Here is a 288358-nt window from a genome sequence, read left to right on the forward strand (position 1 = left end):
ACAGAGGTTCCTGACTTCCAGTAACCCTGATAAAAAATATTGGCGCTGTAAAACTTTATAAACCCTGTGAGGCTCTCAAATGGAAAATGTTTTATGACAAGGGCTCAAATGTTTTGAAGAGTGTACTAATAATGTGTAATGATCACATCAAGGTGATGAATGCTTTTATACAATATTTGTATATGGACAATTAGGTGTCCTATGTATATGGACAAAAGTGTCCTTTGACACTTTTTTCTGTCCTGGTGGTTACCTTCCATTTAAATGTAGAAGCTTTGTCAGAATCCTTTGTAAGTTCACTGGTACTTATCCTTGTGAGATGGACTCTTACATCTTTAATAATACCAAATTCTTTCCTTAGTTTGTTGTCTTCTTCCTTACGTGCTTCTTTCCAATTTCTTGTTTGCAAGTCTTCTTTGAATGGGAAATCAGCCTTGTTGAGAAACTGAAACAAGAGAGTAGAAGTTTACTAGGTGAAAGTGAGTGTTGGGTAGCAGTTTTCCTCCCGCCTGTTTCTTTCATGTCTCATTTTTACATTCTTTCCTACTTCAGTACTATGGGGTGGGATTAATTAAATTCAGGATTCAGTCAATTCATTCATTGCCAGCCAGCCCTTTCTCTCTTCTCTTTAATTTCATTGATACTTTAAAATGTGATCCTGATGGCACTCATCACCTGTCTTTTGAAACAACACCTACTTCCTTGGGAAACACCTTGCCATTATACTACTTCCAGACTTGCTTCCAGACTTACTATTCTCTAAATAGCAACTGGCTGTTCCCATAAATGCAGTGCTTTCACCCTGCTCTGATATTAAAAATCTTGATATGTCCCAAGATGGATTTTTTTTTCTAAGCACTACCTATTTTTTATTTATTTATTTATTTATTTTAACTGTCTCAAAGTCTCAAAAACCTGCAAACCTCATTTTGATTTACTCTACAGTGCTTTGTGTCCACTGGAGTTGTGTTTGATTTCTCCAAAAAATTTAAATCACAGTCAGGACATTTGTCTTTCAAAGCATTTGTTCTGTTATAAATCTGCTGAATAATGCACTTTGATTGCATTTGACCGTATTTAAGAGGAGACTAATTTACTGTCCTTACATATACATTCAACTGATCATCACAGGGTACTTACTGCCTGTTGTCCTTTCGCACTTAGAGGACAGCACTGCTTGGGCTGAGACATGGTAGTCATCCTGTGTGAAAAGAAATGTGTTACCTTTGAAATTTCATCTTGGTGGGTAGCAAGGGTTGGAAGACATTTTATGTTCTGTTTTGCAACACACTGTCTTGACAGGAGTGTATCCGAGACTTTGGGAGTTATGTCATGGATAGCTCTGAAAGGAATGAAACAAATTGTGGTCTTCCTAAACAACGTATTTCGTCTTTGTATTTCTATTTCTAGTGGCAGAACTTCATGACTCTTTACGTACAGGAGGTAGACTTTCCCAGTATGAATCATCACAGCATTTTCCTTAAGGATTGGAATTTTCATTTTCTCTTCAGTAGGGCTGACAGATGAAAGTGGTAAAATATTTTTATAATCCTTATACTTGTTATCAGTCAATGATCTTAAAATTCCTGAAACAATGCTGTTAGATGACTTTACAATAAGAGGGTATGATCTTGCTGTCTTGCTGACAAGCTCTTCTCGTGCAAACTGTTTTGCTGGGGTTATCTGGGAATTTCTCACATCTTCAGTTACTTTATCAGGACTAGAACAGGCTCTTGCTAAATTTGTGCTGGTTGGTATTAAAGACTTTGGAAAATTGTCCCAAAAGGGTTTGGAAGCCTCTTCCACCTTTATTACTGGCGAAATATAAGTAACAGTTGGTATTTCTGTAGTCTCCCTTACTTCAGTGTCATCTTTAATTATGTCTGACATCAGTTGCTGCATCATAGGTGGGAAAGAAGAAAGTGGTACTGATAAGACTTTGGCTTCAGGTGGTATCTCTAAATCATACTTTAAAATCTCAGCTTCAGATTCTTCAGTAACCTTAGGAGGTTCACATATTCCTGAAACTGGTGCTTTGTCCTCTCGGTCAGTATGAGTTAGTAAGGGGCATCTTCCCAGAGAGAGCTCTTTAGCTGAAGTTGCATTACTCTGAGTATTAAACACCTTTGAGGAGAACTTTCCTCTGTCAGCAGAAGTCATGCCAACATTTGCTAGCGTGTTGAAACTTCTGGTAGAGAAATTTTCCTCACTCTTCATTTGCTGATACTCTAGCACCAGAGCAGATGTAGTACTGGTTCCTGGCATCATAAAAGCATTATGGTTTTGAAAATGTATTCTGTGTAGACAGATGAGTTACCATGTGCAGGTGGTGGTACACATTAGCAAGGCTTCTCAAGGAAAAAGAATGCAGAAGCAGTTTCAGTAGGTCTCAGGTATCTTCATTTCTTTCCTGAAGGGCTACATCTATGCAGTCTAACAAACTTAAAATAAAAGTTAATACAAATTAAAATGTGATTATATATTTCTAAATGTACAGAAATAGTGATTTTTTCTAGATGGTTGTCATATGAAATGTCATCCTAAAATAAAGCTTAAAAACAAATGTATCTGATTTAAGTATTAACTAAAGCTCATCTAGCCAGTATGATTTTTCTGCAATAATCACTCCTTGTGAGATACTTCCAATATTGAATTAAAACAGCAGTGAGTTTCTGCTGGCTTCAGTAAGAGTTAGGTTTTACCCCATAGTGCAAATTGCTGTTTGACAGGATCTGTTTTGAAACCATGTTCAGATGCTTATCAAATACATCTCAACACCTTCTAAGCACAGGTATAAGAGTAAGATTCTAAACAACTACAAGTACCTAGATGAGTCTACTGTAGAAGGAAACAAGAAATGTAAATTTTTATCATGAGGAAGGCAAAGACCCTCAGGTGGATTAAAAACAAATTAGTTTTGAATTGGCTCATTGTATTTCAGTGGTTATGTTCTCTCAGGAATAACCTACTTATCTTAGCACTACAGACTTGATTTTGTAGAAAGTAAACATAAACATTCACATTATTTGCATGTCAATCATACAAACCAGATGTTTCTTATCCTTCCCGATTATCAAAAAAGCCGTTGAATTCTCCTCTCTATGACTGAAGAGGTCCTACTACCTAACTGACAAAAAGAAGTGTAATAAAGGCAGTAATTTCGCTCTTATGAGTTCTGTGATCCTTTTAGGGATTGCATAATTTAACCTTTCTTAGTCCTTTTAACTACTAAAAATGAATAAATTGAAAAATAAAATGAAGTTCTTCTTCTAGGCTGTGCCTCCTGCATTTATGATGGATAGATCTTGATGTAATCAATAATGTAAGTAAGTAAGTAAGTAATGTAAATAAGTGGATCTTGATGTAATCACATAATTCCACGAGTCTAATCAGGAATGATTAGAAATAATTATATTAATTGTCAACAAATTATTTGAATAATTGATTGCACATGAGTGAGAATAGCACTACAAGTAATGAGACACGGTGGTCTTCCTACAACAAAATGTGAGTTTGTATTTCTATTTCTGGTGACAGATTTTTATGCAGATTTTTCTGCAGAAAAATCCTACAGGTTAGATAAGCTTCAGCTAATAGTTAAAGATGAGTGAGCCCCTCTGTAAAAGCAGAACGTAAGTCCTATTTTTTCCTTTGTTTCCTCCTCCACCTTTTTTATTTTTTTTCATTTCTGGATTTAGGGATTTTATCTATGTTCAGAATTATGATGTGATCGAGTTATGAGAAGTCTCCTGCTCCAGAAAGTCTGATATTGGCCTCTGCATTTGCCTTCTCACTCTTTTCATTGGCCCTTAATCCTGTCCCATTAAATATTCATCTTCTGGCATGCAACCACAGCCTCAGTGATTCCTGAGTAATAAGAAATTTACTACAAACTTTCCATCAATAGGAGATCTTCCCCAATATCCCTAAACAAAAACAATCAAAAATCCTAAGGACATGAATTGCTGATGTGTAAACACTCTTGGAAACTCAGACGCAGCAATTCAACTGGTATCAAAAAGGAAAGAAGAAAGGCTTGTGGTTTTGACACAGAGAAATCCTGGTTAGCTGTGAAACCAGCTGAAAAGAAAAAAAGATACTGCTGCAGAAGAAAAAGACTTCTTGATTCCCAAAAGCCATGACTCTCTACTGATTGATGTAGTGATATGGCTCATTGTCACACTCTTAGATTTTGCTCTCTGGAGCCCTGTGTGCCATTTAAAGACTTTCTAGCTAACAGTCATTGCCGAGCAAATCCCGCTAAAAGCACAAAAAAGCAAAAAATGTTTGCTTTATAAATCTCACCTGTCTTGTCAGCGTTGCAGGAAAGCATCTCAGCTCACAGGCTATTGAGGAGGCTCAGAGAGGCGTGAGCTGCCCTGTTCTTGTAGGTGCCCAAAAGCTTTGTGACTATCAGCACTGATAAAGTGGTTTAGCTTTTCTTGCCAGCAGGCACAGACAAAGCACACTTTGTGCCACTACCGCTGAACAGTGCAGGGGATATATATTTTTGCAGTGTTTATCACTATAAGAGGTGCCAAGAGCACTTTACAGACTGCAGCTGGAAGAGCAGGGGATGTAATCGAGGTCTCTGACGAATCTCCACTGTACTGAAGGTATGACGTGTGGACTGTGAGCTAAGTATGGCTCACCAGAGCAATTATTTTGACCTGTAACCTTCTCCTGGTGTGTTCATTCCAATAAACCATGCAGGAGTGAGAGGCATGTCAAGTAAAAATGTTTGGTAACAGCAGCACAGTCCCAGACACCAACTTTCCAGGGAAATTCAGGAGAACTCAAAGGTATGTGTGTATACACAGTATGCACTGAACAGCAAGTAAGCCTGCTAGTCATAGGAATGTCTGATCTAAGCATGTCTGTATGCACCAATTTTTAAGTCATCTTGGGCACGGCAATCTCCTTTGCCCTTGGAAGACACTGTATCTTTTGTTTGGCCAGAAAATGTGGGCATTGATTCACTATGCTGTCCCTCAGAATTAAAAAACAAAAGCACAGGTACTTGACTATGATGAATCTAAAACCAGACCAATCTAGCAATCTCACACATGACTGAGGACTGTGTTAATACAAGTATTATGCAAATTTATAATGTCTTCACTCCTAACTCCCTGCTATGCACAGCAATCAGTTGACGCTCCTTATCTATCAGTACTGGAAAAACAAAGGAGTCTCAGTTCCAGCATTTTATTGACTTTAAACAGTAGCAAATCACACTGATGAAAAATGTATTGTACCTTACAGTTTTGTCAGTGTACACCTTATTGTACAACAGTGACCACAGTTGTATAATTTTGTTATTCCTTTAATTCAAGAGATGACCATTTGCATTGACGAACCCTAGATCCTCAATGCCTTTTAAAAAAGAATGACTGTATTCACATACCTTAAAATGTCCTTCTTTACATGCACAAAAAATATGTAAACAAAAATTTCCTTTCTTTCATCATCTTTAAACCAACTAACTGCAAAGCAGAGCCTCAGACTTCGGAAACAAGCAGCACAGATTCCCTTATTACCTCTAGCTTATGTATACAAATCTTTTCTGTCTGAAATGATCTTACACTGTAAATTTTATGGCTGTAATTCACCACTGCCCTGGCTTCATCAGAGATGAAGACAGCAAGAGTCTTAAGAGTTTATAAGCTTACAAAAATATTAAAACCCTCAAATATTTTGTCCTTATTTTTGATTAAAATGTTCACATGAATATTGCAACTATGAATTTATGAAAATGCTTGTGTTCTAATTGGATTTTCATTTGCAAAGCTTTGGCTTGGCATCTTAGTTTAGTTATAAAGTCTGATGAAAGTTTCTTATCAGAGTTCAGGGAGGATTCCAAGGCTATCCCTGAGAAAATGTGGATTTCCTGAAATACAGGCATGACTGCTGCTGCCATGGCATGGCCTAGTTTTGCCTGGACTCAGTCTGAAGTCTGTATGTTAGCATATACAGGTACAATGCAGATTGCTAGATCTACAACGTGGTTTAACACACATAATTCCTTCCCTTTCTCAACAGCTGACCCACGCTTAGGCTATCAAAAGTGCTGTAATGTTCAGGGAGAGAGCAGTTTTGGGAGATACTAAAATGGAAAAATGTTTTGGTGTAAGGCCACTGTTTTAACAGTTCTCTAACAGTTTCTCACATTATGGGCAAACTGTTTAGGTGGAGTACTGTTTTCTGAGAAACAAGTGTTAGCTTTCAGGTTAGCAGCCTATAAAGGGAGCACATTTTGCTGCTAGCAATCCCTCTGCCAGGAACTGAGCTTTAGTGATGTATGTAAATCATAACGGAAAACATCCAGTGAGTAAAAGCCTAAACTGGCCTTCTGCCCTACCTCAGAAGGCTGTGAGGACGCTTTCATGGTTAATGTGTCTCCCACAACCCTGCTGCCCAACTGTTTACCCTCTTGCAGCTGGGGTTCCCCTTGCTGGCTCTTTAAGCGAGGCTACAACTCTGGCACAGAAAGTTGTATTAAGCTTTACGGCAGGAGCACGTATGGTGTGAAAACATCAAATATGATTTACTTGCAGCTCAGCGGTGCTTGTGAGTGTTTACAAGAGGTAAATAATCACCTCATCAAACACAGCACCCTGCTGCAGTTCACTGCCTTGCACCAGTCCTGGCATAGAGGGCTAATATCACACTATGGGGGCCAGGGGCCCTTCTAGCACAGTTCCTGACTGTAGCCAGAAGTGGATGCTTTGCCAGAACTAACGAGCAGGTTGTGCACATGGTGATCCTTCCTTCAATCTCCCTCCCCTCCAACAGATGGAGGCGCAGGGCCTTCCTGAGCCACCAGCGATTTCTCTGTGGATTTGCTCCTAGCACCATGCCCAGCTGCCCAATGCCTCCCACATCCATGGCAGCTTCTGCCTCACCTCAGTGCCCAGCTGGGTCCCGTGCAGCCATGAAACTTCCTCAAGCCCACAGTTTTGAGGACAAACTCTGAACTCATGGGACAAACTCTAGCCCTTCCAGTCAAGCTCAGCAGCTGCAGTGGGCCAGGCCGGAGATGATGTGAGGGTGTGAGGGTGTGTGGTGCGGTTACCTTTACAGGAGCAGCGCAATGCCAGAGGAGTAACAGCCAACTGCTGTGGAAACTGCTGCCTGTGGAGAACCTTCCAGAGCACCGGTGCTGGAGACCAACTGCTGCTGGGTGCCATGGAGTCTTAATGGCCCCTCCTACACCAGGAGCTCTCAGCCTCAACTGCTGCTGCTGGTGGGATCCAGGGCACTGGGCAGAGACGTGCAGGCACCACCCCACCCGGCCTGGCCCCAGGACATTGGCCCTTGGCGCTGTGCCTGCCCCACCAGCCCAGCTGGCCCTCCTCCTGTGCCCACCTTCTCTCCTTGCTGCACCACAGCGTGTGCCGTGTGATCTGTGGGGCTGCACAAATATTTGTGACCGCAGCACCCTGGTACCAGGCTGCATTTGGCCTCCACAGAGCCACAGCACAGGGGGCCCAGTGCATGAGGCATTCCCTAGGGCTTACTGGCCTTGCACACCACAACCCTATCCTGCCTGTGTGAGGGTGTCTCCCCTGGCCTCAAGCTAACCTCACAGTAATAAGTAGACCATAACCCTGAACCTTGATCCAACAGCTTCACGTGGCTGACAACAGTGGGACATGGCACATCACCTGTGGGCAATACACTGCAGCGTGAATCTGGATGAGAGACAGAGCTAGATTTCTGATTGACTTAATGTCTGCAACCAGTGTAAGTCTGGAGCACAAGTCCTGTGAAGAGCAGCTGAGGAAACTGGGGTTGTTTAGTCTGGAGAAGAGGAGGCTCGGGGAGACCGTATTACGCTCTACAACTGCCTGAAAGGAAGGTGTGGGGAGCTGGGAGTCGGCCTCTTCTTACAGGTAACTAGTGACAGCACTAGAGGGAACGGCCTCAAGTTGCGCCAGGGGAGGTTCAGGTTGGAAATTTCTTTTTCGTGGAGAAATTTATTCTCAGAAAGAGTAGTCAGGCATTGGAATGTGTTGCCCAAGGAGGTGGTGGAGTCACCGTCTCTCAGGGTGTTTAAGAAAAGGTTGGAATTGGTGCTAAGGGACGTGGTTTAGTGGGTGACATTGGTGTACTTTATTGTTCTTGTCCAGTTAGCAGCTCCTCTTAGAAATCTCTGCTCAGAGCAGAGTCAGACATTCTATTTTGCACTAATCAGTGAAATAAAGCTAGAGAGATACCAAATAGAGATATAATGTCTGGTGAAGATAACCACATGATGCTCCATCTTGGAAACTCTGTCCACCTTTACTGAATTTCTCCAGCAGTCATTAGGTTAAATTCAACCCGATACATGAATTTCCTGGGATGGTTCACTGTCAGCCACAATCTGATGAGGATTTTCACATTTAGTCAGAGGACACATTTCAGGAGTGCCATCTGAGATGAACACCATCTGCCTCTGGCTGCCTGTAGCTGTAAGTCTGTAAGTAGCTGTCATTCGGTATTTGCCCTGTGTTAGTGTTTACGGATGCCTCAGAAATCAATGCCACTTCCTTCCAGTCAGGTAATAAAAAAGATAGTCCTTGTCCCAGTAAGTTCATGAAGCAGAAACTTCAGAGAGAGAAGAAGGACCTTTTCCCCGTTCCTGATGACCTACAGAATTTTTCTGAAATTATGCCCTGTTGTGATACAGGCAGGAGTAAGGAGCGTAAAGAGACATACTGGATCCAGCACACATAACTGCTTTAATGTAGGCAAACGCAAGAATGACCTTGACCTTCAACATTGTCTCTTGGCGTGACAAGACATTCAATGTGAGCCACTTTGTGCCTATCAGCAGATGCGGTGAGCAGGAAGATGGAAAGGAAGGCAAGAGAGATGAGCTGAAGGACAAGGTAGAGAGCAAAGTGATTCACTGACAATTTTGCTCTTCCCTCTCACCTCCTCTTTTCTACCTGCTTCTTTGTGTGAGCTGGAAGACTGTGAGAGTAAAGGAAGAAGAGCACTCTGGCTGACTATGATGTGCCCACCTACAGTTTTCAAAGTCTAAGAATTATTTTAGGGAAGATAGGAGATGTGGTGCAGCCTGACGCAGGGAGAGAAGGATACAAAGATGTAACCCCAGCTAGTGACATCTAACTGGGATAACAAGGGCAGTGAGCGTTCAGACTATGTATATGTGTGTGTGTGTATAGGAGGGAAGAAGTAATGTGAGACAAAATTTTCAGTAGATAATCCCTTTTTAAAAAAGAGTTGCTTGGCTCTTCACTATATCAGATCTTCCCCTACCGCTCAGCTTGTGCACATTCCTTTAGTTTGTGTTAGCAGAAACCCCATGCCCTTTCCCTGGCATTGCTTTTTCTTACGTCTGTGAATTTTGTATTTTGGTACTACTTAAAGCTCAGTCATGTCAGTCACACATCAGAAAAGGAGACATTGCAAGAGGTTGGCTGGGGACTTGCCTCTAACATTTAGAAATTGCTTCTTGGTATAATCTTGCCTGATGGATCCACCTTCCTTGTCTGCAGCAATTGGTACCTAGCCCCTTGTAATCAGTCATAATCTTATGTGTTTGCCAAAAACTGACTGTAAGGGGAAGGTAGGAAACATCCAAGTTTTCTCTGATGAATTCCCATGATTCTGTCCATTTGGTAAGAGGGCTGCAAACCAGAAGGCTGTACTCCTTACCAGCTCACAGCTTGGAGAGAGGAGAGGAGGTTTCATTAGCAACCCTCTATCTTTTTTAAAATTGAGTTAGGAACTTGCTAATCAGTTAGGAAATAGTTCAGTGATAGGGCGTGTCACAGACACTGAGTAGATGTTAGACTTAATCTTGATAACTTTTTTTTTTTTTTTTTTGTCTGCACAACTGTTTTGTTTAAATGCCTAGGGAAAGGTTCCAATTTCAGTGGGTTCTGGACCAAGTCCTAGCATATCAAGCACTTGCTAATAATACACCCATATTTATTTATCTGTTGCAGATGCTGATGTGTGACATATAAATAGGATATACTGCAAAGATTTCGTTGAAAAGTGGTGGCTTGTTACAGTTTGTGATAAGTCCTGTCTGGGAATGACACATAGCCCCAAAGGGGAAAATTGAAAGATGGGAAAAATAGGAACATAGGCCTCCTAGCTCATACATACATATCTATACACAAACAAAGAGGGGCTGAAAGCAGCAGCTTTTGAGGACATAGGAGTTTCATCATAGGGAGAGTCCTCTTCAGGCCACTCCTCAATTCAGCGGTGAAGTTTCCTTGCCACACCATGATCTTCCTCCAGCTCTTGACCTGGCAATTTAACAGGAGCATTTTGCTTCAACCCAGGTTCTTGAGGTAGGATACAGTTGGCTCCCAGTAATCTGTGTGAGTGGATGTGCAGTTAGCAGATTAACCATCTGACAAGGAGGTTTCGTTAGCCAAAGTACCACATTGCTCTCTATGAATGCTACCAGACAAGCCCAGCTCTACGAACTGTACAGCCCAAGAGCACACCCTGATGCCCCTGAACAAAAAGCACTGGGGAGCACAGCACAGACATGATCAGGGGCCTGCAAGGAATTAGCCAAAGTCTGCACAGGCCTCAGTAAACTGTTTTTTGTAGTGTTTCATCAACTATGGCCTGCCAGAGTGCTGCAGAGCACAGTGCAGACACTGGGGTGAGTAAGCTCTGTTGGATGTCAGCTCTGGTGGAATTAAACTGCCTTGCACAGCTCAGATGCCTCAGCACATCCTTCTTTATCGGTGCTATCAGGATTTTTCCATTACCCTAGGCATCTGAGCTCCACACTCGGGTCAGAAGTTTGTCGCCGTTCTCGGGGAGCGGTAATTTGCAGTGGTGCCAGCAGGTGGCACACGATACTTAATGGTCTGCCTCTGCCGGCTAGCATGAAATGGACTTCTGTCTTAAAATGTCTGGCTAGCCTCTGCTTAATATTGTCGCCAAGTGTGTACTCCACAAAGAACAAAAGTATTCCAGCTTTCCTATATCACGGTAGTAATGCTTCTTTACAAACACACACACACACACATCACGGTAGTAATGCTTCTTTACAAACACACACACACACACAAAAAAAAAAAAAGACTAAATATGAATCAGGTGGTGTCTGGGTAATAGGAGATGCAAAGGAAATGGTATTGAAATGCCAGCTCTCTTGAGAGCAGTAGAGTGACAGAGGAACTCTTGCTCATGTCAGAGAGAGGTATTATCAATATCCAAGATCACATACACAAAAAAGGCACCCTTCTGGTAATTAAACAGGAAACAGTTAGTGGCATATCAAAGAAGGGCTCTTAAATGTCTAAGTGTATTAACACAGCTGTGCATACAACCTAACGGTACCAAGCAAAGCAGAGGCTGTAGTTCTGCCTAGTGAAGCAGAATTAACTTAATCTCATTGCTTCTATACATCTTCCACAGCTCAAAGGATTGATTACATTCAAATTTTGGATTGATTACATTCAAATATCTCCCTTTTTAAGTGGTTCTTCTTATTCTAGTTCTTCACTGACGCCTGTTCCTAACCAATTTTACCTGCTATAGGCATTCTAGGGAGCTAGATATTTCCTGGTCAGCAGCTTTGCACTGAAGATGATCAAATACCACTCATATTGGCAGATCTTCAGGTCTGTGTATGGCCCTGAACTACTTGGTCACAGACATTGTTTCCCACTTTTTGTAGTAAATTTTTGGTAGTAAATTTTTGTAGTAAAGTGCAGCTTCTCACACTTGGGCACAATAGTACAGCATGATGCAGCAGCATATGAGAGCATGGACTGAGCTAAGGACTGCTGCTGTAAGCTCTCCTGTAGCACACAGTAGGGCTTTGCTCCATCTGCACCTCCACGATCTCTGATCTCATGAACAAGTCCATCCATCCAGAAGTCCTCAAGATAAAGAAGAGCTGGAAGGGGAGGCGATTGGGAAAAGTGAGGGCAGGGCAGCTGTGGATGGGCCAGTGCCAGCAGTGGTGACAGTTCTTTGGGGCTGCCGTACATGCAACCCCTGGCTCTCATTATCAAACAGGTCTGGCTCTGTTGTTCTAAATCATTTCTCAATGAGCTACAGACAACTGCGTTCACATACCTCTGCTTAAACTTTTTATATATCACTTGCAAATGAGTTCAGAGGTATTTTAGCACAGAATCTATTCTTGCCTGAGCATCTGGCTCCAAGAAAAGACAGACTATAGCATAACAGGAGAGATGAGCAGTTCTTATCAGCCTGTCTTATACAGTGCCAGTGCTGACGTCAAGATTATTCTGGCCTCAGGGGCACAGTGAAGTAAGGGATTTCAAAATGGAGCTACACAAATGAAGATAAAAGCCACATAAAGCTTTGCTTATCTCTTTCTGGCTTTGCTCCTCCTTACTTCCACCCAGCTGAAATGTATGATTGCAGTGGAAAAAGCACGGGAGCAAAAAGAAGGTAAGGTTATGCGCAAGCACAAAGAGGTTCAAGTCACCTCTGAACCTGTAGAGCTGCGGGGAAGGCAACAGGCAGTGGGGTAATGTTTTGTTGTAACATAATGCCATCTGCTGGGACTTGCTATTAACAGATGAGGTAGTTAAAATGAATCTGGGATAAATGAGTCCACAGGGCTAGAAGACATGCTGCCTCACAGCCGCATTAGCACAGACTGAATAGAATCACATTTTCAGCTAGCAGCAATGTTTGTATGGAATAGAAGCAATTTTTAGTGATTTTTCACTCTTTACTGCCTAATACATTGTCATTGAGAATGACAGCGTACATCCTACACTATGTTCATGCTGGCTATTACTGCTGTAAGCTTTTCCCTCTGGAGTAAAAAACTGAAGCTATTTTGTCATGACAGGGCAGATGAAACTTGCACAGAGATCCTTCACCAAGTGCTGCAGGTTGCCTAACAACCTGCTTCCCCAGGGACTAACAGAGTCAAAAATAGAAAGAGACCCTATCACCTGCATTCTGGACTGTTTCTTGAATGCAAAAGCTGCTTGTCATGCAGGAAAACGAACAGGCATGTGGCTTTGCTGCTGCTGCTGCCATCCCAGAACAAGACAATGGACATATTGTGGTGATTCTTCTGTACTCCTATGTGTGGAGAGTGGCATGCGCTCTTTGGGGGTTGGCTGTCTACCTTGTCAGAGCACTTGAGATTCTCAAGAAAAGCTAGGAAGCACGAGAGCTAGCTCAAGTCATCTTTCAAGTTAGCTTGCATGCTGTGAAAGTAGGAATTAGTGTAAGATTTTGACTTTACTCATGAATCTCAGGGCTTGTCTCATACAATTAGAATTGGCATTTACCTAGTCATTTATAGTGAGTGCTGCCAACTCTCCTTACACTTGGCACCTGAGCAAATACAGTCAAAGAAAGGGATTACAGTGTATTCTACATGTATGTCTGCATTAAATTGTGTGAAATGCCAGGGAACTGCAAGGCTCCCAAGACCTTAGGTTAAGTCTGGTCAGATGCTGGGTTCACCAGTATGTCACTTGTAAGCCAAGGACACCCTGAACAGTGTATTTGTCATTCCTGTGTCATTTCTGCTGTGGAGAGAGTGGTGAAGATAACGGGTTTGCTGTGAAATCAGTGTTCTGACTGGTAAGTAGGATTTCCCCACAGGTATGATTCTGGAGGATTGTTTGTTTGTGATCTGGGTTTGCTGATTGAGATGAGACCACTTACATGATCAGAAGTATGAGGTGGTGGTGCCAGTCTTGTTTGGGTTCAAATCCTATCCTAACCTGTGACTACCATGTAGTACATGGACATAGGCAGAGCTGGGAATTGCCCTGAGGTTTGTTTTTTGAGGTCCTGAGCAACCTCGTAGAGGTTTGTTCACATAGACTCTGTTTGATGATAGCAAACTGGGAAGAAAAACCTTGAATGCGTTACGGTATTTTTCTATTTTTTATTATTATTATTTTTATTTATTTTTATTTTTAGTCTGTGGGGATGCATGGCATTAGGCAACCTGGATGTTCAGGTTTCTGGTGTTTTTCTGAGTGCCCAACTGTTCCAAGTTGGCTGACTGGTTTATGCCCCTGTGTCTATGTTTCCTTTGAGGCTTCGTTTGTGCCCCATCCCTTGTATGTACTACACAGTGAGGTATGGAAATCTCTCTGCAATGAGCACATTGTGCTGCATCTTGTTTGAGAACAGCAGTTTGGAAAGACAAGCTTTAACTGTCTGACTAGTCTCTTTCCTGCTTTTACATGTATGTGTGTTGTCTGGCAAGTTAAGTTTTGTTGTATGTGTTGTGGTAGCAGGCACCTTTGAAAACATGCATTCAGGCCTGCTCCTGTCTTTTCACTACCTGCTGTGGTGAGGTATACAAATTTGGTGTGAAACTGTAATGGATATGCTGAGATACATGTTTTTTTGACAATGGTCCTTGGGGATGGAATTGTCTTTCTTTGAACACCTCTGTGATAAGTTCTTTTTCCTATTTTGGAATATTTATTCCTTTAAATTAGTGTGTCCCTTGGGAATCAGAAGGAGAATAGTCTGATACACCTTGTAGAGGTTTCAGGCTCTTTCAAAGACTGGGCTTTGAATCCTATTCCTGACATTTGATGCCTACCATACTGACATGTACATAACTTTTACATGAAGTATGTGCTGGAAGAAAAAAATGTTTCAGACTTGTAATGGATGTGTTACCATTGACTGTGAAGGTGATAGTTCTTTAAAAAGAAACTTGTGTTGGCTGTGCTTCTTTCTTGTTCTGAAAGATCTTTGTACCCTGCAAATCCTGTGGGAAGTAATATGCTTTAGTGTCTTGTCATGCTGCATGCTTCAGGTTGATTAGATTTGTTGTTCCAGGATGTCTAATAGGTAGCTTGATGATAACCTTATTGAGGTTGAAATGATCAAGAAAGAAAATACTTCCCTGGCAACTTGTTTGAACCATCTACGTTTCTGTGACATGGTTACATCGTCCCTGTAAGTGCTTTTAAATCCTTCCATCCTCACAAATGTTAAATTAAGAGACCTGCTGAAATTACTTCTGGAGATCTGACGTTGAACTGATCCAAAATACTGTTTAACCCTTAACAGTATTCAGTGTAACATAACTGGAGGCGTGACTACACCTGGCTCATGAACAAAGACTTAACATACTTAAGGGAATAAAACAGTGTTGTTGTTTTTTTCTTCTCTGAAACATTTATACCACAAGATCTTTGGTATCTGCTATACGCCTTGTTCCTACCTAGACAGAAATGTTTTGAGTATGCTAAAACACCGATAGAGGGATTTACTTATTTGGAATGCTCCTCTTTTTTTTGGTCATAGTACATGATGAATATATACCTTGCTCACTTCTGGTTTGTGGCCGTGCAGAGATGAAGTGATTAATAGATGACATTTACTTGGCATATCTTCAGCTAACAGTCAGTGTTAATGTGTGACAGTGTGCAACATTTAGCAGTGTTAGTTTCCAAGCTCTGGTAAAGGTTTCTGAGTCCTAGCAAAGAACCCAGGAGATTTTTCCTTAAACAATGTTGTTTTAATCCTACTGTCAAGTAGCATGTGTGGCCATAAAAAGGTCCTAATATACAGGTGTCCCTCTCTGAACTAGGGAACACCTTTTTCCAGTATTTGGGAACATTATTGTTTTCCTGATTTCTTTAGCTCTCATTTCATTCAGGCAGTACTGGGAAGCAGTGGGATAAGATCTATGAAAGGACACAGGTGGGAAAAAGTTGGAATTGAGTGCAAACTACCTGTTGTCAGAAGTAATACTAGAAGCTTAGAAATAAGTCATACCCCTGAGGTATTTCTTACTGTTTGTCAACTATTAAAATAGCAGGATTTAAGCTGTACTGTTTAATATATGCCCTGAAACAGTTCATGTATAGTCACTAGGGCACTGTTGAGGCTGAAGGCACAAAGGTTTTACAACCCATATAATTTTTTCATTGCAGAAACAGTTTTCTGTACGAATAAGATCCTCATAGCATCTGGTATACCCACTTTGAAAACACCCAGGAAGCTTTATTGGATTTCTTGCGCCTCAAGCTCCCAGGTTTTGTTAGGGAGGAATGGTTTAGTCATTACTACACATCTCAAACTAGATACTCCTCCTCCTTAGAAGTTTGACCTAAAAAGGGTGCTCAGATTGCACCAAGCACACATGGCTTCATGTAGAACACAATTCTTGCTGCTTTTGTTAAGGATGGGCTGGAAGGGTAATGCTACTTCCCTCCCTCCCTCACAGAGTAATTAAGAGCTCTATTGCACTAGCAGTGGAGGAGATCTAGACTTGGTTCCTTCAGGTTGTTGCTTGTGAAGATTCAAATCACAGTTCTTGACTTCCAGCTACAGCTGGATTTCCAAGTTGGTATATTGCAGTCAGGTTTGTGTTCATTCTTCACTGAGGTGGGAAAAGAGGCAACCCCTACAGCCCCCAGACTTGACAAAGACAAACAAACAAACACAAAAACTTAGAACTTTTCAAAAGCAAGAAGGAACAATGAAAAATGCCAACAATGGTTGTCCTGTTGCAGCGGAAACTTCCTGTGGCCACGGGCAATTTGGGAAGGGATTATGGGCATTACATTGCATGTGGTTTAGGGACTGTTATTCTAGAGGTTCCAGCCATGGTGATTATATTGGGTTTGAAATGTCACATGGCATACTACCTTATTTGTATTGGGCCCATCTGGGATGGAAATCTCAAATTCTGGAAATTTTTTGGGGGGCTTGGTGTGATGCATTTGCTACCTTCTTAGTAGCAGTTTTACCCGTCTTTAGGAGACGGCATGGAAAAATACCAACTTTTGATTTTATGATGCTTTAGGTATGATATGCAGATCGCATAAAGGGCAGGTAGTCAGCTTTAACTGCAGTATCTGTTACTGTTGGCATTCATTTCTTGCAGTTAACTGTTAAACAACAGCTGTCCCACTTTAATGAGCTTTAAAAAAGAGAGTACAACAGCTCATTATTTCTGTCTTCCCTAACAGGCCTATTTTAGAGCCCCTCAGTTAGCAGCTTGTATGATTCATGCCAAGTGGAACTCATTTCCATGACTATTAGGATCATTTGCTGAGTGTTACACATAGCACAGGTTTACTATGAACCCTCTCTGAAACCTCATTTTTCTGTTGGCGGTGGCTTGCATCACAGCAGCACTGCAGCCATCTGTGGATCTCCCTGCATCTGTGTGAACAGAAGCGCTGTATAAAACCCAAAAGGTTAAATGAAAAGATCTATTGCCAAGTGAAATCTCCTAATTCTTTTTAACAGCTTTCTGCTTTTAAATGTGTTGAGTCCCTCTCAAAATTGCATAATGGCAGAAGCTCTTGTTTTGCCCTCTACAGGACATGTGTACATATGTCCCAAACTGAAAGGCCATTTCAGTTGCTTGAGGAGGATGAAATATGTGTCTACTGGCTGTCTGAGATAATTTTGATCTAAAATAGAGAAATGGCACGATCTTAAGTTTAATTCTCCAAATATGCAAACAGGTAGTTATTTTGAATGCAGAACAAGGCATATGCACAGGAAGAAAACATATGGGGCTTCTGGACTTCCCCCTTAAGGCAGCAAAGAGGGCATTCAGCTCAGCATAGGTTTTTGCATAGTACAGACCTGCCATTGAGACTCCCATCCCACAACTGTACTCGGATGGCTGGGGTAAATATGATAGGAAGGTTGTACCTAGTAGTCAGTATCGGTGTGTAAGGATTCCTCATTTTTGGCAGCCCTCGTTCTCTGCTTTGAGGAATGCACTGTGCAGACTTTAATTTCACCTAGAAGTAAGACACGCTGTGCATTTAAGTAGAGCCATGACACTCGAGTCAACAGAGGCAGCAGCAAGGAGGTGATTAGTGTCATTAAAGGGATTTACTATCTCAGGCTGAACTTTCCGAAATTGCTTAATGAAACAAATACACTTCAGTTTCTATCAAATCTTTCAGATTGCCTTAATCAAGGCTCTGAGGGATGTGAATAAACTGAGATTAACATGGTTACTGTTGTGGTAAAAGAAGGGGTAATGAGTTCTGACCCTGCATATGTGAATTACAGGGACTTGCTTTTGATCATATGTAGGAGAAGCATATTCTAGATAACCTGTTAAGTATTCTTCCAGACTTAATATGATTTTATTCCTAATAGCACTGGGGCTGAATACAGGCCACAGATGTTTAGTTGCAAATGATATATGGTATTATCTTGGCTAACAAAGGATTTTTCCCTTAAGTGTTTTTCCTGTGCTTTGTTCACCTTTCACTCTACTCCTCCAGAGCCTCCTGCTTGTTCCAACAGCCCTCACCAATATCAGCTTTTCATTACACTTTATTTCCCATGGATTAATCTGTTGCCCAGAGCTATAGCCTGAACATGTCTGGGGACTGAAAAGAGATCTAAAATTAAATCCCTGCAGAGAAGCCACCTTTGTTCTTTCCCAGAGAAATGAAATATGAGTGTATCCTTGCCAGAAACAAAGGAATCTGTCCCATAGAGAAATTGTTGCTACTGTCCCTTGTGAAGGGGACAGCAGAAGATCCAAATGCTGCTTCAGACTGCAAGAGAGCTCAGCATGAAAGGCAATGTGGCTGTACCTTGCTTTGTGCTTCCTAGGTAAGCACAAAAGGGGTGTGTTAGAGCCAAATGACCATTACCATTTTCCTTAGGAAATCAAACAGAAAGCATTGCTGCCATTTCTGCAGCTTTGAAGGTCAGGTTTATTTTTCTCCTTTGTTTACAATTACAATTCCAAACCCAAGCTTTTTCATTGCATGGATATATTACAGAGACAGGCATACCTGGGCTGGCAGATTACATGTACCACCCTGTGCAGGGCAAATTACCACACTGTAAGATAAGCTATTCTTTTTCTACACTACATTTTTGCTAGAAAAGCCATTTTTCAGTATCTTGACAGAAGAGGCAATAGCCAGAAGAAGGTAAGATCAGACAATTTTTTATTCCAGCTTAAGCAGCACTGCACTAAGGACTTGCATTTTTGGACATGAATAAAATAAAAAAAGAAAAAAAAAAAAAAAAAGCCAAAACAAAGCATCCCCCGCGCTGCCCCCCAGAGCTCTATGGCTGTGACTGAACAGTTCCAGAATGCAACCAGGACACAGCCAGGCGCGCTGGCCGCCATTTCAGAGCCCGCCTGCTGGGCAACGCTAGGGCAGGCCTCACAAAATGGCGGCTGGCCATGCTGGTGGCCGCGAGGAGAGGCACGGCTGTTCCTGCCCTGTAGCGGCGAGGCCGCAGAATGTTCGAGAGCGCTGTGCGGGCTGACGGACAAGGGGTGGCCTTCAACCAGGTGGTGGGTGCCGCCTCTGCCCTGGGGAGGGGGTGCCGAGCCAGGTGGGGACTGGTTGCTGTTGGCAGTTCCTTGTCCGGGCTGTGTGGTTGAGGAGCCAAACACCTGAGCAGGAGCTTGTAAATGTCTGCAGGCAGGTACAGGTGAGGAGGCGGGCTTGGGGCTTTTGTTTGCTTTGGGCGTGGATGATTTGTGCTCATTTTGTAAAGCTGTTGGGACCTCAACAGCTTTGGCAGGACCTCGGGAGAGAGATGTTTGTTTCCTAAAGCACTGGGTTTAAAGTTCTTAGATCAGTTCAGAAAATAGGGGTATTTTAGACTTATACTGACCTAACCTGTGCTAGAAATGAAGATTGCTTTAACTAAAAAATATTGAATCCCTTAAATTAGGCCCTGCATGCTTCTGATGTGGTCCCATAACTGAGTTGACTTCCAGCATTACTGGTTTTGCTTCCTCCATTTTGTCAATGCAGTGGTTTTGCAGACATTGAACCAACTTAATGCTTCCATTTTAGAAGCAAAAAACTGGACCAGTCTTTGTCTTTGAGCCAGTAACTGGTGTCTGCAAAACAACAAGCCAAGGTCTCTGTTGCCAAGCTTCAATGTGGTGCTTGTGATTATTTTGCTGTATTTATGGTGGTTACGGAGTCATCCGTGTGAGTCTTCAGGAGTCTCCAGGGGTAAGTACTTCTGCTGCTCTCTTCAGAGTTAGTCCTAGAATCCAGCGGTCATGATCTGGTCGGTGGCTAAATGAATATCTTGGTCTTAGTTTATTAGTATTGCAAGTGATTTTGTATTCTTTTGTCATTGCTTTAGAGCAACATCACCTGTCCTTTTGCCCTTGTGGTTGATAACAGAGGAATTAGAATGTATTGCTGATGTCCAGAAACCAGTATGTTTATGTATGAAATTAGAACAAAACAATCATCCTGCCTTTAGCCATGGTTCTATGTTGTATTTAGCCATTTAAGTTAAGTAGGAGAATCAAGCGTCTCTGTGAATATAAAGTGAGTAAGCAATTGTGCATATGAGGTAAGTTTCCTGCAAAGGTAGTAATGTGGTTGCTTTTTTAATAGCACAGATCGCCTTCCTGGAAGCTCACGGTGTGGTAGGAATGTGGCTGCCTTCAGTGGGGATGCTGCCATGTGGTGGGAAGTTGAAAACCTCATTTTTTTCAGTTCGCTATGTTGCTTTACTTTTGGAGTCGAGTATTGTGCTGTCTCTGATTCCAGGTTACTTCTCTGCTGCCCTTGTTGATTGTTGTACATTAGAAAATAGGGGAGAATCTTAAGTAAACTGTAGGAGGCCAGGCTGCAATGCAAATTAAAAGTTGCCATGTTTTGCACAACATTTACAGAATTTGTTGAGAAAGGGAGACCTAGGGACATGATTCTGTTATGTCAGCTGATAATTTTGTGAGATTGGCTCCTCATCTAGATTTTCTTGGTGAGTTGGAATCAAGTGGGACAAGTGAGCCCTTTCATGGAAGCAGGAAAAACCCAGGGACTGATGGCACATGGACTACTTTCCATCAATTTTTTTTTTTTTTTTTTTTTTTTTTTTTTTTTTTTTGTAGTGTGTATATATGTAGTCAAATAAGTCTGGTAGTCTTCCATAATACGATAAATGTGATCAGAAAATGTCTTGAGACAGAACAGGTCTTCGTTATAATATTGCTACTACTGCTTCTCTTGGGAGCTGCCTGGTGTGAAAATTTTGCAGGAGGATTTATGAAGATTGTTTCTCTTTGTTACTGTACTTAGCCCTGAGGGGTCTCAAATTGTCAGGTTTCTTTTAGTCAAGTTCCCTATCATTTTCCACTGTTACTCCAGGGAAGAAGACAGTCTGAAGGGGGAAAAGAAAAGGAATTAGAAGTGTCTTAGCTGGCCTTGTGGATTTTACAGTGGAGTTCTGGTGAGGAGGGAGGTAGTCATTCTCTGCTTGGAGCAAATGAAAAAACCTGATAATGTGTCAAGGTAGCTTAAGTCTAGGCGAATAGCTGGCAGGAAACTGGAACGTATTGTCATTGCAAGAGCAGGAGAGATGCAAATGTGATGAACCCCTTCATCTAGCTTCAGGGTAAAGCGAAGTATTTAAGAATGTTTTTGTGCTACATGGAAGTATCAAAATGCTTCAGCATATAGACTGCTTCAGCATATAGACATGAAACCTTGATGTGTTTTTTTCTCAGGTAGTACTGCTACAACAAAGATGCCATTTTTTTTTCTCTCTGTGTGCCATTTTACAATTCCTTCTTCATAATGTAAAATCATTTATTTATTTATTTTTTCTTGAGATATTTTTGAGAGACTTGAAACAAGCTTGCACTCTGCATCCATCTGTTTAATTACAGCCAGATCTCTAATGAGTGGTACCATGAGATTTCATCATTTTTGTTTGGATTCCAATCTTACACTTTTTATGACCTACTGTAGCTGAGAATTGGCACAGATATATAAATTAAAGACGATGCACTATGAATTTGCTCAGACTTCTGTCATCAAGTACTCTTGTGATTGTAAACTAACCCGCAAATTCCTGATGTGTGTGCTGGTATGCCTTTGAGCTCTGATAATACTGATATTTGGCAACTCTCAGCACTCTCAAGTGTTATACTTCAGAGCAAACAGTTCCTTATCTAGCTGAATGGTGTACAGGCTCAGTGGGGTTTGGAGTTGTTGTGTGCATTGTCTGGGTCACTTGGGGAACTGAGACTTGTTTTGATTTCACTGGTGCTTGAAGATATTTGATTTGACATCATCTGAGTCAAAAGTTGTTAAAATGCTTATTTTTGCTAGTAAATTGATAGCCACAAGATCATGCTGGCCTACTTATGGGCTCAGTATGTATGAAGTTAGGAAGCCTGTAGCCAGTTTTGAAGAAAAATGGTCAATAATTGAAACAAAAAGAGGGATACTAAGCTTACAAGGAGAATGTCACTTGTTTCAAACCATGTTCCCAGGCACCCTGACGGCAGAGGGGTAGGGTTCAGCCTCTGGATCGGGGCACTACTGACTTGCACCTGTCCTCAGGCCTCTGCTGCAGTGGAAATGGATCTAATGGGGCAGTAACCACTTCATGCTGCAAACCAATCTTCTGTCCATCCATGGCAGATTGTATCTCATGGGGCTCTTTTCCACATCTGGTTACTTTTAAGTACCCATCCAGAACTGTACTGCATTGTCTGCCTCTGGCAAATTAAACCTTTGTGGTCCTTGTAGCTTGTAAGCATTTATGGGTCCTGTGAAAACACCACTCAGTGTCGGGGGGTACTCTGAACACTTCTCTTTTCAGGTCTTGTGTTTGTTAGAAAATCTACCTTCATTTTTAAGGAGACACTTCTGTATGTAGCAGGTGTACTGCTACAGCTGGGGAGAAAACCCAGAGGGATCACTTGGACAGTATCTTTTTAAGGCTTCTCGCTTCCAGATGGGACCTCCTGATTATCTCATTAATTTCTGAACTATTAATTTCTACTCAATTCCTGTGCATGTTCCGGAAGCCATAATGATAGTAAACCTCTCTTGCACATTACTCATCTAAACAAATTCAAAACAGGCTAACAAAAGTTGGTGGAATTGCAAATAAGCAGTATTACAAGGTATATAAATAAAGCTAGTGAGAGCTGGCTTTTCTCTTTCTTCCTTATAAAAATGGCAGCAGAACAAGTACCACCTTGCTTGAACTGCTAGTCCTGGCGTTTATTATTAATGTCATTTGCCTGGCCACAGTATGCCAAAGGCAGCAACATGGATTTCTACAATATGGACTTTAAGTACTAAAGATCATAATTTTGCTATTTTATTCCTTGTTATGTTTTATTTTTAGATTGTTCTAATATCTTTTTATATTCAGTTCACAAGAGCAACAGTCCATTTTAAAAGATTTTCCTGTAAAGCATGTTTCTTTGTGACTATTCTGATCCTTACATTTCACCATTTAAAAAGTATCTATGGTATCTATGAAGCGTTTCATCCTTATCAAAAATTTGTTTACTTCATCTTTTATTGTATTGTAAATACACATTTATTTTTATTCTTTATCTTTTTTTCCTTTTCATTTGATGTAGTGCATGTAGACAGATAATCTCCAATACTGAATGTTTTTTGAGCAAGGAGGATGTTTCTCCTGGTGAGGTGATCTGCAGACAGAGCCAGTTACAGGCAGCTGTCTTGACTGGCTAGGCCTTACTGAATAAATGGCATTTTTCACCAGCCACACGAAAGCAGAAAAAGGCAAGTCTGGTGTTAATGCTCAGCAATGCAGCACTGAATATTGTTCCTGCTTCAGCATTTTGGTTTGCTCAGGCCTGTTTTATACACTGCGTGGTACAGAGATCCCGTTCTCCTTTCTTCTGACGCATATGTGCAGGTGTAGAAACTGACTTGGCAGTTGGAAATGTATTTGCCGTGTTTATAGTAAGTTATCTGGTCATTCCTATTCTTCACAGCCACAGAAAACAAGCTTTCTCTTGCAGTGGACCCTTGCAGCCTACCTACTTGTGAGCTGTCACTGTCTTCTTTCTTCATAATTTGAGGAATAGAGGATACCTTCCAGACAATGTGCTTGTGAAGGCAGTTGTGTGTTCTTGACAGTGGCTTTTTTTGTTGCTGTTGTGAACAGAAAAAACTATGCCAGAGAATAAAGAGGTGTGTACTGAAACCTGCCTGTGCTCAGGAAACTTAGAGGAGGCTTGGGACTTAAGCACATTGGTGGAGTGAATACCTACCAGTGCTTGCTGAAGTCTGCCAAAGCAGAGTGATCTGGGTTGGAGTTGCTGTTGGTTCCACTGGGAAAATGTTACTGCTTCTGTTCTGTGGTTGCAGGGCCTCATCTTGCAAAAAGCATTTATTCTTGTATTGCTGCTGTTGCTATCAGACTGACAGCATGGCAGTACACAAAGCTGAGGGTTTGAAGAAATCTTTTTTCTTTTGAAACTTGACTGGGGCTAGGAATTTCAATGATCCAAAACTTTCTTCCGAGTTCCTTATTTTTTCTGTTTTATATTGTTTGCACTTAGGGTGCAGTTAAGGATTCAGGTTATTTTGTTAGGTTGCTCTCTCACTAAACTGTCAAGTTTGCTGCTCTAGTGCAAATAGTTTTTTGACTTCTGTTTGAATGACTTCCATCAAGTCACTGCAAAGCAGAAGGATGCATGTCAAGCAGCTTGCTGTAGAATGAATGTAGAAAACACCGTGGAAGCACTAATTCTGGTGGGGTGTCGTAACTGCAGAAAATATCAGGCAAATTTCATCCTTTAGCATCCTGCTGTTGACTTCTGCAGTACAGGGTTAGGTTAAAGTGTAGGTCCGTGATGGAATATTGGCTTTTACTCTACTTCCATCATTTCCCTACACGCACAGAAACATGGGGTTAAAGAGATTAGGTTGCAGTATCTGGCTGTTTTGGGGGGCGATGTGACATGGCTGAATTCAATGCAATAATTTAGAACAGCATTTTTCACTGGGTCTGATGATAAAGGAAAAAATACTGGTTTTAAAAGGTGATTCTGCTGTCAGTTTGATATTTGAAATCAAAGTTGGGGTGTAGCAGGATGTTACGGTACTCACAGATAGGAATGCTTTGATTTGCTTTGATCGATCTGATTGCTTATGTCTGTTTTTTAGCAGGAGCCATGAGCCTTATCCATCTCAGTTTTCTGTACATGTAGATCAAAAACATTTTTGTAAAACTGAAAGGGCTTGGGATTGTATTTTTGGACTGAAAAATAGACTTTGCTGCTTTACTTACCTGTAAGTTACAGCTATGTTACTGTACTTGCTATACTTACTGTACTGCTAATACCACTACTGCCCATTTTCAAAGGGCCATCTGTGAAAGTCATGTTTTCAACTCAAAATACTTGATCAGGATGAACAGGAATGAATTTGTTGAACCTTTGTTGCTTGCTGGAGTTAGCCCATTGCTTTAAATGGTGCTTTTAATTAGAAGTGTGTTTATATGAGTTCTGTAACTTAAGCATGTCCCTGCAAAACTCTTGAACTGCACTGGTATGACAGTTTTGTGTGAGCTGAGGTTCTTGAAGCGTTTATAAGCCCTTAAAATGAGCTTGTTTCAGCTGATACTGCTACACGAGATGTGACCTTTCTGGTAGCTCATAAACCCCTTGAAGCATCTGTGTTAATATTCCATGTGCAGACTGAACATAGTCTTCAGGAGTGTTACATTACACCAGCAGTAAAACCGATTTAGTAACTTACTGCCACGCTGGTTTGATAATGGCTATAAACATTGTAAGGATACAGAGTAGTGACTGGAATATGACCTTTGGGTACTGAAACCCAAATTGTGGCTTCATCCTAGCGTTACCTAGCATATGTATCGTGAAGACTGCAGGGCTGCATGATGCTATGCAAGGGCTGAAGAAAGCAGTCTCTCTTCTGTCTGCAAGTAGCACTTTGTGCAGAGGAAAAAAAGTGAGACGTGAGAGCACTTTGAAGGAGGTTATTGCTGTTTGGTGATTCCTTTGGCCTCTTCCAGACTGATTTATCATACTGGAGGGATTGTTTAACTATTGGCTGTGAGACAGTAAGAGTGAAGTGATTTGGAATATGTATTGCAATGAGCCAAACAAACATGATGTGTATTTTTTTTGGCTCTCTGGTGAATTCTATAATATGGTTCCCTTGATCTGGATTACTGTAGCCTGCAGAAGCGGCTTGAAACCTGGGCTACACTAGCAGAGTTCTCTTAAGTGCTCCAGTTTTGTGTTGGGTCAACAGGTATACAGAGTTCACAAGTCATTTTTCCAAAGAAGGACCATCACAACACATTATTAGCATGTTATGCCCTTCAGCTCCTTTGAAGAGCATACTATTAAGAAACCAGGGTATGAAAGAAAAAGGGTGCTTTTTTATTGTTGTTGTTTTTTGTTGTTTTTTGTTACTTGCTGCCAAGGCTGTAAGCACTGACCAAAAGCATTCCATGGCTGATTTGTTGTTGCTTTTCCTCAGTTACGTGTGCCAATTCTTGCTGGGTTCTTCCACTGCAGTATTTTGTTTACATACGTAGCTATTACTCAGTGATAAATCTGATACTCAAAAGTTAATCAGAGGTTAGCAGAGGACCCTTCTGGGTTGAAGTCAACACCTTTGGGGATCAGTGCTCTATCTTACAAGGTACATGTTTTTTTTAGAGATGAAGATCTTGTCTGAGAAGATATATCCTTTTAAAAATGTTACAGTATTGTAAGTAAACATCAGCTATTATGTTTGAAATGTGTCCTACTTAGGACTGGGCAGCCTCGTAAGAAGCAGTTGTTCATTGTATTTTATTGCGTAGGACTCCGAGTGGAGAAAGGACCCATCTGTGTCAGCAAGTTGGTTGTTAGCAAGGGCAGGGAATGGGGTCAGATTGGTTTCTGGTCAGTAAATCTGGTCAGGGCCTGTTTGCAGATCCAGGTCACCCAGTGGTGGTGTCTGTAGCAGAGCTAGGACACAGTTGAGTTGGTTTCTTCTCAGCTTACTGGGATGAAATCTGTTTTGTCTACCCCTGGAATGTATCTAAACATTTCCAGGTTACATCTTTTTGCGGAGAATGGCAACTTGCAAAGGTGATTTAAGATGAAAACAGATATCAGTAGCTAAATTTAGGTTTTGTCTTTTGCAAGCTACCTTGTGATACAGCATATAATGAGCAATTAAAGTTGCTATTAGTGGTAAGCAGGAGTAAGATTTAGTTCCCTACTCCATACGATTGTTATGAAGCTGCACATGTTGAATATTGAATTCCTAGGTGCAGAGTTTTAGTTATATTTGTACTTCATTTTTTTTATTAAACAGAGGCACTAAAATAGTAAATATTTCGAATAATGTGGCCTAATAGAATAAGGCCAGGTTGGGTGGGGCTTTGGGCAACCTGGACTGGTGGGAGGTGTCCCTGCCCATGGCAGGAGGTGGAACCAGGTGGTCTGTAAGGTCCCTGCCAGCCCAAACCAGTCTGTGATTCCGTGATACTGTTGGAATAAAATGGGGACATCTTGGAATTGAAGTAGGGCTTCTCTTCACGGGAATTGGTTCTTGGTCTTTGTTCTGAACTGGTCACTCCTGTTGCATTTAATGAGGAATGACATTAGTGGTGTATGTGGAACAGCGTGGGTCAGAGTCTGGCCAGCAGTAACGTACCTCGCTGCAACTGATGTGGTCAAAAGCCTCCTTTCTAGTAAAATGACAACCAGCTTCTACGGAAGCGCATGCAACTGAGAGTGGTGGTTATGCAGTTACTTCCAGAGTTTCTGCTTCCTCTCATCTCCTATCAGTCATTACCTTTTCCATTTAAGCTTAATTGGGTGCTTTACGTGTTCCCAGTTTCAGACTACAGGGAGCACGAGTCAGTCTCCATACGGCAAATTACTCGGCACTAGAGCTTGTTAGAAGGGTTTTAGATGAAAGGGGTTTTTGTGTTACTCTGTTTAGGACTCCCATGGGCTTAACAGAATGTGAGAGCACTCTCTGCTACAGAAAATCCCGGTGGCTGTGTCATCTCCTGGGAAGTGTAAGTATTGGTTGTTGACCATTCCTGTTAGGAGAATTAGGAGTTGCAGCCTTTTGCTGGTCAAGAAGATGCCTATTAGAAGTAGACGGTGTAATAGACATGTTAAAATTTGCTTACAGGATCTTCCAAATAAAACCATGTTTATCTGAAGTATTGACAAGTTTGGAGTCAGCTTCCTTGCTGTTTTCAGTCCCCGTTTTGCTTTTCCTGTAGTTTGTCTAGCCCACACTTCAGTGGAAATAAGATTAGGCTGTAGTACAACACCTGTTCTGCATTTCCATACACAAAATGTTTCCACTTCTATCCGTATGCATGTATCCTTCTGTTCTTTGTGCATAGTAGCACCTCTTGCTGGAACAGGCTTTCCCCTCCTAAGCAGGAAAAGTGGGGTCTTTAGGTAGAGGTTTTTCGTTAGGATCATTATTGTTTTTGTAATCCAGGTTTTAGGACATGTGAGGGGACCTGGACTATCACATATTACAGATCTTTTGTATATTAAGTTTTCAAATGCTTTACAGCTCTTTCGGATATGGTGGGAGGTTGAAAACCTTACTTTATATTGAATTAGAACAGCAGATAAAATTCTGGGCCATGTAGTATACTACTACATACATTAACTCAGGCTGTGCTGTCATTCCTGGCTACATCCCAGAACAAACTGTGTTGGGATTGAGGTGGGGCGTTAGAACTGAAAGCCTGAGAGGGAGCAAAGGAGGGAGGCTGATGTGCAATGGGCCAACAAGCCTTCTTGTTCTGTAATACGCAGAGGAAAGAATAAACATAAGGGAGAAGAAACTGTTACTACTATTAAATCATCCTATGCAATTGTCCAAGTACAAAAATCTGCTGTACCTTATTGCACTTAATGTTACTTGCCTGTATCAAATGCCAGTACAGACACACGTGTTTTTGCAGGTTATTTTGTGCAAGAATAATTATTAGTTAATGTTGGAATTGTATCTGCTGCTGTGCTGTTACTGAGTAGCTGCTTTCTGATGAATTGCTTCCTGTACAAGAAATAACAAGAATCTAAGCCATGTGAATATCTCGCTTACTGGTACCAGCTGATAAGCTGAGCTATTCAAGTAGCTTACTGCAGCATCTTCAGGTGCTTTGATTTCACTACCCTACATAAAATCTTGTTTTATTTCCCCCTTTGCAATTAGCCTCCTGCTGGTCTAAGAAACAACCCCAAGAAGAGATTGGGGCTTGAAGTGCAGAGGGAGGCTATATGGCCTTGTCCTTTGGCAGAGATCAGGTTAGACAGCTTTAATGATTTCTAGAACTTAAAAAGCACTGCTAAGCTCTTTGCTTCTTTTCAGTTGTTTTTTTTTTTTGCTGGTATTATAATATCTCTGATAAATGTTGTTCCTTCTGGTTTGAGTAATGGGGCAGCTGGTAGCAATTGATTGTCCTGGTTAGTCAGGGATGAATTGGAAATGCAAAAATGGATTTCCCTGCTGGGTTGGAGTGCTCACAGGTAAATGGTGTCCTGCAGAAGGCTGCCCTTGCCTAACACCAGGAATCTGACAGGTTCAGATCTGGCCAGTGTAATTTCAGGAATGTGAATAGTCACATCTAAACGTGAAGAGGCGAGGAGTGGTGCCTTGGCTGTATAGCTGAGTGATGCCAATTAACAGTTGCCTAATCTGTGCTTTCCCTCTTCTTCCCCAGGGGAGCTGTGGCCAGACTGCATCAGGGACGGTCACCAGTATGTCTTGCCCCAGTATGCTTCGTATGGGCGCAGTCTGGAAGAGCGCTTGTGGGCCAGCAGGAAGGCAGAGAATGCTAACGGAGAGTTGAAAAGACACGAGGTACTGTTCAAGCTTGTATTGTGCCCCTGTCCTCTTTACTAATGTAGACATAGCCAACAAGACTGCTTCATAGGCTGGGTCTGCTTAGTGTGAACATGGTTGATGGAGAGACTGATGGGCCTAAAAATGTGGTTCAGGTGTGGTCTGTGTGTCTGAAGCCTGAAACACGATACAGAAGACCCGTGTTCCAGTAGCTGTGGAGGTGGCAGAGGTGTGCCAGCGCTGTGCATCCCTTGTGCATCTCGGCTGGAGGCACCAGCTGCCTGTTGGGGCGTGCCTCCAGTCTGGGGGGTACGGGAGACTGGGGGCTGGGGCTGGGATTCAGTGCTCACAGAAACAGACTGACCGAGATGGAACACAAAGAAAATAGGAAAAGCATTATGTACTGAAACGAGGTTCTTTTATTTCAGTGCAGTACAAAGAAATAGGAGTTACTTTGCTTTGAATGAAAGTATTGAAACTGAAAAATGAAGCTTGTGAAATACATTCGTGTAGTAATAGGAATCCTTGGATATCAAAGCAGTGAAAACTGACAGCTCTGATACTGTGGCACTAAAATAAATATTTACATAGCTTTAAACTAATGCATTGTTTTTTTTCTTCATTTAGTGTTGTATCATTGGTAACTTAGTTTGCAGCGGTATAACATATTACCCACTTTGAAACACTGACAATGCTTTTTTAACCATTGGTCTTTCAGCCAGTGATTTCTTTATGTTTAAAATGTACTGGTACAGCAGCAACGCTCTTCTGTACCAAGCAACACCCCCTCGCACCCCAAACCCCAGCAAAAACAAAGACAGCCTCTTTTTTTATTTCTTCCAAAGAAGGAATCTGCTCAGTTCAGTTAAGTACATTGACCTTTGGTTACATATAGTAACGCTGTAAACAGTGGGCCCAGCTCACAGACAAATAACATGAACTCACTCACTTTAAGAGAGTTAAGTTCAAGAGAAAGTCGTTTTCAAAAAAAAAAAAAAAAAATCTATGTTGCCTATCATTCTGCAGCATGAAACACAGTAATTGCTCAGTTTTGGACATCTTAAACTAGAATATTAGCTTTCAAAGTGAATCAGGACGGGTCATCTGCTTTCCTAACAAGTGCAGATGAGTTACATTTTCAAAGGTATCAAAATGTACTGTCATACTGGTTTGCATCAGTCAATAGCCCCATGTCCTCGGTGACTTTTTAAGTAAACGTTAATTACACAGGTATTGCTATGAACCAAGCCCATTGTTTAAAGGAAGCACAATTCTTGCCAAGTTAAAAGTCTTTACATAAGAACGTGGTTTTGTAATGGATTTGAAGAGCTTCTGTGTGAGTTATTAAAATTGTGTCTTCCTGCTTGCACTGTGTACCAATGCAGAATATGGACAAACATGCAGTAAAATGTAGCATCATTTAGAAAATAATATGTAAAAAAAATTCAGTATCTTATATTAAAGCATTTACACTGCATAGGCATTCATATAAGGATATAGTATAATAAAACTCATCAAATATACAAGCATGCAGCAGTTGCCTTATTCACAGTTCTAGAAATGACCACACATTGATTTTCTTAAATATAAATTGGGTTATCCAAAATAGATTTTGCAGCCAGTCTCCTTTGCAGTGGCAAACTATGTTCTCATGTGCATTGCAGATACTGACCTATATAACAGGCCTAAGCTATGCCACCGTATTGTACACATCTGTGATAAATACTGTGTTTGAAGGATAATGAGAAGTTACCATACTTCTCATAGTAGAGCTTGGAGACTACACAACGCTTGAATTAAACAAAAAATATAAGCATATTTACTGTATTCTCCTTAGAGAGTAACACTGCAACCTTGCCACATATCTAGCTACTGCATAAGCTGGCCATGCAGTTTTCAAAATAAGTTTAGACAGGTTTTTCTATTTGAGATTTCACCCCCATCAGAGGAAGTACAGTAGTAAACTCATATAGTACATACCCTTCCTGCCCTGCAAACCTTACAAAGGACTCCTGCTACTCTTAGGTTGTTTATGGAAATAGAATACAATGCAATGCCAAAGTCACACCCACAGAGAGGTTTTCTTGTCTTCATTTACTCCTGTACAGCAGAGAGCTTCAAGCACTTATATATCGCAAGATATCAGCACCTAGATTAGACCCTTTCTGTGGCCGAAGGGCACCTGGAGGGTAAAGTTGGGGATATGTGGTTTGAAGTTGTCTGTGGTTTTGACTTGCTTGTTATTGCCTAGCTTGGCACGCCAGCCTGGTGCGTGACCCCAAGCCAACAGCGAACAGAAAGTTTGGAGGGAAGGCTTGTGTTAAGGTGTGTGAGGTTTGAAAAATTGGGCTCTAGAGCCTGGTTTTGGACATGCCAAGGCAAAGTGGAGTGAAGATTATGACTTAAACCCTTTTCCCCTTGCAGATATTTTTTCCATAATGCCTACCTTCTGCTTTTTCTTGTCTTTGTGTATAGTAACAAAGATTTTTTGGTGTCTTTAGTCAATATGTGCATGTGCTTCCTTTTTCTTGGCACTTCAAGTAAAGCTAGTACAAGTGATACCGCAGGATGTCACAACACCCAAGATGCAGGCAGTGGGGATTCATCGCTGTGTAGAAAGCAGCAAAAGATTCCTACAAAAATAGCACGTAGGAAGTAATAGCTTGATTAGGAAAAAGCCAGATAATGGGCAGAGAGGGAGGAAGGGAGCAGAAGCATTGGCTAATGAAAAAGGGGAGTGTGGAAAAGGAAGAACTGGGGGCAGTGGTTGCTGGAAGAGGAGAGTGTAATCCTCCCTGGAGCATTTAGTTCAGAGAGAAGCATTGCCCTTTGTTTTGTTAAAAAAGTGAGCTTTGGCACACTCGTACATGGGAATGAAAAGGCGAGTAGATGGCTTTGGTATGTGCTGTCAGAATCTGTTACCGTAATGTACTGGTAGGCGGTGGCCAGGAGTCTGCTTTAGTAATCTGTTATTTTGAGTCTCTCTCCTTCTCTTAACGTGTGCGTATTCCCATTCCCTAGTGAAGGAGATGTGTCCCTTACCAGCCAGAGCTGTACTGCTTCCCATCTGTCTCGCAGGAGGAAGGCAGCAGAAGGTGCTGTGCTAGAGATGTGTCTAGCTCCTGTGACATACTCGCTTCTGCGTGTGTGGAGCCTCAGCATCACATCTGGAATTTGGTATGGGGACATCCAGAATTTGAGACGGACACGGGGTCATCTGAGTGCTTTTACTGCATCGGCTAACTGACACCTGGAAAATGGGCTCACAGTGTGTTACAGCTGGCTTGCTGCTACAGAAGCTGTTTTTCTGCTTTTTCTCCAGACTTGTTACCTAAGTTTTCTCTGTTGACATCTGAAGACACAAATACTGTGAGAACTGACTTTTTGATGATTATTTGACGGTAGGGTTTGTACAGATAGAAACCCCCTTTTTTTGCTGGACCTTTAGGCTATACACATCCATAGGTGGGCATAAGACTTCTGTTGCCAAAACTTTGTATGACAGATCTGGTGATTCAGAGTCTTCACTGCATCTCTGACATACTAAGAGCAGCAGTTCAGATGTGGGGGCTGTCCAGAAATATAACAGTATTTTTATTTAGAAATTTCAACTTCTTTAATCTGAGTACTACACTGGCCTCCCATTCTTTTTCCAACTCTCGTTTATTTTTTAAATCTTGGCAAAAATGAAAATATGCTTAGTTTTGATCCTGACTCTGCAGGCATTTTAATATTAGCACTATGGTTCTTAGGGTTTCTTACTGAATCTGCCATTTATTTTTCTTTTTTGCAGGGGAAGTTCTATAATCTACCCTGGGAATTTAAAGAATCTGGAGATTGTTAATAGCAGGTGTCACAGCTGCTTTGAGTATGGTGGGAAGGAAGAAGAGGAGCTCTGTAGAGAAATCTGTCCATTGGCTATAAAGAAGGTTGCACTAAGCTTTGAGCACCAAGTTCCACAGGACTGTAATGCCTTTTGTGAATGAACAGACATTGGATGGGTAAGGCCTTTGCTTTTTCGAGAAACTTTATAAGCTCTCCTTCTAGTAGCAATTCATATGTTCTTGGAAAGAGGAGAAAGAACATCTGTGTTTGTACCTGCCTCTTCAACCCCTCTCGCAAAGTGAAGGAACTAATTAAGTTCCTAAAGACAAGGGTCCTCTCACATGGTTGTGCTAAAGCTAACTGCGCATTTCACGCATTGCAAATCTGTCTGTATGTTAAAAAACAGTTGACATTAGAATAAAGTGAGACTAACAAAAGAGGTATTTATGTCACCAGGTAATACTTAGCCTCATTTAAAATTTGCCAAGCTTTTTTTTCCCCCTACCTTTTATTACATTATCACATTTATTACATATCACATTATTCATATGTGTCTGTCCAGGTGAAGAACTGTGAGGCACCTTTCTCATGTGCTTGAGCTCCTTTTTTCCCTTCTCTAGTATCACATTATGTAAGGGATCTTTGAAAGGGCAAAAGGTTGTTGAGCAGCCCACAGTTTCCATAAGAAGCAGGCAAATAAAAATAGTTTTTCCTTGCTCCCTGGGCAATGACAAGTGGAAAAACTGGAATGGGTTGCTAAAGGAGCAGAAGACAGAGAGAGAGCAAGTGAGATAACAAGAATAGCTGCCCAACCTTTAGAAGGAGACAACTGTTTCTTTCAGAAGCATCCTGCTTTTCTGTCAAGGTTCCCAAGTTTCAAGAAAAAACAAACAAACAGGTATAAGGTAAGGAATAATGTGGTATGATAGAATACTGAGCAAATCTTTTAGAAAACATTTGTTTGCAAGTCAGTTGTTAAAATGTGGCTCCATGCTTATATTTGAAGAGTTTCTCATTGTGTTCTCTACTGTCTTGTTTATATAATGCTACATATTATGATCTGTGCCGTTAATCTTTACCATGAAATTCTTTCTTCATGAAGAACCCCATGAAGCCCCTTAGAGTTGAAAATGTAGTTCTAGCTTGTAAGTCATTTATAAGCTTTACACAGCATTTTTTTTTTTTTTTCTGGGGGGGGAAACAAACACAAAACATGATCAATGTGTCAGATTTGATGGACTGATATTTGCTCTTATTTTTCACTGCTGTATTACTTCAGAATGAGATTTGCCTGTCCAACTTGACTGTGTTTGTACAGCAAGAGATCATACACAACTGCTGCATATGATATGAACGCAGCACAGCAGGTGTGTGCAGTGTTGTAAAGCCTTTGTTTACATAGTGCTAAGGACTGCTACTATACGAGGAGCCCCATTTCTAGTATTGTTTTTCTTCTCAGTGCCTGCTACATAGAACTTTATGGGCTCCTGTTCCTGTTATTAAGCATCTTAAGCTTGTAATAGTTAGTTTCCTTCCTGTCGTTCTAAAACTAATCATGGGAATCCACTTATGAAGAAAAGAAGGGCAAGTGACTAAAATGCAGGATTTTGCAGGGAAAAAGCAAAGTGAGAAGTTAGCCCAGAGCTTTTAGGCCAGCACCTGGTCTGTTAACTCATGAATTAATGAGTGGCTGATTGATTGATTGATTAATTCATGACTGCTTCAAGTTGGTTTGACTCTGTGGCTATTTTTCCAACCTTTCTCTCTACCCTGATTACATTTTAAGCTGTTGAGGGAGGGACTGCTATTACAATGTGTGACGCAGTGCCCAGGATGTGTTCTTGCAACTTCATCATGATAAAGATAATTTACATTATTCACATTGGTTAACATGAAACCTAGAACTTTTCAGTATAAGCACAAAAGAATCCTCTGGAATGCTACAGTTGTCCACTTTACTAGAGCATGTTTTTTTTTTTGTTTTGTTTTGTAGCTTCAATCAACTGTATTTTTGTTATTAAAGGGAATACTAGCATGTTCTTTTTACAGAATTAAAAAGATTGGTTTAACCTAAAAAAAAAAATTGGTTTATTCTAAGAAAAAAATTCCAGTGTAGAATTTGTTGTGAGCAAAATACAGCCAAGTCCATTCACTGTAGTAGAATAATTCACAGCTAGAATTGCACTGCACTGTTAAAAATCTTAGTTTTAACAAGGTATTCAGAAGTAGGCCACAGTGGCTTAATTTTGGTCCTACACATATATTTTGAATTAAAAAAAAAAAAGTTTTTTCTTTTTTTTTTTTTTACAGTTACAGTGTATTGAAGTGGCATAGAAACATGTTTCCATGAAAACCCAAATTAAGTTATCCTGTTGGAACTGCTCAGGACAGCTAGATTCCTTGTTCTGTTTCTTTGAAAATTCCCAATCTCAAGATAATTGTGCAGCTCTCTCAGGTTCATCTACTGACTTCAGCATCTGCTCAGTGCAAAGCATGTGAGTTCTTTCCTTGTCTAAACTGTTTTGGATGAGGTCTTCTCTATATGCTAGTTTGGCAAGCTTCTAAGGCATTTGTGCAATGTGATGATGCAAGAGCAACCTGATTCAATACTGAAAAATTTGTAAGTAATGTCCAGCAGTATTTGCAGTGGAAAAATTACTGCTAAGAAAGCAATCCCTCTAAAGTATCATCTGAGCTCCTATAGTGTACACGTGTTAAAAGTGGAATATATTTACTTGTATGTTTACAACGGGCAGGTATCAATGTGAATTTAAAAATTACCAAGGATTCAATCTTGTTGCATGGATTGGATTGTGATTAAAAAAACATGGACATATACGTATAAAAAGACTAGGAGTGGAAATAAAACAGTGCCAGAAGTCACTCTCTCGGAACATATTATACATGTTGTTAGTGTTTTTGGGTTAAAATGAAGGGTTAATTTTGAAGTCCAGAATGGTTAAGATGTCTTAGAGCTCTCTATAAGGCCAGTCTCAGGAGTCAAGTGCATGATATTCAGGAGGAAGATATTTATAAATGACTTCAGTTTGAAAATCTGGAATAGCCAGCTGATGTGTTACCATCTTACTCAGAAGGTCTGTGCTATTTTTCAGTAAGTACATACTAAAGTCACAAAAAAAATCAACATAGAAATTCTCTGGATTTCTCCTCAGATTTAGGGTTAAATGGCAGGTAGCATTCACACAGAGCTTAGTTCAGTTTTTATCTATGTAAAACTCAAAATGTAGTAGAAATAATTTAGGTAGCTAGTAGGAATTCAAGTAACAGGTAGGTCTTGAAAGTAGCATTCTGAGCATTTCTATTTACTTTATTCTTATCTGCTCTCCCCTGAACAATCTCTAGAGCCTGGATTTGCTGGAAGGAATACTGGGCCCTGTAAAACCTTGTACAGCAAGACCCCACATTGAAATATGCATTTCTTAGAAAAAAAAATAAAATGCTGAGGAGAAAAAACAAATAGAAACAAAAACTTAAGTCCATTCCCGTCAGGTTACAGTTATGGCCATTGTATCATGGCACATCATGCTGCTTCTCTGCTCTTCACAGAGAACATGAAAGTAACTGCAGATACTAGTTAAGGGGAATGCTTAAATTTTATGCCCACTCTATTGCCTCTTTTTTTCTCCCTGTGTTAAAGACAAGAACAATGCCCTTCCCCTACCACCAAAAAGACTCCCAACAGCAAAGCCCCAAATACCTGTTTGTTGTTTGGCTTGCAGCGTGATAAGTAAGAGTGCATGCACAAGGCAGAAAAAAGTAGTAGCCTGCCCAAAACAGCTTGAGGCATAACATGTGAGATTTGTAAAGTAACTGGTGTATATGAGATTTGGGCTTCACCCTTGGCTGAAAGGAATTTCTGTGGTGATCCTTTTGCTGCCAGCCAGGTGTTGGGAGAACTGGGATTTTATTTATTTTTACATCTTGGCAGTACAGACTGCTTCAATCATGTTGTAGATTAGTTGATAATAAAGGCAGGAGTAATTTGTGAAATAAGGAACTGCATTTGGATAAAAATGCTTGGGTTTAAGTGCTTGTGGTTTGGACCAACATATCACGTTTGTTTTTTGTGACTCTAGAGCTATGTACCAATCTGTAAACATCACAATGTGTAGTCTTCTTTCTTAGGAAGCTTGCTGTATGCCTTTCAGTACTAGATACAAGATGTTAGCAGGACTTCACGTGAGGAACAGTTAAACAAAAACTTCTATGAATAAGGCACTAGTAAATGTTTGCAGCAAACAACGGTTACAGTCTGTATTCTTTAAGAATAAAGCCGTTCTGTTTAGGAAATTGCCTTTAATATGACAGAGTTACCAATACCAGTTAGAAGGGGGTTAGAGAAAGTGCATCTTTTGGATTTTATGCCTGTGAGGTCTGTGAGAAACTACGGAATGCAAATTCCTGTTAAGGTTAGAAATTTGCTGTGCAATGGTGATATTCAGAAGAACTAAAGCAAGAGGGAACTGGTCCACACTGATCCCTGCTAAACCAATGTGAAATAACTGTAATGGATTTGCTACGGATTTATTTACATTGACAGAAGGAGCTGAAGCCAGAATTGAGGCTGCTGTAGCAAATCTAGTTAAATGGGAATAATGCTAACCTAAAACAAATAATTGGCTGTAACGGTTTTAAAAAAGAATCTGCTTTTTTGTTTGTTTTTTCATTAATTTCCAACTTGCTGAAGTCCAAGGATGCACTTTGTCTTTTGGCTAATGTAACAGAGCAAAGCCTTCTGTACTACTTTGGAGCTGCTGCCATTGTAAATAGCTATTATAATAGCAATCCATACATTATACAAAGTTAAATTTGAGTCTGCTAGTCCGGCTGTAGGATGGCTGACCACTATTTCACTATTTCTCATTAAAATTACTCAGAAAAACCCCGACCATTCCATCATAAAAACAGAATGTACTACTACTTTTAAAAAGTACTTTTACGTATCAGCTTTTTTTTTTTTTTTTTTTTTCCAGGGGGGGAGGAGGGTCATTGAAGCACCAGAATTTGTTCAAGTCAGTAAGAATGCAGTTATTAACTGAGGGCCTCAGTTAATGTATTGTATCAGTTCAGTGAAATTAATTGTAATGATTGTATCAATTCAGTGAAATTACTATATCTGAATTGTTCATTTGCTATACTAAAGAGAAGGTCAGTGGTAACTCCACAGTCTAATCTCATCACTAAATACTGATTTGGAAAAAGACAGATTACCTTTAGCATTTGACAAATTTCTGTTGCACTGAGATTCTTCATTACTTGTACAAAAAGTCATTTTAAAAACACATTCCTAATATCAGATAATACAAGAGGGAAAAATATCATGTTGATTCTTCTTGTATATTATTGCCATCAGGTGCTACAACTAAGAACTCTGAAAAGTGGGGAGGTGTGGGTGTCTTTTTTTTTTTTTAATCTTAGTGAAAACATGGTAGTAAATTTATCTTGAGCTTTAAGATCACCCATCCATTGGGACCATTTCTGTTCTCTCAGAAAATTTATAACTATCTCAAGCAGTTTTTAACCCCCTCGCTCCCTTTTTTTGCATTGACTCCAAAGGCTAAATTCATTTGGTGATGTAACTAGTGGCTAAAATTGATAAGAGTTTCACCAGAAATGAATCTGGATGTATCTTAATTTAATAATAATAATTAAAAAACACCTTAGATTTCGTGCTAGGGAATCTCTATCGGTCTTGCAATACGTATACTAAAGTTATATACAGAAGAAAGAAAATGCAAAATTTTCTCTTTCCAAAGATCTCGTCCTTAAAGTGACTCAGGTAACCTTTTTCTTTTTAGATTTGTTTGTTTGTTTCTTATACAAATGTCAGAATATGTGTTGTCCTGCAGGAGGGAAGTCTAAGAAATTGCGTGGGTTTATCTGAATATTATCAAATGTTCTTCAACATTAGAGCTGTGCAGAATCTTTTCTGTAAACGTTGACAGCTAATTTTTTTTTTCATTCTTTCCAGTAAGATGATATACTTCTGGGAAATTGCAAAAGATGCACAGTGTTTGTTAAAAGTGTGCCTTTTGTAGTCCTAACCAGTTTCATGGTGTGTCTCTATCTCTTGCTGGCAAAGTAGTATTTTGAAGTTGTGCATACATTACCTTTTCCTAATTTCCTAAACTGTGCTTACTTTAAAACAAAATCAGCTTTTTTTTTCATTTTTCAATGAAACTTGTATGTTGAAAGTCAAGGTGGCTTTTTAACTTGGTTTTAAGATTAAAATTATCCATTTGGACATTTTTGATTTTGGTATCTCTTAACCCACTGCTTTCAAAGCGTGCCTTCTGTAATATACAGCCGGGTGAGAGTAGTCTGCATTTGGAAATAGTTGCATGAATTATTAACAAAATAGAGAATGCAGTTTGCTTTCGTGGCTGTATTTCTTCAGCAGAAGCAGGATAGTAATGAAACATTTTCATTAAGAAACTAAGCTAATACAGTTCTGGAAAAGAATCTTTTTAAAGAGCAAATTCACACTTTTACAGAACAGTTGCATCTCAGTGCAACTGAGTTGTGTTTGTAGAGGTGCCTGTTAATACCAACTGAAACTGTGGCCCAAATGAAGGCCTCGTGGTTCAGTTTATGCTGATGTATTTGCCTATGTGGACAACATTTAAAAAAAGCCATTTTGCAATTTTTTTATGTGACAGGAAAGAAAAAATGTGTGAAAATGAATATATTCATCATTTAACAACAATTTTTGCATAATTTTGCTCAACCCTTGACTTTCCCAAAAAGTAGTATTTCATTTTTATTTTTATTCTATACACTTGACAAACTTTTACCTTGGGAAAAATTCGTTCTTGGACTGATTTTTCTTGCAATCTCTAGTTCTCTGCTTTTAATACAGAGATGTGCATTGTTAGATAATACTATAATTAGAAATAACTGTTAACGTTGAAATGAATCCATATTACTTTGAAAATTTATTTATCTGAGAGGTTTTAGGGATTATCATGAATTTGATTAGGCCAACACCAGTCCCTCAAAACCTTCTTATTCTCTTAGGAGATGAACTACCAGTACCATAACTGTAATGTATTTTAAGGCTATTTAGAAAAGATGATACTTTAACTAAATGTTCAAAACTAGAAAAGACTTACACGACTGGATATTTATTTAAAGGGGATGATTTGTATAGGTGAATATTTGCTTATTCTTCTGTCTTTTCTAATAGGGTAAACCTACCATCTACTTGTATGTCAATAATAACTGATCTTGGAATGCCATTTCATAGCTAGGATCTTAGTTCTGTCACAGATTCATTCTAGCCAGGATGGCAATTAGCAAAAATCTGAAAACAGCCTCAATCAAATCTTCTGTTTCTGTTAAGTCCAAATGAGGAATGTTAAAATTAACATGGAAGCAAAAATTGACATTCAGTGTCAGAAGTAACAAATTTGAAAGTCTTAATATAGAGAATATAGTTTAGATATTTTATATAAGTGTGCTTTTTCCTAAAAACACCCCCCAATCAACCTTTTTTTTTTTTTTTTTTTTTTGCTTTTTTAAGTCTTTTGTCTGTAAATATGAAAGAGGGCTACACCCATTGTAATTCTTCATTGTTGTACTAAACAGTAAAATAGTCTTTCTTTCTAATTCACATTGCTCATGGCAGTCTTATTTGATGTTGCTTTATTAAGTTTGTGATTAAAGCAGTTTGGGATTTTTGTTGGTTGTAAACTTTTGGCATAATGTGAATACCAGTCTCTTTCAAAAACAGCCTTGAGTTGCTTTATGATGCTTGTGCTGTTCCCCGCGTCTGCTTGGTTGATAACAAGGCCTGCTCCAGCGTTCTGCGTAAATGCATTTCCTACCCAATCAAAATTACCTACAAGTAAAGGCAGGAATATACAATGAGTGAAAACAAGTTCTTTATTTAAAAGTAATCATTCAAAACTAATTTGCTCTTGCTTTCTGTGTATTGTGTATGTATATACATATAGTGTGTGTATATATATGTATATATACAAAAAGAAACTCCATATACTTTACCCATTAACCTTTTTGGTTCCGAAAATGAAAATTTTTTGGGGCTTTATAAACAAATTAAAGTACATGGATGAATAGTGGTTGCTCCATAATGCTGAACCAAACCACTAGATATTTTAGGTTACCTCTTGACAGATATTTCAGAAAACTGAAACAGGTTTTATTGTTTTACTCTACTGGTTACTACCCACCTTGTCAAAGCATAACGTAATAAATAAGATTTTCAGATGCTGATGGTAGCAAATCAAAGAGGGTAACTGGATTAATGGAAAACAGGTAAACCAAGTGTTTAATTTACATCTTCATATTTCTCCAGAACTCATAACTATATAAGATCTACATTTGTAATATATGCAGTATTTTGGAGAAAAAATGCTGTTAATAGAGCAATCTATCAAAACAGAATGTCTGAACGTTTATAAGACTTGAATGTATTTGAGAAATTTATACCCTTTCTTTGGGAATCACTTAAGCTACTTCAATATGAAAGGTTAAGAATTCTGAAGTTGTCAAAGATGGTAAATTGAAACCTCTTTAAGGGACCTTTTTTACTATGCTTTCAAGTAGAAGGTAAATCAGGTCCTTAACATGTATTTGTATTACTTTTGCACAGCTTTATTTCTTTGTCCTTACATCTGTGTGTGTTTATATACATATATATAGGGAAAAAGCCACCACCACAACAAAAACAGCTAAGAACCCATACTGTGTAGACACTTCATAAGGTAATGAAATTTGATCTGGGTATTAGAATTTAAAATGGAGTAAAAAGATGATTTTGGAGCTTAGGTACTTAAGAGACCAGAGAGGAATAAGGTCAGCTACTTGAAGTGGAAAGAGATTTGGGTAGATTGAGAGGGGTGGGTGCATGCTAAGAGCCCATCAATGTGAGCTTTTCAGAGGATCTTTTGGTCATCTCTCTATGCTACTTGTGATTGTCTTACTCTTCATCTGTGTGCGTTGACTTGCTTCTGTGTTTGCAGGCTTTCTTCGCCCCAACTCCCTCAGAGACTACTGGCTTTAAGCCCTTGCAGTAAGTCAGGGTGAGTAAGCTGGCAACGAAAACATATTTGAATGCCTGTTTTCTCCTTGACTTAGCAAAATCTTGTAACTTACTTTTTAATTTAGTAGCCCTTTTTTGATCCTTCAGCTCAAGCACAGCTCAGTCAGCTTTATGTATGCATATATATGTAAATTTTTATCGTGTGCATTCAGTTAGCATTTGACTGACAGTGAACTCCTGCTAGGTGCCATGAAGAGACTTCATTTAAATGTACCTTAACCCAAAATACCAATTAGACATATCTATCGTTAATAAAAGGAGGGTGTCTGAAATGTCATTATAAGTAACAGCCGTTTGTGGAGTATTTACTAGGTTTATTTACTAATCTGCCATAGGTTTATCAATGACATGGGAAATAGAGAGTCCACCTTTGCTGGATTGCAGAAACCAGTAATATGTTGATCATCATATTTATTCTTACTTCATAAAGTATGTTGTATTTTTCTTTTGAGTTTATTTTTAACTACTGAAAGCAGTAGTCTCAAAAGCATGCTTTTGAGAAACTGATAGATAGGAAAAATAAATTTAAGAATTTTTAAATGACAATTGGTTCAAGGTTCAGGCTTCATCCAGGTTACCAGAGAAATTAGACTGGTATTGTAATTAAAAAATCATATCAGATTCCTCATTCATAAATGGGTATTTTTGAAGGCTTTTTGGCTAACGAATATTCTTGAGATGTGGTTACTTACCAATGTAAGCAGCTCCATCAGTCACCATATATTTGTTACGGTTTAGTTTGGGAAGGGAAGCGTTCTTCTGTTCTTTAAGAAAACATGCATTCTCTTCTTCAAGGTCAAAGAATTTCTGCCATTAAATAGATTGGAGTTTAGGTTAATAAGAACCATTCTATCATGGGCAGAAAAAATATATTCTGCTCTTCTACTCTTTATTGAAAATAAGTTAGTGCTACAGAACAGCTCAGGGTTATAAGGCGAGCATAAATTTTCATAAAGTACTGCACATTGCATTTCATACTAAATTCTCATAGTTTGTGATATTTGGTATACATTGTTAAGTATACAAAGTAAATAGCTACTGCATATTAGAAGCAATACAATGCTGGATAATAAAGGCTACAAAATGAAGAGAAAAAAAAGTTGTATTCTGCATAATGAGAGACAAACTTGTTTAGTTCATTTCCACATTCATCAAGAAGCCCTGGCATTTGAAGTCTGCTTCAGGATACATTCTTCCAGGTAAGACAAGTTGAATTCATACCTTTATCTGGCACATTGGCAAGTTTCCTGTTGAAAACGATGCCAGTCTCAGAAACTTTTCAAAACCCCATAGGCAAAGACCAGATTTAGCAGACAACAAGAGAAAAATGCATTTGTTTTACCCTGAAGTGTGATGCCTGATAGATCTGTTTTGAGGAGCTGTAATGTACTCCTTAACTGGCTCAGTGCCAGACAGGAAGATTTTCCAGCACAATACTAAGTAATGTTTGTTTCATCGAGAAAATTAATAGCTAGACACAGATTCCAAAAACAGAAGTGGAGAATAACATGATGAAGTAGAAATTAAATATTTACTGCATGACTTGGAAACCTTGATTGAGGTTATGGTGTAGAGCCTCAGAACAAATCTAATTCACGATACATTATTGATGAAAGTGGCTGTACACTGCACCTGCTCCGTGTGCCTGAGGAACTCCTATACAAGCGTGTACAGTTGACAGGAACTATGTACTTAGCAAGTTGGAGATGGATCTGAGAACGGCTTGAATTACTGGATAAAGCCAGAAGAAATGTTCATGTTATTCTCTGCACAACAGAACAGGAACTGAGGTAGTTAGCCATAGGGTGTCCTTCAAGGACATTAACTCTTCCTGGTGATTTGGAAGCTGAAGCAACCTGCTGCGTAACTGACTATTACTGTAGGAACTAGTCTAAAAATTGCAAATAGGTAAACTATTCAATGCCAGGAAACAAAACACAATAAGCTCTCTTCCTGGGGTTATGAGATTTAGCAAAAGTTGCGTATTCTGCTGCTGCTGAAAAGAAGAAGAAAAAAAAAAAGCCAAGCACAATCATCATAGAAGCTTAGAGTTGTGATGATGAGAGAGATTCGACAGATGTGCTGAACTGAAAAATCACATGCCAGTTTCCTATTGTATAAGCTTATAAAAGAGAAGATTTCAGCTTCAGGCAGAAAAAAATAGAATGCTGGAAAATGTGTGTTCTCCAGCAACAGCAGATAAGTCATTAAGTAGGGAGCTGCATCTGCCCTCACAAGCAGAGTACACAAATGTAGCTTTGATAGGCAAGTAAACCATCACCAGCAGTAAGTAGTAGCACAGACTAATGTTCTGTACTGTGTATCTTCAGCAGAAATTCTACGATAATAATACCACCACCTTTGGCTAAAGTTTCATTCATCTTTTCCATCCTTATTTTAGGAGTTTAGAACTTCAAAGTTCAGTTGGTGCTTGGGAGCAAAGGTTTCATAGTTAATATACAGCACTTTTTTTTGACTCACAGAACATCTGTATTTTGGTATTTCTGGTTTCCTGAAAACTAGCAAAAGGTTCTGTTTCTTTTCCTATCTTAACCTAGCATGAATATACCTGTACAGTTTTCACTTGGAGGCTCAAGAATGGTTTGTGCCATAGATCCGTATGCCTGGTCCATGGCACTCCTACCTGGGTTCCAGTTTCTTGATGTTGCTGTACTCCAGTTAGGCTTCATTGAGAAGCATCCACCTGCCTCTGGTCAGCACTGTAAGCAACAGAGCTGGACCACTTCTAAAACACCTTTGGGAGTTAGACTCTGCTTTCGTGCATGGAAGATGTGCTTCAAATGCCAAGTACACAAAACGTGAGTACTAAAATGAAGGTCCCAAGAGACACGCCAATGAGCACTTCACCTTGACTTTACCCTTTATGACTGAAGTTTAAATTACATGGTCCCATTTGGTTCAGTGCAGGGAGCAGGACAGAGATCCCTAAAGGAGCAGCAATTTGGTATGCAGTTTAACTCCTTGGTATTAGGCTGGGTGCTTGCTGCATTTACTATGTCCCTAAACAAAGCTTCTTCATAAATTCTCAACTCATCTTTTTTTCAGAATATGTGTATTGAATTTACAGTCTCAAAGCAGTGTCAGTTTAGTCCAGTAACTCTTAATGCTAACATAAACCAGACTGGACATGTACAGCAAGGCATGCCACTGGGAACAAAAGCTAGAGGGAAGAAAGAAGTTATTAAATATGCTTTCTAGGACTCAGCTATGTTATCCCCAAGAAAACTTGTGAGTGGGAGGGTGTGATCTCAGTCAGAACATTATTAAGGCACTGGGACAGGCTAGCAATTTAAGTTTTCAATCAGAATTTGTAACTTGAATTTCTCTTACAATTGGAAAATTCTTGTGTATAAACATATATAATATGTGCCTGCACATGACAGTATTTTCTGTGCATGCCAGTATGCACACATTATTACACTTTGATCCTGGCTAGAACAGATGAATACAAAGGAAATTAATATGTTTTTTTAAAGTGCTCATTTGTCATGTTCTGTGAGGTAAATATGTGCTGTGATGAAGCCTGTGGTGCAGTTTCAGCCAAAATTGAGTAGTTACCAGCAAAGTCTGAGCCTTAGGCTATTAATTATACCAAACCCATCTTTAATCAGTTCTTACCTAAGGCAGTGACTTGACCAGCATGCAGAACTTGTGAGGTACAGCACAGAGGCAACTGAGTTGCGTTGTACCTTTAAAATTAGATTTAAATCTGCTATGATTTTTTTTTTCCTGGAAATCATTGTATTTCTATGTTAACTACAATGATTCTGGCTAGAATATCTCTGCCTAGAAATTGTTCTTTTCCTTCTATCATTCAGTTCTTTACAAGAAAATTCTGTACTAAAAATTTTACCTGTTTTAAGGAAATGGAAATAGATATGACTATGTACAGCATTAGGTGCCTTTTAAATAAAAATAATTTTAACACATAAAATTTCAATGAATATGGAACAAGTAAGTTAATTGAAAGTGAAGTAGCTTAAGCATTGTCATATGTTGTTTTTGTCTTAAAAACACAATGTTGCTTCTCACTTTAAGAAACTTGTAATAACTGTATTTTAAAGCAAAAATCTATTTCTAGATATATACATATATATACCACAGTGTAACACAACACTTCTCCTGCAATTGTTGTCAATTAAAAACAACAAGAAAAAAAAATAAAAATTTAGGGGATTGCTTAAGACAGTTATCTGAAAGAAATAAAAATTGTTTCAAGATGACTGACTAGCAGTATGCCTTAATTTCAAAAAAATTAATTGTATCAAATTTAAAGTAGTACTTACCATACGTACCATATACACTGTTCTCTGATACACATGTAACACTAGCTATTTCTCACCTTTCTGATTGCATGCCTTATGCAAACACATAATAGTTCTAGATTTTGTAATCCTGAATTTGCAATCTCAATTTAAGATAAAATATTATTTTTTCATATACTTTACTTAAGTAAAGGAAAAATAGATACTTATGCAGATGAACAGTAAGGTTACACAAATCCAGACTAAAACACGTTTATGCTGTCACATTTACTCTTATCAGCCAGCATAAACAAGACATACGGCTACAGTTCACTCTGCTAGCTTTGCCATGAAAGACCAGATGTAGTGTTTTATGCAAGCTGTCCCCCACACAGACTGCCTTTTGGCATCATTCTATTTTTCTGTCTTAATTTCAATGTCTGTTACTACTAGAAATAATTTTAGTTCACTATATTACAGTCCCTATGTTATTTAATGAAATTTAAAGGCTTTGGTACAAACAGAGAATACTTTCCAGTTGTGAAGTTTTCTTGGTATTTTTGTGGGGTGTACAGGAGAGTATCTTAAGATTTCAAACCAATATGGATTATACTTACAACTTTCAAACTACAGCTTGGAACTTCAGTGCAAATAGCTTTGAGAGATGAAACAAAGTTAAAAGTAAGGGGATCTGTGTCTCTTGAGAAACTTATGAGAAGTCGAACTTTAATACTTCGTAAAACTAAAGCTTCTCTTATCTTCCCATCTAAATATGGCCAGTATCTGTGGAGAAAGAACACAGTATGTTCATATAACTTTTTTTTTTTTTAAAGGGTTTTTATCCAGTCAAGCCTAGAAGACATCACAGAGAACTATATACATTTATTTAATTAAATTAGAATTTATTTTTCTGTCCAAGAAATGCTGTTCTCACTGAACAGATCAGCCAGCATCCCTTTTTGTAGCATTCTGCGCTGCCACTGCGGGGACAGTGAGGCTGTGGACAACTGAGCTGAGCTGTGTTCACCCACCCATAGCTAGGAAGGTTGCTCCTGCATCACTGCTTCTATTGAGAGCAGTGGAGGGAGAACCAGCAGAAGGAGCTACAGCTAGAGGGTGCTGCTTACCTAACCCAGACAGAAGGATTTTCTGTTGCTTACACAAGTAAGGGAACAGGGACGCTGAATCCTCCTCTGACTGCTGTTCTCTCTTTGCCGGTGTACCATACAGGCAGAAGACTGGAATGTCTTCTGTTAATTTCCTGCTTTGAAAAGGAGAGCTGTGCATGGTGCCTGCATCTGTTAGCAGCAGCAGGAGATAGGTTGCTTAAGGAGGATGCTACCTTTTCCTGATCAAGATGGGAGAAATTATTCAACAAGTGGGATACTGGCCTCCATAGTGCTCATCTCCCAACTGTTGGGTTGCCTGTTCTTGCTATTTCAATCCTTGCATTCCTGACTCTTGGTGAGACTAGGTCAGGACAGGGAGAATTAGATAAATGAAAACACACTTTTTCTTTATTCCAGTAGTGTCAGGGCATTCAGCCTAATGAAATCTGAGCTCTTCAATGCCAGACAACGTGGGAGCTGACAAGTTAGGGAAGCTGTGGCAGTGCCTCAAACACAAAGCCATGCTGCTAGGGAAAATGTTAAAAGAATTTACGCAGGTGACTTCCTTGGAGCTCTCTAATCCAATGGATTTCTGAATTGTTTAGGCATGAGAAAGAAAAAGGGAGGAATGTGGCAGGAGGTAATATAAGCTGCAACACTGCAGCAGTACTAGATGTGAGGAGCCTTTCCAGCATGAAGGAGAAACGAGAGGGCTGGATGGTGTGAAACAGGTTCCTACAGCACTACCCCAGATTCTGTCAGTGTGACAGAGGCTGTACATAATGAGCTGATCTGAAAACCCCTCTTCTGGATTTGAAATAGCTTACACTTGATATCAGTCAAATCATTAAAAAAAAAAAAGAAAGAACAAAACATACCTTCATGCAAAACTGGAAAAAAGCACATAACCACGTTTAGTTTGGCCTCGTGTTCAATTAAAGTGCACGGATGGAACAGCAAACTTACGTAGCTGTTCAGTTCATAGCAAGCGTTACCAATAGAAAGAGGGACCACTGAATACTTGCCTTCTAAGTTGGATGGTTTTAGAACACTGGTGGCTTCAGTTTTGGGTCATGACTGCTTTTTAGTGGTCCATATAAACTGTGTGTTTAAAAGTTACTTAGTTTTGTTTGGTTTTAACATTTCTCTTCAAACTACAGTGTAACTTAAAATGTAATCTGTGCTGAATTCAAAAATAGCTTACATATAGTTCAGTAAGGCTATGACATCTCCCATGTTTTAGATGAGAACTCACAGCATGTTTCTCCTCTCTTACATGCACACCCACTTTGTATTGGATAGGTATATGGTATTCATAAACTAGCAGTAGCTGTGTTATCAAGGTAGTGAATACAATAGCATAAGAAATGGGATTAATGTGTAAGCAAGTTCTTGGACTCCTGGGTCTCTTGCAGGTGGTCAGCCTAAACAAGTTCTGATCTCCTTCGATAGGCAGATCCAAAGCTTAGGGCCCAGAACTGGAAATGTCTTCTTAGGTCCCAATTCTGCTCCTATTTAAGTCAATGGCAGAACTCTCACTGATTTCAATAAGAGCAGAATTGGGCCCAAAGAAATTGGTCCACAATGGTAACTAATCTCCTCTGGGTTCATTTGCTCCAGCAGTTCGTAATGGCATTATGACAGTGTGCTAGCCTGGACATGGACACTCACCGTTTAGCATTTGTGTCGATGACGATCGGCAGGTAGTCCATGACAGCTATGTACACGAACTGTTTCGCATCATCGATAACATTGTATATAGCTTCAATATCCAGGACTCTGTCCTTTGGGCAGAAGAGTTTAGGTGAATTCTGTGAAGGCAAAAATTCAAATACTGCATTTAAAATATGGGGATAGATTTTTTTCCTCCTTCCCCCCCTCATACCTCCTACGATAGCAGGTACTATTCTGAATTTTAGTAGAGAATATTAAATATATCTTTACCTGTTCTGCTGGAGTACTCAAACATACAAAGACTTATTTTTCAAGGCTTAGTTTTGCCTTGAAAACTTTATCATTTAGATATAACTGGTTAAAACACAGACAGCACAAGCGTGAAAACAGCGCAGAAACTCTCATTGAAGTTTTCACATTTCAGAGAATTTTGTTGCAAAGAGTTCCAGGACTGGTTACTGTCAGATGGTCCTGTTTATAGTACCACACAGTCACCATTTGCTCAGTCACTGTTGCAGGGAGATGCTGCAGTTTTGCAAGAAACTTACCTTTAAAATCTAGCTTCAGGTATGGAGTAACTCTGTACCTGGCACTGCACCTAGGGCAGCAGGGCAGCCAGGCAAAATCTTCCAGGATCACCTGTCTGCAGCAGAGAGGCCAGGGAGCTCCTGCTCTCCTGCCCGAGCAGAGAGAAGAGGTGGAGCTGCTGCCACACTGCTTGCAGCTCCTGAGAGCAGAGGCTACTAAAGGTTGGTCGCAGAGCGCAGGCAGGGGCCAGCTACAGCCTGCTGCTGCTGTACCTCCTCACCTTTGTTACCTGCAAGGTTGGCATTCAGACATCTAGATGACTATGTTTTCTTTAGGAGGGGTTGACTTTTTTTTTCTTTCTATACAATACCTGTCACCTTAGTGCCTTAAGCCTTGATTGGTGTTAAAGATTTACTACAGATAAAGAAGTTAGTAAAATATGAGAAAATTAACAGTAGCAAGATTTCAAGACCAATATTCTGGATGCATTCCTGAACACTAAGAAAAACAACCCAAACCTCCTATGGTTTATCAGCTGGTCTGGAAGATGATTTTGTTGCTAAGCAACATCACAGCCACGATTCCTGACTCTTAAGAAAAAAAGTTCAATGACTTAATGTTGTCCTTGTTGTTTTACACAGCACAAAGATGGAAAGCAAAATACATAAAATACATTTTTCAAAGAATAAATTTGGACTCACGAAGAAGTGTAAAGTGATTTTGTTAAACATACTTGATATCTAGTATCTGAAACAAAGAGGCTATTGCATGATTCTTACGCTCAATATTTTCTTGAATAGAAATTTTAAGCTACAGCCAGAACAGCTAAAGAACAAAATTGTTAACTCATTCTCATTTTCAGATGCATTCACTACGAAGACCAGAAAGCCAAAGACATTTAGAAGAAAAACATTGGTTCTGCCTGTAACTCTTGTGATTCATTTCCATTCGTTAGCATTCCACTAGTTTGCTTGTGGTATGGGCAACCCGCTCTGGTCATTTTAGTACTTTCTTGGTATTAGCTGGGCAGTACTTGATGTGCTGATGAACACCTGCCTGGCACATCTCTAACATAAGGAGGAAGTGAGAATGTGTTTCCTAACGGTGCATATTTGATGGTCACTGTCTCCCTCCATACAGGCACAAGGCCTTTAACAATCCCAAAGCACATCATGTTGGCGATACACAGTGTGATAAATAAGATCCTTGGTTGGCAAGATCTCTAAATTCCTTCCTTGTCCTCATGCAGTAGCTATAGGGAGCTAATTCAGACCAGGCTGTTCAAGTAGGTTCAGTAGTAGGTAGGCGCTCCTCACTGTGAGCAGTTTTTTCCTATGGCATCAGAACAGTATATGTCAGAACAACGTATGTGGAAGTCATTTAGTTACATTAAAACCCATTTTGCAGCCTCTTCATACAGAAGAAAAATTACTTTTTTTCTTATGATAGATATCCTAGTAACTAAACTGGCTGTGACTACGTTGTCAGGTAACTCCTGGTATTGGACTTAGCTGATCTGAGCTTCTGAGTAGAATAACTCCTTCCTTTTGTTTTCTGAATAGGATTTCAAGACAAGAGGCCTTTGTCTCCCACAGAAAAGGAGAACACATCAGAGGGAAGAAGTGCACATTCTGCCAACTGCATGCAGAAGAGCAATTTCTGTAAGTCTGTGTTCACTTGTCTTTGTCTAGGATTCCATGTCCCTTAAAGTTGGCCTTGCCCAGCTTTCACTACTGTGCACCCTTGCAGGAATGGCTTTCAGAAGGATTTCTCCATTTCTTACAGATTGCTTAGAAAGGAGTAGGAGTTCACACGCTAGTTCCAGTAATGGCAACTACTTCAGGTGGAATTAATTTCAGAGCTCCTCAGCTATCAGTTAAAAAGGCAGTTTTCTAATTTAACCTAGTCTAGGGACTAGCTTAATCTTAAGCTAATGGAGACTAGCTTAATTAAGACTCTCCGAAATCAGTGGAAGTACATGTATCTTCATAAGACTATTAATTTCTGTCTGTCTCGGGCACTTCCAGATTTTCAGTCATTTCATTTTGGAATAGCTCTTTGTCTCTTGAATGACTTTAGGAGTGTTAAAATCCTGGACTCCTGACTTTTTCATGTTTCTCTCCCACCAGGTGAAGTTGCCCTGCCCCATTTGACTGTCTGCACCACCATCTTGTGCTAGTAGCTCACACAGCTTGTGTGCTACGTACCTTGTGTTGTTTTAGACTTACCTGGCAATGAAATGGTGGGGGTTTCCCCTTGTTTTATGCAGAATGGTAAGTAACTGTTTTCATCTTCAGTATATTCCTGATTTTGAAGTTTTTAACTCACGTTATCTCCAAAATGAAAGATACTCTATCTTCCATTATCTCTATCAGCCTGTGTACTTTTTTCCAGTTTTGCTACATCACTTCTGAGATGGATGACTGTTCCATTTCTTCCCATTAAAAATACACACTGTGCTTCCACAGGGACTGCTACTTGAATTTTAGAAGTTTCAAAATACCATTTAAAAATAAAAGTAGATAATGTTCTACAGAAGCATGAATGCTCTGAAGGGAACAGTCAAGAGGACCAATACTTAGAAATAACACAGATAAAAATCCAAGTTCTGATATCAAGATTATTATATATAATTTTAGATATCTGATTTACAATTTATTTACTCCAAGTCATTCACCTTATATCCGCTAGTGTAAATAAATCAGCTAATTTGAAAGGCCTCCATATCATTTTCTGAATGCTAGAGGAAAAGCAACATTTACAGAGAAGGAAAAAGAATAATGCACATGTTCTTCAGCAGTTTTCAGTCCTGTCAAATTTAACGTCACAGAAATCAGAATGAAAAAAATAAACTGTGATTTGTTTGTTCTGTACCATAAAAAAAAGTAACACTTTTTAAAAAGCTTTCAACTACTGAAGTAACCACTTCTCCAGACAGCAGAATAATGCATAGGTGGCAACCACAGTGGTCTTTTCTCTGTAGCTGAATTTCCAGTCACTTGCATGAGTCTCATTGTTAATAGCTGCTTCTGGCTAAGTACATGACAGTAATGTGCATCTTTTTCAGTTAGGGCCAATTGAGAGAAATGCTTAAGTACAGGCATAATCTACACCACATGTTCCTATTAATGATAATTTCCATCAGTAGACCTGTTAATTTCTAATGGGTTTATATGCCTTTCTGAACACATTTTTTTTTTTTTTTTTTTTTTTTTTTAAACAAAGCAAAGGTACTCAAGTGTAGAAGTAAAACTCCTTTTCTCCAGCTTATGTCAGAGAGAACACAACAATGTAATGGACTTCGTGCGGGGAACTGAAAATCTGTATCAGTGAAGAGACATTAGAGTTTTTTCATACATGCTACTGAGACCTATCTAACCCAGTCCCACCACTCTGTTTTTTAATAGAAGAGACTGTTAGGAGAGTAAGCAGATGTTATATTTCTGGTCTTCCAAAAGTCTGATGAGATAAATAAGATTCTTCCCTTCCCACCCTCCCCGCAATTCATTTCAGAACTTACCGACACAAAAGCTTCTGATTTAGTCTCATTCAGCTGCAGTGTCAGTTTATTCTGAGTATCGTACACTCCATATAGTCTCTTAGACCAACTTGGAGGTATTTTATTCTTGTATTTTAATGAACTGTACAGGGCAAATATCCTTTGTAAATCCAGGACGAGGCAGCTGCAGTTGTATACGATGACGCCAAGTTCCTTCATCTGTGAAATTAAAGGTTCATATTATTAGTGGTATTTTGGCTGAGGGTTCTGTAGAAATAGGCAGTAAGAACATCAACAGTTTCTGAAGGGTACCTTGTACTCAGCAGTATTACTGTCAACAACAGGAACATCCATAACAACACTTTTTTCAAAGACAAAGGCATAAGCTAAATTTTCAAAGTCAAAAGCAGGCAAAAGCTGTAACAGGGCTTGTATGCGCAGTGTGTGTCGCAGCCTCACGCCCTGACAGAACACAACACACCTGGCAGATGGACACAACTCCAGAGTGATACCCGTTTATCACAGGCACCATTTTTTCTGTATGTGTTGCTCAAACTTACTGCTTTTGGCTGTGGTGTTTTTTATTTTTAATTTATTTCTTGTTTACGGGAAAAGCATCCTCTCTGCTAGGTGACAGTTTCTTACTTCAGAAACAATTTATCTTCTCTGACTTGCGGAAAATCTGAAAGCAATGAACTTATTTCTTGGCTGAAGAAGAAATATGATGCTTCAGTTTCCAATACAAGGATGAAAAACAGGTTTTTAATACTCTGAGTAGCTAAATTGATTGTGCTATTATACGCAGCATGATCCAGTATACAGTACAACCAGTTAGCACACAAAAGGGTTTGATTCTCAGCTCCACCATTGGAACGGTATCTCACTAAGGTTCATCAGATTTCTGCTTGTCAGTTCCTTCACATGTGAAAACAGGGACAGTGAAGCACTTCAAAAACAGTACCCTTCTCACATGTAGAAGCATGAGGAAAACCAGCCCAAATAAATACAGATACCATGGTACAATTAAATGCCTTAAACTTAACAGCCTTCCTGCTCCATTTACCTGAAGGCATGTCTCCTGATTATCCTAAGTCTTGTCAGAGATCTCATTAACTACACATGCCCAGTACTTCTGGTGTTGATAGAATTTCACTTATAAGTGTATTTTCTGGATTCTGTAATCAAAGTGTTAACACACTCACACCCTCTCTCCCTTCTGTTGCTTTATAACATCTCAGGAAAGCACTGTTACAGCCACATATGCTGTTGACCTCTCATTATCTGCATTTCACACTAGTTTAACCATCTCCAAAAATCAAGGAGACAACCTGCATGTACCTGTTGAAAAGCAGTATGTAGGATAAATATTTAATGGACCCATGCTGCTTTTCTGCAAGCAGACTTTCTTGGTAGCGTGTCTTAGAAGTCTCTCTTGCATGATGAACAAAATAAGGAGGCTATGAACTCGCCAGCATGTTCATCCATTTAGCAGCACCAAAATTTCCTCATTGGTTTCATTCCCTCAGATGAGTTCTCCACAATCACATGGGGGTAGTTTCTGGTAGGGACGTGTCTTTCTGTAAAGCCTGTGTGAACTCTGAACCCATGCTGTTGTCTCAGAGCTTGTTCCTGCACAGCTCTCCCTGACTACAGATGAGAAATGCTCTGTATGAGTGGGTAGAGGAAGGGAAGTGAAGGATAGAGTTGAACCTTTGCTCTTTTTCTGTACTCTTTTTCAACAAATCCAAATAATCTGATGTGAAAGAAACGTGATGGGTGGCAGGTACTTCATGTCCCTGGATTGAAAATACTGCATACATAAGAACATACAACTCATAGCAATCTCATTCCCAAATACTTACTGAATAGTCTTGTGTCCCCTCCCACCCTCCCCTCCCCCAGAACATTACCTAATAATCTTACTGCCTAAGTATTAATATTTCCACTAACTTCTTTAATTTAATTTAGAAAAAATACAAAATTCCTGTATTAGCCTGCACAACCTGCAATTTCTGGGTAGCTGGAAAACAGACTACTTACTGCACTGCAGCCTTCCTTTTATGAGTAAGCTGGTAAATTTATTTTGATGATAAATATAATTTATTCCATGCTGTGCCCAGCATCCTAGTCAAACAGGCTATTGGGAATAAAAGTCAAAGATGTTATTGGGAATAACATCTTTGACTTTTTTCTCCTGGGTGCTGGTATCTCTGGGGACACTCCTGTATTCAGCTTAAGGCCATCCTGGTCCTCCACACGCTGTTTGTCTCCAAACATTTTTAACTATATGTTACCTGCGTTTTCACTGTGTATCGCCAATACTCCTCTCTTAATTGCCAGGCACGCCACTGCAAAGGACTTACTAATAGTATTCTGTTACATGTATCTGCATAATGTGGTTTAATTGGCTCTTCATGGCCGTTACTTGATTCTGACATAATTATGTGGTTACAGTTTTCCTTTCATTTATCAGTCCCATTATTACTAGCCCACTTTATCCCTTCCACTAAAAGTAAAGATAAAACAATGTCCTAACAATGCACCAGAAGCTGCCAGCCTTGCATCCATGTGCGCAGCTCTCCTGAGAGGAGAGCTTTCAGTGTCCTCCCTGTCAGTGCACTAGGGGATTGCCCTTCCACCTTAGCGCTTCTCCCCGTGGGGAGGTAAGGAGGAAGCCCAGCAGTGTATTTCAGTGCAGTTTGGCAGGCCACCCCGCAGCCTGGTGCAGCTCCAGCATAGCCAGGCACTGCCAGCGGCCCCTGGGCAGGCCCGGCTGCAGCAGCTGCTGGGCACCCTGGTGCAGGCTCCGCCCTCCCCACCCAAATTGCAGGCTGGAGCGATGCCAGTTTGAGATGCGTTTACAGCATGCCCTGAACCCTGGCTTCCCACCATGGGGCATCTCACGGTTGGCTTCCGTGGAGGCAAGCGCTGGTGAGAGCTTTCCCTGGCTCTGAAGCTGTGAGGAGAGCTCTCCCCCACGTGGGTGGTCCGTGGTACAGACTGGGCTCCTCCTTTCCCTCTCCAGGAAAACAGCTGCTCTTTCCACACAGCTGCCTGCTTTTATGGACTCAAGTTCAAATTTGCCAGAACTTGGGAAATAGATTGAAAGTTATCAGAAGAGGGTAGACAGCGACTCAGATGTGTACTGTGCAGAGCTCATTTCCTTAGGAAAACAGGTTAGATGGCAGTCTGTTGGCTCGTTACAGTCTGGTTCAAGTGCCAGTCACCTTACAGCACAAAATAAGAACAGAACAAACAATGCACATTTGTATGCGTCAAAACTTCAGCCTCCTCCTCCCTCGTGGAACAACCCTAAGTCAGTTTGGAAACCAAAAAAATGTGCTGCTTCAGGAGCGTCTTCCACACCAAGCCTATTTTTACTCCCATACTCTGAGGTGAGGAGAGACTGCTCTTTTTCCAATTAATCACAGAGCCTATCATCCTGGAGGCACTTCAGAGAGTGGGCTGCAAGGATGTGGTGGTGACAGATTTAGTACAAAGGGGTATGTCATCTAGATAAGGGAAGATATTTTCTCTTCAGTTTGAGAGCTGGTGTTATTACGAACTATTATTTTTTTCCAAACAGTCTCAGAGGAGAAGAAGAATTTTTTCTTCTTATATTGAAAGAATCAAAATCTTTGTGTCGGTCCCTGACTGAATTCCAGTGACTGAAACCTGTAGCTAAGCATCATCAGAGATACATTCTATGGTAAAATCCTCCAGGGAAAGAGCTCATAAAGCAAGGGAAGTATTTCTTCATCTTGAGTTTTAAAAGCAACTTACCCAGTAATGAAAGCATCAGTGAAAAATTAAAGTGAAGAAGGTCTCAAGAAATTAAAACCTTAATTAGTCTAAGGAAGATAATTCTGAAATGAAAATACTCGCAAATTTGATTGCCTCAAAATGGAACTGAAATACAGGGATGTGAAAGTCACAAAGTTGCTTGTGAGTGACATTTTCAGAGTATGTGTTGGGATCTGAGGACTGGAGTGGTTTCCTGGATAGGGAATTTTGAGTCCTCTCTTTCCCTTTTTGTTAAGATCCCCGAGTGCTCTTCTCCAAGAATGAAAAACACTGGAGCAGGTTGCTCCTCATTCTTTCCCATGCCATTTCCATGTGTGCAGAGCAGCTATTAGAGACTACCAAACCAGCATTTGTCTTTCTTGCCAGTAAGTGCTTTCTTAAACTACCAGGAGTGAATGGTCAGAAGGACTCAAGAATTAGAGTGGCTTACACCCACCATACAATGATGCTCTACCTACAGAAACCAGTTACGCTACAAAAAATAATAAATACGGCCTAGCTAGGAAAATGATTTTTATCACAAGAGGATGAATGCCTTACTGGACTGGACAAAAAGATTTCGCTAACAGAAATTTCTACTTATTCTTTCCTCTTTTACATTTGTAGGTGTCACATACAAAATGAGAAAAGCAAGGGGATAGAATCTAAAGCAATACAGGTGTGGACCCATCACGCTAAGTTCCATAAACTGAGAAACAGTAAGACTTTGCAAATAAATTTGGATCATGGGTCAGGGTGGCACATTATGTCCTTAGCCTGCACTGCACAGACCAGACAGTGTGTTCTATATTTACCTTGGGATACACTCTAGGAAACAACCCCACTGTGTAGGCAAGGTACTATCTGACCTACATAAGAGTGGCACAATCTGGTTCACAGCTTGCAATATCTGTGTTGTGGTAAATGTAGCAGGAGGCTTCAGAAAATTCCTTATTCTAAACTCCTAGATTATTCTAATTCTTTCTTCTAAAAATGTTTTTAATGATTGCTGTCTCTCAAGCCTGATCATGAAAACACTGTGCAGCTCTCCTGAGGCATTAACTGTCATTTGCCCAAAAGCTCTGTCAACCTCCAGGTGCCAGGCATCCATTGCCTGTGTTAGAGAAACTACACTAGATTAAACTACAGGTAGTCTACTGAACACTAAATTTACTCAGTAGACCTTTTATATATAGGACTGTGTGTGCATTTGCCACCTGTCTGCCATTTGCCTATGTTTGAAAATGTATTTCATTATCCTTTTAGACCTGTGGGGTTTTTAATGACCAATTTCCAAACGAACGACTGAGCAAAACCAGAATCACAACACTGTAGGCTAACAGAGTAACAAAAAGCATGCAGTACTGATATATCAATTACTAAGGTTTGAAAAGACCTAAGAGTTTCTATAGCTTCTAAACAAAAATAATAGACAATGCATTAATTACCACCTTAGAGCAGGCCACATACATTTTCAGGGGTACACTCACTATCTTTTTGTAAAATATGCTATAAACATGTGGTTAGCCTGTGCTCCAAACACACGATTCCTTTTTGCTTAGTGTTACCAGCATCACCTGTCCCCTACCGCAAACCTTCCTCTTGTTTTCATCTGGTAGCAGTTAATGCTGAGCAAATCTTTTCAGATCATACCTAGCATCATCTTAAGGCTGCCTTCTACATGGCTGTTTGGCACCTCCTGCCAAAATCTGCTGTTGGTACATGGCCAGACACAGGCGACACCGGCACGGGAACCTTGGCGGTGGTGCCGGAGGGGGGAGGGTGCTGAGAGGGGAGCGACCATCACCAAGGGAGAGAGAGGCAAGGAGATTTGAGAAAGGTAAAAGCATTTTGTGTGTAGTAGCGTTTGACGGGACTGTTGTAGCAGACTTGGCTGTAACAGGATTACAGGAGCCGTGCTCATCACAAATTCATTAGGTGTAACAGACCCCACTCGGGTAGCTGCCACCGTGATGTATGACAAAAACGCAACCCGCCTCTGAAGAGGCTGTGAAGGCTGCAGCACAGCCTGCCTCTCTCACAGAACAGATGCAGGTATTGGAGCCCACCAGAATAGCAAAGCACGTACCTCAGCTAACACTTCACTAGAAATTGTAACCTATCCTTGTGCATCCTGAGCCAAAACACTCCCCTCCGTGCTTGGCTAGTAATACGCTGCCGAGGCTTCACGGCTTTGTTATGTTAAAAACAAAAGATAAAATTCAGTGAAATCCAAACCCAGCACAGTCCTGCTTCCATATTTTTCCTTCCACATTGATAAGAACATGGGACCTATGCTACTGTTGGGAAATAATAGATTAATACAAATGGTAAAGCACTATATTCTCAAGTGGTGAGTAAAACTCTGTCTCACGTAAGGTGACTGTAAGTGTAAAATCTAAATTTACAGCATCTGTGGATGTAAAAAAAATCGTCTAGGGCAAAATTATTTTTCTTACTTGAGTTCCCTGTTATTCTGAAAACCTCGTAGTGTTTTTGATTTAGGAATTCAAACATTAAATTTTGAAACTAACTGTTACAATAATACTATTGTTCCTGTTTTCTGTAGGCAATTTCACTGAATAAATGGCATTTTGAAATCCCTAGAATTTAACTCAACCATTCTCCAGCAAATCACCTTGTAAGACCTGTACCTGGCTCTCTCTCGTGCCTGGCCTGTGTCCCACAATTGCATAGATGGCACCAGAATCTTCAAACGTATCACATCGTCTTCTGAGACTAGCTCTCCTGGGTGGTTTCTTTGCCAAAATACAATACTTAGAACAACAGCAACAAAGTCTCAACAATACCTTTGGAAAGGTTAACAGTTTACAGGCCTATGCTAGTTAAAACATTGAATCATAAGAAAACATAAATAGAGCTGCGGTCTAGTATTCTGCCCAGGTACTGTACTTAGACATTACTGAGAATAGGACGTTCAAGTTTCTGCAAGGTCCAAATGTAGGTTAAAAAAAAAACAGTTGATGAACAATAATAGAATCACACAGGACATACAAAGTCAAGAGTACATTCAAGAGCGTGTAGCTCACCCTTGAAATTTGGACAATAGCAAGTTTATCCAAGTTTAACGCTCTTACTAGGAGAGCAAATGGGGGAGCTTTACCACTGCAGCACTGACAAGGGCATTTTAAAAATCTTTGCACATGGAGAGTCTTTCTAGGCTCATGACTTCCTAAAGACTACCACAGTAAAGAAGAAAATATTACCAAGCTATATGAAAGACAATATAACCAGCCCCCTGAAGGCATTAATAACCCTCCTTTCTACAGAAGGTTTCAGTAGCATGCAGTAAAGCCACCTGTTCAACTATAAAAAGTGAAATACTGAGGGTGCTGATTCAGTATCTACAGCCCATTGCACACCTGCATGAAATAGGGATGTTGGGGAAAAACAATTATGGTCATGTAAATAACGGTTATTGCAGTACCCATCCACAAATTAAGTTAACGTTTCAGAGACTTTTTGTGTCTGTGTGTCATTTCTGCACTTTGGCAGCTTTAACATACTGGTTCAGTATTAGAAGAATTCTGCCTAAAAAATTCTTAAGTTTTATTCCTTACTGAATCAGCTTTCTGAACTGGTAGAATTTCACATGCACCCATACCATGGCCCAGTCTGGGAACTTCCCAATTCTGGGCTGCTCCTAGTCCAGGCTTTTCTCCAAGTGAAGTTGCTCACTCCAGTGACAAGCCAGTGCCTACCCCCAACAGTGTTACCATCCAAGGCTAAAGGTTAATTCTCCATCATCTGGGTTCTAAGGGATTTTAAAATAATTGGCAGGCAGATTTCTACTGAACTAGAAAAAAGATCCCTTCCACTTGACATCAAAATAAAGTCTCAGCCTGAGCTGGGAACTTGATCCCATCAGTGAAAATGGAAAACTGTCATTCAAGTCACTGTGCTGAAAATAAACCTCAACGCGTGACCGAGGAGAGAGAATGCATTCGATACACAAGGCACAGAGCATTTGCACTGAATGTCAGTATAAAGCCGTGACATGCTCTCACAAAAAGAACGGAAGGGACATACAGATGGACCAGCTGTGCCCTGATAACGTGCATTTGAATTGGCAGCCTCTATCTCTTCACTGGTCTCTTAATTCTCACCTTCAGCAAGTCCATTTGGTAGATTTCAGTCTGTAGGTCTTGCCAATTGGAAGTTACCAGAAAACTGCAACTTCATACCTTATTTTTACTTTTATTTCCTAATGCTAAAAAGTTGCTACGATAAGGCATAGGAGATAATTCAAGAGCTGCTAATTTTTGTGTCCAGTTCCTTTTTTTTTTTTTTTTTCTGGTCCACACACAGGTCAAGAACACAGAATTGCACAGTGATGCTCTACTAATTTCCACTTCACCTTACATTCGATAGATGGCCCTTCCATTATTCGGCACAGCACCCTGATCTTAGGGAAACTTTGCTCGGTTCAGCATTTCATCTCTGCTGAAAGATACTGCCACAGAGAGGCAGAACAAGCGAGGCATGCAATAAAGAAGGCTTTCTTTAAAATGAAAGTTCTCTTAAAGAGAACTTTGTGGGGAAGAGATAGCAACGCTGCTTCAGAGCAGAAAATGAGAAATCCCATGTCCTTGCCACATTAGAAAACACAACCATCACAATTTTTATGTCAGCCATCTGCTCATGGATAAAGAAAATCCATCAAAAATATATGCATTCATACAAATAGAATAAATAATATTTGTTTAAACCATGGACCACTGTGTGGTGATGCATACGTAGAACTCAGTGCCGAGAGTGGAAGTTTGGGCTTTGCTGCTGCTTTTGATGATGCTCACCAACAAACCAAGTGTGACACATCACTACTTGTCAGAGAAAGCCAGAAGGCAGAACTGAATCAGTTAAAAATTCCTTGCTATGTACTCCATCAGCATAATTAATATCACTTGGCATAATCACAGCCTAATTTATCATTTTCAAATGACTTTTCAGTTTACAGTTTCATTACCCCCTCAAAGCAAGCACAAGTGTCTCTTCAGGGAAAAACCAAACTTGCAACTGCAAGAAACCATTTTGCCAGAATCACATTTGATTTATTTCTTGTTTTACTGTAGGAAATCTAATTAATGTGAATTCTAATTTGATTCTCTTTCTCTTTTCAAATGCAGTTTTTGTTCCTTATACTAAAGGAAAGCACAGGCTAGGAAGAAAAGGACCACATTGTGCTGGCCTTCATTTCACCGCTGGCAAGCCGCAGCACATTTTGGTGCTGGTGTCACTCATGAAATTCAACAATTCGCTACCTCACTGGAACCATAGAAAATTAAAAGGTGTTCTGAAGGAGCCTGCTAGCTTCTGGAAAAGCCTGGAATCTCCTTTACTACACACATGCGCATACATCTCGCTGCCTCTTTCCATCTCTCCTGCATCAGAGCCTGTATCGCCCTCCTGTCAGCCCTTATCGTGCAGCCTCCTCACGCAGCTGGAAACCACAGCACGAGCTCTTAGTATTTGTTCTCATCCTCGGCAGTGCTGCAAGGGGCAGCCTCCCTACGTCTTCTGCTGTACAACACTGAGAGGAGAGCACAGAGGACTGGCCTCAGAATAAAGACAGTATTTATTCAAACCTTTTCTCTAAAAGCACACGGTTTCTTTGGGGCTTTCAGATTCACGGGCATCAGGGAAATGCAGCAGCACATAGTTGACTAATTGGATGCATTATTTATAACATCACCGACACACACACAGGGTTTTCATCTTACATACCGAATAGAGATTGGTGGCAGGTGTGCTGCGGACACAAACTGGGACGATGACATTACATATGAATTACTGCTGTAACTGTTCAGCCTTGCCGGGCTACCTGATCAGACTTAGAAACCTCTTCCCTTGATGTCAACAGAGGGCCAAAGGCTCTAATTAACTTTTGAACCTTGATTAAATGAAGTGTACAGGGCCTTGAGGTAAGTTAGAAATCCAACCAGTTTAGACAGGTAATTTAGCAAAATATTACACAGGCAGCCCCAGGATAACGGCTAGCCGATATGAAAATGTTTCAGAAATCCATGCTTGCTCTTTGTTCATATTCTTTTTTTAGTAGCCAGTTTACTATTTTTGGTTGCTTCAACAAGGAAGCAATCTCAGCTGTAAAGATGTGGGCCTGCTATATTCTCCTAGGAAGAAAACTTGGAATTAAATTCATGTATCATATTCCTGTCTCCTGACCCTAACTGCAGAACACATTGATGCACGTTGCCTTAGTTTCACTGTGTTCCACTTACCTTTGGGTCATCTGAAAAGCCTCCTGGTACTTGGTTAACTGGATTCAGCTGAGGTATCAGCTGGCTGCCACTACATAAACAAATAGTAATAATGCAAGCTGTGTCTATATCATCATGGAAAGGGGGAAAATAAATCTGTTTATTGTTTAAGGAGAAAAAAACGGGTCATGACCTATCTCAAACATGGCAGATGTAACCCTATATATGTAACAGTGTATTTTCTTAATAACGTATAACAGCCCACGTGCAAGAAGCAGAAATTCTGTGTCAAAGATGTCAGAGATCAAATATGCTAATAAAAGCATAGTATCTACTTAAATAGCTCTTACATGAGTTAACATTGAACAGAATGAAGAAGAAACAAAAACCAATTGTGAGAACATTGTCTTAATGCCATTGCTGCCTGCAATGTTGGGTAATAATCACTTTATAGGAAGAGGAAGGAAATACCTGAAAAGATACCTGAAGATATGTTATTCCAATTCTGCATCACCACTCACAGTCTGAAAACTGGAAAATACATGTATATATATATTTTTTTTCTCACATTTCTATTTGAGTTGTTATGGCACGTATAGATTTAAAGGTAATAAAATACCAGTCACAAAGATGATAAAAATGTTTCCAATATGCTACACTAATAAGCAGAATGTACGTCACAAAACTATTTTGTGTGTTTATGATGTATATACATGGTATATACATGTGCTGTACCCATGCAGCAGAGCTACACACAAAATGATTTGCTACCAAAGAAACGTACCATACCATTAAATTTGAAAGAAATGCTAATTAAATAATTATATTACAAAACATTAAAATATATTTAAAACAATAATGTATAAAGTAAATAAAATACATTAAAATAACAAAGTAAAATAAAAGATAATAAAAATAATTAAATCTTTATATTACACAAATTTCCACAAATAGAGGAATTCTCACGGCTTGTGAAACCTCCTGCAGACACTCCTCACACTTCTGTTTGCCCGTGCTGCCCACCCCGTGCACCTCCCTCAAGCAGTGATGCAGTTTGCCACAGAGCAGTTCCAGGCGAACACGAATGATTTCACTGCTTTGGTGAGTGTTGTTTACTTCGCAAAGTTAAGAAAGGTGCCTGCACGATGACTTACGAATTCTGCCTTAATGTTTGTGAAGACAATATCAAAATCTGAACAGGTTTAGAGGTGCTGTTAACTCCGCACATTCATATGGATGGACTGCTTTGTCACAATCTATTCGGTTCTGCTTGCAATTTGTGTAGCATACAGGAAGATGAGGTTTTACGCTGCACTTCAGAGCCATTATTCCTTTCACAGAATGACTGAAATGGTTGTCCTTCCTCGCTGTACTCCTGGAGATCTATGGCCCTGTATTTCAGCCTGATTTACCATGTCTTTTTCACAGGACAATACTAAACCCAGTTTTACCTGAAAGGCTCCCTGTTAAAACAAGGTGGCTGGGCTGCTGCACCGGGGAACCTTTAGGGGTTGAGGCAGCTGTGCATGAAGGTGTTTGTCTAGAAGAGAGCTCTGTGCAATACCGAAGTACACATGTGTGGGTGGAACCACCGACATACCGGGAATATACATTCATGATTATTTTAATGTTGTTATTTTAATTGTTTACTTGAACGAGGCTGATCTGATGGGGTATGCTAATAACTAATCCCTCTGAGAGGAATCCGCCTCCATTCATTAACATTACTGACCAAGATTAGTTGCCAGCAAGTTCTTGTGGGAGATGACAGAACAGGCTGTGGTGCATTAGCTCCCCCCCGCAGAGATTCAGCTGGGTTTTAATGAACAAGTTCTCTTTCAGCACAACATCAATCACATCCTTGGGAAAGCAGGGAATTTACAGCCTTTCTTCTATCCACATAAGTCTACTTATTTCAGACTGTACCACTGGCTGTTGAGCTTGGTGCTGCGACCACTGGATCTGAGTGTAGGGTCTGTCAGTTGTCTAGAACAGACAACGTGGCTGCAGACCTCATCGGTCTTTAGAGCTGTGACTCTGGAGATATTTACCCCTTGGATGCTGAACTCCAGCTGTAGCTTCGCACAAGCCAGCCTGGCACAGACACACAGCACAAACACGTTTGCTCTGCCCGTGCAGTTTGGTTCAGACTGGAGAGCAGAGGTGCTCAGGCAGGCGCTGCCCCACTTTGTGCAGGCGGCCGGCAAGCTGCGCCAGCACAGACACTGCACAGCTCCTCTCTAGCACAGTGCCTGCAGTAATACACCTTACCTTCTCAGCATGTCTCAGGGTTTCTTAACGTGGATGAAATGACAGGATTTGCACTTGTAAACGTGCTTGGTTGCAGGGCCTACGAACTCAAGTCGAGCCCAGTTTGGGGCCATCTGCTTTACTGTTCACTGCAGACAGGCCTTACAGAGACTTGCTGGAAACAACTCTCACCACAGTGACCAATGCCTTTTATTTTTTGCCTCTTCTCAATAGTTTAACCCTTAGGCTTAATAGTTTAACCCTTAGGCTTAAGAGTTTTAATAGTTTAACCCTTAGGCTTAAGAGTTTTATCTCTTAAGCTTTGACTCCTGCAGCACGTCCCAGCAGTACTGTCAGTTCACCACTCTGCCTGCCTGTTTTCTTCAGGACAGCAGCAGTGGACCTTAAAGCTGCCAGCAGCATAGTTGTCTCGATGATTTTTCTGTCTTCTGTATGATGGCATACAGTGTATGGCGCTGAGATCCTGCTTGCCTGCAGTTCCCTGCATGCTTCTAGAACCTACCCAAAGCTCTCAAGCCCTATAATCCTAATGCACTGATATTATTTGTCAGGTATCTGAGGGACCACACACAAACCAGAGCCAGAGACACTCTCTTTGCAAAATCTTCTTTGACTCTTAGTTGTTTTAAAATGTAGTAATGACATGGCAAGTATTAAAAAGCAAGCAAGCAATTATGAGGTTATTTTTTACTGAAGAAAAACGTTTTTCTTTGGACTTCGGAGCTCCAACTACATGAGTATCCCACAAAGTTTTGTAAAGAAATGACTAACTGTTCAAAGTGGATGTTTCATCACGTTCTGTAGGCTTAATTTTCACTGATTTATCCAATTTATTACTGATTACTCCAATGGTAGGTAAACCTGTTCTACTGAACTTTCACAACAAATAAAAATGAGAAAAAAATAGGTATCTAATTTAAAAGGCCAGAGAGAGTGATGAGCACGCTCCTACAGTTAACAGAAATCAAATAAAAATATGCAGCAAGCTGGGGTTTGCCCTGTCTGACACTAAATGCAAAGACACAATGCATATGACATGTGGGAATAGAGCACGACATAAGGAGAACTATGCTAATGGGAATGCTGCAGCACTCGGGGTAACGCCTTCCTATCACCTCGCAGCTGGGGATCTAGAAGAACTATCAAAGCCGGCAGAGCATGGGAAGTCTTTTTGGCTTGAAGGGCAAGGAGAATATACAGCTCCAGGCTGTTTGCACTCTATCACAAAACCAGAAACCTGCAGAAGTAAGGAGGAACAAGAGCACTGCCAGGCAGCAACAGAAACGCTCACAAAACACAGCGCAGCAGCCACGTTACCCATATTCCTGTCCTGCTTTAACCAGCCTTCTGTTTGCATTGCACATAATGCTAGTGAGAGACAAAACAGCCCATTTGCTTCACTGAGGTTCATTTGTAAATACTGGATGGCCGGGTAATAAATTTCAAGCATAGTAAGCCTAATGGGCAGGGCTGACTGTCCTGATATACTGGATGTAAAACCAAAACAAAACGGGTCTGTCTCAGTTAAACCAAAACACCAGGCTTCCAAAAACACAAACCCTGCACCATTATAAATACACACCGTGAGTTCTGCACGTTTCAAGGGCAGTATGTCCCTTGCTGCATCCCCACCCAGAGGAAAAAAAAAAAAAAAAAAAAGACAAAGGAAAAGGGAAAGTTGCTACCATGGAGAAATAGACAGGTCATCAAACTATTCTAGATTTGATTAAAAAGGGAGACCCTGGCCAAAAGCTCTTAGCAAAAAAACAGTAAATATATTTCAGTCTGTCTTTTGGAAGACAAGCTGTAATAACTTCACAGCAGAGCTTTGACAATCCAACTGGCTTTCTGTAGTGTGAGATGTAAAAACAAAAAAGGAATTTAATTGTCAATACAGCTCTGTAATATCTACTGAGACACATTTTTTTCACATGTTGACTCATCCACCTGTGCTTATATATCTAGGTTGTGTTTTTATCTTACTTTTATAATATTAGCTAGTTTTGGAAATAATCCCATTGAAGTCAACTGGATTAGCAGCATGAGTATTTTCAAGATTGGATCACACAGCTAATAACATACCCAAACTTTTGGGAAGCAGATATTCTCTGTTAAATACAAGGGATAATATTTAAGACAGAAATATGAATTCAGATGGAATATACAGGTATTCTGCTGCGTGTACTTTCAGTACAACATTTATCTGTCTGAGCTTGCTTGAACCCCGCTGGATGATGAAGCTGAAGGAGCCGTGTTTCAAGTTATTCGACTCTTGAGACTGCGCTCAATTTACTAATAGCGATATGATACTGAACACCATGGGGACAGTAAGAAAATTAAGCAAATTATTAGAAGACAGTTAGGATTGACAATGGTCTGAAGTGCACATTAGGGACAGAACTGTAGCTCATACAAGAGCAGCATTCTATCAGAGGAAACTCTCAATATAATGTTTGCTTGAGTGAAAAGATGCAATTCCACTAAATGTCAGACAAAGCATCTTATCTCAAAAGGACCAGATGCACCATTACATAGCTTCAAGAGACTCATTTAGATAAAAGTTCAAAAAAATGACTGACTGATTATAGCATGCTTTTTGCGCTGTGCAGTTCTGTAAAGATAAGATGCAACTGTCATTAACAGAAATTGCAAATGTACAGATCCTGCCTCAGCCATCAGATTGGAGAGGCAACTCTACTATAGCAAGATTTTCTGAAAACAAATGAGATCATCATGATGTACTTTAAAGCGTATAGAAGTCCAGTACTTACTACACAGTGTTCTTATGGGAGGATAATTTAGGTCACATAAATAATTAGAAACTACAGTTTTTAAAGACACAGTTTGAGGAAATGATCATTGCCCTTTACCTGAGAGGGAAAATGAAAATAAAATGCTCCCAGCAGCATTCAAGAGCCTTATCAATTGTGGGAAAGTTATGGTTTGGATCTGTATCCCCTGAAATGGAGGCCAAGAGAAGGAGGAGGAATCTTCTGTGAGGATGCGTGGCATTACCTCCCAAGGGCTGCCCTTGAGCTGACAGGAATAGTCCTCCACATATACCTGGAACAAGACTTTTGAGTAAAGAACTAAATAGATTGCATCCCAATGATTTTAACCCCTGAGCAATCAGAGGATTGCTCCTCCAAAATTCCCACAGCACCAATTGCCTCCAAAATTCCCTTTGTGATGGAGCCTGGAGCACTGCGTGCAGCTCCAGGGCCCCAGCACGAGGACAGGGACCTGTTGGCGAGAGTCCAGAAGAGGGCCATGAGGAATAGCAGAGGGCTGGGGCACCTCTTCTATGAAGACAGGCTGAGGGACTTGGGGCTGTTCAGCCTGAAGAAGAGAAAGCTCAGGCGAGACTTCATTGCGGCCTTCCAGTACCTGAAGGCGGCCTGCAGGAAAGCTGGGGAGGGACTCTGTCAGGTAGTATAGGGATAGGACAAGGGGGAATAGCTTTAAACTAAAAGAAGGTAGGTTTAGATTAGGTATGAAGAAGAAATTCTTCACTGTGAGGGTGGTGAGGCACTGGCACAGGTGCCCCATCCCTGGAGGTGCTCAAGGCCAGGCTGGATGGGGCTTTGGGCAACCTGGTCTAGTGGGAGGTGTCCCTGCCCATGGCAGGGGGGTGGAACTGGATGATCATTAAGGTCCCTTCCAACCCAAACCGTTCTGTGATTCTTTGATTTTCAGTTAACATGCACAAAAAGTGTATCTTTTGTCTGGTTTGTTTCTCCTGAATAACTGTAGCGTTCTTAATTTCAGAAAAAAAATAGAATCCGATATACTTTCATTGTAAGTACACATAATGTAGCCTATTCACGTTTACCAATAAAAAGTATAATTTTACTTATCTATTCTATCCTCAGATGCTTAATAAACCTTTTCAGCATAATAGTCATAGCTCTCTGACATCTCATACAGCTAATTTCACTGTTGATTTGATTGAATAATTAGCAGAATAAATGAACAGGCAACTTATCTGTAATTATTTAAATGCAATTGATAATTCATACTTGCTACAACTCTGGTGTACTTTAGAAGTCAGTTTACCTGTAATCTATTTTGGTCTTCTAGTATATCTAACGTCTCAGGTGCATCAGGTAAAAACCTAACTCCTCAGATAAAACAGGTCACTGTTTCTAAACTGATAGTGTTGGCACAGTTTATCTAATTTTCCAATTAGCTTAGATTATGTAGATACAATCACTAGTTTCTGATTTATAACCTCAAGGGATTAAGAGGAACATGGAGAGGAAGCTGCCTGAAAAGGAAATGGTGCTGTTTTGTAGTCCTGCCTGGTAGCTGTCACTTTTGAAAGCATTGCAAGGCACTGTTGGGAGTCAGCAAGAACAAATAATTGATCCTCTGCAGCACAGATGATTAGATAAACTTTGCTATTCAAAACGCCGCCTGAAATAACTTCATGTAAGAAGCAAAGTCAGATAACTTTTACACATGAGACCGAGCCTAATTTACCAAGAATTAATGTCTTCCTGAATAAATACGGTGGTGATGACATCAGGTATTATTTTCTCAGTCCTCCTTCAGAGTTTTTTTTTTTTTTTTTTTTTTTGTCATTATGTTGTTCAGTTGGTTTGTCTTGTATGTTTTTTTAAGGTAAAGAAAAATCAAATGCCTTTCTGAAATCGTACTTTGCCTTGGTGAAAGAAATCACACAAGGAATGCAATAGACACAAAGTAAACAGGGAAAATGAAAGCAAATTCACACTTGCTTTTTTTGTTTTCCCATTGAAAATTATGTTCTAAAGCCATTCAGCCTAATTTGGTCTGAATTTAGAACAATCAGAAGAGTGAAGAATCTAAAAAATATACTGATTTAAGAGGCAACTGAAAAAAAATAAATCCTCTGCTAGCAGTTCTTACACAGCTAACTGTAAGAGAGAAAAGTATGTCCCTGCTTAGGAACTTTTCCTCACCATCAGTTGAGTCACAATGTAGGATTTTGGGGGATAATCCTTTCAAGATGTCAGAAGCAACATAGAGCAAATGACTACTTGCAGAAGATCTGGATACTGGGGTTCATTTAAGAACCAATCAGATGACATTTTTCTAACTACTTGATTATTTTGCAAGCACACTCCTTTGCTCTCCACTCCATGCTACCTCCCTGCAGGGAGGTGGCTGCTGGCCTGGGATGGCAGCACAGAAAGTTGGGTCCATCCCTGCTGTGGTTGCTCACCATTGCTCATCTCGACCATCACCTTTCCCCTGGTCTCCATCTCCTCATAGCTCTTTGATCTCCAGGATCTTGCACCTCTTCTAGGAACTTTCCTCCAGCCAGGAACCTCACCTATTTTCAGGTCTACTTCTTCACTACTTTTTTTTTTTTTTTTTTCTTCCCTGAGAACATTTCTTCCCAGCACTCCTTCTTTTTCTGGCACACTAAGACTCACTTTTTTTCCTCAATATAGGCAGTTTGTGTGCAGATGCACAACATGTGAGCAGACTCCCAGTTTGTGTTTCTGACTTCATCTCCAGTAACTGGAGGACTCTGGATGTGCCACTTCCATTTAGTCCAGGTGTTCATAACCAGCCCTGTAGACCACGTAGACCAGTTAAAGAGAGCAACCAGCAGGCATCTTCAGAGCTCAAAATTTGGACGCTAACTACCTCACACATACATCCATTTACATGTCACTTGCTAGCACTGACAATTTAAGCTATTTTCTAGACTACGACACAACAGTAGTCAATATTGGCTTGATTCCACTTCCAGCGAAGATAATCGGATTAATTTTTACTTGTTTCAATGATGTCCCATAATAGAATTTTCCAAGGGCTGATTATTGCACATAAACATATTTTTCTGAAATGGTTGAGCTAATCCACTACGGTTGTTTGCCCACTGGATTCAATCATTCATGTGTGAATAATAAAGCTTTTCCAAAAATGTTGTTAGCAATGAAGAGCTGCAGAAGTGTATTTTGGGCTGATTAGAGGTTCTGTTTGTACTACAAACCTCATGTTCCTTAAGAGAATTAAGGAGCAAAAAAGCATTGTCAAACTTCACTGAAACTATTTGAGGCGGTCATGAAGCAAATGAAACATAATTCTTTTTTTGTTAGTTCTTGCTCTTCATTAATATTATGGTTGATAATTTATTTTAGTTTATTTTAGTTGCATTAATAAGCTACCTGGTCAAGTAACTAGAGACTAGAATACAGCACCACATCGCCTTTGTTTTTACTAGTGTAAACCACAGGCAGCAGTTAATCAGTAGATGTATAGAATTTCAGGTAGCATTGAATGAATCCTTTCTCAATCAAACATTTTAGAATGCACGTGTGTATTTTGCTGACTAACAACAGATTTCAACAGGTCATTAACGTAAATATATACTAAAATACACTGCCCAACTCTAGCCCAACGATGCTGCCTGGCTTGTTCAATGGTCACAAAACATCTTAGGCAAGAGCCTGGGAACGTTGCGAAGATACTTCATCAATTGCGGCAACCGCTGACTGAGTGTCAGTGAAAGCAGAAGGCAGAAGTTGTACAGAGGATCACCCAGATCTCTCAAATGAGATAAAAAGCTCAAAGTGAGATTGAAAATTTTACCTTTACCATTTCCCTCTGTTAGCACTCCCCTATATCACATTTTGCAGGGAAAATGGTACTACAAGCCTTCCTATAATTCTTTCAGGTTCACCAGCTTGATGAAAGACTTGTTTATACAGTTTTTGCACCATTTTATCAGTTTACAAAATTTACCAGAAAAAAAACTAGATCAGTGGAAAGATTATTTCACTGATGCAATTTTACACATTGTTACTATATCTAGGAAAGCGATACCTCTCTAGGAGAGCAGTAAAGATCATGGCTGCCCTGGTCCTAAGAAAACAAAGAAAAAAAATTATTAAGAACAAAAATCTGAAAGCCACTACTATAAAAGGAGACTGGTAAACTTTTAAGGAAACCATCACTATTAGTGTAGCAATTTATATCCCTGTCCAGAAACAACTCTTCAGAGCAGCAAAAATAAAATAAATAAAATAAAATAATCATGAAAGCAACTAAACAAAATTACATGTTCAGTAAGTGTTGATGCTGCTAAGCCAGAGCTTCAAACAGAAGAGGGAGAGGAAGGGTGTTTCTCACCCCTGGGTTCCCAGTTCTTATCCACCTTAACCTCCATGCTGCACCCCCAGCCTCTGACTCAGTCTCTTGACTGAAACTCATTTCTCAGGCCCAGCTCCCAGCCTCTTGTCCCTTGTCTGCTCAACAGCCCTCAGCTTTATTTTCCTGGCACATTTCCTGGCACAATTTCTCTCCTCCTAACTGATTTTGCAACTTTCTCAACACCTGTGTAGTCTCCATCTTCCCATTTCAACAAACCAGTCCTGCAATTTAACCTGCCTGGCTTCCTCCCTTAGCTAATTTCAGTTTTCCCTGGGATCATTGTTATTCAGCATCTTCCTTCCTTCCGACACCTCCCCAGCCTCATTATCTCTCCGTCACAGCCTCCTGCTGATTCCTCATCCTCTTCACTAACTGTCTTTCATTCTTGCTAGTGTTTCTTTACAGTTTCAATACAAGCAACCATTTCCCTCTGGGTCCAGATCAGCCTCATTTACCACTCAACCTCCCATCCTCCTCTTTGTTGGACCAATTGACTCCCATTAGACTTCTGGGCCCAGATACTGTAACACCTGTCTGAATTTCAGTGGTGCTCCGCAACTACCTGGGTCCCCTAGATGAGGTCCATCACCACACAAAAGCTCAAGGAATGAAATGTGACAGACAGAAAAGGACTTCCTTAAGAATTACTTTTACGTATGCATGAATTGCAAATTTTCAGTGGATTATGGTTGTATTTGGCATATATTGATAGGAACAGTTAAAAATGTATCCCTGACAAAATCTAGACCTGTTCAAAGAAAAGATCAGAATAGCCCACTCTGAGTGAAAAAGCCTTACTTTTTAAAAACTCATTTTTCCAGGGAGGCTCTACAGTCATATTCACTTGCCTTCAGGGTTTAATTTCAGACAAATGCAGATAGCTGGCATAGATCTCAGCCAAAATGATTAGTGTTTTGGAAAACTTGCAACCCACTTGAAACACAATTTTACATGGGAAATGCTGAGCAAACTTAGCAATAGACTGCACTATCAGTCCTGTCCATAATGTCAAAGCTCAAACTCTGGCAAATATTGAAATTTTGACAGCAAAGGCACAAGTATATATCTAACTATAAATGTTATTCCCTAGGTAATGTACACAACATATGAAAATCTCTCTTCCTAATGCAGAAAAACTACTTTTAGAGACAATATTAGCACTGTTTCTTGTCAGTGATGGCAAGTCAAGAAAATTGCAACAAAACCCACTAAGCCACATAAGAGATTGATTTCTAGTGTCCAGCTTATAGATGCAGAGAATTCTCCACAAATATTATAAAAGCAAATCTGACACCTTTGTGCGTATGAATCCTCATGCTGTTTTTTCAGAGAAGCTGTTAGAAGTTAAATTATTATTTCAGTTTAGACTCAGACGCCCAAGAAAATAATAATTTCTGAAAACTAGAATAGTTTCTGCTTCTTACAGTTCCATGTATATAAACCTGCAATAAACATCACCTTCTTCTATGCTAAAGGCAAGATTATTCATTGATGTTTAAGGTGTGCAGGACAGAGCAGTGAAAAAGTCTGTATATAACTAACTAGGTAAAGACACAAATAGCTGGAAAAAAAGTTTAATTTCTCAAGAATTATTTTTTCTTGGAGAAAGAAGTATGTTACATGCAGGTATGGTCACAAGTATCACATTAAAAGGGTTAGCTTCCAAATGTACCCCAAATATACACAAAAGGTTTTGCCTGCTCATCACATTGTATCTCTTGTTAGTCTTTACCTACACAGTTCTGAGTGTGAATATGCTCCTTTGTGTCAAGTCTGTAAATAAATATGGAAAAACAGTATTTTTATTCTCACTTAGTTTGTACACCTGGAAAAGAAAACATGAATCTGTAGAAAGAATAAACTAAATGTGCAGCCTACCACACAGAATCACCGAATGTTAGGGATTGGAAGGGACCTTGAAAGATCATCTAGTCCAATCCCCAACAGTTTATAATCCCCAATCAGTTTACAATCCCCACACAGTTTATAGTTGCACTGTGTGCCTGTTATTTTTTCCACAAATGCTTTCCCTTAGAACTAGCCTGTCACTAATTAAAACTTGGTTACTAAATAAAGGTAGATTCTGCTAATATTCATTTATCAACACATACACTCAAACTAATTACCAGCTGCACAGCTTTTACATTCCAAACCAATGGCTGAGGTTTGCATCCTTTTTTTTTTTTTTTTTTAAATTATATAGCAAGATGAACAAAAAGACCTGTAGAGCATTGTTCCAGCCTCATGCTAATAGAATTGGAGATGCATTTATGCATTTGCACAGGTTAGGCAAGCAAAACTAACAGCCACCTGCCTATATTTGTACAGTATCAAAAGCAAGCTCTGGAAATACTGTAAAAACCTGCTGCATCTTTAGCACAACTGCTGCACCAGTGGAATGGTGCTCCTATATGAATAATGCAGTGTACTGGCTTGAGCGCATGCAAAGGTTCAGGAGGAAGGAAGCTGTAAACATGCATGCAGAAAATACAGGGGGAGGTATATGAAAAGATATGACAACCATATACAGCTAAATCTTAAGATTTTCATTGCATTTCAGGTATTATTAGATGTCAGTCTGAATGTGCTCAAACAATTTACACTTCAACTGAGCTGCTGAATAATGAGCCCCTGCTAGCTACAAGGTGACTGACTCACACTGGATAGCTTGTTTGAGTGAGAAGATAACTGCTTGCTTGATAGGCCGAAGAACCACGTCTTTCTAGAATAGCAGAGACCTACTTTATCCTGTGATTTGCTGTCAGGATCTAGCAAAACTGGCCCTGGTGGTTTGCTGATTCAGTAACCACCGTTCTGTTACTCTAAAAATCAGATGAGTTTTTAAAGAGACCATATGTGACTAATCAACAGCCCAGTCTGCCTTTTCACAGTCCCTTCCCTGTAGGTAAAGCCAGGATGCAACAGAAAATGTGTAGTGACAACTTGAGCAAGTTTTCTGCTGTCGTTGCAGAACTGCAGAAGTCCTACCCCACTACTGCAGGCAGTGCGAGTGCATGGGCCTGGACAGGCCTGGCTCTCCCTGCTCCTCTACTCCCCAGCTCCGCTCGGGACATACTCTTTAAGGGGGGCCTGACCCTCAGGTGCAGCTACACATTATCTGATAATGAAAACCCATGGGAGCTGTGTTTCCATGTGTTTCCCCAGTAAGGACTCAGCTCTTTGCATCATTAGGTCCTACGCGTGTGCCGAAGCATTTTCCTTCAGGAAAGTACTCAGAATAAAATGACAGGGTTCTGTGCTTGTTTTGCCTCTTATGTGAAAAGCCCAAGACAGATTATTATTTTAGGACTGCATATGAGATCTCTTTGACAGTTGCCCTGATTTATTAACCTATAACTCTGGGGTAAGGGAATTGGATACTTTTATCAGATGTCAACAAGGGCCAAGCATCTAATATCCTCAGGCTCTTCTGAAACCCCAATGTGCATCTCTCAACTAATTGAAAGCAGATTCTCTTTTACTGCAACTCGTGAGAGACATTTCTTTTTTTCTCTGTACAAATATTCCTCTGGGCTTCATTTTATCACCACATAAAATACATACCAGTAAATGACAGTAAGACAAAAAAATCCAAATGCATACAAAAAATAAAATGATAAAATTAACAGTGAGGAATCGCATTTGAAACACAAAATTAGCATCAAAGTTCAATGCAGGCATGCTACATAAGTTAAGATTTACTTCATCATGAGAAGACCAATCCTATAATGAAATCTTTAAAACTCCAACACAACACACACCTGCTTCTCCACAAAGTCATTACAAAGGACATTCAAAATTATTCATGAGTTTCTGACATTCTGCTCATATTTAGAAAGAATGTTTTTTTAATAGCAATTAATAACTACCAAACTAGGACTGCTTCCTTTACCTTACATTGTGCATTACAATTAATGAACTCTAAAAGTACAGGCTCCATGCCCTGAATAGACATGCCCTGAACAGTAGTCTCACGTGGTCATTTTTGCTCCATACCACTGACTATTACAGCCTTTAACAATCCTGAGACTGCTGGGGGAAGAAAAGACAAAAAGACAAATAAGCTGCATTATGGATTAATTACTTCTTCAAAATGGCATCAGACTGTAGAGAGTCCTCAGCACTGATGGTTGTTAAGAGTACATCCCTCAACTCTTGCTTATGACAGAATTAAAATACAGAATTTTAATAGGTACAATCTTCAATAGCCTTATGCTATTGACTTTCTGTGCCCATAAATCTATCCCTCCCCAGCTGTGGTGGGTATTTCAGGATATTATGTGCTATCCACTTGTAATTCCTTCTGAATTTTGCTTTTTCTCATTTAAATGGCAGACGAGAGGGACTTGGTCATTCTCACAACACTATCAGGGAGTTTCTGTAGCAGTTTGTTTCCCAACACGTTTGCTCAAAATTACCATTATATTTTTAAAATAAGAAAACCAGAACTTACAACCTTGAAACAACAAAATCATCAATGAAATCAATAAAGACAATAACTTTTTTTTTTTTTAATAAAATTAATGCAAAGCATAATCGTTGAGGATAGGTATTTCAACAAAAAGAAATAACATTTATAGCAATACACTTGTGACAAAACAGAAGAGTCATCAAAACTCTGGCAGTTCCTCTGCCAGCAAACTATCAGGAAAAGAAAGCTCTACATCTCCACTTGTTGGCTTCAAAACAATACTTTTTTCCTTATTATATGCTCAAAGGGTATAGGAGTACTTTTTCAATTAAATTACCTGTCCCAGTGATCTCCAGTCTAGGCTGGCACTCCCAATGTACACATGTTGTTTATCAACAATCCAGAAAGATGACTGAAGGCGACCTTCATTATATGCTGACATGTTCATATACAGCACTTCAGCACCTAGAGATTTAAAGACACAACAACAAAAAACACTGTTTAGAAGTACAGAAGTTACAGACATTAAAGAAAAGAAACTTCACATTTCAGGGTCTCAGCTATCAAAACTACAAAGGGACATAATTAAGCATATCATTAAGGCTTAAAGTCAATGATAGACAGTCTTACTGTCCCACTATTCCAGACCTTAATTAACATATATTCCAGAAAAACAGGTGTAGGGAACATCCCCATGTTTTATTCTCTTTGCTTATTTACCTCCCTTTTTAGAATCATGTAAGTGCTATTTTTTCAAGCACTATATGCTCCTAAAACCATTTTTAAATGTCTATGCTGCAACTCTAACCTGCTACATATTATAATGACCTCTGAGGTATAAAACCCAACTATATGCCCAACCTGAAAAGCAAACTCTTTTCCCTTGCCCTGTGCAATGCTCTGAGCACAAAGCCTGCAGTGGTTTACCACATGGAACAGACGCCAATGAAAGGACCGTGGAAAATATTAAGGAGTGAGGAAAGAAACAGAGACCTGAAGTATGCTGAAGCTATGTTCAATTCTACTTATATGTGACTTTGAGCCTGCCACTTTGAATTGCATGGTTTTCTTAAGGATTAAAGTCTGCTGAAATCAAAGGACCTACTTTTAGGGGGAAAAGCTGTTGGCTCCATCACATGAGTAAAAATGTCTGAATCAGCCCCATCAGTATGTTTGCAGCACTAAGCACAGAATATATTTAATATTAGATGAGTTCATGGGATTTCTCACATCATTATTTTTCTTTCAGTGCTCCAGTGTTTGTAAGATTAGGTGATTAATCTGAATTAATTATTGCTGAAGGTAATTTAAAGTAACCCAATCTCTTTCTAGTTGTCACAGTAAGTGGGCAAGAGAAGTGACAGTAAAGCAGACTAGAGGGCAGCTATCTCCCATTAAACATTCATGTGATCATCAGTACCATGAATTCCCATAATGTCTGAATATGAATCACAACTTTAGAATTACAGGATACTTCAGGAACTAAAATATTTTTTATTTAACCTCTTATTTCTGACCTTCTAAGAAATATTTGACTCTCAATTTTAAGCTGTAATTGCCAGTGATAAATATTTACTTTCATTATTATTATTATGAAAATTACAAATTTATCTTGAATGAATGATTCCAGAAGTTCAGACATCAGGAAAAAAAAAGGTATAGTAAGGCACCAAACTTGCAACACAGGACTTTAAGTAAGAAACAGGTCACTACAGTTACATTTCATGCTACCTGGCTACATTTCCAATTTTTTTCCAGGTATCATCTAACCTTGGAAATGAAAGGCTGGAAACAAAGCATTACTCCTTTGAATGTGTTGCTGTTTTCAATCCATGCGTTAATGAGGAGAACTGTGCTAATTAATGAGATAATGCACGTGAACTGGTAAAGAAACGAGAAAACACTAGAGCAGGTGTTAAATGTTTATATGTAATATTGTTTTCCAATGAATAAACAAAAGCAACTCCTCCTACTAGCTGAGGAAAACTGTTCTGTAAGGCACTAAACTTCTAGCTGATTATCTGAAAACTGTGTTTAAAAATCAAGTTTAACATAGCAGTTTGCCTTGATCATAATTTCTTTCCATACATCCAATTTACAACATTAAACAGTATAAGAATTTAACACCCACAACACACCTACAGCAAATAGATTATAAATGAAGTGTTAGCATTTTCATATAGGAAAGGTAAAACTATCTGAACCAACAATGATCTTTCTTCTCATAACTGAGTGCCTAAAATAAAAACATTTAAAAATATTTTTGAAATATTCAATGCTGAATAAAAATGTTGATTGCCAAAGTTACAACAGGAAACTATTTTACCAACAATATTAACATTAAAAATAGCAGCCATCTTCAGTAACCTGACACAAAATTCTAGGTATAAGACCCCAGGGTTTGGGAGCAGTTTACATACTGACATAATTGGTAGGAGAGGACTATCACTCTAAAATATAATCTAGACTTCAATGACCAAAATACTGATTATAGCAGTGCAGGTGCAGTGTGTATACTGCTAGCATACACACCATTAAAAACAAAACGTGAAACCCAATTTCTTTTTCTTCTGGAAACAGCCAACTCATAAGGCTGAGGAAACGGTATCTCCAAGTTAATTAAAAAAAGAGAAGTCGTGTTGCAGGGAGCAGCTGCTGTATAGCCTATTAATGAGCCCTTAACTTTTGATGAAAGGAAACATGCATCAGTATTGATAATTGCCTCTGTTTTAGAAGCTCTTGAGATGTTTTGTTAAAATAGGCTTATCAGGCCTTCAACACAATCCATCATCCCTAGCGTGGTCCAGTTCCCATGAGGAAATTAAATTGGAGTGATCAATATGTGAAGCCATAACAGAACTCTTTATCATGCTGCAGCCTCAATTACACAAAGCTGGGGGTCTAGTGAGTTCAACCAGAAGGCACAATTTGTAGCTTTGATTGCTAATGTAGATGCCAGACTCTTAGAAAATAAGTCCAACAATTTTGGTTCACTGAACATTAAAGTGCAGGATAAGAGCTTAGAGAAAACCAGTACTGTCACTCAAAACTTGACTGGATTTGCCTGTCCCATAAAATCGTGCACTGTAAAGGCTGGGCCAGAGTGCTCGTTTCTCACAGGAAGAAAGTATACTGCAGGGATCAAAGCGTGCTCGAAGTGACAGACATTTATCTGAGTACTTCTTCTTCTAGGCAGAGAGGTTTGCATCCTCTAACAGGCTGGGGCACACAGCAGGATCCTGGCCTTGCAAGCCTGGGCCTTCTCAGGCCATGGGCGCGTGGGTGGGTGGGGGAACAGAGCCCCTGAGGGGTGCCAGGCTGCTGCTTGGCCTCTTGGTCTACCACACAAGGGGGGAGAAATAATACAGAAGGCAACAGAAGTACTTCAAAAAGACTGACCTTTCATCCATTTCCCAAAGGAATCCCAAAGCAGAAGCACGGCACAAGAAAATGTGATTTACCATTTCTAGCCTTGCAAAGTGCTGTTTGGTCTAGCTGCCTGCTGCCAGGTAGCTTGATAACACTAACAATGTTATCAAGGCCACAGGGCAGGCTTGACTTCTAAACAGGAGCTTAAGGCCAGGACTTTTTCTGAATACTTGAGTCCAAACACTCTAAGCTGTTAGCGGGAGACTTTAATCAGGGGCTTACTGTGCAGATGCTCTGTTAGGGAAAAACCTTGTGTCATGCAGAAGCACATTTTGGTGCAGCTGTGTTGCAGCATATGCTAGCTGTGGAGTTTACTATTGCTGTGGAAAGGTCACCAGGCAGCTACACAAACTGGGAGACCTGCCCAGGAGGCTGCAGCAGGCCAGGGCTCACAGGGTTGCCTCTGCGCCTCCAGCGACTCATCTATGAGGCCGACTGCAGGAGGTGCAGCCTCTGGTCCCACACCCGTGTGCACCCTGGAATAGTACCAGCTTGTCCTGGTACAGAGGCAATGTCACTGAGCCAAATCACCTCACTGGTGGATACAGTAAAACTTTTTTTTGTAAAGAAGACTGAGAGAGAGCAGCTGCTTAGGCTGCTATTATCACAGCTGCCTCAAAAGCAAACATGCAAATTTCAGCAGCACCAGTTCCAGGCTAAACTTGCAGTGGAGTTAGCAAACATAACGCCCAAGGAACAGAAGCTTCCTTTGCTTGTATCACGGCTAAAATTGGCCTTCTGTCTTCACAACACTCTTACTCTCACTTTAAGTGTTTTTAAAACTAGACAAAGAAAAATGGGGAGGGGGAAGGATTTAAGGACTGAGATGAGAACAAGGCACAGGTATCTGGGAAGCTGCAGCAACAGTGAGGGGTGATTCACAACAGGCACAGCGGTGATGAGAGGACTGAGAGCCCTGACTGCATCAGCCCTGACAGGAGGGAGCTGCACTGCAGTGGACAGGCAGTGGAGAGAGATGCACAGCCTGAAAGCACGTGCTGGGACAGCAGAGCCCCAGGAGAACGGGTTGTGGAGTCAGGCTGGACGCAACTGCCCCCTGCTAGACACAGGAGAGTTGTAAAGGTGGAGGAGATAAACAGGGGCTTTTTAGTGCTTCTCCTTCCCCATCTTGGGAAAATAGGGCCTGTTATGTGCAGGTCACGGGAGCACAGCAGGGAAGGGGGAGCTGCACAGAGCTGTTGGTAGGCAGGGGATGTGGCGAGATTGCAGAGGGCTCCCAAAGGAGGAGGGAGAGCAAGATGCAAGGAAGCTCTAGTACACAAAATGAGTATGGTCAGTGAAAGCAATGCTGTTTATGGCTCTCTTGTATACATATTTGCAGTTTGTACCTGCCAAATGCCCCTGCAACACATCCAATCCCCTGCTCATCCTCCAGCCACCGTTCCCCACATCACATCATCACCAAACTGGCCACAGTAAAAACAGCTGCTCTCCTCGGCTTACCCCATTCTTGCTGTCCCTTCACTCATCACCATATGTCTATCCTTTGGTCGTGGCACTATTTTTTTTTTCCTCTCCTAGTTCTGTGTTTCCCAAGCAAACACTCCAAGTAATATGACCTTTAAAAAGGAATCTGAGAACCTGAGCCATGGCCTATTTGTTTCACCCTGCTGCTGACAGTCTCTTGGCACACAACTATACACACTTTGATCTATACATTTTGGACAGTGGCCTCAAGCTGAAGTCAAGAGCAGGCTTACCTTGTCCAGACCGTGAACCCTAGAGCTCACAAGAGCACACACACTCAGGCACCTCACACAGCCTCTCTGGGAGGCTACCACGTGGGTGGGAGGCAGCATGTGCTGCACTTACTGTGGTGCCATGCAGCAGCTCCACTCCTGCAGATATGCTGAGTGTTCAGAGCAGCATAGATGCAGGTAATATTTGTATTGCCAAAATAGCACAATATCATGTGCTAACTCAAAGATCAACAAAAGATCCTTTATTATCCCTAAATCCCAAACTTATAAAAAAAATAAAAATTGCTCACTAAGAAATATGAATGCGAGTACACACACATATATGGATGTATATATTTTCAAAGCGAACACCTCGTTCCTTACATTTTGCAGTAGACGCTTCCATTTTACTTATTTGCCTTCAGCTACAAAACTTACTACAACATACACTTACAATTAAAAATAAGTTTCATTTTACTGAGACAGAAATCCAGAGTTTTTCAAACCCTGTCAAGTGGCAGAGTACCTGCCCCATGCTGGGCAGACCCAAGTGACCGAGGGAGAGGATCATCTCCCCAGGAACTTTTATGCTTTTTTCTTAGCTGATTGCAGAAAGTCTGGAGTTGTTCCAGAAGCTCCATTAGCGTGACCTGCCAGCACTCGGAGGAGGACAAGTACAAAAGCAGAGGAATGCACAACTTGACAACACAGTTATTTTTACTATGTCTCTGAATGATTAAAAGGCAAACTAGAATATTTACTATTTCTTGCTCTTTATGGAATATTGGATTTAAAATGCAATTTAAAAGTCTGCCTGGCCCCAGAAGGATTAATGATTCAGACTTTGAAGAGAAAATACTCAAGGACTTTTAGGGAAATCTCTGATGGTAATACCTTAACTGCGAATTGGCTGTTTTGCTTACACTCTTCCCCCATTCCTCATCTCCCCCCCCCACTCCCTCCTCTTCACAGGACTGATCTTACCACTCTGGGTGTTATTCATTCACCGTATTATTTGTACTCTGTGTGCTGTTTATCACCTCAGTTTCATACTAATAAAAAAGAAAAAACATAAATACTTTAACAACTCTGTATGCAACTGCCACATACAAAAATGAAATCGTAGGTACTCAAAGAAACTGTGTTCTCTTACAAGATCAATCAATACCCAAAGAGCCTTTTTAATAGAACTAGTGTCCATACCACCTTGAGCTTATATTGCCTGCCCTAAAGCATAGCACTCAAACTGCATGCTGGACAAAAACGCCTTCCTTCAGTATGAAATTCCCACTCACTCCCAACATACAGCCAGCCATACTCTATGTGCACATGCAGCTTCTCAAAACAGTACGAGGCCCCAAAGCTAATGCTGTCTGTAGTAAGATGAGGCTGTTTCTGATGGAGCCACGTTCATGAAAAATTACTGGGTTGTTACTGCCTTCCCTTACATCATCTGTGGTCACCGATACAAAGACAGTTTTGAGGAAATCAGTGAACAGGAGAGGGATCTCTGGCTGCAGCTCCGTGCATCCCTCTGGGCCATTGCTGGAGAGATGCAGGTGCCTGCAGCAGCCTCTGGAGTTGAACTGGATGGGCTGACAGGCTCAGGGCTGTGGCGTGGATGGTTTGAGGGAAACATGCAGAAAGCACTCTGCTCCCTGCACTCTGCCACTGCTCAGCTCTGCTGGCATGCTCCCTCGCCAGCTCACATGTCTGAGCCTGGCTGTGCTTGGAGGAAAGACTGCTCGGGGAGCACTTCCCTGAGCAGACGGGCTGCAGCCAGGGATCTCCCTGTGGAGTTGCGGGTGTGGGAAGAGAGAGGTCTCCGTCACTGCCCACTGACTTCCCAGCCTCCTCTCTTCAGGCACTGAGCCAGCTCCTTGCCTGGTTCCCTTCTCTCCCCAGCAGACCATAACACACTATCAGGCTCTGGCCAGTGTGACTGGGGACAGCAAACATCCTCCACAATCACCAGTGGTTTTTGCTTTCTTTTTCACCCATTTAGTGCATTAAAATCATTTCTGTGAACAAGCACAGCCCCAGAAACTGCTCTATCCACCCAGCTGGGGAAGCCAAGAGCCGAACACAGGGACAGGAGCGAGCAGGAAGGAGGAGAAATAGGGACAAATGGAGCATTTCAAAACTCAGCTCCCTGTTTGAAAATAGAGTGTTTTACAGAACTACAACTGTCATGGTTACTGTTTTTTTTTTTTTTTAATTAGCAATAATATTGGCATAAACAGATCTCATGTTCAGTGATTCTTCTTCCATCCACCACCTCCTCCTCCTGGGTAGCTTTTTGGGCACCCAAGGAATGACCCTGATCAGAGACAGACCCAGGTCAAAAAATTATGGTGACACAACTGAAGGCACAGCATATGAGTGGCTTGTGGTTGGTGCAATGAGATGCAGGAACTGCTTAGACCAGTGCTGCCATTTAAAGGTACATCCACATAATCTCACCCTCAGTTCCTCTCAAAATCAGGCCTCTGAAAAATTCAAGGTGCCAAATCCTAGTATGTGTTTGCCTTTCATCTCACATAACCATTTGCATCATGCAAACAAAGGAGATATGAGGGCAGTAATGGCATTTGCTTGCAATGCTGTTTCCCACGTGCTTACACCAGGGTTTTGCAGTGAGAGAGAAGATCCAGAAAAGACCCACCAGGGGATCTGCATGTGTGCAGTTTGATCATGGTATGCAGGACGGCAAATCCTTGAGAACAAAGCAAAGGTCAGAATTAATTTCTTTCAATTTCTTGTTTAACTTCAATGACATCTTGGGAGCTAGTTAGTTCCCAAGGCAACATATATCCAAACACTGGCTTCCAGGATTTCAAATGTCGGCCTTTGGTGCTAGTCCACGTAATCAAAATACCAATTTCTCAGCTAAGTACCCTGCTGTAGACAGAGTTCAGCATCAGAGCATTACAGCTCTCACCCATGTGAATGCATTTTGCACTGACTGCTGTGCCCTTTCGATTTACTCAGCAGAAAATCCAACAAATAACCAAAATGCTTCCTGCCCCATGTCACAGAAGAGAGGTAAGAGATGCCTGACAACATTTCTTTGTAAAACCTACTCATAGCAACTAAACACAATTTCTGATTCACTGAACACTGAAGGTCCATCTTAATACAGGGTGGGCAAACCATGTCAAATATGACAGGGAAATACGAGGTCTCCTCTTCACCTGCAGAGCAGATACAGCACAGGCATGCTCCACTCAAGCTTCCCCACAGATAGCAAGTAGCTCAGCTGATTAATCACATACATGCACGTTTGACCAAGCTATGCACTGAATTTTGGACTGCAAAAATGGAAAGAACTCATAGGACACTAGACCTCTGGTCCTTCCAAAGACAGAAATCCAGTTTCCAGTGAACACTCACGTCTTTCTCATTCCGTAAGTCCATAAAGCCTGAGATTTCATAAGGAAAAACCACAAAACACAGTGAAGCCCTATAACACATTAACAAAACAGTATTTAGAAACAGGAATTGAAGCCTGAAGTACCTTACTGCAATGCAGGGTATATCACCACACTAATTTTAAAAGTAAAACAACCTTCTTAACACCATGTAAAACACTATTATTAATTTGCTTTTATTATCATTTGCACTAGAATAGTTCTTTCTTCTCCCTTTTTTTTCTTAAATCCTGTGGTGTATGCTTTATTTTTAGGTAAGATTTTTAGTTGTTAATTTAGAATTTTACATACTATATTTTCCACCAGAAAGCATCTATTCTACTCTTAATTAAGGCACATACATGTTACAACCATGCCTTTGGAAGGCACAGGCTGCCACCCAAGATATTTTTGATATGCAGCTACCCCCACAAAATGCTAGCAGCCGACAGTACAATTCATTGCATGGAATAAGTCAGGAAAGCTGACGTGCTTTAACTCTGCAATTTCCCACCTGGACTTGCTGTCCTGAAGCCAGTGATTTCTGTACTGTATATGTTAGAGAAACCCTTACTGGCTGGGACAAAGTTTAGGACTCTTATTTTAGGCTATTTGTAAAAGGAAAAGAAAAAAAAAATCTTAATGCAAAAGAAGCATCTTCTAAAGATCCGAACAGCTTTTCCTTGCCCTCTAATAATTGTATTGGACGTATATTCATGCCTTTGTTGAGGGGCTTTGCTGCATGGTGCAGCAAGCATGAGAGACATCCTTACATTTTGCACAGATGTGACACTGACATCAGAATCACTATTTTTCAGATTTTTACCTCTTTTAGAGCTGTTTAAGGTATTTCATATCAATAATAGATTTTAAAATAAAACTTCGAATAGTAAGAGAACTGATGATCAGTTCAATTCTTTTCCCTTAGCAGAACTAGGCACTCTTCTAGAAAAATAGTAACTTAAATAACATTTTCTGAATGTAAATCTGTTTTGTGAGTCTGATGATTCAGTAAAGTCTGGAAGACAACAAGTATACAACAAAGTTTGACAGAATACATATATAATTTTAATTTCCATCTTTTTTTTTTTCTTTTTTTTTTTTTTTTTTTTCCTCTCCATTATTGGAGAGCAGGCTGTTCATTTACTAGATGAAGCTATAAATGTGATTGCTTTACAGATTGGGAAAAGTAATTTTCTTACTTAGCCGATTCAGGCGACAAAGCACATTACCACTTAAAGGAAGACTATTACACTATCAGTAAAGGCATTACTAAAGTTGGATTGTGCCTTTTTCTCTTTGCCTAATTATAATTGCATAAGTTTTTGTTATAAAAGAAAGTTATTTTAAATACAATAAAGAGATTAGTAAACTCACACACTACTCCCCTCCACTTTCAAAGACTTTTTACTTGGATTAGCATTATGAAGAACTAGATTGATTCATACACTTCCTAGATAAAATATCCTAGAATGAAGGAACATTTGGAACATTTTTTTCATCTTAACACATGAAGAATGAGAATCACAGCCCTCTATGAATGAATATTTTAGGGTTAAATCCCTTAAAAAATTGCAGCAACTATTTTTCTCTGACTTTATCAACATCATTTCATTCTGACATTTATATACTCTAAATCCTTCAGTATCAGCATCAGTCATTTTTAAATGTTGACTAGTAACAACAACATTTGTGCAATTGCTGCCAAGGTGTGGTCCTCAGACATCTGCAGTTCTGCTTTGGCTTCTGTCGGTCTCCTTCCCGCAAAGGAGAAATCCCAGTTCCAGAAGGTGAGAAAGTGTGCTGCAGGGCTGGCAAGAAGGTAAGGGAGGACAGACTGTGCCTCCTCAGAGGGCAGTATTATTTGGTCCTAGCCCACTGTTTTTTACTTTTTACAATATCTTCATAATAGAATTGTCTTCCTGCACCTGCATTAACAGGTCTGAACAGCTCTGGAATATTATTTCCAGACTACAAAAAGCCAGAACAGGCTGACCTGGCCAGGGCTGTACACGGAAAGCAGAGGCACAGCCAGAACCAATCAATCTGGGTCTGCCAGTGGCACAGTCATTTCCTTCTACTAGTTCTCACTTCTCCCACAGGATCTTTCCCCAACTCTTTCCTTTGATTCTGTCCTATTACCCTGCCAAGTCAGCCTTTGACTTTTCCTTTTTTTTTTTTTTTTTTTTTTTCCCCAGATCATTCCTATTTCAATTCCAATTATTTTTCTCTGCTTTCATCTACTTTGTCACAAGCCCACCAAGAACATGCCTGGCCTTCTACCAGCATTCTTTTCTGATGTTTTCCTAAATTAATTACTCACTTTTCTGTTTCTGCCCTCCTCTTTAATCTGATTCATTCCTCATAGATCTACCTGTTATTTCATTTCCCCCACTACTTTCCCCCAGCGTCATTCTTCCTCCCTCTCAATCCCTCTCTCCCACTTCAGGCTCAGTTTATCATTTCACTCTTGCCATTGCCTACTAATTTGCTGTTTTATTTATCACATACATTCATTCAGATATTCATACACTCCCCCACTCTCCAGTTAGTTGAGAAACATTTTTTTCTCTAACTACATATGCAGCATGATATATTTTCCAAGCCTTAAAAAAAAAAAAAAAAAAAAAAAAAAAAAGGGAATGAAAATAATATTTTTCTTGGAGTTTTAAGGGTATTCACAGTTTTGGGTGCTTATTTTATTTTGCATGTCCTGCAGGTATTAACTCTTGATATACAACCCAAAGGTATGCAAAGAAGATTGCTTACAGTTTAGGGCTCTGGGAGGTGTTGTTTACTATTATTATTATTATTATTATTATTATTATTATTATTATTATTTATTTATTTATTTCCTATTCCAAACAACAACTGAACCTGGGTCTAAGGTTCTTAATAAAACAAGGCACTTCTATAGTCTCTTCTTTTATAGAAGTATATGCAGAATAGACACTGCAGCTCTGCTGGAACTGACTGAAGTGACTCATGCTTGATTTACTATATGGCAGCTCTGGCCATCTTATTGGATGCATTTGTGAAGGCTTCAGCATTCTGTTTTGGTTACACAGATGCTTCATACATTAAAATGGAGAAATTTTAGAGACAAATTGACATTCCCTAGTGCCACAAGCAGAAAAATCCACACAATGAACTGAGGAAAACTAAAAAGCATGTATGGAAACAATGCTTTGTCTGTGGGGAAATACACAGGGGATACAAATCAATAGCTTGTCAGTTAGCAGCTTTTTAACACAGATTGACTTTCAACCAAACCACCTATTTAAAATGTAGAAAGCAAAATAAAAGGAAGCCACAACTCCATACATTCTATGCTATTAGTTGAGCAAAGGACACGTGCAATGTACTGTCAATATTTAAGTGACAGCACACTGAAATCACAGAGGAGTTTGGTGTCCTGCAGGATTAGATCAGAAGTATCATCTTATTTCTTCATGGTAAACATCTGCAACCGTCTGTGAAGGACAGAAGTAAAGATCCTATTATATTATTCAACTAACAGAGCACCAGGCCTGTAGGACTTTCCTTACACTGGGGTCCCTATGAAAGTGGGGCCAGAAGGCAGCACGTACACCTCTAGTCCCAACAATCACATCGATGCCAATCCTGTCAAGGCACTCTAAAAGGCAGGTGAAAGCACTGCCATCACTTCAGAGGCCCATCTGAAGTAGCTAGCTGGACACCCTGCCGGGGAAGCCTGAGGGATGACAGTATAAAGAAAAGACAGAAGAGGAAATCAAGCAGATTTGGACTATAAAATGTGTGTAAAATGGAAATGTTAAAGACTTGAAGGTGACCATGAAGCACAGGAGATGGTTCTGCTAGGGAGGGCCTTGAAATAAAGCAGACTGCTGCTGTGGAACCTCTCTCATGTGGTACAAAAGGCAAAATGGAGCAAATAAGGCTAGGTTTTATGAGAAGGAAAAAAAAAATAAAATACATAGTCTCATATTTTAAGTGCCTTAAAACTACCCAGAATGTTTGGATCCCACAGCTGATGTTCCACAAAGCTGCTCTGTATGAGAGAAGTCAGGGCAGGGCAGGCACAAATCTCAATTTCTGAGGACTTAATTTGAGTCCCTGGGGTCTGTCTAGTCTTATTCACAATGACATTGATGTGCACTAAGTGCTATGCGATGATAAATACTCTGGAAAAGAAAATAACAGATTGTGTCACAAATTGGCATCAAAATAAGTGGACATCTTGGCACTTGTCTCTGTGTCATTTCTTCATGTGTAAAATGGGAACTAAGCTATTCCTCCACTTTCTGTGAGAATGATGAACATCTATTCTTGAATATTCATGAAGCACTCTTATTTCAGTGTTAACATCACAAGAAAGAAAAAGGAAATAAAATTGTCTGCAGATTAGGTCTTGACGAGTGCTCATTAAGCAAAAGATGAGACTACACAATGAAAATGAGAGCAAAATAAAATACTATACGAATATTTACATGAGCATAAGTACCTCTGCACAATGAATTTTATAGAGTTCAGTGGGAAGAAGTGTGTCACATTCACCTAAATTCTGCATCATAGTGCAAATAGTTTAATGGCACAAAAGGTCAGGATACAGAGGATATATTTTACATACCATAAGTGACTGTTTTGTGTTCATATTAGAGAATGCACCAACTGAGTAGCAACTCCTGATTTATTCTGAGGAATGCATAGTATTCATTCAAGCTGCAACTACCAAAAAGCCTCTGTAAGGATGACTACACTAAAACTCAATGTTTTTGTAAGGCTGCACCCCTTAAGCCCCTTCTGGTAATACTTATTTTCAGAAAGATGATCTTCATAACATAAGAATGTACACTAAGAGGAAATCAACAACCAAAGAGAGAAATCTTTACCGGCTTCCTGGCAATACTTAAAAACATTTTAATAGAGACTCAGTTGTAAATGTATTATTACCAAAACCCACCTCTCCCAAGAGATGACGTAAGTACAGTTTGAAACCAGGCTAAAGAAGAATATTAGGAAATGGCATCCTTCAATAAGTAGATTTGAGTCCAAGAGAGCAAAATAAAATAAAATAACATAACGTAACATTATATAACACAGCATAACGTAAATAAAAAGGGGAGGGGAAAGAAAATAAACTCTTGTAAGTTAAATAAAACAAGTTAAAAAGATTGTGAAGAACAACAGATACTGAAGCTGCAGAATACATTGGTGCTTGTGTGTATTGTTTTGTAGATGATAAAAACATGTACAGATTCAAAAGTGATTGTTGAAAATCAAACACCACAACAAATTGCTAAATTCCATTACAAGGGAGTTCCTAATCTACAAATTGCTGAAAGAGTATACAGGGTAATGGAAATATCATACTCCAATTGGTTTTGTTATGCTTTTTTTTTTTTTTTTTGTAAGTGTGTGGTTCTTATGACTCCAGCAAGACAGAAGACAGACCTTCAGTCTGCTGCCATTGTCTGATGGCTGAAAACAGTTGCTTTGTGACCGTTTGCTTACAAAGTCTCATTTTTGAAAGCCTGTCGTTGAAATCTTAATAATACCCTGTTGATATAACTTTGAAGCTTAGTATAGATATAAAATACTCCTATAACTTTACTGGTATTTTTCCCATCACTTTACGTATACATAGCTACTTTGATTAAAATCACCAGAAAGCGGGACCTGTTTTGTTTTGAGTCATAGAAGTGACTATCAATTTCTGCAGTACATAAGTACTTATATTTGCACACTATATTTAGTTAATATTCTGCCTGAAGGACAGAAAAGATGCTGAATGCACTCTGTTCTCAAGTTCAAGCCTTAGAGACAATCACTCTATAAGGGTGTGCAACAAGAGATGGAAATGATGAAAAGTAATGCAGAGATATTCTGGGAAGTTTTCTTCCAGATGAATTACTCTAGATCAAGCTTAATGTAATTTAATTCCCAACCATTAGGCTGTGTAAAAATTCATAAAATACCACAGTGCAGTAGAAGCCTAAGATTAATGTAAAAAATACTGCAGAATATTACTAGAAAGATCAGTAGTAGTATAATAGTGGCAACTTCTTGTTACAGAGATAAATCTTATTAACTAATGCTGTGTAATACAGAAGGATTTGGTCACATGGGTTTGCTTCATGGTACAACCTTACTGTATGCAGCAACCAAAAATTAGTAGCATGAGTAGCTTTTCCAGACTGTTTATCAAAGGAAAACTAAATAGTGCAAAATCAGCTTGGTTTGGTCATTTATTATTGCTCTTATATACTTCTGATGACTTCTGGTATAACTCTGAATAGTACTTTAATTGCAGGTTCAAAGCAGAAGTGTTGTATGGATAAAGCTAAGCTGCAAAGAAGTGAAAAGAACTTAAAAACACATACACATCTTCAGAGATCCAAGTGTCAGTGTCATGCCACTTCAGACTGGGCTCTTTCCAGAGCTGACCACATTCGTAGTTGCATTATAGTCTAGATGACATCAAAAACTTGAACGAGGTGAGAGACCAAAAGCTCATCATCACTGGGAAAGCTGAAGAGTGCTCATGAACAGTAGCAATCAGAAACACAGCTAATCATACCAGCGATTGTAGCAATTGACTAAGACAGTTCTAGGAAGTCAGTCAGGCTTCAAGTGGATAAGAAACATATGTGAACTATATGAATAGACAAAAGAGAACTCATCAATAATAAATTAACCGCCTTTCTTTGAACCCCCTATAAAAATACCATTGGTTTTCAGCTCTTTTCAGGATGAGACAGTGTTAGTGCTTTTTCAGCCATGAGAAATCATGGGGTACCAATGTTTCTGCAAAGGGAGCACAGCTACCTAACAAATGTTTTCTGAGCTCAAGCAGTCCTGGAAGTTCTTACTAGTTCCTCCAGTAACAGTAGGTAGGTACTTGCATGCTACCCATATGTTGTAAAAATGTCATAAATAATTTCTGCTAATACCATCCGTTATTGGCTCCTCTATACTAAAAAGTAAAAGTGACTCAAACCAACTACTGCCATGCAAAAAGAATCCCTTCCAGCATGCAAACTATCAAACAAGATTTGGAATTATTCCCTGTGGGGTGGACCTGCTGTGTTGGACCTGACTAGTTAGCACTAGACAAAAGCAATTTGGCTGTTCACAAAACGGCTAGATTACCAACGCTAGTAGCTACTCTGGAATTTACAAAATACGAGCGCACCCATTTCTGCTAAATCTGTGAATACATATGCATAAGTAACAGACCCAAATGCAAAGGAATTTGCAAACTGCAAAATATGTACCAAAACACTGATCAACTGTGAAAGACTTTTTCAATTAAAATTTTCCAAGCCAAAGAAATATATTATTTCTACTAAACACCTAGCATTTTAAAAGTGCTTTAAAGCACATCTAATCTTAATTCATCAAGTTAGATATAGTATTATTAACTATGGTTCTTTTAAACAATGGCTACAGTAATTGGAAAGCAAATGACTGGTATTATATAACCCAAAAGTACACATTACCAATGGGAGGATGCTATCTCTGGGAACACAACAATTCCTCTCAGCAAAGGCATACATTTCTAAGGGAAGTCTACTGACACAGTTGCTGTAGACCTTAGAATTAGAATTTGTCACTTGCATGTTTGGATCCTGTGGGCAAAAAGAGCTTTTGGCTTAAAAGTGAACCTTTTTCCTCCTCTCCTTCTTTCTAAAACAAGCCAGCACAACCAAAGACCCTAGTTGCTTCCAGAATTTAAATTAAAACATTTTTTTTTTCTCTATTTTTTTTATGCATGTGACAGCCTCATACTGCTAATTTTCTAATGCTAGAGAATTTTGTAAGGCAGATCATGCCTAAGCCTTCTTAAAGTGGGTGGGTTTCAGACTCATAAGAGAAAACAAACTCTTTCACATCACAATCTATTATGGTCCCTGTTTTCAGGATATTTGTATGTCCAACGGAAGTTTTATTTGCAGAATAGGCACTGTTTTCTACAGAACTGTAATAAAAACTGGAGTAAACACCTTACTTTTTTGAGGTAAAAGACATTTAAACTGAGTAGTTGGCAATGTCAATGGAAACTGTGCCATTTATCTCAACACTTCATTCAGAACTGCACAGAAGGACTCATTCTCCAATCAAGCTTCAAAATACTGTCCTACAATCAGAAGCTTAAAATAACTATTTCACAAATAAGGGTGAGACTTTTCCTTCAAAAAAATATCAGTGGGCAGCAGAAGGAGCAGAAGCAGAGCAAGGACTAGAAGGCCAGTTTCTTCCATTTCAAATAAATGTTTGACTACTACAGTCATGTTTAAATGGAGACAGAAATTAGAAGAATTTCTTCAAACTGTTAGAGCTCATATAGGAGGGATCCATGGAGCTCGTGTACAAAATACCCTCTACATTTTCCAAACCTTCATTATCATAAACCCTATTTTATGAGGTTAAAGATCTTCAATACTAGCTTACACAATCTTATTTCTGTCAGGTGTCTGGTAAGGTAGGTAACTCTCCTTCAAGCTGAAAATTTGGAAACCTTCAGAAGGAGAAGGATTTTGAACATATTCTTCCAGGATTCAGGCAAATGTTCTATGTCAAAAACATTCGGTTTGCCTACATGTGATTCTAAGATGTAATAAAAATTTTACCCACTCTCTTTTTTCAATCATGATTTATAAGGTTGGACATGGCTTGGCTTACCTTACATTGCAGGATTTAGCTCCCCAGCTGAAACAAATGAGAAATATTTCTTATGAGTCCTCATGGGATTTAGGCATAAAACCAACGTTGAACATTTCCTTCCTATCAAGACTTCAGTGGACATGTGCACATTTAGCAACATAAACTGAGGCAAAGGAGTTTAGGTGCTGAAACAGAAAGACATTTACCACCACCAACCCAAAACAAACAAAAAAACAGCTAAACAGGAGTTTCTGCATGTTAGTGTTGCCTAGACATAAGACAGATACTTGAATGCTTGAATTTCCAATGTGAAACTGAACCATCATTCTTTAACGTTACAAAACTCAGATCAAATTACTTGTTTCCTTCAGGAGAACTAACCCCTGGTCCTTTCAAAGGATCCTGCTTACTAGTCCCTGAAAAATCAAAGACAAAATGAGTCTATTTTTGGTTCTAACTTTTGAAAGAATGGTAACTTATCTCCAACACCCTTCCTTGCAGTCTTAAAGAACCTGGCCTGGGAAAAACTGACAAAGAAAGCAGTAGAGCTACAATTCCATTCAGTGCCTCATAACCATCAACTGAACTTCAGCTCTTAACAACACTCTTTACACTCCTATGGAGAATGCATCTGTCAGCTGATAATTTTATCGTACGTTGTACAGCTGGCCATCTGGGCAAGCAGAAATCTCTTCAAGACCCAAATTCAGGATACCAGCATCCCACTGTACGAATGGAGTGTATTTTCCTTTTAGTCTTTGCAATGTTTTTTATGTTTACTCCCAGCATTATTTTCAGATGAACATGAATTAAATTCTTATTTAAATACGCGTGCTTGGGTTATAGTTTCTATAGTAATTTGGAAAGATTAAAAACACACTTTAAACCAATCTGGACCTCTCCGATGCACCAGAGATGAATACTCATAAGGCCATTCCACACAGAGGCCTGTTTACTTTCGTCTTAAAATTTCACATGATTTCTCTTTCATAATCTGCTTAAAATCCACTGTCCACTTATTTAGAACACTTTCTCTAATACTGAAACCAAATATTCGGGGCTGATAAAATTATTCAGTTAATTTCATCACAGTTTACCCTACCATCCACTTTCACAAAACCCCAGCCTGCTTACAGGAGCACATCAGGAGGTGGCAACCTCTCTAACTCCTATAGATTTTATTTTCAAAAGAAAAACTTTAGTTTCTCCCAAATTATTTTTTTCCCAATTTAAAGCTGGACTAGAATATTTTAGAGGTCTTTTCCAACCTGACTGATTCTATGACTCTGAAATGGAGGACTCTACATTCCTAAGGCGTGCAATACACAAAGGGTTTAGGTTAAAAAAAGTGCTTAACTGACAGCTTGTTTCAAAAAAGAAACTGGGCTGATGTTCTCCACATGTTCATCACATTCTCCACCTCTTCTACAACATAACACAATTTTTTCAGTCTTTCTATATAATATAAAAATATGAAGTCTTCTTTCCATACCCCCACAACTAGACACAGAGAAAGTAAAAGTGTTTGTGGCTGAAGGTAGAGAACTCATGTCCCACAAGCCTGACAGCTCTCAAACTACTCTGGACCTTTAGTATGCCAACAGAAGCAGACAGAATACAGCTTTAAACACATTTCATCTGATATATATCATATTCACTATTGCTGTCCATTGTGAAACAATTTCATTAAAACAAAAGTAAAGGAAAAAACCCAACTAAACAAAAATCCCTAGATAAACTGGTGGATTAAGCCTATAAAACCAGGTTCCAGTGTCCTGCTTCCATGGCCAATCCCAGCCACATGTTCCCTATCTCTGTGTTGTACCCGTCATTTATGCCCATGAGATCATAGACTGAGTAATGCAGAAATCTAATGCAAATAAAATTAAGCCAGCCAACAAAACAAAGCAGTTTGTAGCCAAACCTGAACTGTTTTGCCACATGATCGCTGGTGCAAGGAAAAAGGTAGGGACAACATATGGTGAGGATGGCAAGGAGGAGACTGGGATCATGCAGCTGCCCAGACAGACTGATTTAATTTGTCACAGAATGGTATAAGTTAGTGTTTGCAATCTAAAAGTGCACAAATAAAAGCTCAAAAAGCTTACAGAGTTCCACTTTCTACTGATTTCTTTGTCTCCCCACAATAATATAACTTTTCTGTTTTTCTAATTTGGTTGCATCTGGTTAGGAGAGAGAATAATCCTGGGCAAATGTGCACAAACTGCTCAGTGACTCAGAGCTGTACATATGATCTAATGATTAGAGCCTGCGTTAGCACAGAGACTTCATATTATTCTTCAGTTTCATCAGTAACATTTAATAGCTGCAAGCTAAATTAGCTGATTTTTTAATCACATTTGTGATATGGACAGACTCCTCTCTCCATATCTATTGCAGCCAGTATTCACAAAACAAAACAAATTCCTTGCAAATATTTGAGAAATGACTCATAAAAAGGAAAAAAAAAAAAAAAAAAAAAAAAAAAAGCAAAAAGAAAAGGAATGAAGCAATACAAATTGAAGGAAGGAAATCCATTGGCATGTCTTAAAAAGCATTAACATTGCCAGCTAAAATAATATTGTAATTAGCAAGGGATTTGGAATCTGTACACGTAAGAAATGATACAACAACCTGCTAATTGGAGACAATACCATTCAAATGTTACTGAGGAACAAAGAGTGGTACATAATTATGTGCAAGGAGTGGGAGGGTTACAAGAAATGTTTCAATCTAGTACACTGAACCACAGTTGAGAAAAGGCTAAAACAATAACCTTGAAAACAAGCATTAATAAGCTACTGTCACAGCACATGAAGGATAAAGAAGAACGTGTTTGTTTCCACAGTGAGCCACATTTTGCATACAAGCAGACCTACCTTTCACAAGACAGTCATACAGATATATACATACTATTTGTATACACAGGTGAAAAGTGAAATGTTGCTTTAACATTAACTAAAGAGAATCAAGACTTCATCCCAGGACTGCATATTATTAAAGGTACTGTAAAAACAGCATCATAGTTTATAGCCTGTTTCGTAATAATTTTGAAAATATTAGCTGGGAGAACATACATGTGGTCTTTTTTTTCAGTTTACACTTTTTTTTTTTTTTTAATTACAACTGTAAAAAAAAACAAATGCGATTTGTTTGAAGTCACAAAAATGTGACTTCTGGTGCCAATTCTGGAATTAATAATTGCTAGTTGTCCCTGAGAGACAGCATCAAGCAACCTCTCCTAACAGTGATGTAAAAAGAAATTCATTAATACTGTATTTGCAGAGCACTCAGATACCACAGCGAGCAGCACCATGGAAAAGCCTATGAGGAAATAAATCATTCTATATTCAGTGCAGGATCTGGCAGATGTGCAATAAAGAAAGCCTGGAGACATGCATTAAATACGAAGATAAAAAAAGATTCTACCCATTACTAACAGAAATAATATCCCCTGAATGAGCATCATCTCCCTTAGGCATTAAATGTTTGATGTATTCTCATTCAATACAATGGAAAAGCCGTCTGATTAACTAATGTAGTAAGATTATAGCAAGCACCAGTTAGGTATTCCATGTACAAGATAGCACTAGATAATGTAATTAAAGTCTAACATAAATATATATTCTGGGGGCTAGTATTTCCTCATTTCCAAATGCTTATTTTTGCTACTAAATAACACTCCCACACTGCAACAATTATTAGCAAAAGTACATTATCCCAGCACCCAGAGGTTCCTATCACCACAGCTCTAGGTGTGTGGGCACAGTGAATCAATCTGTTTCACTCTGATGCTGCTTGACTGCTTCTGTCACTAAACTATCCAGCTTTACAGCTAGCTCAAGCGAGTCAGGAGTGTAAAGACGGGACAAAGAAAGGCTCAAAGGTAGTGAAAAAACCTGCAGGTTCCCAGCTAGTTCAGATTTCTGTATTGACATCGCTCATCACTCTGTAAATTACTCGTTTTATTTCACTCTATAACAGGTCAGTTTTGCTCTCCTGTCCATGTAAAATGTGCTTTATCTTACCCCATCAGCGCGAATCTGAAGTCGAAGTTCAACTTTCACCTGTCAGCCAGCAGGGGGGACAGCGGGAAGGAGGGATGAGCGAAGAGGACTAGGATTCGGTCTTGGGTTGGGAAATTCTACCAAAGGTGCTTTCTGCAGATCAGAAATTGGGAGAAGAGCCACGGGGACTCCACTCATGTCTGCCTAGAATACTGAAATACCTGATAGAATAATCTGGCTGGCAGGCATAGTCTCAGTATCCATGGTGAGGTGCAGCAGAGCTGTTACATGTTCTGACTATTGCATGCAACCTGCTTTAGAAGGACGAGGATAGCCTGTGCTTACCTAGCAAGGGGAAGACAGGCTCATGAATATGTGAAACTCCCAGAGCCCAATGAGCTATGTATGTGATTTCTCTCCACCAGCTTGATCTGTTAGCTGGTGAACCATGGAGTTGGGCTTGGACCCTCCTCTGCCTATTCAGACATGCCATGAGAGGGACTTTGGGTCCAATTCAGCCAGATGTATTCTGGCTCTCCATCTTGAGAAGCTTTGAAACTTGGCAGAGCTATTGATGTCTTTACTGTTTTCTTTCCCACAGGAGAAAATAATTAGTTAAAAAGGTGCATAATATACTTTCTAAGATAAATCTGACCAGTTGCAGGGGAAAAAATATTTATCTTCATGAATATACATGTCCAAAAGATGAGTCACGGTTCCCTTTCAGGAATCAATTCTGACTAATTTCTAAGGATGCAGCTGGCCAGATCCTCACAAGAAGAGAGATTAATAATTTTAGTGGATGAATCCTCCAGCATAGCACAGTAGAATGTAATGACATGTTTGCCATCAGCTAAGATGACAGTAGCAGGTAACAGTCCTTGTTTCTCCAGCAAATGTGAAAAAAGCTAATGCAGATATATTTTCCACCCACTGTGTTATTCTTATTATTGAACTACTGGAAATTGGAGTTGCATAGCTAGCATACCAGTGAATTTCTACTTGACACAAGCAGGACACACCATGTGAGACGAACCATGAATCATCTGTTCATACAAGGTCTGCTCATTTCAACCTAAAATTAAGACAATTACATCTGATATTCTAATTGAAAGTGGCATGTTAAAACTAAGTTCTCTCTGTTCAGGAATGCAGAACTGAATAAAAATTTAACCAGTTTTCCTGGAAATAAAAATAAGGAAAAAAAAATAAACGCAAGAGCTGGCAATCACTACATCATAATCAGGACATTCTAACAGAAATATCTGAATTTGTTGACATAAACTGAAATATGGAATGAAAAAAAACCAAAACATTTATAGTGAGAAAAGCAGGAAGTTCCAGTATTTATCTTTGGAAAAGGCCAACAGTTGGCCTATAATTACAACGATCAAAGAGGATGGCAGCAAAACTCAAAAGAATTACTACATGAAAGTGACTCTGATTCTTTGTAGCGAAGAGCACTCATATATATTGATCCCTTCATTTGAATACTCTAAAATTTCCTGTCTCAGGGATCTAAGCAAGACATAAAACCGAAAGTAATAATATAGTATAAGATTATGTTTTATTATGTTTTATTTACTTGTTCAAAAAGCTCACAGGACTGATTATCTCCCACAAACTGACAGAAGTGCTAATGACAAACACAGTTCCCTTCCCTGATTAAAATAATTTTAGCTTTTTTTTTTTTTTTTTTTTTTTTTTTTTTTTTTTTTTTTAAACAGGACAGCTTCTGATACTTGGTATTCTAAATAAATGGCATATCTAATATCTATTGCCCAGTACATCAATATAAATTTACAGGTTCTACCTCTAACTGTGTCTGACTGAGGGAAACTGGGGACGCCAGAGCCACAGGGAAATGAAATCACTTTTTCAAAGACAGTTTCACTGGTGTTGTTATTAAAACATATATTTCATTTTCAACACATCAGGAAAACTTAATTCCTTACTTCATAGATGTCTGTCAGAGCTGATGTATACTCACTAGCTATCAAAGGATCAGTATCACTTTTGGTCATGTAATAGAAATAATCAAAGTCCTGGAATAGGTGGTGTCATGAAGTGATATGTCTCCACAGATATTACATTGAATCACAGAATCACAGAATCACAGAATTTCTAGGTTGGAAGAGACCTCAAGGTCATCGAGTCCAACCTCCAACCCAACGCTAACAGCCCTCCACTAAACCATATCCCTAAGCTCTACATCTAAACGTCTTTTGAAGACTTCCAGGGATGGTGACTCCACCACTTCCCTGGGCAGCCTGTTCCAATGTCTAACAACCCTTTCAGTGAAGAAGTTCTTCCTAACATCTAACCTAAAACTCCCCTGGCGCAACTTAAGCCCATTCCCCCTCGTCCTGTCACCAGGCACGTGGGAGAACAGGCCAACCCCCACCTCGCTACAGCCTCCCTTGAGGTACCTAAAAAGAGCGATAAGGTCACCCCTGAGCCTCCTCTTCTCCAGGCTGAACAAGCCCAGCTCCCTCAGCCGCTCCTCGTAGGACTTGTTCTCCAGGCCCCCCACCAGCTTCGTCGCCCTTCTCTGCACCCGCTCAAGCACCTCGATGTCCTTCTTGTAGCGAGGGGCCCAAAACTGAACACAGTACTCGAGGTGCGGCCTCACCAGAGCTGAGTACAGGGGGACGATCACCTCCCTCGCCCTGCTGGTCACGCTGTTCCTGATACAAGCCAGGATGCCGTTGGCCTTCTTGGCCACCTGAGCACACTTGCTGGCTCATATTCAGCTGACTATCCACCATCACTCCCAGGTCCTTCTCTGCCTGGCAGCTCTCCAACCATTCCTCCCCCAGTCTGTAGCTCTGCTTGGGGTTATTGCGCCCCAGGTGCAGGACCCGGCACTTGGCCTTGTTGAACTTCATGCAGTTGACCTCAGCCCATCGGTGCAGCCTATCCAGATCCTCCTGCAGAGCTTTCCTACCCTCGAGCAGATCGACACACGCACCTAACTTGGTGTCATCTGCGAACTTACTGAGGGTGCACTCGATGCCCTCGTCCAGATCATCAATGAAGATATTAAAGAGGACCGGCCCCAGCACCGAGCCCTGGGGGACGCCACTAGTGACTGGCCTCCAACTGGACTTGGCTCCATTCACCACGACTCTTTGGGCCCAGCTATCCAGCCAGTTTCTAACCCAATGAAGCGTGCGCCAGTCCAAGCCAAGAGCAGCCAGTTTCTTGAGGAGAATGCTGTGGGAGACGGTGTCAAAAGCCTTGCTGAAGTCAAGGTAGACCACATCCACAGCCTTTCCCTCATCCACCCAGCGCGTCACTCTGTCATAGAAGGAGATCAGGTTCGTCAGGCATGACCTGCCTTTCATAAAGCCATGCTGACTGGGCCTGATCGCCTGCTGAAATAACATGTCAGTCTTGATTAAAAGGTGATCTCTAAGGAATCAGGACTTCCTCTAACAATTTTCTTTTACTTTCTTGGTCAGGAGATTACAAAGAAGTTAAATCAAAATTAACTTTTGTTGGAAACGAGTGTTGTTTGTTCTTCACCACACAAGCACATTATGTTAGGGTGCTGGTAAAAGTAGCAACTGCTTAGATTAATTTGTTTTTAAGAATTCCCTTTGCGATCCATATATTAGATAAATCTCTGTCAAAAATGATTATTGTCAAAATATATAGGTTCTTGTTGCCATTTAAAGATGTATCCTACCCTTAAAAATCAGATTATTTTTTATATCAGATTATATAGATTAATTAATGTATTATCATTCAGGAGAAACATGTGTGAGATTGTTAAAACTCTTTAGGTATTGTAATTTCTTTTAGCATTTTAAAAATTCTCCTTGCTGTTTTTCCACACATTGTTACATAAAACAAGTTTAGTCATGTAGCGTCAGCGCGTAATCCCTCTTTGGTTAGGGATTTTGAACTTCCAAACAATCATTAAGAAAGCAGGCACCTGAGAAATACCTTTAGCACAGAAACATGTGTCAGTCGGCTAAAGCTGACTAGTATTTTCCAGTGCTTCAGAATCATCAGTAGCATAGACATGTTGGTTTACTAAATTATTTTGCTGTTGCTTAAAAGAGGAAACTATCTTGTCCCACAGGATGTAACAGCAACATCTCAAGTTACATTGCCTACTATTAATATGGAAATAATGGCTTTAACCATCTATCTAAGCACCGCACCACATTTTTAACCACTTGCAAAGTGCAAGCCTCTACTTCAACTACAATAATAGTTGTAGAAGTTTCCAATTTTTGATAACAATGCACCAAAGAGAGGTATAGGATTATTGGACAACACTGCTCAACAACAGTTTGCATTTTATGTATGCCATTCGAGCCTTCATTTAAAGCAAAAGAAACATTACGTAGCAGTCAATAGCATAACAACATAAAGACCCTGGTCTTACCCTTTGTTTTCAAGTCATTTAATACTTTTGATTCCACAGGCAGGATATCACTCACTAGTTTTATCTCAATATTTCGAGATGCCAGTTCAAGCAATTTTTCAAAAAGACGCTGACCCTAGGAAAAATAGTAAAGGAAAGCAGAAATTTTAAGATAGAATTGTTTAAGTAGCATATCAAAAATAAATAATAATAAAAAAGAGGCACATTAAAACAAAAAATGTAAATGTGTATAACAGCTGAGTAAATATGTTCCAAAATATGGTTAAATCTAACCTAAAGGTTAGAAAATTACTATTCTGAAGGACAAACTTGCTTCTTCCTTTTCCCAGACTGTGCAATACTATCAATGTCAGGTGACACACACAGAATGAGGTGTCCAGTTCTGCATAAATGTATTTTTACATTAGCTTTCTTATAAATAATTACATTCTGTTAAACTAGGATAAAAATTGCAAGGAAAAGATTTACAGATTACACATATTTTTGTAATGAGTAATTTTTTTGTAAGTGGTCCTAACCATAGTACAAAACATTTTCTTGTAGTCACGTTTGTTTTCAGATGAGCTATACCAGGAAGGAGAACAATAATGTAAATGTATTTCATACACTTCTCCTTTTTACAATGCTTTAACTTTATTGTGTGAGCCTTATTTCTAACAAAACAAAAAAAGGAATATCATACTCAACTGTATACATGTTAAAACAGAAATCAAGGTAATTGTTTCATATGAGAAATAAAATTTTCAATCAAGTCACATTTTTCCACGTCCAAGAAGCAAATAAAAAGTAGACCTTTGCATAGTAAATGTTTACTTTTTACATTCATATCTTAAGCTAAAGGAAAATGCTTGGTTAGAAGCATCTAGCTACATGATGTGCAGAATAAAAGAATAAAATATCCAATGTACTACTGGATATTGTGCCATGGTTACTACAGCCACAGAGAGCCTGCTTCCTTGCTGCTGTTCGAACTTACTACAGCAGGCACCACTTACAATTAGCAGTATTGTACAAAAAATCTTTGGGTTTAATCAGCAGACGAAGCGTCTGCCCTAGCTACATAGCTCACATAGATTCAGTGTTGTGCTGGTCACAAGGAAAAATCTCGTATGTCAAGCTAAAGCAAAAAAACAAAAAACACATATCAACTTTCAAATAGGTGGAAGCTTTCCACAAGACCATGTTAGAGAATTCTCCATACAAAACATTACTCTTAAAATCTTAGAAGGATCTTTCTGTTCAACAACCACAGTCAATGCAGAAGCAGTTAGGGATGAAGCAATCTGATGTAGTGTGTACCAACAAAACTTCAGACAAAAAACCCTCCTCCCACATCACAACCAGAAGCAGCAGTGAGGGGAAAGCCATCCTTTGCCCTGTAATTGACACTTGCAGATTGACACTTGGAGCCTTACTGGGATTTCAGCAGTCACAGAAACCAGCTCTTCATCTGTCTATAGTACAGACATACTGCCTAAGATTCACTTCCCAGTATTTGAGTATATGCGGCAAAATAAGAATACCCAGCCTCCTAAGAACTAGGTTTCTCAATATTATAGAGCAGCCAGAGGCTGCAACGGAAACACAGAATGTTTATGTTTTACTTCTGTTACATATGCCTGCTTGCTGGCTCGAACCTACAGCACAGCTCCCTGTGCATCCCATGGCTTGCAGGAACTTAGCAGCCAACAACAGAGTTCAGCACCACTGTGACCCTGGGGCACAGAAGTGGTCCCCTTAGAGGGCCTTTCCTGCAATTGCTGCAGAATGGCACTGAAGTCAAATCTGGGACTTGCAATGACTACACTGGTTTCTGCTCAGTTTCCAGCCAATGCCTTGATCCGTTTTACCCAATCTTAGTATGTGCTGATGTGACCAACGCAGCACCCTGGACAGACCATCTAGCTGTCTGTCTCTTACAGACCAGTCTGACATTTCAGTGGGTGAACAGATCACTTGGAGTGCAGCCCTGCATTCCAATCAAAGCATCTTCTCTGAAAATACATCTCTTTTCCATTACAGAACATTACATGCTATACATTTATCATTTTTTTTTTTTCATCAAAATATGCTCATAAATGGTGAAACCTCACATTGATAGAAACATTTAAAGCATCTCTTGTGATGATTACAGAATCATAAACTGTGGCTGATTAAAACTAGGAGCACGCTCACCAGAAATGCGTATGTTTATACTGGAACACAAAAAACAGCACCCCACCACCCAGTGTCAGAACTGGAAATAATTCCTGCTGTCTCCTCTCACTGCATCATCCCTCAGCAGGGATCGAAACTCGTCTAGGCACTCTGTACAACTATGACAAATACACTTGTCTTTAAAAATCTGCATGTACTAAAGTAGGATACTAGAGATTCTTTTTTTCATTGTTGAAGTACCTGGCCTTCTTTTCCCATTAATATTAATTTGAAACTCAGTTTCTACACTTTCTGACATGTTTACTTGCAGTTTTACCATTTTGTTCTATGAAAAGGGAAAAAGACAGGACAGAAGGTCTGAAGAGTTTTGTCACTACTGTCAGCACATTTGAAATGCTTCTGTTGAATATAAACCCTCATGCTGTCATTCAGACCACATTTCCTTTGTGAGACAATACCAGGCTGCTGTGTGACTACGTGACAGCGATCAGAATCATTTCTATGGAGTTAGCTTGTGAGGGATGAGAAGTAGTAACAAGGCAAGTGCTATGAAAATGCAGCACGCTACTTTGTACCCTATTTGCATTTTAGCAGAATATACCATTAGGAAAAATGCCTATCCTGATGAAATATTCTCTTACACTTTCCACAGTGCTGTGTTAGCAAACTTACTGAAAACGACAAAATAGGCTGTAAAATGTATACATCAAATGAAGAGACAGACACTCTCATGGCAGCTTTAAACTACTATCCATCTGAAACATCAGTCCCAACTGTACAGCAGAGTAAGCTGGTGAATTTAAAACAGACAAAAAAAGTTACTACTACCGAAAAGCTCTGAAATTCCCCCCAAAAGAATTTTTTAACCCTTACCAGGCAGACTGATTCTATCCTGGATGATTTCCCCTGCGTGCTGTTGTCTTTATTAGTATGCATTCCTCATTCAAAATAAAAGAGGGGATATACAAACATGAAAATGCTGTTTATTAAGTTTTCTAAAATTGAATTATTGTGCTCTTTGTTAACTTAGATTCCTACAATTAAGACAATGCTTAGCTTTTTATTGTGACAGAATAAAACTGGTCACTTCCAGAATTTTCTTCTGAATTTATTCTATATGGTTCTACTAATATTTTAAAATGTTATCCAATGATCAACCCTTTGGGTATATCTAAAAAACATCACTAACAATCACAGTTTACCAGCAGAAACCAACAGAAGAAATAAATGAAGAAATCCTAAATTCAACTTCTGCTATTTAATGCTGAAGAGAGAAACTCAAATGCTCTCCTCACATTCTTCTAGCAAAACAGGTAAGGAAATCTCTGATCAGAATTAAAAAAAAATGCTTTCACTATAAAAACTCTCATTTTTTAAAATTTCTTTTTTGTGTCTCATTCTGTGGCAGCTGAATCAGGGAAATACCTGAAAGGGAGAGATGGTTTTGTAAAGATGAGTTTACAGAAAATAAAATACACTGCAATCTCTATAGCTGGCTGTAGCCAATTTCTGCTGGTAGCCACCAGGTTTAGAGGCGTTCTTGTCTTCTTTGTACTTATTTGCATTTTTTATTAGTTGTCAAGGACAGATACTTATGCTTTGGCACTAGCATTTGTCCTACCAAACAAATCACGTAAGACCCTTGGGTGATGGCTGTCTGCAAGTGACACACAGCTCACCCTCAGAGATTCACTGCAAAGCTGGACAGCTGGCTTACCTGACACTTTTAGGTGGAGCAGGAGACTTCTCCCATCAAGCCATTTGGGAGTGCACAATAGGTAGGTGGGTAACTAGAGATAAGTCAGAACCACCTGTTTTTGTGTGATGAGTGTAAAAGTCAGGCACAGGTCTATCCTCTGATCATCTTATGGTTCTGCAAATATCCATCCAGGGAGAACTGGCTACTCACGACAATATCAATAAGCCATGACAGCATCAATTCTTACTTGCTAAACTTAAAATGAAATTTGAAAGGGAAGACTTTTTGAAACTATGTATAAGGTCACTCTGAATTAATGTTTCTAAACATGAGATGACTCAGAGGAAATTAATTGTGAAAATCATGAAATTGGAATGATTTTATGTTCACCTCTCCCTTCATTGCAACTGAACTATAAGCTATCTTTCAAAATTGTTTCCACTGTCCTCTGATATCTCTGAACATCAGACTGCCACAGGAGGATTCACGTTTGCATTCTCCAAAAATCTCAAAGCCTTCTGTGTAACTACCCTGCTATCTTGAAAATGCACAGATGAGAACACAAAGATGCCAAAACACGTTTTTCCTCTGAATGAGAAAAGCAGGTATGGAAAGCTTACTCATTATTTTGCCAAAGATTTGTTTACTTGACCTGCTAAGCTGTGGAAGCACACAAAACATTGTAGCATCATGTATTTGCATTTGAAGACTCCAATTCAGCAAGGCTTATAAACTCAGATGCATGAGCACAGCAGCTGCAACCTGGACAGCTCAGTCAGCAATAACTGTTTCTTCAGATTTAGAACCACAGAACACGGTGAGGCAACTGGTAAGGACACAAGGTAACATAACCACTAACAAAACTGAAGAAAAAAAGGCACAAAATTCTGCAATTTTATATACACATAAGCATATATGTTTATCTATCATCCATATATATATTGGATGTGCATATATATATATATGCATTCATGTCTATACAAAAATGCAGAAACTTCCTGCTGTATTTTTCTTCAGTATGTATATTGGATGTACATATGTATACATACATACACAGATTCATGTGTGTATATAAATACACAAACACACATGTAGAGAACATAGCTAAGCCCTGTAATAAATTGAGAAAAGGCAATTTAGCCTACTCATCTCTTCTCTAAAAATCCACATCTGTTAAAGTGCTCTCACAAAGAAACTTGCTTTATAATATGTTGTAATATTCACAAAATGAAAATTGTTAGTTATACAGCAAGATGTGGGTCCATATGGAAAATGGTTATGTCCTTAGTCTCTGATAAAACAAGCATCATCCAGGGAACAACTAGAACTTACTCATTAAGCACCTCAGAAGCTAGAAGTTTTGCATCTCTCTCCACGTAACACTTCTCGTATGTGAGTGCAAAACTCACATACTCCTGAACTCAAATTTATAAAGACTCAAGGATATTTGACTTATACTTCTGAAAATCACCAGAAAACTGAAAATCCTCTCAAATTTGTCTTTCATTTTATTAGGGGAGAAAGCATATGCAACAATACACATTTTCTTCCCTCTTTCACACACTAAACTTGATATACCTTTTCCAGGGCAGTGATTTGCTAAGAAAGTCTGCTTCTTTATCAATTTCTTTAGCAATTAGACTGGTCAATAACAGCACAGAGTTTTAGGATGAATAGACAAGCTTGACAGAAAGATCTATCAGCTGTTCAGCCCTCACTGCTGTACAAATGAGGAAATGACTGGAATATTAATCACTTTTTAAACAGAAGTAATTACTTGCTTTTGTAAGACCTATGTATTCCAAATAGATAACTAAAATAGAATATTATAAAAAATGTCTCATTTTTTATGACTTTAACAATGTATTTGGGGATGAAGGAGCAAATCCACTTACATGTACCTTCTTCCTTTCCCTGCTCTGACATTCGGCAATATCTTATAGTTTTACTTTGCATGAAAATGTGGAACAGTGAATGGATTTGATGCTTAACTGCTGAAATCCCAATTTCCAGTTTGCTATTTTTACTCTCTGTTTGGGATTTGTCAGGCTCTGCTGGTTTTGAAGCAAATGACATGTTGAATATTTTCAGACAAAAATTTTTTAAAAGATTCATGCACATACCAATTCATGCACATCCTGAAAACATCTAAAGCACTATGTCTTTGAATTCATCTGCTTGAATGACAGTACATGGGTTTGAAGTTTCTTAGGCAATAAATTTAAATAAAGCTTAGCTGCATAATTACATTGTAAAAAATCTCAATATTTTGATACTCACTAAATTTATTCACTAACTATATTCCAATATTTGTAAAAGGAAGGGTTTGGGCTACGTTTTCCATTTGACTGCTCACCTCAAGTTTTCACTCATTTGAACGGACATGCAGTAGATTTATTCTGAAGACAGGTGAATGTATGCCCTTCAACTAGGCTATAGTCTCTCTAAAAAGAAGTAGCATCTAGTTCACAATTTGAAAACACAGACTATTTGAAATACTATCTTTTGTTGCTCAGAATACCAGTCACTTTCATCAGCTAGCAAAAGGCATTTTTACTGCACATCAACAGAACTAGAGAGGAAAGTGAAAAGTTTGTAACATAGTATAGTATTGTAGATTCCTTACAGTTACCCTGCTGTCATTTTAACCCAATTCCACATCAACTGAGTGGTTTTTTTTTGTTGTTGTTGTTTGTTTGTTTTCCCCAACAAAGAATCCATTTGGTTGACAGAGATACTCTCAGCCTCTCGGTTCTTCGATATCTTAGTTTGACAGGGTGATATTAAGCGGAAACCTGCCCTTACCACCTTTCTAAGAGGACTGCTATCAAGAATTATGTGTTTGTTGGCATAGTCTCATTGTAATGACTGTCTCATTTGCTATGTATGATTTATAATTTTTCCTATTGCACATAATTGCAGAAATCCTGAACCCCTACCAAGATCCATTTTGAAAAGATATGAAGAATCATGTGATACATTTTGTACCAGATGAGTTCTAAGTGTAATTCTACTCATCTATTTGGCTGCAGAATTAACCCACATAATCGATCTTTTACCTGATCAGTTTCATCAAACAGAAAATAAGCATATGGATTTATGGATATTCCCAGATTATGGACGAGTTAATACAGGTGCAAATTTGCAGGTTTCTAAAGATTACACAATTACATCCTTTCCTAAGATGGAAGCAATATGAATATGTGATGAATATGTGATGAATATGTTTGCTAGTCCAGTGTACCACTATTCTCAGAAAACTAATGTATTGTCAGGAAAATCCTCATAAGAAAGTATTTTTTATTCATTTTTTTAAACTACCAAACAAATAGGTCTGCTATAGGGAAGGGCTGCGGCTCTAAAAAATTAATAGTGAAACAACAAAATCAGATTGTTAAAGTCCCACCCTTTCGTTAGTCTAGAACATACCTGGCATGCTGATGGATGACTGTGATTGAGGTCCCACTGGGAAGATACTATGTCAACAGACTTTTCAGCCATATTTAGCAAATTCATCCAGCCTTGGAAAAGAGACAAATGAGATGGTGCACTGTCTGAATAGTTGATCCCTTCAGGAATATTTTCCACAAGAGCAACCCTGAGAATAGATAAGGAAAAAATAAGCACTTAACATAAGCACTTTTCTTTATGAAAAAGTCCCAAATCTTAAAAAAATGTCAGGTTTGGGCCTGTGGTTCAACATCTGCTCCCAGAGGCTCTCAGCAGTTGGACACCTCACAACTCACTCTGAAGTTGCTAACTGCCATGCTCTGCACTTCCCAAAACAGTAAAATGCAGAGATGAGGTACTGTTAATGTAGCAAAGCAAACTAAGCTTTTGAAGCTCTGCAAAAATTAAACATAGAAAAATGGAGTCAGTCCTTAAGGTGAGGATGGAAAGCATGAAATCTCTTCATTCTTTGTGACTCTCATTCTTCCATTTAATTTCTCTAAGATGCACACTCCCAAGTATTCTGTAAAGGTCTGCCTTTACAGCTGGCATTTTATTAAATAGCAGTCTCTGCATATGAATTCTCTCTTTCCAACTGCTTTAAGCTACCTAGTTGTTCTGTTTTGTTTACTTGCACGTGGCTCTGACTAGGATCATGTAGTTAAGAAAAGGAGGAGGATTATGCTTTTTTATTTGTTTTTATTATTATTATTATTTAATTTCCTGTTCTTTTTGGAAGGCTCTTGATCTTACTGTCAATATTATTCAAAATGTTTGCAAATTACACACATTCACATGGATCCAAGAAGCTAAACCAACATTGTAGAGACTACTCCTTTTTGCTGCATTCAACTAAATCAAGTACTTCCAAACTGTTTCTGAATTTATTATCACTGTTAATTATCAACTTTAGCAATATAAATATGGTTTTCAAAGTTTTGCTTTGTTTTCTTTTCTTTTCAATAAGTAAATCGTTAATACAAACATCTAGTATAAATTAGAATTGGGCACTTTCTGGCTGTTAAAACAAGGAAAAAAAAATACTTCAGTATCTTCCTACAGGGTTGTATGGAAAATTTTAATACTATTTCAGAAAATCTAGTATGTTTGTGAAGTTAATACATTAAAAAATTAAAGTTTAGTAGTCTTTAACACTGGGGAAAAAAAGTATTTTGATAAAGTAAATTTGTGGTATACTATATTTTTATTTTCCTGGCTTGGCAAGAAAATAATAATAAAAAAAAAAAAAAAAAACAAAACAAAACAGGCACAACTCCTCTTTCATTAAAACTTCAAAATATTCCGTAAAATCAAACAACATACATATTGCTAAACTACAGTTATTGACAAGGCTCTCCACAACACAATTTAAAAACATTATTCTACTGATTAACATTAAAATTAACATCATTACAGTAACACCTGTAGCACCAGCAAATTAACTGTGAAGTTAAAAATACAACTTGTTTTTTAATGTCTTCTAGTATGTTTTATTCTAAAGCATTTTAACTACATTAACTCTTGTTTATAAACTTTTCAAAATAACTAGTGCTCTAAAATGGACCTTATTCATCTATTGGTATTGCCATATTTTCAGAAAAAAAAATTTAGTCTAACACCCAACCTCTTTAGATTTGTTTCTGCTGCACTTAATACTCCTTTGGAACTTAATAAAGATTTAGTTAGATCCCTTGAAATCGTAGTTACTTTCTTTTTAAACAGTTAACATTGCCAAGAGTCCCAATACAATTAATAGCTTCCATGGTCCCAGAGCTGTTGTATACAACAAGGACTGGCACCTACTCTCCAAAGAGAGAGAAATCAAGGCACAAAAGGAAAAGTGATCTTTACAAGGACATTAAAAAAAATACAGTGGCAAAGATGAGAAATGAATTCATGTCTTTCTGGGCCTCTTCCATTGCCCACACAGTCACATGTGGATATGAGAGAGTTACTTTCAGTCTTCTCCAAAGACATTTATTTGCTCAGGATATTGTCCACTCAGATTTTGACCTGGCCAAGACCAGAAAGCTTAATATTATTTTTGAGATTAGGGCCCTGATCCAGCCAAACACATGTATGCATATTTCTGAGACATTGACTTCATGTTATTGAGTTGTCAACTATCTCCAAGTGGAGATTAGTAATGGGTGGTGTTCCTCAGGGGTCAATATTGGGACTGGCACTATTTAACACCTTTGACAACGACATGGACAGTGGGATCGAGTGCACCCTCAGTAAGTTTGCAAGTGACTCCACTGTGTGGTGCAATTGACATGCAGGAGGGAAGGGATTCAGAGGGACCTGGGAAGGCTTGAGGGGTGGGCCAGTGTGAACCTCACGAGGTTCAGCAAGGCCAAGTGCAAGGTCCTGCATCTGGGCCAGGGCAATCCCAAGCAGAAATACAGATTGGGTGGAGAAGGTCAAGGTGTCAGGGTCAAGGTGCCTCTTGGTAAGGAAGCTTGCCCTCACTGTTGGGCTGAACTTGCTCTTCACCAAGAGACCAGCTCCCAGCTTTTCAATCTGTCATTCAACACACTAGGACTAACTAAGGGATTTTGATTATGCAGCTTCTGCCATTTTTTATTTTTGGTCTGACTATACAATAGAAGCCAAATGCCTTCCAGTTATTGAAACCATTCTTCAGAATGGATAGTATCTATTAATATATTTCCCAGTCTTTTTTTTAAGCAAAAGACTTAAACTGTATTTTTTCTTTAGCAGACAAAAGACACTGTTAAAACGCTGTCTTTGGAATTCAGACATTTCCTTGTAGTAGTGAACTGATTTTGACAAAAACAAACAAACAAACAAACAAAAAAAACCACAAACGACAAATCAAAACAAACCACCCTCCCCACAATATATTCCCTTTTCCTCTCAAAAACTCATCACCAAGCTCAGAAGTTGAAAGAAAACACAAAAACAACTACCTAAGTTTCAAAGATTTTGCCTTCATAATCCTCCCTCCTCCTGGGCATAACAGCAAAGTTCTAGTGCTTAGTGAAGAAGAGCTTTGTTAAACTTTCCTCATAAAAGTTTGAGTTCACAAGTCCCAGTTTCATCAATGAAAGCTGTTTTGTTCCAATATGACCCACAAAGCTCTTTTTTGAATATGTAACAGAAACTTCCAAGAGAGCAGGTCATTTGCAGACTTCATGGAAGATCAGACACGGTGACATAATTTATTCTGCTAAAGTGACCTATAAATAAAGCAAAGCAGGATATAGCAAGATAGTTAAAGTAGACTTTACCTATGCTCAAAATCATTAGCACATAATCTTATACCTGTTGGGTGAAGTATCTTTCCCCTCTCGGATTTCCTATTGTTTTATCTATTTAATCTGATTAATGCCAACATAGGCTTCAGTTACATAGCTGAATATTCTCAAGTATACCTCACACAGACTAAGAAACCTAAAAGTAACGTTATATGATTCTGTGAAGTCATAGAGGGAGACAAGGATCAGAGCTAAGATTCAGGAACAGAAATGTGGGAAGTGGTATATGGTATCTAATGCCTACCAAAGAATAGACCTTGACCTATATAGTAAGATGCTTCTAAGCCCAACTACATGACTTGCATTTAGAAATCTTAGTTGAATTCTCTCCCAAGCTAAGGATTCTCCTTTATCTTTGACAGTTCTTTGGTCAGAAAGCAACAAGGTTAATTTCTGATCTTACATCAATTTTCTTCCTCTGAAGGAAACAGAGATGGTCTTTGCTTAGGATCTTGGTTATTTAGATTAGAAAGAGGACTAGGACAGTTAAAATAGGCAGAGGCAATATGCCTGTCCCTTCAATAAACTTAGGTTATTAACAAACGTTTATAGCTCTGTCTGTTGAGAAGTTCAGCTGTAACGATTATACAAGTATAAAAGGCAAGTTTTTTTGTTTTTTTTTTAAATTCAAACTTCATACCATATTAAAATATTAAGCTGCTGAGTGTTATTCACTCCAGTTAGTATCAATCCAGAGTCTTACACTAGAGAGCATACAGGTCTTAGGCACTTGAGTGTGTCCATGACATCTGAATTTACTCACCATTAAAGGGAAGAAATGTAAGAATACATTGGAACCTTTAGTATGAGATAATAAAGAAATGAAAGATAAACAGACAATACTTTTCAACACTTTTGCCCTAAGGCCAATTCAAACATGAGAGGGGAGAGAGAGAAAAAAAAAAAAAAAGGAAAAAGGAAAAAGAGGTGTATCAGCCGCGTCCCTAAATTAGGGTTCTATTTAAACGCGACCTTTTTTGACCTCTCTCTTTCTTAATACAGAAGCCCTGGAACCACCAACCTCTGACAGCTCCTCAGAAAGTTCCAGCTCTTCCTTTATACTCCACATTTTTAATACCTACTCAAAACCTACCATCTTTCTGACATTTGTCCTTTCAGTTTTTACTATGTCACCTTCGAGCCTTCCACTTCTTCCTACGTCATGTCATATCAATCCTACCGCTCTTCTTCCTCAGGTCTATTCATTAGCTGTCATGTTGGCCAAATACAATCTTCTCTTTAGCTCAACAGAACCACAGCTGCAGTTCTTGTTTCTGAAAGGGATTAAGAAATATTCTTCCAGACAAGGTATAAATACTATTTCAAAAACACGCAGAACAAACTCTGACTGCGTTCAGAGAAAAAGTGTCCAAAAAAAATAAAAATAAAAGAGGTATTGACAGTTTATCAATACATTTGAACATTCCATTACACTCAGTGGTAAGGATTTGGAAGGTCAAGCCCTGCATTTCTACTTGAGACCAAACTCCAGAGCATAAAGTTATGTAGTGTATTTGGATAATTACATGGCATATCCAGTAAAGAAAAAATAAAATGTGTATTATAGATATTTACTTTGCAATTAATTCTTTACTCTAATTCTTTTAGTATAAGTTACAAAATGTATCACGTTTACATTGTTGATTTAAATTTCAAATAAAATGTTTTCCCTTTAAATTAATGACATAACACAATGATTAAAAGTGAAACGGAGAGCAGGTAAGATTGAATTGAAAATGGATTGTGAACTCTAAGTACTCAAAAGCACCCACATTATTAGCATCTAACTGAGAATATCATGAGCTCTAACACTGAGAACCTCAATGGGCTGCACATACATATATATGTGTGTTTGTATGTGTGCATGTGCCTGAATATATGCACACTTCAGAAGCTCTTGACAGATATTTGCTTGTCTGCTTTTTCAACTTTGTTCACAAAGACTTTGATCTCCAGAGAAAAAATCCGGGATGCTGAGTGCCTTGCTTAAGATGATGCTTCAAATTTGATCTGCAGTGAACACAGATATGTTCAGATTTCTTGTATTAAATATACTTTTCTGCAAATGTGCAGCATAGGACTCCAGGCCCTTTATCTGAACATTTCTGAGTATTCAATAGAGCAGCCTAGTGTGATGCTTAAATTGAAAAGCTGCTGTCAGTGTCTCCCTAACGAATACAGGATTCTGTGAAATCAGTGATAACACTGCAATGAGCATATTTACAGTTATTATATTAAGAAATCAAACTCTGCTAGAATTCTAGGGATATACAGCACCAGCCTTTGATTTGAAGGAAGATTCTTCACCTCTTGATTGTCTTTATATTCTGAATCTGGCTGGATATCCTTCTGGAAGATAATGGTAACCATACAAGATATGAGGATAAAAAGAATCACAGAATCACAGAATCACAGAATTTCTAGGTTGGAAGAGACCTCAAGGTCATCGAGTCCAACCTCCAACCTAACGCTAACAGTCCCCACTAAACCATATCCCTAAGCTCTACATCTAAACGTCTTTTGAAGACTTCCAGGGATGGTGACTCCACCACTTCCCTGGGCAGCCTGTTCCAGTGCCTCACAACCCTTTCAGTGAAGAAGTTCTTCCTAACATCTATCCTAAAACTCCCCTGGCTCAACTTAAGCCCATTCCCCCTCGTCCTGTCACCAGGCACGTGGGAGAACAGGCCAACCCCCACCTCGCTACAGCCTCCCTTGAGGTACCTAAAAAGAGCGATAAGGTCACCCCTGAGCCTCCTCTTCTCCAGGCTGAACAAGCCCAGCTCCCTCAGCCGCTCCTCGTAGGACTTGTTCTCCAGGCCCCTCACCAGCTTCGTCGCCCTTCTCTGCACCCGCTCAAGCACCTCGAAAGGTGAAAAACTTACACAGTGTGTGCAACTAAATGTTCTAAAATCAGATTTCCTAACTTTCCTTTCCCTGCCCATATGAATTGCAACCTAGTGGGATACATGTATAAGGAGCGTTGCTTAACAGCACATAATAAAATACAGCCATAGCTATCGCATGCAGCAAAAAGATATTCCTTCCAGCTGCTTCAAGCCAAGGAGACATGTACCAGTTCTGGGCTTCTGCTCTTCATCAGAAGTGGTCAGTGACTCCTCAGTCACACCTGAGGCAGTGCAGATGCCACCAGGACATCCTGGCACAAAAAGAGGCCTCAGCATTTTATGTCAAAAATGCAAGGCAGGTAGAGGGTTTGCTAAGTAAACGTGTACCTAGAGATGGTTAAGCTGTCCTGCACCTACTGTAAAAGGTTTGTCCAATCTGCCAACCTGTGGCCTAAATTCTGTGAATATGGTTTGTGACCAGGCTCAGAACACAAAGGGATTGCCTGATCCTATTTAACATGCAGCTGCAGGAGGTAGCAGTGGCACAAGAGTTGTAATAAATAGCCCTGCCTACTTCAAGTGTTCACTGAACTCCAGTCTTAGGCACTTCAGCTAATGCCTAAAATTAGCAGTTGCGTTTTAGCTTTCCCCTTCTAAGGCTGTCCCTCTTTGGAATTAGTCTCCTTCCATTTTTTCTTATTGGTCTGCAGAAGCAATTAAAGCAGGCTAACTATATACACACTCATATTTTAACTCCACCACTTAGGCCTTTTTATGCTTTCCGTAATGGACTTGGAGATCACTTTGTTATTGCTGTTCCCACATAACTGCTTTCATGCCCACTCATCACGATGTCTACAATGCCAAATATAGCATGTAGACATGCACAATGCATCAGTCACTTTGAGTGCCAGATTCATAGTTGGTACAATATAAAAAAAAAATAAACATTTCAGTCAGCAGTTACCACTGTGGAAAAATATTGGTTTTCACCAATTGAAGACTTGGCTTAATTCTCTGGGACTACAGAAAAAAATAACGATAAGCACTCCAGGAATACCTTTTCTCTTTGAACTGTCCTATGGATCATTACACAAGAAAAATATCAGATAGCCTCCTTCCCATACCACCATCACCAAAAAGAACGTACTCCAAAATAAATAAATAAATAAATCTTACTGTTTCAGCTTCCTTTAGATGACAAGCAACACAAAACTTGTTTTAACACATCACAGGCATTATTTTCAAATGAAAGACCCACTATACGTGAACACAAATCAACTAAGGTTCAAAGCTGTGAATTCTAATTAAATGTATTTTAGGTGATATTTTAGGTGTCCTATTTAATCATTTCTCTTCAAGGGGAATACTGAAAGAACCAATGAGCACCAGATCATCAATACTCCAATCCAGCCTGTGTCAGCAGCTCTGATGATCCTCTGCATTACCTCAACAGAGATAAGGATTGGAATGTACCACATCTTTAATACTAACCTAAAGGTTCAGCACCCAGTTAAATATATTTACTCTTCAGTATAACAAAAAAATGTGTCTGGATTGACTGATAAGGACACTAGAGATGTCAAAAAGATGGCAGTTGAACCAAATTAATGCAGGATTTATCTGGCTGCCCACGTACTGATGGGAGCTGACATTTGAAAATTAGTAATCAATTAAAAGGTCAACATACATGCTAGTCTTGCAATTCTTTGCTTGCTGTCATAATTTTAGTTTGCACCCTGCTTAAATTGGGTAATTCCCATATTTTTATCAGAGAAAAAATTAAGACTCAAGTGAATTTTGCTTCACTGAACAACTGCTTGTCTGAAATACTCAAAAATAGGTCTCAAATGAAACACAGAGACACTTTTATGATAAAGAAAGCAACAGTATTGCTAGACATTAATCATCATTCATTTTAGAGTAGACTGAATTTCACTGTAACTGAATTTCACATATGAAAAGCCACAAGGATACAGAGGTCAACTGGTGCACATGATGTTCTGCTTACAGTTTTATGCATAGCAGCTATAAGCCTTGGGGATACGTGTGAAATTCATTTAATGGACACAGGCTAAGAATGGAAATTGCCATCTGCTCCTCATACATTTGGGCTTTCTTTATAACAATAGCCTAATGGAAATGTGTGAGTATGTCCTAGCCACAAGAAGCTATAAACTTTGGCTGTGACACACCTCTGTCCTCTTCATGGCTAAAACACACTGCAAAACTTTTCGTCATCTTACCATGTGTCAGAACCTCCCTTTAGACGGTGATTTCCCAATACTGTTTAAAGACAACATAAGGAAAACAGCTGGCACTGTGATCTTATGAAAAATATAAATAGCTGAAAAAGGATGCGAAATCAGTGTTTGCATATGCCTGACATTTATCTGGGGTCACAACAGCAATTTAAAAGCTCACATCTTCTCTACAAAACTTTAGATAGCATAACAAATTTCTCCCATCAAAGTCTCTCTATGACTACCACAACTTCATTCTTTCTTCCCCTTATTTCTCATTGTTTCCCTCCCTCAGCTTTTTCCAGGTGCACTGACCTTCATTCTGGTTCATTGTGGAGCATTTTGTGACAAGGAACAAAGAATTTCTCTTACAGTTATCCCTTCATTTTTTTGATGTTTTACACAATGAAACAAACTTTGCTGGTCTGCACTTAAAATGCATCATTTTGAATGAACTATTCTCTCTTCGGAAATTTTCTGTCTCACACTCTTGCAAGAAGAAATTTTAGGAAGCAGCCAGAGTGTGGTACCATAGTCCTTTTGTGTGGGTCCCTTTCTGGGATTAGGCTTCCCAAAGGCAACTGACTGAGTCCTGTATGTTTTTCTCTGTGCATTCAGAACAGCTTGTTCCAACCACATGCCATATTTTCTTTCACATCTTTTGCTCTAGTTCTTCTATACATTGAACTCTCCCACTCCCTGGCTCCTCCTCTCCTTGTCTCCCCCTTCTGCGTATTACATGCTAAGGGACCCCTTCACCTTTTGTTTTGCTCCTTTTAGTTCCCTGCTCATTAAATCTCTACAGAATGACCTTCCTGGCAGAAATCAGCATTGCTATGAAATCTGCAACACACTTCTGTGTTTTCTGTTTTGCTCCTCCACCATACCTGATTTGTCTATGTACAGTGAAATCTCATCATTAGTGGGATTCCTTGTTACTCTAGCATTCATGACAAACGCAGGGGGATCCATCTGTAGTAAATTTCTAGGAAGTATTGCAGAAGGAAGAGGTAGCAAGGGCCTGTGAAAGTTTCCACTGACAGTACGTAATATTCAGGGACAGACTTTTAAGTACTAACGCCTAAATTGTCATCACTCTTTGTATCAGAGCCATGAAGCAGGTCTAATTTGGCTTACTTTTTTTTTTTTTTTTTTAAGGGCATATATTGATATATTGGCAGCTTCCCAATACTGTATCAACAAGCACAGCACTGTCAACTACGATTTCTAATTATTATTTCTAGTGATAGTTCTTTGAAACTTTGCCACAGATTAACGTTAGCTGCAGCAAACAGGAAAAAACAGATGGTTACCAGACTTCCAAGCAGGTCAGATGGCAATACAGTAAGCCAAGCCCATGTGTAGGGACTTAAGTAATAGCTCCTAACTGAAATGGAAAAGGTTTCCTGGGTGATCAAGTCCCCGTCTTTGCTACTTCAGTCAATTTTTCATATGCTCTTATTCTTAAATTTTCCAGATGAGGAAAAGATACTAGAACTTCAAAGTGTTTGTATCTCCACTTTTCCTACTGGAATATTTTATCTTATCTTGCTGCTCTCAGACGCAGAGACCTGCCTCAAATTACATCCTTTTACCTACTCTATCCTACAACTTGAGTAACCCATCTGCTACCCCAGAATTCCTCTCTCCTAAAATATTTTTATGGAAGACAATCATTTTCCTTCTTAGCTTTCACCCTTCACAGCCAAGTGCCCTTAGTTCCTTTTTATTAAATATGCTCTTCATTCCTTGAACCTCCTCCTTGTTTTTACTTGCACCTACTCAGCATGAGTTCAATCTTGAACATTCACAGTCAGACTTTTACTTAGCAATCCAGATTAAAATTTACCAATGCCTTTCAAACTGGCGTTACTATTTCATTTGCAATTCTGGGTATACCTTACCTGCAGTATTGCACCTATCCCTAAGCAATTCTCTCTTCTTTTATTGCAGTTTCCCTAAGGAGCTGCTTCCATTAAACAGTGTAACAGGAAGAATCTAGTGAAATTACACTTGGACTATTGCCTAGGAGTGACTAAATCAAACTGTTAACCAAAGTGGTATGTATATCCCAATGAGAAACCAAAAGACATATTTAAGATCCATTAAAATCTCACAAATCTGAAAGACTTTTCCCATTCTCAGTTAGAGAAAAAAAGGTATTTTTGGATCACCTATATTTGTTTTCTACCTCCAGATCACACATCTTCTGGTTTGAAGTTAATTCTAATGATGTCTGCAGGGAAAATGTATCTTTAGGAGGCTCTATAGTCAGCTGGTGTTTAATTCACATACCTAGTCAGAAAGCTGACTAAATCAGACCTCTGCCATTCCCTGCTTCTGTATGACTGCTGTATTACGTGAAGTTCAATGAGTAAAACCAAGTGGAAAGATGCCAAGGATAAACAGACCAATTAAGTACCAGATGAATGTTGAAATGTGTAACAGACTTAAGAAAACCTTTTAACAACTCTTTTTCTGAAACTGTAAACATGTTCCAGCAAAACAGCAGACAGTTAAGATAGCTGTATTTCTCTCAAAGTTGCTTCTGAGGATATTTTGTTGTTATTATTTTCAATTTATCCAAGAAGACAGTAACCAGAGAACCTAAGCTGTGATAAGCTCCATGAAAAATGAAACTTAAGAAATGTTGTGAATCAGAGAGGACAAATAGAAGGTGAAAGTACAGGAAAGTCTGGGAAGAGCAATTTTGAAGAGTTAACTCAGTCCCTGATAAGAAATCATATCATGATTGGGATCTGCAGAAAACAAAATTAAAGAAATTCTACTGGAAGACCAAGAATTAACCCTCGGCAAAAATACTAGAATTTGCCAGGAGAGAGAATCACTTATGTTGTATTGAATCCCGTGGAAGGCAGACAGCCCTCTGAGAAGTGAACATAAAGAACTCATATCTCTAAGGGACAACTTGATTGGAATTTTCTCTGTTGCAATTTGTATCCATGGCATCTTGTCCTATTACTGGGCACCCTCAAGAAGAGTCTGGTTCTCTTGTCCTTATAGGCACTCACATAGAAGTTGTAGAAAACACTGAGATCTCTCCTTTCCCTGCTTTTCTCCAGGCGAAACTGTTCTCTCAGCCTCTCCTCATACTAAGCAATCTTCTCTCTTGCCCTGCTGGCTATAATCCTGTTGATAAAGGTCAGTATGAAGTTGCCCTCCTCTGACTCATATTCAGCTTATTGCCTGCCAGGAACCCCCAGATCCTTCTCTACAAAGCTGCCTTCTAGCCAGTTACACAGGCTTATTCCAACCTGGGTGCGGGACATTGCATTTTCCCAGTTCTCTGGCCTGTCAAACTTTCTCAGAGCAGCAAAACAACCTTCTAGCACATCAACCATGATTTCCCCCATCAACTGGCATAGCCTAAAAACTTGCTGAGGCTCAGTCTGTCCTACTGCACAGATCATTAACATCTTACAGTCCTGGCCCAGTGCTGATCCGTGAGGGATGTCACTAGTAACTGGCTGCCTGTTGAATTTGTACAGATGACCACAACTCTCAGATGTACAGATGACCAACAACGTAGCTGATATTCCTCCTCGTTTATGCTCTTCCTTGATGAAATAACGATGCCATTAACCAGACCATCAGCTGAATAAAATGGAAGAAATGAATTCTCCCAAAGTCACAAATACAAAATGTGTCACGTCTGTATAATATGTAAGTGAAACCAAGCACCGTCTGATTACTTGAGCATGGTACAATAACTTCTTAAGATTATTTTGACATTTACAGAAGTAGAATTTGCAAACTACAGTCCATGAAGAGATCTGCAGATCTCATCCTATCTCCAAATAGGTAGCATAAGCACAGAGCCATTTTCTTTAATCCCTACCAAACTCTTTAAATGCAAAAAGAAAAATGTTGTCAATGAGAAATGAAATTATTAATTTAGGAAAAAAGATTCTATGATAAGGGCTACTGATATTTCATGCTGCTTTCAAGTAATCAGCAATCTGAGAAAACTAATAAAGTTTTTCATCTAATGCCAGTCAAAGAAAATTAAGCAGCCTGTGCTAATGCTAATGGCAAAATAAAATGCCCTGCCCTATTACAGATGTTCCTCCAGTTCTTCATTTGTAGCAGCCCTTCTTGTTTTTTATCTGCAAATGAATTATTTTGCACTTTGTAATGTTAAGTTTTGTACGTTTTCTAGAACTCCAGACTATAAGGTCACCTCTTTTTCTTTTACAGGCTCAAATGGCTTCGTTTTCTTTTTAGAGGATCTGTTGACCTACAAACACTACAGCAAAGCATAACACTTCAAGTAACCTATCCCAAAGAGACCAGCCTTTCATCACAACAGATAAAAAGAATTTTACTTGACTTAATCATGCATTATAATGACTAAATTAAGAAAATGCAATACAGATGTAATGTGTAAAACTTGCTTGCTACAATGAGATATATGGAAATGATCAATTAAAAATTACAGAGCAAAACTTCTAAGACAAGAAAGGTAGGTGGGTAAAACCAAAAGTAAAGCTTATTTCAAAGAAAATTCAATAGGAACACCAAGTAGTAAATATATTCCCCAATATATCCCAGTTCAGCAGCTGTTCTTATAAAAGGATCGGACATTTGCAGCTGGAAATCTCTACATAAACACAGGTTCATGCACAGAGAAAAAAAACAAAATAATCTATTATCTTAATTTACACAGAGTGATTAGATATAAAAACATTTTTATATATATTATATATATTCTAGATCCAAAATAGGGGGCTTTATGGGTCACTCAAGCTATTCCTTTTCCCTCTGAAAAAACTCCAAGTGATTTCATTTTCCCACCTCCAGGATTTTTCTGCCCCTGTATTTTTTCAGTTCGCTTAACTACAGGTAGGTTCATCTGGGCTGCCAGCAGCACCACTCAGGCTAAACTACCACTCATTCTTTTCTTATTCTAACAGCTACCATAAGCCATGTGCTATAGCATGTAACAGGAAATAATACAGGCTTACTAACAGAGTAAGAATTAACTGATAGTTCCACATGGCTGAAGTTTTATTTTCCCACTACAAGCCAGAAACATTAGATGAAAACTCAGCAGTACTTTAAGGTAGGAATTGCCTTGCTCCACACCAATCTTCCCAGGATTTCTACTCACTCTAGCATATTTCCTATGCTGACTATTTTAGAGATTTACTGAAAGGTTATTAGATCTAAATTTCTTATTAGATCTTTCACCTTACCACCTAGGACTTGCTCAATCTTTCAAACCTCCATCTTCCTGTCTACTATTACAAGAAGATTTCAGATCTTCTCTGTTCCCAGCACCTCAGGGATGAGAAAGAGCAGAGGACTTACTTCTGTGAACCAGTACACTAGTTATAACTGATCATAAATGCTTCAAAGCAAACCAAAAAAACAACGCCCCTCACTCCCCAGCAACAACACTTTCCTGAAAGCAGATTTCCTACACCCTATTTCTCTTTAAAAAACCATGCCAATTGATAGAGATGCTCTCACAGGGCAAAAATCTCCAAGTATCTCTCCATCCCTTGGACCCAGCAGTTGCCAATAAACACCACAACACCACAATTGATCAATGAGCACAGTATCTTCGAAACAGAGCCCCAGTTACTCAGCTCCAAAGACAGAGACAGGGACAAGGTTCCAAAAAAGGTTATTTGAATGGTGATGGGTTTGGGGAAGGAAATAAAATATCAGGTCACCTCTCCTACTTGTCCACTGGCAGGCAAAGACTTCTTGCAAAATTGATGGGGTTCTTCTTGCCCTCTCAGATGCATGCCAATTTTTTATGGAAACTGTGCACTTCCAAGAATCCCCACGAGTCTCTTCCCTAAGAAGGCAGATGGTGGATTGTGGTGAAGTAAAGCAAATTAAATACTAGTCTCCCTAATGTCAATAATAAAATTCCTTGCAGTTCAGTTGGAACAGAACTCAGCAGAAACTTAATCATTTTAAATAACATCTTAAAAGCCTATACATAAGGGATTCTACAGTAGTTCACTTCTCAAACCCATTAACTGTCTGTTTGATCTCATTAATGCTCAACTTTGGTTAATTCTGGCCCAGCAATTTTTTCTATCTCATGAGTTGATGCACATAACAAAAAGAATAATTAATCAGTATGTAGATGAATCACAAATGCTTCATCTTGCAAGGCATGAAAATTGCAAGTGAACATTTTAACAGTCCAGCTTAAATGGTTATTGATGATCAAAGTATTGTACAAAAAAGCCATTTAAGGTTGTTTAATAAAGACTGTAAGGGCCTGATCCCACTGGCAGTACCCTTATCAGTGGGCACAGGTGATGATTAAAGCACCTTTTTGAAAGGGCAGATGCAAAGAAAAGCTTACAGCCCAGCTCTTTCCATCTACTGCCCACTCCATAAAGGCAAGCAGCAACCTCCTCACCTGGCCACAAAGCCCAGCTCAGAGATGTGAGCACTGCCTGCCTGTGCTCAGGTCCAGCCTGAGCACATGTGAATTAAGAAAAGGAGTGAGTTAACACATGTGAGTTAAGAACAATTCTCCTGTGCCTGGGGAATTTCATAAAAATATTCCAGTAACTGCTTTTAAAGGATCAAGATCAAGCCTTTGGTAAATAGCGTTTTCCCTGCTCTTCTGAATACGACACAGATGATAAATAAATAATTTACACTGCTCTTTTGACTCCTTTATTAAGCTGTTTTATGACTCAATTCAGTACAATTTTTGTGAATAAAAAATTGTGATCATCACAATTTTGTGATGAATACTTTTCAATACCCTATTTACCTTACAATTAATTTCTAGAAGTCCTCTTTCAAATATGAAGTTAGCCAGATATGAAGTTAGCCTCTGGAAATCTACTTTGGACAAGAAAATGCAGTTCACTTGGATAACAATGCAGCCAATACAATACAATTAGGGCACACAAAGATAAACACTTTTAAATCATTCTTATTTTTTAACTCTGTATGTTCCTTTCCTACCATCCAACTTCAAATACTAACTGGATGAATAGACTCACCTTTTTATTTGCTGCTAGCTCATATGCAATCAGAAAAATACAATTTTTAAAACAAGTCTGCTTGTAATAGCGAAGGGTTTATACAACACACATACATATGCAATAAAATAAATATTAATACAAATTGCATGACCAGAAAATAATTTGGGAAACTAGTTTGATCCCTGGAAGAACAAACGAAGTCAACATGAAATTCAAAGGGATTCACTGATTACTATGCCTACCCAAGGGCATAAATGAAAAAAAACACAAATGATGGAATGAAAAATTGTGACAAGGCATCAAAAAGAAGAACAATACAAGAGGGAGAGATCTGAGACAAAAGCAACAAGCACCCAAACAGGCAGAAAGTATGCAAGCAATTCATTAGAGGCCAAAGGTGTCTTGCAAATTGCCACAATATATTCAGGTTTTGAAGTTTAGGACAGACTTTTTAGGTACTGATACCTGGAAATGGATTTGGCTTATTCCTGTTACTCCCTTCTGTGCAGTGTCAATGGAAACAAGCTGAAAGCAGAGAAATACGAGATGCCAACTCAAGATAACAGAACTGTGAACAGCTTGATATAGCGGAGCACATTCTGCCTGAAAACTGCTTTCAAATATAAATAGCATCCTTTCAAGAGCAAATAGACTCCAAGAAAAAAAAAAAAAAAAGCTCTTAAGAGATGGGTGGGAAAGTCAGCTCTTCTAGACTCAACAACTGCCTGGCAATCACAGGACAGGACCGTGAGAGCCTGGCACAGACACTGAGCATCCCTAAATTTGTTGTAATTCTAAATAAGTAAACCCATAACAATATCCCAAAATGAAACAGGACATCTGTGTCGCAGTGAAGAGAGGACTGAAGAGTGTAACTATACTACACAACCTCAGAAGGAACGGTCTGAAAAAGTTCAGAAAGTTTAAAATGCATTTTGCTATGCAATTAATCCATTATTAATGTGCCAATATTAAAAGTAATCACATTTTAGTCTTTGACACAATTAAAATGTGGTGTGCTTGGCAAGATTTTCTATAGGCCTTAAGCATGAGGCTAAATCTGGATTTTATATCATTTAATCAAATGAATTCCAAATACTATTTACAGGTTTGTTTGTTTGTTTGTTCCAAAGTAATGGCACTTAACTTGATCTCCAAGAAGAAATCAAACAACAGTACAGGATTTGTGGCAAATTAAAATGAAATTCAAAATTAAAAACTTTTGGCTTTAGGGAGGTTATTTTTGTTTTTAAATTTTAAAAAATTCTCCCCCTTCCTCGCTACATAAAACAGTAGTTTTCAGTATCAACTGCAAGTTCATAATGCTGTTTTACATTTATGCAATCCATGTCTTCTTCTAGGCAGTCCTTATTCTTTATCTTCATTATTGCTGAACCTTTATTCAGTATTTAATAATTGCATTGCAGTTATCATTTTGAGAGCCTTGGTGGAAGAAGTCATGTATTTGTCACTTAAAATAATAACATATCTTTCAATGCTTACAATTTAGAGATAAGATTAAGTCAAGTTTCCAGTCCTGGTACCTATGAACGTGAATACTAAAATACAGGAGAATCACTTGTAAATCCATCTACGATAAAACAAGAAGATGAAGAATATACCCTTTTTATGTTCTGAAATGTTAGCTACTGAAAACAAGAAGCAATAGCCACGTATCTTATAATTATAGAACAGCTATAAAATATATCAGTGAGCCACAACAATATGGTCTCATGAAAAAAATTAGTTCCGCTTTAAAGCATATGAAAGCTGAAAAACTGCGCTGCTGTCTTCTCCTCAGCATATAAACAGACTGCCTGATAGTAGTGGGGCCACTGATGAAAATCAAATGCTTTCTATGATTTCAAGCTTCCTATCATAAGTCAAGTAATTAAAGGACAACAAATGTCTGAAATAACAATTAGAACAATAAAGTCACTTGCTGTTAGAAAAATCAAATTAAAAATATTTTTGAAGTCATTATGAAGCTTTGTTGACATAAAAATTTACACTTAATTGCTCTCCATCCCCCTCCAAAACCACATGCTTTGTACAAGTCACAGAATTTGTCGTCCCCCCCATGCAAACGCTGTAGCTGCTGGGATGTCAAGACTGCATTGAGCTGCACTTGCTTGACTGATTTACTTAGGCATTTCAGTGCCTTCTCTACAACCACTTTTTTTCTTCAAAAACTTTTTTTTTCTTCAAATAAAGAAATTGTTGTGGGTAGAAGACATCAACTATTCCACCAAAAACCATCAAGGGCCCCAAACTGCAAAGCCACATACACAAAGCACTCTTCCATACAAACTCCAAGAATATAATGAATTATTGACTACTTGATATTTGGGCTTTCCATTGTACTACAAGGAGCAAGAGTAACATGAATGAAGCCACCTCACTAAAGAAAATAAAATTGCTGTATGAATTCAGCAAAATGTTGCTAAGCCTTAACCAAAATGTTTTGCTTTTAGTTAGCAGCCATAAAAAATAAAATAGCATCTGTAATGAAAATCACCTTTTTTTCCAATATTGACTTTAAATTCCTAAAAAGATTTAACTAGTTAAAAATGCTTTCTATTGCTTCAAATTGGTTCTTTTTCACTGGAAATGAGATATGATTTGAAAATCCACAGTGAACAATCACTTGTGCTACTGCTGCTCTACTTCAGAACTGTGCCAAAATACAGACTTCAAATAGTCTATAGTGCATCATAAAAGCTTTGCATACCAAATATATTTTAGATTAAACTAAACAGACATAAATGCTGTTACTAAGAATCTTACTTTCGCTGTCACCGTATTATTAAACAAAACAAAACAAACAACTATTTAAAATGAGGTAAGTTTGGGGGGAAAAACAAGTAAATTTAGCATTAAAAATGTAAATCTAACATGTCAGCTCTTCAAAGAAGCTAAGCACTTGGTTATCTATAGGTCTTGCATTAAACTCAAAGTAACTTGTGAGGTAGACAATCTCTAAATGAGAGAGAGCAGTCACAAAGGTGACCAAGCAGAAACTTTCTGTCCCAGCCCAGCCTTGTAGCAGTATTTTCAACTTCCAGCTCAGCAGTTACTGCTCTAAATCTAAAGCACAGTAATTCCTGCTTCAGAGATGTAGCAATAGTCCAACAGAGCAATTTAGAGACAAGAAATAAACACCCAAAGAGTTCAGATGGTGACAGGATGCCCCATCTCTTTGCTGGTCTGAAGAGAGATCACAGCTCACCTCCTGCTAAGGGAGAGCTGCAGAGGGGAGCTCCGAGGAGCACTTCAACAAATTGATGACAACAGTTTTACAAATAAGCCAAATGCTTGACGGTAAAATTAAAGGCACCAAAGGCTGGCAAACAATGATCATTATTTCACTTAGCAACATGACACAGAATTTGCTCACTCCATCCTCTGCCCTTGTGTCTTACTAGCTGTGCCATTTACATCCGATAGCAACATGGGGCCAGCACCACACCAAGCCAGAGTGGGGTGGGCAGTGCCCTGCCTTTAAAGCAGATGCAGCTGCAACTTGCAGCTGCAACTTGCAGCTGCATAAGCAAGAGAAAACAGCCTTCAAGGATTTAAAAAGATGAAAAAACATGTTCCAGACAAAATAAGTAAAGATCATTTATCTTTTCCTCATTCTGCTGCAGAGATGGGCAATTTTCATTTCTGCTACACCTCATGCAATCAGGCATTCCATGCAAATCTATGCTCACCACGCAGTGCGTGTAATGTGACGATCTTCTAGCATGCATTAGCTTTCTAAAACATCGGTAATGAACAATGGGACAACATTTATAACATGCCCTCAATAAGGAAAGATAGTCACAGGAAACGTATCTCAAAATTCTGCGACTGCTTCTGAATTTGAACAAAGATTACAGCACAGAAACATAATATTTCCTGGGGATTAAGAAGCAATAACTAAGGCTCAGTTGTTTTTCACTTTACCTCCAGCTATCTTGCACTCCTAACTTCCTAATGAAGAGAGTCCCATGCTATAGTCTTTATTAATAAAAGGCCAATCAGCATTCTTGCCTCCTGAGATGGTGAGAGGCACAGGGAGTTCATTATGCTTGAAAATGTCAAACAAATGCCCCTCTTCATTGCCACATAGCAGTATGAGTTCAATAAATTCTCATTACCTGAAACCTGGAAGAAAAAAAATGTTATATACCATCATCATGATGGATTGCTGGAGCTGAAGGACATAAGGGAGGGAGAGAGAAGATGCAACAAGGAACTGATTATGTAGGCCTTCTCTTGACTTGCAATATGAAATAAGCTAGTTTTAAATAAAAGGCAAGATTTAGAAAATGGGGGGTTACTCTTTGATCTTTGCTACTGATTAAACATCACATCTATGTACCTCCCAAAGAAAATAAAAGCAAACCTTTTATTGTTTGTGGATATGTTTACAGGCTAGATTCAAAGCTTTTGTTATCTTTAGTGGATTTTTCAAATAAATTCACCTTGGTTATAGAAATAACAAACTCAGAATTTATGTGTTAAGATTCTAGACATGACAGCTCCAGTTTATTTCCACATATAATAGAAACAAATAGCACTAGAAAATCTAAGTTTTCAGCAAGGAATATACAAGTAATTATTTCCAAAAACTTCTACGCATGGTCTAGTTATCTAATGGCATACTAAGTCAACGTAATTAGGGGAAGTGAAAAAACAGAGAACTGTATTTCTGATCATAACACTTAAATATTCCACAAACATATTAGCTCAATATCTAAGATAAAACATACAACATTAACGACATAATATCTCTAGCTAATTTTCAGCCAGATTCTGCTGATAACCACTTTATCTTGAAGTATGATTTGTCAGATACAGGTTGAGGATCAATGAGTTTGGTATAGTGAGAAGTTATCCAGCTGATAGCCCATTGATTACTACCACAGGATTACAAGAAAGCAGTCTGTGATTGCTGAGATCTCAAGATGAAAACCTACTCTTTCATAATTTGTGCATACTTCCTCAGTACATTTGTGCCAGTACTGCTGAGCCTCTGAAGCTGCGTTAAATGTCCTTCCAGAATTTCTGAATGAATGAGTCCACAATTGCCTTAAAGGAGGCTATAGAGAGATGGAGATCAGTCTCTGATAAAGTGATAGGATGAGGGGAAATGGCCATGAGTTGCACCAGGGGACATTTAGATTGGATAATGGGAAAAATTTCTTCAATTAAACAGTTGTGCATCATTGGAACAGGCTGCCCAGGGAAGTAGTTGAGTCACCATCCCTGGAGGTCTTCAAAAAAAATGTGTAGATGTAGAGCTCAGTGACATGGTTTCATGGTGGACTTGGCAGCGCTAGGTTAAAGGTTGGACTAGATGACCTTAGAGGTCTTTTCCTACCTGAATTATTCTATGACTCTATTCTCTGGTGGGAAGGTACAATTACTGCTACCTTCTTTAGATTTTGCTCCTATTAATGGGGCTTTCATATATTGCATTGAACAACAGAGTGTGACCCAGATTTTTCTCAGAATATGCTCTAAGAATCTTCAAATACGTTTGCTTGCCTCTTTCCTGGCTGCTCAGACTAAAATTAGACAAGATTGAAGTATATGTATCGATTGCACATTTACAAACTACACTGCTGAGATCACCGTGGAAACTTTACTAGGAAGAGCTACTGTTTGTTTCTTGATATTGCTGAATCAAGCAATGCTCATGAAACACTTTCTATGCACTTCATTAATGTCATGAAAAAGTATCTAAGGAAGACATTATTTTGGCTCGGTGTTTATACCTGTGTAAAACATTCCAAAGATGGCAGTAACAATCCTCAGACACATTAAAACATTCAACTGCAGAGGGCTAATCCTACCTGCTTTCCTCATGTGTCATCTAATACAAACTTGAAAGAGAAGTTGAAATACAACAAAAGAAATTGAGTAATTTAATATGGGTGAGCATACTTCAGAGAATGTATCATGCACATTCCACCTGAACAGCCCATATGGGGCAAAGGAGGTCTCAGAGGATGAAATTATTGCATTGTTGTTATAGGAGATGCACTATTACAGTTAAAAAAGTAGAACAGTAATCAATCAACTGCCCCCCTTTTTTCAGCCCCTGATTAAGGGAAGAAAATTGCATCCTTGGAAAGAGTCTTGAAAATATAATACATGCATAACAGTTGATGATTTCATCTGAGAGATAAAAGGAAAATGATTTTAAAAATTTCAGATCAAAGGTCAAAGCCTGTTTCAAAATCTGGATAACGCATTCACCATTCTTTTGCACCAAAACTACTGTTACTTTCATTAAATCTTCTTGCTTTTGAAGAAAAGACAAAATGATCTCTCCAGATCAATACTTCACTGACAGTCAAGGGCACAACCCTGTGAATTTCACTTGGTCACTACTCTACAGGATCATCAGTGCATATGCAGTTAAAATATCTGCAGAATTAAAGCTGACCTTCCTACAGTGCTTTTCTATTGAGCTTCTAAGTATAGTGTTTAGTCAGGAGAAGATAGTGCCATTTTGGGGACTACAAAGCAGTCCTTCCTTTCTGCACTAAGAGAGCAGAAGACCACCCCTTAGCTCATTATTTTCTGGGGGAAAAAAAAAAAAAAAAAAAAAAAAAAAAAGAAAAAGACAGGAAGCACTCTATGCCAAAGTCCTGAAGTGACTAAACAGCCAAAATGTTAGTGATCTTACTGATGGCATAAGCTTCCCCATTGCTTAAAACTCCACATTCCAGTTGTATCAAAACTCCCCTAAATGCTTACTCAGCAGTGAAATGTTTTAAAAAGCATTCCTTGGCATCTTGCCCTTCAGCAGAAGAAAATTTGCATTTTTACAGCATTTCAGCCTGTCAGCACTAAAACATTTTAATGGATTTTGCAGCTGTGCAGGGAGAATTGCGAGATGGTCAGCGGATTCTTACGGCAGGCTGCTGGGAGACAAGTGCCTACGGGTGCTGAGGCAGAAGAAACCAGCTGACCTAACCAGACTTTACACTCCACAGAAAATTCAAACAGCAGCTTTCACCCACAATGAGCATGCCAGAAGAAGGGCTCTATGGGCTCTTTGTAGCAAGGACCATTAAAATCCTTGGTTTTCACTTGATCTGAACAAAAGCAGCAGCTTTCTGAAAGAACTCATGAACAAGCAAAAGCATAGCCAATTGCAACTTCAATCCCCATAAACTGTACATAGTATATAGGCTTCAAGATCTTTATTGTCTAACTACCGTGTAGATTTGAGAAAGCAGGCATAAGCAAAATCAGAGAAATGTGGCATCCCAGGGTTCCACTCAGAGCCGGGGGCAGCAGCAGGTCTGACTTCAAGGTGCTTCTTCAAAGGATGTTACTAAAAGTACAAGCAAGGTGGGTGAGCCTGCCAGGGCAGGGAGACAGCAGTAATGCCAGCAGCTCGGAAGCACATGCAGCTTCTCTGAGTGCTTCAGGCTGGCAGAGCAGGGTTGCAGTATCACCAGCTGCCCTTCCTTAGGGTGCCTGGACACTCAGTGTCAGTGGGTGAACAAAGTTAGGAGTCCAATAATAGGGGTACATGCACAATCCCCTCTGCTAATTCTCCAAACCTCCTCCTCTTGGTTTAACACTTGCCCTACATACTTCCCCCCAAAAGACATCCCCTGGGCATCCCAAGCAGAGCTGGCTGTGTTGTTTCAGTACACTTTAATAAAGTCTAATTGCAGTCAGAAAAAAAAAAAAAAAAAACAAAAAAAAAACCCTGCATAGAACAGCTTAAGTATTTTGATTCAAATTGAATAAAAGTAATAAAATTGAAATCATATAACTATATTCACTGGGTTAGCTATCTCATGACACAGTCTTTAATAATTGCACCAAAACATTTCTGAACTAATTAGCCAAATTCTTCTCTTAGTTATACTAACACATAACACTGTGGATTTGTTTGGTATTTGCAGCACTGTGGCCAACACAGATTTATCCTGGAGACACACTGTCTCTGAATATAGACTCAAGATAATTCATCAAAGCAGGGAATATGCATGTGTGTAGGAGGGAGCCTGAAAAAGTTCCAAGGAATGGAGCTTCTGCCACTTGTTAAGCCACTGGGGGATGAGAGAAGACCACAAAAAGGCCTGGATGGAAAAGCCGAGTGGAAATGCAAGAACACAGTCCAAAACTCACAAAGCCAATCCTAAATGACAAGGAAAGGAAAGAGAAGGAAAACAAGGTTACAGAAGTCTGTTAAGGGATGGAAAGGGAAATAAAGCTGTGAAAAGAAAGCAATGATAAGGCATTTTTACTGCAATGCAAAATCTTATTAGAATGTAAGCCAGCAGAAAACTAAGCCACAGGGCAGTAACACCTTAATATACACCCAAGGACTCAACAACATATGAGAACTGTAGATCAAGTATTAACAATTTAACACACCACCATTTATTATACACACTGTTGACAGCCAAACTTCTTGAAACGTGTCTAACTACACTGATCTGGAGTTAATGAAAGGAAAGGTGCTCTCCCCTCAGTGCCTGCCAGCGTCCTGCCCATGCGGCACAGAGCCACCGTGCCTCTGTCCTTGTCCTGCCACCAAAGTGTTACAGCAGTCAGCACCTTAAAAAAGTAAATCCTTGCCCTTGTAAAGGGCAGAGCTGTAGCTCATGTTATCGTGTTATTGACAGCTAGATGTTATGCTGAAGTGTAAAGCACGAAAACACGAGGATCCTGAGGATCTTCTGAAGTGAACTGAAGTAAAATGAGGTACAGATTGATAAAGCTCCCACTGAAAAATGAAACAGAGCGACTGATTCCATTGAGTTCTGTGTAAGAAATGTATCTGTCATTGTTGTATTAACTAGGATGCCATATATACTATTATCCAACAGACCCCCACATCATTTTGTTTTCTCTTGTTCACTACCACACTGTAATTGAAGATCTACGGAATTTGGTTCTTTAAAAACTCTCACAATTGTCTTGTCTACATCGATGCTTAATCTATAGACATGAAAGGACAAGGGCTCCATCAAAAGAGAAACATTTTTAAGCTCTGATTTTAGTTACTAAAAATGTTATCCCCCTCCACACACACACTTCGCTTTCTACCTAGTTTTGAGGAAAGACCAGCCAATTTCATCTCGTTTAATCGCTTTAACATTGGCCTTGTTTTTATTTCTGTTCTAAATACCTCTATATCAGCTTAATGCCACAGTATTACTTTATCCACAAAAATAATTCCTGCTGAGCTTATTTTCTTAACAGCTTCTTTATACAACCTTAATCGTTAGCTAATGTTCACTATCTATGAATTATTTAATATGTAAGTTATATAAGTTATTAGAAAGCTATTAGATTTTGTATAATAAAAATCTCCCAAATACAGCGATACACAACCATTTCCCTGGCACCAAGTGAGTGTGTCCTGGCAGTCGGTGCCGGCAACCCGCCCAGCTGCTGCCTGGAGCAGCTCTGCCCACGGCAAGGCGGTTGTCTCCTTCCTTGCAGAGATGAGGACTGTGAGGGGCACACAACTCACACCATGCTGCCTGTCATAAGAGAAGCTATTCTTGCCCATCATGAATAAGGAAATCCAGCTTCTGTCCTTGGTGTTAACATCTTTTTTTTTTCCCCCCTCTTTTGGTATGTGTACTGCAGGGAATACCCTGAATATCCATCAGCCAGGAATCAGAGGCTTGTATTTCCCAAAACAACCTATTAGGCACTGACTCGGTACCTGTTTAGCCACTGGAAAAAATCTGTCTCTTTCCCTTGTCTGTGCTTTATTTTAGCCCTGGGTAAATACCATTACCTTTATTTTAAAATTCTCTAAAATTTAACAGCTAAGTGTCAGAGACCTGTATGGATGCCCTGCATCTCTATACAAGCCCTTCATCAGCTGGGTTATGCCTATTCAGCTTCTTTGAGCAGATACCCATTCACTGTGCACCCATCTGTAAAACTGCACAACGCCTTCCAGCACATCACCTTTATTGAGATTCTTAAAAGGTCAACATATATAATGTAAATAGCCACTATCATATATATGAATTACTTGGTGAGATATTTTCATTTTACTTCAGCTTGTGACCATGTAGGATCATATAAAACCCCTTTTTGAGGCCTAAATATTGCAAATAAATATTATAGGGATATCTAATTTTTTTCTTTAATGACAAAACGTTGTCTTTTTACTTCCTTCCACAGAACCCTGATATTCTTCTATGAATGCTTTGTAACTGTAAATAGCAACATTAATTTGGTCTGAATAATCATAAATCATTAAGCGGGAATATGACTGCTGCCTTCATTTCTCCCAGCCTGTGTTTCTTCCAAGAAGATAATACTTGATTATCTTGGTACAACTTGGAATGGATAGATGTGTTAGCTCTCAGCTGCAGAAACCAGTCAAGAATAAAGATGTTATTTTTCTGATAAATGAATGTGGTTTTATGATGTTAATGGTAATTTAAAGAGAACCTTCTGAGTAAGAACTCTCTTCCCAGAAGAGGAGCAAAAGGATATTATATGATGTTGATATTTCCAGAATCCAACAATCCTTTAAGTTTAATTAATGCCCTTCTTGCCCAACAAGAACAAATAAAACTACTCTGCAAAACAATGAAGGAAAATTCAAGGTAAAATCTTTAGTCAGCAACTATTTGAAATCAGCACTGCAAATTCAGCAGATATACTCTAGGTAGGAATGGTAATAAAAATCCACAGATGAAAAGAATAAAGTACTCAAAGTATCCATTCCCAAAGGGCATTACCAGCACTCAAATTACAAAGGCAAGATTCTATAGAAATTTCCAGGACACCTTGGGAGCATGAAGATTGACTACTGTCTGTTGTTACTTGTATTTGTATTTACGCTTTACACACACACACACACAAATAAAAAAAATATAAGTTCAGTCCATATAGATTTGCATATGATGAAAATTGCATCAACTATAGCTTTGCATGACCAAGAAATACTGTACTTTCATTTATCCATTTTCCTACTGCAATACTTCAAGGTTTTATGAACTTACATATATTCACATTTGTAAAACTACATTTTTCTTCAGTACAAAGCCAGTAGAAGTTGAGCTCTAAAACGTATTATTTTAGAGACTGATTCAAGTCCAGCTGGCTTGAGGAGGTATTTCACAGATAACAACAAAGAATACTTTCACAGATAACAACAAAGAATACTAAAACCTCCTTTTATTTTCCCAATCATTTTAAAATAAATGTGTTGCAAGATCAATGAAGATCGATTAGCTATATGCCTGCCAAGTTAACAAAAGATACCAGAATATCATCTGTGCTCAGATATCAATATATTCTCAGAGTCCCAAGCAGATCTAGGAGAAAAACAGTAAAAAGTCAAAGCTAAAACATCTAATGTGTCATTAAATGCTCATCAGAAATTTAGTCTCAGAGGCATGATGAATCTTCCCCCTCATATCAGAAGGCACGCAAATCACTGATGGCTCTTAGAAGAACCATTTCAATACACAGAATGTGAAGAAAACAGATTTAAAATTAACAGATTATTACGTTCTCAGTCATGAAAACTCACTTTGAGCTGTACAATCATTTTCAAATAGTCTTTTTTTGAAAGGCAGGCCATTAAATACAGAGTAAATGACATATGGGAAATTGCATCCTGCAGAAATGAAGGCTGGTATTTGTGCTTTATTTTTCTGTTTTCCGCTCAGGTTGACAGGAAGTAAATACATGAAGGAAAAAAAATCTAAAATATAACATGAAAAGATAGTACTGGCAATAAGATGGATCAAGATCTCCAGTACATTTTTTCATCTTGATCAGGAGGGCTGGATGTGAGAAAGCTGAATAAAGGAACAAAACTCTTACTTGTTTGTTTTACAGAATACAAACAGGTTCAGCTGCCCAGCAAGCAAGAGTACTTTGTATCTGAGGCATTAAGCACAGACACTGATGCTGTGGACTACCAAAGAGACGTGGACATACAGAGACCAGTGCCTCTGGACCAGTATCAGAATATATTGCCATGTATTAACATGAGAAAAAACAAAATCAAGAAGGAAATCCTGAAAGTTTCAGTCTAGTATATCCTAGTGAAACACATACAGATCATCTGAAGAGAACAGTCCTAGCAAACCTCAGCCATCAAGTCCCCTCTGTGCCTCCCAGTGAGGCATTAATATGAAGATCCACCACTATCTGACTGAACTTCAGTGCTACAACTGGCAAAGTGTGCTGCATGTGGCTGGAAATGACACCGTCAGCTCCAGCTTAGCCAACCAGACAATACTGCTATCTCTGGGATGCTGAAAGGGCTTCCCCCCACTGACACCCCGACAGCTTTTTTGTAACTGTGACACTGCCCAGCTGCTCTGGGAAATGCACCCAGCCACGTCCACAGCAGGTCACCAGAGGCAGTGTCTAGTGTCTTAGACCTGTATTCTTGAAGAGTATCAACTCACACTAGCTGAAAGGACACTCACAGAAGCATTATAGCATTAGACACAGACCTCCACAAATCTCCTGTAAACTGACAGGGTAATAAGTACTTCTCTATGCTGGCGGGAAGGTGGAGCAGCAATTAAACTAAATGGTGTCACTGGAACAGGTGCTTGGTACGATCTAAGGCAGCACCAGCCCTGGCTGAGCACACAAGTCTCCCTGCAATAGAGCATCAATTCAGACAGATCCTACTGGGAATTTTAGCCACTTTTAATGCCTTTTTCCACAGAGGAAAGGAAGAAAGATTTACCGGGGAGCTTTATTAAGTTGGATAGCTATTCTCAACAGGGAGAATAAAAGCCTCTGATATGTGGCAAATCAGTCTTCAAGATCAGAAGAATGACCAATAATTTTAGATTTAATAACTCTTCTTAGAACAGGCTTAAAATCCGGTAAAGAAAATTACCATGGAAATTTTATGAGTCCTGTTGGGAAGAAATAATTTGAGTTTTCTGCACATATTAAGTTAAGAAGGGAAAAAAAAAAAAAAGTAAAACAAAGGAAAAAAAAAAAAAGCAGCTTTGATAATAGAGAATTGCCAGCAGACTAAAAAGAAGAAAAGGCCACTCTGGTATGCAGAATTGTCCCTTTATCCCATCCACAATACTCAGGATCCATGCAATAATGTGATTTCTGCTATGGGTGGAACATTTTATCTGAGGCAAGTTCACAAATCTTGAGTCATGAACCAAGAAACACATACTTAAATGTATAAATCACAAGAATACGAAAAGACATCAATTTCTGTATTACACCCTAAACAACGCTTAGCATAACAGAAAAAGCTGCCTTAAGGAGCCTCTAACACAATCCATCAAACTCCAAAGGACACCATTGGATTTAATTGAACAAAGAGTGGGTGAAAAATAATGGCTTGTGAATTTGGACAAAATGCGTTGAAACCCAAACCCATCCATACAACATAATTAATGGTGAACTACCTTCTGTCAGTACTGTAGTAGAATAATATCTACACAGAACATACTGATGAGTTTTGGCACTTTTTTTTTTTTTTTTTTTTTAAATTTGTGAAAGCATTCTTTATAGCTGAAAGTAAATGCAAAACAAAATCAACCCTTTTTAGGTATTAGGGCAGGAACAGACGAAAGAGAATCTTATTCACTGACACTGAAGAATCATTAACAGAGCATCTTTTCCATTGGAATACGTTTTTAAAAAATGAAAAAAAAAAAAAAAAAAAAAAGGCAGGAAAGGTAGAGCTTCCACAGGTGCAAATCTTTCGTACTACTGACTTCCCTCCCTGGCCCACTGAGTTGAATGTCCTTGCAAGTGGTAGGTGGTCCACCAGCTCTTTGCAGCATCCAGACATAGAAACTTCAACAGTAAGGGTGTTCCTTATTCTGATGCAAAAATAAAAATGACTGAAAATATGGAACATTTAAAAAATTAAGTAGTTTTATAGCTCACTCTCTCTATCACCCCCAAAACAGGAGGACAACAGTCATCATGTTGACAGAAGGCAGTTTTATGCCAAGTGCCTAAGTGTTTTGTAAATAGAAATCTTCAGTTGCTCTTTAACAGGCTTATTTTCAAAATCTGAGCATCTTGTTCTGTTTAGACATTTAATTATTATGCCTGTCATAGTTTGTTTATTAAATAGAAATCAGTCAATATAAACCTTGCTATGTTCAGAACCCACGCAGCGCAGGAAAAATCTCCCCCACAATCAGCCAGGGGCAAAGCAGTTCCAAGGTAAAACAACGTAAATTTGTGCTGCAGTATGCTCACTTAGTAGTCCTGCAAAACTCTACTGAGAGAAATACCAGAGATTTTTTTTTTAAATTTTTGTGATTTATTGCTTTACAAAACCGTGGGCCCTCTCTCACAACCTGAGAATAAAGGAATATCTAACAAAGCTCAAAGCAACACATGGTAACTGTCCAACTGTAACTGCAAGCCAGAGGGAAGATCTACTAGGAGCTACCTGCTATCTCTGCTTCAGTGGACATCGGACAGGCCAGACAAGGAGAGCTAAGGGTGTATGCCAGCTCTGTAGGATCTCTAGCATCACTATCAGCAGGAACAGGCAGAAAAGGAGGCTTATTGAACAGCTGAAGTTACCAGTAATAGATCAAAAAGACCTTAGTTCAAACACTTCAGGTAACAGAGACCCTCTCTTATCATCTGTAATTTCTTCTGTTTCCCAGATTGTCATTTTTAAAGTTCACCAGCTAGTTTTAACACAGCCACGTAAGTTTCAGCTAACGTTGTTATGCCAGAGGCCAGCCAAGATTTATTTAAAAGAGATCAGCCATTAAAAAGTACTATTTTCAAATTACGATAATCTAATTTTTGAGCTGCACTGTCTAATGGACACAGGGCAAGACAGGCAAAGGTCCTGGACTGCTAAGCATATGCTCTTAACCAGCCTCATCCATCAGGGCTGCCTAACAACATTATTATGGATGTCTCAGGAGAACTATTTGTATCCCATACCAAGCGCAAACTGTAAAAATTCCACTTTTCACGGTCATTACTAATTCTTTTAAATCCCTAAGTGTCAATCAGTTGGCATTCCTTTTAATAGAAAGGGTCAAAAGCCATTTGTACTTTGTTAAGTCCAGCATTCTAAAATCAAATTATGTGGAACCAAGCCAAGAGTGTACTGCATTCTCTGAAGCAAAAAGATGCCTCTTAACAGACCTGGTCCAACTGAAAAAAATAAAAATAAATTAAAAAATATACTACTACTTTCAGTAAGCCAGTTTCTCCATAAGTAACTCAAGGTATGAAATTTATATGGGAGACTGTAAACGAGTATACAGAGCATTATTTCATCTAAACCAATACAATTTTCCAGTCAGCAGAACTCAGATTCTAATTTCAATTCTGAAGCCAGAATTCGTCTGCCAGACCAATTTTACAGACCTTTCCCCACCCCCACCCAGATCTTTTTCTGAATGGCGCCATGTGTTTCAGTAGGAGACAGTAATTTTTAGAATGGTTCTTGGTGATTATTCTGATGAGTACATGTATTTGCCCTCAATTACTAGGAGAGAGTTGTAATTTCTTTTAAATTATAAATTTGTACTTTTTGGATTATATCATCATAAGCAAGATTTTTAAAAATAATCAAAATAATTCTGTATTTACACATGAAATGAACAACAAGAGTTTCAGTCATTTCTTAGTTAAATACTGAATCTACTCAATATTACCGAATATTGAATTTGTCTGCCCATGTAACAAACAAAATGCAAAATGGTTTTGTAGCTTCCAGCAATCTGACTTCACATTGTGACAGTCAAAAATGGTCTGTAAGGTAAAACGTTTTTTAGTTCTCAATCACAGGCTGAGCTTTTCAGCAAAAGCTCAAAGATTACAAATTATAATTAATAGTTCTGGTTTCAAACTTAGTTTCGTTTCTTCAAATTGCTATTTCCTTTGTGTGCTTTTAGACGGGCAGTAACAATCCTTTCAGTGATGGCGAAGACATGCAAAAAAGCCTGCTCCTCCACTTCCCTGAGAAGTTTTTGTTATAAAATTCCCAAGAAAAATAAGTACATCAGTAAAGGGGAAGGGTTTTTTTACAACATATCTTCTAAGTATTCCTAATGTAGTCCAAGTTTAAGGATTAATAAAAAAGGAGTCTCATGTTGAATTACAGCAAACCAATCCGGAAGGTTGTATTTGTATTTCTGAACAATGCAATCACAACAACATAAAGAAGATGTAGAGGCTTTATGTGAAAATACTGCTTACAACATAATTCACTGATTTCTCTCTCAGGCTAGAAAAAGATCTGGACTTCTAAAAATGTCTTCCTTTTACTCCCCCCCGCCCCCCCCCCAGTTCTCAATTCTCACTTTTTTTTTGGCAAAAGCTCCAAAAATTTCTAGCTGAAGAACTATTCTAGACCACAGTTCTATTTTAGCTATATTTTCCTTTAGAATCAAAACACAGAAATGAAGTTGATTTTCAGAAGATGAAAGCCTTTAACAAACCATCATACAAATTCTTGTCAAATCAATAGCATTCTTTCCCATCAAGCTTCTTCACAAAAAAAAAAAAAAAAGGATCATACACATAAACTTGTACTTGATAATAATTTCATCTGAAAAAATGACATTCTATTGCCATCCTTTCTCAGCACATCCTGCAAATGTAAGCACCTGTTCCTGAATTTCAGTGAAAGTACTCACACAGCAGAAATGTAAGAATTCAATAATTCTTGTCTTACTTATTAAAAGTGCTTACCCCAAGTACTAAATATATGCCACACAGCAATTGATCTTACAGCACTTCAGTTAAGTCTGCAATATATTTAACACAAAAAGGAGCCCATTTTCATCACGTAAAGAAGGATTCAATGTTAGTAGGTAGCAGCTGCCAGCACTTGGATACTGCAATAGCTGTTATTAGAAATGGTTTAGGCAGTTTATAGACACAGCATTGATGTGCCTTCTGGTTCAAGTATTAGTAGCTAGATCACGCACTTGAATCACTCTGTGAAAGGCATCTTAAAATAGAGCTGGGTTCTGAGATCACTTTTATCACTGTAAATGCAGAACAGTTTCATCGACTCTAATGGTTAACAACAGCGTGCCGGATTTACGCCCAGGCTCCTCTTACGCAGTCCAAGAGAAACAAGAATGACACACGCCAACCAACAAAGAACTGAGCAGAGATGAGTGTTCTTTGGAAAGACAGACTGGTGTATTGCAAACCAAGAGACAAAAGCAGTTAACCTCTTAGACATGGAAACGATCATATGCCAGTTCACAATAGCACTGAACGTCACTCCCACTCTTGATTTATTTTTTTTTCATTTGAAAAATACAAAGTGAAGAATAAATTCTTCCTTGGCTAGGACTAGGGACAAAACGTGGAACCTTTAGTTTAAAAAACTAAGAAGCAAGCACAGTCCACAACTAAAGTCATGTGCAAATTGAAGCAAATGAGCAGAAAGACTTTCTCCTCATCTGACCTAGTTCTGTCAAAGATTCACACATAGAGAAGTGGGTGTAGAGGTGACACATACAGTATCTTTAAAAATTTTGGAAGGCAACAACTCACAGTAAAGAGTACCTAAGACCCTGATGGGGAAATGAAAGCTAACTGAACTCTAGAAAATTCAGACAAGATCTTAGAAGGCTGTCCAGAACCGTGGGCATACCTGAAAATGAACAGATTCGGGCCAAGTAATTTTACAAAAAAATAAAAATAAAATGCTGGAAAAATGAAGTCCTGGAATCATGGTGTCAACAGAATGGGTTTCAGGACACAGCTGCCTGCAGGATACAGGTATGTAATATTTGAAAGAATATTCAGGAAAGCAAATTTGAAGAAACTTTCTTTGCTTTGTTACTGGACTGTGAAGTGCTACTGACTGTGCAGTAACAGTTGCACCATAGAAAGATATTAAGATACTGTCCCCAAAGAGGCTGCACACAAAATGAACAACTTCCAGAAACAAGAAGAGAAGGCTCTAAAAGACATTAACATTTCATTAGCTTATACTAAAAAACAAACATCAATTTCTCCAACTCACCATAGGCCACTGGTAGCTGGGTAGATTCTGAACGCATCCTGTGGAGCGGTCAGCCACAGCCACTGGACCAGGTTGCCCAGGGTGGCCGCAGAGCCCACCCTTGGAGCTACACTAAGCCCAGCTGGGCACAACCCTGAACAGCCATCTATAGCCGAGCCTGCCATCAGCCGGGGCGGACTGGGAGAGCCCCAGAGACCCCTCCCCACCCAGGCAGTTCTGTGACCCCATGAGAATGGAGAAGTTACTTAAGGGCAACTGTTCTCCCACAAACTGAGTCACTGAGGGTGCTCTACATGCAAGTTAAATCCTCGAAGAAAAGCAGAATACAACTGTGAACAAAGTCCACAAATGTTTGTTGTTGTTTTGTTGTCTTTTTCTTTAAACCAGCCTTGCCAGAGAACAGAAGAGGGCCTTGGACAATACGATGTAGAAAAAGCACTGGACATCACTGACAAACAGATTTGTGGAGGAGCCTGCCAGTGAGGAGAGGTAGAATGAAATTCACAGGCTGGAAATGAAAAGCCTGAAAAAACTAATCACCTACTTCAATTTAAGGTTGAAAGAGATGCAAAACCATGGCAGGTGTCTGAGGCAAACCTTAATCTAATACAATCAATACTCCATTCTTTCTGTCTGTATCACTAATTCCTCACAGCTCCCAGCCAAGACACTGTGCATGTAAAGGGAGTGCAATGAGCAGGAATAGGCTATACAAAAGGGGCAGCCTTAGGTCGAAGGTGATCAGTGACCTTCCCTGTGAAAGAAAGATATGGTGGAACTGGGAGCAGCATGAGCCACTTCAGTCCTCATTTACTGAAACGTAAAGGACTTCGACCCACGCTTACAAAAAATTGAACTAGTACAAGGGCCTTGCTCAAAACACAGCACCAAAAACAATTTCAAAAGGTGTGTGCTTTATTTTGTCAAATAAACCTCTAAAGCAAGAAACCATCTTTTCCTGTTTCCTACTCTTACCAATTACACCACAGGATTATGGTAGTTATTATGCATCATTGTATAGCACATATATATTCTTATCCACCCCAAAAGAGAAGTTTTGTTTGTTACCTCTTACCGACAGTTATTTTGACAGTTCTTTTCTGAGAGTCCATCCTCATCTTCTCCCATAATATCCACTGCCGAAAATATCAGTGCAACCAGAATTGCAAAGCAGCATACCAGTGCAAAGATCACAATGCATCTTTGCTGGGACTGAAAGAGATTAAGATTAAAAAAGTTTTAATGGGGTGAGCACATTCCAGTCAATGACCTGAGACTCTACAAATTTTAAATAAGATCTAAACTTCTTTGAAGATCTTACTGCCATAGCTGTCAACATGAAACACACCTCGAGATGAAAACAGCCTCAAAACCTTCCTCAACATATCACCTTGATGTATTTTATATTTCTCAGACACTGCTAAATAATTCATGTCATAAATAATATTCATAATTTAAACTGTCTTCTGTTTGTACCACAACGAAAGCAGTATACATTAAAATAATGTTTCTCACATTAACTGCATATTTTCTGATTGAACATCACAGATACAATACACACTTCAGCATTGCAATCAAAAGCCTTGAGAGTTTTGTTGCGTTTGGCTGGAATAAAACATGTAATTGCAAGAAGACTGAAGGACAAAGTCCTTTTTATTGCTACACAAAGTAACTGGCATTGTTATAATCCTCACAGCAATTGAGACACTGGCCAGTCCTTGCCCCACAGCACTTATAATAGAAGGAAAACAAATTCACAGATGTTAGATGGGATTCAAGGAAACAGTGGGAGACCGCTGGTCAATACAACAGGCAATGCTCTCGGCGTTTGAGAGGAAATTAAACACAGCATAGCATGTCCTTACCCTTCAATATGAAATCCCGCAGCATTAAATGGGATACAAGTGTTTACAGCCCTAGATAAATGTGAAACCTTCTCCAGAATCTCCTGACATGCCATTTACATAGCTGCACGAATAAAGATTATTTTTATTCTGAAACCTACTGTTTAAATATAGTGTGTTTTTCTATTTAAGAAAAAATTTTATTGAATGTGTTTTTGTGCAAAAATCTAACTTGTTACCATAGTTATTTTCTTAATTTTCATTATTGCCCTGTAAATGAAATTTCACATTCAAAAAGGTTTTATAAAGAATGGGAAAGAGGGAAAATGCATAAGAAAGCAATCAACCTAATGCTTGTGCCTTGAAAACAACTTTATAGTATTTACATTGCTTTTGACACTTATTTTAAGAGGTAATATACTTCAGACTAGCAAGAACTTTTCCATGTCTGCATAAAGAAAAGGCCAACTTATGAGAAAGAAAATTTTCAAGCATTTGTAAAATCTACTCCTGAAACAAATAAACAAATACAGTTTGGGCTTTTTTTTTTTTTTTTTTCCCTTTTTGCTGCTAGGTATAGTCATGGTAACATAAGAATAAAAATTAGAAATGACTGCATTTGGGTGCCCAAAACCAAAGCTGCAGTCACATGTCCAGTAGGACATCATCCTCTCACTGAGACCACCTCCCTCATGCAATTTGCTACAGTTCTCTAAGGGTATTTGCAGAAACCAATGCAGCTTCTTCCAAGCACTGTCTTTATTTCCATGGCAGCAAGATTTCAAGGCTACTCCTATACCAGCAAGCTAAACAGAGCCAGGACTTGTTCTCTCTCCCTAAGGACAGAGGCCGTGAGCCAGCACAGCTCACGCCACTAGCGCTCGGTTCACTCTAGTAACAGGATGACTGCAGTCATCCTACTCACTGGAAACAGTCTTGAGCCCAATACTGTGATCAAAATTTGGCTAAACTGCAGCAACAGGCATCCTAGCTCTGTACAAATCCTAGCACCATACAAATGACTGTGTGGCACCGCTTCAGGTATTGCCTCCCATCCTCTTGCTGTGTCTCCATGCAAGCAGCAGCACAACTGAGCACCCCAGGGGCCTCAGGGCCAGGAGGGAGCACGTGAGCCTTCAAGGCTGGACCAGCCAGGCTGAGGCATCAAGAGATGTTTCACTGAAGGGAGCCTGCAGTACCTTATATCGCCCTAAAACGTCCCTGAAAACCTTTGTGAGCACCTTAAACCTAAAAGGCCAAAAAACTACAGCAGATCCAAAATGATACAGTATCACAAGAGGAAGAAGAATAAGGGCAAGTGAAACCGATGCCTGAAGTGTCTTCACTACCAGGACGTTTTATGGTAGCAATATCCAGGTGTTTTTGTTCCAGGAACATGGAAAGGGGAGGCCAAAATAATCATAGAATCATTTAGGTTGGAAATCTAGCTTTGAATCCCATTCCACATAAATTCAGGGAATATAGTCAAGGCTTCTAGACTTCAGTGTTGTAGTCTAAGTTTGTGTAAAGTTTAAATTCCTATTCTTTCAGTTCTGAGCATGCACAGCTTGCCAAGCTCTCCAGTTTGACTGCTTCTTATTAGAGCAGCGTACCATTAGCACCACTAATAAGACCACTGCTACTCTACCAGCACTAAAATAAAGACAGAATTACATACATCTAATTTACTGCTCTTATTTACACAGGTGATCTGTATCAAAGCATTCCTCTTTGTCAGTCATATTAGATGAGTTATTTTACTTTTTCTTAAGTACCAGCTTAACAGCATGTTCACAAGTAGTGTAGGGGACCTTTTAAATCCACACATGCTATAAAGGAACCTTATTAAACTGTAACAATATTTTTTCTTTGAACTAAGGATAGCACAAAATATTAAATAAATAAATAAGCAAAGTTTCCAAGTTTACTATTCTCCTAATCCCACATTTTTGTCACAGACCTGAAAGGCCAGGTAAAGATCATTTAAAAAAAAAAAAAAACAAAACAAAACAAAAACATACAAATAGTAAAGAGGATTCTGAATGTTTTTACAGTTCATCTTGAAATTACTCTTGCTGAGTGGTGATTTTTGCCAGCTTTTAAATCTATATGTTACATTAGGAATGAATATTTGAATATTGCTTATCTTCAAATTAATGTTTATATTAGAAAACAAATAAACTAAAATAGCTACTGGCAACAAGTAAGTCTCCAGAGCCTTTCTTTTGACAATGGTAATAAATCTTAATTATCATGCACTGCCACCAACACTGCAGACAATTTTATAATAGGCTTTTTCCAGTTATAATAGATCAGAACAGCCCATGCCGCTGTTCTATTCCACTGTGTGCATGTGCTCACAGGCACATGTGAGTAGTAGCAGGCTTCTTGAAATAAATTAATTCAACACAGAAGAACTCACGCTGCAGAGAGGCTATAAGGAATTTGTTAGATTTGCTCCTTCAGGCTCTTGCATGGATGAGCTTGGGCAAACCGTTTGCTTGATGCTATGGTGTTGTGCGGCCCCTTGGCAACGGGGATCTGAGCTTATCAGACCTATCCTCTTGCTGCTTTCAGTACTTGCCTAAAAACCCTGTGTTCAAGCTTTCGGTCTTCAGCACTTAGTTACGGAATACAATCGAAAGACCTCTAAAGCTTATGTAGTCCATCTCTCCACATACACAATTAATTTAGACAAATACTGCTTCTAAAATATGTTTGTTCTAAAAAATTTCCAGTTGAAAGAGATCCTCCATTCTCTTCAGGTAACCTGCCCCATGCGTTGGTACCTTACTGATGCCTAGCTAATTCTCTCCTGCTGCCATATAATCTTTTTCCTTCCCATATGTGCTGAAAAGAGAGACAGTATTTCATTCTTTCCTGCTGTGACCTTGTATACATTTGAAGGTTGCTGGAGGTGCTATGAAACCTGGGCACAGAGCATCAGAGGACAAGGATGGCTGAGAGTTTCACTCTCAAGAAGTGCAGACTTCTTTCCAGCATGAGCCCTAAGATTTTATTACATGACAGACAGATTTCTTCAAAGCTTAGAAAGAATGAGAAATAAACCCTGCGGAAATGAGGACTGTCAAAAAAAGCCGCTATTTTCCACTTCATGAGCAAAGTGCATTTCTTTCACCTGCCTCATCCACCTTAAACAAAACCATTGTTTAAAAAAATAAAATCCGGTCAAATACTGCATTTACTAAATGAAAGCATGGTATTTTTCATGCTGTTATATCCCCAGGTAGAGAGCAAGAAAAAGAGCAAAACCTGCACACAATGACTATGCGGTACAGCACTACTCGGAGAAGATTTTCTTCTGAGAAGGACTCTATCTGTTTATTTTTATTAAGAAAAATGATAGCCTGTGTCAGTTAAGGTTGCATCAGATCCAGGGCTATCCAAGCAGAATTTACAATGAGAGCAAGAAAACACCCTCCATCTTCACTGCATTCCCATTGCTCAAAGGCTGTTAAGAACATTTCAATGTCTCATAGCTTTAACTTTCTTCACAGCAGATATCTCTGTAACATACACATAATGAAGCCATTACATGTAAACACCCAGAAGATAAGAAATTTTGTCAAGAAAAAGTCACATTAATCATTTTTGATTTCCATCTTTCCTACTCATAAACCTTGTTATCCTGCTGGAGAAGCTGAAAATAACATATACGTTGACCTTTAATAAAAACTTTCTTGCAAACTCTACAAACTTAATCCAGATTATTATAGGAGAGAGAAAAAACTGGATGGAATATCACTCTCATTGAAAAAAAAAATTGAAGACATTTTAGAAGTGACTCAGATGATTGTGCTGCATATATATATTCATGCTTTTATCAATAATCGAAATTATGGAATAGAAAGGAAATGTGCTGATTAAGTTTTCAATCAAAAAAAACAGAATATATTGAAAGCATGCTGGAAGACTAGATTAAAATTTCAAAATATTCTTGATAATTCAGAGAATATGTTGAGAAAAACAGGTTAAAATTCTATTAAGGAAGAAAAAAAAATCTACCAGCAGGTATGAGCAAGCAGTCACACAGATACAGGAACTCAGAAACCATTAGGAAAAAAGGACAATAAAAATGATTAAGAGGCTGAAACACTTGGTTTAAGAAGAGAGACCAAAAAAAGAAATAAAAAATAGGACTCTGTAGTTTGGAGAGGAAAAAAAATCATCAGAGCACCAGATAAAGTGAAGGCAAAATTACTATTCACCAAGTAGCACACTACCAGAAATAGGGATGTTTATTGAAGCTAGTAGAAGTTAAGTTTCAAACAGATCAAGTACTTTTTTATACAGTGGATATTGAGCATATGGAATTTGTTGTCACAGGAGGCTGTGAAAGCAAATAGCAGTGGCAGGTTTAAAAAGGGATTAGATAATGCCTTTGACAACATGTCCTGAGCAGCTGCTAGAGGAAACAGACAAGGATGTGCCTTTCCAATACAGAAGTTGGGTGGCATGCTATTGCCCCTGTTAAACACACCGTGCCAGGACTAGATGTTTCACTGGCCTGAGCAGTAGGTTTTATTTTCTGTGTTTATATATTATTTTTTCATAGAAAAATTAAACTAGTTATAGCATACTACAATGTGGACATGAATCAATCATGTCACACTGTACTATTGACTTATATTTCTACATCCTGCTGTAGTGTTTGTAGTGCATACAAGGCAACAATAATCCCTACCTCTACTTCAAGTGTGCATGTTTTGTTCACCTTTCAATAGTGCACAGAGAGAATTAAGAGAAAAATCAACAATAACCATTTACTCATATAGTCGCCAAAGAAAGAAAAGCTAATTCACTGAACAATGTTCTTTAATTTCAGTGTTTTCCAACCAAACGAGGCATACAAAGTCATACTGTCTGCCCAGTTTCTTTTGGATCTGTACTTGAAAGAAAGATCTATAGTAATGTAATTATCTCAGATGTTTTATGAAATCCAGCATCTAGGTAGACTTAGCTGAGAGACCCAACAGTGCAACTCCCGAGGAAAAGGTGGTCCAAAGCTTTGCCTTTCAGCACGTACACCACTCAGCACCACGCAGCCAGGGATGGGAAGAGTTGCTGCCACAGCACTCTGTGGCAAGGTGCAGGGCCTTGAGTGCACACCCACAGCGAAGCAGCTGTTTTGGTTCCACTGCTCTCTGAACAAACGTTTGATCCAGCAGGTCAGGCATGTAACACAATGACAGACACATTACTATCAATAGAAAAAACTATAAACTACCTTGGAAGACATCCAAGGCTTTACATACTACTTATCTGAACCTCCTCCACACAAAGTGCTATATTACAGGAAGCTATTAACAGTCACAATATGAGCTCTGTAGGAAAAAAAAAAAAAAAAAAAAAGAGGTTTCCAGCACATGACCAGCTAATCTCTACTGTATTTTGTTGACAAGAATTGGCATAAGAGAGGACTAAGGCATTTAAGTGTTCACATGCCACTTTCCTTAAATCAGGCCCTGATGTCTGACCATGATATATTGACTCAGTCTTTAGCATAATGTAAGACAGTATTGTAGTTTGAGAAAGGTAAAAAAAGGCCAACATATGCCCTAAAAACAATCTAGTGAAATCCAGTCTCTCCTGCAAAGAAAAAAAAAATGCTGAATACTTGCAACCTGGCCCGAACAACCAAATCAGAATACTATTAATAATTCATTAGTAAAAAAACCACTATAAATATTATTTCTATATCCAAATATCAGTTTACACATTTCTAAACCTGGAGACTCTAGGTAGCTGCTCTTACCACTGCTAATGTTAATTCTACTACTCCATCAAGAATTTTCCAAGTAAAAATCACTGCACTAAAGAAGGCTGTAATTGACTTCTTTTGGGATGAGCATGTCTCCATATGATCAAAGACACACTACCTCTAGAAAAGACATACCAAACTGAAAACAACAAACAAAATATATAAAACCCCAGAAGCTAGAACCAATGGCAACAGTACTTGATTGCTGCTTTGGGGTGAGCAAAGAAAGGTCATGAAGGTATAGTGAAGGTAAGGGTGGAGAGAAAAAATAAATAAGGGGAAAAAAATATTCATTGTACTCTTTCAACTTTTAATCTAAAGACTAATCACATTTATTTTAAAGTGAAAAGGAACATTTTTAAATGTTGAAGAAGGGGAAAATAACTTTTTTTCCATAAGTTGCAGGTGAAACATGCTCAGAACATTTTTATTAGTCACTGCAGACTTTTTAAATGTCTCACTAAGAAAAGAAAGACATCTCATGTTAGCAGTAGATCACTTCAATAATTACTTGAGATCATGTGCTTAACATGTGCATAACACGTTCCCCTGGACCAGTCTACTACACATAGCTCTGACTGCACAATTCTGCCCCAAACTAGGCAGGATTGCCATAACCATCAGACAACTTTAGCTCTTCAGGTGAGACACCTAAGCTAGACCAGACCATACACAGATGAATACATAGATTTGATGCTTGTGATCTATAACTTCCAAGTGGTAATGTCTCGTGTTTAAAACTACGCAGATGTTTTAGTACTTTAATAACTGTGACAAAAAGTATTAATGACATGCTCAGTTGTTTAACCTAAAGCTTGCTGTCAGCACAAATCTGCTGTCAGCAAATCTTATTTCTTTCAAGAAAGTGTTTTAAAGCCTTATTAGCAGCAACTTTAGTTAAGACAAACTAAATGAAAACTAGAAGTCAAATAAGACATTTTTCTGCCGGTGTTTGCATGTGTTATTTTCGTACAGTTAGGTCAAGCTTCTTTATGCACACGGCTTTTCCTTGTTTTTCTGAGTTTTTTTGTTTGTTTGTTTTTCCCAAAAGGAGATGAGACAAAAACAAAAACAAACAAACAAACAAACAAACAAAACACTTAAAAATATGAAAACATGGCTATAGGTACAGAAACACCATCCAGGAAGCTGAAGATACAGACAAATTTAAGTTCAAGTGTAGTTCTGCAGCATAAACTCACTACTCTACCACCAAGGTGCTTTTTTTTTTTCCTTAGCCAGTTGAATTCACAAGGCAATACATTACCTTTTTTACATCAACTTTTTCCACTGTGGTTTAATCATTTCTCCCTGCAGTTGGGACAGTTGGCTAAGAGTACAAGTACCATCAATTACGGCAACATGACATTAAGTCATAATAAAGCAATCACACTCTACAGGCTACAGCAGTAGTGCAACTGAACCTGGCAGAACTTAACTTAGTTTCAGTTAGTTTAACCATAAATTACCAGTTTCCCTTTTATAAAGCATAAGACACAAGTTCATTTGAACTCTTCTGAATTTAAAAGAGGAAAAAAGATCTCTCTCATTCAGTGATGAGAGGCAATTAAGGGAAAAGTTTTATTAACACTATTAGAAATTGACACAAGTTCAAGAAATGAGATTATCTCATAGGGAAAGCACTTATTTTTAGTTCATTCTGAATTTCTAACTACACTTTTAGTAGATGTGGAAATAATAGATTTGCCACTCGGCCAAGCAAGTTAATTCCATTGTCACAGAGAACACAACCAATGTGACATTCGCAATAGGAATTATGTTCTACTTTAAAGAGAGAGAAAGGAAAATAAAAAGAGGCTTACAATCCAGAGCTAATCAGAGAGATAAAGGTAAACTAGTTAATTATAGTGATTATGTGTATCTGATCCATGCTTTCTTTCTTATGACAGACTTGAGAGGTAATTTAGCTACCATGTTTTTATCCTATAAAATTCTGTATTTGAATTAAATGACAGTATTTGTACCTTTTATATCTTAAATAATTCTACTTGATGGATTATTCCTTTACTGGCTGGAAAATATATAACATTGAGCAAAGATGAGATTACTGTTTTGACTTAAGCATCTCTCAAAAACCTTCCTCCTCGGCATTCCCTGCCTTTCCCAATCTGGCATTTGTCTGTGATTCCAAACGACCCTTTTTACAGCAAACAGGGGACTGAAGAGTGGAGTGTCACCAACAGCACCATCCCCTCCTCTACATGCAGAGCTCTGGCATGGAGAAAGCCAGGCTGGAAGCATCAGCTTCCACTTCCATCCCGCAAAGGCAGCTGTTTCTCCTTGATGGGGTGCCCAGGGGCTCTGCTTTACTCACTTGTCTCCATGTAGAAGGAACATTCCAGTTCTAATGGTTTTGTCTTGCATTTATTTGTTTGTTTTAATGAAAGCACTTCCTAGCAACACAGAAATGGTTTAGGTAACAAAAAGAAAATAAATCAATTCCTCTAAGTTCTCAGTGACTGGAATGCCTGTTGCTAGCTATTAATAATAATAATTAAGTCTTAGTGTTCCAAGAACATTTGGTCAGAAAGGCTTTCCCTGTATCACAACAAAAGAAAAAAAGACCTGAATATTTACAATGGATATAAATTTATGAGCACACAAGAATATATAACAGGCAAACAAAGAGAACCAAGAAAAAAAGTCAAGGCACAAACAGCAACAGATCTTGAAGACTTTCAATATTCTATTTCCTTTTACCACAATCTCTTTCTGTATGAGATCTATTACAGTGCTCTCCATATACCCCATTACTGGAGGAGTTCAATGAATAGAACCCAATGAATAGAAACACACCATGAACGTGGAAGAAAAAAATCAGAAGAATCAAGTAAACTGGCCAAAGGAAATTGTTTCTGATGTGCTCTGGATGTCCACTGTTCCAGCTATGTTGACCCTTTCCTCCTTCCTTTGTCCACCAAACAGCAAAATAACTCTATCAGTTTCCCTCCCACTAAGAAGTCTCCACTATATTCTGCCTTCTTACATGTTTCTCTCTTCACACAACACAGAGAAAAGTCCACCAAAAGGATACCAGGTTTCAAAAGTGGTGGAAGATATCAAATGCCTTGAGGGAAGGTCAGAAAATCACCACCAGTGACTTTCGTTTCTGGTAGGTCCAAAGAGATTTCTTTTCTAGAGAGTGCCACAACCATGCTCCTACACCATCAGAGGTGCAGAACTACTCTTACTTAACTTTTCACCTCTCACTGAAACGACCCGAGACCTCTTCCACCAGTAACAACACTCCTGCCACCATTCACCTTTCCTCTGCTGCCTTGTCACTATGTTAATATTGTCAGAATCCTTCTGGTATCTTGGGATATGAAGGTGTCCTGATTTATAGCCTTTTCTTAGGTTTTCTCTATCTGCTTTTTCTCATGTATTGCCTTTGTGGAAAAAGCTTTTGCAGTTTTCTTAGTCTGAAAATATGATATTGTTCTGCTGTAAAAAGCTAATTGCCTGTTGGCCTATTATCTACTCAACATTTATTTTTTCTCACTCTGTTTATATTAGAAATACCTTTTTTTTTTTTTTTTAAATCATAATTTCCACATATAGGATAATCAATCCACATAAGGATAATCAATAAACATCATAACTGGCTGAACATTTTTTTCTATTTTGTCCTTGTTGTTTGCATGTAAGTCATTGAAAATTCAGATAAAGCAGAGCCCAGTCATGTGAAGCATTTGAGTGCAGACTCTCTGCCACTAGTAAAGTGTTGTTTGTGCTGCAGCTATCCTGTCAGTTGGACCACTCCTTCCCTCAACCCATTTTCAGTTTTCATAACACCTAACTTCAAAGCCCCTTGAAGACCTCTACCTTTCTATTACATATTGTTGAAATCAATCAATGGATTTAGAAGTCAATGGAAAGAATGAAGATACATGCTTACATATTACACACACAATATTGACCGTAAAAGTCTCAGTTTGATCAGAAAATAGTCTTAAAGATTAAATAGGATATCCAACATACAGAACTGCTGTGGTAAAAAAAGCATGAGGCAGATATGTGGCTGTTGTCATCAAAATGATCAAGTGTTCTGGCTGACCTGAATTTTAGACTAATTTTATGATTGTTTTAAATCAGGTAATCACTACTACATTTTTTTTTTTTAATTAAATTACTATAGCACATTTGGAATTTTTAATTATTCTATAAAACAAAATGCTATTTTTGTGAAATTCTGGTTTCTTATTCTCATTCCTGTTGCAGAGAATCCCAATAAAGGCAAAAAAATTAGAGATGAAAATGAACCTTGGATACAGACCAGCAAATCCTGCCACACAGCAATTTGACATGGTGGAGGCACGCATCTCTCTGATGTTTCAATGTTCCTGAAAGGAGAGGAGGTGTATTGCACCTCACCAATACAAGTGATGATGTATCAGAAAAAGTTCCAGTAGAGAGTAACTGCATGCCAAAGAGTGTCACTAAACATTATCACCTTTCATCTTACAGTGCAGTCCAATATTTTTTTGAAGTGTTTTTTTTTTTTTTTTTTTTTTTTTTGACAGCAAACTTCACTGTGAATACTCTCTTAGGAGGAAAAGAAACTCAATAACAGCATCTTACAGGACACAATCAACTGAACAAAACAGTTTTGGGCACAGATTTGTGCTCAGAAAATCTTACAAGTCCTGTCTAAACTGCAAAACAAAGTGCAGCTTGAGTTTTCAGTTAAACAGCAGGGCCTTAACACGGCAAAATCATCTAGAAAAAGAGAAATATTCATCTCTAAAGTCTAGGGATTAGACAAAAATCTCAGGATGCAATACGGAAATAAAGTCCTAATATATTATTAGGAACTCACCCCCTCAAAAAGTTGCCATTGTGTTAAGTGACATAAAATTCACAGAGACATCTGAAGTTCATCTGCCATGTTGCCACAAATTTTCTTATAAGAAGTTTCACAAGTCTCAAAATATGGAAGTTTATTCTTTCCTCAGAAAGTAGGAAAATGCTAAATAATTGCTACCATTTTAGACAGAATTTGAGATGTAAAGATCTTACACTATTGTATTAACTGGCATTTGAAGTCTTATCCTGAAAGCCAAGACTGTAAAATAAATGCATCCTACATTTATGAAAACTAGCTTAGAGTCTAAATAATTTTTGTATGAACAGGTTAAGGCTGAAAAGTATTTGACATGAAAAAAAAAAAAAAAGATTGCTATGTTTATTGTGTGCTCTGGTAAAATAATAAAAGATATTCAAGTAAAATTAAGTACAGATTTACTTTTTGAATGAATAACCTTTTAATCTGTATAATATTAAGCAATATATACAGACGCACTACTACTCACAAACAAGCTTGGATATGGGTTGATAACATTTCCAAATTATACCGCATCACCATATGCATCACCATGTACATATTCATTGAGACAACAGCAGTTCTTGCAATTCTAAATTTACAGATCCCCTCTGTATAGGAAATGCAAACCTAATGGCAACAGGCTGGCTTTTCTTAGTCTCCTAGCCATTTATACAGAACATTACTGAAATGCCTGGTGGTGTATAAAAATATATATACTAAGTATGTGCTTCTTCCAGAGCACATTCAAAACAAGCAGTATTGATAGTCTGAGACAATGTACACTATCAGAACAAGACAGACCTACTGCAGAAGCTATAAGAAGAGGGCTATATCTGTGCTTACACTATCAGCCAATTGATTCTCCATTTTCATTTCTATGGAGATTTTATTTGGAGATTTTATTTTTCATGGAGATTTTATTTGTACGTTTCAGGTATTAATTCCCATAGTAATCTACTAATTAAAAACAAACAAACAAACAAAAACAACCAACAACAACAGAAAGGATTGCTCCGCAAACTGAAGTTTTATCTTGTTGACTGAATTAATGCCAGCCAAGCAAATTAATAGCTGACTTTGCTGGCATTTATAAGAAATATGCACATATACACACATGTGTTTTATAAAGCTTATTTATTGGCAAATGCCATCATACATCAAAAGCATAGCATTTCCCAAAATTTCTAAAAGTTTAATATTTCCAAAGTTTAGTGATCATGGGTCAAACTTAACTTTTTCTATAGTGGAGAAATATGGGGAGAATGCATGGCACTCTATTGTCAGACCCCACTCAAACCTAACTCTCCAACCTACTGCAGAGATGTCCAGAATACTTAGGTAAAGGACAAGATTTTGTAGCAGCTTTGAGATAAAAATGTGCATATGCATGCATTTTAGGTATAAATGTTCATGGGTACACTATGGGCTTTGAGCAAGCCACTATGGATAATAGCAATTTTGCCACTGTCTTTAAAAGGAACAAGGAACTCAATCTTCAAAAAGCATATATAATTATTTTTATAATGCAAAGACCAAAAATCCAGTTTGAATAAAAATGTGCTAACTTTCTCTCAAGTCATAAAACTATAGCCTTTGTCTTTCAAATGGCATTCAAATGCAGACTGTAATCACATAAAAGTCTCTTGTTCAACAAAACTTTTTTTTTTTTTTTTTTTTTTTCAGGAACGGTATGCATTTCAGTGTTTAAAACCTCACCTTTTCTTTAGTTTGTTCTGTCTGGCTATGGAAAGTTCCAGTTCCCCATGGACATAAAAGTGATAATTAGATATGCACCTAAGCCAAAACTGATCCACTGTGCTGAGCTCAAATTCAGATTTGCCAATGACATAAAACTGCAGCTATAATCTCCCCCATTCATTTTGCCATGTTCAGAATGTACAGCCAGGAACACTCAAGCACTTCTGTCTAACATGGTTTGCCACCACACGAACCACTCGATCTCATTTTGAGATCACACTAAATATATAGAAATATTATCCAGACATCAGATATGTTATAAAGTCATCAGCTCAATTTAGATTTTGAATACAAAAGCCTTGATCAAAATTTAACAGATGATTCAAAGCATCTGGCACCTTATTAAATATTCATATATTACCCTATTTACATATAAGCACAGAGATAAGGCATTTTGATTTTCCTTTATTGCTAAGACTTTTTGACAGATATATAGTTTATATAGATTTCTTTCTCCTTTTCTTCTGCACCAATCTCTAAAGCCCCTTCCACAACAGTTCGACTTCGTCTTTCTTACAGTAGTTATGTTTCTCTCAGGGACAGCAAACAGCAAGTCATCTCACTGTCAGTAAGGACTGCAAAGCTGGGTTTATTTCTGAAAATTAGCTTTCTGCACACTCGACTGCTAAGCCTTTTCCAGGAAAAATTAAAGAACCCAAACAATAAGCAAGCCCAAACATTAAGCTCCACTTTTTCCATTTGCAATTGTGTTCTGTTATCATATAGGGAGTGATAAAATAACCTGGAGCTCATCGGCTTTCTTCAAAATTTGCACTAATACAAGCACGAACAGAATTTGGCCCTTGTTATTCTAATATTCTCCATGGCTGACAACTTCTACAAAGCTATTTAGCGAAGATGAGAATGTTTAAATATGTCATTCTGATACATTTGTTTCTTGCGTGGCTTTCAGCCTAGTCCTTGCATTGAAAAACAAAACCAAACAAAAATGGACATGATGGAAACTAACTGAAGTCACTACGTCGACTATGTACTAATCATTTTGTAATAAACAGATGCTTTGCCAAAAATTACTATAAAGCTCAACAGTTTTGCCTAGATCTCTGTATTAGTATAGAAGCATAGAAATGATGTTTTTAAAACAGGAGAGGGAGGGAGGGGGAATCAGTCTCCATCTAGCCATTATATTTCAAACAGAAGGAAACTACCCAGCAATTTAAAAATTAAAAAAATATGCTTGCGCTAATCCACAGACCGCTCCAAGGACACTGAAACTATTTGCTATATATGCAGAAATGAATGCTGTCACTTTCTGCTGTCTTGTAGCTCTGCAAATTACTTTGTAGATGGCAACTTTGGAAATTTATCTCTTTACTATATAAGAAAAGGCTCAGAGACTAAATGATTGTTTGGGCCCTCTGACAAAAAGCATCTCACAATTTTTGGCTCAAAGTGAAATTTCCATTGCTCGGTCCTGTTACACAATCACAATTCTTCTCCTAGCCAGATGAAAGAAAAGTATCCAAGCAAAGTTCTTAACTGAAATGATCTACAAGTACTTGGGGAGAAAGCAGAAACTACCTGAAGGGAGAAAAAAAAAAGGGGGGGAGGGGGAGGAGGGGCAAATCCAGAAGCACAGCGTGAAAAATTTTGCTGTCATCTACTTATCTTGCTTTAGATAAGCACAGTAGACAACACAGCATCTGCTCTAACTAATGGTGTGGATGGTATCCTTTTCAGAAATATAAGCCCTACCTCCTCCTCTCTCTGCCTTCTTTATGCTGCCATCCTTCAGCTGGGCTGCCGTAAAGCCAGCAGAGAGCTACTTCAGGGAAGGTACCTAATGTGTAGGCAAACCACGCTTTTTTGCTGTGGAAAAAGAGGGAAAGGAAATAGCCATGCCACAGTATTATTCTGAGAGCTGGAACAGCTACAGGGCAACACCGATGTTATCAAAATGAGTTAATGCACACCAGAAGATGGAATTCCCAAGGCAGCCAGGGCTGATGAGGCTGCAGAAGTTGTTTAAGGCCACTTTTCTCAATGGCAATCTTCACATCTTGTACAAGGTGATTAAAAGTCAGCTGGCAGATAGCAGGCTGTCTATAACAGCCAGTGCTGATAAAAGGATTTTTTATTTTATTATTATTTTTTTTATATCTCCAAAGTGTGCATAGCCAGAAAGATCAAGAAGGTGGTTCTGTTGATGTAATCTTGCAGGATCTGAACTGCACTTTTCAGCCTCTGAGAGCAGACAGATCTACCAACTAGAATGGAGTAAAATAGGACAGCAGACAAAAATTGTAGTTGGAGCTCACCCAATATGAGTGATATAGTAGTAAGACAGAGGAACTCAAAGAATTACTTTCTGAAACGTGAAAAGGCAAATACCATAAAAATATTACTGGTATTTGATACTGAGTTGCCCTGAAAATGATACCTTGACTCACAGGTAAATCTAGCCAAGATTGGTGTTTACATCCATAATGCCACCCAGAGTGAATGCTTCTGCACTTCCATAGTAACACAGTGCTTGTGTTCACTCTCCATGTCCTTGATGCTGGGGCAGAGAGCATAAGGAAGAGAAAATCCGAGCATAGTGAATCTCATATTCAGAAACCGTTTTCATAATTAAGCTATGTTCAAATTCCTTTAATCTTTTCTTTCTTCTCCTTTACAATATAAGTGGCTGGAATAAAACCCAATCTTTTCATATAACAGTGGCAGTATATTTATCTGCTTCTTCTGCAATCATGTTATCTTTTTTGCTACCACTCACTGATCCTCCCTTGGTTTCAGTTAGCTTCCTGCCTCATCTTTGAGAAGATATCTTTTCACTGGAGAACAAAGATGCATTTAGACTTGGTAGCATGCCCCAACACCTTCACTCAAAAAGCCAGGGAGACTTCAGTATGTTCTACAAAAATCTTTTAACTGCTGTCAGAAGTGTCAGAAAACAACATCAAAGTCCCCTAAGAATACAAGAGGGTGCCAAAAACAGAAGGAGCAGCAGAAGCAAGTTCTACCATTTTAGATTGTCTTAATTTACAATACGTGCTCTGAAACTTTCAATAGTTTCAGTTTGTCCCGGTCCATAGCCATAGCAAACAGCTTATTATGGCTCTTATTGTTATTTATTGTAGCCAAAATACCTTTTAAAAAAAATAAGAAACTGTGACAATTCAAAATACCAGTCAAGTATTAAAACAGTACAGGCTGACTGCCAGGAAGACCTCCCTTCACTTTCGCTACCTGAAGTGGTTTTCATTTTTATTTATTTATTTTTAATGAAGGTTCAGAGAGCTTTATCCCCTCTTTGAATGCTGTGCTGAATTCTGCTCCTGCTGTAAGAGTCTTCTTAAACCACCAGTCATGTCTGAATTCTATTAATTAAGATTTCAAATAGACTGAGCTTATAAATGCATTGCAGGTACACATAGATAGCATAAAGGCTTTAAATGCCATGACTATGGAGGAATTCCCACTTACATTTTAGCTGAACTCCAGAAGGCTAGGACTTCTATCCTTAACCTCAGTACAAAAAAAGAAAAACAAAATGAAACAAACAAACAAACAAACAAACAAAAAAAAAAAACAAAACACACACAGATTTAGAGTTGGCTAAAGGAGGAAGCAAAACATTTAAAAAGCACTACTTGGCTAAAACCATCTCTATGCCCCTTTCATTTTCAAAAACAAAAATAAGCAAACAAAAACATGCACACAAACCAAATAAACTAAAAAAAACACCCCCCAAATAATCTGTAAAATCACATCAGTGCATCATTGAAGAGTCTAATACAGTAAGAAGTTACTAATCTTAAGATTTCCTCCCCCAACATTGACAAGTGCTTTTTGAATAAACATTCATTACTGCTTTCATTATTCATTTTCGTAGTTAAATTACAATTTTTTTCCTAGTGGGCAGAAAGATGCAGATGACACAAAGTTAGTCACAGATTAGTAAAGAAGACAATCAAAGGCAAGAAAAGGCAGTGGGATTCACTCATGCTGAGTAACTGGATAGTAGCAGAAAATATAGTTACATATAACAGTGCACTAAAGTACATATGACTCTTCCAGCTTTATTTGTCTCAAGATTAGTTTTAACCTGAGTAGTACAATCTAGGAGCAAGATCACAGTTATTGTTGGTAACTTTATGGAAACATTAACGTATTGCCCAGAGGTCAAGAAGGACAACTGAATTAGTAGAAAAGAAAGAGAACACCAAAGAAAATTACTTCACGCAAATGTATAAAATCACAATGTGCCTGCAACCTGAAAGCCATGTGCAGTTCTGGTCCACTAATCTCAAAAATCACAGAGCAACTGGAAGATATATAGGAAAAGGTAAAAAGGACAATCAAAGCCCAGAATGTTTCTATATAAAGAAAGATTAAATAAACTGGAGGTCTTCAGCTTGGAAAAAGATATGACTATGGGAGGAACGTGACAGAGCTATAAATTCATAAGTGACATGGAAAAGTTGACTAAGAAACAGTTATTCACCATCTCATCCAATAAAAACATTACAGAGCACTCAATTAATTATGTTGGCATGTTCAAAAGGATCAGAAGGTACTCCTTCATACAAGGCACTGTTATGCTGTGGAAACCCTTGCCATAGGACAATAGATGCTATAAGTTTACACAGATTTGCAAACCTTCATGTTTCTTCAGGTTTTCTTCATGAAGGAAGAAGCTATCAACTCCAGTAACTGGAAATGAGAACAATCAGTTCTGTTTTCTTCCCTAGCTTCCATCAGAGACAGGACTGCTGGCTGGCTAAATATTGAGCCTGAGAAGCCTAACTGCTTTCATGTTCTTGGAACCACTTTCCTAGAGAACAAGACTGGCTTAACACTCTAGGACTGTATTTTGGGGCCTTATTGCTGCAACACACTGCCCACTCAACATTAGCAATGTATTCACTTATAACACAAAATAACAATACTGAATTCAACACGTCCAGAATCCTCATGCCCGTCGCTTTTGAGTTCAGCATCTTCAAGGGACATATAGCACTAAGGAAATAACCAAGGAAAGGAAAGGAAATAACATTTCAGCCCCTCCCTGGGGCCACAGCCCCCGTCCCAGTGATGCCATAGCAGGGCTGTTCTCCAGTGTCCCTCAGCCCTGTCCTGCAGAGCTGGGTTCGCTAACAGTCCAACGCCCTAGCCTAACACTTGGGACCGACGCTGTCCCTCCGTTGCCCCCCTCTCTAGGGGTACCAGGGTGGTGGGGCAGGCCCTGGCTGCCATTCCCTGTGGGAAATCTCTGCTCACCCTGGATGCTGTTCTCCAAGGGGCCTTGGCCTACCTGGCACAATGACCACAGATGCCTGCTGCACAAAGCAGCCGACACCTCACATAGAGAGGCATGTACAGTCCAGTCCTGGAGAAGGAAGAGGAAGGGAGTTTTATTGCTATTGCTGACACCTCAAAACCTGTACCAAAGGATGGCCTCTCTGATTAGGGCTGCACCTTGCCAATAGCACGAGGTTACGTAGGCTGCCACAGGCAGCAAAGAGTTCTCAGCTGCTCCTGCCTAGGGACTCGGAATTTTCACTTCAGAGTTATACAGCATTATGAATGTCTCCGTGCATAAAGAGTGACTATACAATCAGATTTTGTATCTACTTAAAATACACCAAAGTCATGCTGTTTAGATGCCCACAGATGAGAATTAATTGCCTGTTTAGTTGAACTACCTTGTATTTACCACATGTTCAGATTCCACATGTACACTCGGCATGTGTGTAGGAACTTCTTAAGCTTTTTGAGCCTGAGCTCACAACTTATCCAGGAGACTTTGAAGTATCTAGTCTGAAGGACCTTTTCAAGGTTTCTTTCTTGTACATTAGTGTAGAGTGAAGATTAACATTAACCTGTCAGCTTTATCTAGTCTCCATTACAAAGGAGATATGTTACTCGGGGAGGAAAAAAAAAAAAAGGTAATCCAACCCTTGGGCAGTTCAGTACATTTTATTGATAGCATAGGAAGAAGAGGAAAACTAAGACACTCCTTTACAGTAACCTTTAAAAATGTAAGGCCATTGGTGGTTGGATTTATGATGGTAATAACATACTTGAGTTGCTTGGGTTTATTAAAATTAATGACCTTAATAAAAACAACAGCAATAGCTACATATAAACAGCATCTACACAAATTTAGAAAACTGGCTTCAATGGTAAAAAAAAATAAAGGTATTAGTAACAGTGTCTGAAGTAATGCAACATCTGATGTGATCTATCAAAAAAGCAATCCCATTTATTTAAACCCAGATAGTAATGTATTAGTTCTAGCCTTCAGAGACGTACATTTTTTTCTTCATTACTTTACAGGACCCTGGAGCTTTCTAGTTCCAAACACTACAAGATGTTCTGTGTCAAAGCGTAACTTTCAGAGAGCAAGTGCGCTAGATTCCTGAAGACAGAAGTTTGATTTTTACTTGCCTTTTATTTTAAGAACCAGGGTAATTAAGAAAAAAGTAATGCTTGTCTAGCTTAAGAACAGCCTTTATATCTATTGATATATGTCATATGTATATATTTCAGACAAATAAAGTAGCAATGAAAATGAGTCTCATTGACTGCATACACAGGGGTACTGTGTACTTCCAGTATACAGCCTGTTCCTCTTTCACAAATCATAATGGAAGATAAATCTATTCCATCAGTATCTCACAGCCACCTGAGAAGTGCAATCCTCAGAATTATCTCTGTTCTGCCTTTAATAGACATTTTAGTAAGTTGTTTCTTCTTGATTTGAATAGACTGTGATTATAACAAAAGGTAGAGATATTTATCACCACTGAAAAGTAAGTAGAAAGGGCAGGTTTCAGCTCCCTGAGTTGCTATAATTACCAAGGACTTGGTACGATGACTCTCATTAAATAGGAGTCATACACTTAACATCAGTCAGTGAAGCAAGATCCATTGAATTTAATGGAACAACTGGCACAAAAGTCACTATGTTGATATCATTAGAATGAATGAAAAAGTTCTGCTAGTCCCACTGGAAACTTCTACCTGATAAAAATTTTCTCATAAACAGAATTACCAACTAACAAATCATGTAGGGAAGATAACTGCCATCACCACTTTACAGCTAAATGACCTAGGTAAAACATCTTTTCTGTGGTCAGCCAACACAGAGGAGACACAAAAACAGGCAGCCCATTGCAGCTGGGCAATCTCTGGCTAGCTCTTTGGGCAGTCTCAACAGAGCAAAGAGGAGTTTATTCTCTTCTATAATTTAACAGAGCTCTCATGATCTAAACCTAAATTCAGAGCTTACCAGGCCATGTTTCTAGGAACACAGAGCCAGCTATGTAAAAATTAAAGTTATTCAAATAGAAAGAAAAAAATAGCAATTAAAAAATAAATTCAGTTGACACCAGTAAAACAAGGTTAACAAGGACTCTCAAAACCAGGAATTTTTTACAGTCTCAGGATCTCACTCCTAACTTAAAAATATATTTTAACATCTCCATAACAGACCCACGTTCCTTACACCTACAAATGTAAATCCAATATGAAAATATTTTCTGGATTACTGGTTTCTAAAACTTAAGAACATCAAATATGCATAAAGACAGCAAAACAGCACACCTTGCCTTCTACAACATTGATTCTTCAGGTAGGAAGAATATATTCCAATTCAGATGATGAATGAGACGTTTGCCGTTTTCTCCTATGCACTCTCCCCGCTTCTCTTCATTTAAAGAAGATGCAACATGTATGAGACCAGTGCTGATAGTCCAATTAGAGTTACATTAATGCACCATGAATTTCTTAGAGCAACACTAAAAGCAGCAATGCATCTTGAATTTAAATGCTGTAAAGGTTCATAAATTTAGACTGCCAATAACATACACATCTTTGTATTATCCAGTCTGCAGGAAGAAAAGCAGGAGAATTTACAGCTTTTTCTCTAAACTTAAGCAATGAACTTGAAAATATAGCCTGATTTTGAAAAGCTATGAAAAATTATTCAGTAGTTCAAAATGGCATTCAAAGAATGAGAGTCCCCTCCGTGACTTTAGTGACCAGAGAATGATTTTCCTTCATGTTTTCTGTCTTAACATACTATCATTTTCATTTACGCTTTGCTTTAAAAAAGCCAAATCAAAAATTCCTCACCAAATCAAAGCACGCAAAACTGCAGAAGACAATGTCTTCCACTCCCAAAAGTTCAAAACTCCTGGTTGATTTCCAAGCAAACAACTCCCTACACTGATTCATTTCAAGTGATGGCACTAGCTAGAGGAAAGGGGCGGGCCTGAGGCAGTATGGCAGTATGCAACTTGAACTGGGTCATTTAAGTTGCTTTGGAAGCACAGCTTGAATGGAGATGGCCTTGACAGCCTCCTGGAAAACCTTTAACCTCTCTGCAGAAGCTGCACTGGACCAAAGTTGTTATGAACCATTGTAGCTGTTTGAGACAGACACTTTAAGTTGGGATATGTGAGCATTCCTTCTGTATTTCTGTTTTCAGCCATACTAGAACATAGATATATGAAATTAAAAGATACCATGAGTATGCTCCACTCTTATTGCCTTGTTACTTTTGTTCAAACATTTGCGAATTCACCGTGCTCACTAGACATCAGCAGAATGATTCTGTCAATGCTCTTCCATGATTTTCAAGCTACTAACTGAAACAGAAGACCTGTAAAATTGGAAAGCAAATTCACAATTCTTTGTTGAAAAGACCGTGTGCTTCCTAAATGATTTTCTAGGAGTCCTAGGTGATTTGTAGCTACCAGGATTTGCACTATACTTCTATCTCAACAAAAGTCATCACCAAGAAAAACCGAAGGCTGCAATTTTAATATTTTAGAATGAATTCACAGATTTCCCACTTCTACATCTAATCTGCAGATAGCATCTGAGAACTTTTTGCTAAGGGCTTCAGCACCAGAACTCCTTGGAAATCCTTTTCTCTCGGTGCTGAGCAAAGAAAACTGCTTAGTTTATGAGATCATCTGTCACGAGTGCTAACCGCAACTTAGCATCAGGATCAACGTTGTGATCTTGATGATGGTTTGCAGACTGAAGAAAGGTTTCCACAGTTTGAATTCACCCAATTTTTAGGTGCACTGTTTCATACTCTGAAAGGAAAATATAGAGCATTTTCTGACAATGCTTATGCATTTTGAGGGCAAAGACCTGATGGTACAAAGACTTCCTCCTTCAACTCTTCCCCCCACCTCAATAAAAGTTGTGGCACGCTGACAAAACAGCATGAGGAAGTTTGGACTGCCACTGTCTAGGGAGCACATAGTCCGTGGGCAGGCAGACTATTTCATTTGCCAGAGCTGTCAAGCCAGCCCTTTCTACAAACACTAGCTTAAGACAAAATAAAAGAAAAATTATAATAAAATGTTTTAAAAGCTGCATGCAGACTGCTGAAGCGAATGCATAGTAATTAACTGGTTTCCTGGGTAACCAAGAGCAAAATGATCAAATCTGCCTGCTTAAAATTAGATTTTTAAATTTACATTTAGACATTTAAGAGTTGCACAACTTCCAGGTGTTTTGAGCTGCAGTTGTTTTGATTAACTGCACCTCTAGTGAAGTAGAGAAGAGACAGGCCACAGTTTGGGGAATATAAACTCAGTAAGACTCCTCTTCTCCTTTGTGACTTAAGGATGAAGTACAGAAAGGGCCCGACCTGACAATTCATCAGCACCCACCACCTGTCAGCAGAAGTGACCTTTCAAAAATCTGAACAAGGTAAGACTCTAAATTTAAAGCACTGAGAATAGATACGTCTGCCTACCTAAACACAGGCACAAATGTAGCCTGCAGTACTAGAGTACATAATATGAAAGGAGAGCTTAAAATCTGAGTGTCTGACTTTAGGGGAAAATTAATGGCACAAACCTGAGAAGAAAGCTTGGAAAATGGCCTCTCTCATTGCCCTCTATATGTATCTGCATTTCTTGAAAGGGGGAACAGAGAAATGACACAGGTCATGTGGTTATTTCTCCCTGCATAAATCCACTGGATTACTCCCCTCATCCTGGTGGGCTTCCCGCCTCACAAGCCCAGTCTGGGTGCTCTGCGTGCACTGCACATCTTTTTGGCTTTCTGTTTGTCAGTATCTGCAAGCACGAAATCTCTGTAATGAGCCCTACAGCAATGACTTAACGAATTACTTTGAAATTTATTTACCACATGAAAAATGAAATGCGCACCCTGGCAGATGGGCAATCATGAAAGAGGTTTTGGACATTTTTATTTCAAGAATAGATAAGCTCTTGTGCAGTTTTCTAAACCGAGGAACCAGACATCTGGAGACCTAATTGTCTTAGCTTAAAGCTTATTTCAATACTACTTTTTTTTTTTTTTCATCTTTTGCTATGTAGGAGGCTATGTACATGTGAAGGAAAATGGAATTAAGCAGCTAATCAGTGATTTCACATTCCTTACAGATGAAGCCTATTATACATGTTTTTCTCTGTTTTGTACAACATGCTGGCCAGTTTCTGATGTAACTGAACAAAACAACAGGATTCCCACTAAGTATGCATTTGTCCAGGTGGGTTACAATGCTATAGTAGAAATAGCATGTGCATGTAATGTAGTTCACCAACAAGAAATCAGAAAATAACCTGTTGGAAAAAAAAAAAAAAAAAAAAAAAACAACACACACACACACATGAAAAAAGAGGTATTCTTCTGCAGTTCACTCCTTTTATTTATTTATGAAAGAGACAGAGAGAGAATACGCACTCTAAAAATGAAAAAAAAAAAAAAAAAACAACAAAAAAACACCAACAAGTGACAGGTGGTAAAGATGCATCTGAATTATGTTTCAACTCTTTAAGGGATAGAGTCATGGGAATTTTCATCTTTCAAAATAATTTGAAATCTTCTGAATGTTAATTCTCTATGGTATTTCCTAGAAGCTTTTCTTCACTAATTTAAGCAAGAACAAACAACACTGAATTTTAATTAACTGTCAGGTACATCAGTGTATATTCCAAGCCTCCTCCAGGAAGCAACTATTTTAGAATTTAAGATAGGAGAGCGTTTATAACACAATAAATGATATGCTTCTCACTGCTGCCTGGTGAGTGCCAAGCCCTAAAGGTAGTAACGATTTAAAACAAAGCACCGTCTTCTGTCTTGTATCCATTTCCCCAGAGAGTACTGTCCATTCAGAAATTATGCTTTTGATTTAAAAAATATATACACATTTACACAACATAGCCTGAGATCAGAAACTCAACAGAAGATACACATGTCACTACTGAAAATAGAGACCTCTGTGAGTTCAGGATAGGATCTCCACATCTAGATTCTGCAAGTCTGCCGTATTTTGCTACAGATTTCACTTTGACCATTAAAAACAACAGCACCTATTTAAAACAAGTCAGCCTGTTGTATAGGTTTGTGTTATGATTCCTCTTAAAACTAATAGAAATATGGCTTCATAGTTGGGATTTTGCTGAAATTGGGTTGGGTTGGGATTTTGCTGAAATTAACATACATTGAATTCACCTACCTTTCCCCAATTGCTAAGATGCAGTGAAGTCAAAAACCCCTGCTGCCCTCTGTGCAGCACACAACACTGCAACACAGCAAAGGTGGTGAGAATGCTCAGCCACATGCACAGCTCTGGTAATCACACCTTGTCTCAGCATGGCAGAAAGACAGTTGCAATAACCTAACCTAACTCTTTCTCGGTAATAAAAGTTTGCAGGAAAGCAAGATGAAATGAGCCTGTCTTTAAAACTGAGAGCAATGGCTAAGCTCCCATTTTTCAGCTATGGATTGCATATGGTCCAACCATTTCAGCAATGCCATGGATTGCACCAGTTTTTGTTTTTTAAACACCAGTTGAGTAAAGTCATTTGATAGCACCAATGAAACCTCTCCAAAATAAATTATGGTAAAAAGCAATTGCCACAGCATGCTTTCCAATGCTCTTCTTCTGTCAGGTGTGGAAGCAAAATATTATGAAGCAACCTCTTTGCTTGGCGAAACACTCACTGGTGGTGGGTGCAGGCAGGGGCAGGGGATGAGCACAGGTCTCGGCCCAGGCCCTCCTGGCAGCAGTGCCTGGCTGAGGGCCAATGCACCCAGCACCCTCCAGACACACGGGTGCTTCCTGCTGAAGGTTTCTTGGGCAGCATGAAGAGCATAGCCTACTACAAGGGGTTTGGCCAAGAGTTTTTCCAGGTGTGTCTAAGCTGTCCAGTCTTAGAGCAAAAGTCATCACACACACCGCCTACGGCTTTATTTGGAGATGGTTAAAACAAACAAGATCCACTTGATTTTTTTTCTTCCCACAGAAAATGGAAGAGTAGTGGGAACTATTTTTTGACTGTTTAGGATGTGATTAATCCCAGAAAAGTCACAACACACCATAAGCAGTAGTAAGTACCCACAAGATTTAGCCCTAAGGAACTGACTTTGTTTCCATATCAGATGTCTGAGTCACCTCTGAATTACTTTCTAAGTTATCATAGGATTTAGCAGCAGGTGAATTAATACTGTCACCTATTCTGGACATTCTTTAAAGAAAAATGGGTATGATCTGGTAACAGTGACAACCACGTACACAATTTAAAGGGTAATAAATAGACAGGAAAATCAATGTCTTCAGAAAGCTTTCATAGTCCCCATATTTCTGCAAAAGCAAATGATTTTTAAGCTATGAAACAAACTTTGACAATAGTGGCCTGTATTAATTCTATATTAAAATTCCCACAGAATAATACATCAATAACAATTTGATCTGAAATTCCTTTCCAAAGAGACAAAAACTACTAGAAAAAATAGTACTTTACAGGTAGGAAACAAAATATTCAGAAAAACTCTACAACACTAGAAAATTAATAACACATACTACAACTCCAGAGAAGTATTTTTTTCCCTATAATTATCCATTTCTATTATGTACTTTCTCAAGCATCATCTTGCAGGTATCTTTTACATACATGCATTTAATTATATTGTTCCTGAAAAATCCTCCTACTCTCTCCCCATGTCTGACTGGAAGAATATAAGTGCTTCCCCACTACCATCAACAGTGTCACAGTATGGTGAATATTTCAATGGTTTTGGACCATCAAAATGATCCACAGCAAATGTACTACTTCCATAAACACACACTAGAGAAATCATAAGGCTACTACAAATAGTAAGACTATTAAGGGCATTCTACATCAACATTCATCAGCAGTCTTTTAACATTTATTCACCCTTCAGATTCTGCTACAAATATTTTTACATTTTCTTTTATTAAAAAAAAAAAAGAGAGTCTAATCAACTGTGAAGCCAACTTTAGCAAATGTATGAGAGAGACACAGCATTTGCAGGATGTATGACATACAAACAAGCCAAAAAGGACTACAGATATTAACGTAACACAAAGTCATAAGCTTATAAGTTCCAAAGTGCTGTATAATAAGCTTCCTGCTATAATACAGTTAAGAAACTGAAAGTTCTCTCTTTTGTTTCACAGCATCATGAATGTTTTTTTTCAGTTAGTTTGTTTGCATTCATGATGATCTTAAGGAGATCCAAAACCAACAGAGTAGAAAGATTTGTGTTTATCCTGGTACGCTCTGACATTTGTTGGCTTTTCCCAGGCACTTTGCTGTATACGCATATGTCCTATTAGGCTGCAGCACTGCTCCCCGTGTGAAGTGAAATACCCAAACACTCACTTGGTAAGAGTTATGTGCATTAATCCCATGGAGGTAATTGTTTTTCTTAAAGACAAGAACAAACAACAGTTTTCTGCAAAGGCACACGCAGTACAGTTCCTATTTTTTCCTTCCAACAAACTTCTCATCCAAAATCACAGCCACCTTTCTCCTTGGGACCTAACAATACAAGTTACTTGCCATTTCCAAGTCATGAAATCCACCACTAAGACTAAAAATTCTTCCAAGACCTTCTGCAACTTACTAGAGCCCAAACTAAGAAATTAGGCTTGGATGACAAATACATGAAAGACTTTGAAATTGAAAGTACACAAGGCACAGGTGGAGAAGGAACTGCCCATCACTTGCTGGCTACAGGGCCACACCGACACTGAAGCACAACTGAGATGCAGCCCACAGTCAGCCCAAGCATACACAGAGGAAGCAGCTAACATTTCATGATGGCTTCTGCAGCAAACAGATGAGAGCTGAGACTACAATATATTTTGCCTGTAACATTCCTAGTGTGCTGTATTCATCCCTCACACAGAATTCATTTTCTCATGCTTTGCATGTATAAGAAAGCCAATTTTCTCTAACTGTGCTGTAGGGGAAGAATTATTAGATATAACTGCTGCTTTTGTGATTGATCCTCTGTAATAGTGGAATGAACAGTAGCACAAAGAAGGTTTCTTTCTAATATGACTATCACTTTTGACAAACCTTTAAAGAGAAAAATAAGAAAATTAACAGCAGTGCAAGCAATAAATTTTATATAGTCAGAAAATAACCTAACAAAGCCAAATTGACTTACAGGAACTTTTCATCACGGAGTTCTTCAGTATTATCTAAAATTAGTCCCATCAACTTTTCCAATGAAAAGAGAAAAAAAAGATCATAAACACATTTTCTGACCAGTTTTACAGGCTAGTTTCAGTCAATGGAAGATTTTTTATTTTTACCTGAATGACTCAGAGGTCTACAGAGTGGCTCCTCAGTTACTCAGGACTCAGTTATCTCTGACAGCGTGTTTGGGCCAAATAAACTATATATCTTTTGTAAGTTTTGTAAAACTTCTGTAAATTTCTCTACAGAACTAATGCTGATAAAATCTGTATGACGTTACAAAGATTTTCCTTACTGAACATGAAGAACCAGAACAAAAGCTATTACAGATATTGTCAGGGTAGAAGTAAAATGAGAGAGGTACAGTTCTACAGCATCCTTCTCCTTGCCATTTTTTCCAAATGAGTCTCCACTCTCAGTTATCTTATGACCAAATAAGTACCCATTATATTGCCACACAGAGTTCTCCTTGTTACAATATATGTGTATGTCATATGCTCAGTATAGGAAAAAACAAGTCAGCAGTCTCTAGGCTGGTAGATTGACACATGTACACCGTCTCCTATCCTGAGTCAAGGAGGAAAGCCACATCGCATCACATAATGGGGAGAAAGGACTGCAACACACAGTCTTCAAACATCTCTGACCTATCCGAAAGGTCAGCACAGCCAAGTTAAAGCCATCTTGCTATGGGAATGGAGGCAGAAGAGCTGTGGGTTTCAACACAATATTTGTCTCCCTCTTCAACTGAATGAAGATGTACACCAGAAGTTGACAAAACTTCCTTCTGGCTTTGAGTCTCATTCCAAATCTTCATGGATCCAAAATCTTTAGCTATATAAAGGAGGTGTATGTTGGTGAGCTGAGGGGAAGCAGAGCTCCTGGCACAGCCCCAGGGCAGTAGATGACACTTGTCTCAGAGTTCTTCACTCCATTATTACATGATAAATAGAGCTCACTGTACAGCTGTATCCCCAGATGACACAGCCATGTTGGAAAACATACTTAAAAAAAATCTTCTTAACAACTGAGATACCCAGTAGACTGAAAACTAAGTACAAGAGCTAGAGGTACAGAGCTTCCTATCACCGTGCTGCGCAGTGGAGCAAGCCTGGAAATCCAGCCAAACTGTCAGGAGCCTCCCACCAGCACACTAACCAGCCTCAGATCTGACCAGAGCACACTCCTTACACAAGCACTGGAAGCACATCCTTCAGTGCACAGCTCCATAACTGATTCCTCTTACATCTCCATGCTATCAATTGTTACAGAGTTGTCAATACGCTTCTGTCTTCTTTTTTTTTTTTTTTTTATGTAGAAGGTCCACTCTAAGCCTCAACCTTAATTTTCTGCAGTATTCTCATTAAGGTCATGATGTACGTGAGCAATTATGTGCAGCAAAACATGGCATTGTTATGATAGTCATAACACATACAGGCAGCAGTCTTGTCCTGATATTTAAAAATTAGTGCAAATGCTCTAATATGAACATCACCAGATGCAGAAAAAAATAGGTGTTATCTACTCACCTTCTCACTTCAGCTCTATTTCTCAGGAAGCTGCTCCCTTTAATTATTTCACCTAGAGACCAGACTGACCTTTTCCCCTGCCTTCCCTGTTGATGGCATGACAGGATAAAAGCCAACAGGACAGAATAAGGCTAAAAGCATCCCTTCTTAATAGTTTCTCTGTATATTACCCAGATGAAGGAATAAAACCCTGTCTTGAACAGACACAGCAGACATGCTAATACATTATGTAAACTACAGCAAATAATTTATAACTCCCTGAAAGCATCTCATTTTATGTTGTGCTGCCAGTGTAATGGCACAATTTAAAACATGGATTTCAGGGAGCTAAACTTGATATGTGGAGTATACTGATAATGAATCAAAAGGAAAGCAACCTAAAAAAAAAAATCCACCACCGCCACAAAACAACAACAACAAAAGACAAACAAAAAGCACTATTCCAGTGTATAAATCCTTGCATAAACCTTTGTAACCTTGTTTCTGTCACATTTTGTTCACTGAAAGTATTCAGGCTCCATAAACATGGATGTCGAGATTTCAAAACACATGCTCTTTTCATTATAAATAAACTCAAGTATATACCTGGAGATATTTCAGCGTTACATTTCAATTAAAGGTCAGAGTGCTTATCTTTTTCCTCCTCTACATAAACAGTATTTATGGAGCATGTAAAGTGTGTACTTCATTCTACGTATGGTGCACAAACTTGCTGGCATGGTAAACAGCCTGCCCCACAACTATAGCATATCACCTGAACAAAACTGTGCCAGAAGTTAGTTGAGGCATGTAAATTAGCACTAAGCACACACAATCTGTGATTTTACCAAAACTGTACTGTATTAGATTTTTTCTTTTTTGACTAAGTCCGTTCAGCAGTAGTATTGTGAGAGCCAGCATGAATGGACACACCGTGTTTTTGTTTTTACCAAGAAGGTGGCAGGAGAACAAGCAAACAACTAGAACTGTAAAATCTGAGGACATTACCAAACCTTGAGTCAAGTTCATAGCAGGTACAAAGCTACTGTTCCCCCTCATATTCCCTTATGTGTGAAATATAGTTCAAATATGTATAGCAGTATTTTAAAACACAAGATTATATTTTCAGGCAGATCATTGGACTTCTGTTTAGACATTGGGATTTTTTTAAAAAGTATTTAACCCAAATTCATTTGTATGAATTTTATATCTAATTGTTGAGATTGTTGTTTTGTGGGTTTGTCTTTTTTGTTAAATTTTACACTAAAAAGACACTTAAACTTCACTGTACCCAACTTCTCTTGCAGTAATCCTAGATCATGTTTCATTAGAAGTTATAGCTACAATAGTTATGTTTACAATTTCCCAATTTTTCAAGTAAGCTTTGTACATTAATATTTTTTGCTGCTATTCACAAAAAATATTTTAATAATTAAACCTAGGTTTCTAAAGCATTTGACAGTTTGCAGTGCTAACCCCTCTATAACAACTGAGTATTTGCATTCTGAAAGAACTCCTCTCATGTTAAAATCATGAGGCTGTTTGATTTGGACTGGATGAGCCATTTATTACACGGCTGACTATTGTTAAGGGTTCTTCATTTGGGGGATAGGGGAGATTCATTTTTCTCTTCTACTGCCAACCCCTTGCCCTATGACCAGCATATGCAAGATCCTTTCCCAAGCAATCCAAACTGAAAGAAACAGATCCCTTGTGATCTGCCTGCACTAATTACCTAACTAATCCATGTCAAGCAGGTCACAAAGCAAGTTTACTTTGGCTTAAACTTTATCAAGAGCAAACACATGGCAGTACATGAATGCTTTTGTTTCTAGAAGGGAATGTTTTCCTTAATTTGCTGTAAAGGATATCTGCATTTGACTTGCATAGGAACTACAAAACCACACACCTGGAAATACATTTAACCTCATTTGTAATTCATCAAGTTCAGTGTTCATAATGAGAAAACACAGCCAGATCTCCTGTCTCCAACCCTTTCCTGCACCAAAATTTTGAAAATAGGCATTATCAACTATGAGCACTTTGTTTTCAGAGAATAAAAAACATTATTCTAAAGTCTACCCAGTACTACAGAAGTACTTAATACATAACAGTATTTAATGTATATTCAACATAGGGCATTTTTGACAAGAAACTAGTAGTAGAAAAAATGATAATGCTTAGATTCATACTTAATATCTTTCCAAGAAGCTTAAGCCTGGTTTCCATTCAGTTATTGATTTCCTAATCTATGGTGCATGTTGAGAAGGAAAACATAAATTTTAATATATCACAATGTGTTTACAGTCATAACCTGGAGCATATAGGCCAAGATAACAATTTACTATTTACTGTACTTCAGTATTTAATTTCTCTCTACACAGTAAACCACTTAGAATAGCAAAAGATCAGACAGCATTCAGGGATGGTTTTTAGCTCTTCCATTCTAGTTTTTATACTGCTGAGCAACAACAAATACAACAGAAAGACAAAAAATAGGAAATCAGACATAGTTTCACATCTGCTGTACACTTTTCAAACTCCCATAGTTGCTCTTTTAAAATTCTCTGCTACCATTTGAATCACAAAGAGAATAATTTCCCACACATCAGCTGGGCTGTCAAGTAAGCATATTTCAGTACTCTCCAGACTTATTTAGTAATTTGGTTTCCTTTCACCCTGACGCGCTGTAATTTCATAATCAATGCATTCCTGGACTTCAGAATGCACTTAAAATGAATGGCTGAGTTCCCATATAGGAGATTGTTGGTTGTTTTTAATTGAAATATGCATTAAGCCCAGTCTTGACAATGATTCTTGGGAGTAAACAGTACCCAGATATGCAATTCCACCCACCAATATTTTAATATCTAAAAATAATAATAATAAAAAAATATTTTATTGCATCTTCAGGCATTGTTTAAACTACTAGTAACATTGGTATTGATTTATAATAATTTCAAATTTTATATTAATGTGTTTTATATTCTACTTCTATTGTTTTTATATTTACGGTAGAATATTTAAATCATTACAGAGAATAAAATCAGTATCCCAAGAAGTTCTCCCCCCCCAACACTAGAGAAACACAACATAACTGACAGGTCTTCACAAATTGAAAACCCGGGAAAATAAAAACTTCATAATTCCCTAAAAGTCAAAAGGTATCTACTAAACATTTCTGTTCTTTAAAACAAACAAACAAAACACAACACCTAAAAGACAATATGTAAACATGCAACCTACATAAGCAATCAGCACAGGTTTATTCAAGTTTTTATGAATAAAGTCTCTGTCAGTGGTAATTAATGTAAAATTATATTAAAAGCCCATGCAGCTGTCCCTCTGCAATGGAACAAGTAGACAGGCTTACATTTTACATCCAATTCTAGTCAGCAGTCTTTCCCAATTTTAAAAGATTTTATATAAGCTGTACAATATGTTCAGTGCCAAAGATATTTGTCACCAAGTTGCTTTGCTGATCTTATCCAGCAAAACATTGATAATGCCACTATATCTCACACACTGTTTTTGGTTTAAATACTGTTTCCCTAATAATTTCATCAACACCTTTTAAGCATTCTTTTCTAAGTAATAATCCACAGCTGGAAAAAAGTAAAGAGCTTCTTACCATTCTGATCCAATATTTTCCCTGTCTCTGGAGTCCAGCAGCAAGGAGCTGTTGCACTGCTTACTAGAGACGCCGGAGGCTTTGGAAGCAGAGAATGTTTTATGTGGTTAAAATGTATCACCACTGATTATATTTCAGTCCCTCAATTCCTAGCCTTGATGCTCTGGAAATCAGCCAATCCAAGCAATAAAGAGGTTTGCAATAAGAAGTTGCAGAATTTTCACAGCAAATGCTTCACAAAAATGTTTTGCTTCTTGATACTTGTTTTTTATATACACTAAATGTTAAAATAAATCCTGGCTCCCTCTTCCCTCCTCCTCCTCCTCTTTTTTTTCCCCTTCAAAATGAGATTCATATATTGTTCACAAGGGACTTTAGCACTTGCTACAGCTAGGCACAGTGCAGACAGGCATCATGCCAGATTACGCATACATCTCTGCCAAGATACCTGAATCTTGACTTGCAACACACCCTGTTATTCCAAACATGGATCTTCCTAAGGCAAAGCTCTTAACTTTGCCAAAACACACAGTGTTTTTGTGAGGCAGCCAAATGCCCCTCCAGATTACTAAGGATTATTTGCAATGTGGTTGTTCTTTGTTGGCTTTTTTATAAAACACTTTTTCCTAGTGAAGACAAGGTGGTAAGTTCCAAATGGATAAAATGATCAAAGCAGCACTTCTACTACACACTTCTACCACACACTTCTATACCCATCCCTCTCAAAAATACACACCACAGAAAATCTCTCTGCAATGCTGTGACTATGATTAATTACTTAGTTCATATTATAACAGCCTCGGTGTTCCCAGTAACAGCCCAGGATTCTGCTGTGCTAGGGATACAAAAAAGGGAACAAAGTCCATGGAGTTTACTATCAGAGAATGCACTAAGAAATGACAAACAGGGATACTGAATCAAACCAGATAATAATGTCTAGTTTAATAGGTACTTACAATAATACCCCAGCAACCTGACCATTTCCAAGCCTTTTTGGGCATTACAGTAAAGGAATTTGAGATAAAGCCTCCATAGTCTGCTGAGGATCCTACCTTGAAGATTCTCTCTAGGAGCAAGCATATCATTGTGTGAAATTTTGATGAATGGATGAAAGAGGATGGAGTGATACTTCTGCCATGACTGAGAGTTCAAAAAGGTCCAGGAAAGTTAAGACCATGCTCTGTGTAAGGAAGAAAAACAAATTCAGAAAAGATGCTCACATCTTTTTGTAACAGGATACAATAACGGTTTCCACAGGATCTGTTTGAATGTGTGTGACAACGCATGTCTGACCTGAAGGAAAGTAAGAAAAAGGATGATGGACTAATTGGGAAGCAAGTTGAAGAAAGCTGGACGGAAATTTACATTCTTTGCTGAAACAGCAGTGCACTTATTTTAAAATAAGATAAATAAAATTTTGATGTCAATAACACTGACATTTATTTTTGAACACAGATAAAGATCAAAGCAATAAGTGACATGTATGTTACAGACATCATGGTGAGATAGGTTGTTTCCCAGAGTGACAAGGAAACAGAAGTAGAGAAGTTTACAGGAGGCCTGTTTTAGCTAGGTGTCTAGCTCAACAGCCACAAAAAGCTCTCTTCAGTTCTGGTTGAAGAAGAAAGGTCTGAAATAGACATATTTTCAAATCTTTATGACAAAGATGAATTTGATTACATTTACAGATGAGAGCATCTGGTACAAATGAATAAAAGAAAGGAACTACAGTTCAACCCCTAAGAAACACAGCAAGATAGAGTGGAAAGAGGTATGGAAAGAATGATTAAGAATACAAGTGGGAAAAAATAGGGAAAACAGGCTCTGCTTCCCTGAAAACAGACATAATTTCATGAAGAAAATGGGCAACAGTACCTAAAATAGCCATTCTGCTACAGGACAGAGGACTGGCTTTTTTACTCGACCAGAAAGCTGTCCACAGGAACTTTGCCATAAGCAGTTTCAAAAACATGCAAGGAAGGAGCAGGAGCTGCACTGCAAAGTGCCCAGTGCCACACCACAACTTAGGCAGGGATGGGAAACAACTCATACAGCCATGTGGGTTGGGCTGTTAACGGACACAAATTCACAAAAAGATATTTATTGGGATAGCGATCAAATGCTGAATGTGAAGACATGCAGCCACCACCTGCCTGTGTGGGTTTCTACAGTAAGTCTGTATGAAGTGGGGTGATGTGACCCTACGCATACATACAAACCTCACAGTTTGAAGCCTGCCTCTCAGGCAAGGAAGCCAGGATGCTTCTATTTTGTTAATGAACGGTTAAGAATTATTTGAATGCATACAGATTTCAGAGTGAATTCTGTCACCATCTTCTCATAATTAAAACACACCTTCAAAATTCAAGTGCAAATATAATCTCCTAAACTCAACTAAAAGGTATTTCTGCACAGAACAAGCATTATCAATACAACTGTACAGGCATAAAAAATATTCAAGTTAATAGACTTACTTTAACATTAGCACTCTTGCTTCAAAAGGTCATCTTTTTCACTTAAACTCCTTCCAACATACATGCTGAGTGTCCACATGGTAAAAATTATATGATGGTATAAATGCAATACCTTAAACTTGAACCTCAATTTTTACATCTAGATAAGCCTTAAAGATGAAATATTTTCTTTGCCTTACACTGACAAAGGATCCACACGCAAAGGGGAACTTACATTTTCTGAACAGGTCTATAATTTCTCCTTTTTATAAGAAATCATCTTCCCCCAGGTTTGAGTTAAAACCCTTAACTTAATCCTGTGCTAACTGCTTTCAGCCTTCTCATGCAAGGGCAGGTGTATATCGCCAGACTTTACTCTCAGCAGAGTAACTGTGATCAGGAGCCCCATGCTTTAGAGGCCATTTCAAAAGTGAGATCAAAGCTCTCAAAGGCATCTGACCACTTCAAGCACCTGTAGCAGCCCACATAGTAAAAACATTTACTTAGGCAGCTTTCCTCGAGCATTAATGTTTTCAATGACAAAAAGAAATCCCTGGATGCTCTAAATGATCAAGGAACTCAGACTGAGGCTGGCTGACACGCTAAAGTTTTGATCAAAGCAATCTGATTTTTGTGATGAAAATATCTCGTTGTCAGATCTACTCCTGCCTTCATGCATGCATGCATGTTCTCTGCAGCACCCAAAGCCTCAACACTAGAGCTTTCAATCTGCAACAACTGAACAGCTGTATATAGAGGTACCAAACAAAGCAATTGATCAAAGAATTTTTGCCCTGGTAGAATTTCTTTTATTTTGGCATTTCATTGCTGCCTTAAGACAGGATGGAGGGGGAAAAAAGGGAGGGAAAAAAAAAAAAAAAGTATCTCAAATGTTCATTAAATGAAAAGTCCTAGAAAAATTAAATACAGAACTGTTGAGTCATTCTGGATTTGCTTGAGATGCCGCAAAGCCAAACAGGACACGCAGTGACAATTTTTTTGGCACACCCTGTAAGCCTGTCCAAATTGTCACCAGCATTGTGAAGCAACATCTCTCTCCCTAGATTGTAATAAATAATGAAAAGACCAATGGACATTTTGCTATGAACAGCTAAATATAAATCATAGCTCTAATGAGTAATAAGACAAATGTATGCACTATTATTTGACTTCACAGAACAAAGATGAACTAGGTTATGCTGTCTACAGGAATTCTAAGCATCACAAAACCAAATGCACAACTTCAAAAGCACCTACACAAAAGAGGAAATTTATTAATAAAAGTCTGAATTATAAATAATTTAATATTTCACAAAATATGTTTTTTCCCCTAATCATTCTCAAAAAGTTTCACTCAGAAAAGGTATAAATCCATCATGATTATCTATTCAGAAAGTCACATGCATTTTCTCACTTTAAGGATATTCCATTCAATCAGGAATGGGAAAGCAGTAGATCAGGGTGGAACACAGTAGGACTTTTCAAAATCTTTAGCACCCATGTAGCTTAAAATCCAAGCCCATATACTTTCAGTGTGGAGTTTAGCCTGTGCTTGCCAGATAGACAACGCAATTCTGGATTTTATCGTTAAAGGCTTAGAGCAAAGAAAAAGGTTCTTAAAAACTACCATAATGGTAGGGGGATGGATACACAAGACTGCAGGATGGATACAGCAGCAAACATCTTTGTTTTCTACCTTTCTGCATAGATGGCAGATGACCAGAACCACAAGACCTACTACTCTGGGAGCAAGAACCATACTTCTATTTTATCGCGACATTATTTTCATACAGCAAATGTCAAGACTGCACTTCAGGTAGCAGCTTCTCCATTTGCCTGGGGCTTTTCACCACCAGGCCCATTATGTCAAGATAATTTCTAACATCCTGGCAGTTTATTGTAGGTCTTGTCTGTCATTATCCCAACTGATTTTTCAGCAGTGGTTGAACACAGCGCAAGAACCCCTGTAGAACAACAAAGGCTGTTCTTACAATTAAAGACTCTACTCGGCAGTAGTCAAAGGATGAAGCATGACCCTAAAAGTTCATCTTTTTTGTAAAGTCTGCTTGCCTTACCCAACCCTAAACTGATGTGCTAGCTCACCATGTGGGCAATGGCTGTGTCCAAAGCCACTGCCTGCTATTTAAATGGATAGTATCAATACACAGTCCATGAGGGGTTTTCACTGTCAAGACCAAACATTGCTTACAAATTTCAAAGAAATATTTTCCCATTATTTTGGGAAGAGCTAAAATTGTGAGTAAGAGCTGAGAACAGCTGCAAAAGAAATGCCATCACATTAAATACATTTCATTTTTGAGATAAAGTTCTCGTATCGATCAGATGCAGCTGCAAAAACATATGAGTGCTGCCTCCCAGAGTCCAGCTGCCTAGAAACGATTTTTTCTATTTTGCTGTGGAGCACTGATTCAGTGCCCAAGGAAGCAATCCTCAGTCGCTGCGAAACGATCACTGGATTCTCTGCCAACCAACCCTTACACAGAGGGGGTCACACAGAGCCACTCCAGCTCCAGCTATGTGTAAACCCAGCCCTCTGTCACCTGAACAGCTCTGCCACATAGCAGCTTCAAAATGGAGTTAAACCCTTCCCTCTGGCTCACATGCACACGAATTCCTGCCCACACAAGCCTGTAATGGAAAACGCAGCTGCTAGGCCCACCGGCCCCAAGACAGCTGTGCAGTCCCTGGCACCCACTACTCGTGGCACGCCTGGAGCAGCCCAGCAGTGGCACAGCCTCTGCAGCACCCTGGGAGGCCGGGGAGGAGAGGCACAGGAGCGTGGCACAGGGCTGCATTCAGAGGGTTGGCGGCTTCCACCTCTGGTCATCACCAGAGGGGATGACGCTGTATCTAGGCCCAACGACTGAGACCAGCACAGCACCCTTTGATCTAACTACTGAAATTAGGACACAACTGTAATTGTGGTCCAAAGCAAAATGCAGATGTTTAAGGAGTCTTGTTTAGAGAAATTTAGGTTCTAAATTTCTAGCAGCGGTTTGAGCACCAGTCCCTGTCTTATTCGAAAGAGATCATTATTTTGCAACATTTACCAAATACCCAGGCCAAGCATCTTTCCATCACAAAGTAACTCAAGAGATGTTTCTAGAAAAGCCAGATACAAATAGTCTGATCCTATTTTTTTCTAACCAGAAGAAAAAAAAAAAAATACTTTTTTCCATACATGTTCGTGAAGATGGTACACAGCCTTTAAATACTGAAATTGTTAAGTGTAAGACCTCGTAAGTAAACAAAGCATTTCTACCACTGAGAAAACCAGTTAATGGAGCAGCATTTCCCCCAGTAACTTCCATTCCCAAAGAAATACCTGCCCATGTTCATTACAGAAAGAAATCACTTAAGTGTCGATATAAATGAGTGCATCTTTCATTTTCACGTTGCTTTCAAGACGACTCCTGCCAGGCGCTCTCTTCCTCTCCCTTTCACCACGAGAGGGAGGCACAGCATTGCTCGGGCCCCGTTTGCCACAAACGGAATAAATAGCAATCACAGAAGTATGTCATTATCTTACAACAACCACTTGAATTAACTCAATTAAGCTAAGCAAGAATGATCACGCTATATGCTAGTGAGTACTTAATAAAACAGGTTTTTATACAAAAGCTTACATAACGTATATGCTGAAAAATAGCCAATTTTAAAAGCAGCTACTCATGATACATATATTCGTATTTGGTCTCCTACGTAACAACATTAGCTGTGTTGATGTAATTCAGTTTTGTTTCCATGTGAAGTTACACGTAATATGATTTTCCTGTATTATAGAAGACATTTATTCTGCTGCAGTACTCTGCCTAACGCCAGTCTCAAACTCAGATAGCAGAGGAAAATAATGGCAAGAAGATCAAAGCTACCGCTACTAAGTTGAGACTGGTCTGAGAGAACTGGAGAACAGGAGTAGTACCAAGGAGAAATTCAGGGTTTGGTGTGAACTTAGAGCTACAACAGACAAGGGTTTATATGTCTGACTTCCACGATCGTGACATTCCTACAAAGCTGCCTTCAGAAAGCTGGTGCCCGATACAGATGTACATGCTACAAAGGGATAGCTCTGGAAAACTCCGAAGGAAATAGAGGCACAGCAGAGTACTACTGCATGGTCATATGGACAAGAAAAGGGTCAGAAAGGCAGTGGGTGACCAGGAGTCATCCAATGGTGACAACAAAGTACCTTACAGACATTGTTGTATTGTATGAAGCAACAGGGCTGGGAGAGTGCCAAATTATTTTTCCAGCATAACTAGCTTAGTGGCAGCTACAATCTATTTCAGAAATCAACATGTGAACCTCAGCAACTGATCCTTGGTGAAGGAACTGGTCCTAAGAAATAATTCAAAAGCATCTGAACAGCTCCAGCATTTGTTCAGGTACCAGACACCAGCACACCAAATGAAGTAAGTGACACTGATTAAACCCCCTCCAAATGAAAAGAGGCTATCAGCAAGAACAAAGCAAGCAAAAGACTACCACAGATCTGTGAGAGCTTGAGAAGTCTAAATGTACACTATATGCATCTCTAGCACAGAAAGAGCAAGAAATGGACCTGCACAGTACTGAATGACATATATGAGATCAAGATTCCCTTTGCCATGGAACGAGAACAGCAAAGAATATTTTAATATCAACACATACCTGGACTGCCATCCTATGGGCTGTCATTCTACCCAGTATAAGCTCTGTGAGAAAGACAATCTAAGCAGATGAAATGGACCCTACAGTGCAGTCACCTGAGGTGCAATACGGGGTTGTCAAAGAAGCCCTAGATATCACAGAACAGTCTCCATCCACCTACCCACAGTGAAAACAGAAGAGCAACAGAAAACAGATGCTATCAAGTAGCCATATATAATCCTGCAGGTACATTACTGTCAATTCAAAAAGTCAAAGTGGGTAATACACAGAAAGGACTATGTCAGCATATAAATAAAAATAATAATAAAATAAATCAGTATTAAAGCTGAGATTAACAAGGACACTTGAAACAGGAAAAGATAGCAGAGACAAATACTCCAATACTCCACAGGTTTTCTTGATGCTCTGAGAAAATGACTTTCTGAAAAAGTGATTAGAGGATTACCACAATTTTCACCAAAACAACAGACTGAAAGACCTGATTGCATCTTAGGAAGAGACACAGCATGTGGTCAGACAGTTTAACAGAAACCACCTCTAGAAATGACAGCACATCTGAAAATCTGATGATAGTAGCAGATGATAATCTAGTCCCCTTGCAGCTAAGTGTACAAGAGAGTAGAACAGGGAAGAGTTGATTTTAGCAACAAGGTCTTTGAAAGGCTTTTGGAAAAAATGCACAAGCTTCTGAACTAAATTCTTTAACCAAAATCCTATCCATGTTGGGAAAAAAAAATAAAATAAAAAGAGGAAACTGAATTAAGGGATGGACTGTTTTCCTAAAAGACGGATGGATAGGCAGCTGAGGCTTTTCTCTAAACTAGTTGTGGGCAAATAAATTTTAGCAAGCAGAAAGAAAGAAAGAAAGAAAGAAAGAAAGAAAGAAAGAAAGAAAGAGAAAATTTTTTTAAAAAGTCCATTCAAAGAAGAATCCCAAAGTGGAGTATTCCTTGGCAAGTGATGTGTGGTGCCTACTTATGGAAAAGTGAAGTCAAGAGTCTCATAATAAACTCTACAAATAGCTAGTTCAAAACAAACAAGCAAACAAACAAGTTGCCAAAAAAGAGGTTTTCTCACTCTGGAGACTGATAGTCAGAACTGCCAGTCCAGTGACCAAAAGACTCAAAGCACATATACATGAAAATTAGATTAGCAATCTGGTGTTATACAGCTAAATTTGACCTAACAGGCACACAAAAGAAATATCTGGCAAGCAATGTTGCTTGTCGCCAGGGATTTGCAAATACACTTACATAATATATATTTATTATGTAGAATAAATAGCACATAAATAGTATATAAATTATACTTACATAAACTACTGTGATGTGATGACCCCAGCCAGCAAGCACCATGCAGCTATTTGCTCTCTTATCCCACTCAGCGGGACAGAGAAGAGAACAGGAAGAACAAAGCATGGAAACCCACAGATTGAATAAGAACAGCTCAACAGGCAAAGAGGGGAAAAAAAAAAAAAAAAAAAAAAAGAGCACGCGACCCAAAGGACTCAACACCTCCTCCAAGCAGAATGATGCCCAGCAACAACTACTACAGAAGTCAACACCGCATGTCCCCTACCCCACTTGTTGCTCTACACCTCCAGTTTCTATCGCTGAGCACAACACTGCACGACATGGAACACACTGCTGATCGATTTGGGTAAGCTGTCCTGGTTGTATCCCCTCCTACCAACCTCTTGCCCACCGCAGCCAGCTCACTGTGGGTGACAAGAGAGAAACAGAGGCTTGGTGCTTTGCAAGCATTGTTCAACATTAGTGCTTTATCAACACTGGCTTAGCCACAAACCCAAAACATAGCACCATTTGGTGCTATGAAGCAGGTTGACTACATATATCCCAGCTGGACCCTGTACATCTCTTCTGCAACAAAGTTGACTGTCATTTCAGGTGACGGCAGGGCAGCAACCTGGGCAGCTTCCTGCACTTGCAAGGTCTTAACATGAGAGAATGTTGCTATCTCCCTGAAGGCAACACAGAGTTGATGCTGACTCAAAAGACACCATGGAGAAGTAAATGATCTAAAATCAGATACAGCTTAACACATGGATATTCTCAGCTTTGCTCTTTGATGTTTCTAATGTTTGCCTGGAGTCAGCTGGTAAGATGACATCAATAGCTGTAAGATGGAAACAAGAGTGAGAAAGAGCTGATCAATAAAAAAAAAAAAAAAAAAAGAAAAAGAAAAAAAAAAAAAAGCTTAACTTCTTCAATCATCTTCCAGATGAAGGATGATCATCTACACATCTACAGGCTGTGTTCTTCAGGCTAGCAGGAAGTGACTGGTCAGTGGAACAGTGGTTGAGCACCAAATTTAAAAACACTGTATGATGAAGCATGAGACAGAACAAGAATATATGACACACCTGGTGCGTGCGGTCATTATACTACACTGGCAGAGGAAGAAAGAAATAACCGGCATTTATAGTAATTTAGATTAATACTCGCATTTCTGCAGAGTAGCTGAAAGCTACTGTTCAGAAATTTAATGTTGGGTAATGAATAACTTAATTAACTTATTACTGGTCAAGCTGAACTGAAGGCACAGAGTAAGTTCATTAATGGTTTAATCATCTAATGATTTTAAGGTGTCTGAAGTTAGTCCCAAGGGTAATTAAGGCCTGGGTATCCTTCTTGGCCAAATTCTTTGCTGGTTTAGCACATGCTGCTCCTAGTAATTTCAGCTGTGTTTCACTTGTTTATATGACTAAAAACACAGCCTCGATGAGTTTGTAGAAAGCCAGTATGACCTGTCAGGCAAAAAAAAAACACTTCTGAAAAACTAAGGGCTGACAAATATATGGAGAGAATCCACCATGCTATAAAAGAAAAAAAGAAAAAAAAAAGAAAAAAAGAAAAAAAGAAAAGAAAATCTTAAGCCTCTTACTCTCTTCTTTTGGGTAATGGCTCTTGGATGATAAAACTATTACCCCTCCCATTAAAGAGGCCCCAATGCCATTTATTTACCTGCAAAATGCTAAGAACATACTTTCCCAGGTGATGCACAAAACCCTGCAGAGAAGTGGCCAACTCTCTCATTCTGAAATTTTACAACTAAATCATACAACTGCTTTCCACTGTTGACTCACAAATCTCATGCATTCCTAAAGAGGCAGTTTAATTCTACAGTTACAAAATATTGGACTTCAAAATGCAGGCAAAGGAAAAACAGATCTGAAGACAAAGAAGAACAATTTGCCATGTATTACCAAATATGTATCAGACATGTCAAATGCATACCTTTGCCAGATCAAGAGTCTTGACTGGAGCTATGCAAAAGTAAACAATTTTAACCTGCATATAAATTTGGGGTCACAAAATAGCCCTAGAACAGAAAATTCACATCAGAAACTAAAAAATTCAGACAACTCACAAAAATTATGACTACTAAACATAAGAGTACACTAAACAGCATGAGTAGTATCCAACAGTGCTCTCTATGTTGTTTATTGAATGCAGCGATTTTCTTTTCAGCTTCATTATTTACAAGGACTTCACATAACATTTCTGCAGCTAATAGAACGAAACTTGCTGAATATATAATGTAATTTCCTTAAGACAGTAACAGTCTTTGAATCTGCTATAAATAATTTGACCACTAACCGGAGACAAAGCCACAGCATGTCAACATAGTTGGCATAGTTTGCAGGAACTATTCAAGAACTTGAATTAGCCTATACTGAGTTGCACACTTCTTTCTACGGTTCTGAGCATTTGATTTATTATTTTATTTACCCTTTACAATTAGAGAAATTATGTTTGAATTATATTCTATTAATATCTGGAGATAGATAAAGAACGTCAGAGGTGTCAACATCTTTCTCAAGGACTGCATTATCATGCTTTTCAGATATTTTATACTTTCCAGACAAAAGACTGGAAGTTGCAAAATAGAGAAGTTGATTGCTTCATGAAAAGCAGTCTCAGAAAATTAAATCTTCAAAGTGGGTTTTATATATATATTTATTTATTTATATATTGGAGAGAGAAAGGTACCTTCTGACTACCTTCTAGTAGGCTATTTTCAAAGCTTTACTGACCCTTTTAACAATGAAAAACCTCCACCTCAGTCTTGATTTGAGAAAAATATATACATATATATTTGTGTAGGAAAAAAAACACAAAAGATTCTCCTCAACCCTGCATACCAAAGCTTCAACCCCATAAAGTAAATTTGTAAGATTATGCAAACATAAGGCCTACCTCATTTTTCTGAAGAGTATATTTTTTGGCTGTATGATGGATATGTCTAAATTAGTATTTTATCTTGCTTCAAGAATGTATTTTTGTAAATATGCAAGTCTCTTAACCATTTCAGTCTTACTGGGAGGTAAGGTGCCAACCCTCTCTGGATCCCAACAAGTAGGGAACAAACACTTCTGGGACAGGTTACTTTATTAATAATACAGAAAAAAGGTGATACCAATTTATAAAACCCTATATCTCTTCTGACGCTCGGAACTCCAAGGTGATAGAGCTTTAGATGAAGGTTTGATCAGGGTATTGCACACTGCACTGATGCCATCCGTGCTGAGGCTGACCCATACACTTACATTCCTGTAGTGTCTTGTTTACAATGCAGATTCATCTGTCACTCACAGCAATCAAGTCTGGAATATGGACTTGCTGTTGAAGAGGACCTTGGCAGTTCCTAATATTCTTATCTCTGTAATAAGCTAACAGTTCCTGGGAATAGGTACATATAATATTTGTACACTGATTAAATGCATATCAAGTAACTAGCACTCATGCTTTACTCAAGATACATACACTTGTATTAGCTATCATGTGGAGCACCAACAAGTCCTCTTGACCAGCCACTACAATCCCAAATTAGGTTTGCTTCATGGAGTGATCCAGGAATATACAAACTAGTTTTACCCAGATTAAACCCACAGATATGTTTCAGAAGTGCAACTAATACTCAAAAACTGCTAATAGACATTCAGTCAACAGAACCAAACTACAGCTATTCCTGTTTAACCCTCCCAAATGTGTGCAGAACAGACACTCAGCCTCAGCACCAACTATTTTGCTCTGCAAATCTGCTTCTATTGCTCTGGAATATTTGTTGTTGTAGACACAGTCTGTGCAAGTGCCAGGGACAGATGAAAACTGAGGCCAGGGTGTCTCATCTCACAGACACTTACAATAAAAAAGACAAGTCAAAAAATATAGTGGCTAGGACACCAAGCTGGGAGTCAGAGAACTAATTTCAATCTAAGCCCAACAAACTGCGCAAGATAAATTGCCATTCGGTGCTTTTATTTCATCTCCTTAGCCTTCACAACAAGACCTGTCTCTCACTGCATTTGGATGCTGCACAGCACAACAGGCCCTAGTACTGGTGGAGAACGCAAATCACTATTATTATACAGTATGCTCTTAAAAATATATAGGCAACCTCAAAATTTTTCTACATTCTCTCAGACAAGTAATTTAATTTTGGTGGGATTAGGAGACATCCATACTGTGTTCATAAAGTATGACTGAGTAACACAGAGAGCCCAGAATCTGACCAACTCAGTCCCTATAATCCATGAAGCCAGTCCAAGTCTCTAAACACTTATTTATGACGTAGTCCCATAGGCAAAGTCTCTGCATTTTTATTGCTCCCAGAACTGCAATATTGACCATAGATGCCTACATAGCTTCAAGGGTAGAGTGGGTTCACCATATATTGATGACTCACTTTGAACCAAAACTACATTTTAAATTGGATAAAAAACACAAAATGACCTCACCAGAATAAGCAGATGTGCCAATGCTATACTTCACATCTTCCAACCACTGAATGCATATTAAATATTATATAAAGTGGCTATTGCTGTTTCCTGAGACTATAGAGGAAAAGATAAAGATTCTTAGTGTGTAGATAAAATGAATTATCCAAAGCAGCTTTTTTAGATTCTCTTTCTATCCTGAAGACATGGTTTACATACTTTTCTGCATATGTTTGTAACATTATCCTTTGGATGTTTGTTACAGCAGGGACAAATCTGTAATCACATAAACAACTGTTAAAGTCTGTATTGTACACACATATATTTTACATGCATTAAAAAAGGTATGAGAACAATTTTAAAATTAAGGGAAGAAAGATGAAGATTGTAACCTGAAGTAATCTGAAGGTATTACTAAATGAGAAAATCACAGCAGTTTTTGTTTTAACTTGTATATGTGCCTGTACGTGAATGGAAATCAAATAGCTTTTTCCTGAGGAAAACAAAGAAACAAACAAACAAAACAACAACAACAAAAAAAATCAAGGAATAACAACAGAGGTTGAAAACAAACCTTTCTGTAGCAGAAGTTCAATGAGTCGGAACAGAAAATAATGAGATATACTTTGTAAGCAAGGCATAGCTGTTACAATCTATCATCCTTAACAGTCAATCATTCTATGAATTACTGCGTTCATACATTTTTTTAACTAATCTCCACCTTAGACAAATGCAGTTATTGATAGATAACTATATCTATATTTTACCAAAAAGAAAATATGCTTTTTGAGCACTTTACTGAAAAACGTTGGCACAATGACTCTGACGTCTGAAAACCAGAAATAATGGAATTATCTGGCTGAAGACTAGGAGTGCAGTGATTGCAATTGTATGGTAAACGTAGTCTGATTTATACGATCCCTCGCCTACTGCCTATTTGGCAGCACTCCCAATCTATAGGCACTGAAGTCATTGGGATCCCAGATGACAAGCAGTGCAGAGCCTGAACAGATTCTAAATCATCTGGTGAGCTCTAGATAGGTGGTAGGACGAGACAGTAGGATGGCAGGACAATTTATCTCTGCCACTTTTTTTTTTTTTTAAATCATGAACTTTCTTTCTTCAGCATGCACACTCACAGAAGTGTTAAGGTACTTAAAACTATGAGCTCTACTTGCATCAAAACATGTTTTTGATGGACAAAAGATAACATTCATTTTCCACAAAAGCATCATGTAATTATGTGATGTTTCTGGTTTACAGCCCTAAGTAAAGCATGACTGCCTGTTACTATAGTTTTACTTTTCACTAGAGGAAAAAAAAAGGCACGTTGTAAGTATATGGTTACCCATTCATTTTTAAATTAAATAAAATATGTATAGATAAAAAAAAAAAAAAAAAAGAACAAATAAACAAACAAAAACCCACAACACCCACATCCCAAACATTCAAGTAACTGTAATACAATCTTACTATTCACTTATATAGAAATGGTCTCAAAATTATGTCACACTGACAAATCAGACCTTGTGCTAAATACACTCTTATAAATGAAGCACAGCCTAAAGCCATCAAAACAAGGGCTTCACAGTAATCAGCACTGCATAAACCATCAACATTTCTTCCTGCGGAGCTTAATGCTGAGAATTTTAAGGCCTTGATCACAAGTTCATTGGAACCACTGAAGAATTTTCAATGGTTTTGGATTATGTCCCAGAGAAATAAACAGGCACAAGAAGACAGGAAGGTAAGACAAGTTAGCAGAAAAACACATTAACAGTGAGGGTAAGCTTACTTTCTGTTATGAAAAACAATTTGCACACCTGCTTTATTTCAAAATCCTGATGCAATTATACTGCAGGCTACATTTCTGTATGAGAGGCTGCACTTTCTTTGAAGTGAAATTCATTAACCTATTTCAAGATAGAACAGTAAAAACAAGCATTTTAAAAATAAAGTATTAATATCCCACATGGACTAGGTAAATTTGTAAACAAAGAATATTACTTAATTGCTTTTAAACAAACAGTAATGAAAAAGACCAGCTAAAATTGTCATAATTCTGGAAAATGAAAATACAAGACAGTATAGTAAGCTCTATATATTTTCATGCCAGCAGCCGCTATTTTCATTTTTTGTCCTGATGCTTAAAAGGAAATTTCATCTGCGGGTATGTGTTACACTTAAGTTACAGTTAAAACACCCCAGGGACATAAGCATGGATTATACGACTCTTAATGACCTTCCAGTCCTGTTTTTCGTGATTTACTTAAGAGAACAACATATTTTGTGGGCATGCTTCCAGTGATCCAATTATGAAACATATACTGTTTTAAGAACTGATAGTGAACATATGCAAGTATATATACACTATCTTATTATACCATTTTTCTTTCTAACATTGCCCAGCAAAGCAACCTTGGCATTCTGAGAAAAAGTAGTATAAAATACACGTATTACGTTTATTTTTTTGCAGTAATTTTTCACCACTGCAATAGCTATTAGTTAACAGGTGTCTGTGTCACATTGTTTGCATATGCAGGCTATAATTTCATGAAAATGGTATTTTATAAAGTTACATAGAAATGTAACCAAAGGTGTTAATAACTATCTGTCAAAGGCTGACTGTTGGTTTAAATAATTACTCCAGTTACTTGTGAAAAATGAAATGAGGTGGTAATTTGTTTTTATAGATTTGCTCAAGCATAAACATGGTTTTGTACTTGATCTTTCACAGGCCTTGATGTGCTCAGCTCACTGAATATATTATTTAATACATACCATAAGCACAAGTCCCATTTTACATAGGAGGCAGAGAGGCACACAGAACCTGTGGGCAGTGACTGTGCCAGCCCCTCAGCACAGAGCCGGACCACTTCAGCACGCTCCCTGTTTTCACAGTGCCAACTTTCTCAGGCTGGCAGATTGCCTTCCCTTCAGCATGTGCTGATAAGGTAAATACTTCCCTCCCCAGCAGGGCATCTTTGAGTTGTATATGAATGTTTTTAGGGGATGGAAGCAGCCAAATAACACAAGACTGAAATTCCCCACATAAGTTGGCCTCAAACTTACTACACATATTTTTCATACATTAGCGTTAAAAATATCCCGCTCAGTGTAACAGTACACAGAAGCATATGACAACTATTGAATGAAATGAAGCATGCGTGATCCAGGTAAAAAAGCAGTGACTTTGGGAAAGTTGGGAAGACAGCAACAGAGAGTAGGTTGGAGCATGATAAAAGGGCTGAAAGCCCTTCCATAGATGAGAGGAAAAGTGGCTATTGCCTTCCTCGACTTCAGTAAGGCTTCTGACCCTCATAGTGGTGTTGAAGTATGGACTGGATGAATAGACAGAGAGGTGGACTGAAAACCAACCAGGATTGAAAACCATTCCCAGAGGGTGGTGATCAGAGAGTCTTGTTACAGGCCAGTAACTGGTGGTGTACCACAGGCATCAATACTGGTTCCAGTCCTGTTCAGCAGTTTCATTAATGAACTGGATGACAGGGCAGAGCATGCCCTCAGCATGTTTCCAGACCATACAAAACTGGGGAGTTGCTGATACACCAGAGAATCTTGCTGCCACCCAGAGGACCTTGACAGACTGGAAAGGCGGGCTGACAGAAATCTCATGAAGTTCAACAAAAAGTGCAAGGTCCTGCACCTGGAGAAGAACAACCCATGTACCAGCAGATGCTGGGGCCACCCAGCTGGAAAGTGGCCTGGCAGAAAAAAACCTGCATGTGTTGGGAGACACCAAGTTGAACATCAGCCAGTAGCGTGCCCTTGCCACTAAGTCGGATAACGTTACCCTGGGCTGGGCAAAGTATAGCCAGCAGGTTGAAGGAGGTGACCTTTCCCCTGTACTCAGCACTGGTGAGACCACACGTGGAGTACTGGGTGTAGTTCTGGACTCCTCTGTACATGAGACACATAGACTTATTGGAGGGAGACCATTGAAGGCCCACAAAGATGATTAAGGGGCTGGAGCATGAGGCAGTGAGCACAAACTGGACCACGGAAGGCTCCATCTGAACACCAGGAAGTATTTCTGTCCTGTGCAGGTGACTGAGCACTGTGAGGCTGTGGAGTCTCCCTTCTTGGAAATCTTCAAAAGCCAGGACATGGTCCTGGGAAGGCTGCTCTAGGGGCCCTGGTTGAGCAGGGGGGTTGGATGAGGTGCTCTTGCAGCCTAATCCTTTCTGTAATTCTGTGCGTCCCCCCGCAGGAGCTCTTTTCCCAAACCTGCCTTGAGCTTCTTTCCTCCCCCCGCCCCAATGTTCTAGGTTTCCTTAATGCTGTTTTACTTGTTCAGATATTTCTGTGGAAGATGTCTAGCACAAGTGAGCATATTTTATACTGTATATTTTGAGAGCAGAAGCCATGTACAAAGCTTTGATGATGCTTTCCCCATATGGTATTAAGATATAGGGCAGTTCTGAGGTTAGCCTTTTTCTTCCCTCTCAAGTGCAAGAAAGAAAAAATATGATATGCCTTCTTTTGTTTGTTTTGTTTTATTTTCCTCCAGTTTCTGGAGGATTCTACTTTTAAAAACAGGATGAAATTGCTCTTAATAGTTACAGCCAGCAGATCAGGCTGGCTGAACTTACCATTTTTCATTTCTACATAATCTTTTCCATTTAGTACTATGAAGACTACACATCACGGAAGCATTTTTTAGAACATTCACTGTGGCAGCAGATTCATGTTTCTTGACATAATTCTTTTATTTCACTGTCTCCAGTAACACCTTGCATTGTTTTTCCAATATTTGAGGATAAGCCTCTTAATTTGCTCTAAGCAGCTAGGGCCAACCCAGAATATACAAAGAATAAAAACTGCTGTAAAAGTTACTGCAACGTATGTGTTGTGTGTCTGTTTTAATAAGCACACCCCATAGAGATGCCAAATAAGCACTTTCTGTGGGAAATGAAGTGACGGGTCAGCAACATCAGGAATTTGTATTAGTAATACAAGGTTAATCCAATAAATCCAGTAACACATGCATCTTGAAGTTTCACCCTTTCTTTGAAGAAAGAAGAAGTAAATTGGTATGTTAGGAGACTGAAGACAAAAAAAAAAAAAAAATATCCGAAGATGAAGTCAAATTAAGGTTCTCTAAAGATTTTATTAGTATTTGTTCAAATTAATACTGTCTTTCAAAACAAACAAACAAAAAACACAGGACTCAAGTGCTCTTGATTCCACGTTCTGCAAGAAAGCAAGGAGCCATCTTCTAAATCCAAAAACAAGTTGGAGCCTTACCTAGGCAGCAGCAGGCTGGTCTATAGAAATAATCTAGTCTCATTGTTTTGGGCAATATTGTCTATGTAATGCTTTTGAATTGGATAAATAGAATTTTACTTTCAAAAAGACAGCTGGAAAATGGTTAATGTTGACATTCACATTAAACAAACCTACAGGTAATTTAAGCAATCTATAGCAATAGAAGCAAATATAATTGTGTATTGCAACAGCCTGCAACCTTGGACCCCAGGCACCTGTGTTCCTAGCCTGAAAGAGACAGAGACCTAGAAAGAATAAGAGGTCATTATGAAGTCAAATGCATTCCTAAAGATGCTATTTTACTATATTTCAACCAACCCAGGAGTATAGCAGCCACTAAAGAGGGAAGTTTCTGATTGGCTCCCCTCCTCTTCTCCCATTCCTACTCCTTCCTCTACATCAAATTTGGCTCATGCTACAGCAGCATTTCTGGATCAGCCCATTTATCTGAAAGAAAATTAGTAATTCCGTTTGGGAGGACAGGTATGTGATTTTCCTGTAAATTCAGAAAGTTGATCAGCTCAGCCTCTGGCCACATGATTACTAGAAGCAAACAAGAAAGGTGGCAGACAACTCTGGAAGCTTGGCATTGTTTCTCAATATCAACCTGCCATCGAAGATGAGACATGCATAGAATTGCATATAAAGTTGTCAATGTACCATCTACTCTGAAAAGCTGATATGAAAAATCTTATACTACCTGAAGTATTCACATGGCTCGCAACTTGTCTATACATAGACTTTATCAGCTACGCTGGACACATCCTCACAACCCTTGTAAAAAGCTGAGTAATGCTCTTAGTCCATTACACATGCAGAGATACCTACCCATTGCGGCAAGGGTATGATATCTTGCCCAAGGTCATATGGAAAACACAAAGCCTGATTTCACTTTATCTTTAAATCAAGAAGTAAGTCACTGTCCTAAGATCTCATTCCCTGCCTATGCCCATCTTTAGGTTAACACGTCTTTAGGTTAAGTCAACTTTTGGAGACCCAGTTTAGAAACCAGATACAAGCACAAAATGAAATTTAAATTTGACAGCATTTCCTTTTCTCAGCTCAGCTCCACCCCTCTTTGAAAGAGTAGCCATTTTCCTGGGCAAGCTTCAAGGAAATTAAGCCAAGCTAACTTTGCAACAGAAGAAACTTCTGGCAGATAAGGAAACAAGCAACATCTTGAGACTCAAAGTAGCACTGCTATTGTTAGATACTCTTATCTCTACTACAAAAATAAATTAATTTCAAATACAGCCTAAAGTCTCTCCATCAGAGTAACAGACAAACTGCAGGCAGTTTATCTTGGAGTCAACCTGTGAAGGCGATAGCCAGATGCAGTAAAGGACAGCTACAAGGGAGAGATTTACATCCACTTCCTTTCTCTAGTACTAACCTGATTAACACGATTGCCTTCTGTGTGAGATGACTAGCTCTGTGCAAAAGAGGAGAGCAAACTACATTGCATAGCTTGACATTAGCAAGGTTTCTTGATAGTCTCCCTTATAATCCTTATAGATAAATAGGTAAAATGTGCACTGGATAAGCAAAAACTATTTAATTTCCATAGTTTTGGCTTCAAATCCCCAGGAAAGTAGTCTACCATCAAGGTAGTTTTCCTTTGCCAACGAGTATAAAACCTGCTTGAATCTTTACACAAATCAATTGCATATTTATCTGGAATAAGAACTGCAAAAATAAAAATTTAAAAAAGACACTTGCATTTCAGAATAAGTATATTGAAACAAATCAGGCAAGCCTGTTACATTTCAAAAACAACAATTAAAAATAATTTTTAACTCTGTTTTCAGGTGATATCCACAGATACAGCCATTTGGAGTGGGATTTTTTTTCTTGCTTGCTTGAAAAAAAGCTCACTTCAGGAATATTTGTGCAAGTGTACATTTACAAAGGTGTTTGTCAAAGGTATTAGTATAGCCATCTAGACATTGCGGTGTGACTTCTCTTCTGATAGCATACATTTAAAAAAACAAGATGATAACAGAGCATTATTTCTCTCCAGTTATTCATAATGATTTGCAAATAAATAAGAATTTAAAAACAATAAAAATTACCAACTTGTAATGCAGCCTCACTTGAGCTGACAACTTTGACAAAATTCAGTAACAATTAGAATACCTCCAGCTTTTCAAAAGCAAGAGTGGCCCATGTTCAGACTAAACACTTCGTATTCCCTTTTGGGGAAATCTGTGTAGCTTCCATAATCCTTGCTTAAATCTAACAGAAGCTGGTTAAATGAGGCAGTGATTTCACATGTCCCAGGCAGAAACTGTAGTCAGTGGTTCAAATATGCTTTAATTTATTATACCTAAGAAGTGCAACAAAACCACATAAACATTCCTGTACCTCTTGCTACCACATTTGGCCAGTTTGTTTGTGGACACTGATGACAGAGCTTTGTTTCAGCCAGAGCTTTCAGGTGAATCACTGTCCTAAAGTGAATATGCCAAAACCAGAAAAAAAAAAAAAAAAAAAAAAAAAGCATCTTTCTAAATACTATGAAAAATGCTGTGCTAATACAGAACCCAAATCTCAAAGCTGATTAGGTCCTACCATCTTTCAGGGCTGTTTCTTTCCTCAGATTTCACACTTCAGCCCAACAGCGCAATAAAACTGAGTTGGACAATCTCATGTTTTCCTTCCTGAGGCCCTGAAAGAGCTTCTATTTTTCTACCATCATCTTACTACAAACAGCTCCTCTGCTTCTTTCAGAAATCTTCCAGGCTACATTTTTCTTCAAGCTCCCCCATTCCTCTCTTTCTCTTCTTGTCCCCATCTCTACCCTAAAAGCTTCTCCAGGCTTCATGGCTCAGTTGCTCTCAAAGCAAAGCAGCCAAGACAATATAATATGACTGCCTTCATGCTGCTGCCAAGACTTTAAAAGCAAAAACAACTCAACGCCTGGTAAACAAGCAATAAATACAAATAAACAAACCAATCAGTTACAGTACTAATCTCACCAGCCAAAAGCATACACATATATATACACTTAATTAAAGTTAATTAAGTAGAGCTAAAACAACCTACTATATATCCAATAAAACTCACAAAAGAGAGCTTGCTATCAGTGGTTATGTTGGTTTTAAATTACATAATAATCATGATGTATCTAACTAGACATACAATTGTTATCTGGAATGATATTTTGGGAAGGTGTTTCAGTTATAATGGCAATAATCAAGTGCCCATTGGTAGCTGGTTCCTCACCATGCTATTCCACTCAAGTTGGAACTCTTGTGCTCGGAGCCTGAAGAAATTAGCCAGATGTTATCAAAAATTAATGATGTCCAGAAATACCCTGAGAACACTCAATACCAAACAGAAACATAAAGTGAATAAACAAAGCAACAACTATTTGTAAAGTTTCTTATGAAAAATGTTTGACTGCTAACTATTAAAAAAAAAAAAAAAAACAAAACTAAAAATCACAAATAGCTGGTGGGGAAAGACTTCTCAAAAAGAAATCATAAAAAGCAATGACTCAGCTACAGTCCAAATATGAAGGAATCTTGGTGTCTTTCATAAATTCTACTACTACAAAAACTCTTACATAAAGAATGTATTTAAAAACAACAAGACAACACACACACACAAATCCACAACATACAGTGGTAACCTAAGAGCAAAACCACGAAAATTTAAAAGACCTCAGGTGTTTCTTACGCATTCCGGCCTGTAAATCAGAAAGTATTAATATACAGTGCCACTGCCATAACAAGAGCACTTCTATACCTGCTTCAAACTGCTCCCTAGATCAGAGAAAATCCCATTTGCTACCTGCACAAGCTAACTTCAGAAGATGCACTCTTATCTATTTCTGAAAAATAAAAAGCTTGTGATCTCTTTGGAGACAGATTCCATAATATTGAGAAGCAGCTTTCTCATTCCTTTCAAGGCACAATGGTACAGTTGCTTGTATTCCTGCACACTGAAGACATCCAAGTGCTCATTTAATTTAAGGAGGAGGTTCTAAAAGAACTCACTGTTGGTTGGCACAACAGTGATACTGGTGGCAAAGACTTAGTGTAATCATTGCCTTTCAAATTATTAGATCTATAGACAGCCTTAGCGAGGTTGTCACATAACTCAAACCTTCTGTTTTCATTGTAAATTCAGGGTTTTCAGAAGTACATACTCCAGATTTATAAGCTTACATCACTTTAGATCTTCAGAAAGCGTTATCCTGCCAGTACAGAAGTTAGATATAAACCTTAGAAGAGAACACTGTTTTGCAAATCCTAAGTATATTGCACTCTTCATATCTTCCCTGGGAGTTCCACGCACAAGACCCACCACAGGACAGAGTATGCTGTGGGTTAGGAAATAGGGCTGTGGATTTGCCAGAGAAATTCAGGGGGATTGTGCAGCGGGGCTTGAACTAGGAAATTAAATAAAAATCAAGCATTGTGGAAGAACTGATGAGACAAAATCATAGAAAAATAAAAATAAAGGTCTTGGTTTGGGTAGGTAAATCCACCCTTGGAGAAGTAAAAAGGGAAGCAGCTGTGCAGTGTGACAGATTTTTAAAACTGGCTAAGAAGCAACAATTACTTAAAGCCAGACAGGAACAGCCCTAATACAGACAAGCTTCACAAATTAAAGAAGTATATATATATTTTTCAGAATTTTTATTTCCAGAAGTCTAAGGTTTAACTGTCATGTGGTTGCAGAATGAAACTGATTTAGGCTAACACACATTGAGACCACGTACCACACAGCCAGGGAGCACAGGCTAGCACATTCCAGCTTTCTGCAGGAGTTTGATGTAACCAAACAATGAGAACAAAACTCAAAACCATACTGCATAAAATAGGATAAAACAACACAAAGGGCTAGGTGCTATCTGCCTGCCACATGCCCAAGAGGGAATTGAGAGCAAACTCCGCAGAGACAACAGCTTACATTGACAAAGGAAATTGCATTGTTTAAAAGGGTACCATTTTCAAAAACACTTAAATGATTGTTTCTTGCTATACCCAAAGGAATTGCTGTTGTTATTCAAACAATAAATCATACCCACTATAAGAGCCTGAAACAGCATTTGGTATATTGATGATCTTTTTACGCTTACAGCATCCCAAATAGGCACCAGCCTTCAGCATCGTACATTTGGTGTAAGTCACATTCTACAAACATACCACTCCAAATAAAGTTTAAAATTGGAAATTATTTTAAAATTGTTGGACTTTCATTCACTGGTGTTCTTTAATGTTTTCTTAAGCCATTCATTTTTAAATTGTGTTTCCTTTGAACCACCTTATCAGCTGCACCAACCACAGTGACTGTAATCTCTATTCACGTAATGTGAAGATGCATCTTCTTGGGGATCTAAAGATCACAGATGCAATAGAGGAAGCACAGGAAATACTTCATCACATTGTTTTTAGCAGCACTTAGACACAGGACTGTATGCTTGACTGCAAACGACTTTCTATCTAGCAAGCAGAAGTTCACTCTTCACAAAACATGCTGGTTTTCCAGGAAGAGATACATGGATAAATAGCACAGTTTAGCAAATACTTTAAACAGTATCTATCTCTAAATGATGGGGAGGATAAGCTCACTATACTACCAGAAGTTACCATTATGAATCCTGTTGACAAACTAGGTAAACTGATTTTTCTGTAAGTCATCAAAAGATCATAAAGGTCAGTAGGAAGTTCAATGAATGCTAATAACAAAGGCATGCCAGACACACTACACTACAGGCCATAAACCAGTTTCTTAACTTCGGAAGAAGTTACTTGACATGCTAGGTTAGACAAAGAAAGGAACAAGCATGATGGCTATGTCAGCCAAGCCATTTGCTGAAAACCTTTGAAGCACTTTATTCCAGAAGGTAACAGTGAACGAGCAGCACAGGGTTACAAAAGCACATCAATTTCCATTTATAAAGGCAGAAAATGTCAACCCATCATACTGCACAGGCACGCAGGGCTGTTCAGGTACTAGAGTAAACCTACAGATCTTCAACCCTATCTTATTCCATTCTACTCATCTTCCCAGCCCAACTTACACTATATCGTCACTGCCCATGAAGTGGCTCACCACAGGCCAACTTCTGACAGCAACCACAAGAAAACCATGGGAAAGATGCTATTGCAGAATTTCTATAGGTTATCTGTTCACCTTTTTTTGTGTGTGTGTGTCCCACAAATAAAACTTCCTAGATGATCATGGGTCTTCCCCAAATAAACAACCATGTGGAAACAGCAGAACTTGACAAGAGTCTTTGTGGTAGCTACCAGTTACATCTACAAACATTCTTCTATTTGCTTACCTCACTCATTTTCCAGAAGACAGGGTTTTTTAATTATCATTAAAGCAGGTGCATATTTCCACATAAATAAGCGCAAAACAGATGATCCCTGCTATCATTAAATTGAGATCATATTTCAGTTTAGATTTGTGTGTTTGTTTGTTTTAAGCGTGATGGGCATTTTTTCACCCACACTTCCCTATGAGAAACAGAAGCATTGTAATGGGGAGCAAAGATATTGTTTCACAAGTAGCCTTGTTTTTCTTAGTCTTTCTTAGGTATCCATTCATTATTCCTTGCAGCCAATTGAAAGTTTCAAATGCACCTAGCTTCTTTCCTGTACTCCCCATTATCAAACACCTTAAGGAGGACTTGGATCAAGTTGCCCACCATTTATCTCATTTTTTGCATACTCACATAGATCTTACAGTTTCCTACATGCCATCTGTTGTATTGGGATCCCTCCTGTCCTTTTCATAGCCTGTCAAGGATTTTCCCCTGTGCTAACAGCAGTGTTTTATATAAGGTATCCAGCAACTAGCCTGACAATGCAGAGAGTTAAGGCTCAAGAAGAGATGAGGACTTGGAGACAGACTTTTCCTTTATCTACCTTGCATACCACGATTGGACTTTCATTTTTTGCCCTAAACTCGTAACAGCTGAGCTGATCCATAGTCTTCTCTCAAGGAGCTAATATGCTACTGAAGAGTGTAGCAGCAAAGACGATGGATACTTTGCGGTGACTTTAGAACAAAATCAAGCAGAATTGCACAAACAGCACTGAGAACTAGGGCTCAAATCACTGCCACCTGTAACATAGTTCAGTAGGTAGCCTCAGCTGAAGTACTGCCTGCCTGAAGTTTGTTCAGCACATATAATGCATACACCCTTACCAAAAAAACTCCTGCCTAGAAACGGATCAGACATGGAACTTAATGGGCAGCAGCACAGTTTCTGTAACACTAAAACCACTATGTGGCTGGAAGTGCCAATGACATTACCAATTCTTACTCTTCCACATTTCAAAACAAATGCACATCTTCTCATTATGATAGGCTTTTTATGATATACTAACATTTACAGAACTGTTAGAGTATTACCACAAGTAAATATGCCTTTAGTGGGCTAACAACAGGATCATGAAAGTTAAACTGGTGGCTGATAGTCTTACAACCAGTCACTGCCAAAGTCCCCTGCTCAGCACTGCTCTACATTTGGTTCTGCTCCAAACAGTTTAAAATGCCTTGGGGAAATCCAGCCTATCTAATTTATCAGAATGGCAGGCATTATCTGAGTCACTATTTGCTTTATTAGTAGCAATTCTCAAATACATTAGCTCTTTTTTATTCCATTAAACATTTTATTACAACTGTAAATAGTGAAATACAAATAGCAACAAAATAGGGTGACTACTATTTATAAGCAGCAACAACTATATAAATGGTAAAACAAGCTGCTGATTATGTTGACATCATGTAATCAGAAATAGAACTAGCAAAGCTTTTTGAAATTCTTGGTGTTAATAAGAAAAATAAGATGTACAGCTGTATTCACCTATGAACACCCCATGGGAGAATAGGTAAATTTGTGTCTGTCTTCAAAGCATGAGCCAATGAAGCACTGCTAAAAATACCACAGATATTTCTCTGTCTAGGACAAGATATTACCTATATAGCCAAATTATGCAATGCACTGATCAAAACAAATAACCTAAATCCCTTTAAAAATATCCAAATCCTATGTATTTATAAAAGTAAAAGAATTCCGAGGAGCAAACAAACAAACAAAAAAAAAAATAAGAGGATGTTTTGATAGATAAATATCCAAAAAAAATGAAATAGGTTCGCAAACTAATAAAAATTAATGTCAGATTAAATTAATTCGCTTCAGTTGTACTAGGGTATCATTCATTACTTCTCTTCCTCCTCATGAACCTGAGGTTGTAACTCCTTGCACAGATTTTGTCACTTTTGACTGAGTGGCCCTGTTGCCCACAAAGGTACAGTACAGTAGCCATATAGTCACAGTAAACCCACTCTGTAGGTTACTTTGAGAGAACAGCAGGCTAACTTGCTTCCTTTATAGCACCTAAATCTGGTGCCTGTACAGGTGTGCCTGAGTTCTCAGTAAATGGCTCAATTGCATCCCCACCAGCTAAGGTAACACCTAGGTACGTATTCACTTCATTATTCAAAGTGAATAATGGTTTCCATCCTGGAAACCTGGACATACAGTGTCACAAGTAAGCAGCAGCACAGGTCCCTCATTTGGCTGAGTAGAAGATAGATTCTAGCATACACCTGCTGGCTAGTCTAGATATATCCTCAAGTATTCTCCTATTCTGCTTCTCAGAATCAGCAAAGAATAGATTTCAAACAACTTGATTATCTGGTCAGATTACACATTGGTGACACTCTTCTAATGACTGTAGACTGGAAAATTGCTATTACTTTTTCTAACAGCTGTTATTTAGTATTTCTTTATTGGGAATGATCAAGAATATGACTTCCCATCTTGAATGGGTTTGAAGCTGAGTTTGTCACTGAGTTTGTCAATTCAACATGAGTTGGTGTGATGTTTCTGTCTTTGGATAGACTGGGAAAAGGATTATCACTGGAGTATTTTAGCATGCCTTGTTCTGGAATGGGAGGCCTAAGCTAGACATACATTCTGCCACAGGCACTAGTTCCTTCTGGCATCTATCACAATCATTGAAGTGATTGCATTTGTGAAGAGATATTCACTAAGGATAATTTTCTTAGTGTCTTAAGCACCTATGCTATCTTCAGAAGTGTTATGGTCAATGCCCTGCTAACAAGACCCACCCTCTGAAGACTATAAAGTATTTGGTTGCGTAGTAGACAAGGAGCTTAGGTCGCAAGCTTCTGGAGCTGCTGTTTCAAAAGGATGGTCAGCTTTGATGAAAAGGATGACAGTAGCAAAAAAGTAATTTGGATTTTCCTTAACACTGGTAGTATTAGGAAAGGTATAGCAATGAAAACCATTTTCCCATATCTTCAGAGAATTTAGCATCTGAAATAACCATAGCCTAAGCTTTACATCTTTTGTTCAGAAATTTGAAAAGCAATTTCTAAGAACACTTAAATGAATTTAATTAAATGTATATATGCATATATAAATCAATTTTAAATGCAGTTTTGAAACTTCAAGTGTTGTTTTCTTATGCAACAACACAAGGCCAAACACTATAAATTAAGCCTGCTACAGTAACTACATGCCTCAGATGTTTTAATTTTAGCTTGGACAGTTTAGAGTTTCCGAATGACTGATGCTGAATTCATCAGAAACAACGCATTAGCTTAATGCAATGTCAAAAGTTTTTTTCTGGTATGACAGAAGAGTAACTTCTAAGGCTAATGTACTGGGTTTATTGCAGCAAGGTTCTGGTAGTGTGGGGGCTGCAGCAGTGGCCTATTTGAGAAGAGACCAAGGGCTGCCCCATGTCAAACACGGCTAGTTCCAGCTGGCTCCAAAAACAAGTCAGCTGTGCTCTGCAGCATCTATCAGCAAAGCAGACAGCAGCTCTAGGAAATTAAAGAAAGTGCAAAACAACTGAGAGAGGAGTGAGAAAAATGTGATAGAAAAGGCCCTGCAGACATCGACGTTAGAGGTGGAAGGAGGAGGCACCACAGGTGCTGGAACAGAGACTCCCCTGCACGCATGGAGAGGACCATGTCAGAGCAGATATCCATCCACATCTGCAGCAGGTGGATGTTCCTTGAAGGAAGCTGCAGCCCATGAAGAGCCTATGCTGGAGCAGGCTCCTGGCAGGAGCTGTGGCTGGTGGAGGAAAGCCTGTGCTGGAGGAGATCATCTGGCAGGAATTGCAGCCTGTAGGGGAACCATGCTGGATCGGTCCATTTCTGAAGGACTTTACATCATGGAGAGACCCACACTAGTGCAATTCTTGAAGAACTGCAGCCCTTGGGAAGGTTCCACGTCAGAGAAGTTTGTGAAGTACTACACTCTGTGGAAGAGACCCCATGCTGGAGCAGGGGAAAAGTATGAGGACGAAGGAGCGGCTGAGGAAGTGCTGTGAACCAGCCACAACTCTTGTTCTGTATTCCCCTGTGCCACTGGCTGGGGGCAGGACAAGGAAGAGGTGTAAGAGTCAGGAACAAAGGAGTGAAGTTGACCCCAGGAAAGAAGGAAGCATGGGAAGGTGTTTTTAGACTTGTCCTTGTTTCTCACTATTTTTAGTTGGCAATGAATTAGTTTTCCCTGAGTCTGTTTTGCCCATGGTAATATTTTGGTAAGTGAACTCCCTGTCTTTACTTTGACCCACATGCTTTTTAATCTTATTTTCTCCCCCTGTCCTATTAAAGGGAGTAGGAGAGCATCTTGGCAGGCATCTAGCAGCCATCCAGGGTTAACTCACCACAACCACAAAGAGAAACATGAACTATTGGGTATAATATTTTCTATCTTTTCAATATGAAATTACTTTGGTGACTAAAGTTATTCTTTCCTCTCCAAATCTCCAGATGCCACTATAAATTCCCCATGCTATTTTAAAAACAAACTGTTCTACATTCTATACCCTAAAACTCTTAGTACTTTCCCCACACTGTTTCAAGTATTTTTGGTCCTGTTTCCCCCACTTTTCTGAACATTACTTTTTCTCTAATTATGTTTGCCTACAAAACATTACAAGAGACACCTTCAAGGAAAACAACATTTTAACAGAACCTCTCCAGTCAGTCTGTCAGCGGGAAAGCCAACTGCATGCTACTACTTCAGCAGGGACCTCAACGCATACTAGTACCACTGTTGCAGGCAGGCATTTATGAATGTCAGACTTATGTTGAGAAAGAGCCAAAATCACCCTACTTAATGAACTTCCCCTGATTTTAACAGTGAAATCTAGATTCAGATATCCCTCTCCAGACCCAGATATGTATTTGGAATTATTATCTGCGACCACGCCATGAAAAAGTTCTCAATGCTGGAAACCAACTCTTTTGAACCCTCTGAATAGTACCCATTTATGCACTTTCACGTATGGTATACTCCATTCTTCTTGCAATTTGATATTATTCCATTCTTTATTCCTGCCTAATGCAGGAGACTCTTAATTCATTTAACTCAAACAACAACAACAACAACAAAAGTCTATTTGCATTCACAGCAAGACAGAGGCTGTTTTGGGAGCATGTTGAACAGTTATTGAATTCTGATTCAGATCCCTTGATTATTCTCCCTTAGGTTAAAGTGATTTGGCTTGGCTTTGTGTCATACTCATGTTAACTTGCTTCACTATGTTAACCACGTTCACCTTCTCCATTTACATGTTACAGTTATTGCTGTGCATGTGATATTTTCCACCATCCCTAGGATGTATTTCATTTTTGATTTGGTCATGAAGCTCTGGGAAATACCACAGGCATGACTGAAAAGCATCATTGTGAATTGTTTCAGGCCTAATATTTCCACATTGGATACCTGCCTCTGTTGCCATACAGCATTGTCTCAGCCTCATTACCTCTTTGCTCTGGGTAGCGATGCCACCAAAGGCACAGTGGTGAGCTGATCAGCTGCATAACATCAACCGGCCAAGTCAGCTCTCACAGCAGCAGGAGTACTTAGAATCTGAAAATTCCAGCATTGCTTTTGCCATTGATTAGAATTTAAGTAAAGAGAAGAGATGATGCAAGAACTATCAATAATGTTACCTCTTTATGACATTATTAAATGTAACAGATTGATGATCTCATGGAAATACAACTCTTATAACATGCCTCCCAATAATGTATCATCTTGAATCCAATTCATAAAAGCCAGGTTTTAAAATCTTTTTTTTTTTTTTAAAGCACAATTGAGTAAACAAGTAAAATTGGAAGTTAGAAAAAGATTGAATAACTACATAGTTGAGAAGAAATACCTGTGTAATAAAAAAAGAAGTATATGCTTGAAGCATCTGTTGTAGCTTACAAAATCTGTTCAATTTTTGTTTTCATTTGTTACTATTTAGAATTAAATTTTCTTTAAAAATTGAGGGTATTTAGTACCTCTTTTACTGAGGTACTAGAAAAGTAGCTATACAGTATTTGCCATTATTGAAGGATGCACAGATATGATGGAGAACAGCTGTAAATTAAATCAGACATAGGCAACTCCCACCAGCTAAAGGCTTGTTAGCCACTCTTCTACTCTTCCTCTCCATTGTACTCTTTCCCCTTTTACCCAAGTCACTTTTGATTAAAAATGCAACACCAGACAAAGAGAGAAGAAAAAAAAAAACACTCTGCAAAGGAGATGGTTTTTCATACACCAATTTCACTCCAATCACTTCCAGAAGTGGGCAAACAACTTCTCCAGAAGGTATTAGGAACCAGCTGAAGCAGATACTGTGGGAACATCAGCTGAATGGTTGCAACATCACCCTGGTCACACCTGCAACAAAGTTCCTCAGACCTATAATTAGTTCCTCTATTAAACTGAGGAATTACAACCCTTTGAACCATCAGCTACACCACACATACACAGAGGCACCAGTTCAGCACAAACGCCTCATGGGCAGTCCCACTTAATCTCAAAGATAGCATTTGAGTTCACAAGAGAAAATGAGTGAATTGCATTCAGATCCTGCACAGTACAAATTGTGTTACTGTCACTTGCAAAAAGATAACCCACATAAACTTTTAACCAGAAAGGAAATACTATATTAAGATCATTTGATGAACAATCAATTAACAAGACGCCAGCAATACATTCCAGCTTCTGGCTTCCTCTGTGGTCAGTCAATAATTAACCATAGAACTATTAAGAAACTGTATCGTATTTGTTCATCTCAACTTCTTGGCTTTTAGCGTCTAAGCATTATGGCAACAGCTGAATTTTGAACCTCTTTACCACACTCTTCAAATTCAGATTTGTTAAAAAAGCAGGGGGAAAAAAACAAAAACAAAAACATAACATGACAACTTTCTTAAGCTTAGAAATCTACAACAAACTATTTATTTGAGGTTTATACGTATACACACACAGGCACCGTCATGAAAATTGACTTCAGAAAATATTTTTCAGTCCCTCTACTTATGAGCTATATATGAATTAATAAGAAATGTCTCACATGAATAAGTCACGCTAATCACTTCAACAAAAATCAATATTATATCTACTGTGGTCTACCAAAATTTACTGGAAATAGCATACAAAACATACTGGCACACCTTTATCCGTATTACAATCACACTAAAGTCAATTTAAGAAGATTTCTATGAAGAAAACAAAACAAAACAAAAAAACTGTCTAGAAGGCCTAAAGAGCACATATATAAAACTTCAAAGTCAGTTCACGCATACATCTTGACGCACTGTATACACTCCTGCCTATATCTGCCATTATGTCATTATAAATATCATGCTACATAGTTTCAGAAAAATTAGTGCCTATATGAATGCTCACTCCTTGAGTATTGATTTTCTTTGTAGGTAACAAATAATGTAATTAACTTGAGGAGGAGGGAAGAGGATGGCAGGGGGCTGCAATTAAAAGTTTTTCATGTTTGCCATTTATCTCATGAAGTTTGTACATCATCCAATATTGGCCATAAGCTCACATATGTTAATGACTACACCACTGAGAACAATGCATCTCTAATTAATAGGTTTGTCTGCCGGACTAGAAGAGTGGTGTGTAAAAAATAACTATCAGGAAAACACAAAAAAGCCCTTAAAGATTTGTCTGAAAATGGAAAACAACCTTGCAACAAAATTGTATAAGCAAAATGTAGCCTATAAATTAATACATATTTTATTTACATTCATAAAGGGAATGTATTTAACAGACTGTCTGTTACAGTACTCGTGAGTAATGCAGTTACCTTAAATCACAACAGCATTTTCACATAGATACAATTGGAACATCTAACGTACTGCAGGGTATTCACAATAAACGCCAATGAAATAAATACTTCATTGCAAGCAAGAAATATCTGTGCTCCATTGTTTTTTTTCTTTGCATTGTTCAAGTAGGCTCTGCGAATAAAAATAACTGGATCAAATGAGAGGGAAATTCCCAGAAGAACATGCATTCATACCACAGTGATTAAAAAAAAAAAAAAAAAAAATCACACCAATACTGCAGGGTTATTCAAGATTACTACTGTGACATCAAAATACTGACTTTATCCAAAAATGGGGAGTGGGTGGAGAGGGGGTGGGAGAGGGGGGAATCCCAACATCCAAAATAAAGGTTTTGCACTTTGTCATCCTCAAACAAGTTAACATCTGTTTTCTTTGTCCATTATAAATATCATTGTACGATTTCAAATGCAGATATTTGAACGTGCTAGTATTCAGCTACCTGAGCAGCATTTAGCTATCACATTTGACAGATTATTCACCACCACCCCCAATTAATAATCATTCATTTGCTGACACATATCAAAATGTAGCAAAGCCCTGTTACAAAAGCCAGAGGTCAGATTTCTGTGTCTCCTGTGTTTTAGCCATCAGCCATACTGAGATAAGGCACTGACCTTTCTTTTTGATTCACAATAGGAGAATACTCTGCTTACAAGCTTACTACTGTGAAGCTTTGTTGTTAGCGTGAAGAACCACAAAAACGTGTGTGGGAAGGCAGATAGGATTCAATACCTTTCTCAAAATTCAAAACATGGCATTTCCAATAGTTCATCACTTCTTGTCATTTCCCCAGAAGCGTAAACAACTCAAGTTTAAGATTTCGCTAGCATGGAAAAGATATTCTGCAGGTTGGTAGAAAGGGAGGATGATGCTCTATCAACCAGTTGATAGTTGTTTTTTTTTTGTTTTGTTTTTTTCCTGTTTTGTTTTGTTTCAGGGTTCATCTTCAAAGGATTATACCATGCCATCTAGATTTTTCACACAATAAAGGCAATTTATCCTTGTTTCAAGATCATTTCTACCTGAAGAGACTTCAGGTGGCAGCATCACAGGAAATATTTTTCTGTGCAACTTGAAGTCAATGTGACTGTGATTGCAAATTATTCACTAATATAAAGGATGGCAGACTGTTGCATTATGCAAACCCCATCTACATTCTTTTGCATCCCTGCAGATGTGCAGCTACTTCCCTGATTTGATTGCACTGTAACAATGGAATTCACCTCATAAGCTACTCAGAAAACTCTTAGACGATATGCAGGTCATCTCAACACATTTCCTTGTTGTTAAAAGTAACATGAAAAATGCTTTCAGACATCATATGAGACAGGAATACTTAGAAGCACCTTAAATTCTTATAAAATATTCACTACAACCACCCACAGTATCAGTTCATCTGTGGTCCCAAACACAGTTAAGTCATGTATTGTTGCTGCAGAAATAGATGTCTTGAAGGAAATCTCCTATATCCCTTATAGACTGAATATTTTCAGAGTCCCATGAAGGAGAAAAAAATACAAAAACACAGCTAAAATTTTGAAAAACCTATTTTCTTCTGGCAATTTTAGAACTACATTATAATCACTGTGAGATAAGTGCTCTAACCTCCATCTGCACCATCCCAATATTTCTCCTCCCACATCAGTGCTGAATTTGTGGGAACAGAAGTATGAATAAGCCAAGAACATTCAAAAATATTTCCAGTTAGGAAAAAACTTCCATGTGGTTTGGGAACAATACTGCCATCCAGTTTGCCTCAGATTTGACCAGTCTGGGACCTCTAAGAAGCTCCTTTCTCTACCATTTGGACAACGTCATGCCCAATCACTGGAGCAACACTTCTGGAGTCCAAGCTGGTAGCAGTTTAACAGAGAGGCTACACAGAGGTGTATAAAGACAAAAAATAATAAAAGGAGGGAAATAGAAGCTGGCTTACGTGCTCCAGTTTGTCTTTCCTCCTCAGCCAGACGCTGGCACTGTAGTCCTGCTGCTTGACAGTGCTGTAGAAGTTCGCACCTACTCTCGTGAGGCTCGGTGACGGCTCCCTGGGTCTGCTCTTCAGCCTCATCTGCTCGAAGCCCTCATGGGGGGATGAGGAAAGCCAGTCATGCCTGACTTCCATCTTGACATGACAAGGCAAAGTCCAAACAGAAAAATCAGAAGAAACCAAGAAATTAAGAGCCACTAGATGAAGAGGGTCCAAAGGGAAAGAAAAAAAAAAAAAAAAAAAAGAAAGAAAAAAAAAAAAGAGGATGGAGGAAGACAAGAAGCAAATAAAAGCAACCCCCCAATACCCAGGAAACGGGAAGAGAAGAGAAGCAACGAGGGGGAGTGGCGGGAGGGCTGCAGGTACGACAGGGGAGCGGCCGGGGGCGCCCCGAGATGCCGCCGCCCGCCAGCTGCAGCCCGGTGCCGGCGCCGCGGGAGGCGGCTGCGTGCGGGACGGCGGCGAGGCCGGGGGACAGGAGAGGAGGGGAGAAAAGGGGAGAGCAAGGGAGGCGCGGCCCCGTGCAGGCGGAGGCCGGGCGCGGCCGCCGCCTCCAGCCCGCCTGCAGGTTGGCGCAGTGGCGGGGCCGCCGCCCGCCCGCCCGGGGCTGGAGCCGGCTCCTCCCCGTCCCCCCTCCTCCTCCTCGCTCCCGGAGCTGGCTGCCGGCGACGAGCACAAAGCCGGGCGGGGGGCGGCCGCCTTCCCCTTAGCCGAGCGCTTGCCGCCGCCCCCTCGCCCCCGACCCGCTGCCCTCCCTCCTCCGGCCTCCTGCTGGAAGCCCCCGCGGCTCCCGCCCCCCAGGCCTCGCAGCACCGCCCCGACCCTTCCCCGGGGACAGCGGCAGCACGGCTCGGCTCGGCTCCAGGGGAAAGCCTCGCCCCGGCGGAGCCCCCTGCCCGGCTGCCAGTGCCCGGCTCGGGCAGGTCGTGCAGCCCGGGGCCAGCTCCGGCAGCACAAGTTGCTCTGCGGTGCTGTTTAGCTGAAACTTGTTTCACCGGGAGGAAAAAAAAAAAAAGAAAAAAAAGAAAAAAAAAAAGAAAAAAGGACTTTCTCACACTGTGAAAAAGCCACCTTGGTAATTGCCCACACACTCCGCAGAGCTATATTAGGCACAGACAAGAAAACTCTCTCACAAAGCACCAAGAACTAATTATTGGAGCTCAGAATGGCTCTTCAGTTCTGGCAAACGTTTGCCAGTGGGCAAGCTGTGGTTTGCCACAGAAGTGAACTGCTGTGGTTATTCAGATACACCGATATCGAACTGAAAGACTACACGTGCATCCAGTTCACTAAAATATCCTTTGAGTGGTAAAACTGTTCATTCAGACTGGTTGGTGAGAGCACTGCAGAAGAGCTCTCTGCTAACCACTTCATCTGGAGTGAAGCCTACTCCTGTCAGCTCAGAAGGTACATTTAAAACATCCTCATGGTTGGGCTCAAGGTGTATTACTGCAAAATAGCATTCAGAAAGCAGCCAGATACTGAAGTACATGAATACTAAACCAAATGTAACAAAGTAACAACAAGCAGAATCAATGTTATTTGCTGTACTGGGCTTACATGGCAAGGTTTCGGTAGCAGGGGGGCTGCAGCAGTGGCCTCTGAGCAGAGCCCAGCAGCTGCCCCATGTCAGACCAGAGCCAGCTCCAGCCGGCACCAAGAGGGACCCGCCACTGGACAGAGCTGAGCCAGTGAGTGATTCTGGTTGGACTTCTGGGAGAGATGATTTAAGAAACTAGGAAAAAAACAAACAAACAAACAAAAAAAAACTCTACTGTGCAACAGCAGCTGGAAGACAGGAGTGAGAAAAAGTGATTGAACAGCCCTGCAGACCCTAAGGTCAGTGCAGAAGGAAAGCAGGAGGTGCTCCAGGCACAGAGAGGCCCCTGGTGGAGCCGGCTGTCCCCCTGCAGCCCATGGGTCCCACATGGAGCCGATCTCCACGCTGCAGCCCCGTGGGTGGAGGAGCCCCCGGTTGAGCAGGTGGCCTGGAGGAGGCTGCGGCCCATAGAGAGCCCCCGGGCCAGAGCTGCAACCCGGAGAGAGGAGCCCACGCAGGAGCAGGGGATGCGGGGGGAGCTGCTGCCCATGGGGGACCTGTGCTGGAGCAGTTCTTGAAGAGCTGCTGCCTATGGGCTGCCACCACAGGATCAGTTCAGGAAGGATGGCATCCCATGGGAGGGACCCCACATGGAGCAGGGGAAAAAAAGCGACCATGAAGAAGCAATGGAGATGAAGCATTAGGGGTTGACCACAGACCCCCTTCCTCTGCTCTGCTCACAGGGGGAAGTTGAGGCGGGTGTTTGGGGGGGGGGGGGGGGGAGTGGATGGGGAAACATGTTTTTTAGCTGGCTTTTGGTTTCTCACTGTTCCAGTTCACTAGTAATAGGCAATAAATTACATTACACAACAACTACCATTGTGGGCAAAAGAGACAAACATAGGGAGATTAATCTCCCTGTTCTTGTCTCAACCCTTGAGCCCTCTCCATCACATTTTCTCCCCTTTTCCTTCGAAGAAGAGGAGTGAGAGAGCAGTTGTGGTAGAGTTCAGCCGCCCAGCTAGGTAAAACCACCACATACACAAATAATTTTTACTCACCAGTGTAAAGGACTTGCAGCCCTCCCCCAAAAAATTTTCTCTAATTTCCTGTCTCCCAAAGACTATCAGTACACTCTCATGATACCTGGAACAAAAATTAAGTCTACATGAGCCAACTGAGTGCAAGACATAATGAAGGTGCTAAAATTCAACATACGACATATCAGAGCTGTGGTACTATCTCAGTTTAGGAGTATCTTGATTAAAAGCCCACTGAACCTTGCTTTATCTGTTGATGCCAATTTATGAATTTTATATGAACACAGATGCAACTACTACCAAAGGACGGGAATGCATGCAAGCATTCAATAAAACGCAAGCAAACAAAAAAATCCAAACACCCTCTTAGGTTCTTCAAATATACTGTCAGCTTGATGTTGTTCTTATAAAAGTGTACATATGCTGTAAATAAGAACAGCCTGCTGTATACTGCTATTTGCATAAGAAGTTTCACATTATTTCTCTAGCAGTATAGAAAACACTCCAACATTTTCTTTATTCCTCTGGCTTTCTTGTTTACAATGCTTGCAAATACTTCCAAAAAATTTATTAGCACTCTGCAATTGCCACCTGCTTTCCTACCCATCCCTTAATACATTGCACTGTGACAGACCAGAATCAATATGCCACCATACTTCAGTACAATACATTGTCACACTCTTCCATATATATATATATATATATAAAATGTGTGTGTGTTTAAAAAAAAAAAATTTTTTTTTTTTGTGGGGTTAATTTATCTTCTCTTTCCTAGCTACACTACCAGAAGCATTCTCAGCTGCCAAATGAACTTCCTTCTGCCTCTCCAGAACAATGACAAAAATGGCATGCTGAGGTTGCTCTTAACCCTAGGTTATAAAGAGGTTTGCTCACCCTTCTAGGCATCTTCTTGGTTGGCACCAAGCTCTTACCCACATGCCTTTCTACTAATGCTGCTGACATTAATATTACCCCAGTCCTAGTCTGATGAGGCACAAGAGAGAAAAAGAAACCTAGAATGAGTCTATTGAAGTCATATGAGCAAAACATGCTTAAAAAGCCTTTGTTTCCTCAACAGCAAAGAAACTTTTTGAGTGGGAAAACTCAGTCAAATGACTAATTATTTTTTTTTATTTTCATAAACATTTCACTCAGGTGGACTAACAAGCTACAAGTACAGTAACAGCCCCTAGAGAATACATAGCCATTAATCTAATTTGAAAAGTGTTACAGAACTCTCTTCCCCACATTTTCTCTTCCATTTTGGATCCATGCAATAAACAAGTTTGTTCAGACCACAAGCATAGCATCCAGCTTAATTCAGAGATAATTCAACTCATTAAAATTCAATCAGTTTTGTAGTAGGTCAACAATTCCAATTGGCTGTATGAGCTGGATTAAACTGCTGCCTTTCTTTCATGCAGTTCTCAGAATTACCCAAACACCTGCTCCTGTCAAGGCCCTTTGCTTCCATGGACAGATGACTACAGCAGCAAGGATGACTGAAATTACAAACATTGTACTTACATCATTAGCAATAGATGCAAGTCAGGCATAGCATAACATGAGTTTACCCTGTTGTGGTTCACACTACAATTTTCTCTAATTTACTGTCCATCCTAGTATCAAGACTCAGAGATGCACCTAGGCAATCCAGAACTCTCCACTTTGAACTCTCCACTTTCTATACCAACAGAGTGAGAGCTGTAGGGGGCAGAGTTCACTCAGGCCAACGAGAGGAAAAGAATCATAATATAAGTAGAAACCCTCCAGGTAGAACTACCATATATATTTTTTCTTTAAAATGACATCCTTTTCTTCCATAAATCTTGCCCAGATAAGCTTTAAAGAGTTGCTTTCTAAGCTACAGCTTTCTAAATATATATATATATATATATATATATACATATTTTATAAAAGACTTTAGCAATACAGTACACATACAGCAGCATTAAACTTTTCATCAGTAAATACCATATACCTACACATTTAAAAAAACAAAACAAAACATACCTGTGATAGATTCAAGCCCTCCTTACAAAGCTCTAGACTCCCTACGTCTGCACTGCAGAGCTGGACACTGCCCAAGCCCTGGCCCACTTTTCATAATTTCCTACACCTGACAGACCAGCAGGCAGTGATTGCCTACAGGCTTCAGCTGGTGCCCAGTCAGAGGGCTGTGCCCGACACCAGCTACAGCAGCAGTACCGCTCCTGGCAGCCAGGCAGGAAGGTGATGGCTGCCTTCCTCCGCAGCTCAGCTGAACTTGCTTTCTCACCTAGGAGCCATCAACAAGATTCAGCTGGGGAGGTCTGTGTAACCTCCCAATACCACTGGCACATCCCAGCTTAAACTGTTAGTCTTTAAAACAGTTTCAAAATAACCAAACCACCAGTTCCTGCCTGGCCTCCTGTACTCTAGTAGTTTACAAAGAAAAAATCCATTGCAGTAGTCTGCCTGCTCTGTTCTGATGGCTTTACCATGTGTGTGCCCCAGCCTATCTGCTCCTGCCTCCTGGAAGCAGTTGCCAATCACTGAAGCATGGGGTTGCTGTAGGAAAAAAGGACCATGGAGTGTGTGTGGGGGAAGCTTTTTTCCTGTAGTGTGATCTCCTTCAGTAGTATGCACAAGGTCGGGATAGTAAATCACACTAGATGAGAAGTAGAAAAACATTAAGAAAAAAGCTAGAGTGAGAGAGTTGTAAATAATTTCTCCATTGTTGCTTTCCCAAGTCCTGTTCAGCCGAACATGCAACCTTTGGACAGAATATATCTTCAGCTTTTGGACAGCAGCTGAAGTTACAAGTATGTAGTAGGATCAGGCTAAGATTACAGTGAAGGTTTGGAGCTGGAGATGCTTCAGAGTTCAGGTTACGAACATATCAGACACCCACCTCATATATAACATGGAGACATTGTCCCACACTGATCACATTCCCTGCTTCAGGCCTCCATGTCTTTCTGAATCCAGCTATTTACTGAGCTATGCTGTGTCTCTTGCCTCAGATTTTAACCCCAGACACTTTGCTTCCTGCATAATTGCTGATTTTCCCAACCACCCAGAGCTACCTGTTAGGAACATCTGGGCACCACTCTTGAGACGTCTTTCCTCTGTCAGATATAGTTGAAATCAGCCATGTGTTTCAGAACATAACAGTTTGGGACTGACAGACAAACAGTATAATAATGTAAGCTTTGTTTCCTTTAGAAAGCAAATAAAAAATATCTGAGAGATCAACTAGTCCACCTCCTATTTGAAATAAAAGATTATTCTGCAAATATAGTCGCAAATTCCAGTTAAACTTGAACTCCAGGGCTAGAACGTGTCTCCCATGCCATCCTTTTCACCTCCATACAATGTAACGGCATGAAGCTGGTCCCTTGAGTCTACCACATGCTGACTGCATATTGGTATGGATTGGGATATTCTCATTTTTCATGGGGGATTGTGACAGAACATATGAGATTTTTCATCTCAAAGCCAATTCTGCCTTCTCTCTTTCTTCCCTCTTTCATCTTTCACACCTCTTCAACACTTTTTCAGATCTGGGCCTTGATAATCTTGTCCAGACAAGTTTTCATGCTGCATCTTAAAATAACATTCAGTTAGTGACACATATTAATGGGGCCAAATTTTGTCCTCCATTACACCCTCTCTGTCCCCACTGGAGTCACAAGACAAATATAATTGTATAAGGAAGGTGTGACCAGGGGGCAGAATTTGGCCTACATTTCTTTGAAAGAAATCTGCAGCAAGCAGTGCCTGTCAGCCTCCCCTGGGAATGAGACCCTTTACGTTTGTGTGAAGGACATGGACTCTCTGTTTGTTTACTGGCTATGTTCGTCTATCTCAGCTTGGGTTCTTCATGCTGAGCCTACCGGGTTGGTGCAGCTAAGTGCAATAGGCAGACTGCTGACAAGATCTAAGCTCTCGAGTGCTCTTGCTCTGAAGTGAGTAGTTAAAATTGTTCCAAGGGTGTGGTAGTCAGCAGAGGAAAAATACTGTAAAGGACACTTTTTTTTTTCCAGTGAACTGGAACTGAAAGCACAGCAGGTGAGGGATTTGCACAAGCACAAGGAGGAATCTTCAGGGACAGAGGAATGCTTTTCACTTTTATTTTCAACACATACATAAATTGTGGTTGATAACAAGGGATATATTTTCTACATCTGCACAATATGAAGTGTTGGGAGGGAGGAGAGAGAAAAATGGAACCTTTTGTGAATGTTCCTGCATAAACAACAAAGGACATGAAGAAAATAAAATCCAGTAAGGAGCTGAAGGAAGAAAAGTGGGGAATTAAAACAGAGAAGAAAAGGTTTGGGAATGTCTTTGTTTGTTTGTTTGTTTGTTTTTGTGGCTGGATTGTTAGGTTCATACAGGGAATGAACATTCTCTAAGATTAACATGTTCAAATGTCCTCCAGATATCTTCTTAGAATGCATTAAGAAAGGAAGAAGTATATTCCAGAACAGATAAAACACCGTGGAGACTTTTTCTTCTTTACGTATATATGTATGAAAAAGTACATCTGTATTGTACCTTTCTAGTTACTTAGGGAAATTTCCAGTAAAAGAAGTATTAGATCAGGAAGTATCCAAAGAGCTCTTACATGTTTCGCTTTCTAGAAAACCTTGTTTCTACTACACAAAAGAATATACTTTAAAATAATCCAAATTCTTTTAAAGCAGAAATTTCTGAGTCTCCAAATTATTCTTCAGTATATTCTACCTAATTTCACAGCATAGGAATTATTTGAAGATATTTCTTTATTTCTTGAACCAAATAAAAATGCCCTAAATTCTAACTGTCTTTTGGAAATTAGCTCAAAGCTTCCTGCTCAATAACATCATGCAGCAAGCTACAGTATTATAAGCTTTAACACAAAATGTTTTCTAATTGCAATAAAGCTTAGAAGCAAAAGTGATTCATCTTTATTTGTGCCATCCTTTGTACTGTAGATACAGTTGGCTTAAAACATTTTGCAGTGTAGTGTTTTTAAGAGTCTGGATGCTGGCTTTCAATGAAATACAGGTGAAAGGGTCATTATTTACTGGAATATTTCCCACTGAGAGCAAGCAGAGAGTTATGTCACAAAATCTGTACTGATGTTTTCCTCCCAAAGAGATGTCACGTTACATCACGTAACAGACTTAATTGTGTGACCTGAAAGATGTTTATTGGTGTGTCAGCACCTAAAATAAGATGAAATAAGACCTATAAGACAAAATGACATGAGTTCATTAACTTCATGCTTATCTTTGTACTCTGATCCAACTGATCCAATGGCATTTAGCGTGACTGGCTTTCAACCAGACCAGCTACATACAGAAGATCAGAATGGGAAGACAATGCTTGTACAGGAGAGCTGAAGCAGGGGGTGGAGGGCTACAGCAGCCTGGATTTAGAACAGTTTAAAGTATGGGGAACTACAACCTTACAAATACGTGTATGTTCTATAAAGCTTGACTGACCTGTAGGGATTACATACAAGATTAAGATTTTAGAATAAGCTTTGTGAAGGTTAGCATTCATCAGTAACAACTATACATTATAGCACAGGTACAACATAAATAAATTAAATACAGTGTTATATTTAGTTTTGCTGTGATGGAGATCTTGGGACTCTGTCAGTTGGCTCAGTTGTGTTGCTTCCTAAATTAGAGGCTGTGAGTCAAAGTTGCCAAACCTCTGTCTCTGACAGATGTTTCCACCAAGAGCATCAACAGCTGCTTTGATGACTAAAATGTATATATATGTACATACATAGTATTTCACATTTCAGAGAAATGAGGAAGCCTGAATGATGTATTCTTTTCCCCTGCCTTAGAAGTAAATATTTTATTTCAATGTGTATATTTATATGGCATTTAATACGTTCTAAAGTGGTCATGCGGGAGCTGGCCAGAAAAGCAGTTGTTTCATACTTATTTTTATGCATTTGTATATGCTCACTGATGTGTAGTTGTGTTAAGATCAGGTGATCAGACACTTTGCTGGATCATTGCTGCCTACATTTCTGCAGGAATAAATCTGACTGTGAGCTCCTCATAACCTAGGATAGTCTTACTTTTTATGAACCTATGTGAACTTGTGGGATGAGATTAAACACAATATATTTTGCCTTTAGAACCACAGCTTTAAAGAAACGGTCTTAGCTCATCCTCCCTTAGCTGTATCCTCACTCGGGTGATAGACTGGTAGACAAAGGCTGAATGAGAGAGTACGGATATATTTCATGCTAAGAAAATCCATGTGAAACGTATTCTAAGGGAAGAGTTATTTTTCTTATGAACACTCTCAATGGCTTAAACCAAGTCTTCTTAAAAAGTAAGAATAAAAACTCCTAGGAAATTGAAAAACTTCATATCTTAAATTCCTAGAACAGCTGTAAACAGGTAAGGGAGAAAGTGCGGTCATCAGACATTTTGTATATAGAACTCTAGAAAGGAAAAATTCCAACTTTATTTGGAATACTGAAATGCATATATTAACTTTTTTGAAGTGGAATACTGATCATTTGCAAAGTCTAGAAATTGCTATGACTGTTCAAGATATACTGCATAACCCTTTCCTGAAAATTGACCGTGGTGCATATGATACCTTTCTATACTGCACAAGAAGGAATAGATTAGGCTCTGAGATGTGCAACAAGCAGTTCACTGACACATTGCCTTGATTTAAAGATGAGCACATATGAGATAGATATTCATCTACATATTTTGCTTTCTTCTGTCAGCAGGACTTTTTCATGCAGAAAACACTTGCAATTTTGACAATCCTAAGGAAAAGGTAGGCACAATTCATGCATTAAAAGGTATCTTGGTATTTAGTAGGTATAATATTGCTGGTTTTGTTTTGTCTTCCAGTGGATTTGAAGCATTCTACTTCCCTTCTATAGAATATTCAATTCTTTTCATATAAGGAAAATGTGCTACTATAGTACAGCATACAGCCCACTAGAAGCTGAAAGACCTGAAGCAGTCAGGTTAATGTGCAAACCTTTCAACTAAGTTCATGCTTACTGTGCAAAGATCTCCTTAAGTGGAGTTTCTCTGTTCAAACTGTAATCAGTCTTTTTCAGTCTGCCATGGTGAGAGATCCACAAGTCAAGATGAGAATGTCATTACTTACATTCAATTCTAGAGTAGAGATGCATCTTTCAATGCATCAATTTCAATGTGATCTTTCAATGCAATCAATTTCAAAGCGTCTTTTCTAATTTGAATTTTATTATACTTTAGTTCTATCAGGTAAAAAGGATGAAATTTCCAGTAAGAATTTTGTATTTAGTTTTCTGTAGCAATAATGCAATGAAGCCAACATATTTATGAAAATGCTAAAAGAATTCATTTTGAACAATTCTTCACAGAATAATATCTTCAAAGACTAAGTTATTAATAATGAAAATACCTTGCAAATCTAGTAAAACAGTCAACCTATTCACTTTCCTCTTATAGCACAAGCTGCAAAGCAGTTCAAAACAGAGACAAGAAAAGCATGCTGAACAGTTTGAAATTATGGCACAGTTACTAAACATTAAATGTTATTCTAACAATCACAGTATTTTTGTGTCAGTAATCTGTTCTTATATTTTGGGTAGGAATCTCAAAACTTTCCAAATTTGACACAATTGTTTAATATTCTCCTTGTTATTCTGTTATTCTTTTCTCTTATCACCTTTAGCTGGACATTTCCTGATGTTCTCCCTATCTTCTCAGTCACTCATAGGTTTGTACAAGACGATTCTGGCAGGCTGAAATACCCTTTTTGTTCACTAGGTCTTTCTGGCATGGTTTGTATAGTTCATAGCCCACTGTTAGCTATGATGAACCAATTCTTTTCACTAATTAAGACCTAGAGGTGAAAGCCAAGGAAGATATAGGAAGGCATGTAGGAGAAGTAGTATCCTGGGAATGGTATTTAAAACCATATGGAAAATATTGTGAATGCAAAAAATTTCCTTGTATGTCAGAGGATCCTTGGAAGAAGTAAGTTTTGGAGTCATTACTATGTAAGGCTTTCCACTACCAACCAAAATTCCGGGATTGTTTTATGAGAAGAACAAAGATTGCTAAGTTAGTGACTAATAATTAACCTGACATCCTTTATTTCACTACCCCAGAAAGCAAACTCTAGTATTTCACCACAGGCTTTTAGCAAAATGGCTGCACATTAAAATGTCTGAAGTGCCCTTGAGTGACAGGTTCTAACAAGTTCCAAAGTTTGTAAACAGATAAAACCCTAAAGAAACAAAATGTGTGTGTTTGTCTTTCTCAAATAAGAGAACTGAAGAAATTGATCCTAAATAAACTTGCTATGCCACATACAAGTATATCCTTTTCTAATCTCTTAAAACTTGTTGCTGGCAAGGATATTGTTTGTTTTACTCATTCATAGAGTCCAATTCCTCATATGAGAAAAGACAGTAAGATGTGGAGCATTTTTCAGTACCTTTGGGCCAAATTACACAGAAATGTCAAGAACCCCATGACAGTTTGTACGATCACCTAATGACATTCATAACACTCAATAGAAAAGAACAACCAAGCAAATCATCCAATCAAAAATAGCTTCTGAAAATGTGAGAATTTTCTATGTTGCATATTTGGGGGAGGGAGTAGAATAGCCTTCTACATTTGTAGGAGAAACCTTGAAAATATGACCCAGCTGCACCTGACAGTTTTAGAAAAACAGAAAACAGTTACAAAAGGTAATTTTACAGAGAATTTTGGCATTTTGGAATATATTGTAATTCATCTTCCTTACACGGTTTGCTTTATCTATAATATTACAAAAGATTTTATTTTCTGGATAGCATACAGACTTTCTAAGTCTCTTGCTTTCGTCTTACTCATTAGGCTATAGATAGCACTTCTACAGAGTGAATTGTGGTTTCCCAGAGTGTCTGATTTAGGAATAAGAAACAATACAGTTACTTTTCTAGTTCACAGAATGGCTTGCCATTAGGACTTGGAAATCAGCTGCAATATGCTATATCTGTGGCTGCAGTGTGTAACTATAGTTTCTGTAGTTTTATATGGTGTGATAAAAACATACAGTAGCTTGTTACAGAGCCAGCCTTAAAAAATCAAACATTTGCTAATTTTCTGCTTGGCACTACTTGGACATTTGGTGTCATAGAGGAAAAACAACACACTGAAAAACAACACGAGCAGGAAAGATCCTGAAAACAGAGAAGAAACCCTGTTGAAGCTGCATTAGTAGACAGAAAAGCTTGGAAATTAAGATATTGATAGAAAATTCCTCAGGCTGCCTGTTGTCCTTTGGGCCTCCTACAGAGGAATGGGACCAAGAAAGAATGAAAGGCAGACAAGGAAGGAGGGAAGGAGAGAGGGAGGGAGGGAGGAAAGGAGAAAGTAAAGAAGGGAGAAAGGAAAAGAAAGAAGAGAAGCAGCAGCACATTTTTTATGCTGCTGTGTTTTTCTTCCTGCAAAAGGAAAGCAAATGGACTTTTATTCCCATTGCTTCCCATGGCACTTTCCTCTCTGTAGATCCCATTAATTTTAACACACAGGTCTTACATCTACATCCAAGCTTCCATACCATTTTTGGAACCTTTTGGTGCCCTAAAGATACATAAGAGGATGTAGGACAGCTTCACAGGACAAAAGAGGGCAAAAGCTCAAAGTAAGTGAGAATTATCTGAAGATATGACAGACTGATGACAATCTTGCAAAGCAGTTTTTTCCCCTTCCTCTCTTCATTCATCTTCATCTACTTTATAGTCAGAAAGGAGAAAGGTTATTGTGCAGAAGTTGAGCTTCTGTCCAATTCCTACATAGCCAGAACTTGTAATGACATAAGTGATCATTTCTGGACTGTAATAAATGGAATTTCCATTCAAGCAATTAAGATGTTATTCAGGATCTTAATGAAATAAAAACATGCATATGTTGGTTTTTTTTTTTTTTTTTTTTTTTTTTCAGTTTTCTTCAATGACCTTTTGTGTCTTAGAAGTGCTTTTCTTTTTAGGCTTAATAACGCATAAATGATGTTCAAATAGGTGGTCTACTGATGATTGATCAGTGACTAATAATCACACTACACTGCAGTTCTAGAAACCTCTAGATTGTTTTACAATACAAATGCACAATTACATGCAAGTTGGCATGAACAGGATGTAAGCAAACTCTATTTCTATGTGAAAAGTCCCTTTAGTCTATTCTTGGTTCCTGATATACAAAGTAAAATTACACTTTCAAGAACAGCATCTCAGAGGAGTTCCAATTTTAACCCCAAATTTTCTTAACTTTCTTTCCTCGTTATTGCACTGGACTATACATTATGCTGGGTGGAAAAAAAGGGGAGAAAGTGAGGCAATCTTACTCTGCAGCAAACTCCAGAATTCTCATTTCATATATGATTAACAGTATTCTTTCCTAGGCCACAAGGAGAAGACCTCCCAGGCAGAATGGATCACAATTTTCCTTTCATTTATTCTCCATTTTTATGGAGATCAGTAAAAACAGGCACTTACTGCCTTTTCGTATTGTCCTCGAAGTCTTCAAAGATATGATTTTTGAATGTCAATGTACTCGTTGTATTGTCAGAAGTAACATGCAATAAAAAATTGTCAGAAATATTTATTATTCAAACTGAAGGTAGTTTAACATGAACATTTTACAAACTATTGTATATTCTGCTAAGCATATTCCTTAAGTTTCTGAAAGAATATGCCTATATTTTCTGTGTACTTCTGGACAGCATCATGATTTAACCCATACAGTTCCAAATACAGATATAAAAAACTCATGCCTCCTCCAGGACTGATGAACAGCGAATATTCAAAGTAATGTCTTCCCTCTCTTTTCGTCCTGCCATTTTCCATCCAGCATAGCTGATTTAACACTCAAGGAAGTGATGACATCTCTAGCTATAGGGAAAGAACTGTGGTTTTTGGACAACCATGAAATATGCAGTTGCAGCATTGCCTCTTATGATGGTCAAATGATAACTCTAACTCACAGTGATCTTTCTGAATTGACAAACAAAAAACAAAACAACCTGTTCCTGTATGTGTTTCTCACACTTACAGAAGATGTACAGAGGAAGTGATGGAAGCAGGGACTGCTCACGTGTCCACGGCCATATTACCATTGTCCTACAAATGTTTCTGGTCATAAGACATTGAAAGGTTTATGCATTCCCTTATCTTCCCCTCCATTACCATCAGAATATGCATGGTATGAACACCTGCTACAGCACAAGCAAAAGTTTTAGTTCCCCAATCAAAAATGACCAATTGAAGTCGTTATGGAAAAGTAATTTGCAAAGATAGTTCTTTTTTCTGTTCTGTGTGGGACTGGGTAAAGCTGAAGGATGTATCTTTTCTACCTGTTCTGACTAGCTAAAACAATATTACTAATCTCTGTTCAAGTTAAATTGTTCAGTAATACTAGCATCCGAAAAATGGTTGAATTAAAATGTCACTGAATTGGTATTTTTTTTATGCATGGCACTGTATCTCAATAGGTTTTTATGCATTTCTCCTGCCAGATGAAAAAATATGGTAGGGAAAAATTCACTAAAGTGGTATATAAGATAATTTGAGATACTAGCAGTACTGAGATTCTTCAGTAATTTCTATACTGGCTTGCACTTTACCTCTAATTTGTAATAGGACTGATTTCACTACTGACTTTTAAGTGAGGCTTATCAGGAACTAACAACAGAACATGAGAAGTAGTTGGAATCTTAATGAAGTGAAGCAATTGTTTGTACACGTTATTAAAACTAGGTCCAGTTTAGTGAACTGCTACATTATGAATTCTTGTACATTGGAAATTATGCACAGTTGCAGAGCATTTTCCACATACGTCAGGAGCTAAACATTAAATGATTTCTCCTTTTTCATTAATGGTTACCATGCAATTTTTATAAAACACTCAAAAAGCAGGTTGGTCTCTCCTTCAGTCAGTAGAAAAGATGAGGATTCTGCTATATCAGGCCATTCAAGCTAAGCAAATATCTACATTAGAAAGGTCATACATAATTCTTAGGCATTTTCCCTAACTTCTTCCTGACTGTCCTGACCAGTCACCTTTGCATACCTAAGAACATGCTATATAATGTGCTCAAAATCAAGCACTACAGAAGCTTCTAATAGCAGATACTCAGTCCTACTCTCTGGAGGTTTCCATGGCACTCTGGAATGCCACTAGCACTTAAATCCATTCTTGGATTCACGCACACACGAAGAAAAAAAAAAAAAAAAGGAATTCCAAAGCCATAACATTTTTCTTGGTTGAATTTAATGCAAAAGGCTGAATTGAGCTCTTTAAATATGGGTCTTGTGATAACCTTGTTTCTTGAAGTCCTTTGCCTGATCTTCAATCAGACCAAGGCATAATCAACACATAAACCCATCTTTCACGGTTAAATTTATCACTCATTCCTCTTGATCAAAAGAAAAGAACATTTCAAATGATGCTCAAACAGGTTTTCAAAAAATGAAACCAACAGTAGTGAAATAGTTTCTGTCAGTGAGAAACTTTCTCTCTCTTACATTTTGGTGATTATGTATGGAGATATTGATATATTTTCGCTAAATGAAAGCAATTTTTTTTTTTACCTCTGAATACAAATTGCAGTGTTTTGGTTCTGTCTGATTTTTTATTTTATTTTTTTTCTTTCCTTGGAGCGATAAAAACACGTGGAAAACAAATGACTAAAACCCCAGATCATCACAGCAACATTCTGGTTTGCTCATTGCTTCTATCCTCTACAGTCAGCTACAGCAGTGCTCTTGTTCTGAGACATATCTTTGTTTAGAAAACATTTCAGTATATATTTTGATTTAATTTTTCCAAAGTCTTACGGTATTAATATTGCAAGTCAAGTCTGAGGATATTATAACAAGCTAGAAATGAGCCACTGAGATTGTATCTGTACAAGACTGCTTCAAGAATACCCCGAATGGCACTCTCATTTAAGTGCAGTTCTAGTGTCCGACTTTTTGAGCTGCTGGCTGCAAACCAACACGGTGGAAGGCTCAAGCTACTCAAAACACAGGACACTTCTTGCCTTTTGGCAGGAAAAGCATGCAAGCTGCAGGCTGCAAAAGCATCAGCAGCAGACTGGCACCTATGTTTGACCAATAGTGTGACATACATTTTAAAAAATGCTTTATCCAGAGAAAATACAACATATAAACATTATGTGGTACTTCTGGGCTTTCTCCTTTGTGGTAAGTAGTAACCGCTACGTTGGTAGTCTTAGTTATGACTTTAGTTAGGAGGGAAGGCTCTCTCCCAGCTCTTCAAGACTATATTTAGATGCGATAAATTAATTAAAACCAGTGTTCAGATCCTTGAAATTATCTCCCCTACAATTTTTAGGATACATGACCAAAGTATCCATTGTAATTAAAACAAGAAATCAACATAACTAGTTTAACTATCCAGCGGTATTTTTAATGTGCATTTTCATATTAAGTAGGCAAATATTAAAGATGTATGTAGTAAAAACATGCATATATTACTTTTCATCTCATGTAAACTCAGAAGACTTACAGATGCATGGAAAAACAAAACAAAACAACCCCCCCCCCCCCAAAAAAAAAGCAACAACAACAACAACAAAAAAAAAAAAAAACAAACAAAAAAGAAAAAAAACAAACCTGCTGCTGACAGTGCATTAACAGAGAGATGTTCCTGTTTTCTTGATGCAGGTTTGACTAGCACATCTCTGTTTGGTAACCTAGTAATCTTTCTAAACTGCACAGGGGATATGAATTCTTTATCAGGTTTAAGTCATACTGGAGTAAATTAAGATAAAAAAAGCAGGCTGCTCTTTGTATTAATGCCAGCAGCCCCATCGATCCAGTAATGACATAGAGAGCAAAACAATACATAATGGAATCTGTTTGGGGGTTAAGTGGGAAGGTTCTTGTAATTTCAAAGCACAATGCTGTCTTGTAAGATTCTGTAAAGGGGGCTAGATTTTGCATTCATTCAAGACTACTTATACATCTTCTCTCTACATGAAGGAATTAAGTAACTGAGTAACTCCCAAGTTTATTAATTGCTTCTTCCGGTGTCCAGCTACCCTCAGTGTACAGGTGCACAAATAGTTTAAGATTATTCTGTCTTTCTGCCAACCTCTTTTGCAAACTATTTCATCAAATAAAGTCAGGAAATGCAACAGGCATCATTGCTGGGAGATGTACTTCAGCACCTGGGAAAAGCCTGCAAGCTTCCTCGGTAGTTCTTTGTCCAAGTGTAGCCAAACAAATTTTTACCACATTTGCCATAATACAAGTTTGGTTATTGCTGCTATGATCAGTAAAATAAATAAAAACAAGCTCAGGAAAAACAACACATAAATCTACGTCAAAAATTGGGCTGTCACTAGGCTGAACTGCTGAGTGTTCCTAGGGTCAGAAGAGGTAGCCTGAAAGAATATACATTAATCAGTCCAGTTCAGGTGAGTTCCTACAGACTGATGCTACTTCAAGTTAATACTAATATGAAAAGAGGGCTAAGATACAATACATCAGTTTTTATCCATAGTATAATGCCACTTATTTCAATGTAGATGCAGCAAAAATATGCACAATTATTTTTTATTTAAGCTGCCCATGCTACTAACCTGCCATCATAAATGAATCTCCTACTGAGTACTCCCAATATATTCTTCCTTGCCTAGGACTGACTGATATAAAAGTGTTCTTTATGGTGATTAACAATATTCCATAGCTAATGGATTTTGATTTTTTTTTGCTCAGTATCTTCTAAGCACACTTAAGAATTAATAAATGTTTCTGAGTCAAAGTCATCTGGTCTGCTGGGGATTTTCTCTATTTTACTTACCATTATGGAGAGAACAAACTGAATTTGCTTTGTATGCCCATCTGAGCTGACCACCATTTCTTTACAGAAGCAGAATTGAGGCTTGCAAAAACTCATGCTTAGAAACCTATTGGTACTCATCACATTTACAGTCAGCCTATTTCATTTCTTATCAGCCAGTAAGTCCCTTCATAGCAATAACTCCAGAATATATGTTAGTCTGGGATACAATACCAGAAATGGAGTTTAGATTGGAGGAAGACAAAATGTTACAATTCATTTCAGGGACCAAAGTTGTCAGAGAAAGAAAAGGCACTTTCATCTGAGAAGTTGCCTCAGCTAGAGCATATAATCCTCAAAAGAGATATGTTCAATATTGCACTTCTAAATTCGAGCATGTCTGGAAGGCCAGAAAGGAAAAAAAAAAAAAAAGAAAGGTACATTTCTGCAGCTTTCCAAAAGAAGTAATAAAAACTTTTGTTCTCTTCCTCTCGTTGCTTTTAGCATGAACAAGGAAAAGTGAAAAATAAAAAAGAGTGCTGTGAAAAGTGCAGAAGCAAAGGTAAATTTGAGGGTACTTTTCAGAAACAGAGGCTTTGCAGGGAGAAAGCAGAGAATTATAGTTCTCTTATTACTACATTAGGATATTCTAAAAAAAAAATAATAAATATGCATATCACCTTATTGGTCTTTTTGCTACACTCAGGTAAAGCAGAACAATGTCTGACATACTGTTTCGTGAGACCATTTCTCTACTGCTCTTCAGGCTGTTTCTTAGATCATCGTCTACAATATTTTTTCATTCTCTATTTTCAACCTGTAGCACTGCTGTAGCATTTCACTCCTACCAAAGTTAAGAGAAAAACAGAAGGAAGCTATCAAAAGATATTATTCATGAACAGAGTTCTGAGAATGACATAGTACTATGGGCAATCATTTCTCAGAATTTGTCATTCAGTTAAAAAAAATGAGACTATGAGGAGTTCGTGTGTGTGCCAGGAGTTTGTATGAAAGCCAGAAGGAAGGGGAGGGAAGAGGAGGGGAGGGGAGGGGGAAAGCCATTGTCATTTAATGATAGTTTAACTTAGTTGAGACAGCACACATCCCTACTTTGTGACCCTTAAATTACTTTGTGCTTCCAGACACAAGGAGTATTTCAAAAGTCAGCAAGTTTTGACTTTTCCTTCTGTAAAACACATCCCCCCTCCACCCCCCAGCCCTTGCTTTTACTGTCTTGTTTTGATAGAAAATCCACAAACAAATTAATTGTCATTGTCTACAAATGTGCATTTGTATAGCAGGGTGGGATTTGGGAAGTGACATCCCCACCAATGGACATGGCTAATATGAAATCAGAACAACTTTTCTTTCTTTCGTCATGAAGTAGCTTTACACGAACACCTGAATTCATCAAGGCTCTACCATCAGTTACAGGACACAGATAAGAAGTAAGAACTAAGCAGAGTAGCTGAGTGGTAGTACTCAGCTGCATAGTTTTAAAAACTTTCATTACTACATAGTAGCTTCTGTTTATGCATGACTATTGCAGATACCTATATCTGTCTGAAATGAAAACATGAAGTTGCTGTATTTTTTCCCCCAGAGATGGCTTTATTGCAATTTCAATAAAGAAGCTGATGTAACAAAAAATAGAAAGTCTCCAAATACTTCAAAAATGAAAGCTCCTAATATATCTAGCTGGCAACTCCATAAAGATGCTAGCTTTAAAGGCAAAACAAGTATAAAAATAATAATAACCTGAAGCAGGCTTGTATTATTCCATGGGTCTATGATTATACTCTAAAGCAAGGAGTCAGGGCCACACAGCTTTCAGCCTTCTGGGATACCTGATCAGGAGACTGGAGAAGACACAACCCTTTCATGTCACCTAGTTTAAAAGCAACTGTCATGATTCTCTGAAAATCCCAGAACCAAAATATGAATGCTGACATACAATATCTGTTTCTATCGCCCTTGTTATCAGAAGACACTCTTCCTGTAGAGGTTCATCAGTTCCAAAAGAACTGAGTTAGGTAGTTGCTCATCAACAAACTATCAGCTCTTTGCTTGTGTCAGTAGAGTAACAGAAGGATGCTACTCTTATATGGCCTTATCAAATGATAAAGTCTTCATTTCATTAAAATCTTCATAAAATCTATTGTGTAACTGACACTTTTGTGACACCTTTGTGTACAACACAGTTGCTGGCTTTCTGCTTTCTGCTTTTTAAAAAGATAAAATGAGCTTCAAATACTTAAAAACGTTGAAATACAATTTGATGTCCCGAATAGTAGGTAGGTTGGGATAAATAATCATTTATTTGAGGGTATAGTCATTTCAAATAGAATGAGGAAAAATAGCAGCCTTTTGGATTTGATGTTACGTAAATTTTGTATTTTAAAGTCTGATTTTGAACAGTTGTACATCCATGTGAGAAGTTGCCATTAATTTTCTGAAACTAATTCAGTTAAATAATGTTGTTTTTTGTTTGTTTCAGAGAAGAACACTGTATATTATGTCTATCCCCATGAGAATAATTAAATGGCAATGGTATAAATGAATTTTCATAGTCTCAAAATCACACAAGTGCCTAGCAAAAAAAAAAAAAAAAAAAAAAAAAAGTTGGCTTTGCCAAGAGAGGGAGCTATAAACACCTTTGTTCCTTTGCTGCTGTTTCTGGTGGGGAAGGAAGAGGATTCATTTAGGGCTGAGACCAACTCTCAGGAGAGGTATAGGAAGCTTTTTCATCAGATCATAGCACATACCTCTATCACATTTCAACAGCTTTTAGTTTCCTTCTGCTGCTTTCTACACTTTACAAAATGTCAAGCTCATGAGGACAAGAATAGGATGAAGGGGATTCTACAGATGGGCAGAATTTGAATCAATAGCTGAACTCTGAAATTAGCAGAGTTCAAACTGGAAAAGACGCCATATTTAATAGTGAGACAGTGAGAGTAATGATCATGGAACATGAACTTCATCACCTGCAGTTAAGATTGATGTTGTTCTAAAAGATGCACTCAAATGGAGCTTATAAAATCACACTTTTTATCTTTCTGAAATCACTTAGAAATTCTATCCTTAAATTTTCAGGAATTCTATCCTGGTATTACCTAAGATGTTGAGCAGGCATTTAAAATATTTATCTGACTTTAAATTCTATGAATGCTCTTAATAGAAAAATCTAGCAGAAAAATCAGATACATAAAATAGGAGAATTATGAATAAGTAAAGGATGAAATTAAGTTTAATGATACTGATTTTCTTTTTTTGCACCTGTCCTTAACAAGAAAATAAATTGGATAATTCTACTGGATAGCTATAATTAATTGTAAGTAATGTTGTAAAATAGCTATAAGCTAAAAAGCTATATTAAATTATAAATAGCCATAAATGTGCTTTAGAGGGCAAAAAGGAAAGCATTTGTTAGCCTTCTTGAATCACCTATTTTAGAAAGTATGTAGAGATCAGCAGAGGTAATTTGAAACAAATTTATTGAACAATATCTGTTCAAGCTAAGTTCTTACTGGAAAATGCTGAGGGACAGGTGAACTATTCAGATGACACAGGTCATAGAAGCCACCTGCTCTGAGCTGGAAGAATCCATTAAAAAAAAAAAAAAAAAAACAAACAAACTTATTTTTTTTCAAGTTTCAAGCTTCAGGAAAAGACAGCACCTATGTGACATCCTCCATCTGGAGGGTGTGATCAAAATGGGTCCATTAAAAAGTAACTGCAATGTGTAAGTGGTTTCACCCTGGTCACAGCTAGAAGCTAAGCTGTGGCTTTGTAGGTCAAGTTTTTACACTTATTGCTGATAACTGTTAGAAGCTACGTAAACTGCTGGCAGACTCTTTTCAGGCACTGACCTAGATTTAGCCTGTTTCTGTTCAAAGTGTTTTTTGTAGGGAGAAAACCCCAGCTTTCCTTATATTCTAATGTATGTGACTCATTTAGTCTGGAGACATTACAGGCAGCAGAATAAAAAAAAAAATCAAAGCATCAAAGGCATACACTAAATATAAGCAGATCCCAGTTTCATATCCTCTGTGTGAATACAAAAAAAAAGATTATTCTATAGCATTATAAAATCATAATTCCTGTTCCACAGAAGGACGTCAATCAAAGATTCAATTTCATTATAAACTTTGACAAGTTCATGTTTAGGATCATGACTTTGACCTCCCCAGAGCACCTCTAAATCCACAGAAATTGAGGGTTTTGGTGGTCTTTATCATGGGCACCTTTTCCTGTACGTCCAGCAGAGCAGCTTACAGAAATTTTCTGCTATATTCACTATAAGCCTAGATATCTCTTTTCCATAGTAATCCTTAATAAAACACTTTTTCACACCCAGAATCTCAAAGGGAGGCAGGGAACTTACTACTTCTCTCATCTTAATAGTTTTCTACTAGAAACCTACCTATTCTTAAAATATCAATGTAACTTTCTAATTAGTACCTTACATCTATACAAAAAAGAAACACATGTTTTTCTTACTAAAAAGGCTGTGCACAACCTGACCTCAAAGATAAGAAAGATGTTTCTGGGTACACAGGGAGTTTGTGACATTCTGTACATTGATATACCTTCAATCCTCACCTTTCCAAATACACAGATTTTCTGAAGCTCCTGGGACTGCTGCTATCATATAGCGTTCTTACCTTTAAAATGTTTGAATAACTATCTAACAGAATATGCAGTCAGAAGTGAGTACAGTATTTTTAAGACTGACAATGACTGAATTAATCCAGGCATTTTTCTTTTTTAAAAAAGAAAAAAGAAAAGAATATTTTTACCTCCTCCTAAACTATCAGAGTGCAGTGGGACAGCCCCCCAAAATAAATGTACAGCTCTTTTTTTTTTTTTTTTTTTAATTCCTATTCTTTCTGTAGTAATGTTTCCATTGCAGAATAAAGTCCTAATTTCAGTTGACTGACAATCACTTGATAAGGGCTTTAGAGGAGACCCTGTTGTATATAGGGCTACTATATTAGGATATTAGGTCTCAGTTTTAAAAGCTAATGCTAAAAATTCCTTTTTGCATACTGAGGATATGCTGTAGTATAACTTAGCAATGGGAAAACTGGAATCAGTCCAAATTTCTACACCAAGATGCATACTATTTTTCAACATGGTATGTCAGTCAATTCACTGTTGGCTCATCTTTGCAGTGAAGATAGTGGACTCACTGCTGATCTGTGCAGTACGCTACACCTTACTTGACTTAATCTAGAATGCTCTAAAGCTCTAGAAGCCACCTAAATGCTATTTGAATGCCACTTCCAGAATATTTTCAGGGGTTTGCATGCTTGCTTTGTATCACATCCAGGAAAGAACACCTGAAGCAGCAAGTACACACAGGAAAACAAATCAGTTGATCCCTGTTTTTGGCTCTCATACTTCCACTAAAACTGGCAGATAGATAAAATGACTGGAGCACAGCAATCCTTAGATTTGGAACACCTGAGTTTTAAATATGCATTGCTATTTTTCCTGCTTAAAATCCTGTTCTTGCTTAACATCCTTTTTTAATAGGTCATTGTCTTCCCAGGCAACTTGTGTTCCAGAAGTGTATATCACTTACTTTCAAGCCAGTCTCTTAGTGCTTGAGATTCGATACAACCTTACGGCACATATTATCAACATCAAATGCACCACCATTTTTTTCCTGTTCTTCTCTTTTTTTTTTTTTTTTCTATTTTATTTTATTTTTTTATTTTTATTTTTTTTATTTTTTATTTTTATTTTTTATTTGTTAAGATTCTAATGCTATACACGATTATATAGTCTTCTTATTTTTTCCTCTTTATCTGAACTCTCATTTACTGCTTTTCAGCACTGGGGTTGTGTGTATTTTTTGTATACTTTGCATTTATTTTCTTATTAGTAATATCACTTTTTTAACTATTATTTTTCCTTCTTAAAAAAAAAAAAAAAAAAAAACAAAACAAACACACACACAAAAAAAATGACGAACATCCAAAGACACAAATTGAAACAAATTTCAGTTCCTTCACCCTGAGACTGAAATTAATGTTACCTATTTAAAAAGAAAACACAGTATCTAAAAAAATATCTAAGCCATTGATCTACTCTTTTCAAAGTTATCAATATCTGTGATAAAAATCTTTATTTTGGTATGTTAATCTATCTTTACAGTAGCCAAAGTTTCAAATTCTGTTTGTCACACACACTGTCAATTTACATAGTTCCTTAGTTCCAGTTTTTGTTTGTTTGTTTCGAATCCAGCCCTTACAAGTTATAAGTAATCTAAACAGTATCTATATGTGTAACCAATATAATTAGCATGCAATACATTCCTGCTTCTTGGATTGTCACCAATATATACAGTTAAAGTGATGGCAGATGAATTCATTTGTATAATTTGCAAATATCTAACTGAAATGCTTAATCTAGTCTTATTTGGTTATCTTGTGCAGTCTGTAGTGAGCAAGAGGTCACTTTGGAGAGCCTAAATTAGTTTTCTCCTTTGACTTGCCTAGTGAGTATTAACTATATAAGGTACATCAACGTGAAGATATGAAAAGGAGATATGAAGAGCTGAGTTGGTCTCTGGATGTTCCTATTCTAGGTCATTGGGAGAAACAGGGAGTAAATCTTCTCTTTCTAAACTGGCTGTCTAAAATAGGCCTAATGAATCACTCTCTGCTTCTCCCGCTGACCTTAAAGAGAAACCTCAACTGACTTGCTTAAGTGTGTATGACTACAGCATATGTTGTAAATGTCTGAAGTTCGGTGAGATGAATTCCACACTAACCACTTAATTTAGATGATTAAATTTAGCTAGCGACTTCATGCATAGCTCTAGGGTACCCAATAATTAATATATTTTTCCCAAATATTGACAAGTGTATTATTTTATTTGCTACCTCCCAGTCTTCAAAGCACAGTTCATCTTTAGTTTTCAGGCAGCAAGAATTTAGCAGATAAATTTCACTTCAAAACTCATCCCACCTACTCCTTCCAGACCTGCATCCCCCACTCCATATCCACATCAGATAGCCAAACAGATTCACATAGCTGAAGTTCTTTAACTACCACTGTTTCTGTTTTATGCTTGCATAAGATTGATGGCCTGCTTGACCATGTAGGTGCATAGTCCTTGTTCGAAGGTTACAGCCAATCATTTTAATCTCACCATGCCACCCAGAAACAGCCACAGTTTGGAAGTGATACTCTCAAGCCACCAGACTATCCTTCTGTTATAAGAGAACCATCTTGGCCATTGGATTAGTGACAAGTATGATGAAGATGAAGAAAAGAGACATCTGGGTTATGTTAGGAGTAATTAGACTAGGACCAACAGGGAGACAATAAGCAGGGCTCCATGGGGAAATTAACAGGAAGAGAGAAACCAGGTAGGAAAACAAAGACCAAAGACATAATCTTAACCAGGCCAGGCCCTGTCCTAAGGATCAAGAAAGAGCAGTGGGTGCTTCAGTTGTAGGGAGGCTATTGCCTGAAACTGGAAACTGAAACTATCTTGTGCCCAAAAGGCCAGTGATCCAGCAGCTTTTCATATATACTTCAGATTTCTGAAATTCACCAACAGGATCTGATGGCTGTGTAGTTCACTTACAATGTCATGGGGTCAGAACCACAACCTTTCATGAGGTCCATGAGATTATAGCCCTCAGAAGGACCATTAGCTGCTTCTGGATGGACAAAATTTTGAATGCACCAGGAAAATACTGGTGGATAAAAGGTGTATAAGTAATATGACTGTACATCATCTTGCCTGGAAACAAGGAAGATCCAAGATGACACTCAGCTGAGATGGCTGCCAGAGTTTTTCAAAATAGTCTATGAAATTGGACAATCACCCAGAGAGTATTGGTAGTAAAACACAAGACAAACAGAAAAGGAGCAGAAGCAGAAAAGAGTCTGACCTGGACATCAGGAGAGAACATGTCATCTTTTCCTGGTAGAGTTCTGTCTCAGCTCAAGATCTGTAAATTTTGGCTTGAACACCTTCCATTGTGCAGCTGGGATACTGGGACACAAAAAAATGAAAAAGTTTGAGCAAGTGTAAACTAAGAATTTTGGTTATATACTTATAACATATTTTAACATTTTCAAAGAATTTTGACAAATAAGAAATGACTAATAAGAAAATTATTAATACAATTTATGGTGGTTCTTGCTTGGTAATATGTACCAACAATCTCCTCAGTGATTCTAAAAATATTTTTCACTCTTTTCAGTTATTCATTGTGCTCTACAAATTATGAGACTATTTTTTGCTTTTAGAACTACCTTTTAAAAAACAAAAGACAGCACTCAGAATATGTATGTATGACTTTTAAATGATTAACAATACTTCTAATAATGCGTCTTTCTTGTTTGGTTAGATTTTTACATAAGCAAATGACACACTATTAAAATAATGCCTATTTTAAAAAAGCTCTTAATCTCTCTGAAGGAAACATGTTTCTCCTAGCAGCTGGCAGAATACGTGGAAGCAAGATCAACACTTAAAATTGTGTACCTGTAATAGGGTAAAATGAGAACGTGAATTCTCCTACTGTTGCTTCAACTCCCATCAAACCAGAGCTGTCTGAGAAGGGGGAGGGCAACACGTGTGTATCACAGTACCTGTTGGGGATGTGACTTCTCCTGGTAAGAGCAATGAAACCCCCACAGAGCAGTGGCTGGAACTCCACCTCTTTCCCCAAGAAGCAGTAGCAAACCACTTCCACAGAGAAGAAGGAAGGGCTGCAAAACTGAAGCTAATCTGTATACGAAGGTTCTACCTGGTAACTACCCATATCTCATTGATGTGATAAATCAAATTATTTGCTTCTTTCACGGCATAAGAAATATGATGATGTGAGAGTTTGAGGCATGGTAAGAAGTTCTAATACTCTTTACAACTGCAGTGATAACTGAAGCTGTTGCTCAGGACCAGCACCTTTATGGAGCTGAAAGGGTTGCTTCAGTAACAGCAGCTCAGGAACTACCTTGCTGGTTCAAGATGTTGGCATAATATAAGGTGTGATGTACATGCCACAGAGTTGTTGCGATACAATGTGGTTTAAGGAGTTCAAGGAGTTGAGGTGCAGATTATCAGTTTGGAGAAAGAGCAGGGATGTCCAGTAGGAGCCCTGGAAAATAGCAGTGACTATGACTGGACTCTGGACTAGAAACAGTGATCTTGAAGGAAAATGGTTAAGGAGGTAGAAAAGAGTATTTTGGAACGGTGGATTAACAAGCAGAGTGTGCACTGGGGCTAGAGGATATATATATGTATGTATACATACATGTATGTTGGTGTTCTTGTTTGTTTTGATTTTCTTATAGAATATTATTTTCATTGATTACATTTGTTAGCAACTGTAAGAACCTTTCAGCAGCAGCAATTTGTCCTTACATTCAAGCTTATTTATCACAGAAATTGAACATCATATCACCACTCTCCTTTTAGTTACTATCCCTATCGAAAGCTGCTGGCCCCATTTACAGAACAGTACAGCAAATGCAAGATTACACATATTTCATTATAAGCTGTAAGCACCTATGAAAATGAGGCCACCTCTGTACTTGGGTATTGCACAACTCAGAGCTAATGAACCAGGCAGACTGCTGAACATCTCCTGTATAAAACATTCATGATGAATACTACACATTACAGCGTGATATCTGATATTTTGAGCTTTTTTTTTTTTTTTTTTTTTTTTTTTTTTTAATTAGCTACTTTTCCCTGAGTTGTGCAATATCAAAGAGCATAGAAACATGATGAGAGACAATGAATTTGATTTTTGGTGGCTTTAAGCACGAGACATTTTTATTTTAAATGGTCTTTACTTTATCAGTTTATTTCAATACCAAGATATGGCTCACTATGCTAAAGTACAAAGCATGCAGAAAGCAAAATTTCTAAATGCAGACAAGCTAAACCAAAATATAATATAAAATATTTTTGATAAGAAAGCTGAGTTCTGTCTACTTGAAGATTTCAGTCAGATTTGTGATAGTGAAGAAATATTTACATGTGTTTTCCAAATTTCACAGCCTCAAATGTGATAATGATGTCTGCTCCACATCCTTCTGAAATCAGGACATGGCTTATACAGTGAACCCCGTCAATCTGCCATTTCATGCTGCTTAAATTCCTGTAGGGCTCACAGGGTTTGAGCACAGCTTTCTCAAACTAAAACCATGCATACATTTTTAAAACTAACATGTTAGTCAAGCTAGGGAAAATACTGTGTTACGTGACATTCAGCCCTAGTCTAAGCAGTCTGAAGCCTCCTATATTGGCGAAGTTCAGCCTATACTCCAGCTGAGTTTGGCCCATTACTTTAGTAGAAATTGTTAGAAGTTATTCAAAGCTTGTAGTTCTGCTTTAGCTTTTGGAAATGTTATTGTTCATGTCATGCTTGTTGTTTGGCATTCAGTAAGTACAAATTGAAAATATTTAATATTGTAGTATCTGTAAAACAAGAGTATTTTTTCCAAAATCTAATCCAATGCTGCTTGCAAGATCCTTGAGAAGTGCACTAAGGGATTTATAAATGCTGTTGCAGTTCATGCATGCCCAGGAGAACTGAGTGCTGAGCAATGATTAGAGACTGTTCTGTAATCTAAATGACCTCCCTGACACTGGCCATGAATGTATTCATATCAGCAACGTTAATTATGTGTAATGGACTGTACCTCCTCTTTGCTAAATTAAAACCATTACAAAGCACTGATATATTAAAAGTGTTAGGAATTAATTAATCCATAATTTCATGATGGAAAATAACTAATAGAAATTTTGAAGGAAAGAATAACCTTCCCAGAATATTAATGCTTTGCTTTCTAAATATGATCCAGCAATTTAAGCCACTGAATTGCAATATCTTTGCTGGGAATTTCCAGTAGATTTTAGTCAACATGAGACCTTTCCTTTTGCTTAACACTGTCAATTAAAACTTGAGAAATATTTTAAAAGCCTAAAACTGTGGGACCTCAAAGTTTAAATAAATTTAATCTCCCTCATTCATACCAACATCTTTTACAGGATGCAGTATTTTATGTAAATGAGGCTGTATTTACACCTTCACAAAAGCCAAAAATTAGATCAGGCATTGAGTGTAATTGATTGCAATAAAAGATTTAAGTGAAGACTTCGGCACAGGGTCCTGTAATTCACATTATCATAAGAGCAAAAGCACCCTATCCACACCCATCTGCCAATGCACAGAAACATAGTATCACCTAAAGCAATCACCTCTGTAGCATCTTTAAAAAACAAACAAACAAGAAAACCACAAACTCTTAGAGTCTTTTTGTTTTAAAAATTGAGACCTGTCCTTTTAAATCTTTTGAGGAAACCTCAGTCTCTGTTTAACCTCAAAGTACTGGCATAATCTAACACTTGTCCTTCATCAAAAATGACCCAATTACATTAGGTATTTTTAAACTGAAGATTACCCTTACAGAAAAGATCAGGCTGGAATCTTTTAATTGCATCAATTATCTTAAGTAATTCATTAAAATGTCACAATACTGACAGATGATGCTCTCCAGAGTTCATATATATGTGATCTCAGTTCCTTTAATGTTTATTTTGTACCATCTACTATCATTTTTCTCAACAAAGATATCCTCCACCACAACCACTGTCAAAAAGTATGCTTATACTTCTGGTGTATGTAATGAGAACAATGAAAAATCTGTAGTTTCAGGGCATATAAAATTTGAAGAACTTGTGTGCATATCTGAAAACACATTTTGTCTCTTAGTATGCTGATCTGTTCTTTTAAAATATAAGTCAAACAATTGCATAAGGTTAGGTGAATACTTATAGGTAGATAAAAACTGTGATACATGAAAATAAAGATTTCTTATATATATAACTGAGAATCCATGAACTTGTAATAATGTAATCTTTAACTCTGCTGCGTATTTAAACGTCTTCAAAGAGAACGTGTTTTAATCAGGTATTCAGTGCTCCATTAATTATTTCAGATCACAACTAAAGACTTGTTTGAAGGTGAAGGTAGTCAGAGGACAGAAGAAAAAGTGGTAGCTTGATTTCCTGGTCTCACAAAAAAGTAAGACATTCATTCATTAATTTAAATTCCCTGTTACCTACAAACAGTGTAAAGAATAAAAATGTTCCCTTGGTGATTACTACATCAAAGCCAGTGCCAAAACTTATGGCACAGGATAGAAGAAATAATTTCTGTCAAACTAAACAGACATCTTTTTTATTGATAAGTTAGTAAGGTTAGCAGATAGAAGTATAGCTAAGACTTGTTGAAGTGATACAATTTCACTAAAAGCTAAATTAATAAACTAAATCAATACAATATTATCGCTGCATATATTAAGGAGACTGGAACCCAGTGACTACTGGAATCATCGTAGGCCCTACTAGAATCAAACCGATTAATTTGATTTGGATTCCTCCCTTCAGGAATCAAATCCCAGCCCCAGATTACTTCACATTTTTACTTTTGACCTGTTTTCCAATGACAAGATGAAGAAAGTGGTAAAAAAATGAAGGCAGACTTCTGATACAGAGACAATCATTTGTTTAAAAGGACATGGTTCTTAGACACCTCTACATATAAAATTGTATGTAGGGCAAGAATGTAGGGAAAAGCTGGAGAGAGATCATGATTGTCCTTGGAAGAAGTGACTGGATAAGCCTCCTGTGATCAGTGTGGATGATCAGATAAACCTGTTCTTGTGGTGTAGTCAAAAGAATGAATACATGTACCAACAGGCTGTGAAAAAAGGGAAACCTAAAAGGGAAACATTAGAATAGAGAGATTACACTGGCGCAGTTGAGGTTAGAATACAGTTTCCACTTGTGGACACGTGGAGGAATGTGAAGCATGGAAATAGGAGGGGATCAGTACCTCAGAGTCTGGTGTTTAATGTTGTGGATGACTCTTGAAAGTTCTTAAACTTAAAAAGTTCTTAACTTAAAAGTTCTGTCTAACAGCCAGTTTGGCTTGTTGTCATGATTAGTATTTGTAGGTTGTTCTAAGATCCCACTTCTCTGATACACAGGCCAAGAAACCATACTCTAGAAGAGCTGAAGAGATATGAAGGGATTCTACGGATTTGATCTTTTCAGTTTAGTCACAAGATGAGATGATTACATAGTGCATAAATATTATGAGAAATAGTTTGAAAACATCATTAGCTTAGTAGATGAAGGCAAAAGAATATTAAAAGGCTGAAAGATAAAGTTGGACAACATCACGCACAAAATGACATTTTCAACAGTTAAAATATGTAATGCTTGGGGCACTTTAGCTAATATTTAATTTTTCACTCAGAAATCATGTTTTGGAGGTCACATATAATATAGATGGCATATAATATAGAACTTAATTTGTAAAATGTAGGGCAATTGAAACACTTATTTCTTCTAAGGAAAGAAGAAAAATAAATGCCAGGGTGTACAAAAAATCTGAGGCTGAATCAGAAGGCTGAGAGATGAATAGAATAGAATAGAATAGAATAGAATAGAATAGAATAGAATAGAATAGAATAGAATAGAATAGAATAGAATAGAATAGAATAGAATAGAATAGAATAGTTCACTTGGAAGATTATCTAGAAATTTTCTAGTCCTACTAGAAAATTCATCTAGTTCATCTAGATAATTCAGAACAATCTTTATCCTGCGAGTTTTTCAAAGAACTTAGAATATATGGGAAAAATAAAGCCACCCTTAGTTGAAAATACTTCATTCTCTTCAAAGTAGATCATAACTCTTTGTATGGAAGATAAGGGGAAGGACCAGGAAAAAGCTAATGAAAAAAGTGGAAAAATGTTAAGCTCAAAGCTGTGTTATTTCAGTGTAAATCAATGATTAATTCTTAAACATAAATGCAACTTGAAAAGGCAAAAATGGGATTGAGATATTCAATTTCTAGATTTTTCAGTACCAATGAGCAAAAATAAAATATTTAATGGGCGTTTTTTTGAAACAACTGATATCAGGTTCAGATACTTTGCCATCTGCACCAAGGATATTGCTTGTGCTGCCCAGTTCTTAGAGGTTTTTCAAAGCATAACATCATCATCCAGAAACAAGCCCTCAGCTAACCCAAAAAACATGTCTGCATAAATTAAACACTACCACACAGCAAATTAATCTGAGCAAACAGTCTTTTCTTTTCCTTGCTTTCACATCCCCTAGTAGAACAATTATGCTGCTGAGATTTTATTATATCCTATCTATAATTTATGAAGCTGTATTTCCATAGTTAGGTATATAAATATACAAATACTGAGTTGCGAACACATATGAAACAATTTGAAATTTATTTAATATATTATTTGTTTGTTTCAATGTTTTGGCTTTTATTATTTCTATAAATGTATACTCCAAAATTATCAGTAAATTATTTTCATTTGAAAACTAGGCATAGCTTCAAACTGTGGTAATGTATTTCATATAAGCATTTCTCAGTTTCTTTAAAAGCACTCCACTCTGTAAGTGAAAGTAGCTGAAATTCCTAGGTCTTTCACTTTTAACTCTCCTTCACATGTTGCCGAAGACAGACCCATCTTAAAGTGAGTCTCTCATACTAACCTTCAGATAATTCTTTGTTGCCTCATTGGGTCTTTCCATACTTCCAGAGAGTGCAATTCTAGAGAGGGGAATTTATTGCACTTGAGAATAATGCATTCGGAATGACAAGGAGCACAATGAATTTACAAATGAATGATGTGTCTTCTGGGAATAGAGACAGTATTGTTGAAATCTGCATCATTATATGCTAAAATAAATAGCATGTATAGTTTTTTGTTGATGGTGGTATTTTTTTTTCTTCTTTTTATTAAACTTTTTCTAATTACACATGCAAAGACATGGGCATACATAATAAAATCACTATTTGCAATATCTGTTTACAAATATATGTGAAATAGATGGCAAGCTTGGGGGCCCTAAACTGACTATAATTCATCCACATTAATAAAATCCTAGAAATTTTACATCATCAGTGAACAAGGAGAAATTTTATACCATGCCAGACAACGCTATTTCAAAGCATCTGTGCTGTGAAAAACATAGTTCATAAAACAACTTTCTAATAGAACTAAGGAATGTCGATGAGAATATGTATACAATTTTTATCTCTGAAAGCAGAGAAGACTCTTGCTTTAGAATAAAAGAAGGATAGAACTAGAATAAACCACAGCACCTAATCAGAAATAGCATAATAACTATAATAACTAGAATAAGCCACCGCACCTCTCAGAAAAGCCGGGTATATACTATCTGTTGAAAGTGGCATTTTGACCATTCTGGACAAGATTCAGAAAGTAGTTTTATGTAAGAATTCTTAATGACCCCAGGCGTCAGAAAGCAATGAACAAAATAATTTTAACTTATCAAAATAATTAACATAAAAATCAGTGACCATCTGAGTTTGTTATCATTGAGCTGTGCACTTCTCATAATCGGGAGTAAACTATTTCTGTTTTTATTATATTTCTGCTACTACACTTAATGAATACAAGCAGCTATTAAACTTTAATCATGCTCCAGTTGTACATACAATACATGCAGTCATTCACAGAACACCATATGGCAACTCTACATCTAACTAACACTTTGGACTCAAACTGTACTAATTATAATTAGCTTTGTAAAGCAAAATGGTGCTTTGGTAGAATCCAAAACTGTCTGCTAGAGAAATGAGAAAACAATTCCCAATGGATCTAGAGTATTAGGCTATATATATACAAGAAAAAGGGAAGAAGAAAGGAAAGTCTGACCTAACTAGGAGGAACTTCTTATCATTTATGAACAATGAACGTCTAATCTAAATTTAATTCTCAGAGCCAAGTACTAAGGGAGATAAATGGAAAAATGTGAACAAATAGTTCTAAAGCCCAGGCCAATTACTTGCTGAGTTTTAACTTGGAGATAATCAGGTTTCCATAAACACGTGAAGGATTCAGTGATCATATCAGTTAGTTTTATTGCTCTATCTAATACATGGGAGAGACACTCTGATTAAGCTGATTTTGGCCTGTTTGTGAGAAATGTCTTGGGCATTAAACAAGTATCAGACCACTAGTATTATCACTAGCAGCCTGAATGTACTACTGATAACCAGCAGTAGTTCAGGAATTAGAAAAGGCAATCTGAGCCTTGCATATAATGAACATGGCACCTTTTCTCAGACAGAAAGGCTGGATAGTATATAAAAAAGACTATGTGCCACAAACTAGATATAATCTGAGGCTATAAATATGGTATTAGTAAGCCCACCTCTTGAAAGTGATCATTTTAAGGCACTGTGGAAAAGCAATTTATCATCTATGGGAGTATGATATACTAGGTTAGGTAGCAGTACAAAAGCAGTAATCTGTGTCACAGTTAAAGACACCCTGAGTGCTTTCAGACAGGGATTTAATTTATCCAAATAGTACATCATGGTGTTATATAACCCTACATGAGAAAATGAAAAAAAAAAAAAAAAAAGAAACTCACTTCCCATTATCAGGACGGGAAGATTTAATTAGCCAGACAACTACAGGCTTTCTCTACTACAGCTTTTTCTAGACGCAAGTAGTTAAATTATTTAGGATTTTTGAAGTCGCTCTTCAGATGACTCTTACAATGCAGAGGGGATTTATGGATTTGTCTGTTACTCCATTGTGACTATTCAGTTATGGGAAAACAGGCATGTAGGGTTAGGCATCCAGGAAAACAAAATAAATTTCCTGTTTTCAAAATACATATAATTTGAAACACTTGCTTTTCAGCTCGTACTGAAAACATAAATCCTTCTCAATTTACCTAGAAATTTTCTTTAGTTTTATTGGATACCTGCATGCACAAAAGGAGCAGAATGGGCCTTTTGATATTAGAAAATTCTTACAAGATAAAGAAGATTTTAAAAATCTATGGTGAGCTGTTATGATTTTGTTGCAATTTAATGCAGTCCTGTCAAAAGTCTTGTAACAAGATATTGATTGGATATAGAGGACCGTCATGCTTCACAGAGTGGCAAGCAGAGGCTTTTATCATTACTCAAAGTAACATGAAAAGGAAAGAATCTGAAAATTTCTGATGCTAATAACATGACAGGTGCTCAAACCTTGTAACTGGCATATCTCTAAGACAAAGTTCAATTTTATTTTACCTTTACTTATGGCAGTTACTATGCATTTTTTATGATCAAAAAGCAACAAACACATTTGGTCAGTAAGAACTTTGACCTTAGATTAATAGAGACATGAAACAGGAGTGAACAAATAAAATATACACTCATAAAGAAAAGCTTTTCTTCTCTTAAGTGCTGCTTCACATAAAAGCAAGCTTTGAAGCTTCCAGGTGGTGTAGAGTTACATAAATACTTACTTTTCAAAGCAAAAATAAATTAAAGTTGCAAAATTATATTAAAGTTTCATAAAAGAGTTTCTATGACAACTCTAGAAAGTTGTTTTTACTGTCCTTACTAGATACTGCTCAGCAGCACACCAAATTTTACTTTGGTATGTGAAAAGGCAACGATTAAGCTATGTCTCTTTTATTAAAAAGCTTACCAAAATGTAACAACATTAACTGTTTCTTCTGGGCTTAAAAATCATACAAAAGATTACATATTTTCACAATGGTTGATTGGGGTGCCATCTGTATGTAATTAAAGTCAAACAGAATTATAATTTCAGAAAGATTATATATCTGAAAGAGGTTTTAAATTAGCTGATATCATCAGCTTTATGCAGAAGCCCTAAGAAATTCTAAATATTCAGGATTCTGGCACACATGAAATGAAATGGCAAAGAGAATTAAGTAAATTCTTTGTCAACAGCAAATTTAAACAAAGTAATGAATGGTTTTGATTTCAGTCAACAGAATTTTCACTAATATTTTAGCTAATTTCCACTAATTACTTCTGATGTATCTAGCAGATTCCTTCCCGAGTTCTATCTTGATATTGTAAATATGTTCAGTGGAAGGATTTATTTGTGGACACAATCTGTGCATTATGAACTCTGGACTGATGGTTTGAAGAGCAAGAAACAGATTTAAAGAAATTAAAAAATCAAAGTTTAATTCCATGTGGTATTTGCTTATCCTATAAACAGATTGAGATGTCCCTTCAGAATAATTTCAAACTAAAAAATTACAGATAAAAGGTAGAGAATCAACACTAACATGAAGATATTTATGGACTGGCCTTGCTGCCTCATTTAATAGTGAAAACTAAGGGGAACTCCACCAGTGTCAAGGGATTCATGTTCCTGCAAAAGTGATTTGGAAACAGAATATAGACCATTAACTCTTTGGCATCTTTCCAGCTTTAATTTAGTGCATATAGCGCATTCTAGCATTCACTGCATGAATGATTTTATCCTAAGCTGTGGCTCAGTGTATGTTGTAGATTGATATCTTCCTTCAGTCTTAGAATATATGACTACAAGATACACAAGAAAATAAGATTGACATGAGGACTAAATGGCCTAGTAGACTGATTTAATGAGTACAGTAGGATCTGGGCATTGAGAAATACACCATGGATCCTGTGAAATCCATTTAATAACTACAAACCAAACCTAAACCAAAGAATGTCTGCACTTACAAAGCTTAATGCAAAGAGTTCTCTAATTACAACACTGAGGTTTTCTTTGTGTCCTCTTCCTTTCCTTTTGCATAAATGCTCTTTGTGCATGAAACGGGATTGCTTTCTGCATTTACTGATCCGTTCTCTTCTTAAACTCCCACTTCTTAAGATCATTGTGGAGAGAGAGCAGCCTTAACAGGTCCCTTCCCTTTAATGCTTACAGATAAGTTGAATAGCTGGTCATACCATGTGTAGATTCCTACAAGGAACTCCACAAGGTAACAGTATGGTAGATCAGGCATATTGTCTTTCCTGGAGTTTATCCTGTCTTTAACCCAGTGTTCAGCCTATCTTTAAATCTGAGTTCCATTGAATTTATACTCATATAAAGAAGAGAAAGCAACCATTCAGATAAAAATGATTGGACATGACAGACTTTCTTAGGCCAGAGGACTCTCAAACTCAGTACATTACGGTCTCCAATACTCCACCCATAATTAGTTTTATCAGGTGGTTTAGTGACACAATCATACTCCTCAACACACTCAGCATACTTCAGATTACTTCTCTAGCTCACTGTCCTCTGAATCCGTGAAGCTGAAAGCCATAACTATGCTCAGTCTTTGCCTATCAAGGTAAAGATTTGTTGCATTAGTGGAATGCAGTCAATGGAGCTCAGTCAACAGAGACACTTTCAATAAAAATAGTTGTTCCAAGGGCTCAAACTGAAATGACAAAACAGAGAAACTGTTTCACAGACAGATTTCAAACCCATACGCTACATCCAGAGGAATTATACAAACTATAATACTTCCCTTCACTTACATACTTTCTTCTATGTCTAAATAAAGATTTATTTATACTTAATGTTTACTTGTGATAATCCTTTACTCAATCCATTAGCTTTGCCCTGGAAACAAACCTAATTTATTTTAAAAAACAATTAATGGAAACAGTCATTCATGCTCCTCTTTTCCTTCCACACTTAAGAAGGCAGTCACAAATATGATTAAAGCATCAGTCAGTACAGCTGAGGGAAAAATAAATCTCCAGTGGTGGGCAGAGGTTGGGAGGCACCAACAGCAAGAAATGTAAAGGAATATCTGTTGCCACTGACAAATTCTTCTATCATGTAGCAGTCAGCTGCTCTTTTGGAGGTTCTTATGCCTCAATTAGAAATGCTTACTCAGTTCTGTGTTCAATTGTCTATATCCCATTTTCACATACTTTCTTGCACCATGTAAATTCATTGGCATTTGTGAAGTCATTCTCAGCTTACACTGGGAATGCTTAGTTAGCATTTTAGTTTGGTTCCAGAGTGTGCTTTTGAAGTTAATCTCCTGTTTAGAGTTCTTGAATGAAACAGAACTGAAAAATGTCCTACAGGAATGCACCTCTAGCACATTGGACATTGCATCCTCAGCACCATTTCTCCCTGCACATCCAGACCTATTGAATTGCACTACGTGCTCATACAGACATACATACCCAAGCTGCATGCAAGCAGCAACAGGCCAAAAATGTCCTCTGCTTACCAAACATTGAGGGTGGTGAGACAGTGGAAAACGTTGCCCTGAGATGCTGTGGATGTCCTGTCAATGCAAGTGTTCAAAGTGAGGTTGGACAGGGCTTTGAGTGACCTGACCTAGTGAAAGATGTCCTTCTCATGGCAGGGGGTTTGGACTAAATGGTCTTTAAGGTCCCTTCCAACTCAAACCATTCCATGATTCTATAGAAATAAGCTATGTCTCTCAGTTTTAGAATTGTTTGAACACATGTGAATTCTTTGTAATAAAAGGATATGATAAAGGGCTCGGCCTCTTGACACATGAGCCACACAGAAGACAGGTTGGGAGCATGGTGTGAGATAGCAACAGACCTTTCATCTAACTTTGGGTGACAAGTGCACATGGCAAGCAGAACATGAAAAATATTCATCAGTGGTAGGAAGAGAAGGGTGAATTCTATCAATACTAGGAAATACTTCCTTATTTCTCTTATCTCGCTACACATATTTCACTTCACCATCCCCCACTTTATTTTTTGTAGCAGTCTTCAAAATGAGCAAGTAGCAAGAAAAACAGGATAGAGATCTCCTATATCACCTACCAAAGAACACTGTCTATCCTTGCTCCAGATATTAATTTAGAAGGGGGGTGCAGGACAGGGTTCTTTCCTAACTGTAATCAACGTGTTCAAATAAAGAGAATGAAGTGACCGTCTGATCCAGATGCTAGTATCTAAGACGTCTTTATTTTTTTTGTTTAGATCTGAATAGTTAAACAAAGATTGGGGTCTTTAAAATTGTTTCTGTTTTACTTTGAAGCTATTCATGAAGCTGACATCCTCACGTGCAATGATAATGAAGAGTTGTTTGGGCTTTGGTATTTTATTTTTTTTTGTACACATTCTGCACTCAAAATTATAATTCATAGTTCTAACTGGCATGGGTGTTACAAAGGATTTAGGAGCTGCACCCCGACCCTGCAAACACTAACCTTTTCATCAAATGACTCAAAACTGGAAAAAACACAGAGCAAAATTATATACCTGTTTGTGTCCAAACTGGCTTTTCTGCTTGGCAGTCCTCCAAGAAAGATCAAACAGTTCTGCCTTTGGTGAATAGCTTTATCTGGTAACACACAGCAATTTTGTGATGACCTTTAGAACACACAGCACCCAGACCTCAGGACACTCAGTAATCTGAACTCTACTGATGGAGCCACAGATTGAATGTATATAAACCACAGCGTCAACTATATGTATTTCTTAAGTTATCATGCATGACTATCTTCACCACTTGTGGCACTTTTCTGATCTTGATTCTTTGTTAAATTGAAATTTTAGGAGAAAAAGAGAGAAGGATTTGGACTCGCACCATAAACTTCTTTCCCGACCTAGTAAATTCCAAATCTCTGAAATTCTGCCACTTGAAGCAGATAATTGCAAAGGATGAAAATATAAACACACAAGACCATGAAAAACAAATGAAAAGAAAAAGAAAAACTGAGCAAAGGAGATGTTAATTCTGCTGGAAGAGATTTTTGTTGAGTCATATAGCTAGCTAGAAATAATCTAAGCCACTTTTTTATACTGCTGATTTCCTGTGCTGGACAGTGTTTTCCTAAGACTACACTGAGGTAGGGGCTTAGGCACTATTTCTAAATCACCCAGACATCTTGATGACCTCATCTTGGAGATACTTTTTATTGGAAGCTTTGTTTTCTTCTCATTTGCTTGAAGTGTCAGATGTAGTTTTGAACTAACTTTTAGGATGTTAACAAATGGTGCAGGGTGAATAGGGGGAATATAAGTTGATTTTAAGAAGTAGCAGATCTACCAAGCAGTGGAGATCTCCAAGCTGAATCAAAGAACTCCAACTCGAGTCATCTCCAACTTGAATGTTTGATGCTTATGATTAAAGTCAACACATCTACCCCTGTTTTTTTGGTGATCACAGCTTCCAGATTTTAGACTCCTGCTGTCATACTCAGAGTAGACTCTTGTTTTGGGGTGTTATCAGCCGGAAAGGAGAGCTATTCCTAAGCTCACACACCAGTTATAGTTGGAATTCAATTGACAAATTAAAGCCAATAAGAGAAGAAGAATGCCACCAGAGTACGTGTGGTACTTCAGAGGTCTCGTTAGTACTGAGAACAAATGAGTCCAAGGGCTAGTTATAGCTAACTAGCAGCCTTTGCACTTGAAGCCCAAGATACCTTTTTGTATTATTATTAAAAAACTAACATGAGAGCTCCTCCTAACTTACTGCTCCTATAATACCACTCTGGCATTTCAGTCTATCCTCACGCTCCTGCAAACTCATTTCTCACCTTCCTCTAGCCTGTCTTCAACTCTCTTTTGCAGGGAGGCTCACCTGTCTTTTTTTAAAACCTCATTCAATCCTGTGAGCATGCCTTGCTGTGACCTTTTATAGCTAGCTTCCGCTTTGCTCCCAGCTTGATTAATTCTGTCTGTTTTTCCTCCTCCGGTGCTCTTATTAGCACATACTTCTCTCTTATACAATCTGCTTGGCCTTGTCCTCTATTTGCCTTTGTCTCTCTCTCCAGCTCTCTACATCCTGCCTTCTATTTATGCTCTTTCAAAAGAAGTAAAGCTCTCCTTCCTGTATTCCAAACATACTTCTTTCTTCCTTCTAATATAGCCCCCTGACAGTCCTCTTTTGCAAAGCCTTACTATAATAGATTTCACCAACAGTGTTCCTGACCTTTTGTTTTTCAAAGAGTTAGTCTGTAAAATTGCTTAGCAGAGAAACCTCAAGGATGTCTGCAATACTAAAATGAAAAGGATCAAACCTGAGTGCTTGAGCCATGACTGTGTATAATGTTTAGCTGTTCTTTTTTCCCCTAGGTTTTGTCTTGACTGTTCAGACTAGTTTTCTCCAAAGCATTCCCACTTGATTTGGGGATAACTGATAGCAAGAATCACACTGAAGAAGAGAGAGCATAAGACTGTATTTGCTTTAGATCTCTCCACACTATACAATTCTCCAACACCTCTCCATCTTGAGCAACCAGAGCACTTCAGGGAACATCACAAAAAACATCTGTACCAGATGATAAAAACAACATTCTGATGGAATGCAGAATGTCCTTCACATAATTTCAAACACTTTGAATGTACAAGTAATTCTATTCTAGGGCCACAGGAATAACACATAGGACACCCAGGGACAAGTACTGTATAGTTGTTCTGCTTCAGAAGGAGCCAGCCTAAAGTAATGCAGACACAGGCCCATCCAAACAATTTGGCTTTATGGACAGGGATCTTTCCCTGTCCCCTTTTATTTCATTGTACAAATGCATTCATTCTATCCTCTACGGAGTGACCTAGGCATGTATCACTCACAGTATTTTATAAACATTATCTAACACATCATGATAGTATCTTCTCCATCATCACTGTTGTGGTACTACAGAGCTACAGCTAATATTCAAGGTACATATTTCCTCCTTTTAATCAATAATTTTTTTTCAAAGTAGGCCGTGTTATCTTCATACTCAAACATGCATGCATAGCATGTGGGTGGAATAAGGCAGGTGGTGAGTTTGTCAGCCACCCAGTTTCCACTTACAGTCAGAAAATGTCCACTTACACCTACAGCTGAATACATTAAAGGCTTCCTAGTCTGGATGCTGCTGCTTCACTCCAGTGCCCACAGGATTCCTCTCTCCTGTTACTAGGTCATGGGCTCACTCTAAGATCCATAGAATATTATAGGACTGTCCAATCTAATAAAAACTAGATGCCAGACAGTATTCTAGTAGTTTAGCCATTGGATAGATGGCAAATAAATCTTTAGAGGTTATATACCAATAATTCTAGAAAAAGAGAGCTCAGAGGAAATTGTATTGCTGGCCTCTGATTGGGTAGTCATGGTTATTATGATCATAATAAGGTTAGAGTAAATAAAGTCATATTGTTTTTATTCAGAATTCATGAAGGTCTATATATTAGCAGAGAACATATGTCAACCATAGTTTGATTGGAGAAGAACTATATTTTTTTAGATCAGCCAGTAAAGTTGGAAAAATAGACAAGCATTTTTGCACAGATTTTTCTTGTAAAGTCAGAAAACAGAAACAACAAACCTCATGTCTCGTGAAAAATTTCTCTGAGTTTCATTTAATTATGTTTATTGGTCTGAATAAAAAAAAAAGAAAAAAGAAAAAAAAAAGAAAAAAAAAAAAAAAAAAGAAAAAGAGTTAGGAGTTAAACTCTTAAGACTGAGTGTTTTGTTAACACAGTAGTGAGGAAAGAAGTTCAATAGCTCCTGTAAGAATAGGGAAAAATAAGTAATTACCACCCATGTAATAATGAGATATATGTGTCCCTTTGGCACAGGGGAAATTCTAAAACCTTGATCTACGTCTATGAATTTTTGGTTCTAAAAATTATGAACTTCAGTTCTTAGCCTTGCCTTTTAATGATATTCTGAAAGTCTTCTTTGAGGTCAAACTTGTAATAGTAGTTTTGTGAATGTTTTACCATCGGCAATGAAGCTCCTCTAACAGCTGTATCAGTATGCCTTGCATGCAGTCTTTTTGAACCTTCCAGTTAAGTGGAAGTTATGAATCTAATAAGCAATATGCACTTTGAATCCTGTGCTGTGTATTTTGATATATAAAGTTCACTTCACATTCAAAGGGAGGTAGACAGGGCAAAATGTAAGAAAATGAATAAATATTAAGAAAGGCTAAGAAGAGACAGACTGCTGCTAGAGAACGGTGGCAAAGGAAAGAGAACCCTACCTCCTGCTGTCTCATATCAGAGAAGAAAAAAATAAACAGAAGAAGGTACGTTAGACCTGAGGGGAAAGATGTAGTCAAACTCCTGGTCTACAAATGACCCTGAGGGTCATGGTTTCATTAAGGAAAGTCCAAGGCAGAAGAGCCTGAAAAAGGGAGGACAGGCTGCAGCTTTGCAAGCTAACATTGAAGCAGCTAGGGAAGCTCGTCTTTTCATAGCTCTTTCAAATATTACAATTTTTCAGTAATCTTGTTTAATAATAGTCCCAATTTCTACATAAATTGCGAAACAGTAGGTACTCTACTCTTTTGGCCATGATGAATCACTGAGAACTATTAGTTCAGTATTGCCTAATATTAAAGATATAGTTAAGGTCAACTTGGGGCTTGGTAATTTGAAGAGCTACACTTTACACTTGAAGAAATAAATTCTCACCGGCATTAATTAATCACTACCTTTCACCAAACAGCAGAGGAGTGTAAAACAGCACATGACTTGGAAAATGCATCCCAACACTACATGAAGCAAATGAAAAAATGGAGCAGCTTCGTTACTTTTACAACTGGGTAGTTCATCAAAGTTTGCTGAAAAGTTGTTTATTTGAAAGTGTATGTATGCAGCCTACACATAGTAATGGTAATGTATGGCAGAAAAGAAAATTTCCTTCCTTAGTAGTCTATAAGATTACATTGAAAGTCTGTATTAAGCACTCCATACTTCACATACATGTTTTTGTAGATCATTACTTGTTTACTTGCTGTTTTAATCTTTCATTCCAAGGTCACAGAGTTAGTACCTTATCATATAAGCAGTACAGGAAGGTAATAACCTAGTGGGGTTTGAATTTAAGTTGGCAACAAAATAGACAAGCATTTAGTGGGCTTCGTTTGCAGCAGCAAACTAGGCTTTAAGCTTTCTGGGCACGCAGTGCCCTTGCACAGAGGTAAACAGGTCCTTCCTGTCTGTTTTTAGTCCTCATCAGAAGTCAGAATTTATATAGCTTCTGTGAGTTTCCCCTCCATATATTATTTCTGAGGGAACTCTGTGCTCTTGAGGATAGGAATAGAGAAAAACACTGGATACTTCAAGGGAATGTTCCAGTGGGCTATGAAAACCCACATGAATTAGACATAATGTTGGATCTAAATGAGGGGAAAAGTGGGCCTTTATTAATACTCCTAAGCAAAAGTACCCTGGATGTCACAGAGTTTGGGGAAACCCAATTGCTGTACTGGTTTGATGAGTACGATCCTGTTGCCTGCTGTTCTTATCACCTGTGATTGTCAACAAGCAATTTTTAGTTTTTCATTGAGGATGATACTGAATTCAGAGAAAAAAAAATAAGAGAGAGAACAGCATTAGACTAATCAAAATAATGTCCTCATTACGATGAGCTTAATAAGCCAGAAATTCATATTAATTAATTAGCTTTAAATCAGATTCTAAAAAAAGGATCTGGGTTTTAAGTGGGACCTCAGATTAACTAATTAGTTAATGTTTGTAAAGTGTGGTGAATATGTGGAAGGAGGGGGAGTTTGTTCTGTAGTGCAGGATCTGCACTTAGTCTGGGGAGTGTGGTCTCACAGCTAAGGCTCTGTTTGGAGTCTACGTTTACAACTAAGAGAGAAAATAACTAGATGGTTTTATTCAGCTATTGACATAACCTTGTGGTTCTCAGCTATCTATTCTACTCACTTACTGTATGTGGGAGCAAGTCCATTTTGTTTGTTCCTCTAAAAGACAGGGATAGTCAAACTATTTTGGTAGGGCAGTAAGACTCGGTTGATGTGTGTGGTGCTCTGGAAAGGATGTAGAATGGTATTAAGTGCAAACTGAATCTCCATATCAATGGTAATGAAATGCAGTCCTAAGGAGTGTGCTGGTAAGAGGAGAGAGAATGCCAGCCAGGTTCGTTGTGGCTCTCACAGGACCATGCGAATAGCACATGTGAATTCAGTTAGGTTGGGTCGTTACTTTGTTTGCATACTAAACTGCTTTGATTTGGGGATGTACAACTGAGGTGAGGTTACTACAGTCCATAACAAAGGCTAGATGGGATGAAAAACAGAAGAGATTAAGGGGCAGCTCTAGCTCAGAAACATAATAGATTGAAAAAAGAGAGAAGGTACAAGGTGGGTTGTGCAATGGAAAAGGGAAAATTAAGTAGCAGGTACTTAATATTGTAATTAATCTTCACTTCCTTGACAAATACCAACACATTTAAATTATATTCTGTATGAGAACTATACAGAAATAGACAGGGAAGGGAAATTCATTCAATATTTTGTTGTTATGGAGTAATTTTTGAGCACTCGTAATTGATGGAAGACAGAAATTATTTTCTTGATCCTGCTGACTGGACTACAGACATTACAAAAAAGTAGGTATGTTCATGTGCCACAATGGCTTCCTCACATACAGATAAAAACAACATGGCATTCACTGTATTTTGTACAAAAATGGGGCTGTTTGTGCTATTTGCTTTCTTCCTTGGTGATCCACCTGTCTTTCTATCTAATCTTTGACTTACTGTTGCCTTTTTCAGTATTGACCACCCATCTGTCAGGATTCACAGTGACTGCTTCAGAGCTTATGCCTCCACCCAGCTGCGGATGCTTACTCCTCTCTTAGCTTTATCTACAAAGTTGGAAACTAGCTAGACCTCAGCCTCCTTCAAGAAATTACCAAGCATAATATGAAATGCTAGTGCCAAAACAACATGTCATGATGTCCAGATGACAATAATCTGAAACCAAAGAATTCAAGCCACAGCTCCTTTCTACAGCCTTTCACTTAATTCCTCATAGTAGCATGCATTCCTCCAGTATTCTAGTATAAGTTTAATTTCATTTTTGCTTGGTTTTATTAAAATGAAAAAAAAAATAATTTCCCACTACACAATGCTGTTCTGTACTGTTCATTATTTTCAATTCTTACAATGTATTTCCTTTATTAATCATTACTCCAGACTAAACAGCTCCAATTTTTTATGTCCCAGTGCAAAAATGAAACTTCTATTACATTTTACCCATTTTTGAAAACTTCATACAATATTGCATATGACAGCACACAATTTCTTAAGTAGAATTACTAATTAATTAATTTCTGGATTATTTCTGTTTCATTATTAATATTTATCTTTGCTTCAACAGCTGCAGCTGAATGCCACTAGAGGCTTTAATTCATTGGGAAACAATCGTCCTTGTGTTTACACTTTGGTATACTGTCATTTAGAACTCAACAATGCCTACAAATAGCATCTAACATGCATTATCATGGATTTATCAGCAATGAATGTTATCTTTTAGGATGTTGCCCATTTTTCTACCTTTTTTTTTCTCAACACTTTTAGACCTGACTAATCTAATTACTCTTTTGTCCTTCAAAGCTGAGAGCACCTTGACTCACCAGAGAAAACCAGGACCACTGAATCAGTAACTCACAATGGAACTGGGTAACAGGGAAAATAAATTCTAGTGATTTCAGTATCTTTGCCTTGAAAATACCATCTCCTTATATTTTTTGTTTCATATTTTATCTACGTTCTGGCATATATTCAAAAGGAAAATTATACCATATTCACAGAAAGTAGTAATTTAGAATTTATAATCATGATGACTCACGCTAGAAATATCAGCCAACTAGTTATGAGAAAGTACAGCAGTATCAGGGACTGTTACTCTTCCATGACCTAGAAATGAAGCCCATGAAATTTGTAGTAGTTGGACACAAGAGTGTGCCATTAGAGTTTGACTGCCTTCTTGTGTTGAGGAAGATGTAGTTAAGTACTTCTTTGCCCATTCTCCTGATTTCCGTGAAGGTAAATCTGCAGTGGGTACCTATCCTGGTTTTGGCTCGGACAGAGTTAGTTTTCCTAGCAGTTGGCATGGTGTTGTGTTTTGGATTTAGGATGAAAATTATGTTGATAACACCCAAGGTACAGTTTTCACTGAGCAGTGCTTACTCTGAGACAAGGAATTTTCAGCTTCTTATGCTGCCCTGCCAACGAGGAGGCTGGGTGTGCAAAGGAAGGTGGGAGGGGACACAGCCAGTACAACTGGACAGAGGGATGTCCCATATCATACGGCATCAAGCGAAACAATTAATATGGGTGAGTTGGGGATGGGGCTGCCACTGCTTGGGGTCTAGCTGGAGATCAGTCAGTAGGTGCTGAGCAATTGCATTGTGCATCACTTGCTTTGTATATTTTATTATTATTATTATTATTATTATTATTATTATTTTCCCTTTGTTTTCTGTTCTTTTAAAATGTCTTTATCCAACCCATGAGTTTTTTTTTTCCCTATTTTTTTCCCCCAATTCTCTCCCCTATCTCACTGTGTGTGTGGTGAGAGTGATCGACTGGCTGTGTGATGCTTAGCTTCCTGCTGGTGTAAACCACAACAGTCCCTTGCAGAGTGAAGGGCTCAGGCTATACCAAAGGGCACATGTCCCAGATTCCAAGTTCCTCACAGAAGTCAGAGAGGTTCAAATACATACACAAACACATAAGGATTATACTCCACCACCACAGTTCCCACCACAGATCCAGGAGAGGGACCAACTTTCTGGCCTCACATTCATAACTCTTTTTCTCTTCCAATCTTCATCCGTTCCTCCTAGAATAAGTTCCTCAATCCCCACCCTATTTATTGCCAGTATCTCATTTTATTTCTTTGCAGTAGCATTTATACCCCTGCCTATATTATCTTTTTTTTTTTTTTTTTCGTCAGAGGTCACTATGAAAATATTGCCTTGCATCCTCTACTTTTCTAAAACAGAGTATATCTTTCTTTGTTGTTGTGTGGCCCCCAGTGACACACAGAAGACACAATGAAACTGGCACACACAAAGCAGTCAAACATACTGCATATGAATGACAGATTCTTTCCTTTCATTAACTGTGTTTCTGCAATATTAGGCATCATTTGGGAGTAATTTTACAAATTTGAAAAAAATATATTAAATTGGCAATGCCCCTTTAAGTGATTCCAGCTTTTCTTTAAAAGATATAAAAAATACAATACTGCTAGTGTGAGGTGTACTGTCAAGGGACATGACAGTGATAGGTTTTGAAGAGAAAGCTCAGATAAAGAGTGTTGATGAGGTAGAGCACGCTTTCTTTGTTTCTGCTTAATTTGATTCAGCAGGGGATATGAGTCTTGATATCTGCATTCAAAGAAGAGCATAGAAATCCTTTCTCCCACAAAATAAAACAAAGCTGAGCCAGTACTTCCAAACAGATCTAGAAGTTTTGACAACTGCCCATCTTTTATCTGAGGTGTGCTTGTCAACCCTGAATTTAGATCAATTTCAACACATTTTGGCTTAACATGATAAGGAAGAAATGGTTTCTAGGCTTCTAGGAGAAATAGAAGGTTAGAGGCAGTTTTTGCTTTTAACATGAGTGGGCAGTTGGTAGCTAGTCTTCCAGACATTTTGTCCAGAAAACAACCACACGTAATATTCTTAAATGCCTTATCAGTACAAACACAAGGATAGAAGAGAACAGTAAGTCAACATGTTCAACGCTGTCAGAGGGATAATAAAGGAGACTTGTAGAATTGTGATTTTTCGTGTGATACAGAAATGTGATGTTATCTCCCGACTTCCATGACACAAGTTTGGTTTAGGGAGTGAAGAATTCATTTTCACTAGCAGTGGTGTTGAAGGGAAGATGATGTCTGGGCAAGAGTAATGAAGATGTGTGTTTCAGTCTGGAATATTCTTTTTCCTTCCTCAGGAGACCTACATAGCTATAATTTCATTTTTTTTTCCAACCCTTTTCCTTATTCCTTATGTGAATAAGAGCCAATGTGAAGTTTTAAATTTTTATCCAACCTGTAATTTAAAACACAGACTATAAGAGCTTTACTAGGGGGAGGCAGGAGGGTGGGGGGTAGGGGGAAGCAGAGAGAAAAGCAGAGAGAGATAAAATTTTACAAATCTACTGAAAATAACTATTGCAACCTGATAATTACCTATCACTGTTTATTACACACTTTACTAATTAACTATTGATTTTAAAAATCTATGTAGGTAGTAAAAAAACATCCTTGTATCCTTGGCAGACATGTCAGATATTACAAAACAGAAAAGAAGCAGTGATTGTCTAAACCACATAGTTCACAGACCAGCCATAATCTGTTTGTGTTTTTGTTTGTTTGTTTGTTTGTTTGTTTTACATATGCTATTCAATTGTGGAAACATGAATGAGTAGCAAAAATAAAAAAACCACTAAATTTATCTTTGATTATACTTGGTCTGCAGGCTGGAAAATATCTTTATGAAAATATGCTATATATTTTCATAACCTATCCTATAGAAACCTAGATATAGATATAGATATAGATAACCTATCCTATAGAAACTAGAAACAGACAGGCAAAAAACATTTTGTACAGCCCAACATTGTTTTAGTAGATTATGTGGCTATGCTGATCAAATATTCCTATATCAACCCCACCTCCTAGGGGAGGAAATGCCCCCAGAATCTCTTCCCATTCCTTTATAGATACTTAATTATGTCACTATGGCTTCATAAGCTAAAGCTTGCTTAGCTCCAAAGATAATTAAAAAATATAAAGTCTCATTGTGATTTCACTATGACAAAAGAAGAACAGTCATTTTAGAGAACTAGAAAACACATTAAGCAACAAGAAGAATGTCCTTGCAATTCCAAAATGCAAATGTACCACTTATTTCATATATGGATGCAATTTACTGGTGAAACTAGAGATTGCAACTAACTTGAAAACTTACTTGAAACTTCCCTTGAATTTTCTCAGCCTGTTATTTAATCCCAGCAAAAAAAGCCCTAGAGATTCACTTTAACTGCTGGGATTCATTGTACCAGGAATCCATCTTCTGGTGCTTGTTGCAGCCTTCCAGTGGAATAGGCATTGTAACAATTAAGTTTGTGACATTTCTTCATGAATTCTCTTCAGATATGTGGGATGCAGGAGCTCACATGGCTGAGAGCAATGTTGGATAATATGAAAGAGGGTTTCTGAATAACTCACAGTGGCTTAACCCATAGGTTTGGAGAGAGAAACTGTCAAAGATTAGCCTGTCATTTTTCCTTGCTACCTCTAGATCCTCAGACCCCCCTAAAAAAGAAAGATGTGTGAAAGTGATTATCTTTTTTTTTAACCACAAAAGACAAAATTGTCACAAGTGTCCTCTGATTATACAAAAAACATCCATAGCTGATTAAGAAAATGGCAGAGAGAATCTAAAAGCAGATACACAGAAGGATTATGCCCTTCTAAATGCCTCATGCTTAGAAGGTGAGCCCTGAATAAGGAAGGCTTCTGACTACATCTCATGAATATACACTTTTTTATTTCATTGCCTTTGTGTTATACACCTCTGCCCATACTGTTAACTGCAGAACTGGGCTCTGAGGCAAGGTGAAATGAGGTCTCTTTACTAGGCTAATTTTGCTATAGCAACTTCTAATAAGAAAAAAAAAAAAAAAAAGAAAATAAGAGCCAGAGAAGATCATTTAAGTATGGCAAAAAAAGTAAATTTAAAAATGAAATTAGTATTGCAATAACATACATTGTGCTAGCTACAGAGCTTCATTTGTTAAGAGGCCTGACTCAGACAGGTACCAATTCAAGCAAGCAAGTCAGTGTTTGAAATACTAACTATACTCACAGTACAGTTTGACATTACTTTAGCTCAAAAACCTAGGTTTCAGATAAAGCAGCACATTTCACTACTGCTAATGAACTAAAAGGGTAGACACTGTGCCCTTATGCCACAAAAGAATCAAAACATAAAAGCAATTACAAGCTATATTAATATAATTTATAATCCTACAAAGTGCATTTCTTGCAGAAGCTAACAGATTAAAAGACCGACCAATAGTTGCCTGTTTATAGGATGGTTGTGAGAGATCTTTTTCTCAGGGAACTTACATTTTTCTACCAATGTCGTAGGTTAACACTGGCAGGCAGCTATACCCCACACAGCCGCTCGCTCACTCTCCTCTAGTGGGATGGGGAAGAGTATGCGAAAGGTAAAAGTTAGTTCTAACTCATGGGTTGAGATAAAGATAGTTTAATAGGTAAAGCAAAAGCTGTGCATGCAGACAAAGCAGAATAACTATTTCCCATTGGCAAGCAGATGTTCAGCCATTTCCAGGAGAGTAGGGGTTCATCAGTAGGGGGTTGGAAAGACAAACACTGTAACTGGCAGTGTGAGAAGCAGAAAAGACCTTAACTCTGTGGATGCACTGTTCATCAATATCAAAAACATTGGTATGTTATCAACACTGTTTTTCAGCACAGATCCAAAATATGGCACTATATGAGCTACTATAAGGAAAACTATCTCTGTCCCAGCCAAAACCAGAAAAACAAGCATTTCATGTTCTATTATTCTGTTCAGGAATAAAGCCTAAATGGAAATAGCTGAAGAAATCTGAATATATTAGCATATATATTTTTTTCAACAATAGGAATTGTACCATTTTCCAAACACAGTTGCAAAAGATATACAAGTTGGACGATTTTTTGGAGTATGACTTCGTGAAACTTTCTTGCACTAACTTTAAATGTTAAATGTCCATTTTCTAATGCACTATGAAGTGCATTTCATATGTTTAGCTGTAAGTTTTCTTGATATTATATCTGAAGCTCTGATTTTGGTTTAATCTCTTCCTTTAGTCTTTGCTGGTTAGCTCCAACCAAACTTATTTCTTTCAATTTTCCCCTCAGGTGTTCTGTCATTCTGGTACTCTTTCCTCTATAAATACCTTCAGGTCTTCAAAGAGAAACCTTCTCAGCACCCTGGTCTCCAACTTTCCAAACCTAAATATTAATATCTGTATCTTGTTCCATTACTTCTTTCTTACCTTTGACAAATTTTCCAAACTTTCATTGTATTTTACTTCTTTCCTCTTGGAGTTTAAGTTTCTTTTCTTTATATAAATATTTCCCCTCTTTCTGTTTTAGATCAGTGAATGCAAAACACAAATTTTGTATTCCTGCAATAAAGCAATGTATTTATAAAATCTGGAGCAATTAAAATACATACACAGCAGGAATGTGCATTTTTATTACAATTCAAAATTATATGAATTACAGAATTTTTGTTATTTTTAAGAAATTTGTGTATTTCTATGTCTAGCACATGCATATGCAAAATCACAGATTCCTAGACACCTCTGCCAAAAGCTTCAGTAAGATCACACTCAACAGTATATCTCTTCCTTCCCACAGCTCTCATCTCCTACTAGTGAATTCGAAGTACTACAGAATTACGTATGTTAAAACAACAGTAGTCTGCTTACCTCCCCTTCCCAAATAGAAAGGAAGATTAAGGAAAATTAGATGGGCAGACTAGCAAGCCCTCAAGTGAAAGAAACCCTGTTGATTCAGATGGGATGAAAAAAGGGCTGAGTGATTTTAAAAGTTAAGGACTCTGGAAGGAAAATACAATTTTGCCAGTATCCTTAGCCTTAGGCTAAGATGATAATAGATACGTTGCTTACCACAGCTTTTGCAGGATGACAGGATGATGTATGTTTTATTTTAATGTTTCTTGGTATCTTGGACTTGGAAGTAAGAACACTGATAGCCACTAAAGATCTTAGAGGCATAGAGGTTTGGTTCACCCTACTTCAAATGTTGCTCTCAGTTACGTGTCCAGGCTAGTCTAGCTATCTATGACTCTTCAAAAGTGAATGAAGACAGAAAATCCCCTTCAGCAAGTAATTCTTCTCCTTCTAAAATAAATGAAATAGCTAGCTGCGATGAATCACTTTCTGAAGGAATTTTCTGTCTTCACTGATTTTAAATATCTACTTTGGTAGTTTAAATTGTCTTAGATGGTAACAATAAGGCAAGACGAATCATGTCTACCAGGCCTATGCTTTTGGAACATGTACTACTACTATTCAGTAAGTTGACATCATGCCCTTTTGAATGCAGTGTGTCTAGTTATGGACTCCTCAACATCCCAGAGAGACATGGACAAACTAGAAAGAGCCCACTGCTTTGCAAACTTGACTGCTAAAGGGCTGAAGCAATTGGCATCATGGAATATTGAAAGAAGCCAAGGGAGTTGCACCTTCAGTCTGAAGATGAGTAGTTTAGGGGATATCTAATTGTAGTCTTCAACTACCTAGTGGATAGCTGTGTAGAAAATGGATGGAAAAAGTCAGTATTTTCATGAAAGTGTGCAGTGAAAAGAGCAGAAGCAACACTCCCAAGTTATAGAACAGGAAATCCCAAATAGAAGAAAAATAACCGTCACAAGCAGTGTGGTCCAACACTGGACCTGGCTGCCCAAGAAGGTTGTGGAATCCGTCACTGGAAATACTCAAAATTCCTGTGCACAAGGCCCAGAGCTGTTCTGATTGTGTGGTTAGCCCTGCTGAGCTAGAAGCTTATGGTACCCTCCAAAAGTCCCTTCCAAGGAAGTCTCTAAATAGTACTTAAAACAACTTCACTGTAGTTAAATGTCATACTACGTAGAGGTGAAATAGCTGTATTATAGAAAAGCAAGGTCAAAGGATGTTACGAATGTGTAGAACTGTATAATCACAGACTCTGTCATTTCAGCATGAAAAATTAATTTAATTTACTTTGAAAACTGGGTCACAGACAAATTGCCTTATGCTATTTATCCATGGTTTATACTCCATAGTTTGGCCCAGTTTATTTTTAACACATCAAAATCAGAAGCTCAGTTTACCTCAAAATAGTTTGGGGAAAAAAAAAACTGCGAAAACACCACAATAAATAAAACCTGACATTGTCACATATCAAGCTTTGTTCTCAAAGAGATTCTCTAATATGTACTTACACATAACACTTACTGAAATTATAAAATATTGATTCAGCCTATGACTTTGGCAGTGTTCAGCTTCAAATACTTTGGTTCAAAGTTGTGAAGGCAAAGGGGCAGACCTAAAAAGCATGAAGTGCGAGGACTTGAACCATTACGAAGAGATAGAAAACAGGTTAACAGCTCAATACTTAACATTTTGTATTTGCTGTAATGTGTTTACAATTTGCTAAAACTATGCAAGTGTTATTTTCAGTAGTACTGTTCCTTTGTATTATACTCACATACACTTACATTCATCATAAATATAGAAAGGAAAAAATATAGTACATGTAATATTCAATATTGAGTGTACCAACACCACCTTACCAAGGAACGTGGAAATGTAATTCTACTCTGGAAATAAACAGCATTCAAAACACTGCATTTCATGGATATACTCACATTTACAGTGTATTTAAATCAGATCTTACTAATTTAAGAATGTTTTAGCACTGTTTGCTCTGAAGAGCTGCAATTAAAATAACAATAATAAATGAAAAACGATTACCATTACTATTTAATCACTTAAAGATCTGGACAACCAAGATCTTAATGCATTTAATATGCATGTGCAATAGCATCAATGGCCTTAAATTTAATACAATTTTTGCCTGTTAAATCATAGCATTTACTAGAGAATTAGCTCACTAAAGTAACACGATAGAAAATCATGAATACATACAGTACATATATATATATCATGTACATACATATTACACTTATATGGCCTAAAGACTGTTAAGATATTTGTCTTATAAAGTTGCTGTAATGTAGCATCATGTAAAGTAGCTAACACGAATATAATCACATAAGTAAATTTGCCACAGATTTTTTTTAATAACCTATTTTATGACTAAGCAGAATTCTGTGTTAGTCTGTTGTACCATGCTTTCTTCCAGGAAAAAAAACACTGACTATTGTAGCAAGAGAACCTGGTCCTACTGGTTTATGAAATAAAAACTACCAGTGTCTTACAGTCCATTTTCCCTGCATTATCTGTGCCCTTACCCCCCAAACCAGCATGCACTGATAATGCATTTCACTCAGGAACTCCAGAAACACAGCATTGCACAGTGTTGTCCCACTCCTGTCTATATCTCTTATAAGATCACTTCACTCAGAATCTTACTTTTTTCTGCCAAGCACAACATCTACAGTGCCCCACCTCCTATTCCTGACAAATGTTTTCTGCAACATTCATTAGAACTCCAAAATCTTCTTTCAGCATTTTAGATTTCCTTTTCCTTTTGTAACCACTGTGTTTCATGCTAAAGAGAACATCTCATTAATTATTTATTCCTTGATTTAATGCAGTGCTGAATAAAGACTAGCCAAATGGCTTCAGCTTACACTTTGAGCTACAGAAAATCCTGAAAAAGGATTCATGTCAGCCATTGCGATTCTCAAGTGTGAATCCTCTAGAGCAACTGCATTAAATGTTTTATCTAGCCCTTCTTTTGAATCTAATTTTTCCAGGTATTACATTTCTGGAGATCAAGAAGAAAAGAGGTATAGTCTGAGCAGCATGTCAAATGGGTTACTCTTACCCAGCATTTGTCTTTTCTGTAAACTAATGTCCTCTCTTAGTAACCCAGAAATGCATGACAAAACAACTCCTTCAAAGGGAATCACAGAAATCCTCAAGAGAGCTTTCATTGTGTATACATTTGATAAATTATTTTCAAAAACACTAGGTCAAGCTCAAAGTGAAACATATATTAAAGCAAAAGATTTACTTCAAATATTAACAGCAAGTAGGCTGGAGCTTCGTGGGAAGTATATACTATCTCATATTATGAGAACATGACATGCAGGAATCTAAGACTAGAATTATATAACAGATCATCAACTTTTACAGCTCCAAGATGTTTAAATTAGATTTCAGCTTCAAAATACTTTATATTTTTAATATTTAAAGCATTTTTATAAATTATAAAGAACAATATTTTTGTACTGGAGGAATAAAAGAATCCTCTCTTGACAACACCTAAGCAATCAAGCAAAACCCATAGTCAGCCTTCTGAGGGAAACTGGGAAAGGCAGAAATAAATGCACCATGCAGAAATATTCCTAAAAAGTAGGAAAAAAAAATCACAAACAAACAACCTTTTTTACTTCATTATGTATGATCAATACACTTTTCATTGTAATGAATTAAGTCATATAAATGCCTCATGTCGTGAGTCTCAAGAACAGTTTTGGTCTTAGGACAAAAAGATTAGGTTCCTTCACCTTCCCGTCCCCAGCATCAATTAATTCTATAACCCATAAATTTGAATTGACTCATCTCACTTATTTAGCTGTAGGGACTAAGGACTGGCAGCCTTAACCTAAAGAGCCTGGAAACTTTAAATGACATGCATTGAAATTTGTGGATTATCTCTTTGGCAAGTAGAAGTTTACACACCTAATTATTAATGAGATTGTTGCTAATCTACTTAATTGAAAAACTAAATAGTCTTTCCATGACTTTTAGCCTTCTGAAGATAAGAAACTGAAACAGAGTTAGTACAATAATACAAAACCTAACACTTGTTTCAAGCAGATCATCTATTATAGTAAACACATCAGTCAGAATTTGGATGATCGTTATTCCCACTCCAGTGTGTTCTCCAAATGGCAAAATACATTTCATTCAAGCTGGTATTTACAGAAGAAATACCACATGCTGTAGAGAAAAGGTTGCGGAAAGAGTAAGCATTTCAGTCAGTTGTTTTCTTGTGAGAAGCTTACTACTCTTGTCCCACTACAAAAATGTCAAAAGTCACAGTACTACTCTTGTCCCACTGCAAAAAATGTCAAAAGTCACAGTAGACTTCAGCCATTATTCCTTACACTTGCAGTCATTTGCAAGTGAAAAAGCTAACAGCAAGTATTTGCAATCATGTTTCTGAAAACAGACAGAAGGTGTAGTGATTTGATGTTCATAATGGCAGGTTTGAACGAGCACTCTCAAAACTAAGTCAGTTCACCCACTTACAACAACAAATTAACACACACACACACACACACAAAAAAAAAAAAAAGCACATATATATGAAAACTGTAGAAAAAATTATCTAAAAATAATCAGAAATTTCCCTTGCATGCTTGAGAACAAACATTGTTAGTTTAATTAGAAAGAATTCAATACAAGAATTAATGTGTGGTTAGGTTAGCCATGAGATTCCCATATTCCTTTAAAAGTACTCATATTGCAACATTGGATGATCCTAATATTCCAGAATCTAACATTTATGTAGCATTTGTAACCTTTTCACAGATATGAAGAGATAACTATCCTAAAATCTAAAAAATTTCTCAAGATTTTTAGAGAAGACAGGATTTCAATAATGTGTTTGGGAAATGGTTGCTGTTAAAAGTATTTGCCACAGAGTCAAAAATACTAACAAAATATAAGAGATTAAAAAAGGTAGATTCTCAGGGAACATAAAAGATTACCTGTTGAAAGCAAGGAGAATTGAGCTGAATTAAAATTTCGCTTCAAAACATATGCAATACCTCTATAACTGCAAGAAAGTATCTGTAGTATAAATAGCAATCTTTCACGGTTGTACTAACGTAATTCTAACTGCATCTCTTCTTAAAATCATCTTATATTTTATTTATTTCTCAACTGAACTTCTGATATATTAGCATACTTATGCTGTTACATCAGTAAATCCATATTCACAGTGATGAAAACATTTGAAAACAGTAACTCAAAAGTTTTCATACATCTGAGTTCTACTACAGATGCTCACCAACTTGAACTGAAATTCTGTGAATTAGAAGTATGTGGATAAATCAGTCATCCTATGCTTGTTCAGTTATATGGTTCAAAAGACCTCTATGTCCTAGTCAAAGATATCTGGACTCATAACTATACAATAACTACACTGAGTGCAGTTCTGAGTTCATTGCAAAGACTGTAACTGAAGTCAGGTCCATAATAATTGTAAAAACATGAAACAGAATGACAAATAATAGTAAGTAAAATAAGTATGGATGTACAATATTTCTATTGAGAATAACACCTTATTTTTCATAACTGTAGAACTTTGAATTTGAGATTTATTTCATTTTTGACACTATTTGAACTAGGAAAGTGCATTTCTGGTATACTAATTCAGAGAATAACATTTCTAGACAGGAACATGGTTTTGTCTGTGCAGTTTCAAGCAGAAACTCTGTCAAGAAGATAGAATAATATCAAGTAAATCTGCAAGTCAATACCTACAAATGAAAGGGATACTTTTGGAGACAAAAGTTCTGCCCACAGTGCATGGTTCAGTTTGAAAGAGATGACTGCTTACTTCTTGCTGTGGATGTTCCTGTGCCTTCATCAGTTTCAGTGATAAGAAAATTACATTTCTGTATCTATTTTTCCTCCAACTTGCTGTTGGTACTACCAGAAAGAGCTTCATACCTGCAGTGCTTTGGTAACATAGTAAGAAGTTTAATGTAGACCATGGTACAGTAGGAATTTCAGAACTGTTCTTTTTAGATACCAAAGCCAAATTAAAAGGAACCTCAAGACTGCATACATATATGTGCAGACATACCGACTCATACACTCATTATGGACACTAACATTAACAATTTCTCAACGTGCTTGTGAGCACAGGAAAACGTGCTGAAAGAGGGGGCAGTGAAGCAAAAAAAAAGATTCATTGAAAACATCTCATACTATTTGAAAATACAGTTTGCACTTAGAAGAGCGTAAGTTAAAAGAGAAATCATTAATTATCTTCAATATGAATCTCAAAGAAGAGACACCGTTCTGAAGCTCTGACAATTCTTTTTCCTTCTGCATTTGTTTATCCATTCCTAGTGAAGCTGAGTTCTGAGTTCCTTAAAATCTTCTCAGCAGGCCTACAACATCTTCACCTAGCATACTTCAATTACATAGAGCTCATCACTTTGTTGTGAAAAGATATGCAGCAAAATAAGTTGAGGAAGAAAATGACTTCTCAACTTGCTGTCTGCTAAGTTGGAAAACACTGTTTAGGTTTAAACTCTACACCCAGGACAGATCTGGCAGATAAAGCAGAGGAGTCAGTTCAGTCTCATAAAACGGTCTGGTACAGAGTGCTGACTTAATAGCATCTAAAAGTGGAAAGTACAGTGCCAGCAGGGATGGAAAAGTAAACAGGTGTTGTCACTGCAGGAGAGAATGATATGCAATGTTATCAGTATTCTTACTGCCTCCATTTCAGACAGTATAAGCTGATTTATGAAATCTTGTGGTAAGAAAGAAAATCAGCAAGTCAGGAAGTAGGAAGACCTGCTACTTCCAGTTAAGTCTGAACACTAAGATATATCCACTGTATCACTGCTATTAAAGCCACACAAGGGTCAAGGTCAGACAAGTGAAAGTGCTATGGTATTAATTGCTGGGTATATTAGGCTTATATGGCAAGGTTTTGGTAGTGGGGGGGGTGCAGGTGTGACCTCTGTGAGCAGAGTTCAGCAGCTGGCCCATGTCAGACCAGAGCCAGCTCCAAAAGGGACTCACCACTGGACAGAACTAAGTCAGTGAGTGATTCCGGCTGGGCCTCTGGAAGAGATTATTTAAGAAAGGGCAAAACAAACAAACAAACAAACAAACAAAACAAAACAACAAAAACAAAAACAAAAAAAAAAAAAAACAAAAAACAAAAAACAAACAAACAAAAAAAAAAACACTGCTGTGCAATGCAGCTGGGAAAGGGGAATGAGAAAACATGAGAGAACCAGCCCTGCAGACTCCAAGGTTAGTGCAGCAGGAGGGAAGGAGGTGCTCCAGGTGCTGGAGCAGCAGTTCCCCTGCAGCCTGTGGAGAAGTCCCTGGTGGAGCAGGCTGTCCGCCTGCAGCCCATGGGTCCCACATGGAGCAGATCTCCACAGTGCAGCCCATGAAGGAGCCCCAAGTGGAGCAGGTGGATGTGGCCTGGAGGAGGCTGCAGCCCATGGAGAGCCCCCACAGGAGCAGGCCCCGGGCCAGAGCCAGAGCCCGTGGAGAGGAGCCCACACAGGAGCAGGGGGCCTGGGGGGAGCTACAGCCCACCTGTGGGGGACCCATGCTGGAGCAGTTTGCTCCTGACAGATGGACCCCATGGTATGGAGCAGTTCTTGAAGAGTTGCTGCCTGTGGGCAGCCCCCACAGGATCAGTTTGGGAAGGACAGCATCCCGTGGGAGGGACCCCACGTGAAGCAGGGGCAGACAGTGACCGACTGTGAAGGAGCAACAAAGATGAAGTGTCAGGGACTGACCACAGCTTATTCCCCATTTTCCTGCACTGCTCAGTGGGAGGAGGTAGAGGAGTGGATTGGGGAGAAGTTGTTTTTAGTTGGCTTTTGTTTTCTTACTATTTTAGTCTTCTAGTGATAGGCAATAAAGTAAATTAATATCCCTATGCTGTCTGTTTTGCCCGTGATGGTAATTGGTGAGCCATCTTCCTGTCCTCATCTCAACCTGTGAGCCTTTTTTTTTTTTTTTTTCCTCCCCCTCTTCCTTTGGAGGAGGGGGAATGAGAGAGCAGTTGTGGTGGAGTGTACCTGCTCATTACAGTAAAACCACCACACTGGAATGGAGCTTGGAAATTGAAATTTCTGTGCACAAGGCCAGTCATTCTATATTATAACATTGGTAACTCCTGAAAGCTTGATTTTGGACCTATTTTTGAATGGTCTGTGTTTATAATATTACCTACAGTATTTTGCCAAACAGTGATTGATTTTACATCTTTAATTCTAAATGAAATGTGTTTACTTGTTACAAAGTTGGAAATTAATGAGTTGGGCAAGAACTGAAGATAAAATAATTGTCTCAGCTAACTACATTCCGGCATGATATAACAGGGTTGATTTCAAAGACCTAACTACTTTCTTCAGTTGATTAGATTAATAGCTTGCCTATGATAATTTTCCAGCTAAATTATTGCTTCCCAAAACACATCATAAATGCTACCAAGAACTGACTATTGTCCCAGAACTTTTGGAGGTCAGGGACTATCAGCACTTTCAGCAGCAAAAAATACAATGCTACATTAAATCTTTATGCACTGTTGCACATTTATCTATACACAAACTAAGTGATTATTGTTTTTGTTTTGCATGAGACTCAGAACTTCTCTCAGGTAGACCAGCATAAATTATTCTGATTCAAACACTTTCCTGAGATAAACAGTGCTTTGCTTTCTTTTAAGGACACCTCATTTTCTGTATCAGGCAGTAGCTACTGTATCCATTTAGAAACTTTGCCTAGGGAAAACAATTAAAACAAACTTAATGACTTTTTTTATTAGTTAAAAGGCTGCTTTATTAAAGTTCTGAGGCCTTTAGGTAAAATTCCAACAATATGAAGTTGCATTAAGGTCAAAACTACACTGCTAGAAAGCTCTTTAAGGTGAATACCCATCAATTGAAAGAGGAGAGAAAAAAGAAGAGGAAGAAAAAAGTGAGAAGCCAATATTCAAGACATACAAAGACATCCTGGCCTTGAACGAAGTAATTCTACAATGCATTTTATCAATGCAGAAATAAAAATACATAGTGTAGTTGAGGTAGCACTGTCCACTGATTTCCTCCTTCCCTGTTAAGATTAACGCTACTCCTCATTTCTTCCTCTGAGTTATGTACAAAAATATTATCATGTATCTTTAAGAAGCTGCTTCAGTTTTCCCCAGAAAGGGACAAGTGAAAGTTTCTGCACATAATTGATGTGCTTTTGCAGCACTTTAGATACTTCAGTGCAAAAGGTTATGCATAATTGTGTTATATTGCTATCATTATTACACAGCATGCCCAAAGCTAGCTCTAGCACTTATTAGGTACCCACAGGCATCCTACACAAATAGGTATGGAATCCTCTACATTTTTTTTTTTAATTCAGCTTAGATAGCAGAGATATGCTATGAAATTGTAGACAAGCTGGGCTGTAAGTGTGCTGAATGACGAGATGGGAATCCAGGGGGATTTTGGAAGATTTGTGTTAAAAATTTCAGATGCAGTTCACTAAGAACAAGTATACCATTCAATAAATATTTACTCCATAAGCTCAAAGGAAAGAAAGGCACCTAATCAGCATTCCTTCAAAAAGGACCTAGGGCATAATGTAGTTGAGAAGCTAAACAGATGTCAACAGCAATACGATGTCAACAACAACAACAACAAATCTAGTCTATAGTAATCACCTGTTCTTGTCTATAACACTCAAAAGACTACTTTTACTCCATTCGGTACTGGTAAAGCCCTACCTAGAGTATGAGGCTGACAGTTAAACACTGTATGCACTGAAGATGCAGAAAAGAGTGCAGAGAAAAAAACAACATCTGAGGTCTCAAAGTGATCTACAAGACACAGTTGAAAGAAATGAATCTGTTTGGTCTACAGAAGAGAAAACGGAGCAAATATAAGACTTAGAAGCAAGTAAACATTCTGCAAGGTTTCTCTGAATATCATTTAAAGAAATAGTAGATTTAAATTACAGCAAGAAATACTCGGAATAGGTATTAGAAAACACCTTCTAGCCTTCTTGGTTAGGAGATCCAAGGTGTGAGCAATTGTCTGGTTGTGGAAACTGTATCACTATCATTTTTTGGTTATATAATCATTCAAGAATTATGTTGGATTGGGGAGGATCAATGTGGCAATATTGTGTTAGTCTTCCAGCCTTATTTATATTGTCCAGTGAATATACGTGCACATATAACTACATATCGCTCATTCATATTTTTGAGGCCTTTTTTTTTTTTTTTTGAAGAACAAGCCAGCAAAAACATCAACGCAGTGATAACAGTGAAAAAAAAAAAAAAGGCTCAACTCCTGACTTTATCTGATTAGTACACTGTGTAACTTTTTAGAGTCATGACATAAGATTGACACTTCATAATTGTTTTTCAAAATAAAGGTATGAAGTTCTAATTATATGTTTCATTGTTAATATTTATGCCACAGTACCTTTAACAACTGCAATACTAACATAAAACTAATTGTGGTCAGATGTTATGTACTTGTCTAACTTTTTGCTAGTTTCACTGAGTGATGTTATGTCATCAGCATTTAAGTATGCACCCTATTGATTTCAATCAGAAGTTCTGCTTAGAGTCTGATGACACAATATGGTCTACTGATATTAAAGAGCATATGAATACATTTTAAGAAGGAAGATAAACATAGAAAATTATCAAAATCTTATGCTTGTCATGCTGCTTTATTTCAAAGTGCCTCAATAGAAGAATCGTACCAAATGTTTTAAATGACGATAAAAAAATTGTAACGCTATATAAATAGTGTAGAATATAAATGGACCACTTCAGTCTCACAAATATTAATTTTACAAGATCCTATACACCCACTAATATCCTTGGAAGACACTAATTATGTTGATATCATGACAAACTGTGAAAAAGCTTTTTTTTTTTTCCTGGACATACACTGTTGTGTAGACATGATATATTGTCCATAATATATGATCCTCACTAATTTGTACTCCAATTTTGGAAACATTGCTTTTTTATTATTATTTTTATTTTTTGATCCTACAGTCGAAGAAGAATCTATGACTGTTTTGGTTTTGACGCAAAATTACCTGTAATTTGTCTTATCACAATACCTATTCAAGTTTTATAAACTTTGGATTAGTAGCTGAATCCTGCTTGACTGAAGAGTGGAGCCACATCTGTGTGACAAAATCTCTAATTTCAAAATGCAACTCTGATCAGTGGTTGTCAGCTGATGGTATCTGCACCATCTATGTCAAGAAAGCAATAAAACAAGATGGATCTGGTATTTGCGCATTGGGATCAGAGATGGTACGTACCATCATCATCCAGAGCTGTCACCTGTTTGGAGGACGTTGACACTCCTGTACGGCCTGTATACTTGCATTTCATTTTTGTGGATATCAGGAGCTGAGAAGAAACTTGTGGGCATCTAGGTCATATGGTGCTTTGTACTTGGGACTGGTTGTTCAAAAGCACACTTTCGCACAGCAATATCCAAGATGTAGACATGGCTACCAAACAGTGGATAAAATTTCAAAGGACAATAACAAAGAAAACTCTTAAAAGGTCAGTCTCTCATTACACCTAGATATTTTTGCAGTTCACAGGGCTAGACTTTTGTTGTTTTATATCTTATGCTTTTAATTTACACCTGTGAAGAACAGTGAAAATCGGCCTCAGACCCAAAATTGCAAGCAAGTCCATTTATTTTGTACCAAATTGTCAGTAAGAGGTGATACAGCCAGAAACTACAAGAATCTAAACAGGGAATGTAACTTCAAAAAATAAAGTAGTCTAAAAAAATGAAAAAGGCAAAACACCTGTCAAAATATGCAAGCAAATGTTTTGAATCTGACAGATTCAGATTAGCGTTAAAATATAGAATCATAGAATATCCTGAGTTGGAAAGGACCCACGAGGATCATCAAGTCCTGCTCCTGGCTCTATACAGGACCACCCAAAAATCAGACTCTGTGCCTGAGAGCATTGTCCAGATGCTTCTTGAACTCCAACAGGCTGGGAGCCATGACCACTGCCCTGAAGAGCCTGTTCCAGTCCCAACCACCCTCTGGGTGCAGACCCTTTCCCTAACCCCCAGCCTTACCCTCCCCTGTCCCAGCTCCATGCCGTTCCCTCGGGTCCTGTCGCTGTCCCCAGAGAGCAGAGCTCAGTGCCTGCCCCTCCGCTCCCCTAGTGAGGGAGCTGCAGGCCGCCACGAGGCCTCCCCTCAGCCTGCTCTGCTTGGGGCTGAGCAAACCAAGGGACCTCAGCCACTCCTCATACATCTTGCCCTCCAGACCCTTCATTATCTTTGTAGCCCTTCCTTGGACACTCTATTCTAGTTTTATGTCCTTCTTATGTTGTGGTGCCCAAAACTGCACACAGTAGTGCCAGAGATGAGGCCACACCAGCACAGAGGAGAGAAGGACAGTCCCTTCCCTCAGCCAGCGGGCGATGCCTGATGCACCCCAGGATATGATTGGCCCGCCCAGCTGCCAGGGCACAGTTTTTAATAGTGAGGGAATACTAAGCCATTGCCTCTGAAATCTCTAAAAATCTAAAAGCTGAAGTCAGTATAAAAAACAATCATCCTGTTTCAATAGAATTCAGAATTCATTTGGTCTCCATGTAGATGACAACATATGACAAAACCACACACGTCCTTTATGGAGTAGGGCCCACACTCTCCTAAACTGACCTGTAAAGAAGTCTTATTCAGGCTAAAATATGCAAGAGCAATGAAGAAAGTATACGTAACTTTGGACAGGGAAATCCTTTAGACTGGGAAATTGGCCCTGGAAGAACTGTTTGAAATTCTTTCAACAATAAATTATCAACTTTGATCAATTACTGCTCTGAAAAATAGAAAGTAGACATTATTTTAAAGTTGAGTTGAAGTGTTTTTATTTATTGGCAAACACTGCCTTTCTGATGGCTATTACTGTGATTTTTCATTTCTCTGACTCATTTTGTTCCTATTAACTAAGCATTACTCAGCACAGACAAGTATTGTTTTTAAGAGCTGATTTAACCCTGCAAATCTAGAGGCTTTCGTACTAGTAGTCTTTAAGGACAGCCAGGTCTAATTGAGCAAAGTTGGAGCGACAAAATGAGTAATTGTGTCAACAGGACCAGTAGTCCTGAAAAGTACAACCTGACTGCTAATTACATACAAGTACACGTCAGCATTTATCCTGAGGGCTGTGAGGTGCTAGTCACAGCTCTTGTTTTCTCAGAGTCACTCCTGATATCTTCATGCTCTGAAGTACTGGAATGCGCTAACACCCTGAGGTTATCCAATTGAGAAAACAGATATCTTACATTTGAAGTATACAAACATATTGTCTTTTAGTGTATTTCTGTATGGAGTTATCTTTGACAAGACTTTGTATGACTACGTGTTTTGATAGAAATCCACCTTATTTCTGCAATGTATTCTCAATTCCTAAACCTTTGGAGACATATGCCAAATAGCAAGCATATAAGAAAATATTATTTATTCATGTGGCATTTAAATATCTATAGGCATTAATGAGTGTCAACAGCGACATATTAAAGATAAAATAGGCACCTATTTTTTTTTTTCTTTCTATTTCTATTATCAGTAAAGCTGTGAATCTCCCAAACTGCTAAAATGTGTAAGGCAGAAGTGAATTAAGTAAACTGCCAGGATTAAAGGGGAAGATAATTCTCAAGCTCTATTTTGGCTGACCTTCATGATTTAATTGGCAGTGCTGTAGAATATCTAGTGTCAGATAAAGAGCTGGTTGAATAGTTGACTTCAAGCATTGGATGAAAATGCAAATGAATGTAATTAAGATGGGACACAAACACCTGCATTCATATTTACTCACATGTAGGACTAAACCTCTGTCATTTGGACCACACTATTATGTTCTCAGACATAGATTTTGGTACCTTCAGTTAGGCATCAAGAAATAAAAAGCCTGTTTTCTTTTCTGGGGTTTTTGCATTGTTTTTCCAACATGTATTTTCTCTCAAGTTATCAGATCCCTAACTAAAAAAGTTGCAAAAATTTATCTTCCTGAGTTGACCTCAAGGGTGTAGGCAACTATGTGCTCTCTACCAAATGCTGGTACTTCTTGCTACAGTGCTATTAGCATCTTAGAAAACCTCATCTGACTTTTCAGAGAAAATATGACTGCTATAATTGAATTTAATCCAGAGATACATATAGGTTCTATGATATGAGATGAAAAAAAAAGAGGGTAAATGAACCAAACCCCTCCAGACATGAAATAAACTAGATAAAGAGGTCGGTCAGCATTATGCATATCTAAAATTTGCTTTTGTCCTTTGTGCCTCTCATTTATAATAATAGCCATCCCAAGAGTCATGGAAAAATCTCAAGTAAGAAATGCTGTTTTAAATGTCTATAGGTTTGGCAACAACAAATAAATGATCAAATTTTATGAAGTAAATTAGACACACTAAGACACTAAACAATTCTAAGAATAATCTCTTTGCTGTTCTTTTCTAAATCAAAAAAAAAAAGAAAGGAAAAAAAAAAAAAAAAAAAAAAGGACAAAGAACCCAAATCCCAGAAAACTGCATTTAAGTTCTTGAATCACCCTGAGGTTGTTCCAAGGCCACAAATCTCTGAAGGGAAAATTTCCTCATCTCTTGAAGAGCTACCTGAAAAAAACACTGTTCTGAAAATGACTATGTGTGGTGTAATTGCCTGAAGTAACTAGGAAAATAAAACTAACATTCACATTTTTTAAGGAAAAGGTACAGCATTGAATAGGCTTTCAGGGTAGGGCATAACTGCATTACCTGAACGTTCCCTAGGATCCCAAACTTAGATGCTATCGCGCTGGGGAAACTTGGTGTGCTAGCCCTAAAGAACAGCACGGAGCGTAGAGTGGAGTGGAGACACCACGGCTATGCTCTGTAATCAGGTGGGGACTCGATTGTTCTTGTGCACAAAGCTGCACTTTTTGCCACCCTGAGCCAAAGACCTGTCATGTTTTGACAAATGCTGTACCCTAGTATACTTTTTGCTCATTATAATATCATTATAATACCAAAACACACCTCCATCCCAAAAGCTACCCACCTCCAAGGTGCGACCACCCCTCACTGAGCCTGCGCCCTGAATTTCTCAGAGCCTATTACTTTAAACGGAGACGGGAGAACTTTACACCAATCATAACTAAGATATGCTTGACTAGAGCCACTCAAGCTCCACCTAAAAGATAGAAAATAATATAAATTGGCCCAAGAGAGAGGGGATGTCAGGGGAGATACCATCCTGAGGAAATACAACATCTTTAGGACCTCCTGACTCCTGGGATCAGTCGATGGGCTGAGCCTCTTCCTCCCCCCATTGGGACGCCTTTGGGTGAGATCTGAATACTTGCTTATAAATCTCTCTAGAGTCTTTGATCTTTTTAATGCGTTTATTTCTAGGCCGTTCACCTGTAACACCTGTGTTTCATGCTTGCTAGCTTGCTTTTGCAGACAGTCACTATCGCTGGCAATCCAAAAGAACCTGATTATCTGTTGCTGTAATAAATCATACTTGATTGCATTGTGATAGCTCTCATTAAGTGCAACTAGGGTAAGGGTGGTTATCCGTGATAGTTCAGTGTTCTGAATCCAACCAGACCCCCAGACGGTTAATGCGTTGTTGGTGAATGTCTGAGCGGACCCCCAGATGGTTAACGCGTTGTCGGTGAATGTCCGACTGGTTCAGTACCCTGAATCCGACTGGGCCCGTAACCGTTAGTCAGCTACACCCCTTAACGCAACGCTATGCATCAAGGATATATTTGGGAAGGTTTCTACAGTTGCCTGTAAGGTAACAGACTGGAAGAATTAGTCTTTTGCTTTTCAGAATCCATTACATATGGAGAGGTTCAAATGATCTATCACTCCACACAGTGAGAGACAACTCCAAATTAAAGTTTCCTTTTACATAGCTAGGAAAAGATGAATCCTAAGACTGCCTCCCTGTTTTGTTGTTGTTTTTGTTTTCCAATACTTTCTTTGTCAGTAAACTCTGGTTGTTTTTTTCTTCCTTCCTTGTACAAGCTTCATCCTCCAAATGATAGAGGAAAAAAATAAATAAAAATATTGAGGAGTCTTCTTCAGTTACCTGTGAAAGGGAGAAAGGGAGACTGCCCATATCTAACAATCTCTCACCATCGTTCACCAGACTGACAACTGAAGATGAACACTTCATCATGACATATCCAATTGATGTGCTAATTTATCTGTGCTTCACTTACTCTTGAAATCACAGGGTGAAACAATCTATCACAAATTGAATCCTGCATATACTACAACTAGGCAATGGTGACGCATCTTTATGCAAATAAGGCTTGCAAGTCACTTGCTACTTGTGAAGAAGTAGCAGCTCATGATACTACATTTCACGGATTCTCAAGTGTTCACATATGATGCAGGTTTTATTACTGAAAAATAGTGAGGACAGAGACTAGTTTTGGCCTAGATTACTGGTCTGTACAATGATTCTTTTGATATTTAAAATACAGAGATTTTAGCACACACACACAAAAAAAAAAAAAACAACAAACAACATATTTTAATTCTCCCTGTATGCTTGTGAGATAGCAAGAGACCTACAGGTCACTGCAGTAATGATAAGTCACTGACTCATCATGTATTCTTCTAATCTTACTTCCACTGAAAATTCAATACTGGCAAATAATAACACCGTTCATTTTTGTGGGGCACAATGACGTGTCTAAAATATGTAGTCTGTACTATTGGGAAGAGACTTACGTTGTTTGTAGTCCTTTTCATCATGATGGCTGCAGTGAGTAAACATGGGAAAAATAAATCCTGTTAAAGATCTTTGCTTTTAGCTGGTTCTCAGGGTGGCTTGGTTTAGAATGAGTTCCAGTTTGGATAAAAATGAAATATGACATAAAGGATTTTATAAAGGAAATTTGAAAAGCTACTAGGAACTGAATATATTTTCTCCTACAGGAATCACAAGTGGTCTTATGCACAAGTTAGAAATGCTAGAGTCTATGATCATGAAACTTGGCTCTCATTTGATTAGCTACTGGTCTACTTAACATTTTCTGAAAAAGGCAGAAAGCTCTTCCAAGTGCTATTTCCTAATACATAAAACACAAACAATCCCTTCCCCAGTTCTCTCACAAACAAGGGCATTCAAAATAATGGTCCTTTAAGGTAATTGGGCAGTCGGGTCACATGACATGTGAAAAGAGGCTGAGAAAACTGGATTTTTGAATCTGGAGAAGATGAAGGGACTGTCTTCATCTACTTAATGGCATGTTTCAGAGAGGATAGAGCCAGTCCCTTCTCACTAGTACACACTAAAATATATAAAACTTCCCCTTTTCTTGACATTTAAAGGATACTGCAAGAGGTTTAATTTTATCTCTTACCTTATAGTAGAAGGCACAGGCAAAAGCTTTAGAAGAAAAATAGAAAGCTTTTTCTATTTTTTTTTTACATGCAAATTCATATGTTCATAAATATATTTGCAATGTCTAATTAATAGCTATTGCTTTTGCTAGATTTATAGGTGATTGGGATGAATTTTGTTAAGTATCACTCAGAGAAAAACACACTGAGTTATGCCTTTTATGTCTACCCTGAATAGACATATAAGCAGTTCTGAGCCCTAGCAACTGATGCATTAAAATGAATTTGCAAATCATTTTCAACAAACTTACAACAGAATTACTACCATCTTATTAAGTTAGAATCCTACTACAATCTAGCTGCTTCATTGGTATGTATTTTTACAACTGAGCACTCTGAATTGACAGGCTGTCCTGCCTTTGTCATTCTTTCTATCTAACAAATAAGGTCACTAATACCTTTCAGAATATTAAGAAAATTTCTATATAAGAAAATACAAGGCAATTAACTTATATTAATGTTCGTAGTTTTAGTATTTCATCCATAAACTCCTGCAAAGCTTTTCAATAAGGTCAACGGTACATAAATGAAAGGATCACCTGCTGGCATAAACTGGTAGCATAAAAATAGGAAAAAGAAATAGGACTACTAAACAGTGTTCTTAGCAATCCTCATTATGCTAGCAAAGAGCTAGGTTAGTGTTCCCTTACTATACCTAATTCCCACCGGTAGAGAGCAGCTTTTCAGGACTACACCCTTAGAATTGTACTCTCATGCAGTTTTTACCTTGGGCTTCTATAGCAGCACTTCATGCCTATACTTGTACGGTCAAGACCAGGATGACCTGTGATGGTCTCACATTTTCAATACAATCTAATTCTGTCTCATCACTGTACAGTTCTACCCCGTATGTCCCATCAATCTAGTGCAAACTGTTTCAGTCCTCTGTGGTCCTTTTTGCAACAATTCAAAACTTGCCTTGATTGCATCATTTATTGTCTGCCTTCTTAAATTTACCTTGTTGTCACTTTTGTTCCAGTCTTTTCTCTCTCTTGCAACACATTTCATGGCTCTTAGAAACAGCTGCTGTATTTCACCTAGCTCTATTGCTTTTAATATTGGTAATGTCAGCCTTTGTAACTTTCCACTGTGTAAATACCCCTACTATAGTAAATGTCATCTTAATATAAACACTTCAGTACATTCTGCATGAACTACTACATAAAAATATACATTTTTACCAAGCAGATCAAATTCAAAATACATGGTAATTGGGCCGATGTATCAGTGCACACTGCAAACACAATGTATTGCATCATATCTTGTAATGACCCCTCAACTCATAGGGAAACTCACAGGCTGTGAAATTTTTGTACTTTTCTCTCAGCACTTTAGTTGAATTGATACACATGTAACATGCTTCAAGCAGTTCTTCAGCTGAGGGGAAAAGTACTGCAGTGGCTAAGGAAATCAGCCAGATAAAGGGATCTTGGAAGAAAAAATGAAAATGTGAAAAAAATTATCTGTTTTATTGCAGAACATATTTTCAGTTAGGAATAACAGCAAAAAAGACCAAGAACTAGGAAAAAAACAGGTTTCATCAGTGCAGTCAATGACTCCGCACTGAGTTTATTATTTACAAAATTCAAGATGTCTGATGTTTCTAATGAAATCAATTAGAATGATAAAAAGCCCTGTAAAAAACGTTAAGTTTCTTCAAGAATCTACGTAAAAAGAAATGTAAACCTAACGAACTTTTTTCCTTGTGAAATCATAACTTATTCAAAGTCATACTCAAATCATAACTTACTAGCTTACAGCAGTTTTGTGCAGCGATACATCATTTGCTTCCTGTCTAAACAGGAGATTAAAACCCCCATCTCCGTGCAGAGCACAGTGGACAATGTTAACAATGGAGCTAATACACAAATTTTTGGTTATTCTGTGGCTATCAATTCTCCTGTCTCTGTCCTTGAAAGAGCTATGCAAGAACTTGCAAGAACTCATTGGAAGAGGGGAGCAACTCTTGTGGAGTTCTCCGAATTTGTCTGAGATGGCCATAGTGAGTCCAAATAAATCCCATACTCATTTGGTCTGAAAGCAATTTCTTCAGTTTCGAGTGCAAATATAGGTTGATTTTAGTTTTATTTTTTAATTTTTAGGTGTGTTTTTTTTTCTTTTTTTCTTTTTTTCTTCAAGTAAAGGTCTGGCCCACACAGGTGCACAGAGATGTGTTCTGTAATATGCATTTTAGAACAATCCTTTTATAACGGATTCTTCTCTTAATTATCAATACTCCACAATCATCTTGTCACTGTGTGATTTAAAGGAAACCTCAGAGGATACTTTAAGCAATGCAGGAGGGAAAGGACTTCCAAAAGCTGAGGTGTGTTACACCCATTGCTATATCAGCATCTCAGAGGCTATTGAGATGTCTGAATTCTGAACTACCTGTGAACATTTCAGTATTCAGTTCTATTTCCACCTAAGTAATGAAAGTCACTGCAAAAAATGAAGACCATGTAGGAAACATAATCTTAAGGAAAAAAAAAATCAACAAACAAACATTTGATGTACAATTTTCAACATGCTTTTAAAGTCAGTACAAATGAGTGTCATCATTTCATATCTGGAGAAATAGAAATGGGCAACTTAGCATGTATATTGTCCATCTCTTTACACTCCTAAATCTGCTAGATCATCCTTTTGCTATCCAAGCCTGTGCTGAAAAAACTGACAATGTCCCATGATTCAGTGAATCAAGGTCTGCCTAGTCCTGGTCCTCCCTTTGACAGCTACCAATCTGTCCTAAGTCTACTGAAGCCTAAGGACTTCTGTTAAGATTTCCTTAATTAAGCTTCTGCCTTCCCCTTGCCACTGCATGGATCTTACCTCTTCCTTGTCTGCTCTTAGTTGCGGCTATGCTGGTGCTGAAACCAGAACAAACCCATTGGGATGCAACTGATTACGTCCAAAGTCATTCTAGTACCTCTGCACTGAAGCAGAGGAACAGTGCAGAGGCCCTGACACTAGTGCTGCACAAAGTTAGCACTGATCCATGTGGCTTATTGCTTGGACTGCATCAAGAGAAATGCCCACTTGCAGAAATCACTTTCCCAGATCACATCATCTTATTTTGTGTGTTTCAGATTTATGCAGAGGCAGTAACTGTGCAATAAGCTGTGGAAAGTAGGCAGTAGGTCTTCCAGTAACAGTATCTGCTGCATATGAAGACAGTGATTTCTCTCCAGTTGGTTCACTGGGGAAACAAAATTTATTAGTGATATCTACAGACACCGGGATTCAACCAATGCATGCCAGATCAAAAAAGCATTGTGAGAGTATGAGAATTTTAATGGATTTCTAATACATTTCAGCTTGCAATATAATTCGCCTAAGATGGATGTAGCAATCTATACAAAGACTGTAGGAATCTAGCTTAATAAAAACTTATAGAGAAAGAGATATCCTTTTGCTGCTTCCATATTATAATATGCTATTTTACAAAGTACCTGAACTTGCTAAGCAAATGAGAAAAAAAAAGTAATCTGATCAGCTGTAGAAAACTATGTAATTTTGAAAAACTAATTTTGTAATACAGACAAAATCAATAGTTTCCAGAATAGACATTTGCAGGATATGAAATGATAACTAATTAAAATTGTGGTTTGCTAACAGGTACTCCCACAGGATACTACTTGTAAGACTACACACTGAGTTACTACTACAGACTTTCAGTTTTATTGACTCGCAAGCATATAATAGAAAACGCCATGTATTGTGCATATAATACTCCAAAAGATGAACAGGCAGTAGCGACCATGTGTTAAACCTACTGGTCTGATCCAGAGCAGTGTTATATATCTTTTCAAGGTATCTGGAAACCAAATAAAAATGAGCATTGACTAGGTGACTTCTCTGGCGTTAATACTTCTTAGTCCATAGGGAAAAACAAGCTGGTTTATGCTTAGCTGTAGGGCTGAATGGGGAACAAAGACTGACTGAGTGGAATAATAAGTGCCACATGCATGAGTAGATGGGACTACTGTTAAGAGTTTGTGACTCAGGGGAGAAAGGTGGAACAGTGTAATGGATGATTTTGTGACAAAAGTGGGAGATCGGTCTGCTTTATTTGAAAGGCAAAAGAAGACTCACAGAGCTATTCACACAGAGAAGGAGCACAGATGGTTTATTGACATATTTATCAGTCACTGCAGTGACAGGGTAGAAACTTTTATGCAACAACAATGGGATTTATGTTTCCAAAAAGCATTTAGTAAGGATTTAATTTTCAACAAATTCACCCACAAATGTACGCATACGAATCTAACTTCCTTCATTTTGCGTGGCTGAAGGCAGTTGAGAACTTCTAAATTATACTGTGCTAAATACTGAAATATTAATTAAAAATCCTTATTCCTTCCAGCACCAATGTAAGTTTCACTGGCATTACTGGAAACTTTGTGATAAAGAATAGAAGAAGAGTAGTTAATAGGTAGAAATTCATTCATTAATCTATTTCTTTGCAACACATAAAGAAGGGATGACATTTATCATTTTATTCTCAGTTTGAATGAACTAGCAAAGAAATACTATTTTTTTTTTGTCAAAGAAACAGATAGTGCTGGATAAACTGATCAAAAGGCTTGTAAGAGCTTTCTAGAACAGAAAGGACAACCTTTTTTAATAGTCATCATCATCATTTGTACTTATCACACACAGAATCACACAGAATTTCTAGGTTGGAAGAGACCTCAAGATCATCGAGTCCAACCTCTGACCTAACACTAGCAGTCCCCACTAAACCATATCCCTAAGCTCTACATCTAAACGTCTTTTAAAGACTTCCAGGGATGGTGACTCCACCACTTCCCTGGGCAGCCTGTTCCAGTGTCCAACAACCCTTTCGGTAAAGAAGTTCTTCCTAACATCTAACCTAAAACTCCCCTGGCTCAACTTAAGCCCATTCCCCCTCGTCCTGTCACCAGGCACGTGGGAGAACAGGCCAACCCCCACCTCGCTACAGCCTCCTTTAAGGTACCTGTAGAGAGCGATAAGGTCGCCCCTGAGCCTCCTTTTCTCCAGGCTGAACAAGCCCAGCTCCCTCAGCCGCTCCTCGTAGGACTTGTTCTCCAGGCCCCTCACCAGCTTCATCGCCCTTCTCTGCACCCGCTCAAGCACCTTGATGTCCTTCTTGTAGCGAGGGGCCCAAAACTGAACACAGTACTCGAGGTGCGGCCTCACCAGAGCTGAGTACAGGGGGACGATCACCTCCCTAGCCCTGCTGGTCACACTGTTCCTGATACAAGCCAGGATGCCGTTGGCCTTCTTGGCCACCTGAGCGCACTGCTGGCTCATATTCAGCCGACTATCCACCATCACTCCCAGGTCCTTCTCTGCCTGGCAGCTCTCCAACCACTCATCTCCCAGCCTGTAGCTCTGCTTGGGGTTATTGCGCCCCAGGTGCAGGACCCGGCACTTGGCCTTGTTGAACTTCATGCAGTTGACCTCAGCCCATCGGTGCAGCCTATCCAGATCCTCCTGCAGAGCTTTCCTACCCTCGAGCAGATCGACACACGTGCATAGCTTGGTGTCATCTGCAAAAAATATGGCACCTTGTCATCCTCAATGCTGCAAATTCTTTAACATGAAGCTTGAGCATACATTGTGAAAATGAAGGAAAATCAGCTTTTTAGAAGGGATCACCTCTGGGGTATGTTGTAGTTTAAGTGAAACTACTGATTATGCAAAGTGTTTTTTTTTCCTCATTCTTAAATTGCTAAGCAATTCTATACTGCAATGTTGAAGAGAGCAGCACAACAGAAGACTGAAAAAAGAGGAGAATACCAAGGAGCTTGGCTGTACTGCAGCACCTTGGTGATCAGTTCATACTCAGTCTTTGCTCTGCCAGAAAACTCTAGTCCATCTTTTCATTAATCCTGGGGATCCACAGAGGTTTACAAAACAAAAAAGCTATTGGAGATTTTTTTTATTATTATTTTTTACTTTGTGAGTTAAGAGACTGGTTTGCAAAATAAAGTTTTCTTCCCCCTCTAACTTCCAGGTTCCTCAGAACCAATCACAATGTTTTCATGTTCATTCACTTTCTGTTAAGGTTTCTGCCACCATTATAAAACAAACATGAATAAGGTTCAAGCTTCTCTGAAACTAGTTTGTCTTAAGTACTCTGATGAGATCTATGGATTATTTCATTTAAAAAAAATCAACTTCAACTATTTGTTATAGCTTCTGTTATTAAAGTGGGATTTCAACATACATACCAAGCAAATTACATATTTCAGGATATGTAATTCCACGGAAACAGTATGTTTTTCAATATGAAGAAGGAAGACATGTCAAATAGAAATAACATATTCTCTACTGCTGATCAAAGCAAGAAAATGTGTGTGACTGATTGTCTCTTAGAACAGCAAATACATGATGTAAGGAAAGTGGACTTCTCATTTTTAGATTTTATTCCATCTAAAATAACCAAAGAGGATTTTAAGTTGAAGTAAAAGACCGACATCCTTTTCAGTTAAAGTACTAGTTCTGTTATACAGAATGTGGATCCACAGCAATGACAATTTAAATGCTGTTGCCTAGATCAGATGGGACAACTGACATCAGTAGCAGAAGTTTCTTCCATACATTTGGTCCTTTATTTTGTCTGTCTTTGATTCACTGAAAGTATCTTCATTTTATACAAAGTCTCTTTTGTATGTGTGTTAATTTGAATCCTACACAGTTAATTGTTCAGTTTTTAAAAGAAAAAATTATGTCTTTTATTGAACATCTATATAGCTCTTGCTCTTTCAGAAAAAAAGTGTTAATAATCTACCGGAAATAATTCTTTACATAGAGTAAAGAGTAACCTGCCTCCATATATAGGATCTATAGGATGCTTCAAGATATATATAAATATATATATATATCCAACATTCTCCCCCTTTTAAGTCATTGTGGTCTTTTTCAAGTGGATGTAACACAAAAGCACGTAAGATAAGCCTTTATTGTCTTCCAAGGATTGGTGGTATCCTAATCAATTCTAATAGGCTTTCAAGAGATATTTGACAGGAGACTAGGAAAATCCAAGGATTAGTAATGGACAGAGATCTTTTATAGGACACCATATCAAACAATTGAAATTGGAAGTTTTAATTGAGGTGATGGTTTGGCAATTTTAGACTGTTTTTTTTTGCTGACAGATAAGGTAATTGTATTGCCATCTGAGACATGAATTGAGTCTTCTCAGCATAGGCAGCCCAGTCTGAAGTCTGTTAAGTCTGAAAAAAACACACCTAATAAAATGCATTCTGTTCACCTGAATGTAGATGAGGAGAAATGTCATTACCCAGGAGGGACTATACTGTTAAATTAAGTTTAATCATAACACTGTTATTCCTCCATTCCTACAGAAACCATGACAAAACATAGCTGACAAACTAAATATGAAGCATTTTCACATGGTCTAGCACAGAAGTCTTAAGCTGAGGCAACGAGTAGTACTGTGCTCCTTTTGCCTTTGCTTAGCCTGCCATATGGTGGAGTGTTTAGTAACATGTGGTACCTTTGCTAAAAAAATTTACATCCACTTAAAAGCAGAAATAAAATGCTAAAAGACAGAAAATGGACTTGGGACTGGAGGGAACTGCCAG

At 38.4% G+C, this 288358-nt stretch overlaps 1 protein-coding gene across 2 annotated transcripts; it reads right to left on the reverse strand.

The window, feature by feature from the left end:
• Window positions 1–41014: 41014 nt before the first annotated feature.
• Window positions 41015–211913, reverse strand: PLD5 (phospholipase D family member 5; the record flags this gene model as incomplete). 2 transcript variants are annotated; one of them, XM_084284035.1, is made up of 10 exons in its annotated part: window positions 41015–41250; window positions 43167–43281; window positions 47357–47522; window positions 49520–49659; window positions 53571–53768; window positions 77737–77864; window positions 102994–103108; window positions 110279–110447; window positions 144705–144841; window positions 211728–211913. In XM_084284035.1, the coding sequence occupies 10 exons, from the start codon at window positions 211911–211913 to the stop codon at window positions 41015–41017; spliced, it is 1590 nt and encodes a 529-aa protein (XP_084140161.1). The 2 variants fall into 2 exon arrangements, with proteins under 2 accessions (XP_084140161.1, XP_084140162.1); XM_084284036.1 differs by lacking the exon at window positions 211728–211913 and having other exon boundaries at window positions 144698–144747.
• Window positions 211914–288358: the final 76445 nt, after the last annotated feature.

The sequence above is a fragment of the Netta rufina genome (assembly GCF_964035555.1).
Source record: "Netta rufina genome assembly, chromosome: 3".
NCBI classification, from domain to species: Eukaryota; Metazoa; Chordata; class Aves; order Anseriformes; family Anatidae; genus Netta; species Netta rufina.